The following is a 258174-nucleotide window of genomic DNA, read 5'->3' as shown; positions in this document are numbered from 1 at the left end:
AAGGAATCTCATATCTATCTTTAACCTCTCCTACAACCAAGCTTAACTCTATGAGCAACTGGAGTTCTCATACAAACTTTAAAAAATGTGGTGAGGCTCCTGTTACGCAGTTCCCTATGGCATTGTATGCACACAGCTGTTGATTTCTGTTTGAGGAGGAGGCCCAGCCTATGAAGAAAGAGTCTAATTAAACAGCTGAGGATCATCTTGATGATCAAAAAAGGGGCTCTGAACTATCTATTCAGTTCCCACTATTTTGAGCACCTTCCTCAAAAGGTGAATTTCAAGATCTCATCCCTGGTCAGCGTATATCTGAGCTTTTCCATAGGTGGAAAAGTACTTCACTTAAAATATGAGCAATTACAGTAGTCTGGTATTTGATATGCCTATGTAAACAGGGTAAAATGGTCAGTCATTACTGAAATGTTTCCACTATTTTTCAGCTCACTTTTGTTTTGCTTCCAATCACAGGTTACATACATTTGAACAGACTCTGAATATTTCACATTTAATACAAACATCTTCAGCCATCATAGGTTATGAGAACCTATCTTGACCAAGTCCCATTTCTCCATTTCCAAAATGTCTGACATTATTGTGCAGGACCCTCAGGGAAAAGGGTTTTGTGGGATTTTAGTAACACGTGTTATGTGTCTGAGATTTTGTAAAATGTCTGTTGTTATATTGTGGCATATTCCATTAGTCAATTTTAAATTGCTCCACTTCCTGAATAGTAGCATATTCTCTGTAGTAGATGGAATCATGGTTGGTTAACAAGCTTGCTAGTCCATGCTGAAGTCTGTTCTGGAAACCAGAGTACTGAGAGACCCTGGATACATGCCTAGTAAATTTGCAGATGACACAAAGTTGAGTGTCTGCCACTCCACCCTGGAAGGCAGCACTAGGATCCAGAATGGCCTAGACAGACTGGAGAAATGGTCTGCAATCAATCAGATGAAATTCAACAAGGACAAGTGCAAAGTCCTGTATAGGGCCCCAGTAAATCTTAATCTACCTCTCCTTGGGTTGGAAGAACTGTATGCATAAATATAGACTGGAGAATGATTGGCTAGGTTGTAGTATTGCAGAGAAGGACCTGGAGATTATGATAGACCATAAACTGAACGTGAGCCAGTGGTGTGCTCTTGTTGCAAAAAAGCCAGCATCATACTGGATTGTGTTACCCCTTTCTTTCTATGCTACATCCAGGCCTTCAGGCTCCTAGGTTGGTGAGAGCAAGCACAGAAGGGCTGAGAAACTTTTTACATCAGAGATTGCATTCACCAAAAAACACTGTTCTGGGTGACCTGGAAGTATTCATGAGTTCAGGTCAAGTTCAGAAAATAGTGTCAGGCAAGGAAAGAATGGATTATTGAAACATTTCATTTTATCATTTACAGAATGAAGCATTTTGACGCTTGGGGATAGATTTACAAGAGACTTAGTCACCATTCACAATAGAAGAGGAAGAGAAAGTACTATTTCCTCCTTACACCCAAGAGTTCAGTATTTAGGAGACTATCCTGTGGTGTGGTAATCCCTGATCTTAATAAGTTTTTGTCTAATTTGGAGCAGGGATTTAAACCAAGGATCTGTTGCGCATGTCTAGGTTGATATAAGGTTATACCTATATGACCCCATTAGTCAGGAAATCTCTAATTCAGTTTATTTTTGCTCATTTCTCCCATAATGAGGATAACAACATTTCATTAACTCTATATTTGAAATGGAAATGAGTTTTAACCAAAACCAATAAAACATTTGCACCTGTGTAATATGTATAATCCATATAAATGTCTGCTAATCCTGTTTCTGTCTCAGTTCATTAATAGATGATGGAATAAAGTTTCTATAACTACAGGGCTATAAATAAATGTTGGGTCTTTTTGATTTGTTGGAATATTTAGGCATCTTTTTCTGATGTCACAAGGGCTGGAAACTTCTTTCTATTTAAAAAAGTAAGGTTAGAAACTCAAACAAAAACCTGATTCCAGCAGCTCAAAGTAAAACACTAAATACAGTAAATATCACAAGACCTGTAAGAAAATGTTGAGTTGGCAACAATGCACTGTGGGTATGGATCAGCATCAGGAGAGACAAGATCAGCATGAGCAATGAGCATCATAAGCTAAATAAAAAGTTATTTAAAGTTGCATGAATTTTTGCTGCAATATTTTATACAGATTTTCTCTTTTTAAGTCAATGTTCAACACAGGATTGGAGTCAAGTTGTTAAATACTTTCTTTCCAGTGTTTTTCCAAAAGACAGGACATTGCTCATTACCAAGCAATATTAATGAGTTTGTAGCCAGGAGAAAAGTGGGTTTTGGCAACTCATAGTATTTACCAGCTCATTAAATGAAGGGTTTTGGGCATTAGAAAGTAGACATTTTGGAACCAATTTTTTAGGACAGATGTCATAAATCTAGTAACACATACTTTATCTGCATTTAAATTCTGCATTAAAATGCTTGATAGATTCTTAGGCCATATATAATTTCTTCACTGTAGGCACCTGTCCATCTTTGAAGGTTTCCCCTAGACTTTTACTTCAGTGGTAGAATGCAAACATCTTGTCATCTATATTTTTCTCTTTGAAACACATGAAAGATTTCATGAGGTTTTCCCCATATGAGATTTCTCTCACAAATTTTCAGGGACCACATTAGGCCATGAGACCTGACCTACTTGAGAAAGCACTTCATTGGAGATGTCCACATTTTGAGAATTATGGAGAACGTGGAAGAAGAGGAAGAAGAGACAAAGGGCACAGCAATTCTTTTCATTTATGCGTCTTGACACGTACAATCCTCCTTTGCTGGAACTCTTTTTAACAATTGGATTGTCCTTTGGAAAATGTAGCTTTATTTTAGGTGGTTGTACCAGTTTAGTCTACTATTTTTAGAACTAGTTCTTTCACTCTAACCTCTTGCCAGTTTGCAAGAGAGACTTGCAGTTTTTTTCCACTATCAAGAATGCCTGGTTGTAGTTTATTTTAAATGGATTCACATTGCCTTACCCACACTGGAAAATCTGTTATGATGGAACTTGTAGCTTCTTAATTATACTGTTGATTCCATAAAACACCTTTGAAAACACAGAAATGCTATGCACATTTTGCTTTATAATTGTGAAGGTTTTCCTTGATAGATAGATATTTAAGAAATAGTTAACCGTCTGCACCTGTTCATTGACTTTACTGCATCGAAGCCAGGAAAATAAGCAATTTTTATGTAGTTTTGGCTGGCTAATGCTGAGGAAAACTACAAGGATGGTTGAAAGGGTTGAGGAAATTACTGGATATTTTGATACTATCTGATGAGGAAAAAATTCCTCATCAACATGTAGTTTTATATACTCTTACCTCAAGTGGGGATTTTTATTTTTTGTTTCTAATAGTTACTCTTAGGGAATGTATGCGTGCAACAAAGCAAGTCAGTGAAGATGTAAATTGAGGAGTCAGTGGTGATAGGTTGTGGGGAGGGAGGGGAAGCAGGGAAGGGAAATTAATGTAGCTGGTAAATAGTGGAGGGGTACCTGGGGAGTCAGATGTTAGCCAGGTTATAACGTGTCATAAATCCAATGTCTATTTTAGTAGACATTATATAGACTTTGGATTTATGACACATTATAACCTGCCTAACATCTGACTCCCCAGGTATCTCTCCACTATTTACCAGTTACATTCATTCCCCTCCCTCCCCCCCACCTGTTGGTCACGCACTGACTCCTCAATTTACATCTCACTGACTGGTTTTCTTGCATGCATACCAGCCTCTGGCTTCTTTACTATTCACTCCATCCAGGAAGAGCACACACCAACTGCAGATGCTTCCTCAGCCTGACAAAGGCACTTATACCTGAAGGATTGCAAAGAAGAATTTTCCCAACTATCTGAGTTGGTCTAATAAAAGATATCAGGTTTATCCAAAGAACCTTAGCATTGAAATTACACTGTTACCATGATGATCCTGGAAATATGAGGCACAAAAATTCTTGTGAGTGATACATTTTATTGAACCAGCTGCATGGTTGAGATAGCCATAGACAAGCTTTCAGATATAACTGGAAGCTTATCTATGGCTATTCCAATTATGCTGTTGGTCTAAAAAAGATATCACCCACAAAAATTATTGCCTCTTGCAGAAGACTTTATGAATGATGCTAGTGCTAAAGTGCCAGTCTTAAAAATTTGAGTACATATCCTCTTTCTGACAATGTAGGCTGTCCCCTATGAAAACTTATGCCTCCCTGAATAAGTTAGATTTTATGGTGCCACTCTACCTTGTCTTCTGCCTGACTCTGGACTAACACAACTACATACTTTTCTCTACAGTTGGGGGTTAACTAAGTCCTTATAAGAAATAAATTAGTGATTGGATCTGGGACAGAAGGGGGAAAGATTTCTGGAAGACTGGATTAACACATTTACAGAGGAATTTGATACGCAAAGGAAATCACTGAGTCTATACCGAAGACACTCTGAAACTACAGACATGATAAAGAATCCAAAATACAACAACAAAAAGCACCTGAAGCAGAAAAGTCCATGAAAGTTAAAGCTGGTGTCCACAAAAAACATTTCATAAGAGTACACATGCTGTGGCAAAAATTGCAAGAATTAGATGGATTATATCACTTTGCAAGTCTCCGCAAAATGTACGCAGCATGGACAGTAACAACACCATTAACTCAGTTAAATTCTTCAGAGAAGCATAGCTATTATTATAAAAAATACCCAAATGAGCAACTGAAGAAGAAGAAAGCATTGCATCTGAAAGCTTGTCTAAGTCTATTTCAATCATGTAGTTGATCCAATAAAAAATATCATCCACAAAAAGATCTTGTTTCTTGCATTTCTTGGACCATCATGGCTGTAACGTCACTCAAAACTACCACTTTAGACAAGAGGCTGAGGAAGTGTCTGCATATGGTCTGTGCTCTTCCTGGATGGAGTAGTAAAGCAGCCAGAGGCCAGTACATGTGCAAGAAAGCCAGTCAGTTTAAATGTAAATTCAGGTGGTCAGTAAGTGAGAGACAGGTGGGGGCAGGAGCAGGGTGGGGAATTAAAGGATGAGAGATAGGATGGTAGATGAGAGAAAGAATGATACAGTACAGACCAGCATATACACGAAACCCCCAGAACAACATCCATATCTGCACAGAACCAGAAATCACCCTAAACACAACCAAGAAAGCTGTCATATATAGCCAAGCCCTCCAATAGCACCGAATTTGCACTGAGGGGAACACCCATGATCATCACCTCACAAATGTCAAAAGGGCTTTCACTCGACAAGGACACTCCTCCAGAGAGATAGATCACACTTTTGAAAGAGCCACCTGGATACCATGTGAAGAATTGCAGTACAGAAGAAAATGCCCCATAAATCGTACGCTACTGGTTATGACATTTAATTCCTCACTGGAACCTATACAGAAAATCCTCAAACAATTGCAACCCATACTAGAAAGGGACCCTATTCTTAAAGAGATATTCCCAGAGCCACCCATCCCAGCCTTCAAACAAGCACCAAACCTCACTAACCTCATCACCAGAAGCAAACTTCCTCAGGTCCAGAACATGCCAAATGGATCCAAGTCCATGCTATGACAAGAAATGACCACCCCAACAAATACTACACCCCACAACAGAACCATCAACATTCCTGGATCTTACACCTATGTCATCCGGTGCACCAAATTCCCTGATGGAAAATATGTAGGAGAAACCAAACAACAACTGTGTACCAGAACAAGATCCTGTCTATCTATGATAGAGTGGCACCATAGAAACTAACCCAATTATCTGTGGGGGCACATTTCTCACAAGAAAACCACTCTCTCTCCAATCTCTCAGTTCTGATCCTCAAAGGGAATTTACAAAATACCTTCTATAGATAAGCCAATGAATTTCACTTCATCAATCTACTGGATACAAAAAATCATGGACTAAATATAGACATTGGATTTATGACACATCATAACCTGCCTGACATCTGACTCCCCAGGTAAATCCTCCACTTTTTACCAGCTATTCCCATTTCCTTCTCCCCTTCCCCCCACTCCTGTCCTCATTCTTTGACTATAGCCACTTTCATTCCTCCTCCTCCTCCCCACCTCTCACCTACTGACCACCTCAATTTACATTTTAACTGCCTGGCTCTCTCTCATATGTACTGGCTACTGGCTGCTTTACCATTCCTTCCACGAAGACCACAAACCATCTGCAGACACTTCCTCAACCTGATGAAGGGTGTTTGTGCCCAAAAGCTTGCTACGAAGAATTTTTCCAACTATGTGAGTTGGTCTAATAAAAGATATTGGATTAACCCAAAGAACCTTGTTTGCCTATGTCCTTTGACCAACACAGTTACAACCTACATCCCTGAAACTTTAGACAAGATATATTTTCAATAATGCAAAAAGGAAAGAAGGTATCAATTACTGACTTAAAATTTATAGATTCATAAATTGTTATGGGCTGGAAGGGATCTTACAGATCACTGGTCCATCTTCCCTGCTCTAGGCAGGAAGACAACTTGGGTTAGGTGACCCCAGCAAGGTGACTGTCTTGTCTCCTCTTGAAAACCTCCAGGGTAGGTGACTGCACCACCTCTGGAAGGCGTTTATTCCAGTCTGGACACCCTAACTGTAAAGGAGTTTTTTCTGGTATTAAGCCTGAAGCATCCTTCCAGAAGTATGTATTCATTGAACCTGGTCTTCCCCGGAGTTGCCCTAGTGAACAGTTGTTCACCAAGCTTCTGATGCACTTCTCTGATATAGCGGTAAGCCGCTATGAAGTCCCCTCTCAGCCTTCTCGTCTTTAGGCTAAAGAGGTCCAGGTCCCTCAGCCACTCCTCATATGGCTAGACTTGCAAGTCCCTGATCATATGGGTGGCTCTTCTCTGGACCTTCTCAAGCTTTTCCACATCCTTATTGAAGTGGGGTCCCCAGAACTGGATGCAGTAGTCCAACTGCAGTCTCACCACTGCTGAGTACAGCAGGAGTATAACTTCCTTAGTCTGACATGAGATACATTGGTTGAAGCATGCCAGAGTGTTGTTTGCCCTGCTGACTGCTGCCTTGCACTGACAGCTCATATTTATGAGATGGTCAATCATTACCTCTAGGTCCCTTTTGGCCGCAGTACAAGTCAAGCTGTCACCACCAAGCCTGTATGTATGTTGAGGGTTGTTTGCCCCCAGATGGAGCACTTGACACTTGGAAGTGTTAAACTTCATCTGGTTCCGGTCTGCCCAACTCTAGAGCCTGTCCAGGTCCACCTGTATCTGTAACCTACCTTCTGGGATGACCACACTGCTCCATAACTTGGTGTTGTCCAGCAAGCTTCTCACTCCCCCATCCAAATCATTGCTAAAGATGTTGAAAAGAACCGGTCCAAGCATGGACCCCTGAGGGACATCACTGGCCACTTCATGCCAGGATGACACATATCCATTCATGAAAACTCTCTAGGTCCTACCCTGTAGCCAATTTCCTACTCACTGAACTGTCGAGCAACTGAGCCCACAATCTTCCAGTTTTCCCATAAGGATATCATACTAGATCAAAAGCCTTTTGGAAGTCTAGGCATATAAGGTCTACCACGTCTCCTGTCCAGGTAGCAAGGGATCTGGTTATAGGAGATGAGACTGGTAAGACAAGACATACTCATGACAAATCCATGCTGGCTATCATTCAGAATTTTACCTTCTGTGAGCGTATCACACATAGATTCTTTAATGAGCTTTTGCAAGATTTTCCCTGGGATGGAGGTTAGGCCGATTGGCCTATAGTTGCCCAGGTCCTCCCTCTTCCCCTTCTTGAAGATGAACACAATGTTGGCCCTCTTCCAATTGACAGGGATTTCCTCTGTGTACCATGAATTCTGAAAACTTTGCCAGGGGTTCCACGATGACCTCAGCCAGCTCCATCAGCACTCTTGGACGGAGTCCATCCAGTCCTGCTGACATAGAAATATCTAGCTTTTCTAATTGGTGTTACACCTGCTCAGCATCCACAGTGGGGAGGCTGTCAGTCCTGGCATGTCCCCTATGAGCCTTATCTTGCTTGACTTTCCCCCTGGTCCTTTGAAATACCAAAGCAAAGTAGGCATTCAGGAATTCAGTTTTTTTCCTGAATGTCAGTTACCAGCTGTCTCGAGGTGTTAAGCAGGGGTCCCACACTTCCATTTGTTTTCCTTCTACTAGTTACATACCTAAAGAAGGACTTCTTATTGTCCTTGACTCCCATAGCTAACCTAAACGCCATGGCTGCCTTGGCTTTCCTTATCATTTCCCTCCAAGCGCTGGTCACTATTGTATAATCCTCGTTGAGGACCATCCCTAGCGTCCACTGTATGTACACTTCTTTTTTCTTTTTTAAGAGGACCGCAATGTCCTTATTAAGCCAGGAGGGTTTGCTAGCCCCTCTGCTGCCTTTCCTCTTTGCAGGAATGGTTTTCTTTTGTGCTTTGAGGATCATATCTTTGAGCTACGACCACTCTCCATGTACCCCATTTGCCTTGCCTTCCTGGTCCTGCATCGCCTCCCCTACTAATGCTCTGAGCCTGTTGAAGTCAGCATTTTTGAAGGCCAGGACTTCAACCTTGTTGGTTGATTTATCGACCTGGCGGCAGATGGTGAACCTGATAATTTCATGGTCACTGTTGCCCAGGTTACCCTCAATGTTCAAGCCACACACCAGATCATTTCTCTTGGATAAGAGCAAGTCTAGGAGAGTGTTACCTCTGGTTTGCCCTTGCACTTCCTGGGTCAGGAAGAGCTCCTCTATCACAGTCAAGAAACTGTGTGAATGATCTGACTTAATCAAGTGTTCATCCTAATCTGTGTCTGGGTAATTGAAGTCACTCATGACAACCAAGTCCCCTGCACACACGGCCTCTGTCAGTTCTCAAGAGAACTCCAGATCTACGTCCTCCCCTTGGTTTGGTGGCCTGTACTAAATGCCTACAGTTAGGTTTCTCTCACCTTGCCCTCCCCACTGTAGCTTGACCCAGAGGTTTTCAAGCTGCCTATCTTTGGAGCTGATGCCAGCCTCCAAAGAGAGGTACTGCTCTCTCACGTAGAGAGCTACCCTTCCACCTTTTCTCTCTACTCTGTCTCTTCTGTGCAGGGTGCGGCCCTCTATGGCTGCACTCCAATCATGTGAGGAGTCCCACCAGGTCTCTGTGATCCCTACTGGGTCATATTGCCCACTATAGAGCAGGAGGGCTAGCTCCTCCTGCTTGTTCCCCACACTCTTGACATTGGTGTAAGGGCAGCTGTGGTCTCCAACTGACACCCTCGATTTCCCGAGATGCTGTGGGAGAACTGTTTGGTTAGCATTTCACAAAAAGTTGTGCTAGTGTTCTCCACAAGGGAACTTTCCTGTGTGCCAGTCCCTGGGCATACTCCACTTGGAATTTTCCTGTCCCCCAGCAAAGTCAATTTAAAGCCATGTCTAGTAGATCAGCCATCCTGATTGAGAACAGGGCTTTACCGCTCCGTGTGAGGTGAATTCCATTTTCTCCTAGGAGTCATCTCATTCCGAAATGTGTGCTATGGTTGAACAAACCAAAACCCCTCATGGTCACACCACTGTCTGAGGCATCTGTTAATTTCTTCCACGCAGCCTTCCCTCCTAGGTCCATGCAACAGGGAGCATATAAGAGATTGAATTTTATTAGTAGATGTTTAGGATTGTGAATCCAAAAAGATGACAAAGCCAGTAGGGAAATACAAATTGCCTGAGCAAGGGACTAACATTAGAGGAAAGGGGGTGAGGAGAGGAACACTAGGTTACAGAAAATAAAATATTAGCCAAGCCTGTGGGGTGAGGGAAGGGAAGGGAGGGGGTTTGTGACGCTGACAGAAAGAAGATAGATACACACAAACCTGTACAATGGTCCACAATGGTGGAGGAAGTAGTTTGAAGAAACTGTCTCAGTCCATATAGAGTCTCATTGCGGGGGGTCCTCTTTGGGTGAAGCAGGGTTGTCCATTGCTGAAAAATCCTCTCAAAGTGAAGGCCATCTTGTGCAGAGCCTCTAGTCTCTTGAGCTCAGGCCCCAGAGCCCTGTAGTCACCCATGAACTAGTCAGGGTTACCCCTGGACATGTCGTTCATGCCCACATGGATGAGGAGCATGGGGTAATAGTTGGAGGGATGGATGAGCCTGGGGATCCTCTCCACAATGCCTTGGATGCGGGTGCCAAGGAGACAGCAGACCCCTCAGGCTAAGAGGTCCAGATGGCAGATTGTCTCCTGAGGGGTATGGAGGGACCTGTCTCCCACCACCACCACCACCCAGTGGCTCTTCCTAGGGGTGGGAATATTTACCTCCTCCTCTGATGTCCCTGTCAGAGTCTCCTCATGGGTAGTGAGGGGAGCATACCTGTTTTACAGTGCCAGGGGAGGAGTGGCCTGGCTGTGCATGCTCTGGACCTGGAGCTGCCTGTTTCCCACGTAGCTCCAGATGCTTTGATGTCAGCTCCAGAAAGACACAAAGGCCTATGATAGAACACTTTAACCTCCTGGGACACTCCATTGCTGACCTCAGGCAGCAAACCTTTGAAAACCAATTTGAATGGCAAACTGCAGAACAAGAAATCATCCAGACTGGTTTGTATTAAGTATGATTTAAACAGAGCCTAAGGATTCTTATCTCATTACCTCAATTATCTTTTGTGAGCCCTTTGTTCCTATGGATTTTTTGTTTACCTCTCACAGTACCACCTTCTTTCCTCCTCCCTCTTCCCTTCCCTTCCTATATTTTGTATTCAAATGACAGAACAAGGATCAATGGTCTCAGGTTCCAGCAAGGGAAGTTTAGGTCAGATATTAGAAAGAATTTTCTTACTAGGAGGGTAGTAAAACATTGGAACAGGTTACCCAGAGAGATGATGGATTCTCCATCCTTGGAGGTTTTCAAAACCCAGCTAGACAAAACTTTGGCTGAGATGATCTAGTTGGGGAGGGTCCTGTTTTGAGCAGGCAGTTGGACTAGATGACTTCCTTAGGTCACTTCCAACCCTAACTTTCTATGACTCTTTCCATTTACACTGCTCTGTACATGACTTCCACAGCATCAGATGAAGTGAGCTCCAGCTCATAAAGCTCCAGATAGATTTATTTAGTCTATAAAGTGCAAATCTACCCTGCCTTCTGCTTATGTTTGGTACCTAAGATATTTCATAGGAAAGCATAGCAATGTGTTAATAAATGATGGCTTGGTCAGGGGATAAATAGTAGATCATGGCCAAAGGCTCAGCGCAGTTTTGTAAAGAGCAGAATTGATGGACTAAAGTTTTACAAACAAAAATATAAATTAACACAGGAGACATTAACCCAGTAGGATTGGTGAAGCCATTCCAATATGGCTGTCCTGAAGGGAAAGGAGGAAGTACATAGCTTCCTTAGAGTAGTGGGTTAGGTAGACAAATCTACTACCAAACCCAGAAACCTGGGAGTGCTACTGTGCAAAGATGGGCATGAGATATAAAAGATTTATTGCTATTAACAAAAGGGCCCTCCCACAATTATGCTTGATGCAACCATATTACTCCCAATTGCCTGGAGGGCAATAAACAGAAGCAAGCTTTAACTTCTAGGTAACTAATAAACAGTATTCAAGTACTTAAGAAGTATTTTTACAGATGTGGTAACAGCACTCCAGAGCTGAGCAAGGAAGAGTAATGTATATATGAAGATAATAAGGTTATTGATAAGCTTAAAATTTTATAAGTGCATAAATGCTTTGAAGGTTGGGATCTAGATTGCTCTATGGATTGTCTGAAACCCTTGTGGTTGATAAAGCTTTGGCGGAATAAATAGCACTGGAGACATAGCAATGAGCAAGGGATATTAGAATATGCAATTTGATTTTGTATAAATATAAAAAAATGAAAGTAATATCAAAATATCCACTTTAGAAAAAGACATTGCTGAACTAGCAAATATAAGAACTAGTAAAGATCCAAGGGTTGTAAACATTATTTCATGGGAATCTAGATTCTATCCCCTCCCCCCCCACCATTAATATAGAGGTAGAAGTAGTTATCCAGTCTGATGTCAGACAAAAGACAGGGCAGGATAGCACCTTGGGCTAGGTACAGGCATTCAATTTGTCAGCCAGTCAGTGTGCAAATAAAGCATTATGGACAGACAGACAGACAGACTTAGGCTTCTATAATATTAGAATTCTTAACAGCCACTGAGAGCTTGTATCCATGACATAGAATTAAGACTGTATGGCAGATTTTGAAAAGTAGGCTTTGCACAGATACCTGTAGTCATTTTTTTTTCTCTGATCATTGCTATGAACAGTGTACTGTTTGCTTCCCCTCCACACAATGGGGGCTGTTTATCTATAAAAGTGGGTGCATCTACCCAAGATGCTTCTAGCGCAAAAGACTAATTTTACTGTGCAGTTGCACAGCAGGTAAAACCTGTACTAATGTGCAAATGCTCAGTAGAATTAGTCTACTGTGCATTAGTGTCACCAAAAAAGCATGCACCAGTGCTAATGGGCAGTAGTGCCGATTATGATGCATTAAGGTAATACCTGTAATTACAGGTATTAAATGGAATGTGGCATAATTATAGTGCATGCCACATGTAGATGCATGCAGTGATGCTCAACTGGGGTGTCACAGCAACCAGGGATGCTCTGAGATCCTTGTAAAGGTACTGTGAGGTGATGTATGATACTAGCTCTATTACCATGAAAGCTCTGTAAACTGCGAAGCTATTTACATATGATTCATAAGATGGTCCCAGGGATTTCAAACAGATTGCAGTGTTGAAAACATTTCTGACCTATTGTGTTGCAATTGCTCTATTGTTTTTCCATAATCACAAAACGAATGAAACCCATCAGAAAATGCCAGTCCTTAGTTATCTTGAGTCTAAAAAGATTGAGAATTAATGGTCTATAATTTATTACATGCTTTGGGATACTTTGAGATAGTAAGTGTTATGTTTGTCAAAATAAATGTAAACACCTCTGTAAATGTAACATTTTTTTCTTGCAGGAAAGGACAAAAGAATGCCCAGGGAAGCAAGAAAATAATAAAAGGTTAAAATATTAATGATAGCATATTACTGTACTGCAGAAAGGCCCCATACAGATTGAGACCCCGTTATGCAACCACAGATGAAAACACAGGTCCCTTTGGAGACCTTGCTTATTTTGCCCTTGCTAACTCATGCAAGAGAACAGAGTGGTGTAGAAAATGTTGTTTGTATTATATGAAAAAAATACATGCCAACAGACTGCAAATTCCAAAGCTGGTATTTCAGCCATTTGTAATCCACCAGTACTAGAAAGAATCTTAATAATTTGTTACAAAGCCATCATCTAATTAGTACCATTATCACCATTGTCAGCCATCTTTACTGTGAAGCGAAGACTTCAATAGTTATGAAGACTGTATTCATCACTGTATGAATTTCTTTAGTTCCACATTGTAGTGCACTGACAGGGCTATGCAGTGATTCTTTAACTGCCCCTGCATATACTGTATTTTCTTCTGGCAAGAGACACGTTTTGTTTCTTCCACCAATGCTACATTTCTTTGATAAATAGTAAAAATATATGACAATTTAGCAGTAAATCCCTCATTAAATAACAAATGCAAATAGCAAATTAATAATGGTAGTATTATTTTTGGTAATACCAGTAATAAAGATATTTGGTGATTAAATAAATAGCTAAACAATTATATTAATGATTACATTTTAGAGGACACAGAAAATGAATAGTATTTGTCACTCTTAGCAAACTCTTGACTTTAGACTGAGCTCTGTGTGTGGGTGGTGCATAAACCTGAGTAAACTTTAGAGGCAAGGCAGGACATGATTTGCAATCTGATGTTGAACCATATCACTGACAAATTACAACTCTCCATACGCAAGCTAGCAAGAAGAAGAATGTAGTGTCAAGAGTTCAGCCCACTCCCCATCCTCTCTGCTCACCTGCTCTGGGGAGGGGAGGGAGGAGAGGGTAGCATGCAATGCCTATTGATCCAGCATACAGAATCAAGGCATGAGTCACTACCAGTTATTATGCCTCTGCTATTTGATTCAGATTCAGCAGATTCAAATGCCAGAGATTTGATTTGGAGATCCAAATGGTTTTTCCGATTCAATTCGGCCAAATCGCTTCAGAAGATTCGGACCCAATTCAGAGATTTGGCCATAGAGTATAATAGGGAAACAATGAAATATCTATAACTTTGTTGTCTTTTGGCTGATTCAGACGAAACTTGCGTGGATGGTAGCCTCTGCTGAGAGCATGACATGTGCCAAGGTTCAGGAAGATAGATGTAGGGGTTTCTGGGAAACTGCACCTCAAAATCCTGAAAGCAAAACTCATGCCATGTGTGTGTGTTAAACCACAGTGGGGTGAAAACTGCAGGCATGCTAGCCCCTGCTGAGACCACAAAGCCTGCTAACTGTCAAGGAGATAGGTGCAGGGGTTCTGGGGCTCTGCACCTCTAGCTGCTGACAGGCAAAACTCGTGTCATGGGTGCTTGTACAACTGTCTCTGTCTTGGGACATGGTTGGGGGGGAGCCCAAAACTACTGCAGGCCTGGATGCTAGGCCCTGCTGTGGCCATGAAGCCTGCCAGCTGTAAAGGAGATAAGTGCATCTGGGGGTCCCTGCACCCCTAGCTGTTGACAGACAAAACTCATGACATGGGTGCTTGTGCAACTGACTGTTTCTGTCTTCGGGCAGAAGCAGTTCCCGGCTCTGTATTGATATTTTCCTCTCCTTAGTCTGTAGTTTTGTAGGTGTTAATACTTGCTCATTATCTAGTAGCTAGCTACTGTGTATTGAGCTGGCCCCCAAGTGAATCATGATTGATTGGTAACATGGTAGCTTAGCATTCAGGCCTGCAGTAGTCCCTGCCCCCCTCCCTCCCCCATGCCCCAAGAGAGACAGTTTCACAAGCACCCATGACATGAGTTTTGCCTGTCAGCAGCTAGAGGTGTAGGACCCCAGAACCAGAAGTCCATGCACCTATTTACTTGACAGCTAGCAGACTTTGTGACCTCAGCAGGGGCTAGCAGGCCTGCAGATTTCACCCTGCTGTGCCTTAACACACACACTGTCACCCATGTCATGAGTTTTGCTTGTCTGCAGCTTCAGGTGCAGTTCCCCCCAAATCCATGCACCTATCTCCTTGAAACTTGGCAGGCTTTGTGGCCTCACCAGGGGCTACCATCCCCGCAGTTTTGACCCCACTGTGGCTTAATACACACGCATGACCTGAGTTTTGCTTTTAAGAATTTGGGGTGGTTTCCCCCAAACCCCTGCACCTATCTCCTTGAAACTTGGTATGCACCATGCTTTCAGCATAGGCTACTATCCCTGGAAGTTTGATCTGAATCAGCCAAAAGACAACAAAAGTATAGATATTTAATTGATTCCCTATTATATCCTGTGGTTGAATCTCTGAATAGATTTTGAAAGCCTAAAACTTCCAGTGATTCTATTTGGATTCATAGATTTGGCCTCTGAATCATCCAGATAACCTCTGAATCTGAATCATGATCCAAAGCTTTGCACAGCCCTACCAGTTATTTAGAGGCGCAAGAAGTTTTCTTACTCCTTTTCTTCATCAACATATGCATGGAGCTTAAGTCACAATTAATATGTTTCAAAGTAGTTGAAAAGAATAAGCTTCATCTCCCTAGCTTCCAAAAAGGAGTTGTCTGTAATGTGATCTGTACAGGTTATATCTTATTTCCTTTCAGTGCTTCAGTTACTGGTAATCAGTACAGTTCTCAGATGATGTGTAGAATAGCAGTTTAAGAGATTACAGTAAGATATAATGTTAAACTCTTACTTTAATTGTTTTTTTCTCCAATTGAAAGAGAAAGTGCATTCTCACTTACACAAGAGAAATAGCAGAATGTGCAGTGATGTACAGTGGCATGTAGGGACACACACACACACACACACACACACACACACACGTCAAATATATAAAAAACTGGCCAGTGTCACAAACTTTGATAAGAGTTGTGGGTGGATAAAACCCTGCAATTTCAGCTGGGAGAGATTGGCTCAAATATCTTTTCCTGCCACAGTTAACTTTGTACCTACCTCCCACTGAGTTCTAGTAATCAAACAAACTCAAAAAATGCAGAGTGAGATGCAGCCAAAATGCAATCCCAACTTTAAACCACAAATCAGCTTGAGCTTTTTTCAAAGTTCAGGGTAGGTTCACTGGGTTTTCAATCTCAATCTAGCCCAAGTTTCAGATCCAAAGATTCTGTTTCATGAAAGTAACCACAGGATACAATGGAAAAGAAAGTTGAAATAAAAAGATGCAAGAAAAAAGTACATGTCAGCATCTGATAAGATCCAAGAAATAATCCCTTTCCCCAATCTAAACTCTATTGCACATAGGAGCACATAGTTTAGCCCAGGGGTTTTCAACCTTTCCAATCAGCATACAGCCAGCAGCTGGATGTAGAGCAGTGGACTCCTGGTAGTCAGATGCACAGGAGTGGGCAGGGTGGGAGGAAGGGTTGGCATGTGGCCAAACGCAGAGCTGGGTGGATGGCAGCACGCTGCCGGATGTGAGCTTCCCATGCCTCCACATCCGGCTGGGTGGGTGGCACTTGCATGGTAGCACAGGATGATGCATGGTGCTCTCTGTCCCCACCTGCCCATGAGTACCCCCTTAGGGCCTTCTCAGGTAACCCCAAGGGCATGCATAACCCCTGGTCTAGTCAATGGAGATGCAGTAGTCAAACTCTCTGTAGTGATGTTCATGTCCATGCTGAGCCTCTATGGAGAGTAAGTTTTTTCCACCTTCTTTAGTGACTCTTCTGACTCGTTTGAAAAGCACTGTGGATGGCTTAGAATAAGAGATAAATCATCAGCTGCCATCAGTCAAGCTGTGTTACTGGCTCTTTGAAGCTGTTGGAGGGTATAAGAATACGTGTATCCAAGATGAAAGATAAAGGGAAAAAGGGGTCTAAACAATATAAATTATAGCACGGAATAGACAGGAAACCAGTCTCCAGCAAAAGTCTAGATAATAAAAGTGCTTGAACCAAAATTTATATGAGATCAGTTCCTAAGCAAATCTTGGCAGTTAATATTCAGATTTGGCAAGAGCCATGATGATACAAAAAAAAAAAAGAAAATAAAAAAAAATTTGCTCCCCTATATTAAATATGCACAAAGAGTATGTATTGCATGTGCCTTTGTACACCACATGCACATGTGCTATCCAGCTGGTAAATTGCAATTATCCTGCCCTTCGGGGTTTTTTTTTTTTTGCCTAAACTGAGCCTACTAATTGATCTCAGACTATTTCTAACACCCTAGCCTCCGAGCACTGCCATTTCCTTCTCTCTCCCATCCATGCCACATCAAAGCAGTAGGAGTTATATACACTTCTGTAACTAGAGGCATAGGTAGTATGCAATAGCTTGTAATCTATTCTTGAAATCCAGTTTATCTAACAATGGGTACTAGACAGCACCAGACAGAATTTTCATCACATAGTCCAGTTGGTCTTTGAGTTTTGCTATGTCCCGTGTAAAAATGTAAATTAATGGCACCTTAAAGCTACTGCTCCTGACTAGATGTGGTGTTGTACTGTTCTTAGTGCAACACTGCATAGATCATATTTAGAAGATCACCTTTCCACCATCAATACCGGAAACTTTTCTTTCCTTTTTTTTATTAAAATAATATAGCAAAAACTGGCATGATAACAGGAGGCTGTCTTATATGGCCTATTAATACTACTTATTAGCACAACCAGCCTATTGATCAGTACAATGCACCTAAGATGGAAAAACAGAAGTTTGTCCACAGTATGGAAATGTGTGCACACACTCCCAGCCCAATAGCAGAATAGTCCCAGTAGCCTTTGCTGGGACCTCAGAAATGGCCACTGGCCTCAGAAATGGTTTCCCTGTGACATACCAAGGCCTAAAATCTTCAACAATGATGACGCTTCAAATCCATTGAATTGAATGGTTTAACAGTCCAATCTTTGGGTTCACCTTCTTTTGCACATCATGAAGTTGAATCTGGGGCCTCAGTAGCAATCTCAGAATTTAATAGAATTGCATGTGCAGTCAGAGGCAGAATTTAACCCATAACTCTATCCATATGTATAAGCATGCATCACCTGTTTGGGTGAATAAGCAAAATATTGACCAGCTTTTCATATTATCTTTTTAACAAAGTGTCTATAAAATGCTATGCTTTGCTCTAATTTTTACCGATTATAAAATACCGGCCCATTACTATTGCACATACTAGTGGAAGGGCTGCGATTTCTTTTACACTACTTTATTTGTCTGGTAAGTATGACTGGGCTATAGAAATGAATAACGTGGCTGCAAACATGCAATAGCCTGCTCGTAGGCTCAACCCCTGCCAGCCGGGGCTGCTTTGACCTGGCTCCAACTGGAAGAGAAAGCAGTGTATGCTGGGATGCCAGAGGAAGATTCAGCAGCTCCATTCAATTGGAGAGCTATAGAAGCATTCATTCAGAGGCAACTTTATTCTCAAGTAACATGATTGAAATTTCTTCCATACCCACTGTGTTTTCTCTGGTTGAAGTGCTATGAACACCTGCACATGTAGTGTTTCCACTAGATGGAAAATGTAACAGTTGATACATAAAACTTGTAGTACCCATATACTCTTCCCAACAAATGATCAACATACTAAGATATTCAATAATTCAATCTCTCTCTTTTAAAAAGAGATTTAAAGTACAATAGTAGAGTTAGCTATGTCTTCTATCCTTAAACAACATTTGTATGCAACTCTCTGTCTGGTTATGTCTGGGAAGCCGATTACTCCCTGGGTAGCTCTACAGAGTTCAACAGTGTCACATCAAAAATAAATTTGTTTCTCTCTCAGCGCAACATGTTGTTGTTTTGAAATTTCAAACTTCTGGTTTCAATTATTTCTAGAGAGAGAAAAATTTTTCACACTGAAAAATATAATTCTGTGGATATTTAACATAATTACTGCACATCTTCATTTTATTAAAAGCTCACTTGGAAGAAAAATAAATGAATTGGCCAATAACATATCTAACAGAAAGCATACCATAAGTAAGCAAAAAGGAAGGAAAGCCCACAATTTGCTGTGAAAAAAATGAAAAAGAAAGAAAAAAGGCCAGGGACATATTTGGTTGGAGAGACTGAATAGGAAACTAACAGGTATATTTCTTAGAAAAAATACAGAACAATGTGGGTAAGATGCAAGTAGTTGGATTATTTTGCAACTTTTGCCCTTATTTCAGAACCTGGGTTTAGTTTCCTTTCCCCATCTATCTTCCTTCAAAACATTTCTGTGTGGAGCATGCTTTCCAAAATAATATCTTGTTATTGTACATTATCCAGAGCTTGGCTGGAAAACAGGATGGCTATGAAGATCTTTTCATCAATAAAGGCTTTTTAATGCCACTCAGTATTTTCTTCCTTTACTGAGTTTAAGAACTCCTAGCAGTAAAATTAACTGTGTTTCCCTTTAGGTCTTTTTTCCCCTTTCCCTTTAATGGAACTGAATCTTGTTATAGAAATGAGTAAGAATGACAACAATAATACTTCCACAGAAGCAGAATTAACTTTACATGATAAGATAGGATGACTGTTTTCCTTGACAGCAAAGCTTGGCAAGATCATTTGCTCCATAATAAGATATCTCTGAGCAATTTCAGATACACGTAAGAAATGAAGTTCTGGTTTTCCAGAAAATATGGTGGAGTTTAAATCACTTGGGAATCATTATAACATGTTATTTATTACACAGCATTTGCTAGCAGAAAATATTCATGAAACAAAAAAACCCAGAGGCCTCTAAAGATATATGGGAAATTAGAGCCTGAATAGTACAAGAGGTCGAAGCACATTAGCTCTGGCCCCAATGGGCTCTTTGTCACTGATACAGGTATATTTAATTATGTATCAAGTAATCTGTCTCTTGTAAAAGCTTTACAATCCGCTCCTTCAAACACTTATGCACACGAATACTCCCACTGAACTCAACAAAAGCATTCATATAGGTAGAGTTACTCACATGAGTAAGTGTTTGCAGAATGGAGGCCAAATTTTGTAGAGCCTCTACTATCAGATAGCTGGCAAGATGAAGTGATTATGAATAGCTTCATACCCGTGTTACAGATACAACTTTCTTAACATATACATGAAAATAAAAGAATGCATCCAAGATTTATTTGGCCACTTTCTACGTCTGGGGAGCCTGAAATAAATCAGGTGCATTTAGGCCTACACGTTACAGAAAACAGAAAATTGTTACAAAACTAGGTTAAATTATTTAATATATGAGATTATTTCTATAACGCCTTATACAAGTACATATTCTTGTATTTTGATCTGCAAACTGACTTGCAAATACTGTGGGGCAGACTCTATTCCACCTATGATACAAACAAATGAACTTAAAGGTCCTGGCAGAGGCAGATCCCTGGTTATTGGGATCTGATCATTTTTTTTCCCAGATCCCAGAAATTGTGTGACCTGCCATGCCCACCTGGAATCCAAGAAAAAAAAAGATCAGGTTCAGACTGCAGGACTGCTGGCATGTGGGGAGCCCAGAATGGAGGACTATGTCCCTGGATCCCAGCCTCCCTGAACACTTGGACCTTCAAAGAACAGTGATAAATGTAACACCAGGGGACTGGTTGCTGACACCAGGACACCTTTTCAACTGGCTGGTGCATAGGGAACCTGGCATCAGGAAACTAATTGCCGATTGGTGAGGTCATATTTGGAGTACTGTGTCCAGTTTTGGAAGCCCTAGTACAGAAAGGATGTGGACAACTTGGAAAGAGTTCAGTGGAGGGCAATGAAAATGGTTAGGGGACTGGGACATGTGACCGGTGAAGAGAAACCAAGGGAACTGGACTTTAGTTTAGAGAAAAGAAGACTGAATGTGTTTCCAAAGAGGATGGAGGTAGACTGTTATCAGTGGTGGCAGATGACAAAAAAGAAGAAATGGTCTCAGGATGCAGCAAGGGAAGTTTAAGTTAAATATTAAAAAAACCTCTCACTAGGAGGGTAGTAAAGCACTGGAACAGGCTACCCAGGGAGGTTGTGAACTCTCCATACTTGGAGGTTTTGAAGGCACAGCTACACAAAGCCTTAATTAGGATGATCTAGTTGAGGATGTTCCTGCCTTGAGCAGGGGTTTGACTAGTTGGCCTCCTGAGGTCCCTTCCAACCCTCATTTTTTATGATTCTACCAGGGGGCTCCCATGTGCCTGGACCTTTAAAGGTGCATCTAGCAGCTGAATCTGCATCCAGCCTTAAAACTTGTAGGAACATTTTCCATCAGTTGTTGAGTTCATTGCCTCTTTTTAGGATTAAGGCTCCCCCTGTGATTTCTGCCAAAACATGAATAAAACATTTTTTTTTGGCATTTGATTCAATCTGAAAATAGTTAAATCCTCAGCAAATATAAGATCCCATATTGTGCGCATGCGGCAGGCAAGAAGAACGCAGGCCATAAATGGTGGGTTAAGCAAAGATGTATTTGAATTACAGGTTGCTGGAACCAGCAAGCTTTGTCTTCATTAAACATGTAGCAACAATGCCTAAAGATATTCTTGTGAGTACATGAAAAAAACTATTCTCAAATTATTAACTAAGTTTAGGCATTTACTCCAATAAATTCACATGCTAAAAATCTTTGAAACGACGTATTGCCAAAGAGCACAATTTTTTAGAAAGATTGATTATAACATACTCAAAGTATATACAGTACTTCTTACTGTCATGCAATATGCCAACATTTAAGAATCAGTAAATATTTCTCAACAGAACTTTTGGTATAGTAAGCAAATAAAACTCCATTTTACCATGTGATAATCATGGCAAGGAAAAATTAAGGAACTAGTCCAAAGTTACCCACACCAGTATCAGAACTAGCTTGAAATGAGTCTTGATATCCAGGCCTGTATGTCATCCAGTAAAGCATAATAGTTCACTGTCTTTAGTAAGACCTGTATTTAGTTCTCATGAGAGTTATGACTTCTGCTAGAGAAACAAAGCTTTTATGAAGCTTTTATGTTTCTCAGGGAAGGAGGTAACAAACTTGTTACTGGTAGCAGCAAAAAGGACCACAGGATGGGTAATGGAAATAAAATCTTCTCTGTAACTAGGGCCCCTTGCAGACATTATTTCCATCACACTATAGGACACTAGAAACCACCAAGTGAACTTTTAGATGTCTTTCAAATGTTAAACTCTTCCACTTCGAAAAATACTATATCCAGAAAATGTTACAGGACAGTGCTCTCTCATAGAATTTAAGATCTCAAAACTTAAATGCTATGCATAGACTGCAGTGAAGCACAGAGATACCCACACTGATTTTAAAAGGGCACTTGGGTACTGGAAACTGTTTATCTGCAGCAGCATGGAGATCCACACAGGCTAATTTACTCTGCCAAGAAATTAAGTAAATTAGTTTGCATGGAGCTGCAGGGACCGCCCTCCATCTGCCAAGAAATTAAGTAAATTAGTTTGCATGAAGCTGCAGGGACCACCCTCCACCCAGGCAATGCCAGCTGGGGTCTGGGCCCAAGGGGGGTGGTTAAATCACCCATCCCCTGGCTAGTCCTCTTCCCCTCCCTGAGTACAGAGCTATCCTGCCCTGCTAAACTTACTAAAAGTTACTGCTGGCTGCAACTGTGAACTACAAATCCCAGAGGCACCTGGAAGCAAGAGGAGGAAGTGATGAGTAACCCTGCAGAGTCCTGCTGCTGTGATTCTGGACCGCAAATCCCAGAGACCTCAGGGGCAGTAGGAAGAGGAAGCAAATGCACAGCTCATTCTGGCTACATGCCAGATAGCTGTGCCGTAGAGCCCCCCAGCTTCTGGCCTGAGCCACTGCAGGCATGTGGCTGCATTTCCTGAATCAAAAATGAATGCATGTCCAATTGTTTCTCAATTTAACCTCTGCAGTTTAGACTAACCTGCTAAGATTGAATCAATTCAGTCTCAGGCTCTTTGACTGGAGTACTGGAATCAATCTGTGCTATACTTACACCCTACATTGCTGTTTGGAGTATATATACATAACAAATAATTCATAAATGTCTCTACATTTCACTTTTTCAGATTATGGAAAATTTGAGGTCTTCCTCATTTTCAGTCCGTCATATATCACACCCCAGATCTGGGGCGGGGGCTAGCTAAGCTCTTACTTCCACTAGGGTTAAAATCTAGAGCTCTTTCTGCAAAATAGAAAAGGCATATAGCTGCCACAGGACTCCTGATGCTTTAAGGAGAGAAGAACCTCACTGTGCCTACTCTTACCCTGGTCCAGCAGGTAAAGCTAGGCAGAGACTTCCACATCTTCCCAGTTTAACCCAAAGCTGGCCTTCACTCATCCTTGCTAGCACATTGATTAGAAAGGCATAGAACTAAGACAGGGAAAAATGCTGTAGGCAAAAAAGCTCAAGTCCAGAAAAGCATCATTCTAGGTTTATGTAGCAGTTTGAGAAGAACTGTATATTATGCAGCCATTTGTCCAAGCTGCATAATACGTTATCTTTTTCCCAGATTTTAATATGTTAAGTTTGATTTATATTTTGTGCAGCAAATCTAGACAAGGATCAGAATGTCTATCAGCTCTGCCCCTACTCCAAGTTCTACTGCTTTCCAGCACTCTCAACAATTCATCCACTTGCTATTAGTTTTAAACTTTACTGATCTTCTACTCCTCTCCTCTCTCACTTTCCTATACTAAAGATAGTATATTGTTAGTTTCTTCTCTCCTGTAACACGCCCTTACTTTTAACTCTATTGTCCATCTCTTGGTTCTCTCCCAAATTAGCTGCAACTTTGCCCACCAATCTTACATTTCCTTTAAGTCTATCCAAAATATTTTCTTCTTTTGACATTCCAGTCAGGTTTCTCCCCAATTGTAAACCTTTCAGCATCATTCCATTACCTTTGCCTTCAGTGCAAGCTTTCCCTCCTTATCCAGGTTCAGCACAAGCACTCCATAAATCTGCCCCTACAAAAAACCCGTCATGTGTTGCCCTATTTCCTGTTATTTAAACATGCCTTCTACTTACTTCTTACTATTTTTGTGCCTTCTTCCATGCTGTATCTGTGCTTGGAAGTCACTTGCTTCCATTAACCACACAGCTGCCATTCTAATGTACCACACCCTGCCTGTCTACTCCCCACTGGGTTACAAAGCCTCCAATCTCTCCTTTGACCCTTTTTATAGTTTTCTTCATCACTCTGAAATAAACCAAGCTCTTAGTTCCTCACCAAAAAGTATATGGGGGTTCAGAACCGTCTTTATACAAGGCAACCCTTCCCCAATGCTCCTGTAACATTTCAGTGGCATTAAAGTGAGAAAAAGCCTTTTATTGTTGGCAATGAAACTATCAGGATGTTAAGGGATTCTTTCATGTTTGCTTGAATCTCTGTGGCACTTCCATCTTTTCCTTAGCTACAATTAAAAGCTTGTGGTTTGAAAAGTGGTAATTAAAAGGGATACACACATCTATGCCACCCACAGAGCTAGAACACAAACTCAAGGATAACAAATGAAGAACATGCAGTTGCTATTTTGAGCATGTCAATCAGAGAAGACTTTTTTTTTTGTGAACCAGGCCTTCTCATGCTTTAATCATCAGAACCTACTATGATTCTAAAAGTGAAGGGCAAAAACACCTTTTTAAAAAAAAAAAAAGAAAGGAAGAAGTGGTCAGAAAAAGATTTACAACTTAAAACCTCACTTTTCATGTCACTACACAATGAGAACTACATAATAATGGAAAGGAAATTCCCTTTTCAGTTTGTGTGTTCACATCCTGCTCTTTGGAAAATGCAATGTATAATCATGGAACTAAGTTCATATTTACTGCTTATGTGGGAAAATGAGGAATATTAGGGATGAAATGAAACACTACGCAATTAAATCCTCAGTTCTGACACTGTTAAATGGTTCATTTCTATTTATGAGTTTCAACCTTATAAACAACCTTTGTTCAATAGTATCTAACCAATGATATATCACCTCCAATTTTACCAATACTTGAAACAGGAAATTATTGCCATGACTCTTGGTTGGCTGGTATTTTTAATTAAAACCATTGAATTTTAAAGTATATTGCCATTTACTATACATTGTTTGCCATATATGAATATCAGTCTTGCACAACAGAATAACCTTCTCAGCAGGTAATTTTTATAAGTAGAAATTAAAATGGGGACAGTTGCTTACCCTGAATCTTGTGATATAAAAAACAGATAAGCCTGACCCTATGAAATTCCACTTAATATTGGACATTCTTGAAGAATTTAATCAGCTAGAAAAATTACAGCAGTTCTAACAGGCTTTCTGGAGAACAGATATATTCTTTCAAAATAGTGTAACTTTTCAAAGATTCCCACTGTGCCACAGGGACGTCTTCACGCTTTCTATAGAACACTTGACACATTTTGCCAGCAGGACACGGAAGTTCAAAGGGGTAGAAATATAAAAAAGAGAAAAAACTCAGTTGTACAAAAAGTAACTATAAATACAACATTTAATTAAAAGTATTAATAGCAAAATCAAACATGGGATGTACAAATCACAACCTGGGGGCAGGGTGGTTGGCTTTGTTTTAAAACACCATAATGTGTTTTAACTTTACAGACTAAGCAGAGTAAGGCTTGGCTGGCTTGTGAAACAGAAGTCTTCAATAAGGAAAAAACACAGATCGTTGCAGGCAATAATGAATGACTCAGCAGATGGTACTCCATTTTAACTTACTATTAAATTAATTTTCAGAAAAAAAGTTAGAGAAAACTGTGGGTGGAGATAATTAGGGTAATTATATTTTGCCTATCTAAATTCTCCTTGCATTTCCAGCCATCTTCCCTTCTCAAACTATTGCAAAACATTGGTTTGAATTTTGAAAGAGATGCTTCACACATCTAATCCTGGAAATGGAAATATTTCAGTAGATCTGCAGTGCTTTTGCTTTATGAATGATTTGCAAAATGCTTCTACAGTGATTTGGATGAGCAGCTTTCAGTACAGAAGTGTATTAAGTCACATAGCAAAATAGTTGTGCAAATTCAAATACCCATTTTAAAGCTTCCTTTTTCTCTTGGCTGAACATAACTGCACCAAATGCTTGCTTCAGTTATACAGTATAACCTCATAAATCAGGCATGCTCAGGACCAAGTGTTGCCAGATATTTGAAAATGTTGGATTTTTGAAACCGGAGCAGCAGCCGGTCGCGGAGCGGGGGAGAAGGGAAGTAGCAGCTGGTCCCGAAGCAGTGGCTGCACATGCAACAGTGGCGTGGGGTGGTGCATGGTGACAGCAGTTGCTGTGTGCAAACTTCCCCTTCCACGTCCGGGGGGTGGGGGAGACTGGCAGCTGGTCCCGGAGCAGTGCCGAATTTTTGAGATCCAGATTTATGAAGTTATACTGTATTCCCATAATGCATACTACTTCCTGATATCAATTGGAGCAGTTTACCAAATTTGGATGTCTTTAGGGCAGGGTCCATGCAGCATATAAGGATCACAGTACACAACAGGATGCAGTACAAGGACAAACGCAGAATGCTGCACCTAGGGCGCAAAAATATCCAGCACACTTACTGGCTGGGAAGTGACCCTATTAGTAGCACAGAAGCAGAAAGGGATTTCAGAGTCATAGTCGACTCCAACATGAACACGAGTCGTCAGTGTGACGAAATCATCAGCAAAGCTAACCACACGTTATCATGCATCAGCAGATGCATGACAAATTGATCCAAGGAGGTGATACCTCCCCTCTATGTGGCATTGGTCAGACCGCAGTTGGAGTACTGCGTCCAGTTTTGGATTCCGTACTTTCAGCAGGATGTTGATAGACTCGAGAGGGTCCAGAGGAGGGCCACTCCTATGGTTAAGGGCTTAGAGGACAAGCCCTATGAGGAGAGACTGAGAGACCTGGACTTCTTCAGCCTCTGCAAGAGAAGGTTGAGGTGATCTTGCAGCCACCTACAAATTCATTAGAGGGATGCAGCAAGGGACCGAAGATGCTCTGATCACCAGGGCGCCTCCTGGGGTAACAAGGAACAATGGTCAGAAACTGACAGAGAGCAGATTTAAGCTAGATATCAGGAAAAACTTCTTCATTGTAAGGGTGGCCAAAATTTGGAATGGGCTTCCAAAGGAGCTGGTGATCTCCCCTACCTTGGGGGTCTTTAAGAGAAGGCTGGATAGGCATCTGGCTGGGGTCATATGATCCCAGCACTCTTTCCAGCCTAGGCAGGGGGTCAGACTCGATGATCTGTTGAGGTCCCTTTCAACCCTAGCATCTATGGACTTCTCCTTTGAGGGGGTGGAGGACACTAGACTTGCTGCTTATTCTAATGTAGTTGTGTATTCTTCAGATGGAAAGTGTAACATAGAACTGTATTTTTATAGTGAATTTAAGATTGCAGCAGTTTTCCTTGGATAATCTCACATAGATTCTTTTCTGAAAACCCAACTTTTCAAGTGATAATAAAACCAATTCATGTTGGTATTTGACCTGCATGAAATACTGCAATGAAGCATGACCTACCTCACTACTAAGAAATTACTGTCAGTAATATTTCAGAACTGTTTAGTTTAAACTTGCAAAAATGTAATTGATCCAGAAACATTATCTCAGTTGGGATTCTACCCTACAGCAAGAGACTTGTTTTATCTATTAAATTATGCTCAGTAGTGTTTAAGGTTATATTACAAATATTCACATTATTTTTTCAAACATGCTTCTAAATACATCCTGCAACTTTAAACAGGACATGCTTTGTGCTCCAGATAAGTTATTTTTAATACCATTAAGACTGCTTCTATCAATTTTATAAATTTCAGCTATATTTTTATCACTAGAAAAATCAGTAGACTCGAAAGGGTGTACACATTTCATTTGGTATCTTGTAAAGGAAGACTTATAGCTAGTTAAAGTGGTATTCAAAAATATATTATAACAATTAGACTCGCTAAATGGTTTCACTCAAAAAGACATTTATTTGTTTTTCAACAGGGTGAATAGATTTTAACAACCCCAGAGCTCGATAATTCCAAATGATAAAAGCGCGTAAAAGGCTTTAACATTCAGCTTTGAAAAATTGTAATCAATGTTAGAGTTGCCAAAGTCTCTGCAAGAAAGCACGCAGGGCAGGATAGGAGCTGGACATACCCAGCATCGGTGGCACTAACAGAAATGACCAATTTTGCCTCAGTAAACTCTGAAGGTGGCAAAGTACAGGCTTGGTTCAGCCTAATAAAAACATGAGGCAAGTGTGAAGCTTGAAACTGGATGCAAATACCCACAAAGTTCAAGAGCTAGAACCCTGGCTTGAGGTTCAAGACCACAGTCCCTTCTTTGAACTGTTCTTAGTGTACACAAAATTTAGACTGCCCATGCCAAAGGAGGAAAACCTGCAACCAAAAACCATGTGGTCCATTTTCAGGGTGGGGAGAAGAGCACCCAAGGAGCTAGAACAAACTTAAAAGGAAATTCCCATGTCTTTCCTCCCCCCCATCAGGCTACCCACACCTTCACCTTGTGTGCAGCTACCAACTACTAACAAATGATAATTAAATTCTATTTTATTAAAGACAAAACAAACCTGCCTTCCAATATTTTAGCTATATCATAAGCTCATATCACATTCTTGGTATCTACATTTCAGCCTGAAAGCCTTCATTTTATTTGCAGTTCCAGAATCATTGTAATTTTTACATCTTTGTTAAAAGCAAAAAATTCAGACTCAGAGTTCTAGTATAGCACTTCTCTTTGTTCTTCCAAACTGCTAAAGAAAGTTGCAATATTTTTCTCCAAATAGTCTAAATACTGTAGCATTAGCTCTAACTTGTTAGCAGTGCTCAGATAAGAGTCTCTGGTATCTTAGCATATCAGTCAACTGCCCTCACATGTTTCTAGTTCCACTGTGTGGAAAATGAAAACTGTTTGTGGTTGCCAATTACAGCTACAGTGGGAATCTGATACCAAGACACTGATTTCATTGTCATGGGCAATGGGATCAAGAGCTTTCATAAAACTGTGATCCCCCAATTGGCGGAAGGTAGAGTAATAGACTGTTAGTTCTTTAGGCAAAAGACTTGAATCTGTTGGACAAAGGCTTCATTCTCTGCCTGTAGTCAGCAACTTGAGGGCCTTCTGTAGATTCTGCACAGCAGTGCTCACATCTTCATACTGTAAAGCACTGCCAGCATATTTGCAATATTTCTGAGCTCTGGCAAAGTCCTCTGGTGTCAAACGGATTTCCCCTGAAAAAACCAGCATTTTTACAAAGTTAAAATACAAGAAAATTCATTGTTTCACTACAGATTAAGCTTAAATATCTTATTAAATATATTTTATATTTCTGCACATTAAAAAAAAGACCACAAAAACTAATACCTGTCCCTTCAATTATGTTTAAGTTCTATTTTATGTATAATGCTCTGTTCCTTTGATGCTTTTCTAAACTATAAGGGTACCTTCAAAATGCAGCGATTTATGTGATTCAAAGCCTTATGTAATCCAATACCTTTGAGAAAGATCTGCCCTTTCTTAGGCAGCTAAAAAGAGCTTTAAAACTGTAGTAAGTTAACTGTAGTCATGTTACAACCTGCATGAAACAAGGACAGTAGGTTGTGTTTCTTTTATAATTGCTCTGCCCTCAGTGTGGAACAATACACTCACTGCTGAAATCATTTATCCAGACATTATATAATATTTCCAGATGAAGAAATATATCTTTTTGAAATATTTCCATAAATATTGCGTTACTCCTTTTATCTGAGGTCAAATGTATCAAAGCATCTGTCCCAGTATCAACACAATTGCAACACTTTTGGTTTTATGAACTGAACAAAGCAAGTCCAGTCTATTGACTTTACCATTAACTGACAAGCACTAACCGAAGCTTTCTTAATGGGGGACGAGAAAGATTAAAACAGCCGAATAAATGCCAGTAATCCAAATAAAATGTTTATTTTCTTGAGTAACAAGCCCAAGCTTTGATTACTCAACCTCTCAAACACAAACTTAATTTTTCCAAAGCAGTTTTGGAGATTTATGCCCTAATTTGGAAGAGCACTTAAGCATGCGAATAGTCTCACTGATGTGTTTGAAGTTAAATATGCACTGAAATGTATTGCATGTGCGGCCATAACCACTTCAGTGAAAGCTGTGAGGATAAATTCTATGCAGTCCTAATAATTCTGGGACACATGCTGAAACCCTTACCCACAGTGAATAATATCTTATGCTATGAATAACTCTTTCAATCAATACTACATAGTATAAATCAAGGCGTATAGTCAGAAGTCTTGCTCAAAACCTGCATTTGAACTGAAAATGGAAACATATATTTAGGTAAAAAATTCCATACATTACCTGTTTTTATAGAAACTGTTCTTAGTTCCCCATTTGAAAACAAACACTTATTTAGCATTAATTTCTTATGTACTGAAAGTTTAATATTATATTAAACTAAGCTTTGAATATTTACACATTGGTATTAAACTTTTCTATGCATTTTATCCTGTTAAGTTGCACTTCCTTTCCTGAAAATCTGAAGTAAAACTGTTACTTTACAGTTTGCGAATCTCATTTCTTTGCTTCAAATGTTTTCAGTATCCATTACATTTGCTCATCCATTAGCTACTTTATTATTTAAGCAACCAATTTGGATTAAAGAACAAATGGAATGATGAATAATAATGAAGAATTTTATTTTTGTGTTTTCTATGTAAAAATAATCCAACGCCTAGACAAAATTACTTTACCTGTTACATGAATTCTATAGAGCGTGTTTTATTAATCAAATTACATTCTTGATAGAAATAACCCAGTGGCTAAAGTCTACAGACAATTCTTACTGTGTACAGCTTGCTTCACTATCTTTAACAGAATTTAATCTTATTTGGATCTGATTTATAACATCCTAAAGGAAATAGTTACCAATTAAGTTAGATAATTAATTTGAAATGGTTCAAGTACCTATGCTACTGCAGGTTGTATAATTTATATCATCATATCGAAACCGATTATAAATGAGATTTTTGTTTCCATTTTTTTTGTATGGAAGGAAATTAGCACCCACAAAGCAAAAGATATATGCAAAGGATTCATACTGCCACTTCAACATTTAGTTCAATTCAAAAGACAACAGTAAGCTAGCAAAGTAACCAGATTCCCTAAATAACTAAAACTTGACAAGGTCAGATATTCATCAGTTTAATTTCATACAAAATGAAAACATGCTTTACACCTCTCCTGACTTTTATCTTCAAAATGAAAAGACTACAATATTGAATGTCTGGCACTGAGTACCTGCCAAACTTGTAAGGTTACTTTCCAACTGCAATGTAGTTTAGCTTCATCATTAAATCATTTGAACCAGTTTAAGCCTGTTTCTTTAATATAGGTACTGATGCATACATGGGATGTATACAATAGGTCTGTATTTCATAAGCTAAATATAATTTAACTAATTCAAACCAGTTAGGCTCAATTCAGTATCACACTGGTTGACATTTTTTAAAATAATAATGAAAAAATCAAGAGTCCTCATTTACTCTCTTCCTCAAAGCTGACCCTAGGACATTTTGTGCTTTATATTGTGATGCCAAACGAAACTAGAATATCATTCTTTAAGAAAACAGTCAAGGCAGCAGTCCAGTATTCAAGTAATTTATTGGACGGAAGCCTAAATTCATCTGTCTAATCTTATTTTTACAGTACCACCCCTATTAATGTTTTGTTGGCATAGAGCCTTATTTATTATGAAGCCTACTTCAGATACCATTATGTCATGTTAGGAAAAGGCTCTAATTATTTTCATTTAGAAACCAAAGTTAACCCAGTAAGAGGCTCAGCTCCTGTTAAGATCAGCACCCCAAAATGGGAAGGACATACAAGAACAAATCAGTTGCACCTCTTATAGGCTGCTTTAAAAAAGTATTTATTTGAAAATAATGGGGGGAGGGAGGGAGAACTTCAGTATTAGTAATTTGTAAGCTGTCACTTAGAAGCCCTGTCCTTTTTATAATGGAGTTCAACATTCATAGTTTTAAGGATAAATGCTGAAACACCAAAAATACTGACACATGGAAAAGCTATGCTGTACCTATCCTGAAACAAACCAACTTCTGTTTCAAACCAGAAATAATATTAGTATAGTAGCTATATTTATTACTGAACTGTGACAGACATTTGTCATCCAAAGCTAAATTCCACCAGACATAATTGTGTCGGTGATTAAGAATATCATGCAGAAACTAAAAGACAGTTTTATCTGTGATAAAAAAAAAAAAATCTTGTAGTGGGAATGGAAGAGTTTTAAATATTCTCCAGTTCCTTCTCCTCTTTATTTCTCCTCACAGACATCTACTCACAAACTTGTACAAGTTCAAACAATAGTTTAAAAACACATCTTTAAAGAAACTAGTACTGTACAAGTTTGTGTAGACAAATGTAGAGAATATAAAAGCAGGGACAATAATTAGAAATATTAGAATACATTAGTAGCATTTTTTTAATCCTGCATAATATAACAGCATACTAACTGGAACTATAATTATAAAAAAGGTGCAAATGTGATTTCTTCTTCCTATTAAAACAGAGACATTTAAATTATCTGAACTGCACAGACCTCAAAGACTTCTTTTTAGTATCAGAAAGAACATTTGAAATGTTACATTATTATTGCTATTTTGCCCATAGAAAATGAAATATAACTACTTGCAAAACTCGAATGTACAGATAGCTTTTCTAAACTGTGTCACCAGTGGAAAGAAGCTTACAGTAGCATGAAAGCTGAAAAAATACACTTCGTGTAACATAATTGTGAATGAATTTAGTTGTTCATGAAATTTGGTCCCAAAAGAAACACTAACTATCTTGCCCTGGAATAGCGCATGTAGGATTTTGTACAAAATTGCTACACAGCACTGACTCACTGAGAACATGAGACTGCCAACCAATATGGGAAGGTTTGACTGTTATTGCCAAAATTTTTAGAGACTGAATCTAGACACAAAAGCAAAGTCCTAGGAGGTATGATAATGCACACAAACAGCACTGTGATCAAAGCTACATCCAATACTTTTTAAATTTTAATTGTTTTTGCTTCAGTAAGATAATCACTCTTCCCATATCACAATTCTTCATTCTCCCCCTCCTCATCCCAATATAACGAAACTATACTCCCTCTTACACGGCAGGAACGAGAATGATTTATATGTTACTTTGAAGCACACGCAGTCACAGGAATATAAGTAACACTATGGAAACTTATATATGACCCAAAGCCTGCCAATGTGGGAAGGGACATACTACTATGGAGAAGCAATACACCAGCTATGGAGAAGCCACTGTACCTGCAGTGGTATAAAGAATATATTTCTTCCTGGGGCTGCTGAGGTAGCAACATTATGGGCTAACCAGATTTTAGACAGTATCCCCAGATGCACCTACTGGGATTCTTCAAGTCGCCGTCTTGTCTGTATAAGAACTATTCATGCTTGCTATTTGTAGGTCTAGGGGAATTAGTAATGGTGGTGGACTGGCCCATGTCTATCATATATACTTCACTATCTCACTGTTTCACATCCACAAAGGGTCTGGTGCCATACTACAACTCCGCCAACTGATATTCCTTCTCTGTCCCCGGTATCATCCAGCATGTGAATGATCTCTGCTATATATTAGCTTCTTGCTGGGTGCAACTAAAGACCTGTATGGCCATGGTTTCCTAGTACAACTGCTTATGCCACTACTGGCAGGATCAAAGCCTTGACAGAAAAGGAGGCAGCCAAGTACATAGATAAGGACAGACCAATTCAGTCAAGACCTGCGGTGAATCCTTCTTTACTAGAAGTTGCCAATAAATCAATCTGAATTGTCACACAAGTGAGGCAAGTGGGGCTCACTTGAGACTCAAAGTGTGTGTGTGTGTGTGTGTGTGTGTGTGTGTGTGTGTGTGTGTGTGTGAACCATGTGAACTACTATAAACAAAAGGGTCAAAGGGAGTAACTGGCTGTGCTACTGAGATCTCAAATGAATAGAAATTCCAAAACATGATGCAAATGAAAATTCAAGTTCTTACTTTAATTTTGATGGCAAGTGTCAAACATTTAGGTTAATAGAACTACAGAATTAATTTCTGCAGACTGAAAAATCAAAAAGCTGTTTAGATGACTAGCTAACAGAGTCCGATAATCAAATAAAGCTATGTATATATTTCTCACTCTTCACTGTAAACCTTGGCTTCTAGCTGGCAGTTAATGTGTGTAAAATTAAGCAATGCCCCAAGAGATTTAGGTTAAGGAATTTATGAAACTATTGCAGAAGCTCAAAAACCCAAAATTTAAACACAGGTTTGCATGTTTTAATCATATTGCCAGGATTTGTATTCAACAGAAGGAGTAACTATGAGCAGAAATAGTACATTTTGTCTAGTCAGAATTACTAGGAAGTATGCCCAATAGTCAGTCTCTAAAAAAGTATAAAGGTATCAATAGCTTTGTTACTCCTCTGCAATCTCTTAGGGCATTTATACACACACCTTTTCACCTTTTCATGCTGTGACATGCCAGAAATGACACACTGGCACAGACTCAATTAACCAAGTATGCTCTGCGTGGGAGCTGACGCACTGCGGTGCATCGTGTGCAGTTGTATAAGTGGCAAAATGCATGTCAACACACAGAAAATGGCAGCTTCAATGTGGTTTAGTTCAAAAGCACACTGCTGCCATTTTCTTAGCACTAACATGCATTTCGCCACTTACTCAAACGTATGCGCTGCAGCACTGGCACTGCGGCACAGGTACAAATACCCTTAGAGACCTTTCCTATAAATGAATTTTTTTTTTTTTTTTACGCATCAAGATGGCATTATGTGGCATCTTGAGTTGATCTCATGACAAATCAACCTGAAATACTATATTCCAGTAAAATTCCTGAAATATTAAATAAATATTAATATTAAATCCAGCATTTTCATGTTGCTTAAGTAATTATTTACTATCTCAAAGAAAATATGCATTTTAGTTGCAACATACCATACAATTTTCTGATAGGTATTTTCATTTATTATGTTACACTGTCACACCTGACTTTATCCAAGTGTAATAAAAGTATACCAACCAGACAAACACCAATTTTTACCAGATCTTGTTAATTGGATCATCTTCATAGATGCTTGATTTTGTACACTGAAAAACTCTAGCATAAAGGTTAATAGAGTTGTTTAGCTCCATTTCAATGGAAGATCAAAATTTATGATTGAACATGGAAAAAAAGTCCATATATTGATGATGTGAAGCCCTTATTGGGCAGATGGAACATTCAGAAATTAACAAAGGTGGAATTTAGTTTTGTTGCCAGAATTATTTTTACTGAAATGGATGATTCTACATCTGATTTGGAAAAGAGCAGCTTAAAATGACTCTCTCAATATTAGCTAATAAGTTGAAGAGCAATTTCAATTACAAGTATTACCATGTAATCACCACCCCATTTTCTGCAATATGTGCCCCTTTTTTTAAGGATCGTGACCTGCAAGTTGAGACCATACCTTGATTAGGTAAGAGACTTGTAAGATAATAGCCCACATCCATAGACAAGCTTGTAAATATTAGTTTTAAGGCATGCAATTGTTTTCATAATCTGCTATTTGCATTTTTGTAGAACAGGAGTATCAAACCCATTTGGCCCTGCAGGTGTCACAGGAATTAATGCTGCCACTGCTTGTCCAGTCATCAAATTTCCAGATCTGTGGGGAGCTCAGCAGATCAGATGACATGGCTCTCAACTGGATAGAGCTGGGATCTTTGACACCCTTTCCGCAGAACTTAAAACAACACGATAGATATCGTCTACAAACAGAACGAGCAGTACTTAGGATTTCACTACTGCTTGCAATTCATATTACGGTTTCTCTCCTCAAACTACTTTCTGAAAAGATGGAAAAAACATCAAACCCAAAAAAACCTGAACCACATCATCTCACCTGCGGATTGAGCATTGTAAAGAGAAGGATCTACAGCAGGAATATTCTGTGGAGTGGGTTGAATGGTATTATTTGCTACACCTACAAATCAGTGAAACAAAAGTAGAATTACAGTGTTACTTTTAATTATAGACTTAATGTCAGTTAACACAGTGATTTTCCATATTACTTATAGTGTAAGCAAACCCTAATAACCTTTTCCTTACATAAAAAGAAGAAGTTTGGAAGAGTTTCAGAAATATAATGCTTTTTATAAATACTTTGTAGGCTTTGCACATTTAAATGTTTATATCTCATTTAAAATAAAATAAAAAATAAAGTTAGCTCCAGACCATGGTATCACTGCTGCAAGATCTCAGCCCTGGAGCAGCTCTCTACCCAGCTGCGTACCCTGCCAGTGCTGCTGGGGCTGGTCTTAATGGAAACCTTGGCCCCATGCTGTCACTGCCCCTCTGCTCCTGGGGTCCCCATGGAAACCGGCCACAGTGATGTGGGCATGGGCTGTGGGAATATGGTGTCTGGCTGCTGGCCAGATCTGCTATTTTGTCCACCCCTGCATTTGCATCATCTTTGTTTGAAGTCATCCATGCTTTTGTACTGGCAAAGAACAAAAGGTACATAACTCTGAATTAGGGTGATCGGTAGGTAGCTCTTAACTTTTTTGGACTTGAGACCCCACTCCTTAACTCAAAGAACACTTCATTGGACTCAAGGCACCACTCCATATCTGTTGTGATTTGAGAGGCAAAGATTTCAGAAACTAGCTTATATATCATACTGTTTAACTCCTTGTAGGAAGGGCCAGACAGTGGGGGTGGAGGATCAGCCAGGCAGAGTCAAACTCAGCCTGACCCTATCTGTTTAGTTTATCTACTTATTTCCTCACATCTCATGACACCCTTCAAAGGATCTGGCTACACCCTGGTTGAGAATCACTGGAGTAGATGAATGGGCATCAACATGATATCAAACAAAAGAGCAGAAGGCTTGAGATATTACAGCAGATATGATGGGACAAGAAATGGATCTGAATGGGGGGCTCTGAAGTATATAAACTGGTCTATCCTGAAAAAATTCAAACAGTTGCTGAGCTACAAAACAGCATTACAAGCTCTTGTGTACTTCTAGAAATTGGAATGGATTAATCTGACAGTGGGAGAAGTTTGTTCGCTTGTCAAGAAAATAACTGCACTATGCCCATATCAGAAGGATTGGTATCTTTTAGATTAGACAGTACTGTTTACCATATCTACTTGAAATGTGACTATACCTATTAGCCATATAATTTTAGTAAAATATCTCTTTCAGAAATGTATTCCCAAAGACTTATTATTCATTGTATTAAAAAAAATCATTTTGTTACCAGTGTTAATTTAATTCAGTTCAATTCTAGTGGATGTCTCCTTGATCTTGTACCATGAAAAAGCAAGGAATAGCAAATTCACCTTCCACATACCATTTGTTATGTTGTATACCTTTATTATATCTCATTATTCATCTCCTCCATGAACTAAACAGGCCAAGTCGTTTTTCCAATTTCTCATCGTATCTTAGTATTTCCATGCCTCTCATTATTTATTTCTGTTTTCTACCTCTGAACCATATCTATTTCTGCTACTTTTGTTGAGAGCGTGACCAAAGCTAAATGAAAATATAAAACTTGCTACACACCAACAACTTTAACAACAGATTTATAATGTTTCAGTGCTGTATTTTCTAGCCTTTTTATATTTAACAATTTGGTTAGATTTTTTTTAACCAGCCATTACCCACAGAGTAAATACTTGTATCAACCTGTACACAATAATTTGCTTAGAAATAGGAAAATAAATGAATTCTTGCCACCCTCCTTGTACCCAAAGACAGAACTGAGTTGACTCAGACTTAATAAAAACAACCACTTTCTGCAGAGACCCTAGCACAGAAGGCTTTATCTCTATAAGTTACAGTTCCAGCAAGGCTCAAGACAGATTAATGTGGAATAATAAAAACAACCCATATATAAAAAGTATTTAACATACCTGTGCTATGAGGTATTTCAGCTGGAGTGTTGGCTGGAGCATGTGCACCAGGTGGGATATGTATACCAGTGTAGTTACTAGTTGGCATGTCACTTGGTTCAGCTGTTGATGTTGACAGCTGAGACACTTGACCGGGTAGAACAGATAAGCCAACTTCTCTATCATCATCATCTGTTAAAATATGCAACAAAAATGTTTCCCTTCTCTTACAAGCATATAGAAATTACAGTTTATGGAAGAAAAAGTACTGCCCTTTAATTTTATAAAATCTTGTCCAGAAAGAAAGTTATAAAATGAAACAAAAATAAAAACAAAAATAAAATAATGATTAAGCAATGTAAAAATGCATCATGGAATACTGCCAGAGAACTTGCATCATAGAACATATTCTGGGAACCTGCACACATTCAGGCATCCATTTAAACTGTATTAAAATTTAAAGTAGCATGTGATCTCTTAATACAAAAAACTCATTTTTCCATTTTTTTGAAACTCTTAAGCTTTAACACACACGTTACAGAACTGTTTGACACAATAATACTCTGATCTTCAGCTATAAGATCAATTGTATACCATTTCTCTCTCTCTCTCTCCTCTTGCGTACTATTAGGCATTGGGGCTGTGCTAAATGGGCCTTATTCAACTCAGATTCAGCCTGAACTGGGGACAGTGATTCGATTAGTTGATTTGGACCACCGTCTCCAATTCAATTCAGCCGAATCTGAAGATTCAGTGGTGATTCAGAGAATCAGCAATTCAGCCATAGACACAGCTTTTAAGTCTTTTTTCTACATACCACGAAGTACGAGGCACAGCTTACGAATGCTGCAATGGCGGGGCAGATGGAGCATCTTACAGAAGTGTGGGGGGGCCCCCCACGTGCTTGGCAGTGAACCCAGAAGTGCTTATGGTCCACTTCCGGGTCTTCTGCCGAGCACACTGGGAAGCCCTCCCACTCCTGTGGGATGCTCCCCATCTGCCCCAGCACTGCAGCATTCATGAGCCATCTAGTACCTTGAGGTATACAGAAAAAACATTTAAAGCTGTGTCTATGGCTGAATCTCCAAATCTTTCCAAATCTCTCTGAATCTATTTGGAGGGTTCCGGTTCCGATTCGATTTGGTCCTCTGATTCGATTTGGATTCGACCGCCAAATCAGGCCAAATCTCTTCTGAATGAAATCAGGGACCAAAGCTTTGCATAGCCCTATTAGGCATTAACAGCATTGATAATTAGTCAGTCAGTCAATGGAACTGTATTGAAATGTTTGTCCTGTTTAATGCTTGAAATAAACAAGAAAAGGTACAATCTGAGTTGATCAAATTAACTCTATGAGGAAACAAGTCCACTCATTTTGTCATCTTTTACAATAAATAGCCTTGCTACTAACATATCCTAACATTCATGAAAGTAGAAATCAACCAAAATTGAACTGCTTTGTTAGTTTTAGACTAAGCTATTCTTACTTTATTATACTTTAAAACAGGAGTGGGCATTCTATCTGGCCCACAGGGCCCCTAAAAAAGTTTAGAAAATTAATATTTCTCTGCCCCTGGCTGCCTGTCATGCGGCCCTTGATGGCTTGCCAAAACTCAGTAAGCGGCCCTCTGCCTGAAATAATTGCCTGCCCCTGCTTTAAAAGTATAAAACATTAAAACCCCCCTTTTTTATTTTGTTTTTTTTAAAACATGCAGGTAGGTAATAGAAAGCAAATTCCTGGGTATTTTTAAGCTCCACCTCTCTTTCTGAGGCAGAAGTCCAGTAACAAGCTTTTAGGAAGGTGGGGGGAGGCTAGGAGTGTCAGGCAGGGCCAGCCTCCTGCCCAACACCTCATGCTGCCCATTCCCGGGAGAGGGACCCAATCCTGCTTTCAGCAGAGCATGCTAGCTCCCCACCCTGCGGCCAGGGGGCGAGCTGTGGGAGGGGGGCTCGTCCCTTCCTCTGCGGTGGCAACGCCCCCGGGGCTGCCAGCAGGCTGGGTGCTTCCTGAGCTCCCAGGAGCCAGCTAGAAGGCAAGGGCCTGATCTTTTTCGCTCCAACAAAGATCAAAGTGAAGATCAACTTAAACACCCGATATATAAAAAACCTAACTTTTCAAATTAAAAATTTACACTTCATCAACTTATATATTGTGAAATATGGTAAATTAATAGGAATTAAGTATATGCATCAAGAGAATAATATATTATATCCTTCTGTTCTCTGATTTTATCATAATACATAAGTTGATCATCTTACTGCTGTCTTCAAATTCTGTTTCAAAACCATTTGAAGGAATACAACCTTGTATGGCTGGTGGATATTTCTGGCAATACAGATCCTCCTGTATACCTACAATTTATAGCTCATAGTTAGTTTTTTTACATAAAACCTTTACAGTTGTATTTGTTACACTTCCAGTTCAGATGCACACACAAAAAAACTTGTAACAAGTATCAAATATTTTTATGAAACTCTAGCAGGAAAGTCCATAACACAATACAATTCCCTTGCTTTATCTTGTAAAGTTTACTTTTTTCTTTGTCTGCATCTTACAATTCAAGATGTGGTTTTATAAAGCTATTTCTGACACACAAACAAATATGTGGCAGATTTCTGGAAACCAAAGACGATCTATAGTTGCAAGGTTTTCACTTTGATTTTTTTTTTTTTTTTTTTGCTAGTAACCTAACAAGGCCATCTGGTTAACACTCATGGGAGTAAAGTTTAACTGTATCAAAACTGCAAAAAACAAACAAACCCCGGCAGTTAGAAATTGGCCTCAGGCATACTACTACTTACAAACTTGATAATTTAAAGAATTTTTAAGAATCTTTTCCACTTACATTTTTAAAATATTATTAAATTTTTTTTACAAGCAAGTGGAAATGAAAATTATGTTTAACATAAGCCACAGGTTTTCATTATGTACACTTAATGAGCATTTTGAAAGCAGAGCTAGTTATATTGCCTAAAGTTAGGGCAGTCCAACACTTCCTACTGTAAGACCCCCCCACCGCCAGTTGCTTGTAATTCTGTCTAGCAATAACTATTCAGGCTCAGATTTTCCCTGCTGGGTGTCCGCATCAGAATGACAGTCAAATAACTGTTTGATTGTGAAATACTCTGGAAGTACTAATATGGCTTCCATTACAGTAGCATCTCATTGTCTCATAGCCTTTTAATGCATTTCTTTCCTAATATCTGTTTGGTTAGAAACAGATGTTGTCTTTGGAGCATGATCAGCTGTGTTGTGATATGTCGTGGCAAAATAGATCTAATTCTCTGACATCTCATTGCCAGGGCTGCTGTCCCTGACAGGTCCCTGACCCTCTTTGAGCTTCAGGGGCCTCATTCAGTGGGAAAATGGCCCAAGGTGCCATGTCCCAAAGCAAGGGCAGGCAATTATTTTGGGTGGAGGGCCGCTTACCCAGTTTTGGCAAGCTGTCAAGGGATGCATGAGTAGCCCTACCCCTTGACAGGTGCCCCGCCCCCTGGTCATCATTTTGGGACCAATGTCCCAAAGTCTTGGGACCAATGTCTCAGGGCCAGCACCAGTGGGACCCAAAGTGGGGCACAGGCTGGCAGGGGTCTGTGAAGCTGGGCTGGGCTGCACCAACAGGGAGAGGGCGGAGCTGGCCCGGCTCCACAGAGCCCCTGCCGGCCAGGACCCTGTACTCTTGCAGCCCTGCTCTGAGCCCCGCTGGGACCCGCTCATTCCCAGTGCCACCCCAGCCCTTCGGTACAGGCAGGGAATGACCTGGTGCTGAGTGTGGGGAAAAGCAGCCCCTCCCCTGCCTTGTGCTCCCTGCTGCAGCCACTCGCAGCCTGCACGGGGCTGTCCCAAGCAGGCACAGGAAGGGGGCGGGGCAGAGAGACAGCAGATGTTTGCAGCTGGCCCAGGTTCTGGGTAGCTGCTGACAGCTACAGAGTCCAGGCTGGGGTGCAGGGGCCAGGAGTAGGGGCTTTGGGTGGGGGGCACAGGGCAGCAGGGCTGGGGTCACAAGCAGGGCATCCTGCCATGTATGCCCTGCCCTCATTTTGTTTTGAGCAGGCACAGGCAGCCCTAGGCAGGCTGCGAATGGCTGCAGCACGTGGCACTGGCTACAGGGTGGGCGAGGGGCTGCTTTTCCCCCCTGCGATCAGCATCAGGTCGTAACCCACCCCCGCTGCCAGCCTGGACCCCGTGATGGCTCCAGGCTCGTGCATGGGGCTGCACAAGGCGGCAGCAGCTGCAGCCTCCCCGCTTGCTGCACCAGGCAGTGTTTGCCACCGCCGCCTCTGGGCTGCCGAGCCTGCGAGCTCCGGGCAGACAGCAGCAGCCAACACTGCCCAGTGCGGCAAGCGAGGTGTGGGGGGTATGGCCAGCTGCTGCTGCTGTGCACAACCCTACAGGCAAGCCCGGAGCCAGTGCGGGGTCCAGGCTGGCAGCGGGTTAGATGGTGGTGCTGACCGCGGGGGGTGGGGTGGGGAAGTGGCCCATCACCCACCCCGTGGCCAGTGCCCCATGCTGCAGCCACTCACAGCCCGCCTGTGGCTGCCTGTGCCTGCTCACAACAGCCCTGTGCAGGCTGCAAGCAGCTGCAGCAGGGAGCGCTGACCACAGGGTGTGCAAGGGGCTGCTTTTTCCTGTGCTCAGCACCTGGTCATCCCCTGTCCTTCTCCTCCCCCCACCCTTACCTGAGGTTCTGGCACAGGGCAGTCATGTGGTCTTAGGCCAGAAGCCCCTGCTGGGGCTTTTGGCTGGGGTGGGGGGGGCGGCAGACAAGCTCTGCTGTTGCGGGAGCCTGCCAGGCTTCCCCTGGGTCCTACTACCCCATCTCCTGTCATTTTTGACAGGAGCCAAAGACAGAAAAATACTATTTTTCAAAAAATTTTAGGGTCCTGCAGGATAGAATGGCCATATTTTGCCCACTCCCGTCCCAGAGGAATCCTTGTACAAGGAGGTACATGGAAGCCAAGAAAAGCCCCACATGCAAAATGGAGTTGGAAGACAAACCAGTTCAGAGAGCTCAAGGTCCTAAGCAGATTCATAAATTAAACATAGACATATTCCTGAGATCATCATATTCAGTTTTACAGTCTTCTTTTAAAGTACAAATAATTTAAAGGTAAACACTGGGACTTCTGTGGTTTTACAAACAAAAAAAGTAAAAAACTAGCTTAATGAACTAAACAGAATCACAAAAGGGTAGGGTTGGAAGGTATTGAAGGAGGTCATTTGATCCACCTCCCTCCCCTGCACTGAGGCTGGAAAAATATACTTAAACCATCCTTAACAGATGTTAGTTCAGCTTGTTCTTAAAATCTACAGCAACAGCCTATATATGCTATTTCAGCACTTAACTTTCTTGTAATAAAGTCTTTCACAAGGTCTGAGACTGAAATCATCTTTGTTTCAAATTTACCAGATTTCTTGTTCTGCTATATAAAAAATCTGTCCTAGTTTAAATTATTTATAAATATACATTACGAGCCAAAACATACTTAAAAATCTAAACCTAATGTGAATAAATTGCTACCGCTTTCTGTATACCTTCTTCAATAATGCCACTTTTGCTACCTACTTTTTAAGACTGCATCTATCTAAACTCTCTGTTCTGAAGGTAGCAGTCTGCATTTGAAAACACTGTATATGTAACTATTCTAGAGTATTGTAATAATCTCACAATGCAATGTTTTAATTTAAAATGCTGGAATACAGACCTACATATACACACATTACATTGCACTGATTTATATATTTGTTTACTTAATAAGTCAATGTTTTACATATTATCTCGTTGAGATATCCAAGAAATGTATAAAGATAAAATAGCTTAGAATTAAGTTAGGGCTTAACCTAACCAGCCTGGGATACAAGGTTCAGTCAGCAAGGGCAGGCAATTATTTCGGGTGGAGGGCCGCTTACCCAGTTTTGGCAAGCTGTCAAGGGATGCATGAGTAGCCCTACCCCTTGACAGGTGCCCCGCTTCCTGGTCATTATTTTGGGACCAATGTCCCAAAGTCTTTTTCCCCTTTTTTTCTGTGAAAAAGAACAAGCAACCTCACATACAAACCTCTAGAACACCTGCAATAATTTAAATTTCAAATCACTTCACTTTCTTATTGTGTTCTACTATTTATTAAAACACAAGGCTTCTACACTTCTCTAAGAATGCTGCTATTTAACATACTTTCCATAAGTCAGGTAAAAACTCAAATACCTCTACCCTTTGAGAGTCAGGGTTCATTGCTTCTACAATTTGTTCCTAGTAAAGACAGCAAAGATTTCTTGGAGTTCTGTCACATAAATGGCTACAGTTAGTAAAATATAACACATATTCTTTGTTTTTTTAGGAGCTATTAAATATTTAAACTTTATAGTTTATAAATGGATTCTTCCTTACTGGCACAAAAAACTTATTAGATGACCCAGGAACTCTCCTGAATGACTCCTATTCTAACCATATTAATATATTAAGTCTGTCATTTTAGTTTCCATGGTTTTGTGGCATGCAGACAAAAGCCTCCATAAATCCAACAGCAAAACTGCACAGAGAATGGCTATATTACTGTAAAAACATCTCTAAGAGTTACAGTATGGTTTTCAAGAATGATAGGGAGAGTCACACTTTGGAAAAAGTATGGTAATTTGTCAAGCTACAGAGGGCTAGTTTCATTCTATTTAAACATGGACTTTTTCCATTTGCAAGAGAAGGAAGAAAGTGAGCAAGCAGAAAGGAATGGGGAAAGTCCAGCAGTGTGTTTGAACAATGATGCTTTTCTTTTTATGAGACACAAAGCAAGAATTGACAAGGTTCTTTCTCCAGAATCTTCTACTAAATATCTATTTGAATATGATCTTTGGCTCAATAATGCCCGAAATGTTATTGTAGGTGCACTTATCTGATACAAAGTACAAAAAGCAATTTGTCATTTTATTACCTGGACAGAAAAATCTTTCCAAATGAATCAAAACATGTCACACAAAAATATAGCCTACTGATTAGTAACATGTACTGCAAGCGCCATTTGAATAACAATTTATTAAAGGTTAGATCATCATCACTAAGGATACCGTTGCCATTAATTTACACTTGCTTACAACTGGGCAATGGGAATACAAATTCTTAAGAATAACAGAAGCGACAAGCAGCGAAAACTGGTGTTTTGAGTACAGCAGGAAGTGTGAAAAACTAAATTCTACTTTCCCTTTAGACTACACCTTTTTCTCAGGCCTTGAAAAAAGTCACTTCCTCTCTTTACCTTTTTCCAAACTGCAAACAAAGGCAACATATTAAAACTTAAGACTATTGTAAGAACCAGTTCTTATTTGTATAATACTGAAGATGGAAAGTTATAACAGGAATATCTCACTTTGCTCAGAAGTCACACTTTATAGAAGCAGATGTGTTCTGTTGTGAACACTATCACTGTGATCTTGATGAATGCCAACTTAATTAACTTAAAGTTAAATCACTGTAAAATCAATGATAGTCAAACTAGCTGCATCATGATTTATACAATTGCATAGGCATCAGCATTTTAAAATCCTCAGGTTCAGTCAGGCTTAATTCTGCGTAACTAAGCATCTCGTTTCAGTTAAATATAGATGTATTCTTTACCTCCTAAATGCATGCAGCAAAAGGGCTGGATGCTTTACTCCAGCTTGGAGGGAACTATTTAGTGGCAAGTATAGTAAGTTCCACTGATTCTAAAATGCTTAGGCTCCTTTGGGAGAAAAAGAAACTACCAAAATATTTTTACAATTAAACTATCAGTTTGGCAATCGCACTGAAAGATGTTTACAAGGAGCAGTGGTTAGCTTACAGGGGAGTTTATTAGAGAAGGCCTACTTGGAGGAGCAGGAAGAGAGAGGCAGCAGATTTAAGAGATGGCTGGAGGATGTTGCAAAACCAGAGCCACTCCCACTGCCAGCTCTTCCTCTGCTTGCACCCGGTGAGGTGTCTGTCCAGGCAGGAACGCCCACTGTCAAGGCTTCCACCCAGGTCCTGGTTTGGCGCTGTGGGGACTGTGGCTGGCAGGTTTCTTCCGATGACAGCCAGGTGAGGGAGTGCCCATGATGTGAGCAGTGCTTCCTGGGGGTGTCCCTCAGGGAGCATGCAAGAGAGGTACACGAAGAAGTCATGAGGCTCTGAAACACCCTCCAGCATGAGGAGTTCATCTACTGGATGCTGGAGATGACCTCTAAGACCGGAGAGGAAGGACTGAAAGGCAGCACTAAAGAAGGAAGAGGACATGAACTCCCAGGAAGGTGGAAGCTGGAAGGTTGTGATGTTCGGCAGGGGGCAGGTCTTCATCCCCACCTGCAGTGGTTTGCCTGGAGAACAGATATGGTGCCCTAGCAACAGAGAAGGAGCATGTTCTGTCAGGGAAAGAGGCCAAGCCAGGCCTTTCTAAGGTTGGGAGAAATGAGACCACTGCCACCAAGAGGAAGTGATGGGTGGTGGTGCTTGGAGACTCCATTCTGCAGGCAATGGAGGCACCTGTCTGCAGCTTGTCTAAAGCCCAGATCCAAGATGTCACAGAAAGTTTACCAAGATTCATCTGGCTCTCTGACTAATACCCCATACTGCTCATCCATGTGGGCATCAATGATACTGCCAGGTACAATCTTGAGTAGATCAAAAGTGACCATAGGGCTCTTGGCAAAGGAAACAAAGGTGAAGGAAACAAGCTTAGGTGATGCTCTCCCTTGATCCTTCGGAAGGACCTAGGCAGGAGCAGACATATCCTGCAGATTAATGTCTGGGTGCACAGACAACGTCGCCAGCAGGGCTTTGGCTTCTTCAACCACAGGTTGTTCTTCCAAGAAGGATTGCTAAGACGAGACTGGACCCACCTGATGAGGAGAGGGAAGAGCATCTTTGCAGATAGGTCCGCTAACCTAGTAGGAAGGGCTTTAAACTAGGTTTGTCCTGAAGTAATAGGGAAGCAGGTGACCTGGAGTAAGCACAAGCAGGAGGGGGCAACAGGGGAGGCCGCTTCATTCTTTCTGAGAAAGTATGGCAGTCAACTAGTTACACTTCAGGTGTCTTTACACAAATGCATGGATCCTGGGAAACAAGCAGGAAGAATCTGAGTCCTTGCATAATCACTGAACTATGATGTGACTGCATAAGCATTAGACAGCTTATATGACTGAAGTACTGTCTTGGATGGGTATAAACTGTTCAAGAAGGACTAGCTGGAAAGAAGAGGATGAGAAGTTGCTTTTTAAGTATGCAGTTTTTGGCTGGGATGACACAGCTGGGGATGGTTCTGGTTTTAAGAGGGGGCTGGACTAGATGGCCTCGTAAGATTCCTTCCAACCTTAATTTTCTATAAGTCTATGAATACGGGTTCCCATAAATATTTATTAAAATCACTTATATTTTAACACTGTGTTTTGGAACCATTGGGACCGTACATAACTTACTCGTGTGTCAATCCTTCAGGTTGTTTATGCTTATTTTAAAAAATGTAATGCTAATAATGTACTGCCAGTTAAGAGTAAACTTAGGTTACAGAATCAGTTTAGAAATTAATTAACACTACAGCAAAAAGGAATTGTTTTGCATACATAAATTAGAAGGAAAATGGGGACTGTAACTTATATATAAACAGAGGAGGGATAGATTTAAGCAATCTTTGAAATCTAAAAGCCTGAAAATATCAAACTGTGCTAGGTAAGATTAAAACTACAATAAAAGATTTTAAAAATGGCCAGCCATAGTTTACCTAAAAATGCAACAGATAATATGCATATTTTGACAACTGCCAGGAAGAAGCATTTTCCCCTCAGAGTTTTTCATTGATTGTGTTTGCCATGTATGACTCCAAACAGTTATTCAGGTATACAATCATTGTGGAAGGGATATAAAACTCTATGATTCATGGCATAAATTAATGTCTAATTCAAACGGTCTTAAAAAAAATTGATTCTTAGGTTATCCACAAACTATCTTAAGTATATACATTTTCCCAAAAATCAGGAACAGCAGTTTTTCTACTACTATTATTTACATTCCTTTGAAGGATCATCTAGTGACTACCACCTGGAGTAGCATCCTTTATTTGAATTCAGACCAAGCCCGATCTTTTCTGAACTGTAGGTTATTCCTGTCTTCCCTTTCCACTTCAGTATACAGGAAAGAGGAGTAAAAAAAGAGACCATAATGAAGATTAATAATAATAAAAAAAATTAGTCCCGTACTTTTTAACACATTTTTAACTAAATAGAAACATGGAGATACTATTTTTAATGTCAATTTTCTAATCATACTTCTGAATCCACAGCAGAACAAGGTAAAGTCTAAATAATGAGTGTGCATCTTGGTACCAAACACTACAGAATTTAAACAGCCACTTGATAAACTTCAAATCGTAGAAAAGTAGGCCTGAAAGGAGGTCATCTAGTCCAACCCCCTGCTTGAAGCAGGATCATCCCTATTCAAACCATCACGGACAAATCCCTGTCCAAATATTCCTAAAACTACACACACAACTGTTACACAACCACAAGGCGTAACACCTGCCACAGGTAAAGAAGAGGGACAACAATGTACAATGTCCTACTGCCTGCTGCCAGGGTGGTTAGACTATGCTCGAGGGATCCAAGGAAGTGTATCACAGAATTTACCACTTCAATAGCGCTTATAGTCATTTTGAATTTTAGTGGTTTCACTAGCACAAACATGGGGAAATCATGCATTGTACCATGCTGAATTGTATGCAGCAACAGTATTTGCTTGTTACTGGAACTAATTGAAAAACCTATTCCAGGACAATTCATTTCCATAAAATTAACACTTTTAACCTTTATCATAATCAGAGTTTCAAACTTTAGTTCTGGAAATGCAAGATTTTACTGCAAATAGTGAAAAATTACCATAACTGCCAGCATTCTTACTCCTACACAAATACATTCATTTGCTAAATCATTCTAAAAGTTTTAAACATTTTTCCTTAGTGAACTCCAAAGGCTAATTTTTTTTTAATGACAATCAAATCACTATAGTTGTTTGGAGCAAAGACTAGAGGCCAGATACCATCTCTTCTGTGATGGTGTAATGGAGTTCTAAGGCTGAAGAGAAATTTGGTTTTTTTAGCTCTTTGTTATTCCTGGTTTAGCTGTGATGGGAGGGTAGCTGAAATCAAGTGTAGCCATGGTGCAAAGCTCTATGGCTATTCTGAGCTGCAGTCAATTGGGAGAACTGACTAACTGGTCCAAAAGCTGCTGCTTCCAATGCTGTTTTATTTGGCATTCAATAGTATTTGGATAAAAATATGCTTTGGGAGTGAGGTCATCTACTGACCAGGTCAGAAATTCCTACTGTTTTTGGTTGCTCTTCTTCTAGACCCATGACTCTTTCCAGCTTGGATGCCTAATGGCCCAGCTTCAACAGGAGGATGCTCTCAGCCCTGCCAGAACCACAGCCAATGGATGCTTTGCTGGGAAGTGAGAGAGACAGATTCAAATCCCTTCGGACTAAGCAGAGCCTAGAAACTTTGTCTCCGCTTTCTGGAAATTAAGCTAAAGGGTGAGTGTGTTGATCCTCTTCCTCCTCCTCTTCAAACTAGTTATTGTGGCTGCTTGCAGACATTAACCCCCTCCCCCTAAAAAATAAAAGTGCTTTACTGGAAGCAGCAGTACATTACTTTGACCCAACTCAGCAGCGTCTACATAGATCAGGTGCTTCAGTGGGGCTTTTTGATGCTTTTATCTGAAGCTGATTCAATCAGCTATTGGATAAAAAACGCCATACAAGCCCTACTAAAGCTCCTGACCTATACAGACGATAGGTAAGCCAGGTCCATATAACACATTGCCTGTTCTGGGCATATGCTGGGCTCAGCGTGGAAGTGTATGAAATTTCAAGTGCTGTTTTCTGTTTTGTTTTTAATATCTGTGAGCAGCCTGTTTGTCTATGACTAAGGCTCAGGCAGCTTTGGGGAATGTTTGCATTTTTATATGGAACTGAATCTCAGAACTTATGTGGAGTTAGACACCCAAGTAGATCACTTTTGAGCATGCAATGTAGACCAAAATAAAGCTATGTAAGGAATCTAAAAGTCTTAACAGTTTGATGGCAGTTGTGCAACATGGAACAGGAATATGTGTTTCTGATAAATGCCACTGAGACGTGAGAGGTGGAAAAGGAGCTGGAACATTCAGAGTGTGTGCTGCTTCTGTAAGATGAGGTTGTCATTAATTAAGTCATCAGACCATCCAACCTGTTGGTGTTATTTTATGCGAAATAGAAAGTGTGTACCATAATCTTCCCCTTCCATTCCAATAGGTCCAGGCTGAGGAGTCTCTCCGTTCCTTAAGCAGTTATGAATATATGCAGCCTTCCATCTAGAATACTTTCTGTGTTGGACATTCTATAGGATGTAAAAAAGAAAAACATAAAAGTGTAGTTTGTATAGTCTATTTTCTGTGACTTCAACATCTTTTTATGATTTGTGATCTTCAAACTTGTATTTAGTATGATTTAGACTTTCCACTGCATTCCAAAATTAGACAATAAACACCACAACCATAACAATATTAATTTTCTCTACAATCACTTGATACCACTCTAAACATAATGGCTAAGATAAAGTAAATCAATTAACTGATCCCACCTGCACGGGATCTCAGCAAGAGGTGAAAATTTGAGACGTCTTTCTGAGTGCACCACTCTTGAGTGTAAATATGGAAAACATAGTCCAACTACGTCAATCTCATGCAAGGCAGTACCATACCTACATTCTAAGCAAGCTCTGAACACAACACCTTCAGAATCAGAAGTACACACGAGTTACTTCAGTACAGTTCCCAGATTAATGAACTTAGCTCTATTGAGATGAAGTGCTTAGTAACTTAGATACAATGCCACACTAACAGTTATATTATTTTGGTTCTGAGGTTGGTTCATGCACAGCTAACACTGGGAATCTCTGCATGGTACTGCCTTAGGCCACTGGTGCTCAACCTCTAGCTGCATACCAAAAGTGGCCTGTGAAGCCATAGTATCCAGCCCATGGGCTCCCCACAGATGGGGAAATTTGGCAGCAAGGGCGTGGTGGCAATGAATACAGCCACTTCCTTCTTGCTTCCAAATTCCTAAACTCCATACCCTAAGCCCCGCTGCTGTTAGATCAGGGCCAGGCCAGGACTGGACTCCATACCCTTACCATCACCACCACAGTTAGGCCAGGGCAGGGCCACACTACCCCCTGCCCCACTCAACCCTACAAGGATGAGATGGGGTTGTACCACACCCCCTCCACACTCTGCAACTGGATCCATGACTCCTGTCCCTCTCCCACCTCCCCAAATGAGCCACATCAAGCTCCCTACCTCCACGGGGCTGAGTTGGGGCTAGACTGGCCCCCAAACCCTTCTGTACAGTCAGATGGGGCCCCACCATCCCAGGCACCAGATCCAGACCACCGTAGGATCTGGGCTGCAGATGAATTGGGCACTACTTATCCAGCCTGCTAAACAAGAAAGGTTGAGCACCACTGCCTTAGGCCACTGCAGGCATACCCCAGCATGCTGGACAGCTCTATGGATATGCAGAACAGACAGTCTTTTTATAACAGTTACTATGGTAAAGAAATAAAACAAAACAATACATCTCTATAACTTTTGAAGAACTTGTAAATAAGATTTCTCATTTCTACTAAATTTCAAATACTTACCTGTTTAAAAAAAAAATTCTGGACTTTTATAATACAGTATTCCCTCAAATATAAGCATTTTACAATAAAATGTTTCTCCTAAAAATGGCTTGCATCTTAAATATGAATAAAAAAGTAAAATGTACTTGTATAGAACATCCAGAAAAATATCCTTGTCAGTGTGTTTTTTATTTGATATGTTACTTTTTTATGCAAGTATTTTTATTATAGAGACATAAAATTTCAAATTCTAAATAGACATTTAAAAGCAAGCACAAAACTTATAAAAGGAATTTGTGGTTACAGTCTGACTTGGAACTTCTGGTGGGTTAAAAAACTGTAAGTTTTGCTTTAGTATTTTATAATCAGGGATCCTGGTTTTCTGTGATAAAAAATGGCAGATTCTCTGATAAAACCCACCCTGTGGGGGGCCTTTAATGGCAATGTGTCACCTTGCTCCCCTCTGCCTGACCTGGTGCAGCTGGGAACAACACGCCAGGTTGTGCCTGTGGGGCTACAACAGCCCCACGGAAAGGAAGCAGTGCAGGAACTCAAGCCCGTATCCTGTCCCCCACACATCTGCAGGTGTGGGATCCCCTGCCCCGAGAGTGAACAACACGAAGTGCCTGGCTGGCTCAACATCTCCCTGCTCCCAGCTGGCACCTCCATGTGCTACTAAAGCCACTTCAGTTTCACGCGCCCCTGGCTGGGCACTCCGGCTCTGAGTGGGGAGATCTGGAGCCAGTTGGGCACTCCGTGCATGTCCCCAAAACCTGCCTGCTCTCAGCCCCCAGCCAGCTTCCACCCCAGCCCTGCCCCACAACCCCCCAGTCCCCTGCAAGCCCCACTTACTACTTCACAGGTTCCAGGAGGAAAGTGAGCCTGACCTAAGCCTTGCAACTAACTAAAAGCCACAGGCCCGCCCTTCTGCCTCTCCCTCCGCCTCTGGGCAGGCTTGGGGCTTTCCTGCCCTTTTTGCAAACAGCTTTTGCAGGCTGAAACTCTACCAGCCTGCAAAAGTATTTGCAAAAGCGAGAAACCTGTGGGTTTCTCTGCTAAAAGAGAAAATCCATGTTCTCTCTGATAAAACCAGGAAATCCTAGATCCCTGTTTATAATGTTGCTAGAATCAACAAACGAAGAAGTTTTGTTGCATAGTTGCTTATCTTTTAATTCTGTGTATATGCATAACACCAAACAACAAATTCAACTCTGAGTAACTTGTCACAAGGTCAATGGTGAAATATTTCACTTCTAAGAACGTTAAGATGTGCCATACTGGGTCAAACTGATGGTCCATCTAGCTCGCTATCCTGTCTCAGTGGCAGGGATGGATGCTTTAGAGGGAAAGAACTGAATCAGATATATCTAGACTACGAATGACCTATACCCTATTCATTACTCTCCCTGGAATCTACCACTATTGGTTCAGGCATACCACTGGAAACATCTCCAAACATTCTATTCAACACCTATTAACAGAGCTATTATGCATAAAATATGTCTAATTCTTTTTTGAATCTGCCTCCACCACCTCCTATGGCTTGCCTCCACCACAGCTTGTGGAATTGATTGCTACAGGTGAACTATGTGCTGAAAAAAAAAAGTACTCTGTTTCAAACCTGCCACCTAATTTCAGTTCTAGTTCTAGTATTCTGGGACTTAGTGAACAATAGTTCCCCGTTCACTTGGTCCATACCCTTCATGATTTTATACATATCTCCTCTCTCAGCCTCTCCTTTCTAAACTGAAGAGGCCTAGCCTAGTCCTAGTTTCTCTGGGTATAGGAATTGCTCCACACCTCTGATCATTTTGGTTGCTATCCTCTGTATCTCTTCTAATTCTACTATATCTGTTTTGAGATGTAGACACTAGAACAGCACAAAAGATTCAAAATGTGGATGCACCATGGATTTCTATAATGGCATGATATTGTTCTCAGTTTTGTTTTCAATTCCCTTAATAATGCCCAACATTTTATTGGCTTTTTTGCTCACCACTTCAAATTGAGTTGATGTTTTTAGAGAATTACAAGTAAGTTATTTCTTTAAAATTGGTAATCACCTACATGTACAGGCATAGTGATATTACTGAAAAAGTGATATTTTTTTCTGGACTGAAATGTAAAATGTATGTATTTTCTCATATCTGTTTGTGATTTACAAGGACAAATTGGGTGAATAATAATAATTTCCTTTTTAATTGGAAGAATTTGTCTATATTCAAGACTATTCTATTCAACATGCCTTTTAATTCTCAACAGCTTTAAGCATCTTATATACTCTATTTATATCTGAGTGAAACTTTTTTTGGCTTTCTTAGCTAGAAGTGACTTTTTTGTTCAATCTAGTTTATGCCAACATAATTCATGGCTTTGCTTCTTCCAGAATGGCTTTCTCCAATGACCTTTACCCACATAGTTCTCCTTCAAGAAACTTCCCACTTGGAAGCCTCAACTAGTGATGTATTAGGCTGTCCAACTGCTTAGCAGTATTAGCTACAGAGAACATGCATCATTTCATCAGTTGGTTTCCTAATAAATTGGAACAAAAAATTAAAGTCAATGCAGGTCTATATGTATTGGCTCCTGTTTATGGGAAAGATTGCCACCCCTTTCTGTACCACCATGATAGCTGATATTGCCTCATCTGAGTAATCTTTAGGAGCATAACAACCTATTACTCTTAGTCATTAGAAAGCACTTAACACTAGAGTTCACTTCTACTTCTGGCATCCTAGTAGCTTTTAAAACAGCAAAAGGCTCATCTTTTTAGAGTTTCTCGTGGCTAGCTGATGGGTGCGTAGCTGTACAGGAAGCTCTATTTAAACTTTCTGAGTTAAAAGAACTTTTGGGCTGGGGATGAAAATTACATACAAGTGACATAAATGATCGGAAACCAAATTAAATCTGTAAGACAACAGGGCTAGGGACAGATATTACACATAAACCAGTTTAAGTGATCAGAAATTGGTTTAAACCTGTAATGGAACATAAGTTCAGTGCACATAAACCAGCTTCAAAAGGGCTAAAACTGGTTTAAGATAAACCTGGTTGAATGTAGTATCAGACTTAACTGATTTGGATCAAACTAGTTTATGCAATGTCTGTCCCAGACCTCTTCCTGGTTTAAATTAAATCAGAGTCCCCCAGTATCCCAGATGCTTTGCAGCCCTGGGCTGTGCTACCTGCTCCAGGAAACAGGGTTGGCCCTGCCCCTCTGCCCCACTAGCCAGAGCTCCAGTGGAGACTGCAGGCACAGCAAGATCTGCCTTGCTTCCCCCTGGTCTACCCCGCTCTTCGCTGCATGCTGCTCAAGCAGGGATTCCCCCCTCCCTTCCATCTCCCACAGCACAGGTCCCAGCCCCATGGACCCTAGGGACGTGGTATGCTAGCTAATTCTGAGAGAGCGCGCATGCAAGTGTGAGAGTGTCCAATTTCACTGGGACAGAAAGACAGAACAGTGTCCGCTTAAGGCTTTTTTTAAGCTAATTAACAGGTCAGCTGGTAATGTTCTTCCATTCCTTCCTTGGAAAAAGCTGCTTAAGAGCTTGGACTAATAAGAGAGGCTTTTTTGCTGATGGGTAGATAAATGCTGTTGTTATCAGCCCCCTGCTGGCTCCCTTGCCTGTCAGGTTTGCCGACACTATGAAGAAGCAGGAAGAGGGGGATTGAAAAGCTCAGTATCATTAACAGATGCATGCACTGCACACCCCACCCCCTTTGCCTCAGAGTATTAGCTGGGGGCTAGCAACACTCCTGCCCATTGAGCAGTGAGTGGAAAAATGCCTGGGACAGTGCAAGCAGGGTGAGGATTTAAACCCCTCCCTAAGCAGAGTGTCCTGCTGGGGATCAGCGACGCCTCCCTCAGCTCAGCACTGTCGAAAGGAAAGGAGAGCCCCCCCAGCTTCTAGCCCAAGCCAGTCCAGATGGAATGTTCCTCAGTCCAGAGGGAATGTTTGTGCAATTGCAAACCGGTTCAACCTAGGCAGGTTAGACTAACCTGCAAAGATTGAATCAATTCAGGCTCAGGCTTTTTGAATGTCTGTCCCTAGCCCAGAAGTTCAGTGCACATAAACCACTTTAAAAATGGCCAAAACTGGTTCAAGATAAACCTGGATGGATGTACTATCAGACTTAACTGATTTAGGTTAAATTGGTTTATTGAACTTCTGTCCTAGATCCCCTCCAGGTTCAAGTTAAATTACAGTCCTCCAGCATCCCAGAATGCTTTGCAATCTCCTCCACAAACCACACCCCCCAGAGGGTGGGCGGGTTAGCCTTTGCCTAATCTTTCTGCTCCAGCTGAGCAAGAAGGTGTGCTCTAGTGCCCCCCCCAGGTTCTGGCCGAGGCCTCTGCAGGCATTCAACTGCTATGGGGGACGACCTAATCGGCGACCTAGTGATCGATAGGAAGCTGGGTGACAGCGACCATGAGCTGATCACCTTCACCATCTGCCGTAAAGCTGGCAAGTCAGTCAGCAACACAGAAGTCCTTGACTTCAGAAAAGCCGACTTTGACAAGCTCAAGAGGCTAGTCGGTCAGGCCCTCAGGGACCGTGACCCCAGGGAGATGGGAGTTCAAGAAGAGTGGTTGCTCCTCAAGGAAGCGATCCTCAGTGCACAAGCTAAATCTATTCCAACACGGAGGAAAGGCAGCAAGAAGGCACAGCAGCTCCCCTGGCTCTCCAGGGGACCTAGCGGACCTCTTGTGGCTTAAAAGGAAAGCCTACAAAGGATGGAGGATGGGATTCACCTCCAAGGAGGATTACTCCGCGCTGGTCCGGTCCTGCAGGGAGCAAACCAGGAAAGCCAAGGCTGCAACTGAACTCCAACTAGCTTCAGGCATCAAGGACAACAAAAAGTCCTTTTTCAGATATGTGGGGAGCCGCAGGAAAAGCAAGGGCAACGTTGGACCCCTGCTAAACCAGATGGGGCAACTGGCAACTGACGCCCAGAAAAAAGCCTACCTATTAAATAGGTACTTTGCATCAGTCTTTCATCAGTCCCATGGGACGCCCATGCCTGCTATGGGACAGGGAGATCCGGGTGATGGGGATTCCCTACCCTCCATAAATGCTGACCTCGTGAAGGAACACCTTGAGAAGCTGGATACCTTCAAGTCAGCCGGCCCTGACAATCTGCACCCCAGGGTACTCAAGCAGCTGGCGAGCGTCATAGCCCAGCCCCTGGCACGGATTTTTGAAAACTCCTGGCGCTCTGGTGTAGTGCCCGAAGACTGGAAGAAGGCCAATGTGGTGCCGAGCTTCAAGAAAGGGAGGAGAGTGGGTCCGGCTAACTACAGGCCCATTAGCCTGACTTCTACCTTGGGGAAGATCTTAGAAAAGTTTATTAAGGAGGCCATCCTTGAGGGACTGGCCCAGGCTAACATTCTAAGGGATAGCCAGCACGGGTTTGTTGCGGGTAGGTCTTGTTTGACCAATCTCATTTCCTTCTATGACCAGGTGACCTATCATCTGGACAAGGGAAAAGAGATTGATGTCATATATCTTGACTTCAAAAAAGCTTTTGATCTGGTATCCCATGATCACCTCTTGGCCAAACTGCCCAGTTGTGGCCTTGGCTCCACCACGATCTGCTGGATGGGAAATTGGCTTCGTGGTCGGACCCAGAGGGTTGTGATTGATGGCAGTCACTCATTGTGGTGCCCTGTGACCAGTGGGGTCCCTCAAGGCTCTGTCCTGGGACCCATACTGTTCAACATCTTCATTAACGATGTGGACATTGAAGTCAGGAGTGGACTGGCCAAGTTCGCCGATGACACCAAACTTTGGGGCAAAGCATCCACGCCAGAAGATAGGCGGGTGATCCAGGCTGACCTGGACAAGCTCAGCAAATGGGCGGATGAGAACCTGATGGTGTTTAACACCGAAAAATGCAAGGTTCTCCACCTTGGGAGGAAAAACCTGCAGCACCCTTATAGGCTCGGCAGTGCTACGTTGGTTAGCACTACAGAAGAAAGAGACTTGGGGGTCATCATTGACCACAAGATGAACATGAGCCTGCAATGCGATGCTGTGGCTAATAAAGCAACCAAAATGCTGGCTTGCATCCATAGATGCTTCTCGAGCAAATCCCAGGACGTCATTCTCCCCTTGTACTCGCCCTTGGTGAGGCTGCAGCTGGAGTACTGCGTCGTTTTGGGCTCCACAATTCAAAAAGGATGTGGAGAAGCTTGAGAGAGTCCAGAGGAGAGCCACGTGCATGATCAGAGGTCAGGAAAACAGATCTTACAATGATAGGCTGAGAGACATAGGACTCTTTAGCCTGGAAAAGCATAGGCTCAGGGGTGATCTGATGGCCACCTATAAGTTTATCAAGGGTGACCACCAGGATCTGGGGGAACGTTTGTTCACCAGAGCGCCCCAAGGGATGACGAGGTCGAACGGTCACAAACTCCTGCAAGACCGTTTTAGGCTGGACATAAGGAAGAATTTCTTTCCTGTCCGAGCCCCCAAGGTCTGGAACAGCCTGCCAGCGGAGGTGGTTCAAGCACCTACACTGAACACCTTCAAGAGTAAATTGGATGCTTATCTTGCTGGGATCCTATGACCCCAGCTGACTCCCTGCCCTTTGGGCAGGGGGCTGGACTCGATGATCTCCCGAGGTCCCTTCCAGCCCTAATGTCTATGAAATCTATGAAATTTACAAAATCAAATGTGAATACCTGTTCATTGCTTATTGTTTCAGCTTAGACTAAGCTACAAAGCTTGAATTGATTTAGCCTCAGGCTTTTTGACTGTCTGTACTTAGCCTTGGTGACTTTATTAACATAGCCCCTTCTTCCTCCAGAAAATAAAGCAGCACCCACCTAACTCTGAAGTGTGTGTCCAGACAACATTAAGAAGAGAACATTTAACGCTGAACATTTAAGCCTCTGCCTCTCTTTTTCTCTCCCTCCTTGCAACACCACAACTACATTTTATGGGAAATTTTCCACAACTTAGTTAAGTAGAAGAGGGGATTAAAAGAAAATGCATGATGCCTACGGAAATGGCACATAATAGCTTGCACATGGTAAAACAATTTAAATGATGTTCTATCCATAAAATGTTATTAACAGGATGGAGTAAAACTTTTAAAACAACTAAAACCCTCACAAAACTAGAAATAAGAAACATATGCACTACAATGCAAAACATATAAACATAATTACAATCTTAGGTACTACTTGTGATTTCTTTTCAAAGTTTACTTTATTCAGTCTGGCTCCAGATAATTCACCCAGGTTCTAAATTTCTCAACAGATCTCACTAATTTTGACTAACAAATTTTAATTGTAAATAGGATTTATGTGAACACCAAAGTAAACAACAACAGTACAACAGACAGAATGGTTAATAACCACTAAAAAGGTAAAAAGCATCTAGTTACGCAAAAGGTAAACTCAATGCAGACTGTTTTAATTTAAAAAGTTAGGCTGTATTGCAATTTGTTTCTACTTTCCCAGGCTCGTTTCTCAGCAACATTTTGTAAAACAGAGGTCTGCAACATTTCTCAAAATGAATTCCACTACTTGTTTCTAGCCAGAGATAAAAACTATCATTAATACATTTTATAAAACTGCGTACAGCTGAGTCGCATCCTATGCGGGGGTTACACATATAGCTGAAATCACCCTTCCCGCCACACTCCTCGCCCCTCCCGTCCTCTGCCGCGTTGTCCTGCCAGGGCAGCCAGTTGAGCGTGAGTGAGCTGCCGCCCCCCCAGCCGTGCAGGCACATGCAGGCAGTACCACGCGGCACTGCACTACACGTCGTGCCCTGGCCGGCACCCGGCAACCAGTCCCAGCAGCCCAGTGCATATAGCTGAATTGCGTAAGTTAAATATGCGCAAGACTGTACAAACTGTTGCATAGCTATATTTAATGTGCAATAGTGAGAGTTCCCACAGATAAGTTTCTTTGTAAACACTTCATTGCATGAAGGGCCAAATGCAGTAATGATACTTTCTACTGCTTTTGACATAGCTCCTACAAGTGCTCATGAAATTACCGAAAAGGCTTGGATGGTGGAAATAAAAGCTACAGAGAGAGAGAGACATACTTAGCTACTTCAGTTTGAAGCCAGGGAAAAGGCAAGTTAGTGATGGATATTAAAGACTGACTAAATCAGAGATGCATAACTAAATCAGAGATTTCATGAACCCAAGCTCACATCACTGCATGCTGTAAAAAGACATGCACAGAGCAGTCTATCACACAGAGTGAAAGCTACAAGCATTTTTGCTCAAATCATAAATACAAACACTGATTAGAGAAGAACACTTATCATTTCTTAGAGAATATTCAGTCAAGATATAAGTGGTTCTAGAAAAACTCAACCTAAAGATTACTTTTAATAGGAGTTTCTTTTCCAACGCTAATTGGTAAGACAACTTTAACATAATCTAAAAAGGATTTATCAAGATCTGTAGGCAAAGAATTTGATCATTTTGATCATTTTATCAAGTTGTACATTATATGTATCCACAGTAGCAAAGTCTATAATTCTACTACTGAGGACTGGAACCCTGACTTTGCTGTCCAGAAGAACCTTCAGTGTTGTTCCTCCTCCTATACGGATTATGAATGTCCCTGAAATGAATGGGCTTTTTCTATATTCGCAGTAGTTAAAAGCAAAAGGGAAGAGCAGATAATTTACTTTGACATATTGCTGAGGCATTAGGCAGTCAGCAGCTTTGATCTGCTACTCTCTGGCAGAATATACAATTATTGAGGCACTGACCATCTGGACCCAGTCTGGCCTTTGGATTCTGTGACAATGGTCTAAAGGGTGGTGATAGTAGATCTTGAGGATGTTAGGTCTTGGGCAGCCTTCACTACTCCATACTCTTGCCAAGGCATACATGTTGAAGGTCTTGGTTTGATGGTCACAGGACTCCATTCAAGCAAATTCATCAGGTACCTGACTAGACCTCTTCTGTATACATCATGATCCAGAAAATCAACAGTTGCCTACCATATAACATAAACCACTACTATGTTTATTCTTAAACAGATCTGCATGTCTATGTAAAGCATTTTCTATGAGAGGACCCAGTCTTCATTTAAAGCTAGCAAGAAACAGAGAATCCAAACAAATCCTTTGGTATTCCAATGGTTAATCACCCTGCTTCCCCACATGAAAAAAAAAATTAAGATCTCCAATATATATTTGTCAGGCTTCAATTTCCAATTACTGATTCATATTATGCCTTTTTATGTCAGATTAAAGATCCTCTCAGCACCTGATATTTTTACCTATGATGATATCAATGCATCAAGTCACATTTCAATCTTCTTTTAAGATGCATCTGTTCCGCTTACTAAATTTACTACAAGGTATTTTCTTCACCCTCACACTATGTTCTCTGTGCTCTTCTATATCCCCTTTACAATTTAGTTTTTGAATCATGGATACCTGAGACTGTATCCTAAGACCGTCTTTACTTTTGCAGTATGGAGATAAAAAGCACTTCCTTACTCCTAGTTTCTTGTATACATGTCTAAGCACTGCAGTAAGACCTTTTTTGCCACTGTGTTAAATTTCCAGCTTTTTTGTCCATTGCAGTCCCTAGATCCTTCCCAGAGTCACTCCCCCCACCCACCCCTTATAAGAATAGTTTGCATTCCTTGTTCCTACACATATTTCTCCGCTTTGGCTGCATTTTGTCTGAATAAAACCAAGATTATCAAACAATCTAGATCACTCTGTATGCTGCCTTGCCCTCTCCACCTATGTTTGTGCCTTACACACATTTTTATTAGCACGGGTGCTGTCAATACTTCCAGATCATGGATAAAAGTATTGAATAACAGTAGCCCTAATGCTGACTCTTGTGAAACCCCTCTAGAAACAACCCATTTCCTGACAGTCCCCCAATGGCTATTTTTTGGATATCTGTCATGCCAGTCTGGATCCCTTTATTATGCAGTCTGTTGTTCTATTATACATATTGTTATTTCATAGAGCTAGCTGTTAAACAGAATGTCAGTATTAAGTCAAATGCTTTGAAAAGCCTAAGAAGTGATCTTTATAAACTCAACTTGTAATCTCAAAGAATGAAATCAGGTCTGCTTGCCAAGACCTATTTTCCCTAAAATGATGCTGATTAGTATAAAACATTAAAGTAGGAATATAATTAATCAGCTGAATTCTGTATCCGTTGTTTTTTTCCTGGGACGTGTGTCAGGCTAGCAGATAATGAGGCAATTGTCACCTTCATTTCCCTTTTCAAAGGCACACTATCTCTATTCCAGTCTTCCAAAACTTACCTAGTTTTCCAAGATAAAAAATTAGCAGCAGCAGGCTGGAGACCTCCTCAGTTAATTTTTTAACTCTTGCGTGCAAGTTATTTGGGTCTGTTAACTTCAGTATTTCTATCTTGGAAAGGGAGCATATTAGTGGAGCAATGAACAAATCTCATTAAAAATCTGGAGGTTTAAGTATGAGTCTTACTTTGAACTCTTACCCAAGGCTGCCTTTAGATCAACTTAGCTGTACCTGGTTCTTTTAACTGGGGAGCTCAAACATGGTCAGACCTATTGTCTCATCATTCCCTTGCCTGGCACCAGCAATAGAAACTGCCATGAGTAAACCATGCTATACCTAATTCACCACCCAGGCTTGGGATGGTCCTTTGCCCTTTTTTTTTTTTTTTTGTTCCTGTAAGAGTTTGATAGCATGCCACCTAGAGCAGCATTATCTTCCTGTTGAAATGTTAAGGTCCCGTCCTTTGGAAAATCACCTGCCACACCTTTGATGTTATGAGAGATGTCCAAGACACTCTTGGGAGACAAATGAGTTTGTTAAGGCTCAAGATGCTGGCTGACCTTTGCAGGGCTCCACCATCCCCGCACCCTGCCCTAACCATACCAGATGTTCTGGGCGTGTTGTTACTCACCTCTGATGCCGATGCTCTGGCCTCAGTCTTAAGAACCCCTGACTGGAGTCTCTCTCTTAGTTTGGCTGCTTGCCCCATTCTTCCTGCATGGGTCCCAAGAAAGCTATTCCTTCCTTCTGATCCCACCCTTACCTTCAGGGTTGGGACAGGCCCGCTCCCTCCTCAGGTGTAATCTTCTTCCAGATTCCCAGCGTGGTTATCTTCACCCCCTGCGACTGGACTTACCAGTTGAGCGGCAGCCTTCATTCCAGTGCCAGTTCTCTCCATCTGGGTGAACTCTTTGCCAGCTTTCATCAGCTTTGCCAGGGAACCGGAGGTCCCCCTTGAGCTCTGGGGTTGGTTCTCCACGTGTGGCCTCTTACCGGTCTCCTGTTCTTCTCTTCGTCTCTCCTTCTCTTCACCCGATGACTGAATGCTCCCTTGGCGTCCCTTAAACCTCCCTCTTCCCCAGCTGGGTCAGCCATGGCAGTCTCTCATTCACTGTCTGCCTGACTCAGCTGTTCCTTCTTTCTCTCTTTGACATGTTTTTCCTTCTTTTTCCTTGGTCATGCCAGTTTTCTTTTTCTGGTTTTGAACCCCGGCAGCTGGGTTTGCTGCAGTAGCCTTTGATCTGCCATGGCCCCAGCTGGTTCCTTTGATTGTTTGAGGCACAGTGCTTTTCTTATCCGGGCTCGCTGCAGTTTCTCCTGCTTCTTGAAGTAAGTTCATTTTCTTTGTTTCCTTCCTGGCACTCCCATGGCAGGGTGTTTTGGGCACCCTGTCACAGTTCCTTTTACATCTTAACATCCTTGTTACCCACTACTGGACTGGAAAATACATCGTCTGGCTCCTTTCCAAATACAATTTTTTTTGCTTTTTCTGCAGCTTCATTCACAATTTTACCATCTCTACCTAGAAATGAGAGTATTCCATTGTTAAGTTTTTTTTCCCCAACTCCTTATTGGTCTCAGCCTGGCCAGTCAGAGAATCTTCCTCTGATGTCTTTATCTCCCCTATCAATTTTCTTCACTTCCAAACTACCAATTTGCATTGATTGCTATGTCATTCTCCCCCACCCCCCGCTTTTCCATTTTTCTAATGTCTTTTTCAGGTTCCGTGGCTGACTTCATTTTGCCACTGCTACAAGAATGGATTTCTCTTGGGGTTTCCTCTACATATCCTTTGTACCTTTCCATCTTCAGGTGCAGAAAAATCCTGCTAGAAACTGACATATTTCTCCTTTCTATAGGAGAAATTTGAGTGACCCATGTCACCCATCAGACTTGCTTGTAGAAAAATATACAACGGACACAAGTTGGGGGTCTTGAGGGGGGGGGTCGAGATTTTTTAACCCTTAGAAGGTCACCCTTTTAAGCAGTCACCATATCCTGGTAGTCTTACTATCAGGGTCCCCTCTTCTTCCCAACTTCCCTTGAGTGCTTTGATTCTTTAGATTCTCACTCTCATTTACTCTACTTCTACTTGCCTGGGCCCAGGCAACCCAAGAAAATTCTGGCTGAAAGGTTCCAAGACATTAAACTGCATAAAAGACAGCTCCTGTGAGCAACTAACATCTAAAAGCCTTTGTGGGACCAGCAATGCTGTTGCCAGCTATGAGTATCTGGTTTACATGATCTCAAGTGACTCAAGATGTCAGTACTTCAGATGATTATTCTCTACTGCTTAGACAGTTCTTCGGCTACAGAGGCTCTAATTACTCTTCCGTTTGCAGTTAGCTTCTAAGATCAACTGATTTCTCTGGAAAATGGCTGGTATCTAAAAGATCATTTAGAACTTATATGCATGGGTATGACAGAAAAAGACTTAGCTGTTTATTTGAGTTTGCTTGGAGGGAGGAGCAATATTCCAAGCATCTGGACTACAGAAGGTTGGAAAACACAACAAAACAGCATTGTTTACTTCTCATTAGATGCAAGTCAGATAGGCTGGTTATGTCTCCTGACTGGATAAAATCTAACACTTACAATCAAATTTCCCATGTGAAAACATCAGAGATTTTCATTAAAGTCATTGGGCTTCTTTCCGCTAAGATACACCTTAAGACAATGTTTTTCAACAGAGGTGTCACAGAACCTTGGGATGCTGTGAGATCCTTTAAAAATGCCACAGGATAGCAGCACCATTAAATGTACAAACACATACAATGATTCACAAGATAAAACCAGAAACTTCAAAAATGTTCTGACCTGCGTGGTGTTCCCAGTTTGTCTGTAACAGACTTGTTCTATTATTTTTCCACAGTCAAAACATGAGTGAAATAGGGTGCTGCTTCAGAAAACTTCAGAAAAGTTATGGATGGGTATCTTGAGTCTAAAAATGTTGAGAGCCACTGACCGTCCTAAGTGACGTCAAGTTCTTTTTTCTAATTACTGGAGGGGGGCACACGTTGGGAAAAATCAGGGAAAAAAAGCCAGCAACAGCAAGCAGAATTCTATCCGATTGTCTAGTCAGACACCTATAGTAGAGAGACCTTCTACCCAAATACTTTTGACAATTTCCATTCAGACAGAATCCCCTTTGTTTACATTGAGAACTTCTGCTTTTGTTCCCCTCCCTCCAGTAAACCCCCCCATCTTTCCACTGTTAAGACACCAAAAGATTTAACATTGCAACATTCCAGTTGTTCTTTAACATATCCTAAGCTACCTTTAATTAACTGAAATCTGTTTGTGCTAGTCTGCCAAAGCTTTCTATTGATTTTCTCCTACTGTCCAGAGATTTTAACCTTTAAAGTATGTTTCCCATCAGTGCTCTAATTTAGTTTATTTGGCAGAAATCCTTTAATGTTATTTTCCCAGAAAGGAAACATCAGAGTGTGGAACATCTTGTTTAGACTTTTATCTGCTTCAGTCTGCCCCAGACTAAATCTCCCATGGAGCAAGAATAAGTGAGAGCAGATGATGTTAGGAGACATGCCTAACTTTAAAAATAAAAATAATCATCCGTATTTTACTTTTACTAGATACACTTAATTATTTTGTTTAGCCAATTCTGGGGTCTTTATTTGACTCTAGAGGAAAAATGGCCTACTATAAAAGCTGCTAACATTAAGCCTCATACACAGATTCAGTTTCTCCTGGGAGAGTCGCTGCTTACCTAGGAGAAATCACGAGTGTACAGGTGTTAAGGATTTTTCTCCAAGGCCACATTTGGAGAAAAAAGGCTACTCCAGGAGAAAAATAACTGGGAACAACTAGGGTTAAATAACTTCCAGGAGAGTTTCTCTTGGGAAAGTGATGTCTGTACATACTGTGGCTTCTCTCAGAAGAACATAGTCATCCAGCATCCCTTTTTGCCTCACCAGGGAGACAGTGTCATTCACTAGCCTCTGCTGCTCCAGCAAGGAGCAGAACCTAGTCTTTTCATAAACCCCCACAATGTGCTGCAGGGAAATAGCCTGACCAAAGGCAGTATGCACTGCTACCATCTATCACCAGGCAGACTAAGAAAGCAGGCAGAACATGCTGAGATGTGTGCGTAGCTGCTTCCCTCCCCACCCACCCCTTCCCTCCCTAACTGCAGTATCAGCAGTGCAAGCTCTGTACTTTTCTTCAAGGCCTCAGCATTCAAGTATCTGTACATATAGATCTGGAAAAAGTTTCTCTACCAGGAGAACTAACCTAGAAGAATTCTCCCAGATTATCGGAATGTGTATATGCAGATTAAGTCTCTCTCAATTTTTTTTTAAATTATTACTTCAGAATTGGCTTCCCAGACGCTTGTCAAGGTAGGCATCCTGCTTATAGTACCATATAATTTGTGAGATTAGCTGTATGGTTGTGAACTCCACTTCTAACTTACTTACAGATCACAGTACTTTTTTAACAGGCATCCATTAGTTTCAGCATAAAAAATAACTGGTAGGTAAAACTGTATAAAATGATGCTTCAGTTAGTTATGTGAAATGTACAGGTTTTTTTTAATAGGTAAGGGCAGAAAGGACTTTAGAGATCTTTCATTTTCCTTCTAGAAGAACTGCAGTGACTCTCCCTCTTACTGTTATAATGACATGTTCAGATATGTGCAGGGTAGGATCATTACTAATTCATCAATACCTGTGCAGGTATGAAATGTACTTACTAAAGGAAAACAGCACATAGAACATACGTATTACAATTAACTGGATGTGAACCCATTGGATGCTGTTAGCATAATGGCAAAATGATTACTGTTAAAACACTCCTAAAACCTTAGGTTCACAATTAACAATAAATGGGATAATTAAACTTAAAACGGATGAAAAATGAGTTTGTGTCCTCGTTGAAACGAATCAAATGCTAATATGTTGTGCATTTTCACTTACCTCTTCAGTGAGCTCCCCAAATACTGTCAGAACATCTATCAGGAGACTTGCAGTATAAAAGGACTTTATCATGTTTCTGTAAAAAGCAAAAATTTAGTTTCTTACATAGAATACCATTAGTATTTGTTTTTAATGGTATCTTTAAAGACTTTTTTGCCTAAAAAAAAATCTAGAACAAATTAATCAATTGAAAGCTTCTGCAGTTTTTCAGAACATATGGTTTGTATGCATCATTTTAACCGGTTTAACCTGGAAAGTGCCACAAAATTATTGTTTTACAGTATAACACAGAGCTTTAAATCACATGTACACAGATTAAGGAGTGATTTAATATGCTAATAGTATAGCAATACTAAAAATTTACCACTAGTGACCTTAAAAAAACCCCCACACACAGGTAAGGGGATAAAATTATTTTCAAACAATTTTTTGAAAAATAAACCCAAGACATACCTTGTCTTTACTATTAAAGCCTAACAACACAGACAAAGGAAAAATAAAATTAAAAGCTCATTTATATCTCTCTATAAAACCTGTGTTTGGTGTGGTCTGAAATGACAGAAGCATCAATGGAAGGAAATTATATCACTTATCTCTGTTTATAACTCCTTTTTGCTAATTTGCACTTTATCAATTCTCGAAAGCAAGAAGTAGAAATATTTATTTAAAAAACACTGTCACTTGTATTTCAAACAAGAAACTGCCTTAAGTTTAAAACATCTGTGAATTTAAATGTTGCTAAAATAAGTTGCTATGTCTCTTAACTACTAGCAAAAACACAGATTTTTATTAAAACCAAGAGGGAGTTTTGTATTGCAGTTGCAAATTTACAAGCCATTGTAAATTCGTTTAAGAAAACTATCAGCTAATTTTTATCATGCTGTAGTAATTCATATAAATCAAAGAACATTACTGAGACCTCAGTGATGCATCAATTTTAGTACCCTAAAAGAACAAACAATTTTTCATGCTTGATAATGGATTACATCTTTCAAGGTCTAAATAAGATCTTTCAAAATAAGGTGCATAATTTGCCAGTTAGAAAATACAACGCATTATACACTGGAAATCATTTCAGATGCTAGCCATCATATAACAGTAGCCTTAACTATTTTTAAAGAAAGTTAAGAAAATTTCAGCAGGGCAGCAAATAAAAGAATACCCATATTTTTTCCACAAAGGAGGCAAAGACAGTTTGGATATCTGAGTTTCCAGATGCCACATATTTTATTTAGGCAATTTTATTTAGATCTTTACCCACTTGTGAAATCGCCCAGCTCTATCTTCATTGTCTGCATATAGAAACATTTTCAAAGCATAATTCTCCACGTGGGCACAACCAACTATTTCTTGAGTAATAGCTTCATTATCACCCAATTGCTTCTTCATCTGAAGAAAGTTAAAAAAAAAACAAAACAACAAAAAACAAACAAGCCACATTTATTTCTGGACTTTCACTGATGAAATTGCAAAACGACATTCCAAACGCTGGCTGCTTATTGAAAACAAACAAGTTACAACATATAAACTCACATAACTTTAAAAAATGTTTTCTAAAATTTTCACTTCCATTCTTGCAATATGATAAATACTGACAACAGGATTCTAAAAGTCTTCTGGGAAGGAAATATAATTAACGGAGAGCTCTGAACTGTGTGCATTAATATAGATCAATTTTTTTTTTACAATGATCATTAGAAATCATAAAACAAATGTACCAGAATGCTGCTGTAAGTAAATATCTACATTTTTTTCATCATCTGAAAGACCATACATTCAAAATTTTAGTCAAGAATGAACACTATACGTGTGTTCATCCTGTCCTTGAACCATAACCTTGGTTCCTGTCTTTGAATCTTTACCTTGCTGTGGTAGAGAGGCCTGTGTGTTCCAATGGCCCTCAGAGCTAAGTCATCTGGGGTCTTGTACACCTGGTAGGGTCTACTCTGGCGAATGGGTTTAAGGAGAAGTCCCAGACTAAGCGTGGTCCAAACTCCTCAAGACCCTAATGGCAGAACAGGCGTACTTGAGGATCTGCTGATTCTCTGTAGCTGTGAAGACAGATGAGGGCTGCAGCCGGACTGGAGCCTCTGGCTTTCTTGGACATCCTTATCACTGGGTCCGTGTTCCCTCCCATCAAGTTTGTGTGGTTGTTGCTTCTGTCACCAGCTTCCCCATGTTAAAAGATGTCACATGCGAGCCTCTACCAGGGATGTTAACATCTCTCACAAACTAAGTCTTGTGGCGACAGACAAGTGGTGGTGGGAATAGAAACAATGATCTCTGGGAGTTCCTAGTCACAAATCTGCATGTAGGCAGTGGTCATGTGATAGTCATTTTGCATTTACCAAGACAGAAGTACAATTTGGCAGCTGAGACTGAGCAGTCCTCTTTAGAATCTCTTCTGCTCACCCTGAATGGGGAAGGGGCAAGAAAAAGTGCCATAAATATAGGCTGTCTCAACCCTTCCCCCCCCAGCTGGACTGCCGCATCCAGTGGGATCACTCTACCTAAGGTCAAAACCAACAAAATAAAAGTACTGAAATTCACCACATGGAATGTCCACACTCATGGATTCCCCAAATAAAGAGCGTCCTGAAAGGATAACTACCATAGAAGCTAGAGAACTTCCAAGACATCAGTATTGCTGCCCAGTGGAGATGCACTGGGCAGATGAAGGCTAACTAAAAGAAGGAGGTGGCTATACTTTTTTTTTTCTTTTTTTAAAGAAAGGAGAGTCACCTGGAAAGAGATGCATTCACAGGTTTGGCTTTACCATCAAGAACAAGATTGTCAGTCAGCTTTAAGAACTCCCTGTGGTCATTAACAAATGCTTTATGACTCTGCCTCAAACTCAGTAACAACCAGTATGCCATGGTCACCTGTGCATATGCCTTCACACTTCTTCATCGTGAAGTCAACAAGGAATAGTTCTACTGTGCTCTTGACACAGTCCTGACTGCCACTGCCAAGGAAGACAAGCTCATCCTCATGGGTGACTTCAACGCAAGAGTTGGGTGACACTCTGAACTCTGGAGTGGCACCATTGGAAAGAGGGGGTGGGAAAAGTTAACTCTCATGGTATCCTCCTCCTCAGCAGATGTGCACAGCATGACTTACCCATCATGAATACTATCTTCAAAATGACAAATATGAGACTGCTTGGAAACACCTATGCTCCAATCATTGGCACCTTCTTGACTATTATTGTCAGAGCCTGTGATCATACTGATGTCCATATCATCCGAGTCCTGAGAGGTACAGATGACTGTTGGATGGACCACCATTTAGTCATATCAATCATGGATGTGCAGCTTGCACCACAACACCATAAACAACTGGAAGTAATGTGGAAGAGATTTAACAACAAGGCACTCCAAGGCTAAGCTAGATACGAGGCTCTTCAGCAATGCCTTACTGAGAGGCTCTCTGACCTACCTGATGACGTCAAGGTTAGCTAGCCACACTGGGAGGAGCTTAAGAATGTTATTTACAAAGTTCGTGCTGAATCAACTGGATACTCCACTCACCAAGATTGGTTTGATGAGTATAATGAGGAAATCCTAGCTCTTACCAATCAGAAAAGAACTGCATTCTTCAACTGGCAAAATGAGCCCTCTAATCAGCAAAAATGAGAGTTTTCCACCAGCTTAAAGCTCTAGTTCAGAGGAGGCTACAGGACATTAAGAACCAGTGATGGTCAGCGAAGGCCATGGAGATCCACAGTTTTGCTGATCAACATGACATGAGAAGCTTCTTTTAGGCAATAAGAGCCATCCACTGGCCACATTCTAATGGCCCAACCCCATGCTAGAAGGAGCACTTCAAGATTCTACTCAACCATAAATCTGAGGTCTCAGCTGCAACCACTGAGTCCATTCCTCAACACCCATTAACAGAATCCCTTGCTGATCCCACATTCTTTAAGGAAATATGGCATGCCATCACTCAGACCAAGAACAATAAGGCGCCAGGGACCAGAGAGCAATCCTGCAGAGGTCTTCAAAGCTGGTGGAATAGCATTAGTGCAAAAACTTCACCAACTTTTCATCAAAATATGGGCTAATGAGGAAGCTCCACCTGATTTAAAGAATGTCAACATTGTGACCATCTTCAAGAAAGGGGACAAGTCAGCATGTGGGAACTAACGAGACAGTGTTCAGCTCTCCACTTCCGAGAAGATTTTTACTCGCATCCTTTTGAATCTCCTTCTCCCTCTTTCCATAGACATCCTTCCAGAATCCTAGTGTGGCTTTGGACCATCACGGGGTACCACTGACATGATTTTTGTTGCACAATAAAATCAGGAGAAGTATAAAGATCAACACCAGGAGTGATTTATGGCATTCATTGACCTAACCCAGACCTTAGACTGCATCAGTCGCGAAGCCTTATAGAAGGTGCTGGCTAGGTTTGGTTGTCCACTGAAGTTCATCTGCACCTTCAGGCTACTATTCTATGATGGGATGACTACCACAGTCTTTTGCAACGGATCAGACACAGACCCATTTACCATCTATACTGATGTCAAGCAGGGCTGCGTCATCGCCCCAACCCTTTTATCCATCTACTTTCCTGTGATTTTGATTCGCCTTCAAGCATGTCTTCCTCCTGGAACTGGGGTTGAGTATCAAATGGATGGTCAGCTTTTCAACCTGCTGCATCTGCACAGCAAAACAAAAGTTACCAAGACTGGCATCGCTGACCTTCAGTATGCTGATCACTGTGTTATCGTTGCGCACACCGAGAGCAATCTCCAGTCCACCCCTGACCTTTTTTCAGGTGCCTGTCATAGCTTGGGACACTCCCTTAATACTGGGAAGACCAAGGAGTTCCATCAGCCTGCCCTAGCACAAGCTGTTCCTCTCCCCACAAAAATTGCCACTGGTGGAGAAGCCCTGGAAAACGTTGAACATCTCCCATATGCTGGCAGCCACCTCTCCCAGGCTGATGTAGAAATGGAACATAGGATTCACTGTGCTAGCATATCCTTCGGAAAGCTGCTTTGCTGTATCTTTGCTGATCGAGATCTGCAGATGGAAACTAAGATCCTGGTCTGCAATACAATGCAGTGGTTATCTGCATGTTCCTTTACAGGCGAGACATGGGTGACATATCAAAGCCATCTTAAGTGCCTGGAATGGTTCCATTAGCATTGCCTTAGGAATATCCTTCACATTAGATGGGAAGACCACTGCACCAATGCCAGCATCTTCTCTGCAACTAACATAACCAGCACTGAGCCAAAGATCATGAAACATTAACTTCGCTGGGCTGGCCACTGTGTGTGGATGGCTGGCACTCATTCTTGCAAGGACACCCCGAAAGCATACCTTAAGAAGGGTGGCATCAACCCTACAAACTGGCAAGTGCTGCCTGGTAACAGGTCTCAATGGCACTGCACCATACATCAAGCTACAGTCCATTTCAAAAAGAACTGTCTTGCTGAGGAATCTGAGTAATGGCAGAGGAGGCAGGAAAGCACACAACATCCTGGCCAACAGCAGTACCCCTCCCTCTGGGGCACCACTTGTGAGATCTGTGGAACAACTTGCAGAGCATGGACTGGACTCTTCAGCCATCTTAAAACTAACCAATACCCCACCCCCTATAGACAACATTCTGGTATTGAGAGAGCCAAAGAAGGACAATCCATATTTTTCCATCATCTGAAAGACTATACATTCAAAATTCTAAGTCAGGAATGAACACTACACAATTTATAAAATGTGTTTTTAGAGTCACTATAGATCAGGATGTGCGTGTGAGTAGATAGATCTATCTATCCACTCTCACTCCAATCTATAACGACTAAAACCACATTTTATATCTACATATATAGTTATGTATTTCTCCCTCCTGTAACACATTCTTGAGCAGCATATTACAGCACTTTAATAAAAAAAAAAAAGGCCAACCTAATGAAAAGGGAGTTCTGCTCTAACCTGACTGATCTAGTGACCTAAAGATTTACTGGAATGCTTAGTCTAAGGCAGTGCACTTAAATTCAAAAGCCTCTTTTCAAAGCTGTTGGAGTACAAGAAGCCTCAGGTTTCCTAATAAAATCAGTAAAGTAAACAACACCATTACAGTTACAACAGGTGGATTTAGCACTCCTGAATAGACTTACTGTTTGCATTCAAGTAAATCTCAACTTATCCCTCAAGAACAAAAACAGGGATATTATGCAATATTATTGCTACAGCTCCTATACTGCCAAAAGATTTTAAAGAAAACTTTGTTATTTTTTTCAGAAGTTGTACAACTATTTTGCAGGTAATTTTACATGTTAGACAATTATAACATAAGGAATACTGGCAGCAATGCAAAAAAGCACTTAGAATGTAGCCAAGAAACAGGTACTTGAAATACTTTAGCAATGAACTATAAAATGTTACAAACAGTTCTTTGAATGTATGGACACTTATTACGTGACTACTTTCTTAATTTCTCCCCTTGGGAGTGCATCACTAATGGAAGGCTGTGCCTTGGAAATTTGCCCTCAGAGAGCACCATAATGCTGATTACAAGTATGATGTATGATGGCTTTAATTTACCAAAACATTTAAATTAAACAAGTATCTGATGCAAAAGTATATTTACACAAAAGTTTTTACACTTCAAATGAAGACTTAAACCTCAGGCTGATTTATTAAATAAACAAAAAATAATAGTTCTTTGTAACAAGTTTTGTTCCTGTCAATCCACACCCAGGCAGTTCACTTATTTGATTTTATTCTTTACTTCCATGTTACTTAAAAAGGGGGGGGGGAAAGGGAGGGAGGGAAGATGGACTCCTCATCTGGTTAAGCACACAGATTCACAGAACTCTAGTGTCTAAACTCACTGGCTAACACAAAGCTGAGAAAGCCACAAAAATATTTAAGACAAAACCTGAAAGACTCTTTTGTGCCCTCTGCAGGCTAGCGAAACACAAACAACTAGGCTGCCAGCAGCAAATTATCAATGCCTCTTTCACAGAAACTAAAATGCCACCTTTTTGAATGATGTAAGTTTGTGCAAACTTCAAAAAGGCAATACTTAGTGCATGAGAACCAACTATGGCTCCTCCCTCAGCCTCTCATCTATAGGTGCAATAGATAACAAACAAACGCCAACTCCAACAACAAACGTTATCTACCAATCTTCTTGAATACTCTCAAATTGATCTTCAGAAGACACGGACATAGATAGGTTAATGGCAAGAGCTATGAAGGGATGCCACATCACAAAGCTCAAGCACTTTGACTTTTTCCAGATCTGAACCAGAGGGTACTACTAGATAAAACAGTTGGGGTAACACCAGACAATGTAAAATTGCTCTTGCCCAAGAACTCTCACAAGGACCCCCTCTGCCCTCCTTTCCAACATGTATATAAGACTACTTAAACGTGGCAAGATGTCAAAGGCTTTGCTGCCAACGTGTCAAAAACTCTTATCATATGTTGCCTTTTTCATAGGTAAAGGCAATATTAAGCAAATGACAAGAGATCAGTGTTAATGAGGAAAAACAGCTGGCTCAAAGTTGGCCTAAAACTGAGGTGGTGCTGATAAAAACAGGGCAAAATCATGAAAAACTAACTTGTATTTGTCTTTGATATGACACTGAAAATAGAGTAGCTTTGGGCTTCAAGTCAATACATTACTGAAGATTATCAGACAGTATTAGCAGGATTAAGCAAAAGAACACAAAACACACAACACTCTTTCACTGCAATTTACAACCAAACTTAATTTTTTATTTCCAGATGAGAATGCGACCATACTAATCCCACGCATTAGTCACTTCCAATTTGGATTACTATAATTCACACGACTATAGACAGCAAAGGGATGAATGCAAAGCAGACAATGCACCTTAGGCTGCTTGTCTGTTGAGGCTTTCATGAACACTTCGCTTCTGTGCTCCAATCCCATGGCTGCCTACTAGGCTGTTTTCATTGTCCTTTCAAAGCTTTAGTCCTGAACTTCAAAGCCATGGATGGAGCAGGATTCAGCTATATCTGGGATCCTATCTCTATTCATGACCCACCTAGTCAGATGCACTGGTCTGCAATATTACAGTTTACAAAACAGTGAACAACACATGGAAGAGCTAGGATAAGTGTTCCAGGATATACTGTAATACCCTCCATAACTGCCATCATAATGATACACAATTATTTTCCAAGTACTGCCCTCCTTCACCAGCAAACAAAAAAAACAGAGAAAACTGAATCTAATTATTCTTTCATGGCACCCGATTAAGGCCGTACTTTATGCCTCTGAACAAGTTAAACTAAAAGGTGCTACTTTACCCTGCCTTTTCATTATATAGGTGACATGAAGTATTTACAGTGTTAATGTATTCAATCAGGCATTTTATTACTTAGCTTATTCCTGTTCAACTTTTCAAAATTTTTGATCAGCCTCTCAAATAGCTTCAGCAAATATTTACAAAAGTTAAAGTAACCCAGCTATGAGTTCTTGACTGGCAGAGTTCAGTCTGCAATAGAAATAGTACAAATTATGAGAGAGCTCAACATTTTAAAATAGCAGGTTAGTTTTTATATCAATAGCTAGAAAAATATTCTTCAGTCATCATATTTAAAGCAAGATTTTCAAAATCATCTGCACTGGTAATCACTCCTAGGGAAGTCAAATAGAAGGTAGGGCAGAATGGCACCCTAGAGAGCTACAACATCTTGAAGTGCCATAAAAAGGGTTTAAGGGTGCTGCATAATATTAGCACTATTAGGTGCTACTATCTACACATGATTTATGAGATAAACCAGAAATTTCAAATAGGAATTCACAGTGTTAAAAGCATTCTGGCCTGCTGTGATCTTTCTGAGTTCTGTGCAACAGAAAAAATGTTCTACTATTTTTCTGTAGTCAAGGAATGAGGGAAAACTAAGAGCTGACATTTTTCAAGGGGTGCCTTGAGTATAAAAATGTTAAAAAAACACTGCTTTAGAGACTTACTGATTCAGAGAAGCATAAGCTCTCAAAGGCAACAGCCTACTTCATCAGATGCTATGAACGGACTCAAAATCACAGGGAAATTGAAGGTAATCTCATAAACATCAAAGGGATCAGAAACAGGCTAACAGTGGGCACTTTTGGAAGTCCTATCCTCATTTTATTATATGTAGTATGATTTATTGGGCGTACATGAATAAAGTATCATAACAAACAGAATCTGATAGCAAACGTTTTGCTTGTATTAAGTTGTTGTTAATTTGTATGCATCTACACAATCCATTCCCCCTTTCCTTCTTTCAGCCAGTTTAAAAAAATAAAAACACACTTCCAACACAATGTGTTTGTGTGGAGAGTTAATGCTAAAAGAACAAAAATGCCACATGTTCAATCAAAACTCGTAACTGAAGCAATAACAGATAATGTAACAGTAGAGCAATGAATTCGACTTACAGTTTCCAACTGATCCATAAGTTTGGATAAAAATTTACGGCATTCTGGAGTTTTACTGTCAAGCTTCATCCCCGTCTGCATAGCATACAAACGACCTTTAAATTGAGAGAGAACACAAGGAGGTCAATAAATGAACAAGAACCTAATGGCACCAAAATCCAGATATTCTGAAGACCCAATAGTGGTCAGAATTGTGGACAGATTGCGTCTGCATCCAAACACAATCACTGTTTTAGACTTTGCACAACACTATCTTGCAAGGATCTGTGCGCAATTCTATTGATTTTAGTTTGTAAGTTTTGACTGTACATAAGCCTAATGACTTAAGTATTTGGTAAATAGCCACCACCTTCATTTCCTCTTAAGCTGAATTCAAAGTTTTTCTGAATTACACTGAACATTATTATTCACTGTTACTACTGACAGTGCAATGTCAGATCAATCATTCTGAACTAGTGAGTACACTGTATTTGGCTCAAATGAAATAATGTACAAAAAGCCCTATGGGTTAACAGAATATTTTATTGTTATCCCTTTAAATAAATACTGTACACTGGGGTGCTCAACCTGTGGCCTGCAGAGCCATAGGATCAAGCTTGCAGGGATCCCCATAGGTTGGAAAATTTGGCTGTGGAGGAGCAATGGAAGCTCCATGTATCTGCATACAGCCTTGCTCGGGCCATTGCTGCACAATAGCATCAGGGCTGGGCCTGCCCTCCACCCCCACGTTTTGATTGGGGCTGCTCCATCCCCTTGGCCCCCTAGCCTAGCACATCCTGATAAGGGTTGGGACACTCCTTGCATCCCTGCCGCAGATAGATGAGGGTCCCTCCTGTGGCTAGTTCAAGCCCCCGCTGTGCCAACTCCTTGTACCAGATCAAGCCTACCAGCCAATCAGACCTGAGGACAGACCTGGCACTGCCTATTCAGCCTACTGGGGAAAGAGAGGAGTTAACATTGGGCACAATTGCTATAAACGATCACGGTCATATATCAAGGTGTCAGCAGTGTTAACTCTATATTAGGGCTTGTGGAAACTTATTTCACAACTAATTACATGAGAAACAAAAGAACCTTTGCCTTACTGTAAACAGAAACAAACACATTTTAGATTCCTGTTATCTGGAAAGGACCCAGTCAAATCAGTTTATAAAAGGCACCCTGAAGAACTGCTACCAATTACCACCACACACTCTGTAAAATAATCTCTATATTGCTTTCAAATTTGAAAGCTAAATCCATGGGCATGGCACTGAAATCTTTTCATTTTTTTTTAAACACTTGCGTATTTGTCCTCAGTGTCCTTTTACATAGAAAGCAAAACTAATACAGTTTCAAAAAAGGACATTTTAAAACTATAGTTATATATTTTTAAAGTATGAGACTATTCTATAATTGAGACTAATCAACTAACATGCAACTTCCCTGCAGAAATGAAATGTGCTCAGTCTATTGTTATAAAATCAGCATTATTATAAAGTAAATATTGAGGTTTCAGTATAACTGCACATTGTAAGCCATTTCCAAAAACTCTCCCCTGAAGATCAAAAACTGTCTTCCAAATACACATGATCAATTCAACCCTGCATGACGGTACTGATTTCACAAGCCAGAACCGGACTTGAAACACTGGATGCATAAAAATAATGCTGACATGCGAGGAGTATTTTGAATGCAGAGAAAACAAAGTGCTAGTATATTTAAATATGTTCTTAAGTAAAAAAAAAAAAAAAATCAGCTTTAAACAATGTTCCCAGGATTCTAAAGTTGACCAGACTTGCTTATGGTTGAGACTGAAGAAGCCTTACTGGTGAGCATCACAGTCAAATGGGTCGCCAAATGACTGGAGGGCTGCACCCAAAGGGTGGTAGTTGGTCCTTCTCAACCTGGAAGAATGTGGGCATTGGGGTTCCGCAGGGCTCGGTCCTCGGGCCAGCACTGTTCAACATCTTCATCAGTGATTTGCACGAGGGGGTAAAAAGCACCCTGTTCAAATTTGCTGATGACACTAAGATGTGGGGGGACGTGGGCACACTGGAAGGATGCAACAGGCTACAATCAGACCTATACAGGTTACAAGGGTGGGCGGATGAGAATAAGATGGGATTCAACACGGACAAGTGCAAGGTGATGCACCTCGGGAGGAACAACCGGCACCATACTTACAGGTTGGGGAACTCCCCTCTTGTCAGCACAGAGGTGGAAAAGGATCTTGGGGTCATCACTGACTCCAAGATGAACATGGGCCGGCAGTGTGGGAAGGCAGTCAGGAAGGCCAACCTCACCTTGGCATGCATCCACAGATGCATCTTGAGCAGGTCCAAGGAGGTGATCCTCCCCCTCTATGCGGCACTGTTCAGGCCGCAGCTGGAGTAGTGCGTCTAGTTCTGGGCACCGCACTTCAAGAGGGATGTCGACAGCATGGAGAGGGTCGAGAGGAGGGCCACTCGTATGATCAGGGGACAGCAGGGCAGGCCCTATGAGGAGAGGCTACGGGACCTGAACCTGTTCAGCCTCCAAAACAGAAGGCTGAGGGGGGATCTTGTGGCCTGTTATAAACTAGTCAGGGGGGATCAGCAGGCATTGGGGAAGTCCCTGTTCCCCTGAGTACTGCCAGGAGTGACCAGGAATAACGGTCACAAGCTGGCAGAGGGTAGGTTTAGGTTAGATATCAGGAGGCGCTACTTCACGGTCAGGGCGGCTAGGGTCTGGAACCAACTTCCAAGAGAAGTGGTGCAGGCTCCTACCCTGGGGGTGTTTAAGAGGAGGTTAGATGAATATCTTGCTGGGATCGTTTGACCCCAGTACTCTTTCCTGCCATGGCAGGGGGTTGGACTAGATGATCTGCTCAGGTCCCTTCCGACCCTAGAAACTATGAAACTATGAATTGGTTAATTGTTCTTAAGTTTAGAAAACATCTCAACACAGATCAAATGCCATACATTATTTCAAAGCCAAATTCTTCAATCCAGACAAAGTAAGAATTCCCTAATGCATAATTATGTACTTTCTATTTTTAAATGTTACAATAAAGTTGATTTTGAATTATCCAACCACAAAAAAAGCTAAAACATTTCTCACCAGCTAAAAAATAAAATACTTTTGCCTTCTGACTCTTCTCTACACATATTTGAGTAATTTAAAAAACAGTCAAACACATTTATAATCAACTCTAGAACAACAAAACAACTTGATTCTGAGACTAAACCCTGGGATTTCAATCCAAAAGTGATTTCCTGAGAAAGCTGTTAGCAACTGAAAAAACCTAGGTCAGGAGCAGTTGGAGCTTATCGTATAAACACAGTTTTGAGTATGTACCAGTAACTTATCTTTCTAATCTTTAGAATGCTGTTGTCATCCCAAAACCAGGTGCTACAAAAAAAACTACAGTTAAGATTGTATGTAAAAGAAACCCAAAAGAATAAGATACAGGGATGCACATAACCCTGGAATAAATTCATAATATAATTAAAACAGTTAAAGTTTGGGATCAAATTAACTAATTAGAAAAAAAAGATTTTCCAGCCTTTTGGTGCCACTACAGGAACATGGGAATAACTATTGAATCATTTGCCATGGACCATATCATATCATCCAATATCCTGCCTTTAACAGTGGCCAGTATCAGATGATTTAGAGCCAAGTGACTGAAGCTTCAGAATAGTCTGATGCATAATAATTAGGCTCATAATAAGTAATCTCCAACAGTTAAAGACTGTTATAAACAGGGCTGTCCTGGGGGGGGGGGGAACACAACTGCCCCAGGCCCCGTGCTTTGTGGGGACCCAAGGAGCTGGATGAAGTGACTACAGTCCCTCCTGCAGGGCCCACCTAGTGCTGGCAACTCTGTGCCACCACCAGCTTTGTGTCCAGCTGCTCACCACCCTCCCTCCCACCGCCACTGCTGACTTCTTCGCATCTGGGTCCTGCATAAGCCAATTTGCCCTGGGCCACGCATACTGCTAGGGTCATGTCTGGTTATAAAACCTAAATCATGTAACATAACATCTCTTCTGATATCTGACTGCATATTTCATACACCAACTCTGGATATATAAAATACACGTTGAAGGACACTGAAGAAGAAATAAACTTACTGTATTTGCTCAAATTAAGACAAGGTTTTTTATTTTCCCTATTCACCATGTAGAAAAAATCCCTCGTCTTAGTTCTGAGGACAGGCTGAGTATGAAGTTGCTGTGGCTCAGTTGAGGCCAGGGTGGCTCCTGCAGCAGACAGGAGGTCCATGAAGCAGGGAGAGAAGGAGTGCAGAGTACAGGGGGGGTGGGCAGGGGAAGGGAGGGCACAGGGGAAGACACTGATGGCAGCACAGGGAAGGAGCAATGGAAAAGGGGAGCAGTGCTGGGTGGAAAGGAAGGTGCAAGGAGTGCAGAGAAAGGGAGCTCAGTGAGGGAAGCACAGGGAAGGGGATCACAGAACAGAGGAAGTACAGGGAAGAGGTGTGCAGAGTGGCTGGGGGAGCTGCTGTAGCCCTGACCCCAACTGAGGCTGCATCTGGAGCCGCTGATACTGCCTGGCCCAGCCAGGTGCTCCATGACCCAAGTCAGGACAGTTGCAAGGGTAGGCAACTGGGAGAGGAGAGGAGAAGAGCCAGGCACAGTGAGGGGGCAAGTGACAAGCAGGGGAGGGGGATAAGAAGCGGCATAGGACAGGCTGCCTACTCCCAGCACCTGGTTTCCCTGCCATAAACTTATTCTGCAGCAGTGGAGTAGGTGGGAGGAGGGATGTGAATGTGAGAGGACCTTCTAATAACTAGATTTTAGACATGGAAAATTAAAACAAATTTGTAATTTTCCATTTCTAGAACCTACAATGTGGGAGGTCGTCTTAAATTTGAAGTCATCTTGGATTTGAATAAATACAGCATTTGTTTCTATCCTCCAGACCAAATAAACTAAAAAAAATAAAATTGTAAAAGATCAAAGAACCACGGATTTTGGCTTTCGAACTGGCAAGCAATACAGTGCCAGTTTTACGGAATATGTGGTAATCACAGGGGGCAGTAGGGCTTTCCATGTATACAAAATATGCAAGATTCATATACATAGACTGTATATATATGTCTAAAAAAAATACACAGGATTCAAATGAATCCTATGCATGTTTACCTTAGAAGCATGCTGAGACAATGGGTTCCATTGTAATAAAACTACTATTTCAATTAAGTTTAATGTATTTTTTTTAAATTTAGTTTTGAATGATAGATTTTCAATTTATTAAATGCTCCTTTGTCCTTGTGTCAGGAACAGGAAGAAAAACATTCATCTACCTTCTGTATTTCATTCCTTATCATTTTATCTTGATTTCTATCAAAGGTAAACAATCCCAGTCTCTTCAACCTCTATTCAAATGTTAGCCTTTCCATATTCCTTGATACTCTTGTCAACCTTCCCTAAAATTTTTCTTGTTTTGGAATATCCTTTTAGTGCTGAAGTGACCAAAAGTTCAACATAAGGATAAAGCATGCTTGTGTTAAATGTCTCCCTATTCTACTACTTACACAAACTAAGGCTGCAGTAAAACAAGGATCTAGCAGCAGTTTTACTATTGTAGTAAATAAGCAGTTCAACTTTTAAGCATTACTTCAGTACTTCATGCATCAGGGCTACTAATTTAACTGAAGCCATACAGTGAATAGATGCCTTCATTAATTTGTGAACAATAATGACCACCTCCCTCCTGAGTCCACACGTATACAAAATGTTTAACAATTAATAGTCAGACTGTTTCTATTAGCAGAGGAGAGGACTGTTTCTATTAGCATTAAAAATGGAAGTCTGGTGGTCTCAAAGTCTATAGGAAACTCCTAAACAAGAAGTCAAATCTCTACACTGTTGCACCTAATTACTGAGAAAAGCCAAGCATAATAAACTGCAAGTGATTTCTCCTTTTCTTTCATAAAAAGATGGAGTAAACATTTACAGTCCCTTAGAAACCACCCATAATGCTTCTATGATACTGCAAATAGCATATATAACTCTGGTTTGCCAAAAACATTAAGTCCTAAAAGTATCCTAAAACTTAATCATAAAAATATCTTACAGGCTACTAAATAGAATCTGCATTCTGTTAAACCGGGGTGGATTTATTTGGGATGGAGGGCCAGCCACTTAAGGACTTTTGGTGACCAGTTGTGGGCCGGGGGTGGGAGAGGGAATGTGCTGACCTTGCCCGGCAAGGGGGTTGGTGGGGGTGCATTCTGACTCAGCACAGTGTGGCAGGACAGGGCAGGGCAGGGCAGGGCAGGGCAGGGCAGGGCAGGGCAGGGGGGTGGTGGAAGCCCGGAGCACTTAGTCCTATTGGGGCCTGCCCTATCTGCCCTGCAACCACCACCAAGAATGCCAGACAGAGCAGGCGAACAGGGTCTCTATGGAGCCAAACCCGGGCCCTCTGCAGGCAGGATGCACCTGGACTGGTGGATGGAATGGGGCCACCGGTGCATGAGAAGCAGCATTCAGGTAGGGCTGGGATCATGGGACAGCAAGTGTGGGGCTAGAGACTGAAGCAGAGCTGCCATCTGTTCCTTACACATCCCTGCGACAGGTGCTGATTCCATGGGCAGGGATTAGATCCAGATGCGGGGATCAGATCACCGCTCTTCCTGGGGCCCCAGCCCTGTACTGTTACCACCCCACAATCCTGGCCCAAGCCAATCTCCATGGAGACCCTGCTTGCCTGCCCACTCCATCCAGCATCCCTGATCAGTGCATGGAAGACTGGCAGCAGCAGCTGGACAGAGTGAGCCACCACCATGGGGGCTGCCAGGAAGCTGAGCAGGGCCACTGAGGTACCCCCACCCCACCACACGCCCAGGGGTAGCAGGACTACCCATATGCACCACTGCTTGGGCTGCTCTCTGCGCCTGGGCTGGGAAGGGCTGAGGAACCTGCTGCAGGCTAGACAGAATCTTTTGGTTGGCGGATCTGGCCCACGGGCCATATTTTGCCCATCCCCATGTATATGATTTCAAATATAAATCCTTTTAAAAAACAAAAACTGACCTGTTAATGGCACAAGACATCATTTTGCATCAAATTATAAACTTTTAAAAGCAATTTCTCATCATTATACATGGTTTCAAATCCAACTAAAGTATTTTTCCCTCAAAACAACAATGTACTGTAAAATGAAAAAGTTAAGTGAGCCACCTGTTTAGTTAACCTTTTGATCATAAATATACCTTTAAAAGCCAAGCTATCAGAACTTCTGATATAAAAAACACAGCTGAAGCCATAGGGCATTTTTATACATGCTCTGAGGGTGGGGAAGTGGGGGGAGAAGAGGAGGGCACTTTAATTAGAGCAGCTCTGAGAGCCATGCTAATTAAAGGACCTGCAGCATCCTGTGCATCTGTGTGCCTGTGCTTCAAAATGGCAGCGGGGGCACACCTGAAAGCTCGCTGAACAAACTTTAGTTAAAGCATTACTACCGCCATTCTGAAGCACGAAGACACTGATACGCAAGATATGGAGGCCGCTGGAGACGCGCTATTTGCATGCTGCAGCAGACTTGATTAATTGAGTCTGCTCTGAAGAGTTGTAATTACAGTGCATTGGAGCAGCCTCCCCACACGGCTACAGGCACCCATACATTCTAGCGTCAAAACATTTCCACAGCCTAAAGAGATTGTGCTAGAGGAACTCTGACATGAACAAGTGATGTACAAGTCATGTTCTTTATCACTATTCATGATAAAGGCACAAGACATCTGAAAATAAAAAATGCCTATTAAGAATTTTTCATTTAATTTCTGCTTGTTTTATGCAGCCGATTTCATATATACACATACAAAATGACATTACTACTTAGCAGCACAAATTATCTAGTCAATGGAACTGAATTACTAAATGAACAAGAGGGGATGACAGAAGCTAAGGACAGTTTGTTGAAACTACTTTAAACGAATGTAAAGTGCTATTTCATAACACAAGAAAGATAAACAAAATTGTAAATCTTTTGGTTTTTTTAGCGCGCACAAAAATACAGGCAGTCCTCGACTTATAACGTTGCACTTACAACATCTATAAATTGACATTCTGTTTCAACTTTCTGATGTCAGTTTCAACTTCATAATGTTTGATCTGATGCGATATCATGCCAGTGACCAAGTTCGCTGCATCGCTCATCTCCCTGAAGAACATCTGTCCAAACTTCCTTGGACACTTTCTTGAAGAAAGCAGACAAGACTCCAGAAAAACCTGCAGACAAGACTCCTGAGAAGACTCCAGCCAAGAGCCCTTCAAAAAGTCCACCCAAGAGCCCTTCAAAACATCCAGAAAAGCCACCTCAAAGACATCCTTCCAAATCAATGACTGCTTTTTACAGTATAAATACATTAATGTAGCTATATTACTCAACTATAATTGATTGAGTACAATATTCTTGGTTACTTTTGGTGAAAATAGGGCATTAGGACTTGGTTCAGGAACCAATCTCTCATTTATAACATTGTTTCCTATGGGAAAATCGGTTCCAAGCTACAACGTTTTGATTTAAGACGCCGTTTTCAGGAACCTATTGTGTCGTAAGTCCAAGGACTGCCTGTAGAACTATGTTTTACTAATCATTAATACATGTAAGGTCTGCTTTACTTTCTGAGACAAAGATTTTATCCCCAAAGTCATAAAGACCTGGCAACTAATCAATCAGAAAAATGTTTTGCCAAGATAATGCCAAAATGTATGTCTCAATTTCTTTCTTTTAATTTTTCTTCAGGAAATATTAAGTATGGTTGTGCTGGAAAAATTAGAGAGTAAGCTTTGACAAACGGTTCTGCTTTTATTTTATGTCATGTAATACCAGTTTATTTTTCCTTTGCTAAAGCACAGCACAATTTCCCAGCAAGTATTTTGTCTTTAATTTGCACATGGCACTCATTCTTAATATTCCAGATCTAGTCAGGATAACAACTCACTAGATCTGGAACCTTTTAAAAGGAATTTCATGCCAAATAAAAATGAAGCATTAGGGAAGTTCTAGCCACAGAATCAGTACAAAGGGTAGCTTTGAGCTTCTAATGCTGCCCTACTTTGTGCCTTTTTTGCTTGTCTAGAAGAGTCAGAGGGTATTTCCTTTTCTAGATCCATTCAATTTTTTTCCAACGTGGGAAATAAGTAAAATCTAGAACCTATTTCACGTGCGCCACAGAAACAGCAGAATAATTTAAAATAGCATATGCTTAGATCAGATTTTATTCTGTGATTAATAGGGTAACACATTTTGCAGTCCATTAATACATAGACTCCAGACACCTTCCCCACCCTGTTTCTCCATTCTTCCCAATGATCAAACACTTGCAAAAAAAATAAGCCAGTTTGTAAGCCAGTTACACTATTGCCTGAGCTCTGGAGTACAGCATACTTTGGGAATATTTCAAGAGATAACAGAAGGGAGCTTAAGATGTATGAATGCAGAAATAGCTGAGATCAATATGGTGCAACTGTATCTTTATAAACAAAATATGGTTGCCAGCAAAGAAATTCTCTTGTAAACAAAATTTACCACCATGGCAGTTATTGTATTGGGCATAGTGTCTAATACTTCAAACAGAGAGATACAAAGCACATGATCTGAGCCTTCAAGAGGCTGAGAAGCAATTACTATTAACTATTTTAGAATGGCTAAATCATGTTTAACTGAATTGAACTAGAATGTGTTGTCAGCTACTTTACCAAGCAGCATCTGATATGAAATAGGACTAAATGCTTCCCTCCATTACCTGATACAAAAAACAACAGGCAAGTCAAATAGTAAGTACAGGACAGCAAAAAAAAAGGGGTCTGATTATAAAAAGAGTCAAACAATAATTCCTGCTCAAACATAAAAACACTTGAAATGCCTGATACTTGTAAGGAAAATAAAAGCAAAACAAAGCTTCTTTTCTTCTGGAATAATAATAATAATAATAATAATGCAGTTATGCATCATTAAAAAGCCCAAAAAAAGATGTCCCAGAAACCCCTTGATTATGTCTTAATAGTATCCAAATTGTGGAATGTGAAAAAACCTAAACGGAACAGTAATCCACAATCCCATTCTTTAAAAGCTGTTATAATTCTACAGTTTTGTGTGGGTGGGCTCAGTTTTCAAAACTTTAAAGAACAGATAATTTTGTATAATAGACACTACAAACACTGAACACAACATACATGCATCTTTTTTAAAAATTGTAAGCAACAAGTTAGGAAATGCTATTCTCGGAAGAAGAACTTGTTTAATAAAATGAATTACTTGGAAAAATCAGTTATATTTGCAATTACAAACACATGTTGCAGCTATTAAGTTTAAATGGTAAGGCAAATAATCTAACAATTGTCCACTAAGAATCTTAGGAAAAGAATGACTAATTTCATTTTTCCAAGCTCTGCTCCCACTTTTCAGTGCTGTTTAAGGGCTAACTTGCAGTCCTCTAACAAACTTTGACTACAAAAAACATATATAAAAGCTACCTATGTTGTTGCAAAGTGTTTAAAGAATCAGGTTTTTTCAGACTGCTAACATTTTACTTCATGGCTCTCTCTGTACGAAATATTTTTAACTAAAACCAGGATTTGGAATTGCTGACTTTCACTACAAAATTATGTGTTGCCATGATGATGAATAATCTGTTTTCTAAACTCACAGAAGACAGAAATAGGAGAGATGTAGGCTTTCACTCCAGGCAAGGAATAGTGGCTTGACCCAAGAAGTGCAATGAAGATGCTGACTATGGTCAGAAAAAGTATAGGGAAAGCTTAAAAGTCTGCGCAGTACAAACAGCAGGAGAAGGAGATGCTTGATATATAGATCTCCAGGCATTACCCAGGAAGTATTAGGCATAAATCTTTTAAACAGCCAACATCAATACTTGTATTTTTAATGGACAGATCACTGCACTTCCACAAAACAATTAAATAATGAATTATCTCTATGTACTCTTAGAATCAATCCAGTATACCGCCTAAAAGCTTATTCAGCTTTAACAAGCAGACGCTTTGCAAATCCCTGCACATTTAGAACAGAGCTACCAATAGGAAATCAATTGGCCTCCATGTTAAAAGCTTTGCTGTACCTCAGATTCTGAAACTGACCCTTGTAATAAAATAAGTTAATCAAAAATAGTTACACCAGTCAGAAGCATTCCTAAGAAACCATATCTCTCTTCTGCTTTAAAACAAAACATAAGGTAAAAACCAAGAAGACTTTAGGAAAATTGTTGGAAAAAACCTGAAGATGATTTTCTTCATGTTCTGTTTGTCTTGATGACGTAATTGTGGGAAAAGAAGAATCAATGTTTCTTAAAGTGTAAACTGAAAGAATAAAAGCATTTTAGAGAAGGGTTGTCTGTATTGCTCTATGAAGTTAGCTGAATAATATATGGATCAGAAAAATCAAAATTAATTACAAGTCTTTTGGCTAGGACCTTTAAGAAATTGGCGTCTTCCTTAAACTCTTTTGAAAATTACAGTTGATATGTGCATAAAGTACTTAGGCCAATCTCTCTCACTGTGAAACTTGCATATATTATCAATGTCTGGCGGTTCAAAAAGTTCAGAGGACCTTTTCCCTCTAAACTGCTCCACCATCATGGCTTGGCATGGATGGGACACAAAATGTGAGAACCTACATATCTAGGACCTCAGTTTAATCTTCCTGAGGTTTATGACATTTCCATTTGAGTCTCTCAGAATGCTCCTTTTAACCCCCTCATCCTGAAGATGGTCTTCCTGTGGCCTGGCAGTGATATTCAATAAGTGAGATGGCAAATGCTGACATTTTTCCCCTGACTTTTATTTTGGAGAATCTCCTTCAAAGCCCCAAGCCACCTGAGCTCATTTCACTAGCTGCTGGCTGTTGGTTACTGTACTTTTTAATTCTAACATCCTTTTATAACATGCATCAAACCACACAAATATCTAGCACACCATTTAGATGATGGTAAGAGGCCAATGCTTAGTACCTTCATTCAGAAAACAGCTAAGATCCTGTTTACAGAGCCACAACCATCCTTTTCTCTCCATAAATACCTTCCCACCCCAGCTAGGATTCTGTTGCAGAGCTCAGGAATAAGGAGGTGGCAGGCCAGGTTGTTTGGGTAGATGTGATATTTTTTATTAGACCAACTAAATTATTTGGAAAAATTGCTCTGTGCAAGCTTTTCAGCTACAAACACCCTTCTTCAGGCACTGGGAGACTTGTTTCTCTAGGGTAACTCCAAGTCAACTTCCATCCCTATTCCAATGTCTAGCATAGGCCATCATTCCCATAGGCATTTGGGGCAAGTCCCTTGGGAGTAGGGATGTAAATATAGTTTAAAAATACCTGAAGAAGAGTGACTGTGCCCGAAAGCTTGCTAAGAACTTTTTTCCAACTACTCACTTGGTTTAGTAAAAGTTATCACACATCTACTCAAAGAACCTTGCCTGTTTAAAAATACATTTGTTTAACTTCCTTTAATTACGCTGGTTAAAGGATTAACCGATAACACAGCAGGTTGGACACAGCTACTGTTGGGAGCTGCTCTTGGGGCCCTTTGATTGGGGGGTGGAAAGGGGGAAGGGGAGGAGAAAAGGCCAGCCAAACAACACAGCCCATTTGAAGCTCTGCCTTGGGAGGAGGGGGCACCTGTGAATGAGTTGCTAATTGCTTAAATGATGAGTTATTAGGCAGTTCTGTTTTCCTCAGGCTATAGGTACTAGTCCCCCTGCCCTCCTCCTTCATCCTCCCTGCCCTACTATCTTCTGATTGCTTCTGGGGCACCATGCAGCTTCCCTTACCCCCCTTCCCTGCCAGACTGTGCCCACCTGGAGCTAAAGGATAACCAGTAAGCTAACTGGTTACCAGTGCACTTATTGGTTAAAGGATTCATAGTTTAATCTTTCACTTCCCTACTTGGGAGGAGCTCAAGAAGATGTCTGCATCTCCATCCTCTTCCTTTTCACTGTCCTACTAAGGAGGATAAAAGTAGAAGCAGCATTGCTATATATAAAATAAGAAGTAGCATTAGCTAAAGATGTAAGCTACAGATTGTCCTTGGCTGTGCAGCACCGGTCCCTATTTCATTTGAACAAAGGACAAGAAAAATGGCAAAAATCATACAGAAGCAGGCATTTTGGGGATGTAATTTAAATGGAAAGTGCCAATAATGACATTCAGGTTAACCTAATGGCTCTGAGCTCCAAGATACTAATGTGGAAGTCCATGTCTTCTGGTCTCTAGTATAAGATCCCCCAATTTAAGCCAAACCTGTCCATGGCTTTATTGAAATTGGAGCAAAGAGTATTTCTCCACCCATATTTTTGGGTTCCTTCCATGATTTCAGTTCTGTAAAAACGTTACATGAAAACCCCAAAAGTTACCTTTTAGTACACAAGGAATCTTTTGAGCACAGTATTTTAGATGTTTAAATTCTGGTGACCCATCATTAAGTGTAGAAAGGCAGTAAGTGAACTAAGGAATTTTTGCAATGGAGAGGAGCCAGCATTGCTTTATTACTTTCATGCATCTAATACCATTTAATTATATACTGCTTCAGACTAAATGTCTGAACTAACTAGATTAAACTAACTAACTAGATTTAACTAGATTAAATGTCCATTCTAAACTTTGATATTAAAAACAGAATAATTATTGTCCTGTATAAATGACAGAACAATAGAAAAAAAGTCTTACTGTTACTAGTCTGCACTTTAATAATAATTCAGCTAAATTTGGTTCTTATGCTATAATTTTTTTAAAATGACTAACTTGATATTTTAACTTCTAAGTAATTTTGATAAACACAAAATAGGTTTGTTATTAAATATCTTTTTATACCAATTTTGGGAGAAAGGATGAGGGTACAAACTAGAGCTGCTACACAGAGAATATAAGCAGAAGAGCCTCAGCAATCTCAAAATGACTGTGGACTGCTGCACAGTTCTCAGCCTCAAAAATGACAATGCTGAGTGGTAATTCCTTGCTCCATGTCTTCTATTACAAGAAAATATTACACTCGGTCTATGTATTTTTGTAATTTGAACAAGTTTTCTGCAAAGCCGTTCATTATTTGGGTACTATTCAACCACAGATTATATACAGCGGCTTTACCTCCCACAAGCTTAGAAGGTGGGTAGACCACCTAGTAAACCAGACAAAATGAGAATCTCAAATTCAGCTGCTATCTAAAAATGCCAAACAATGGTTGTTTCCCCATCCATGTAGGAGATCTGCATTTCACTGCTGACAACTACTGGTTAATTCTGTTGCATTCAGCTCTTCAATAAAGTGATGCCCTGGCCTGAGTTCTTGGAGAAAAGAGCTTAAAATCTTGCGTGTCCTTTTCTGTCCTCGGATTCCCAGAAAACTGTGAATGCACATGCAGAATAAGGGCCTTATAAACTGGTATCTGTGATGCTTCTTTCTGAATCCGAAAGTTGAATCTGAGGGTGGTAGAAGCAAGAGATTTAAAGAAAAACTAGGGGCCTAATTTTCCTTGCAACTACCATCAGGCATGTGTATGTCCACTGATTTCAAGAGACAGTACTTTAACTGATACAAATCAGTAGTTTCAAAAATCAAGCCTTAATTTCTGCCCCTTAGAAGTTACTGAAACAAACCAGCAATATCATGTCAGACTACATTTACAAGTTATACAAACACCAGTAATATTTTAAGATACTATGAAATGTAATGGAATATTTAAAGAATTTAGAGGCAATATTTTGTTTTTAGTGCAAATCTGAATACCTCTGAACAATATTAGAGTGCAATAAGCAACTACTTAGAAAATGAGGGATCAGCAACCTATGACCTGTTGGCTGGATACAGCAGCACTGGGCTTTGCCCTTGCTGCAGCCACTCATTAGGGAGAAGAGGCAGCAGTGGCAATGGCCAGGTCCTAGTGCCAGACTTTTTAGACCTGGGCTGGGTCATTCCAGCCCATCACTAGAAAGCACTGATGACCATTCAAAAATAAGATCTCTTAAAATTAAATTGTATTGTTAGTCATACATATATTGTTGTATACTGTAAAGGTATGAAACATCACTAGCAAAAAAAATCCCCTATTGAATCCCTACAACAGAAGAAAATGCTTACAAAAACAAGTGATTGTGCTAATGTTTGAAAAGCAGCTGTAAGATGCACTCTCTTTCTGATGCTACTTAAGGATACTTTTTCTTTAATTATTAAACAGGCCAAAGATTTCTTATCAGAGTCTGCCTCCTTGTGTTTGGAAAATGACAACTCTTAAACAAGTCAAGCAGGGTCTTTTAAGCAATCTAACTTTCACCGAGGTTACTTAATATAGGAAGAATTTAACATTATTCTTCATTAATCATCTGTTGTTTTTTCAACAAGGGACCTATATAACTTCTAGGTATTCCTAGCATGCTGCTGAAGCTATTAATTTAGCTGACCATCAGTGGTGTATGGAAAAAGCCAGGCATTGAACTAGCACTACTAAGAAAGTCTTGTCATATGACTAACACAAGATATTAAATGTAGCCAAAACTCCGCACAAAAGCCTAGGCACGCGCGCGCACACACACACACTTTAAAACAACAGTAATTTGGGTAAAAAGTAATTTTCACAAGGTGTAATCTTTAAAACTATTATAGTCTATGAATAAACACTTCCAAACATAACTTTTCCCTAAAAAACTTCATTTTTTTATAATGGTGTTGTACACAAGCCACGCATTTTTACTTGTGCTACCTAATAAATACATTTGTTCTTCTTGGCACAAGGTCAACAGAGAAAGCAAGAAACGATGTCTCTAAGACAGCATGCATTTGCAATATAGGATATCCCAGAAACTAAAGAAACATTCTTATTTCTGTTAATTATACCCACAAGTTAGATATTTTTTGCAGTCCTGTACAATTACCCCTCAGAGGCTACCTAGAATTACATACAACTGTTGATAAAATATGTTTTGATTTGAATATGATTAATCAAAAATAGAGCCATGTGGCAGCTATGTTCAAGAACCTTATTTAGCACTGCATAAAACCAAAAATTGCCAGAAATACCATCAGATTATAATGTTTGCAGTATTTCCAGCATACGCCACAAAAAGAAAAAAGGGTTTGTGACATGGTATGTTGCACAATTGCATGGACATGCCCTATGAACACAGTTTCACACAATAAAAATTATGTGGCTGGGAGATCAAGAAATAACTGAGAACATACTGTTACAAGATATTAATAACTGCAGAAGAGAAATCTGAGAAATAACAAAGGATAAGAAAATGTCAAATAAAATACTGATCATGGAAATATCATGGGCAGGTCATGTCAGACCAATCTGACTGCCTTTTATGATCAGGTCACAAAGGCAATGGATGCAGGTGTCGCCCTGGACATAGTCTTTCTAGACTTTAGCAAGGCCTTTGACACTATCTCCCACCCCATCCTCATTAAAAAACTAGGCAATTGTGGCATTGATGCCTACCCAGTCAGATAGATTGCATATTGGCTGAAGGGTCATATTCAGAGGGTGGTGGTGGACGGGTCATATTAAACCTGGGGGAAGTGGGCAGCGGAGTTCCCCAGGGCTCGGTCCTTGGGCCTGCGCTGTTCAATTTCTTCATCAGCTATATGGACGATAGGGTAAAAAGCACCCTATTTAAATTCGCTGATGATACCAAAATTTGGGGTGAGGTGAGCATGCTAGTAGGGAGGGAAAGACTGCAGCAAGATCTGGATAGGTTACAGGAGTGGGCTAACATAAACAGGATGCGTTTCAATACTGACAAGTGCAGGGTGCTGCACTTACGCAGTAGAAACCAGCAGCACACTTATAGAATAGGAAACTCCCTTCTTGAGAGCACGGAGGCAGAAAGGGATCTTGGAGTCATTATTGACTACAAGATGAACATGGGCCAACAATGCGAGGTTGCGGTTGGCAGGGCTAACCGGACCTTGTCGTGCCACAGGTGCATCTCAAGTAGAGCCAGGGAGATGATCCTCCCACTCTATGCGACGCTGGTCAGGCCACAGCTGGAGTACTGTGTCCAGTTCTGTGCGCCCCATTGCAGGAGGGATGTGAACAACATTGAAAGGGTCCAGGGGAGGGCCACCCGCATGATCCGGGGACTACAGGGCAGACCCTACAATGAAAGACTGCGGGACCTAAACCTGTTCAGCCTTCACAAGAGAAGGCTGAGGGGGGACCTGGTGACTGTCAATGAACTCACTAGGGGGGACCAGAAGGGTTTGGGATAGACCTTGTTTCCCCTAATGCCCCCTGGCATGACAAGGAACAATGGACACAAATTACAGGAGAGTAGGTTTAGATTAGACATCCACAAGAACTACTTCACAGTTAGGGCGGCTAGGAGCTGGAACCAACTTCCAAGGGAAGTGGTGTTGGCTCCTACCCTGGGGATCTTTAAGAAGAGGCTTGATGCCTACCTGGCTGGACTCATTTGAGTTCAGTTTTTCTCCCGCCCAGACACGGGGGTCGGACTTGAAGATCTACAAGGTCCCTTCCAACCCTACTTCTATGATTCTATGATCAGCTTTATGCATAAACTTGGGTTTGTAAAAGAGCTTCTCACACTGCAAAATTCAGTACATGTACAAGATCGGTGCCTATAAAAATACTTGCAGCTTTCTGAGGCATGAAGAGTGACTGACTACTAATTCAATACCAAGCTCCGTGCACATCACACACTAGCATTATGCCGGGGAGAAGGGAAGGAACATCACTGTAGAAATGTCAATATAAGGCTAACACCGCAGTGTGGTCATTACTGCCAGATCACATGTAGTAACGCCTCACGTTACAACCTGCAAACATCTAAGTATGCACTTAATGTTACTATTATGATGAACAGTCACGAGTCATCATGGGGGCTACTATAAATTGTAGGTCTACAGAACACTGTACAGAATACTAAAGCTACTTTTAAATGAGCTTGCCCAGCTACTGGAAGCAGTTTAGCCATGGAAGTAGAGAGCACAGTGCTGAAAAGCAAGGTCAATTAGCCTTTGTAGAGCTCTATGATGATGTTGCTGCTGCTAGACTGTTCCTGGTACCTGAGCCAGCCAGCAATCATCTTCATACTACCTTAAAGCCCACGGAGTCAATATACCCATGGTGTAAACTTATATACACAAACATTTACAAGATTAGTGCCTTAGTTAGGGTACAATAACACTGCACTGACCACAGCCCAGACACACTCCAAGTCTTTAACACAATTCCTCGCACACAGGAAGATTGTAGTGCCTGACATTAGTGACAGAGGACTAGTAAAGTCCTTCTAAAACATCTTGGTGCACAAAAATATAAAAATGGAATGAGCCTTTCTGGCCCTTAAGTCCAGTACTCAGGGTTTACAGGTTATGGCATTTGCAAACATAGTTGCGCTGCAGCGCCAGGAGCTTTTAAAAGCTCCCAGCACTGTGCCATGCGCAGTTGTGTAAATGATGAAATGTGCATCATTGCTGACAAAATGGCGGTGGTGCGTTTTTAAGCTAAAACACATTGGAGGTGTTCATAGATTTCATAGACATTAGGGCTGGAAGGGACCCTGGAAGATTGAGTCCAGTGCCAGGGGCAGGAAGTCTGGTGGGGTCATAAGATCCCAGCAAGAAAAACATCCAAATTTCTCTTGAAGGCATTCAAAGAAGGTGCTTGAACCACCTCCGTTGGCAGGTTATTCCAGACCTTGGGGACTCGGACAGGAAAGAAATTCTTCCTTATGTCCAGCCTGAAATGGTCTTGCAGGAGTTTATCACCATTCGACCTCATCATCCCTTGGGGTGCTCTGGTTAACAAATGTTCCCCCAGATCCTGGTGAACACCCCTTATAAACGTATAGATGGCCATCAGATCACCCCTGAGCCTGAGCTTTTCCAGGCTAAAGAGCCCCATGGCTCTCAGCCTGTCATCATAAGGTCTGCTTTCTTGACCTCTGATCATGCACGTGGCTCTTCTCTGCACTCTCTCAAGCTTCTCCACATCCTTTTTGAATTGTGGAGCTGGATGCAGTACTCCACCTGCAGCCTCACCAAGGCCGAGTACAAGGGGAAAATGACATCCTGGGATTTGCCTGAGAAGCATCTATGGATGCAAGCCAGCGTTTTGGTTGCTTTACTAGCCGCAGCATCTTACTGAAGGCTTACGTTCATCTTGTGGTCAATCATGACCCCCAAGTCCCTTTCATCTGTCGTGCTAGCCAGGGTAGCACTGCTGAGCCTATAGGGATGCTGCAGGTTTTTCCTCCCAAGGTGGAGAACCTTGCATTTTTCAGTGTTAAACACCATCAGGTTCTCATCTGCACATTTCCTGAGCCTGTCAAGGTCAGCTTGAATCGCCCTCCTGTCCTCAGGTATGGATGCTTTACCCCAGAGTTTGGTACCATCAGTGAACTTGGCCAGTCTGCTTCTGACTCCAATGTCCACATCATTAATGAAATGTTGAACAATATGGGTCCAAGGACAGAGCATTGAGACACCCCACTGGTCACAGGGCACCAAGACGATTAACTTCCGTCAACCACCACACTCTGGGTCCGAACATGGAGCCAATTCCACAGCCACCAGATCGTGGTGGACCCAAGGGCACAGTTGGCCAGTTTTGCCAAGAGGTGATCATGGGATACAAGATCAAAGACCTTTCTGAAGTCAAGATAGATGATATCAATCTCCTCTCCCTTGTCCAGGAGGTTACCTGGTTGTAAAAGGAAATGAGATTGGTCAGGCAAGACCTACCCGCAACAAACCCATGCTGGCTATCCCTCAGGATGTTGCCATCAGCCAGTCCATTAAGAATGGCCTCTTTGATAATCTTTTCTAAGACTTTCCCCAGGACAGAGGTCAGGCTGATGGGCCTGTAGTTTGCCAGATCCACTTTCCTTCCTTTCTTGAAGATCGGCACCACACTGGCCTTCTTCCAATCTTCAGGCACTACACCAGAGTGCCAGGAGTTCTCGAAGATCTGTGCCAGGGGCTGGGCTATGACGCTCGCCAGCTCCTTGAGTACCCTGGGGTGTAGATTGTTAGGGCCAGCTGACAGAACAGAGCGCGCAAGCAGGTGAGGGCTAGGGGGTTGTCCCCCAAGCCAGGGAGTGCCCTCTGGGACTAGCCTAGGGGAACAGGCTCCAGTCTCACCAGATCCCCCCAGTGGGGGTGCCCAGGGGGCGGGATCATCGACAGGCACTTCCGGTGACACCGGAGCGCCTGATTGGTGGGTAAGGCAGCGGCGGGTAATTCAAACCGCCTCCTTTATAAATGGCGGTTTGACGTAGCTTCCGGCACTTGGAGGTCAGGAGCAGTGGGGAAAAGAGGGACACAGGCGCACGTGTGTCCTTCCCACATGTGTGCCTCCTTTCTGGACCCGGAGCGGAGGAGAGTGCAGCAGTAGCAGCGGCGGCGGCGAGCGGAGCAGCTGAGGGGGCAGCAGCAGCTGATCCCCCTAAGGTAAGTGGGGCTGAGGGACTGAGGGGCTGGCGCAGCTGAGCCGGATCCGGAGGGGAAGCCCCCCGGGTCCCTCTTAGCCGAGCCGGTAGGGAGCCGCGCTCCCGAGCCGCGCGAACAGAGCGCGCAAACAGGCGCGGTCTATAAGAGCGCGCCGGCGTTTGCGGCGGCGTTCGCGCTGGCGGGCGAGCAGGCGGGGCCCAGAGGCTGACCCCTGCTCTGCTAGTAAGGGCAGCAACCCCTGCGATGGTGTCGACACGGAGTTCTGCCAGGGCCCCTGCCCGGGGGGCGCGGCCTTCCCGGGGCTTGTCCGAGGCCTCCAACCAGATGGAGCCCTCGGGGGGGCTGCCGTCCTCCAACCCCCTGGCCTGCGGGAACTGCCCGGCAAGGTCTGGGGGGGCAGGGACTGGGGACTCCTGCACCTGTCCTGTAGGTATCCGCCTTAGGACCCTGGAGGAGCGGGTGCAGGAGCTCCTGGAGGAGGTTAGCAGGCTGAGGGGAATCCGTGAGGCAGAGGAGGAAATTGATAGGTATTTTCTTTCTCTGCAGGGTGGTACGACAGAGGAGAGGGCAGCCCGGGATGAGCCCTCCACTGCTGAGTGGCAGACGGTCTCCCGCGCCAGGGCTATTAACCATGTTGCGGCACCAGTTCCTCCTGTCCATCTGGAGAACAGATATGAGGCCCTGGCAGCCCTGGAGGAGGAGGGAACAGTGGAAGATTCCAGGGAGGAGACTCTGCGCACACAATGTCCTGTGCGGGCGGCGGGAGTCAAGAGGCCTAAGAGGAGGAAGCATCGCGTCATCGTGATTGGTGACTCCATCCTGAGAGGTACGGAGGGCCCCATCTGTCGCCAGGATCCCTCAGCACGTGAGGTCTACTGCCTGCCCGGAGCGAAGATTCAGGATGTGAAGGGGATGCTCCAGTCCATCATCCAGCCCACCGATTATTACCCCATGGTCCTCGTCCATGTGGGTACTAATGATGCGGCCAGGAGAGCCCCTGATCGCCTGATGGAGGACTACCATGCTCTGGGAGGCGTGCTGAGGGAGATGGGCGCACAGGCGGTCTTCTCTTCCATCCTGCCAGTGAGCGGTCGAGGCAGACGCCACGAGATGTGCATAGCGGAGACCAACTGGAGGCTACAGGAATGGTGCTTCGAGGCGGGCTTTGGCTTCCTCAGCCATGACCGGCACATCGTGATGAGAGACATGCTGGGATGGGATGGGCTCCACCTTTCCCCTAAAGGTAAGCATGTGTTCTCTTCCAGGTTGGTGAACCTCCTTCGGCGGGCTTTAAACTAGGCTCGTCAGGGGAGGGGGAAGATGAGGGCGGAGGAGATGATGAACTACCAGGCCCAGCAACAGCCAGCGAGCCCAGACCAATGGTCAAAAGGGAGAAACAGGTAAGTGATGGGGGACGGGGCATTGCTGAGACTAGGGGGTCAGTGGGCACAACCGTTGGAGGCCTCAAATGCCTCTACACGAATGCTCGAAGTATGGGGAAGAAGCAGGAGGAACTCGCCCTCCTCCTAGCTGTCACCAGCCCTGACATAGTAGGGATCACAGAAACGTGGTGGGACTCATCGCATGACTGGGCGGTGAGTGTCAAGGGCTATAGGCTGTACAGGAGGGACAGGATAGGAAGGAAAGGTGGAGGAGTAGCACTCTACATCAAGGAGAAATATACTTCCTCGTTAATTAGCAAGGGGGTAGAGGGGGGGCACTCTGAGGTGCTCTGGGTTAGAGTAAAAGGCAGTCCAGGGGAGAGAGACTTAACGGTGGGAGTCTACTATAGACCTCCCAACCAGGGAGAAGAGCTCGACCAGGAATTCTTAGGTCAGCTCACAGAGGCAGTGAGGGCTAAGGATGTGGTCATCATGGGGGACCTGAACTTCCCAGACATCTGCTGGGAGGAGCAGTCAGCCAAGTCTGATCGCTCACGTCGGTTCTTAGCCAGAGTGCAGGACCTCCATCTAACCCAGGAGGTGCACAGTCCCACCAGGGGAGACGCCTTGTTGGACCTGGTGCTGGCCACGGGTGATGACCTGGTGAGGGGGCTGCGGGTGATGGGCCACCTGGGAGACAGTGATCATCGCTTGCTGGAATTCACCATCCAGCGTAAGGTGGCAAAGGGCTGCAGCAAGGCAACAGCCCTAGACTTTAGGAGGGCTGACTTCAACAAGCTAAGGAGGATCGTTGGGGAAGCGCTGAGGACCCAGAGGGGAAGGGAATCAGATGTCCAAGGTGAGTGGTTGCTCCTTAAGGAGACGATCCTCCATGCCCAAAGGGAGGTAATCCCAACAAGGGTCAAAGGGAGCAGGAGGGCACATAAACCCCCATGGCTCACTAAGAGCATCCGGGAATGTCTCCTTGCTAAAAGGGAGGCATACACCCAATGGAGAGATGGGGTCATCACCAAGAAGGACTATCTTACAGTCGCCCGAGGATGTAGGGGGGCAGTCAGGAGGGCCAAGGCAGAGATGGAGATAGGACTAGCTTCCCGGATTAAGGACAATAAGAAGTCCTTCTTCAAATACATAGGGGGTAAAAAGAGGGTCCCGGGTAATGTGGGGCCCCTGCAGGACACGAGGGGCAACTTAGTCATCACGCCAGATGACAAAGCTAACATATTTAACGATTTCTTTGCCTCTGTCTTCCTAAGTAGGGACCAGTTCAGCCACCTCCCTGCTGGGCCCCCCTCGGGCCCCGGGAGAGACACACCTGGGCCAGGGGTTAGCGAGGAGTTAGTTAGGGTACTTCTGGAGAGGCTGGACGTGTTCAAGTCCGCTGGTCCGGACGATCTTCACCCTAGGGTTCTACAGGAACTGGCCAAGGTCATTGCGGGACCCCTGGCGCGGCTCTATGAGCACTCGTGGTGCTCTGGCGAGGTGCCGGAAGACTGGAAGAGGGCCAATGTGGTCCCTATCTTCAAAAAGGGAAAAAAAGAGGACCCAGGAAATTACAGGCCAGTTAGTCTTACCTCAATCCCAGGTAAGCTCTTTGAAAAAATTATCCTGGCACACATCCAGGAGGGCCTTGCGGGGGAATGCATGCTCAGGGGCAACCAACATGGGTTCATCAGTGGCAGGTCTTGTCAGACCAACCTGGTGGCCTTTTACGATCAGGTCACCAAATCATTAGACGCAGGGGTTGCTGTGGATGTAGTCTTTCTGGACTTCCGGAAGGCTTTCGACACTGTCTCTCACCCTGTCCTCATCAAAAAGCTGGGAAACTGTGGTGTCGATGCCCACACGGTCAAATGGGTCGCCAACCGGTTGGAGGGCCGCGCCCAGAGGGTGGTAGTGGATGGGTTCTTCTCGACCTGGAAGGACGTGGGCAGTGGGGTTCCGCAGGGCTCGGTCCTCGGGCCCGCACTGTTCAACATCTTCATCAGTGACTTGGATGAGGGGGTAGAAAGCACCCTGTTCAAGTTTGCTGATGACACTAAGATGTGGGGGGATGTGGGTGCATTAGAAGGGTGCAATAGGCTACAAGCTGACCTTGACAGGTTGCAACGGTGGGCGGATGAGAATAGGATGGGGTTTAACACTGATAAGTGCAAGGTGTTGCACATGGGGAGGAAGAACCGGCACCACACTTACAGGTTGGGGAACTCCCCTCTTGCCAGCACGGAGACAGAAAAGGATCTTGGAGTCGTCATTGACTCCACGATGAACATGGGCCGGCAGTGTGGGGAGGCAGTCAAGAAGGCCAACCGTACCCTGTCATGCATCCACAGATGCATCTCGAGCAGGTCCAGGGAGGTGATCCTCCCCCTCTATGCGGCACTGGTCAGGCCGCAGCTGGAGTACTGCGTCCAGTTCTGGGCGCCACACTTCAAGAGGGACGTGGACGATATGGAAAGAGTTCAGAGGAGGGCCACTCGTATGATCAAGGGTCAGCAGGGCAGGCCTTATGAGGAGAGGCTACGGGACCTGAACCTGTTTAGCCTCCACAAGAGAAGGTTAAGGGGGGACCTTGTGGCCTGCTACAAACTGGTCAGGGGGGATCAGCAGGTATTGGGGGAGTCCCTGTTCCCCCGTGCGCTGCCAGGAGTGACCAGGAATAACGGTCACAAGCTGGCGGAGGGTAAGTTTAGATTAGATATTAGGAGGCGCTACTTCACAGTCAGGGCGGCTAGGGCCTGGAACCAGCTTCCAGGGGAAGTGGTGCAGGCTCCTAGCCTGGGGATTTTTAAAAGGAAGTTAGATGAGCACCTTGCCGGGGTCATCTGACCCCGGTGCTCTTTCCTGCCAAGGCAGGGGGTCGGACTAGATGATCTACCTAGGTCCCTTCCGACTCTAGCTACTATGAAACTATGACTTGAAAGTATCCAGCCTCTCAAGGTGTTCCTTCATGAGGTCAGCATTGATGGAGGGCAAGGAATCTCCCTCAACCTGGCCTCCCTGTCCCATAATGGGCAAGGGCATCCCATGGGGCTGGTGAACGACCGACACAAAGTATCCATTTAGTAGGCAGGCTTTTTCCTACTGTTTTAGTTCAAAAGCATACCTCTGCCATTTTCTGTGTGCTAATATGCATTTCGCCACTTATACAATTGCATGCAATGCAGCACAGTGCATGTCAGCTCATGTGTGGAGCAGACTCGGAGATTAATCGAGTCTACTCCAACCCACCGGATTTCCAGGGTGTTGCAAGAGAAAAAGATATGTGCATAAATGCCCTAATATGTCCATGAGATCAGATTCCTCTAACCCCTCTCACACACAAGCATAAAGAAAACATTGGGAAGTAAGCAACACAGTCTGAAACAGTGGTTCTCAACCTTTTTAGACTTGATAGAACCCTCCAAAAAAAGCAGCTCTGCATTTTCACTTTTTTTTTTTTAACTATAGAAAACTAGAATCACAGGGCTGGAAGGAACCCCAAAGGATCACTGGGTCCAGCCCCCTGCATGAGTAGGAAAGACATCTGGGGGCAGGTGACCCCAGCCAGGTAAGCATCCAGTCTTTTCTTGAAGACCTCTAAGGTAAATGAATGCACCACCTCTGGGGAGCTTGTTCCATAGTCTGGACACCCTAGTTGTAAAGAAGCTTTTTCTAATGTTCAGCCTGAAACTATCTTCCAGGAGTTTGTGGCCATTGTTTCTAGTTTTCCCCCAGGGCGCCCTGGTGAACAGTTGTTCACTGAGCCTCTCATGTACACCTCTGACACAGCGGAAAGCTACAATCAGGTCCCCTCTCAGCCTTCTTTTCTTTAGGCTGAAGAGTACGAGATCCCTCAGCCTCTCCTCGTATGACTAACAGTGCAATTCCTTTGGTTGCAAAGTCGCTCAAAGACACAAATCATGTTTTCAACACTATCTGAAATCTCTGGATTTGGTTTGTGAACCAGCTACGCACTTAGCAGTGCTAACACTGAGTAAGAGCTTGTGGCACCCTTGAAAGAACCTTGTGGCACTTTGGTTGAGAATCACTGATCTACAGCATGTCACAGGTAAAGAGCAAGGGAGAGACCAGGGTGGTGCCAAGGCTCTGTTCATTACAATGGCAGGGTATCTATTAAGTCTAATACTTGAATCAACAATTGAAACCCCCCCGAATATCAGCATATTATTTTGACAGGATTCTTTGCCAACATTTTGAAATGTATTCTCTAGCTGGTTTCTCAAGACCAAAATTTAATTCTGGAATATCAATTTATTATTTAATTATGTCCATAGTGCTAGTGCATAACATATATAGTTAGTATCACTTTGGGGAAACTAAGCTTTCCCAAACAATATTTAGAGGATTTGCATTTTACAGGAAATTTCATTAATTTTTTTTTTTTTTAGTATCAGAATAAGTGAAAGTTCTGAACTGCAGTCTGATTTACGCTCTGTTCTACCCACACACTATTAACTGCAAGATAGAGGCTCTACAGCAGCGGTTCCCAATCTGTGGTACGGGTACAACCAGTGGTACACAGACAACCTGTCAGTGGTACAAGTTAACAGATTTATTATAATTATTTTATATGACAAAAAAAGTTTTCTGGGGTACTTAAGGCTGAAATGAAAAAATTTGCCAGTGGTACGTAAGGTTGTATCATGTAACTTTCATGGTGCGCAATCAGAGTTTGGGAACTGCTGCCCTACAACATAACAAGGACTATGTTTCATCACTAGATGGGCAGTATGTGTATTTGTATGAAACTCTCTTTAAAGGTTCTTAAATTATTTTCATGGTGATTAATTCTTGTTTTGTGACATTTAAAAGCATTCAGGATTTAAAACTACTAGTTCTGAAAACAAGATGTCATCACTTTTTACTTTAAATCGTAACACAATGATAAATATTACATCATTTTGTCAACTGTGCCCAATAACATGATAACTAAGGATCTACCAAAACCACAATTTTGCAAATTTTGTGAAATCTGGCATTGTCTAACCAGGGGCAGGGCCACCAAGGCCCCATGGCCAATCAGAGGCATGGGGGATCCCGCCACACTCCACCCATGAAATGGCTGGTTGCAAAATTGACAGGCAACTGCCTCAGTTTGGTAGGTCTCAAATGACAAGCATGCTCAAGTAAGCAGATGGAAAAGTAAAAGGTGACCTATTATGATCTGAAGCTCAAACAGTAATTTGCCATACACATTAGGAAACTCATACAGGATGCCAACTAACATTAAATTTTTATTCCATAATCTGCTTGTTCCTTACTGCTTGGAAACTTGTATTAAACTTTAAAAATACAAAAATTAAGAAAACAAGAAAAATAGGAATTGGACATCAAAACAGTTTTTGTATTGGGCTTCATCATAATTAAAACTCCATTTCTTTTTCTACTGTATGCTAATACTTTCATAAAGCAGTTATTACATCTGATACAAAAGACAATCTTTTTGAACTAGCTAATGCTTACCATCATAAAAAGGACTTGTTGAAAAATGCAATATAAAGACTCTAGCAATTATTACAGGGGAATAGCTCTTTCTCTTGTATCAGAGGTATTTTGCTTATCAGATGATTTTCTAATGTAGTTTCCACCACTCACTTGAATCACATTGGCCAGAACACTTTTGATTCTAATAAACAGCATTTTTAATATGCAGTGGCAAAAGAAGAAAGTCTATAAAGGGTCCATCAGAAAAAAAAATTCCTGTTTAGTTTTGCTACTTCATTGTTTTATTCATTTATTACAGGAAGCAAACCTAGCTGGACAATAAGGGTAGTGGCCAAGTGTGAACCAAAGTTGATTTAAGTTCAACAGCCAACAGGAGAAAACCTGTACACATACATTATGGTTTAAGATTCTGAGTCTTAAGAGGAAGATTAGAAAGATGATAATATGCAGCAGAAAATATAGAATAGTATAATGCTTCTGGCATTTGGTTTAGGGTTTTTGCTCTAATATGAAACTGATTTTATTAAGCAAGTATCTAATAAACAAAGGACAATGTAGTAGCATATTAATCATATGCATGGTCTTAACTAGATTACATTCTGTACCTGCAAATTGCCACTTTTTCAAAACATTAAATACTATAATTCACCAGTTCCACTTCATACATACAGAAGTAACTTGCAAATGAAAGAATTGGTTAAACACCTATTTTACATTCACTTCATTTTAAAAGAAAATATTCACTGAAATTTTTGTGTGGTACAGTACAATTATGAGAAATACAGGACCACACACATAGTAGCCACATTGGTACACAGCTGAAGGACAGTAGAGAATCTGGTCTACATTTGTCTGGGTGCTACATTTCATCTTGGCCAAAACTGAAAGCCAAATTTCTTCCTTTAGGAGAGAAATTAATTATTGAAGGAAAAAACCCAGTAATTAAATGCATTCCCGTATCATTTACGTGTGAACTGAAAAGAGGAGAGAAATTAATTACTGAAGAAAAAAACCCAGTAATTAAATCCATTCCCTTACTAGTTAGAAAGCAGAAGACTGACTTGACAAAGATAACACAAAAAAGTAACAGTAAATTTCACATCAGAATGAAGGTCTCCTAAATCCAAAACAGATATCTCATCTTATGAGACAGAAATTTGCCACTGTATTTAAAGCAGAGTTTTTAAAAGCACCATCACTGTTTTTTAAAATCTATTCATTAAAACTACTCCAACTGAAAAAATAGCTCATTTATTTTATTTAGATTACTGTAGGAGAGTTGTGGTGAAGCTAAGAATCTACAGGGAAAATGTCTTTTTAACCACAACTATTGTTATGTCTGCAACTACACAAAGAAAATGGGAGACCTGTAATTAGGAAAGATTATATGAAGTAGGATTGACAAAGAAGATGGTCAGAGGACAAGCAAGGATTGAGGACGAAGAATATAGAAATTATGTGGGGTACACAAGAATGAGCAGCATGTACACAGCAATGAGTAACATAAAGACTTAATATACAAGCTGACACTCAGTACTCCTACCTACAGCAGAAGGCACACGAGCCACTGCCAACCCACCAGATGACTGCTGCTGTCCCTTCAGCAGCCTTCCCCAGGTGCACTTCACACTCTCAGCCCTGCTGCTGTGAAACCTTGCAAAGCCACCAAAAGTTCCCCTGGGTATAAGCACTCCAGTGACGCTGCCATTACAGCTGCTATCTGCCACCAGAATGTCTGGTCTGACAACTGGAAGAATTTCTAGTGGCACAACAAGATTAGTCTATACCATGGGCCAGGGCACTCTGGGGTCATATGAGATCTTCTGAAGAGCGCTGCACAGTGTTGCAATAAGCAGGTGCAAAGAGATACATGCAGGCTTAGACTCATCCCTGCCTAGCTGCTGCCCTGTCCATAGTGCCTGGTCCCTCTGCAACATAAGCCCCATAATAAATAAGTTTTGAACTGAGGTACTTCTCCATTCACAAAGGGTATGGTGGGGGGCCATGAGTCAACCAATGGCTGCCTCATGTCTAAAAAGGTTAACAACCACTGGATTGAACCACAAGGTAATTCTTATATAAAAGGGAATAAAACAAAGCAAGTGGCATCCAGAGAAGGCCAGGACTTCCATCTTACAGCAGACTACTGAAGATGGGGCAGGGAGAATAGAACATGACAGTGGTTTGCTGAATCCTGAATGGCATGCAGGAAGGAATTGGAGATTTACTATTCATACTTTCATAGTAGTTTGGGGTCAGAAGGGACCTGAACAGATCATCTTCACCCTCTTTTAGAACTCTAGGATTCAGGGGCAGGCCAAGAAACAAGCAACTGGAAACTCCTTTTCATTCAGCCCATTGGAAATTCCCTGCTCCAAGATGCTGCGCAGGGTTATCACCGGGGATCCGAGTTTTCCATTTCCCATTGAAAAAAAATGGAGAAAACGACAGATTCCCTGTTTTTAAATCAGAGAAAACTCAGATTTCCTTTTTTAGCAGAGAAATCTGCGGATTCTCCACTTCTACAGAGTGCTCTTGCAAGCTGGAACAAGCCTGCAAGAGCTGACTGCAGAAAGGGCAGGAAATCCTCAGCCCTACGTGGAGAGGGAGAGAGAGTGGGAAGGGCGGGGACTGAGCCTCTGAGTCAGCCAAGGCTGGGCTCAGGTTCAGACATGCCCTTTGCCCTTGCACACAGCCATCCCCACCACCATCTTGCACTATGGCCACGGCAGCCACCACAGTGCCGCTGCCACCATGCGGCTGGCCGTACAGCTCCGAGCACTGTGGTGGTAGCCATGGGATGGTGGTGGGGATGGCTGCATGCTGCTTGGCCACCACCACACTGCTGCTGCCCCGAGGCCGGCCACACAGCTCTGGGCACTGCCCTGCAGTGGTACGGGGAGGTTTTGTAGGCAGCAGCCATCATTGCTGACACAGCCCTGTAAGTAAGAGACAGCGGCTGCTGCATGTGAAGCCCCCCCACACCTTGCCACCGCTGCAGAGCCGGCCCTGGAGCTGTGCAGCCAGCCTCATGCTAGCCTCAGCCTCCCCCTCCCTTGGGAAGCTGGCCGGGTGGCAAGCATGCCCTGCATCACTTAGCCACAAAGCCCCCGCAGAGGGGCACCCCTGCCCTCACACCCCGGCCCTGCACCTGGCTGTGGTGTGCCACCTGGGGCCAGCAGCACCCCCTGCTCCCTTAGCCCCCAACCACCTTTCCCAGCCCTGCCCCATAGCCCCCAAGCCCCACTTACCTCTAGGGTCCAGGGGCAAAGGGCATGGCTCTGCAGTGGCAGTGCTTGCCCACAAAGCCCGCCCCCCCAGCCAGCACACAGCCACCACCACCCCGCACCGCCCTGGACCCATGCAGCCAGCTGCGGGGCATAAGCAGCGGTGAAGTGGCGGCTGCTGCATGCAAGCCCCTCTTTCCACCCCCCCGGGCTGGGCAGCACATATATGGCCCCCACATGGTGGTTGCCACCACACTGCCACTACCACATCCTGTGCTACTTGCTCACAAAACCGCACGGGTGGCCATGGGATGATAGCGCAAGGGTAGAGTTGCGGTGGCGGCCTCCATGTGCAGACTCCCTGTCAGGCTGACCTCCACGTGCGAACTCCTGTCACTCTCCAAGCCATTTCACGAGCATCTGTAATCTCAACTCTATACAAGATGAGTATCAACTCTGACACAACCCCAGCATAATACCCAAACCTGCCTTGGAGAAGGCAGGGGATCATAGCGGTCAATGTCCTGCTGCTCTACAAGCATTACCTTATGCTGGAGAGATCGCAGGCAGACACATCCTACCACTCCAAAAATGCTCCAGAGGGTCCAAGCAGAGGACCACATTCCCCCCGCTAGAGGAAGGCAAAACCACCCCCACAGTTTGTACCATTCTGACCATGGGATCAAATTCCTCTCTAACCCCAAACTGCCTTAGCACACCAGTTACTAACTTTTGACCTTCACTCCTATCCCCACTCTCATTATTTGTCTCAAGTAATCTGTAACCTGTCATTAATGGCCCTCAGTATTAAAGGGGGCTTATATTTTCCTTGGCAGGCCTGTGATTTTCCTGGACATATTAAAAGTCCTGATCCTTAACTCTGGCGATCGACTGTTCTGACCCTGAGTGGACAGGCAAGACCCCCTAGCCAGGAACCTCGAGCTCTGGTCTCAGCAGCAGCACTGGTACAGCCCAGTCAAAAATCCCTGGCTGCAGCCAACACCCAAAGCCTGTGGCAAAGGCTTAAAACAACCCCCAAAAACCCAAACAAAATGAAGTGTAGCACCCAGGCAAATGTAAACCAGGTTCTCTACTGCCTTCAGCTGTGTAACAATGTGGCTACTATACATGTGGTCCTGTATTTCTCATAATTATACTATACATGCAAAAAGTGTCAATTAATGTTTTCTTTTCATTGTGTGTCACTGTGTGTGGGGTCAGGTGTGTGTGTAGGCAATTCCCCCCATGCAGCCACCAGCAAAATGCATATATCATATCATAAAAGTAGGACTGGAGGAGACTTCAAGAGGCAGGAAAAGCCCAGCAGCCCCATACGGGGATTGAACCCTCCAACCCGGTGCTTTTAGTAGCGCTCTCCAGCTAGCCCCAGCCAAAGAACGCACCCCCCCACCAAGGTTCGGCCCTGCGCACGCGCTACCCCGTCCCCCGACGCCTATGCGCGTGCGCAGCAGTGGGAAAAGGGGCGTGGCGTACCCTGACTAGGGTTCTGTGCTGCGCGCTCCCGGGTGGGCGGGGAAGGGACACTTACAGTAATACGCCACGACGGGCTCCCTTTTGTCCAGCTCTTGCCCGGTGCGCAGGTGGTGCTGGATGCTCTTGAACTGCGGGGGCAGCGCGGGCAGGGCCGCGGCCGCCATGACGCCCCGGGCCGAATCCGCCGCAGCAGCAAGAGTAAAGACAACAACAACAGTCCCCTCCCCCACTCCGCGCTGACAGAGCCCTGTCCACCAGCTGCTAACCTCTGGGGCTCACTTCCGTTTCCGGGGGAAGAATGCCCTCTCCAGCTCTCCTCCTGCGCATGCGTGCTTAAGGTGCGGCGGGAAAGCGGCGCTCGCAGCAGCAACCCCTGGCGAGCGGGAGGGCCAAAGCGAAGCTGGTCTGCCAGCGACAGGAGGGGTGGGGGAAGGGGAGGACGCTCGGGGAAGGACAGGTTCGAGTCCCGCCTCTGGCGCCCGGGCTCCTGGCCCCGGTGGGATTGGTGTTGCCCACTTGCCAGCTCTGCTGGGCCTTCCCGGGCCGGGCCCGCAGCCGTCTCTCCCCGGTGGAAATCTGCAACTCCTGCAGACGGATCTGTGGCTCAGGGATTGCACTCTGAAGTCAACTCAAGACCCAGCCATGAGCCGTGGTAAAAATCATCCTCAAATTGAGGGTTTGCCGACAATCTGTTAGATGGGCTCTCCTGGCAAACCCAACCTGGCCATTGACCCAAGAAATGTGCATCCCATAAAGGAGCTACACATGTACTTTGAAGCATGCCTGCACTGCAAGTTTTCAAGCCCTGCCCATGTCCGCTCTCATGGGGACTGAGTGGTCAAAAGAAAATTGCGGGGGGGGGCTGCCTATGTAAGAAATAGCCTTCATAAGTCATTTCAAGAGCAATTGCTTTTGTCTGCAGTCCACTGTCTTCTCAAGTCCTCTACCCCTCCCCACTGCCCTTTAAATGGATTTTATTTTATTTTGTTTAAAGCTTGGTAAATGAATGTTTACACAGCCTGAGAGAGGGATGTTAGGGGTCTGGGTATGAAGGAATAAAGAGAAGATAGTTAGTTGTATTAACAGGATTGTCAGCTGCAAATCAAGAAAAGCAATTCTTCCATTCTAGTTAGCACAGGTGAGGTCTCACTTGAAGCACTATGTTCCGTTTTGGGCCCCACACTTTAAGAAAGATGTAGACAGATTGGAAATAGTCCAGCAGAGAGCAGCAACAACAACAGTTAGGGGCAAGGGAAGCATGAGTTATGAGAGGCTGAAAAAGCTAGGGTCACCTAGTCTGGGGAAAACTGAGAAGGGAATTCGTGAACAGTCTTTAAAGACCTGAAGAGTAATTATAGAGAGGATGGAAATGGGCTTTTCTCAGTGGCTGTAGAGTACAGGACTAGGAGCAATGGCTTTAAGCTGCAGCAGAGGAAATTTAGATTAGAGAGTAGGAGGAACTTCTTGACTGGTCAAGCGCTGGAACAGGCTACCTAGAGAAATTGTGGCATCTCCATCTTTGAAAACTCTCAAAAGCAGGTTGGACAGACATTTGGCTGGGACAATTCGGTTAGGGATAATACTAAATTGAGCAGAGGGCTAGACTAGGTGACCTTGTGAGGTCCCTTCCAAGTCTACTTTCTTATGTTGTTCCTATGACTCCTAAAGAAAGTGGAAAATAGGACTGGTTAGGGTGCTGGAGCATTGTGATGTTATGCTGTAAATTGGATGGCCCCAGGCAACTGTATCTTTGATTCATGGTTAATCATAAAGTGGTTGTGGGTAGTACCTTCTATCTCTTCAAGCTCAATGGAAACCATTACCTACAAATTAAACTGGTTGCAAATGTATGAATTGCATATTGATTTCATTGTTCTGTATGTATATTTCCCTGTGAGTCAGAAGTCGGAAGCTAGGAAAAAAGCAAAAGAAGTACATGTACTGGATTCCCAAAAGAAAGTCTACAAAGCAAGATTTTTTTTGCCAGGGTGCTAACTGAAAAGAGTTTTGGAATTGTTACCTGGATTAGTTACATTTTTAACCAGTTTTTAACCAGTTTTTTCATTAGCTGGTTTAGCTGCTTTGGGGCCTTTTGCCGTGTTTGTGTTTCTGTGACTCATAGATTTCCTAGACATTAGGGCTAGAAGGTACCTTCGAAGATCAAGTCCAGCCCCCTGTGCCAGGGGCAGGAAGTTAGCTGGGGTCACAGGATCCCAGCAAGATAAATGTCCAATTGACTCTTAAAGGAGTCCAGAGTCAGTGCTTGCACCACCTCTGGCAGCAGTCTGTTTCAGGCCTTGGGGGCTCAGACTGTAAAGAAGTTCTTCCTTATGTCCAGCCTGAAACGGTCTTGGAGTTTGTGACTGTTTGACCTTGTCATCCCATGGGGTGCTCTGGTGAACAGGTGTTCCCCCAGACTTGGTGTTGGCCCCTTAAAAATAGCTATGGCTAGCAACACTGCACTCCTCTACCTTTTTTTGTTTGATTCATATCCCAACCAGAGAAACCTAAAACCACATGACTAAAATCATAAATGTCTCCTCCTAATGGAAATAGCTCACTGTACCCCCAAATACTAGCCAAGGACTCCAGCTGAGGACAGATCTGGTGCATGTGACACACAATATGGGAACATGAAATAAAGGTGCAGAGGTTCTGGTGTATGAAGGAAACTACATACAAGGGTGCAAATGAAAAGTTGGTATAAAGGAACGAAGGGAAGGAAGGGCTGTTGGTCTGGAGAAGCAGGAAGAGAAGTTTGGGAATACTCAAATCTAGGAGTACAAAGAAGGGCTGTTTTGGACTTGCATATCTTAAATCCTTACTTGACTAAAACTAGTTTTATGGATGCTGTGAAACAGTATCACCATTTTAGGTATGGGGACCTAGAATGCATAACTCTTCTTTTGGAATTCTGCTTACAGGCAGAGATACCTAAGTTTAAGGCACTACAATACAAGCCTTGATGAGCAAGGGCCTATATGATGACATTTTGCTAAATGCCATCAACATGGATAAAAATCTTTCAATTGAGAGTTGTTTGAATTAAAAAAATGATAGAGTTGGTATTTCTAATGTATGTTCTTTGTAAATAAATTCAGTTTATACACATTTATATTGAAATAGCTATAATACCTATAAGAATAGCACACAGGATGCATACAATATTCTCTTAAATATAAGACACCCTCATTAGAAGAAATATTTTTAAAAGAATCATATTTAAAGGAGGACCATAAATGATCTTCACTAAAGAAGACCCACAAAGTGCATGACACCTGCATCCTGAAGAATTAGTAAGCTAAGCATGCCTTAGGGCAAGGGGGTCCAAGTGGGTTAGATATGGGATATATATAAGGTTAAATTGCAGCCAGTGCCACTGTAGAACACAGATGAACACTGCTGCTGCTTCCCCCACCCCGTTCCCCACTGCAAAGTTCAGAGTCTTCAGTCACCGATGAAACTCCCCACAACAAAATCTTTAAACCATATGTTGCTTCTGAAATATTCATTGTCAGAAAAGAAAAGACGTTATTTTCTTTTCTCATCCCAAGTGTCAAACTCTTTCATTACAAAGCAAAGATGAGATTTAGATCTAGTGGTACCACTTCCATCAACACTTCGGCTGCCACTACCCTTGGGGTCTCAGGGCTCTCTCTCTCTCTTCTGATTTCAGCTTCTTGACCCCACTGGGCATGGGGCAGTATGATGTGGTTGAGGAAGTTCAAGGAGGCTTGGGGCCCAATGTGCCAGAGCTGCACCATGAGGTACAGTGCAGTGGGAAGGCACCTGTACACAAGACCATCCCGGGGGGGTGGGGATTGTGGGAATCAGGGCAACTGCCCAGTGCCCCATGCTTTGACAGGCCCTGCAGATCAGGGTGGAGCAGTCTCAGCTCCTCCTCCAGGGCCCACTGCGTCATTGCCGCCGGCTTTGTGTCTGGCCGCTCGGCACCCCCCCCCCACCCACCAGATTCTTCATGTCTGGGTCCCATACAGGCTGATTTTCCCCAGGCCCCGCACCCTGCTAGGATCATCTCGTCTCGTCTCTGCCCATGCGGCATAGTAGGGTGCAGTGAAAGCATGTGTACCATGTGGCCTAGGGGGCTGCAGACAGCTCAGTGTTGGAGAGATGTTAGACACCCCTGATCTAGACAGTAAGGCATTTCAATCAGTACTAAATAGCACCTCCCTTCCATGATTTTTAAGAAAACATGACTATGTTCATGGTACTATGACATGCTATATTCACATGAGTGCTGAAATCTTGTGATATAATATAGAAATAATGTAGGTTTGTATTAGTAAACACAGTACTTTTTAAAATGCAACTTCTGTTTTGATATAAATGTTTAACATTGAGTTCAGAATGTTTATGTTCAGGAAATTTCAAGAATATTTGGTAGAATGAAAACAAAGTTCAAAATTTTGTACAAAACAATTTTCTCCAGCTCTATTTAAAATCAGCCAGTTTTGTCTCAGCCCAAAAACCATGAGACTTAAGCAGATCTTTGTCTTTGCCTGAGTTCTCCCACCTATAAAATGAAGATCATGAGGATGATTTAGCCTCCTTCGTAAACCGTTTCAAGACTAAAGTGCTATGTAAAGGGAAGGTAGTATTTTAATATAACAAAGGACTTAGTCTGTCTGTATGTCTGTAATGCTTTTGATCAAGTGTGCATGTGCCACATGTCCGTGTCCTCCTTTTTAAGCCCTCTGCTCTCAGTCAGGGCTTGTTTTTTTTAAATCTGCCCAAATGTCCAGGACTTTCCTTTGTTCCAGGGGCAGCACACACATACCTGCCTGCAGCTGTGAAGGTGCAGACCCATGCAGTGCTCCCTGCTGCCTCTGATTGCCTCTCACTGCTTCCACTCCCAGAGCACAGCAAAATCCCGGACATCTGGTCAGGGCAGGGGGAGTGGAGGCTAGGGCTGCAATAGGGCAAGGCGGGCGGGGAGGGTTGCTTGTTCTTCAGTGAGGGAAAAGGGGGGTGGGGAGGTCAGCAGGGAACTCCGTGGCTGGGAGGGCAGACCAGGGGCTGTGGCCTGTGCTCTGCTTGCAGGGGCTGAGCAGCCACGAGATGCTGAGGAGGCAGGGGGAGGGAGGGAGCCGTGGCCAGGCTGCCTGGTGCGGTGTGGCAGCCTCATCCCAGGGCAGGGGTGCCACAGCCTCCCCATCTTCTTCCCTCCAGCCCACACTGGGGCCAGACACACTCCGCTGCCGCCTGCTGACCATTTTGCTTTGTTCTGGCATTGATGTGCCAGGCCCTTGAAGGGGAGCACGTGCACAGTTATTTGGGGCCAAGTAGGTATTACAGGGTGTTTGGATTTACCTCTGGGTATGAATCAGCCCATTGCCACTTTTTAATAAAAAGTTCAGTATCAGAGCCACCACACTCTGGCCAGTCAGGATGGGGACAGCTGGGGCCTGTTTGGTAGGGCTGGTGGGGTAGGGGGCTGCAGTTCAGGAGTGTGGGGCAGCAGGGTGGGGGCAGGGGATTGTGGGTTGGGAGTGCGGGGGGCACTGGCGGTGCTGGGGGGCTATAGGTCAGGAGTGAGGGGCATCAGCAGGGATGGGGGGCAGGGGGCTGTAGGTCAGGAGTAAGGGGCACCATCAGTGCCCAGGGGAGCAGGGTACGGCAGTTTGGTGACTGAGGGGCACTGGCAGGGATGGTGTCAGTGCATTGGGAGCAGCAGGGCTGGGGGGGCTGTGGCTTGGTAGTAAGGTGCAACAAAATAGACAAGGGGCAGGGGCACCCTTTGGGGCTGGCCATGTAAGCACTCTTTTGAAATTTGTCATTCATGATGGGCAATTGGCTAGTTATTAATATGAGGCCAGCTCGGCTTTATGTTTATGGAAGTTCAGGACAAAATAATAACACAATTGTAAAAGAACTCTTTTTATATTCATTTATTTTACTCTACAAACATCCCAGTATCTCATTAAATGTGATTGGAGTATGGTTGAACAGCTCTGTAGTTAGTACGTATAAATTGTAACTTCAACATAATAAATTACATGTTGCATTTTGTACATAAAAGGTTTATTATACCTGAGATTACAGAATGAATTTGAAAAAACAGTCCCTGCATATATGTAAACAGCTGGATGGATATTTGATGTATACAGCAAAAACTAAGCACCTATGTACTGACCATAACACATGATATATAATCAACAAATTAAGGCAGGTATTTTTTCCCCTCTTGTGCTACTTGAAAATGAAAAATAAATAGTTATATCCATGGTCAGCTAAACATATATTTGTTTAGTTTTAGGGACAAGAGGAACATTACTTCCTTCCATGGAAAAAATCAGAGCATGAAATCTATTACACAGTAAACACATTAGAATTTAGGATGTCAGCATCAGCCAGCTCATCAAAAAGTAAGAACTACATAACCTCTGTACAGTTTGGATCCAGATAAGTCCAGCAAAGATCAAATTCTACACTCATCTGAGCAGTTCTGCTGAAGTGGATAGGATATTCTGTGTGGGTAAAGACTACAAGGTTTGCAGAACTGCAACTGTGGAGACTGCTTACATGAGTAAAATGAACAGGATTTGAACAAGATGGCTAGCTGTATACTGTATTGGGATTCTCCCCCAAGTTTTCAAAAGTAAATTAACTTTGAAAGGCCCTGGATCTTTAACAGGGACTTTTAATCATACTAAATGTTAGCTAAAACATTATTTTAAAAATACATTACACTTCTCAAAGAAGTTAAGCTTTCCTACCTCAAATTTTATTCTTAGCACAGTAGGTTTATCCAGTGCCCACAGAAGTCAACAAAAAAGCACTCACTTCAATAGGCAGTGGATCAAGTCATTTTCATTCAAAAGAATGAGTTAGAAAATCTTTTGTTTTCTTGAGTCTCCATCAAGAATATTTTAATTTTTTCTGACATTGAAATACAAGACTGAGTTTTATCTATTGGTCATGGACCATAATGAAGCAGGCAAAAGAGAGCTTGACTTTTATAAATTAAAGATACTTTTCTTCCACTCAACAAACAAAAAAGTCTACCAAATTATTAGTACTCTAATTGTAAACATTAAAAAAATGGAAACTACCTCTTCCTTCTGTCCAGTTTCCAAATGTATCTTTCTGTCAGCTCACATGTAACCAGGGAGCATGATTGATTTTCATTTGAAGATATCCCTTAGTTCTGAGATGGAAACTGGTGTGCAAGAGAATACAAGATATATAAATAGATCTAAAGAATACTTAGTTCAAGGTATAACTAAGGTATAACTCAAAATCCACTTAGTTCAAGGTATAACTTTATCACTTTGGTGTGCTGATTTTTATATTTAACAACTGTATGCAATGTGATAGAAATGCAGAACCGGCCTGACAAAAAATTAAATAAAAGGACCCAGTCCTTCAATCCATCAGAAAAAATTCTCATTGAAATCAAGGTATGCGTGTGCCCAGAGCAGTGGGGATCTTTAAAAAATTAAGATCACTGTAACTGAAAGTATAATAAATATTTATGAATCATTCTATGCTATATAACGGAGGTAAGTGTGGGACCCTTGACCTTTTATTTCATAAATCAATATGACCCATGCATATATATTTGGTATATTAAAAAGAAAAAATGGAGGAGGGGTGGTCAGAGCAGTACAAGTAATTGTGTGCCCATCATTTGCTTTAAAAAGAGTTTTTCATATAGCATGACACAAAATAGTATGTTTCTTGCTAACAATATCTTAGCAGACATCGCTTCATGTCATAAAAACCACAGCACAGTCAGGAGTCTCATGGGAGGCCAAGGATGTGGTTGTTCAGGATTCAGGCTGCAACAGCATAACTTCTTGGGAAAAGTTGGGGAACTTTGTTGTATCATGTCAGACACTACCTGAACACAGAAGCTCACTTCATAAGCATTAGAGTTCCATGAACTAAAAGTAAATCATGAGATCATTTACATAAGCACCACACCATCTGCAAACAGACTTGTTCCAAATCCATATGGGAACTTAAATAGCATCTTCCATTAAGTTGCAAGTAAAATAATCATTTTCTTTTGGATCTGGTTCTTATATTGCATTTTAAAACATTAATATAAAAGTTTACAGAAGGATATAGTTCCTGTACAAATTTACCCAGGTGTAGAGGAAAGGTCTGTTTCAAGCTGAGATCTCCGTGGTACATATTCAAAAAAAGTGTGAATGAATGATAAAGAGGAATGATTCAGTATGAAAATAAGGTCACTGATTGTTTAAGAAACCCAGCCTCCTACATAAGATCTCAAAAATCTCAGCAACACACAACACCACTGTAATCACAGTAAATGTGTACATAGCAATAAGGAAAATTGTCTTTTCAAAGTGTTCTGGCACCAGGCAACGGGTAATATTAAATTTTTTATTGAGGGCTCCTGCATCACACCTGTAGACTGGGTTCACCTGGAAACCAAAGAGGTGACTCTGAAGCCAAAAAGACACAACTTCAAGGACAACCCTTAACAAAACAGTGAGGATATAAAAAACAGTGTAGATAGGCTTTTGGAGGATATCTTCCTGATTGATGGTTTTACATGCTGCATAAAGATGAAACACTGCCCCAGGTACCAGTACAGTCACTAGCTGTAATGCCCAGAATACCTAAAGTATAGCAGAAAACTTGCTGTCAGATAATTTGCAACTGCATTGAGCCTGCTAGAAGTAGACTCACACCTGAATTTATTATAAGAATCTATTCAATATATAAAACACATATAAAATTAAAAGATTATGTAAGGTAAGAACAATCAATGTTACATTTTTTTTCCAAAAGCTGGATTTAGAGCTCATTTACTTTTTTGTTAACATTCTCTGAATTGAGGTAAACTATGGTATAAATACAGTAGATCGCGATGAAGAGGTCCTGGGCCTGCATACCTTTACTCACTTAAGTAATCCTTACTTGTGTGGGTAGTTCTTATGAACCACTGGTGGTGGTTATTGAGACATTGAAGGATTCTGTCTCTAAAACACCTTTACAAATAAGTATTATCTCCATATTTTTTAAAGGTTGGTAAGCTGAGACACAAAGTAAATTGACTGATTTGTTCAGTATCACACACAGTTAGTCACCGAGCCATGAATCAAAATCAGGTGTAGCCTCCTATTTCCCTACCCTACGCAGGAAAGACTACCTATTCAGCTATTCCACAGGGTCAGTGGAAATACCCTTTATGTGAATAAAGATGGGTGTGTGGATATAGAGTCACAGAATCCAGCCATTACAGTCTACAAGTCTTTTTAGGTTAGATATTGTTTATTATAGTTCATTTATGAGCTGATCCTACAAATCTTTCTCACCTGAGCTATCCTTACTCTGGCAAATAGTCTGACTGTTTCCAACAACTAAGGATTATTTTTCTATGCAGTGAGGATTACTCTTGTGGATAAGGTTAAAAGCACAGCACCTTTCTTTGCCATATATGCTCTCATATTCTAAGTTATATCACTACATTATCAAAGTACTTCTTAGATTACTCTACTATCTCTACTTAAAAAAATAGATTAAAAAATACCTGAGGAGTAATTGGCCTGAACTGATTGTAACAGAAGAGATTAAGCTCTCTCTTATCTGGATCACAGCTGAAGTGCAAGGCCTCATTTCCATAAACTGCAAAGCCCAGAACGCCAAGGAAAAACATCCGAACTGAGCCAAAGAAAAGCGTGTGGAACTGACCAATTACTGTTGGCGGCCTGAGCTGCAAATGATAGGATTATTTGAGAGAAAAGAAAAAGATAAATATTGTTATTCTTGCAGGTATATTCTTTCACTTTTCCAAAAACATGTACTTTAGATTTGGAAAAATCCTCCTCATTCCTTTCTCTTCCTTTAAAACAACCACAGCAAGAAGACTGTAGTGGACATGTAACCAAATAATGCCTTAAACTGTTTTACTGTCTCTAAAAGATTTTCATAAGCACTCATTCCTTTAGCCTCCATCAGATAATCTGTTTAAAAGCTCTTTAAAAAGAAATCAATAGTAACTGTAGATACCATATACATTCAGCCTTCTCCTATTACAAACATGCCAGACAGACTGAAGATGGAATCCTTCAATGAAGACTTCATATTTTGTTTTGCTGTTGTTTAAACTATCACAATGGCAAAAGAATGATTGTCTCCATCTATGAATCCTTGGAAGCTAAGTTTTGACTTCTCAGAAGTAAGGCTTGTAAGAACCAGGCCAGTTTATGCCTCAGTTCCCATTAGTCGTTGTGCCTCATTGATATTTCCTTTAAGAAAAGCATGGGTTATGTACAGTGTTACAAGTCTCATGCTAATCTATTCCTCCAGAATTTCTTAACAGATCAGCCAGTCTCTGAACACCACCAATTGTAATGCTAAAAAAAAATAAAAATAGAAATAAAAAGCAGATTATTCCTTTCCCTTTTATTTCATGATTCACTTCGTACTTACACATCCTTCATAGAAGTTCTTGATGTAATTTAAAGACATGTCTTGGAGGATGCTAGCCTCGTGCAATGGTGGAGGAAATCATTGCCAAGTGGCCATCATCAGACTGGGTCTGATGCTATTGCTCTCCCATGACTCTTGCTGTGGAAAACACTTGTCACTGCATATTTTGCCTTTTTATCTCAGGGGCCCCAGGCAACCTGACCCTTTCAGGCCCCCAAAAAATAAAAAAAGCTTGGAAACAAAAGGCGAGGGCATGTGGTCTGCCTGCTGATCCCCAGTGACTACAGTCAGCAGAAACAAGGCACACAACAAAGGGACACAAAGGCAGGGGAACGTGCCTGGGCAGCCGGGTCCCAGCAGGACTTAGGGGGCTTGAGAACTAAAGTAACCTGGGGTGGGGCAGAGTGATTCTTCCTGCTTTCAGTGACAACCCCATCCCTTTTCTTGCTTTATTCACCCAAGGGGAGTCAGTAGAAGTTCACTGCACTACAGTCCTCTCAGGGGGGGCTTGGCAAAGGGGCAGTGCGGGCAGGGGAGGGAGGCTGGAGGGGCTTGGCAAGGGGGCAGTGCGGGCAGGGGAGGGAGGCTGGAGGGGCTTGGCGAGGGAGCAGTGCGGGGCAGGGGAGGGAGGCTGGAGGGGCTTGGCGAGGGGGCAGTGCGGGCAGGGGAGGGAGGCTGGAGGGGCTTGGCGAGGGGGCAGTGCGGGGCAGGGGAGGGAGGCTGGAGGGGCTTGGCGAGGGGGCAGTGCGGGGCAGGGGAGGGAGGCTGGAGGGGCTTGGCGAGGGGGCAGTGCGGGCAGGGGAGGGAGGCTGGAGGGGCTTGGCGAGGGGGCAGTGCGGGCAGGGGAGGGAGGCTGGAGGGGCTTGGCAGGGGGGCAGTGCGGGCAGGGGAGGGAGGCTGGAGGGGCTTGGCGAGGGGGCAGTGCGGGCAGGGGAGGGAGGCTGGAGGGGCTTGGCGAGGGGGCAGTGCGGGCAGGGGAGGGAGGCTGGAGGGGCTTGGCGAGGGGGCAGTGCGGGCAGGGGAGGGAGGCTGGAGGGGCTTGGCGAGGGGGCAGTGCGGGCAGGGGAGGGAGGCTGGAGGGGCTTGGCGAGGGGGCAGTGCGGGCAGGGGAGGGAGGCTGGAGGGGCTTGGCGAGGGGGCAGTGCGGGCAGGGGAGGGAGGCTGGAGGGGCTTGGCGAGGGGGCAGTGCGGGCAGGGGAGGGCTGCGGGAGGGAGGCGCTCTGGCCCCCGTGCCCCGTGCTGGCTGGAGCTCGGTGCAGCCCCGGAGCGGGCCCGCGGGGCTCCGTCCCTGCCCCAGAGGAGGGCACTCCGGGCTTCCCCCGCGGGCCGAGCAGGGGTGTGGTACGCACCAGCCGCATCCCCGGCGCCGGGTTGTTGGGGCGCCCCATTCACTTGGGCTTCAGTCCCCGCGCGCTGCTGCTCCGCCGGGCCCCGGCCAGGGAGTGCGGCTGGAGCATCCTGCAAGAGAGGGGCTGATGCGCTCCCCCCGCCCAATGCACAAACGCACCCGGGGGAGGGAGAGAGCCCGTGGCTCCAATCCAAAAATAAAAAAAAAGCATAAAAAGCACCCATGCGGCCTGCCTCCCCCCTGCCCTGCCCTGAGTGTCCCTCTGAGTCAGCAGCAGCTACTTCACCCAGGGTTCACTCTTTTTGCGGGAGGGGGGGGTCTGCAAAAATAAAAAATTGGGCTGCCCAGCACCATTCCCTAATAAAATTGGAGCCCTCCCTGCACCAGGTTTTGATTTTCAAAAGTAAGGCCCTGGGTCTTTAATGCCAACTTTTTATCCACTCATGCTCAATGTTAGTTGCCAAGTTATTTTAAAAAGGTGTTACGCTTCTCAAAGAAGTGTAGCTTTCCTACTTCGAGTGTTATTCTTAGTGCAATAGGTTTATCCAGGGCCTCCAGCAGTCAAGAAAAAAACACTGATTTCAATAGGCGGTGGATCGAATCATGTTCATTCAAATGGATGAGTTAGAAAATCTTTTGTTTTCTTGAGTCTCCATCAAGAATATTTTAATTCTTTCTGACATTGAAATACAAGACTGAGTTTTATCTATTGGTCATGGACCATAATGAAGCAGGCAAAAGAGAGCTTGACTTTTATAAATTAAAGATACTTTTCTTCCACTCAACAAACAAAAAAATCTACCAAATTATTAGTACTCTAATTGTAAATAGTCCAAAAAAATGCAAACTGCCTCTTCCTTCTCTAGAAACTACCTCTACAGGGTGACTCTTGTCTCTTATGGGGGAGGAGGGGCAAATTAATGAGATAAATTGTGTGGAGAGGGGTTGCACCTATTCCAAAACATACTCAGACTGCAAAAAGAGTATGAGGGATGGAACAAAAAGAGACAGACATGACTGAAGGATGATGGCTGTTTAGCTTTCCAATTTTTTGTGCCCTTTGGACTGTGGATAGCCATTCAAAGACCTTTCAAGGCACTGGATTGGTATTACTTTTATAAAGCATCTCAGTGATCAGTTGGGAAAAAAAATCTGTAATTTGAAATAACTTGAACCTTGACTTCACCCCACACCCTCCACCATGATTGCTGAAGTCCCCAGATTCCACAGCTGTTGGTATCCAGGAATCCCAGCCCCACCACGGAATGGGGCAGGCATGTGGAGCCTGCAAGACCCCCTGCTACACCTTGCCCACGTTGCACAGTTGGCTGGCAAATCACGCAATACATATGGACGGGCAAAGTTATGATCACATGGTAGGACTAGCCCAGCGCTAAGAAAGAGCTGACCAGCTACAAATTTAGGGCCTCAAAAGGAGGAACAACTCTACTGCTGGTTTCTATCCAGCTTCCATTGGAACATGTAGCAGGGTCCTAGGTTTGTACCTCTTACTTCCACTGTAGACTGAGCAACATGTTCAGCATGTCTTGGTACAAGTGTTGCACCCTTTCCCCAGTTCACCCATGTTGGACTAGTACACCCAGGGTGTATCTACACATGCAATTAAGGCAACACAATCAACTCTGGAACCATTTGAGCTGAAGTAAACAGCTCCTGGGTAGAGCGTCTACACATATGCCAGAGACATCAGCAATTTGAGCTGGGCAGAGCAGGCCTGGTCTAGCAGAGGGTAATGGTGGAGGTCAGTCCTGGGCTCTGGGTGGTGGCATCAGGTGGCAAAGGGTCTGGCTGGGGCACCAGGGTGGTGAGAGTGCAGAGCCATGTGGCTCTGCAACAGCTAGGAGTCTGGCCAGGCTGACAGGGCAACATATGCCTATGGTCACACATGGGTTTGATTGCGGTTAATTACTCTGCCATAAGATAGTATTGTGTTAGCTCCACAGTAAAGTGTCTCTGACAATACTATCTTACCGCAAAGTTCAGTAATTTACTGCACCCGAATATAAGCGCACATGTAGATGACACTTTACTGTGGAGCTAATTAGTCTATTCAGCAGTAAAGGACAAGTGTAGATTCATTCCATGGCTTTTCCTCCCTCTCCTGAGCTCAGATCCCCGTGTCTAAAACACAGCCGTTCCTCTGTCCAGCCTATGGATCCTTAATTTCCCTACCAAATCCAAGTCCAAGTCCAAGTCCAAATCCAAATCCAAATCAGGATAAACCTGTACAATTCCAAATCCAAATCCAGGACACATCCTGTACAATTCCTTGGCCCATTTGTGAGTTCTGGAGTATAATCTACTTTAATATAGACAATAAAGCTTTCAACAATTCTGTGTGCTTCAGTGAACAACCATTTCATAGCAATGACTTGTTCCTAGGACTTAATTATTTAGATCAAATGCAACTAACATTATTATTATTTCTCAGGTCTATTGACAGTGTTTATGAATGTGTGGAAAGAATGTGCAGCTCCCTTCTTTTCTGATTCAAGATTGAATCTTAATATTTTTAGTTTACAGAGCAGATGATCCATCAAGTCTCTTGTTCAATATAAATTTTATTTGGGTGGTATTTATTACCATTATGGATGGCTACAAAAAAGACTTCTAAAGCAGAGTGAAAATTTGCAAAGCCCTGACACTTGTTTCCATGAAGACGACTAATAGATTGCTGTAATTTTAAATAAAGCATTTATTGTTTTTAATGGTCTGTTGTTAGTAGATAATTTAAATGTAGGAGGCACTTCTGAAAAACAAAGCAGAAATCATACACCTTACAAAGCTTTAGTTATAAGATTATATATTCAGTGAAACAATAACTATTTATTATTTGAATAATACCTAAATGCATGAAGGACATGTTTTGACCAGCTCACAATGGTAAATATAGTGATAACACAAGATTTCATATTCAAATATATCAGAGTGAGTTTTGAAGAGCAAATGACAAGGAGAGTTTTAGGGCAAGATGCTATGTGACCCAAAATAGCAGTGCTCTTATCCCCTTTCTGAGTTATCCCATCCCATTTTACTCTTGAATCCATATTCTCCTTACAACCTTGAAAAAAATTCTAACTCCATACCTTTGCCAACTTTATAGTCCACCTGTCACTAAAAAAACACTACAATTCATTGCTGTGTCATTTCCTGATCTTTCCACATGCTTTCTCCAGCAGAAACTTAATTTTCCCAGAGAAGCTTGTCTTCTTTGTTTATAATTGTTTCTCCTATTACACTCCATCCCTTTCCTACTTTGTAGTATCCTACTTACATCCTCATACATTCCTGCTGTCTTGTTTCTCTCTTCTGTTTGCATGGCTTGCATGATGCTATGTTTCACTCTGCTCTACATATGTTATCCCCATAGGTTACTTTTATCACTTTCTTGCACATGCTGTTCAACTTTCAGGTTTCCTTCTCCTTCCTTTTCCTGTAACTCTAATTCCATTAGTAGCTCCTAGCTGGTAGCACTCAACAATTTTCATGTCCTGGATTTGTGTTTTCCAGCCTTTTTTATGTTGGTTTCAGAATTTGTTCATAGGAAAGTAAAATGTACCCATGAAATCCCATGTGATCATCTTCCACACTGTCTGAGGCCTTCTTGACTGATAGCTTCCTGCCTCTTCTAGGGTCTTTCGCTGAGTGAACTACTTTTATCCAGTTTGTTTTTCTTTCCAGAAATTGTAGTGAGGTAGGGCTTGAACTTCTAAAATGTTGGAGAACTCTGATAACAGTTTTTCTTTATCAAAGAGCATAGCAAATTCCCTGCTACAAATCTTCTGCTCAACTATCTTAAGAATAGCAGAACTACTACTCCCTTTTCTCTGAGCTGCAGAAATAATGAGATAAATCATGTGTGGAGAGGGATTGCACCTATTCCAAAACCTATTTTCACTTCAAAAAGAGTATGAGGGATGGAACAAAAAGAGGCATACATGATAGAAGGATCACGGCTATTTAGATCTCCAATTTTCTGTATGCTTTGTGCTGTGAATAGTCATTCAAAGACCTTTCAAGGTACTGAATTGGTATCACCTTTATAAAGAATCTCAGTGGTCTGTTGGGAAAAAAATCTGCCCCCCAACTGGCATCTGATGAGTATTAGCCTTATTTAAGCCCTATGTATACTAAAGTTTAACTTTTTGCGTTGATTTGCATGTGAAGTTGTAGTAATAGTGTCAATATTTGGGGATATATATATATATTTTAAGTTGTATGGTCATGTTGGGCATAACAATAACTCACATGTAATTCAGATGCATGAGCTGAAAAATAAGCATACCTCACTGCTTTATGTATTTTTGGATAAAATGCTGAACTTTTCTGATCAAATATTAAACTTTAAGTGAGCTATGTATCTTTTTAAAATATATAAAAAACCATCAGTTTTCTGCACAAAAATGCAGGTAGAGTTTGATGCTCATGCATATAACAAAATTTTAATGCTCATACATCCACCTTATAGAATTATCTGAACATGCTAGATTACCCTTTAATATCATTAATACTTTTATATTCATATATACTCCCTTTAGAATATATGTTGTCAGTAAAAACCCATTTTTAGTGTCCTCAAGAAATATGTTTCTGTAGTATTAATGATATATTTAGATAGAGATGCTTAAAAAGCCACAGTAGGGAAACTGAAGTATGCCTTTTTGTAACATAAAATCTATCCTTTAATATAATGAAAACCATCCTTTTACAGAAATCTATCCTTTAATGGGTTTTAATAGCTTTTTTTGCAGATGATGACTATTTGTCCCTACGTTAACATTAGACTTAATACCCAATAGTCATTACACCAGGCCATAATATATTTAATTTTAATGGAAATAGAGATCCCACAATGAAAATATATTTTACATAAAGAGATCCAGAATGCAAAATAATACTGCACGGCACATGTCTTAGAATCGACTATCTATTATTGTAATGATAGCTATCTATTATAGCTTAAACAATCAAACTTCACAAGTTGTGCATCATCTCTAATATCAAAATATTTTCTCAAGAAAACTACTATGTGTTTGTTTTATGAGAAAAAGAGAGAGCAAGAGAAATGAAAACCTAGCTTGCCAGGGTTGCTCAGCTTTTACTGTGAGAACATTTGTGAATACAATTGGAATGAACTTAAGAAGTGATTTTGTGTAGGTTGCTAAAAAGCCCTGACCTAGCTGATCTTAATGGAAGGACCTGTGTTTATTGAAATGGCATTGCATTAGGTCTATAATAAGAATTTATGTTTTCCAGCAAACATCAGTTTTCTGTTGGTTTTCTGCTATGCCTAGGAGGGATTTAGGGTACTGCTACTGTGTTCATCTTCATTTGAGGCCAAATCCAGAAAAAGAGTCAGGCCTCTGCTATATGTTACATATGTTATGAAATTCATTGGTTAATCACAAAATAAACTTAGACTGGTCTTTAGTGGATTGTACCTCCTTTATACCATCCCAGGACCCAGCCTTCCTACCTCAAACTAAACAGGATAACAAGATAGCAACAAAATCACCCCCTGCCTCTCCTATCCAGGACAAGGACTTCACCATAGTGTTGCAATGTTGCCTTTCTTCTCAGCTTCCCTTGTCCCCAACATCATCTCTTTGGGAGATTTTAACTTCCTCCAGGGCCAGTCTATCAGCCCTGGCAGCTGGCCTAGTGCTCCTAGGAAGGCAGAATATTAACCTTTAGTCCTCTGCGTCTGGGCCCCTGCCACTGAACCCTGCACCTTGTTACATGGCCACACGTACAAAGTAGGACCGGCCACAGGTGCAAAATAATTACACAATAAAACTGACTCTCCAGATATAAAAAGTACAAATGAGCTATACAGTTAGTGCTTGAAAATGTGTAATAACTCTATAGCTGGTTTTTACCCAGCTTTAATTTGAATGACTAGCAGGGCCTCAGTTTACATAAAGGAGAATATATTTGAGCTTTAGGCACAGAATGATCCCCTTGCTCAGCATTTGCCTAACTATGGAGGGACCTAAACTCACTAAGTACAGACAACTTAACCCAGCAAGCCCAGAACTGCCCTTAGTAGCTAAGCATCTAGCTCCCACCTAAGTATCACGGGGGTCTTGGAAGCAGTCAGTCATGCCAAATCCCATGAAGGGCCTAATACAGAAAGTATTCTCAGAGCATGCCTTAACACTCAGCATAGGGATTCTCACAAAATGCAGTCATGGCTGCTTTATTTTTAAAAACACAGCCAGAAGAAGGTGCCACTATCCCTGCCTTACTTATAAATATCTTCAAATTAGGACACTTATGCAGAACATGATAGGTTCTCCACAGGCTGTGCTGGTACAAAACACAGCTTCACCTCCCAGGAAGATGTCCTAAACACCTAGAGCTATGGGCCATGGTGAAGAAAGGAATGCAATGCTCATCAGGCCAGAAATAGAAACTGTGAGAGACCGCCTGGCTCTATAGCTTAGCCCACAGGTGCTCAACCCCCAGGCCATGGGCCAAATCTGGCTCATGGAGCCAGGGCATCCAACTATCTCATCCCTTGCTGCCACATTCCCAACCCCCATGTAGCCAGATTGGGGCTGAACCACTCCCCTTCCCCTGCCCACATGTCCCCTTCCCAACCCCCACATGGCTGAGTTGGGGCCAGGCCATGCTTCCTCCCCACATATGTCTGAAGCAGGGTTGGGCTGCCCCCACCCTATGCATGTGGCCAGATTGGGCTCCACTATACCTGCCCCACATGCTGGATTGGGCCCACTGGGTAGGTCTGATTCACAGAGGGACCAGGAGGCAAAAAGGTTGGATATCTCTGGCTTAGGCAGTGCTTAGATACTCAGGTTCGAGGTCAGAGTCTTGGATTCCACTCTCTCCTTCAAGGCTTCTATATTTTTTGGCCAATGACTGTTTAACTTAAACTACAAAAATGCATAAACAATCCTTGGAGGAGAGACCAGAACCCACTTTCACTCCTAAACCTGGTTTGTTTGCAGGTGTTTTTTCCCATTTTGTAGGTGCCCAACAGGATTCTGAAAAATGGAGCCACAAAAATGATTTTTCATTTGAAGAAAAAGGAAAAGCAACCAAAAGAAATGTGCATATTTGAGATACATTTACATTAAAAAACCCTTGTGCCTTGTAGTTGTGCAATAGGGTTGATTGTTTAGTTTTAGGAATAGGTTAGATAAGGTCTTGCACGGGACAGTTTAGACAGTGATGTTTCTGCCTTGAGCAAGCGGTTGGACTAGATGACTTCCTGAGATCCCTTCCCACCCTACTTTTCCATGATTCTAAAACCTAAATCAGGAGTTTGGTCAACTTCATAGTTGCAATTACAAGCTGTCTGGCTTATGGAGATCCAGAACTTTCAGTCCCTTCACAAACTGCCCATTTGTACCTTGATTTATAGGTTTGATTCCAGGGCTAGCTCTTCTCTGCCAATTTTCTTCAGCTCAGAGTGAAATGTTTAATCATATTGCAGCTGCATGGTCCAGTTCTGTGATACCTGCTTCTATTCACTGGAGAGGTAGGTACTGTGAATTCAGCTCTGGGACCCCTGCCCAGTGTGGCCCTATGAAATCCGACTTTATTTTTTCTGGTGCTGCTGCTCTGATTGGGTATCCCTGCAAAAGTCAGCTCTTATTTACCATCCTCACTAGTAGAGTCAGGCCTCCTGCAAAGTCATCATTGCAGCACCATCACTTGTGCTGATTTAGGCCTGCAGATTCATTCTGAACAGGATAAAGAAACTTATTTTGTGATCTGCTACTCCAAACAGGCCAGGCTTGTTGAACCTGTTCTCATATAACAGGATCCCCAGTCCTCTAGGAGCCCTTTCTCTGTTTTAATATGAACTATTTTTTTCTTGAACCTCAGTAACAAAACTGTATAAGATGTTTCAGATGGTGCCTTGCACAGTGATAGTGCTACTTCCTTATCACAACTGGTAAGATATGCCTTATTACCTGATATATCTTGAATGACATTTGCCTTCATCATGGCTGCATCACGTTGGTCACTAGTACACCCAGGTTTTTCGTTCCTCTCCTGAACTGTGATCCTGGTGTCCAAAATACAGCGATTTATCTGTCTACTCTATGGAGCTCTAATTTCCTTACCAAATCCAAGTCCACTATCTATGAAGTCAGGATAATCCACTCACTCCAGGACACATCCTGAACAATCCCTTGGCACATTTGTGAGTTGGGAATATAATCTATTTTAATGTAGACAAAAATACCTCCAACAATCCTGTATGCTTCCAAGAACTCTGCAATAATTACTCTGACAATAGAGTGTTTAGACCAAATGATTATTAATTTTTAACAATTATCTCTTTTATCTGTAAATCAGTTATTAATCTTTAAATATTACCATTTCTTATCTAAACAGTCCTTACCCCTTTGAATATAACAGAAACAGCTTGACTAGTTTGGTCTTCTCATTTGGCTGGCACCTTGCAGCTTCATTTCTGCTCCAAATATATTTAGAATACAGAAGCCAGGTGTCTTTTTGTCTATCAGAAAATCCCTTTTATAGTCAATGTTTTTTTTCTGCTGCATATTATTTGGAACTGAGTTCTATATTGAAGTGATTACAGGGATATAAAACAAGCAATATTATTTGCATCACCATCTTTTAAACACTTCAGTTCATTCCTGAGAAAATGCACAGCATAGTTAAACTGAAATTGCTTTGATCATTTTTGTGTCAAGTGATTTTATAGATCATATATCTTTCAGAACATACAGAATTGTTTAATTCCATTTAGCTTTTCTATTAATCCTTTGTGTCTTTTTCTGACAGGTTTCTATTATTTTTCTTACCTCAAGAGATCCATCTTTCTAAATCCATTTTTCTAGATGCTTTTACATGCATCTATGTGCACCATTAGTGTTCATATTTACAACTGAGAAAAGGATATCTTTCACAGTTATTCATCAAATGATGTGGAAGAACATTTAAGTATACCAGGAAAATATGATTAAATAATATTTTCATCATTTATCTTTAGTGATAGAATAGCCATCATGCATTTAAGCACCCAAATCTCCTGTAGGCTCTAAGCCTGGGATAATCTATTGATACGCACAAGGGCCTGTTGCTTAAGCACTGAACAAAACAAATACGAAGGAAGTAAAGCTTCTCTTTGTTGACCAGCTCTCGCTAGATGGCGCTTGTGAGATGCGTGGAGCCAGTATGGGACCCTCATTCCCACACTGATTTATTATTTAGTTGTGTAATAGGGATTGTTGGCTTAATGAATGGTAGGTTTTGCCTTTTCCTCTGTGGGGAGCGGTAAAGCATATTAAGTGTCTTCAAATTCACTGCCCTGTGATTTTTCACCCCCATATATACGTATTCCTGTACTAATGGAAAATGGGCTGGCTCTTTTTCAACCCCTCCGTGTTTTTTTTTTTCTCTCTTGCTGGTGTTACAAACCTGTTGCAAGCTTTTTGCTCTCAACACCGCTTTAGCCATTTCTCTTGAATGCCTCTAGGCTGTGATCCAACATAAACAACAACATCAAGAAGACATGGATTAACTCTCTTATTCGCCAAATGCTTGTTAAGCAGTTTAAGCATCGGAACCTGAATTCTATGTCTGCTTTCCTCCCCTTCCCCCAAGGAATTTATTTGCTCTTTGTGGTCTATGTATTTATCCTTTGAATGACATTGGAAAAAAGATCTATCTTCCTGTTCGCAGCGCAGGCTGCAGGGTAGAGATAACGACACCAAAAGTACATTCATTCCTGTGCTGAGTGTTGAAAATATAACTTAAGTATAAAGAAGTGAATTAAAGCCTGGCTCTTAGTAAATGATTCTCAAAAGCGCCTGTGTGATTTTGGAGCCCAAACCCATGTTTCTAAATCATTGAAATGTGTTGGAAAATGCCCTCGTCAGTCGGAAGAATAAATATCATCTCCTTTAATTTGCATGGGGCATGGAAACTCAAGCTTTCGAATGTGCCCATGCTCTTGTGCAATAAATTAACTTCCACTTAAGCTCCGCTCTCATCGTGACACGTGATTATCCATGCAACCAATTGCGAAGCATTGTGAAATAAAATTATTCTTGTAAACCGTCACCCCAACTCGAGTCTTATTTATTATCTGGAAACGTGAGTCCTTTTCAAAGAAGTAGCTATGGAAACCATGTCTGATGTTACGACTAAGTTGATTTGGCGAGGGTTAAATGCACATATCGATAAGTAGACACCCTGTAGCCTGGAATATGGGGCAGAAAACTCTAAAGGGAACCTATTGTCAGCAATTGTGAACAATGAATTATACCAGAATAAATGCAGTGAAGTGTAATCTTCTAGAAATTTTGAGGACTACTCAAGGCAAGGCCATGCTTTCCAAAGCACCTACCGTTTAATTTGCCTAAGTGTGCAAACACGTAAGTGTACGTTTTCCAAAAGAGCTGTGAGATTTTCTAGCAGCCGCCTAGTGGTAAACACTCAATTTGCATGTCGGATGTTTCTGAGTATTAGCACAGGATGCTTTCGGTAGGATGTTATTGTACAATATTACTGGCAGCCATCTACATTGCATGAATCACTAATCTACATTTCTGCAATAAAACGTGTATTCGAAGAGAGGTTAGAAGAATTATATATATATTTCCTAAACAGTGTTATGCAGTGGAACTCCTGAAAAACATAATTGATATTCATTTGTAAAATTATGAATATAAAGATTTCTTTTAAAAAAACCCAACTTTTCTCTTACGAGGTCATTTGCTTTCTGGGGTATATGGTACCAGTAGGGTAAACCTGATCTCATAGATGAGTGACTTTTTCTGAGGATATTAAATTTCTAAGTTTCTGACTCCACTTAAACAGTTTCTCTGTGTTTATCTCTTTGCCATGTTCAAGCTCTTCATGCAGAAAACCACAGTTGCTTCCAGGTGTGGTTCCTTCATAATATATGCTCATGAAATATACTGTAAAGGAATGGTGCCTTCAGGAAAACAAATGCATGGGTTTTTTTTATGCTAAAGGTACCCATAATACACTCCAGCTGGGGTTTAAGAACTTGCATGCAGCCTATAGTATTGGACAAAAAGTCCTCAAGAATTTTCCTTAGTTGTAGAAGAAACCATTCTGTTGTTGCATTGCACAGTGACAAACACCACTTACAACGTACTTGAATTTGCTATCTCCATATGAAAGCAAGGCTACCTCTCAGAAACCTTTCCTATTTTCCTGCTCCCCTTAGTCAAAGGAATTTGAGAAGAGACCTAAAGCTTGGAGTCTCCGACCAGCAGAGAGTCCCAAAGTCTGAAGAAGGGAGATCGCTCCCAAAAGCTTGCAAAGAAACTTTCCCCCACAACTACTCAGTTGGTCTAATAAAAGATATATCACATCTGCTCAAGGAACCTTGCCTGCATATGCCCTTAGACCAACCAGCTACAACCAAAAACCCAGCATAGGACACTACACACAGACGCATACACGCACACACGCATACGCGCACGCACACACACACACACACACACACACCCCTAAAGGCAAAACACATCCAGATACCTGGGTCAACACTCATGAAAGCAACCATCAATAGATAAGATGATTGCATATAGGTCCCTCCTCTCACTCCCTCCACACTTCTATACCCCGCTTTAAAACTATGTGGTTGCAATAGAATTTATCCACCCGGGACTGAAACGAGTCGGGTCCCTATGGAGAGCCTGTATGATTTCAGCACTAGAGGCTGGACAGCTCCTGGACCGGGCTGGGGTAGCTCCTTGTCTTGACACAGAACCGCCCGGCTTATGAAAATGCCTGCGCCGGCGGGGGCCAGGTAGGGGCTTCATTTGAAGCTCCAACAAGTTGCTACAGCAAGTCAGGACTCAGCAACTTTCCGCAGAGCCTGTTACCTCCGCGTCCCGAGCTCCAGCTTTCCTTCCCAGCCTTGGACTGAGGCTGGTGCATTCCCGCCTTCTCAGACCTGGAGCTGGAGCAGCAGTTTGGCTAGGATCCCTCGGGGATCCAGTCAATACAGCTTCTCCAGCCGGCGTGAGACGCAACGCAGTGTCCTCCCTCGCCCATCCCCCGGAACTGAAGAGCCCCTCCCAGCCACAGCAGCCCAAACTTCAGACATTTGTACCAGGGGGCTGGGGAACTCCTCCCAGCAGAGGCGGATCTGGGAGACTGAATAAATGAAAAGGACTAAGGGAGAAAAGGGCTTGCGTTCCCCTTCCCTGCTGGAGTCTGCCAGAAACAACCTGAAACACGTCGGAGAAAGACGCTGGAAACCACCCAAGCCTGTGGGCAGGCTATTGGGAGAGGCAAGGCAGCATCACCGCTGCTGGAGGGAACCAGCGGAGTTTGGAAAGCTTTGCATCCCCTGCCAGAGGGCGGGAGGCGAGACCCGGCTATAAAGTTATTGCACTCAGCCCATTGACCAGCAGCGAGGAAAGACATCGCCGAGCATCCCGAAGAACGGCGAGGGAGGCAAGCAGGGGGCTGCGTTGTGGAGATCATTCATTTCCCACCTTCTCCTCGCTGCTCAGGGGGTAGGCACTGCTCTGGAAAACAGCAGAGAGGTGAAGGGAGCTCGATGTGACTGCAGGCAAGTCCTCCCCGTAGCTGCTTTTGTGGGGGAAAACTTGGAAGGACAGATAGGCTGAGAGTGCTTCTCCCGCCCCCCCCCCCCCATGAGATCCCCCGGGGCTGGGAGGATGCCTGCGGAGCCCCTCGCCAACCTGAGCACGCAGCCCTCTGCAGGCAATGCCAGCCACGCCGGGGTGCCGGGGGAGCTGGAAGCGGACCTCCTGCCTCCTAACCCCCAAGCTGCCGTGTTCATCATCCGCTGTGTGATCCCTTCGCTTTACCTGCTCATCATCACCGTGGGCTTGCTGGGCAACATCACGCTGATGAAGGTCTTCATCACCAACAGTGCAATGAGGACCGTGCCCAACATCTTCATCTCCAGCCTGGCTGCCGGAGACCTCTTGCTGCTGGTGACCTGCGTGCCCGTGGACGCCTCCCGCTACTTCTTGGAGGAGTGGATGTTCGGGGAGGTAGGCTGCAAGCTCATCCCGGCCATCCAGCTCACCTCGGTGGGAGTGTCTGTCTTCACGCTCACCGCCCTGAGCGCAGACAGGTAAGAGGTGCGTGTGTGTGAGAGAGAGAGAGATAGAGAGAGAGAGAAACAAGTGTTATGAGCAGGGATCCTGGTTTTCTGTGATTTAAAGAACTCCCCAATTTTCAATTAAAAAAATTAACCCCCAAACCACATTTTTCTGAGATTTTAATGAAACACCACTAATATATGTATGTATGTATGCATATTAATAGTGTTCCATTGAAATCCCATAAAAATGTGGATTTGGGGTTACTTTTTTAATTGAAAATTGGGGACTTTTCAAAAATCAGACAAAACCAGGATCCTTGGTTATGAGTAACTGAAGCCCCCAGAAATAAGCCGCATAAACCACTCATTTGTTTAACAGCTCACAGCCCAGGTGGTCCTATTGCAATTCCCAGTGCTTCACTCCCCCAATGTTTCTCTTTCATTTATAGCCGCACACTTTCCTATTGCTGTTCCCCTGATAGGAAACCATGCAACGGAAGTGCTAATCCTGGTAGGGCTTATTAATTTCCATAGAACTTGTAGTGTCCATATCCCACTTCTTTTTTTTACTACTATGGACAGCCACATAAGAGTGAAGCATCACTTCCAAGACTTGAAGTCCCCAAAGTGACCCAGGTACATTTTGTTGCAAGAGTTTAAGGAACAAGCCATCCGCTTTCAGAAATGAATCTGCCAGATGTCATGGATCTGTCACATTTCATTTTTTTAGGAATGAATCTATCATGGACATATTTAGAGAGAGTTTCATTTTAGTTTAAAGAATTTCTAGCAAGGTAGAGACTGCTTGGTGTGCCTGTGTGCGTATAAATGCGTTTTAAACGTAGTATTTTTGCTCTGCAGCAGCAAGCTGCCAGAAACTACTACCAGAACTAGTCTCTTCCTATAGGAATGCCCATTCTTTGTTTTGTCATATTGGTGGACAGTTTCCCCTAAACTGTTTCTAGAAAGCAGCCATGCCCTTTTCAGCTTCACTTCCATCCCACCACCATCCCAGTCACCATATAAACAAAACCTTCAAGACTTGCTTGTATTTAAAGTTTTCAGCCCTGCAGCCTTTTCTCTTAACGGATTTAAAGGTCTTAGTCCAGGTGTAAAAAGTGACAGCATCAGACTCTGAACCTTACAAGACAAAGTATTGCAAAAATGATTCTCAGTTTCTTTTAAATTTGCATGAACTCTCCCCCTCACCCCCCCAACCTTTCTTCGTTCCTCTTTCTGACCTTTTTCTTCAGCTACACATAAACATCCCTGAATTCCACAAGGTAACGCTCTTGTTGACTTCTACAGGAGTTTTATCTGAGTATTTTGGCTTTGAATGTATAATGTTTAAAAAGATTTGTGTTTGAAAATATACCTTGAATGTTAGTAGGAGGTTTTAAAAAACCCTGTAAAAATTGTATCTTTGGGGTACTTATTTCAGGTCTTCAGGTTTGCCACCTTCCTAGCAAACTTGATTCCTTCTAAGAACTTGTTTCAAAATCCTCTAAAGTTAATTTGCTTTTGCTAGCTTTTGGATTAGTTCTATATATATATTTATATAGATCTATCTATCTATCTATCTATCTATCTATAGAGAGAGAAGGAGAAAGAGATGTCTATATATATATATGTATTTACACACACATATATACATATATATCTATATCTATAGATACATCTATATCTCTCTCTATATATGTGTGTTTATTTTTGTATGAAGTCTTCACAGCATATCAATATACTATACTTTTTTGCTACAATATAAAACAAAACTTGCAAGTTTCTAATCATATCAGTTCAATAATTTATCTCAAATTGCCCTCAACTGTATAAAGCATGGACATGCAAGAAAATTGCATTTTGCTACATGTGATATTTCTTTTAAAAGTATAATCACAACATGCTATTTGATATGGGAGGAATTTTTCTGAGAGGGATGTCAAAACTTCAGAGATACATGAGTGAAGGGAGGCAGTGGTAGTGTAGTGGGTCAGGATCTACTCAGTTATTTTACTTTCAACAGCTTTTTTGGTGTTTGATTATTTTTGTATTGTATGTACAATTGTGTATTTCTTCTCTAAAACTAATGAAGATATAAGCAGTAAAAATACTGAATTGATGAAGACTATTTTTAAGTCAGTGTTTCATGACCTGGAAAACAGCTTATGCCCTTGTAACTCCACCATACAAATATAATTTCTTCACAGGTGTATTCCTTCAACATTTTAGAGGTTTGTGCTATTTTATGAATTTCAGAAAAGTGAAAGCCAAACATATTATTTCATGGTTCATTTTCTTCCTTTTTTCCATAGATTTTGTTTTCTTTTATGGAGAATGTATTGGTTTAGTAGATAATTACCAGCCTTGATGCCACTGACTTAATTAGGTCTCTAATTCGGTCTCTGTTGCTTTGGAGTCTGATTTAACTTTCATAGAAGCCAACTAGAGTCTTAACTTAATGGGCTTCTAAAGCCTCCTTGTGTGTGTGTTTCTAGGCTAGAAACAATAAGCTAAGTAGGAGGCACTGATGCCAATGTGATGCAGGATTACAGTATGTGCTAAAGGGGCTTATAGTTTAATATGCATTTAATGTTATGCACAATAAATGCATTCTTTTTGTTTGACTACTCTTTTTACTGCTATCCTTTGAAGTATTTCTCAGTAAATTGTAACAAAAATGTTTTCTGTTTTTTATTCATAATTTGATAATCTTTAGGTTTCCACTAGAAAATGCAAATACTTTAAAGAAGAGATTCATTTTTTTTTTTTTAGCTTTTGGATGGAAAAGGGATAAAAGGTTTTCCTTTAAACTTCAGTGGGTTAAAACATTAAAAAACATACCATCAGAGAAAAACTGGGATGGGAGAAATCTTAGGATGTCATCTATTCCTATGCCTTGGTCAAGGCAGGATCATCCCCATTTAAATTATCCCAACCAAGTGTTTGTATAACCTGTTCTTATGGAGTCCCAAAGATTGATATTCTCTAATCTCTTTACCTAATCCTGTTCTAGTGTGTAACCACTGTCAGAGTTAGAAAGTTATTTCTAACATCTAACCTAAACTTTCTTTGTTGCCACCTAAAACCATTACTTTTTGTTCTATCCCCTATGGGCACCAATAATAATCTTTCTCCCACTCTATGGTATTTTACAACGTTTAAAATATCTAAAATTGATGTATAGTGTATCTACATAAATCATTGTGTCTACTTGTATAAAGGGCATTGTCAAAAGAAAGGAGGTAAATAATAACGTAATTAACAGTCATCATAGAATCCTAGCATCTGAACATTTTCCACATCCTATTCCATGTGCTACACCATGGGTGTCAAACTCACCACATACCCTGGTCCACACCTGAACTGTGGGGCTCCTCACAAACCAGACTGGACCTGGGGTGGTGGTAGCAGGACCAGTGCAGATGGAGGCAGGTCTGATGCAGATAGTGGTAGGGACAGTGCAACTGACAGTGGTGTGGTGGTGTGCCCAGCAGTGACTTGGATGGGGGCAGTTGGGTGGGGAGGGCATATCAGGGGCTGTGGTGGCTGTGTGGGACCAGCAGCATTAGGGCAAGTGACCACAGGGCCAGGAGAGCTGTGTATGGATGGTCCTTGATCACCATCTTGCTGCTGATGGCCACATCCACTGGGGCCCAGGGGTCCTGCATTCTTTAGCAGGCCATTTTCCACTGGTCATGCCCCCCCTTCTTCTGGTTGCCCATTGATAGTATAGCAGGCTGGATGAAGCAGCTCCACAGGCCAGATCTGGCCCATGGGCCACATGCTTGAGCCCCTGTGCTACAGTAGTGATGGTCTCTGAGAATGAAATATTACAAGTACAGTTTTCATAATTGACCATTGACTGTACACTGTGACCTTTGAGTAGTGACCTTTGACTTGTTTTTGGTGAAGGTCAAGTTTATATTCATTTCCCTATCAGAATACTTATACATAAACCAGAGCTTTAAAACATAAGAAAGCAGTAATCATTCCATATACATGGATTACTATAAGAGTAGTACAGATGTCAAGTAGAAACAATAGTATCTACAAAATGCCTGGAAAAGAAGTATTAAATATGCCTGGAAGCCAAATAGAATAAGTGCAAATTGACTGAGTTAAGATAATAAAACAGAAACCCAGCTTCTGTAAATGAAGTTTTTCTGATTTGTAGTAGCTCTGAATTTGGCCTAACATGTTTTTAAAAACCCCATTGGCTCTTTTTATGGCTCATACTTCATTTGTTTAGTCACATCTTTTTTATTATTGGACTGAGATATAATTTTGTTGCTGTCCCTAAATTTAATTTTCTTTTTAAGGGTGAGTTTAAATGCAGTGTGTCAAATGCAGTCCTCCTTGTGCATTGTGCCCGTGGAATCAATGAAGTTAGACCAGGTTACAACATACACACAGAATATGCTTTTCTTTTTCTTCAGAAGCAAGTCAGGGATTGCTCTGATGAGACAGTTATTAGCCTAGCTGTGGAAGAGTCATAGGTGAAATCTTGGAACTGCAAATGGAACTTGGCTAGTGCTTCAGTAGAGCCAGAGCTTTGCCTCATATTTTTATGAAATTTTAATTATAGTGATGTTGGCGCAGTGATGTTGCTGCAGCATCATGGTTTATGCCCGCCAGTGTTATGTCACCATAACGCATTGCTTTGGTGATGTAGCATCTTGTGTAGACGCATCCTGTTGGAACTGTTCTGTGTCTTCCTTGTCTAATGGCCTTGTTCAATCACTTGCTTGATAAACAGAATTTACTGAGCCTGTATCACATTTAGTTGATGCCACAAGATAACAATCTTTAAGGAGGACATGAACTGTATTGACAACTGTTGGGGATCGTTGTCCCCAGTGGACCTAGCAGACGCCGCTCGCCACTTGCCTAGGGTGTCATCCACTATAATTGGGGTCTCACACATGTACGTTTTTCCTGCCATGACTTGATATTAATGGAGTTGGTTCAGATGTCTCAGCGTGTAGTCCAATTATGAGTCTCCCCAGCGTCTCACGAGGTCCCGAGTTTCTGAGGGCTCCACCACCCCTACACCCTTGCCCGTTCTGCCAGGTGGTGGCCAACTGGTTGGTCCAGGCATGTATCCTTAGCTCCTCCCAGATAATCCACAAAAGAAAGGTCATTCAAAACAAACACAGCAACCGAGAAGGTTCCCCTGATCTGTGTAGCTGCTCCATCTGTCTGCAGCCGCCTTCCAACTCAAGCTTGACCTTCAAAGGGTCAAGCACCCCTTAGTTGGCTCTTGGAGAGCTCCCTTGTAGGGCTTGATGAGATTCCTTTTTAACAGCTTAAGTTCACTATTGAACTGTGCCCCTATTACAGTTCGGTACTACGGTACCCAAAGTCAATAGTGCCCCTCTATTAGGGTTATAACGGTACCCTTCTCCTGCCGGGCTCAGCCAGCTCAGGCCGGTAAACAACAGTTCTACTCCCCGCAGGGGCCAGTAAACTGGGTTCCAAAACCCCGCTGGGGCTTTGCTGTCTGCCAGAGGCTCCTACCAGCACTCAACATTGCCTTCAGCATTCCCTGCAGTGTGCACCGGCGTGCTCCACCTCCTTCTCCTCTTTCCAGTTCTGTTTTGCTCCTGCTTTCCGGTCCCGGCCTCTTCTTTATACCAGCGGGGTACCGGCAGGGTAAATATCAGCCCCTCCCTTCCCAACACACCTGGGTAAGGGGAATTTCTGCGCGGCTCCTTGGGGCTGCGGACCTGGAGCCGCTGACCCTCTGCTTAGCCCAGGAGCCTTGGAGCCTGCTGGCTCCTTCTCTTTCCCACAACAACATTCAATAGAGGCATTAACCACAAAGCACAAGGTTTCATCCTGATACCTGTATCCATATATGCTCTTTCCTGTTGGCTTAGTTCTAAAAGACATGCGAGGTTTAGCATTATATACAACCCCATATTTCTAGGTGAGAAACTACTTTTTGATGAACAAATGGGACAGAAATGTTCTTATCCCTATATATTCACAGGATACCATGTTCTAGGATGTCACACTGAGGTGCAAAGCTTTTCTGCTTTGACTTGGTAATGTCAAGGACTTCTCATAGAGATGCAGAAGTACCGTATTTAAATATAAGATGAGGCATTGTGGGGGGAAAGGTCCTTATCTTACATTCACATACAAGTCAACCTCATTAAATATATTGTCTATCATTAAATTGTTGACAAAAGCAATATGTGCTCAATACAAGCATGACTATAAAACACATATGTGTGTGTGTACACACACACACACACGAACATATATACATTTACATTTTCTGTGGTCCAAGCCAAATCGGCCGAATCAATTCCAAATCTGCAAGTCAGTCCAGAATTATAAGTGGCCTTACTACTGGCAAACATCCTCCATTACCATCTAGGGCATCAGATGTTCCCAAATCCTTTGACGGGTATCCTACATGCACGCCCTGACCTGGAGACTTGGTGTTTGTATGCCCCTGAGTTTCGCTTGCCTTCAGCCATATGGCTGCAGGAGCAAGCTAGGGAGGAGTCTCCCATTTCCAAAAAGTGGGCATAAAGCCAAGATCTCTCCACTCCAGCAGCTAAGTGGGAGGTTAACTAATACATTACTTTTGTTGGTACTATTCCCATGCCAGGAGAGTCGCCATCCTCAGGTGCGATTAGGAAAACCGCCTCTGTAGTCATGGTGTTTCCCCTGCTAAGTAAGCATAGGAATTACGCTTGATCTGAGCTGACAATTTTATTAAAAATAAATAAATTCTGTATTCCAGACCAAATTAGCCAAAACAAATTCCAAATCCATGAGTCCAGAACCATAAATGGCCCTACTACTGGCAAACATCCTCCAACCACATCTGGGGCTTCAGATGTTTCCAAAACCTTTGGCGAGCTGGATTCTTGAGGTTCAGATGCCCCTGAGTTTTCTTGCCCTCAGCCATAAGGCCCCAGGGGCAAGCCAGGGAAGAGTCTTCCATTTCCATAAAGTGGGCTTAAAGCCAAGTCCCTTCCACTCCCACAGCTAAGTGGGAGATTTACTATACATTACTTTGGCAGGTACTATCCCCCTGGAGCCGACTTTTTTTTTTGTTTTTTTTGTTTTTTGCACCGGTCCTGGAAGCACTGTTATACCAGGTCAATGCATGGAGGGGATGGAGCATGCTCCGGTTCCACCAACCAACACCAAAAAGAATCTGCTCAACATAGACCTCCTGTGGAGGACATATCTGCGTGCCAAATGCAGGGAGAGACTGCAGGACCTAGATTAGGGCACCCACTAAAGAAGATACATGATAGTGCCCATTAAGCACAGTCTCCCTCCACACTGACTCTTTTACAAGTCATGGTGAATCACGACATTGCATACATTTTGACTTCCTCTTCACTCCCACAGCTGACCTGTGTTTTTCTTTCCCATTTCCAATGATTTCTGTTTCTTCACCATCCTTAAATATCTGGCAAACGTTACCAAACAGTTCACCCAGAATCCCTCTCTCACCCTCTCTCTTAGCCTATTGCATACGATTAGTGTAGCTCTGGCCTCCCTGATGTGAAGTTGGACCAGGATGCCCTGTGCATCACCTGCATATAAATTTTAGGAGTATCCTAGGACTCAAGAATATCCAGTTCCAGTCATGAATGGGGAGCTAACAGCACAAGGATCCTTCATCAGGAGTATCTGGAGTACACACACATACTGTGCAGTGATGAGCTGTGTAGTTACTGTGGCTTGAAGTACTACTGACTCTGTTGAGGCTCAACCTAATAAAACATATGGTAAATCATGAGCCCTTTGGCTTTAGACTAATATTATGCATAGTTTGTGCTATATATAAGTAAGTATACAATTAATGAATATGCACCTGGGTACGCAGCATATTGAACTGGGTCAGAGCAGCCTCAGCTGGCAGGAGGCCCTGATGGTCAGCCTCCCAGCCCAGGTATACTCATGCCCAGCTTAAAGTGCTGTGTAAGAAACTCCGCAGCAGGGTAGTACTTGTAAATACTTGTAAGTACTTGTAAATACAGAATTAATATGTTTTCCTGCAGCCTAACAGGGCTGCATGTGTAGACACTGAGACATTGACTGCAGAGATAATTAGGTAGCTCTGCAGTAAATATCTCATGTAGACATACCCAGTATGTGCCAAAGTGCTACTTAAAAGTATGTGTATGGAGTATGTGTGCTAAAACTTGTAGCAGTTTCAAAAAAGGTCAAACACATCAATTCTGCATGAACTAAATCTATAGGTACTATATACAAATTCTACAGCTACATTTAATTTCAAGGTCAGTGCTTTCAAATTTGCCCCTCAATTCCATGGGCTCAGGGAGAGCAGGGTCCGACAGAAGGGAAAAGGGGAAGGGGCTGCAGGGGGAAGAAGTTAGAGGGAAGCCGAGAGCAAAGGGACCACCTGATCCCCCAGATTTATTTTCCTTGCTGTAGCAGTGGGAGGGGGGAGAAATTCAAGCCAAACTTCCAATAATTAGATTCTCTACCTGGAAAATGATATCAAATTTATTAATTTTCCATATATAAGATCTGATTATTGGGGGATCATTTCATAATCAGGGTCATCTTATATTTGAGTAAATATGGTATTCCTAAATCAACCTAATTGATTAAAATTATTAATTCTAATCTGGAAATGAAAGGGATCAGAGTATTATTTTGAGACAGACAACTAGATTGGGACTAGGGGATATTCTTCAGAAGGAAAGTCCAAATTTGGTGAGATAGCCCAAATCATATAAAAATTAAATAACAATAGAGGCAAACATCAGGAGACAGGCCGTTTGGTTTATGGTATCACTTTCCTTCAGAGAAGGCTGGAAATGTTTCTTTGTTGCATTGTTAAAAGCACAAAAACCTCTAATGTGGTTTGAGTATTAATCATTTCACACAACTTTACTGAATATAGTGAACTATTTTAAAGAAAAAAAAATAATCATGATGAAAATTTACCAGTGGAATGGCTATTAAGAACACCCAACCTGAAACTTTGGTGTTCTATTGTTACTTTCTCAATAATTTTTGTTCAATGTTTTTGTTGAGACCATGTGTAAAATGAACTTATTTAGCTGGACAAGTCTTTCCCAGGAAACATCACTATCCCTTAGGTTAAGAACATGGGATTTACAGGCTTCCCTCGATTTATGTGGTACATGCTTTCCCAGACAATGGAGCATAAATTGCATTTGCATAAAGCAAACCCACTTTATAATATAACAAATAGGGATAGGTTCCCATGGTGACGAGGGAGGGAGGGAGTGAGGCTGGGACTAGGGAAGGGGTGGGGGGAGGGGTGATGCTTCTGGGTCTCCACAAGGCAGCAAACCAGAGGGAACAGAGTGGGACTCACCCCAGCCTCGGGAGCAGCCAACTCCAGCTGCCTGTAGCAGCTGGGCTGCACTGTTCCCTGGTGCAGGCAACTGGTGTCAGCTGCTCCTGGGGCCACTCCAGCAGGGAATGGGGTGAGTGCGGACAAGCGGAGCCCTGGGTGGCACAGAGCGTGGCACTCACATGGTCCTGGGAGCAACCGACTCCAGCTGCCTATAGCCACTGTTCTGCACTGTGCCTTAACCCCCCCAGGACTCTGCTGGTCCCACTCACTCCTTCCCATGATGGAGTGGCCCCAGGAGCAGCTACTGGGCTGCACTGTGCCTTGGTGCAGGCAGCTGGTGTCAGCTGCTCCTGGGGTCGCACCATCATGGGCTGGGGTGAGTGCAGACAAATGGAGCCCTGTGCAGTGTGGGGCATGGCACTCACCCCAGCCCCAGAAGCAGCTGACTCCAGCTGCCTGTAGCAGCTGGGCTGCACTGTGCTCCAACCCCCTTGGAGCTCTGCCAGTCCCCACTCACCCCTTTCCATGTATTGTATTGGAGTTTTGTTTTGTTTTTTTCAATACTTTTACATATACTTCTATTAATTTCTGTATTTCTACATTAGCTGTGTGACCTTTGGGGATATTAAATGCACTTTTATGCCTTTAATATTTTTTCTCTTAGAATTGCTTATATTGGTTTATTGTAGATTTCTCTGTGCTGCTATAATACAAAACTTTAGGGGAATATGCAAATGAAAAGAAACCTAATAACAATTTGGAAGGGGGGCAGAGGATGGGTCGATGGAAATAGAAATACCTGAAGAATTAGATAAGACAAACCTTTTTTTATTCAGGAGTTAAGGATGTGGAAGCAGATTCCAGCTGTTATACTGTGCACAGCTCCTACAACTTCAGTCAAGGTTTGCTCAATTACACTTTGTGGCATGTAAAATCTCTGAAAATCAGGAGGATGTTATTTTCCTTTTAAGAGCTTCTTATTAATTATTCTGCCTATTACAGGCATAGGCTATTGCTGCGTTATGAAAGGAAACAGAAGACATGGCTTTGAAATAATAATACCTTTAGAAAGGTAAACTGTTATTAAACAGTTTTTGCACTGTAAGTTTCTGCCTCTAGTCACTTGTGCTTTTGTGCAACTGATATCGCTGTTGACCTTTTGTTTCTGTAGTCATGCCTTTAGGAGATGGAAATCGATCTTTCTTATTCCAGCACGTGCAGATCAGCAAGGTAACTCTTGAGTGCTTCCCTAAGGAGGTGAAGAACCATTGCACATACAGTAGATTACATAAAGGTAATCAATATGTCACTAAGGGGTGTGTCTTCAAATGTCTTTGTATTAGGCACATACTTGGGAAAATGCGAGAGGAACAAACTTCCATCTGCTACTCTGCCTCAAAAATGCCTTGGTAATTCAAAACTGCAGGAAATAATACCCATAGAAATAAGTTCTTTTTTTCTCCCTAGGCCATTATTATAATATAGTTGTAGTGGTTTAAAAGTAGTGGATTGAATGGAGAGTCAGCAAAAAACAATTCAGATAAATCTCACTCCAGTGGCTACCCTTTTCTTGCTCTTCAGGAAACCCTTGCAGTTGAGGTTGATTAATTTCCATGATTGTCTTATCTGTGTCTCTGAAGATGGCTGATAAGACCTATCTGGGACTGACAGACTACTGCAGCTCAGACGTATTTCCATGTGAGGTGGGTGGTGCTGGATTCTTGATTTGGTCTGCAACATGCAGTTTCTGCCACTTCGACTTTTCCATCTGTGATTGTTGTCATTAGGTTTCAAATACTGAGGTCCCTGCAAGAAACTTCCTCAATTTGGGAAGGTCCTAGGCAATAGTTTTCCACAAGGTGGCATTGACGTTGAATTTTTTTAAGTTGGCCTTGAGGACGTTCTCTTCCCTGCTCTTGATCATATGCTTGACTGATCTGGGAGAATGAAACTTGCTTCGGGAGTCTGGAGTCAGACATCCAGATGACATGGCCTGCCCCATGAAGTTGATGTTGGAAGATCATCATCTCAATGCTCATAGTGTTTGCTTGCAGGAGGACACTGACGTTGGTGCATTTGTCTTCCCAGTGAATTCAGACGATCTTCCACAGACAGTGTTGATGGTACTTCTCCAACAATTTTAAGGTATCTCCTGTATGTTGTACATATCTCAACTTCATACAGCAAGGTGGGGAACACTGCTATCCAGCGCTGCAAGGCCCCTGGCAGATATTAAAACAATGGCAGGATTGGGAGAATTTTCTGTACCTTCTCAAACATCATGCCTCCTCCCATGCCATGTGTGTATGGTAGGACATGCAACGTTTGGGGTGGAACATAAAATTCCTCCAATTCCAACTGCTGCAGAGGGTCCCCCCCAGCTTAATCCAGTAGGTCCCACAGCTAGAGCTGTCCAGAGCTGGTCCAACAATAAGCTGATTGTCAGACCCAATCCTGGATAGTCCTGGATCTGGTTTGAGACACTGAAGGGATGCAGGGCAAGGCAGGAAAGGCTGTCACGTTTGGGGGTTGCTAGGTTCCCACTAGGGAGCCTTGAGATCTGCTCCCCAAGCAGCTCATTTTGAGCATTCAGACTGGGGCTGTCCCAGTCGTGATGCTGACTACCAGCTTCATGCTGCTGCTGACAAACAGCTGATTGCTAGCATCAGCATATAGGTGGCTGGTGAAGTGGAGGAGAGAGTAGCGTACCTTGGGATACTGGAGAATGTGTGAGGCATATCACACGTGTGAGGCACATCACTCAATGTTTGACATCCCACATGTTCAAATCCAAGCTTGATAAAAACAAGCTGGTGACTGGTTGGCTATTTTTATTATGCAATAATAACCAGTTAATTGCATAATAAATGGGACATATGTCAGGGGCCTAAGACTGCTTACATGTTTAAATTCATTAGGTGCCTTTGCTTGATCCTGACAAGATGTCTGAGCACTTAGATGTAGGCTTCTAAACATGCTCAGAAGCAATCCAGTTCAAGCAGCCAGATGCCTAATTCCTACCTAAGATCCGTTGCAATATAGAATGAGGCTGAGAAACACCTGAAGTTTACCTATGTCTCCCATCTACTCACAGAACATGCTCACACTGACAACACTGAATTCAGTGCAAACAGGATCAGTCAGGATCAATATCACTCAGGGACACAGATTGTAGTGGTACTGCCACACACTTTTTGTCTTGAAGCTTATCTTTCTACCTGGTGGGTAGGAAGAGGAAGAGAGGACCTAGTGTTTCATTCTTTGTGCCAAGACTGTTCATGCCTTTTGTACACAGAGCATGAGTACCTAATCCTGTCAATTTGGATTGCTGACCTGCAACAAGGTACCTATTTTTTAGGAGTTGTAACATTTAAGTACAGGCATACCTCGGAGATATTGCGGGTTCAGTTCCAGACCACCGCAATAAAGCGAATATCGCAATAAAGAAAGTCACACGAATTTTTTGGTTTCCCAGTGCATATAAAAGTTATGTTTACACTATACTGTAGTCTATTAAGTGTGCAATAGCATTATGTCTAAAAAAAAATGTACATACCTTAATTAAAAAATACTTTATTGCTAAAAAATGCGAAGTGAGCAAATGCTGTTGGAAAAATGGTGCCAATAGACTTGCTTGACGTAGGGTTGCCACAAACCTTCAATTTGTAAAAAATGCAATATCTGCAAAGCGCAATAAAGTGAAGCGCAATAAAACGAGGTATGCCTGTAGTTGTACTTACAAGGCTGATCTGGATCTGGCCCTTTTTTTTTCTGTTTTCCCCAGATAACACTATCTATTCTGAGCAAGGCTTGTATTAGCTAAAGCTGTCCTGGTACATTTGTATAAGATGTGCCCAATAGTGAATCTTTGGGCATACGACAAGGTTTAATATTGATTAATGGGAACTCTGCTGAAATCATTCCTTTAATTCATCCACCATTGCTCTCCTATTGTCTTATTGTAATAGCTTTTGTCTAGAAATCAAGTGAGGCACAGGAAGCTGGAGGAAAGGACCTGGCTTCTAATCCTTGATGCCAGAACTGTTCATGAATTTTGCATTAGACAATCATGGAAAAATATCCTAGAAATTATTCTGTCAGTAGGGACTATTAGAATGCTGTGCCAGGCAAAAGGACTTGGTGATTTCAGATGAAAGGCTAATATTTTGCAAGGTTTTTATTACCCTTAAAGAACTGTAGTAGATTAATTGGAGATGATATGTTGAGCAGAGACAAGAGAAATAGCAGAGCAATGTCCTTTTTCTCCTCTGAAAATCTGGGAGAAGGGATGGATATGATAGAACTTTTTCTTTCTTCTATTAGAGGATTCAAAATGAAAGATAAAATTCAAAAATTGTTATGGGGATATTTTAGGAAGAGAAAAAGAACATGCTGGAGTATTGTTGCTGTCAGCTCCTTGCTCAATGTTACATTTTTCTGGAAGCAGATTTTTTTTTCCTTGGGGTACCTACCTATCATGAACATGTGTCACTGACATTCACTTTGAGAAACAGCTTTAATTGTGTTTAAATACAATCAACTTATCTTCATTCCAAACACAGTTTATCATGTTGAATGATCAAATCATTGGACTATTTGCTTCTGGCTGAGCCAATTGTACTTAGTAAAGGAATAGATCTTGAACAGGCAGCTTGTAGTTATTTCAGAATAAATTGATTATCTGATAAAATGCTAAATGGGGACATTCCAGGTGTCCTAAAAGAAGTTCCTCAAACCCTGAAACATCGAATGAAAAATTTGAACACAAAGTCAACTTACGCTGTGCTGAAAACAGATTTACTTAAGTTAATGGAGTTACTCATCTAAGAAAAAAGAGGATTTGGACGTGTCTCAAATTTCACTTTGCATGACTACTTTGCATGACACTGTCTTTTTGTAATAAAAGCCGAGTACAAAAATTTCATTCTGTGTTTAGACTCACAATGATCCTTTACAGTGTTAATCTCAGCAATGTCTTCGTTTGCTTCCAGTCTGTAGCTAGCCACATAGTAAGTTGTCAATAAATAGTTGTGTAAGGTAGATGCCATTCTGTGGTGAGTGACTGCAGTCCATGCACTGGTCCCAGTGCACAGAAATGGGGCTTCCAACAGAATCTGCGTCCTAAATCAAAAAACACTTCCACTAGCATTCAAACAACATTCAGCATAAATCAGGGTAATACAACAGCAGTTTGTAGTAAATGGCTTTAAATTGTATCTTAGCAATCAACACCTTTGCACCTCCTGGGCAATTGCTGGAACCATTAGCATCTTTTTTGCTGTCTCAGACAAACACAATCAGTCATCAAAATAGTAGGAACAAAATTAAATAGAAGAACCCTTTTTTCTCAATGGGCACATCTACACGTGAAATTAATTGGAAGCAATACACTCCTGCACACATTGTGCCAGAACATATTTCTCCCAGGCACCACATTTGAACATGTGCTTGGGCCTGCAGCACCTTGAGCTGGGTCAGAGCAGCCCTGGCAATCAGAGGACCCTGGGAGGGTCAGCCTGCCAGCCTGCCACTTCTCTGACCTGACTCAACAGGCTGCAAATGGGCTGGCTAGGGCATGAGGGTCCTTCAGTGTGTGGTTAGCTGGCAGGAGGCCCCCACACTGAAGCCTCCTCATGCCTTAGCCAGCTGGGTCAGCATCTACATGTACTTTGCGGTGAACTAAAAGCTCTTCTGAAGGATATTACTTGTATTTACAAGTACTAACCTGTGGCAGAGTGTTTAGTTTACAGTGCCCTAATAGGGCCACATGTGTAGATGCTGAGATGTTTACTGTGGAGCTAATTAGGCAGCTCTCAGAAAATGCAAGCTCTCACTCATTTTTTTGACCATGGAACAATAGCAGAGTAGTTCTGTTGCAAAGACCACAACAGGTCAGACTGTTTGACACTATGGATTCCTCTTTGAAATTTCTGGGTTTATCTTACAGGGATCCTGGTTTTCTCTGTTTAAAAATCCCAAATTCTCTAATTTAAAAAAAAATCTAAAATTGTCTGATTAACCCACCACCCCATCCCCATTTTTCCATGTTTAAAATGCAACATCACTATATATACAGGTATCAGTTGAATGCAAAGTTTTATTGACATATTTACAATTTGAAAGCAATTTAGAAACCTACTAATGCCACAATCATTATAAGAAAATAAATTCTAAATGCCTATATATTTTGGTGTTTGATTTTGTTTTTTTTATCAGAGATATCAGAAAATCAGAGATCCCCCTGCTCCCTTCGCACACCAGGATGTGGGTCCAGCTGAACCTGTCCCTTCTGCTGCTTTGTGGTGCTGAGCATCCCTGACATGCTGGTGCCCCACACTCCCAACCCACAGCCTGCCTTCCCCCCCAACTTTGCTGATGCCCCTCAATCCTGACCTGCAGGGCCCTAGCCCTGTTTGTGCCCCTCATTCCTAACCCAAAGACCTCTGCCCACCCCCCAGCCTTGCTGGAGGGAATCCCTAGCTGCCAGTGCCACAGGACCATCCTGCCTGCTCTCTGTTTGGTGGGCACCAACCACAGCCAGCCAGCAGTGCCCAAGCCCTGGCTGCACTGCACACACAGGTGGGCTCTTTCCTTCCCAAGTAGGTGGTATGGCCGGAGTGGAGCTAAGAAGAGCCTATGGCAGGTGGGAGGGGGATGTGGGCTGCCTGCAGTGGAGCTCAGGGCTCCCCACCCTGCTTCTCTCCCCTCAGGAGCCTCCACTGCCCAATGGGTTGGACCTGGCATGGAAGGGCAGAGCAGGGCAGGAAGGTTCAGTGCTACAGCTGCTGCCACTGTTGCCAGGAGCCCTGTACCAGCTGCACCACCAAAGTGAGGCACCCCCTGCCTGCATGGCAGCAGTGCAGGTGGCCATGGTGAGAGAGAGGGAGTGGGGAAGGGTTGGCAGACAGGACTGGGGACAGTGGTGTGTAGGGCCTGGGGTCAGGGTGGGAATGTGTACCCACTATATCCAGCGGGGCAGTGGACTGTTGGTGCACAAATCCCCTCAACTTACCTGCAGACATTGCTCACCACCACTGTCTGGGGCTGTATTCTTACCTGGGTCCTGCTCCCCTTAGCTCCTTGTAGGCTGGAATTCTGCCAGTCTGCAAGGGGAAACCTGTGGTTTCCTATGTTTTTCTCCTTTAAAGGAGAAAATCTGTGTTTTTCTCCTTTAATGGAAAAATCCCTGTTTTTCTGCCACAAATAGAAAAACTGGATCACTTCTTATGAATTATGTGTAGGTGTTGCACACCTAACAGTGCTAGCATTGCATGGTGCCACAGGGTGAAATGACCCCCTGGTCTAGAGTACATTTTCTATTTACGTAAGACAGGGGTGTCAAACTGACCCCAGACTCTGAGCCATGGCCAGAGGATGAGGCTCCTTCCAGGCTGGATCTGGAAGGCCAGTGACTGTGATGGGTCCTGGACAGAAATGTGAATCCTCCTGCTGCTGCCGGCTATGTCCAGGGGCCCAAAATTCTGTAGCACGTCCTACCCATCTCTGGCTACTGTTTTAGCTTTCAGTAACTTGCCTTTAGCCTGGCAGGCTGGATGGCATCATTTTGCAGGCTGGATCCAGCCTGTGGGGCATGTTTGACATCGCTGACATAAGAAATTGCAGTTAGTAGTCTGGCTTTAATAGAGCTGTTTTCTAACCTGAATAACTGTATTGGTAATAAAAGGAAAATAAATCTGTTTGTATTCTCCTGCACACGAACCATGTTAATCATCATTCTTTGTAAACAGTTTGAAAGGACTGGCTTCTGGAAAGCAGCAGAGAAATGGTTTTCATTATATATGTATAAGACTGATGTCAAATGTTGAGTAAATGGATCTTCTCTCCAGAAGATTTAACTCAAAATGAAGTTCCTTAAGCATTATTGTGAAGATATACCCTTTTGGCTTTTGCAAATGATTTAATGAAGATTTAATTTAATGATGATTTAATGAAGATTTTTTATTGTGTGGTTTTAAGGCCCTGACTGTGTCCAGGCTTGTTTTTAACAGTGCAGATTCAATGCTTGTGCAACCGAGTTACCTCTTGGAGCCACTCTAATTAAAGTGCCCCCCTCCATCACTCCTGGAGCATATGTATAAACACCCATAGTTATACATCTTGAAAATAAAAGGATTGTCATTTTATTCATGAAACAAACCAATATATGGTAGACATTATTATCCTGACTCATACTATTTCATTGCTATTGGGCATGTCTCCACATACAATTAACACACCTGGATTTTCTGCTTTCTGTTTACGCAGAGTAAGAAGCAATTTGTTGTCAAAGGACTGCATGTTTTTCCTTCATTAGGTGTGTAAGTGCTGCATAAATGCCACTTAGATGGTAACATGCATAATTGTGTTTCAAATTCCCTTTTTTCAGAATTAAATTACATTTACAAATATAGATGAACTACATGGCTTTTCTGTAGCTGTATGTATTGATTGTGGATCCACTGAGCATGCTCCATCTTTGGAGGTGTATATTTTCTTTGTACATTCTGAACAAAAAAAGTAAGAAATGCCATTTACTGGGTTACACCATTGGTCCATCTTGCTCAGTATCCCGTGTTGTACCATGGCAGAGAGTGGATCCTGAAAGGGAGAGTGAACAGTATATGACCAGGGTTTTTTCCACTGTTCCTCTTTCACTTGTAGCCTCCAGCATTTAATGTCTAGGAAGTTCTGATTCAGAGGCTATATCCCTAACTTCCATGCTCAGTAGCTACTGAGGCACATTTCCTTCAAGAATCTATCCAAACTCTTTTTTAATCTGGCTGAACTGTCAGCTTCTACAACATCTTGTGGCAATGAATACCACACTTTAGTTACGCACTGTGTAAAAAAGAGCTACCTTTTGTTAGCTTTAAATATGCCATCTACTAGTTTCATTTTGTGATCACTAACAGTGGGCAGACTGTAGGCAGGTCCCTTTAAGTGGAGCCTGGATTTGCCTCGTCAGTCAGAGCCTGCTGGGAAGTCTCTCTGCCTGGTTGTGCAGCCACAATGTGACTAGATAGAAGGATGGTTTTCCCATCCATGGGCTGCATCCCTGAAGTACAGTAAAATCAGCTGAGCCTCGGGTATATAAATAGCCTTATTTTAAATGCTCTGCCATAATCACATATACGTCAAGCAATGTTTCTGCTGCGAGCAGCCAGGCACTGTCAGGCAGCTTTCTGTTACTGAGCAGCTCACCTCTGCATAACCTGGGGCTGTGGGGATAGGGGGGCTGTGGAGGCTTGTGCTCTCTCATGAGAGAGGCACATCTCTGGCAGTGTGCCCCACTCCCTGCCCTGCCCTAACCTTTCCTGTCCTGGTGTGTTTCCTTTGGAGTGCAGTGTCCCTCTCCCTCCTGGGACTCACCTGTGGAGGATCTGGGCCACAGTAGCTCTGGCTGGATTATGTGCCCTCTAAGCTGCATATCCCTCAGAGTCAGCATGGCAGGGTGACCAAGAATGGTCCCCTTGAGCATGAGAGGATGCCCTGGAGGATGGTGGGTAGGACAAATGAAGGGGCAAAGGGAGATGTGTGTTGGAGAATAATAGGGAGTGTCTCCCATGAGGTTCACAGGCTGTTGAAGGACAGGGATGCAGACAGTATTTGATGGCAGGTAGGTGTTCTTGTGAGGCATGCCATATGTGGGTGCATGTTGAAAATGCTGCACGTGAAAGAGAACTTTGATCTTGCTTAAAGCAAGTTCAGGCTCTGTGCAGCCTTAGTGGTGGGCAGCTAGCCACACAGGAGTCCATAGCTGCCCTCTCATTACCTCTATACACTACCTGCCTGTTGCCCTGTACTAATAATGGAGACACTTACGCTACCTGGAGGATTTTAGAATCATGCCTACACAGTTTGGTCATTTATCTGTGGTTAACGCAAAAGCTACCCTTTGTGGGCCCAAAGCAACTGGACTCTACCTAATGTCTTCACAGTGGGGCTTCAAGGGACCATTTAAATGTGTTTATAGACCGAGGCACCAGCTTCCAAAGGAAGACTGTTCACTATAAAAATATTGCTAGAAATGAATTGCTTTTGCCAGCAGTGGCAAAGATAAAGGATGGAAGAAGCTCAAATGTGCATGAAGACTTTTAATTAAAACAGGGACTCATTTATAATAACTTCCTGGTCTAAATGGCAACATACAATTGACTAGGTTCACCTAAGAGGTTAATGAGGGGGTGGGGCTAGATTTTAACTGATAATTTAAGTAAATAAAAAAATTCCATATTTTGCTTCATTTCCAAATATTATTCCAGAATAAATCCTTGTCAATTCTATTTATAGAAAACTTGCATCTAATAGATTTCAAGCTATGCTATTAGGTGTCAGAGGTGACAAACACCCTCCTCTCTAGCTGGACCTGAACCACAGACCTCCCCATGGGTTGGATTTAGATCTGGTGGTTGGCCAAGCAGCAGTGGTGGGGTGAGCAGAGGCAGTGGGGGTTAACACAGCTCTTTCTCACCTCTTGCAGTCAATAATCCTTGCCCAATGGGGCTCTGTGCCCTGGATTTCAGTGGCAGGCCCTTCCCCTGAATCCCCAGTCCCTTTATCAGCCCTTCAGCCCATATGACATGGTTCCACAGGCTGGATCTGGCCCAGGGACCATAAGTTTGACACCCCTAATCTAACTCAATGAAAGCTCTGTACAAAGAAAGAAGCCTGGTAATGATTTCTAGCACCCTTCCTTAACTGTACTACTGAATCCATCATTTATATTTCTTTCATCTCTAATCTGGATTTTGTTTTCTCTTTTACCTCCTTTTATAGGAACAACCGATTGTCCAAATTCTTCTAGGTGCTGAATGCCTTGCAATACATGTTATCTTCAGTCCCTCAATCCCACATCATGGGAGTGGACCCTAGGCAAAGAGAGACTGACTACTGTAATCATTTAAATACTGAAGCCATTTGAAACTACATGGGTAATTTAGGTAGACAGAACATAAAGGTGATATTTGCCAGGCTGCCCATCCTTGATCCTGTGAAAAGGGCCCTGGGATCTTTCTTTCAAGTGATCATACACTTCTTTTTTAACCTAATGTTAAAGTGATCACCTCCAGTGGCACAATGTAGAACTGCTACAAGCTGAGATGGGTCACTGCTAATCACCAGCATCAATTTCTGGCAGCTTCTTGCCTAGGTATTGAACAGGCAAAATGCTGCATAGCTGCTGAGACCACAGTCCCAAATGATATTGTTGAGGCCAAAATAATGGGAGAAAGAAAAATATAACTATAACGGGAGGCCAAAATAGTGGGAGAAAGAAAAATATAACTTGTAAATGCACAGTTTTAAAAGAAAGAAAATGGCACTATAAAAGTTTTAAAAAAGGCAGATGTCAGCTTAAGGCAGCTCAGTCAAAGTGAAACAGATGGTCTGTCATTCTGTAATGATATCAAAGAAGACAGCTGTAGGAAACAAATTATTGCCTAATAAGATCATGATTTATGCTTGGAAGCCTTCATATTCTACAGAATTTTGCTATCTCTTGCCTGATACCATAAAGTATGATGTCACATAGAAAAAAAATTACACTTTTTCATCAAAAGCATGTAGTTCATTATGCATAAAATGTTATATAATAAGAGTCATTTATTTTATGACAGTTTATTTATTTTTTACCTTCTCCAGGTACAAGGCAATTGTAAATCCCATGGATATCCAAGCATCCAGTGCTGTCCTGTGGACTTGTATTAAAGCTACTGCCATTTGGATCATCTCCATGCTGTTAGCCGTCCCTGAAGCAGTGTTCTCTGAATTGGCCATCATCAACGACACAGATAATGTCAGTTTCCTGGACTGCATACCATACCCCCAGACTGATGAGATGCACCCAAAGATCCACTCCGTTCTGATTTTCTTAGTGTATTTCCTTATCCCTCTTGCCATCATTAGTATCTACTACTATCACATTGCAAGGACCTTAATTAAGAGTGCACACAATATCCCTGGAGAACATAGTGAGCATTCCAAAAGACAGGTAAGTGAATTGCACTTCATTTTCCTCAGCGAGGGAGTGTCTGTTGTGTAAGTTTATAAATAAAACTGCAAAAGCTCTAACATCCACGCTAAAGGTTTATGAAGACTACAGCATTCCAACAGTCAGGCATTCAAATTAGTATTATTCAAAAATATCTGTCTTAAATCTTGATTTGCATCTGCTACTAAGCTACATAACCTGCAAGTGAGTATTTTTACTTCATGTTATGTATGAAATGCAATGAAAAACAAGCAGCTGAAGACCATTTCTTTCTTTACTACTACAGTTGTAGTTATCCATCAATGTTATCAATTGATGACATTAATTAGTATTTTAATGAAGTATGATATTGGTGGGTGTATACATACATATTATGAGTTTAAACTCTACTTTTATGTTCATTAAGAAATAGCTGGGGCTCCTAGTAATAGCTTTACTAAAAAATCCAGTACATCCCAAAATACTTCATAGAAAAAAACATAAAGAGCCAGTTTTATACATGGTGTAATAATATTAGAAATCTCTAGCTTCAGAACTGATCCTCTAGTGGTGGCAGTAGGTTAAATTTAAAATCAAAGGCTGCCTTTAGCTGTTTTGATTTGCACATGGCTGAAATCTCATAACAGTTTTTTTGTGAACAGAATAGTGGAAGCCTTGTTATTACACCTGATCTACTTACCCTGCAACTATTAAAATTAAAGAAAAACATCAGAAAAGATTACTGAATTTTGTGAAAATTCAATCTTTTTAGGAGTTTGGGAACAGTTTGAGCATTTTCCCTTGTTTTGTCTGTGACCAAAAATTGAAGGACTGACATACTACAGGAAAGATTATCCTTGTGGACTTTCTGGTCCATCTTGAAACCAAAGGGCTCTGGAAGTGGGGCACATGTGCTCTGGAAGTGGGGAACTTTGATTAGAGTGGGTTTGAGAGCTGCTTTAATTAAAGCACCTGGAGTATCTCATGTATCAGCATCCCCATGCTTCAAAATAGTGGCGGGGTGCTTTATCTAAAGCTCATTCAACAAGCCTTAGACAAAGAGCCCCCACTGCCATTTTGAAGTACAAGGACACTGTTACTTGAAACGTGGAGGAGCATGGTAACTACCTCAATCGCATCTACTCTGGCATGCTGTAATTACAGCGCATCAGAGCAGCCTCCACACTTGTGTATAGGCACCCAAAGAGTGCTTGAAATCCCTTGAAAAACTTGTAGAATTTTCCACCCATTTCTACAGTAAGTTGGCTTGTGGAAGGTGGTGTTTTCCAGAATAAAACTGCCAAAACTTTCCATGCTTTTCATAATGCTGAGATGGTAATCACATCCATCTTAACATCTTCTACATTCTTTGATAAAGATTTTTGAGAAAGGGCATTTTAACCACTCGCTCAAATCAATGTGACACAAAAGCAGATGGTAAGATAGTAAAAGACTACTCATCAGAACAAATGACACAATAGTTTTACTGTTCTACAAAGATGAGGTAAAGTGATTCAGAAATGTACAACTACTTTACAGAAATACTTAAATTGTTTAATAATAGACAGTGCTCACAAAAAGAAAAGGCAAGTTATTGCTGTCCACATTTTTGTGTGCATTTAGTTCTACTGACAAGAATGGGCACAATCTTAATAATAAAAAAAAACCAGTGTCCTTTTTCACTTAATACTTTTAATCTATTGTAGGATTTTCTTAAAGCAGAAATACATACTTATCAGCATGGATTATTTTCTTACCTCATCATTTGTGAAATGCAAAGAGACATTTAGCTGATCTTGCAGAATGGAAAAGTGTAGCATATTCACATCATGTTGCTGAAACTACTAGAAAGTTTTTTTTTGAAATAGAGACATTATTTGTCAGTTTCTTTTTCTAGTTTATCTATATGATGAAAATATAAGGTATACCATTTTTCAGAAAGATAGGATTTAGCTTTGTTCTATTAACCAGGTTTCTAAAGAAAGATAAATGTATGTACAGGCTAGGTACAGATGTTCAGGGAGGCTAGGAGGAAGTTAAATCATGTTAAAAAAGACCACCCAATTGAATTTAGTTTGCCCAAGTGCAGACCTAACACTTAGATCCTTCACTAGGCGGATCTAAGTGTGAACTGTACAGCAGTTCAGGAAGGTCAAATTAATTTAAAAATGGCCAATCCAATCTGTTTTAACTGTACCTCAGAGGTAGACTAACATATATTGGGTCCCGTAAGACCGAACTTCTGTGCAGCACAGCCCTGGGGATGGGAAAGCTCAGCTGCTGGTCTGAACCTGGGGACTGCACTGTTCCCACCCCTCCCAGGCACCAGGCTCTATTTAGACCCCCAGGCCTTTGCCCCACTCCCAGATGAACAACTTCTCCTATGGACCAGCCAGCCCTCCCGAGCCCACCAATTCTCACCAACCTGCAAGCCACTCCCAGTTGTTGGCTTTACTGGCATTCACAAGTGCTGGGAGTCAAGGAAGCAATCTGGGGTGGGGAGGGGGCAGGGAAGATGGGGGAGTTGTTTTGTTGGGGTGGGGGGTATTATTTGTCTGGGGGTGGAGGTGGTCACATGGGGAGAGAGAATTCCCCATCCTGCCAAACCTCCCCTGCAGAGCCACCAGCCCACACCAATCCTTCTGCTCTTCCCCTGACCCTGACTTGCTTCAATCAGGCTCTTCAGACTGCTGAAAGCCAGTAAAACCAACCAGGAGAGGTTGGCAGAATCAGGACCAGTTTGGCAGGGGCTGGGAATGTCCCGGGGAGGGGGAGGTAGTAGTATAGGAGAGACTTTCCAATACTGCAGCCCTCCCTGACTCCTCCCAAGCCTCCCCACAGACCATGCTAGTCCCACCTTTTCCTGTAAAACCCCAGTGGAACCCACCAACACCGCTGTGGACCCTGCTGGTCCCCCCAGTCCCTGCTACCCCCCTCTCCCATCCTAACTAACTTTAGATTGAGTGGCTGTTTTATACTCAATTTAACCTCCTGACTTTCCCAAATGTATGTACATACCTTCATATTGCATATTTAAGTTTTTATTGCAATTTATACTAATGTGTATGAAGAGGGTGAAAAATCCCATGGAATCAAAATGGCAGTTTTAAACAGTTTCTATTCATTACACAAATATAAAGGGTTACATAAAGTAGAAAGCAATGCTGAGTCAGGAGCAACTGACTCAGAATTATGACAATTCCATAATCCTACGGAGACCATCTTTCCTGATAAAATCTGTATGGAAAAAGAAAACAGCAATATTATGGTTTTATATTATATTATGGCTTTACTCATCAGATTATTGATGCCTGTAATTTACTAGTCATTTTCCAAACCAACCAAGCACTGAGATTTGGTTAAAAGGAATACATTTCACTAGCTTACTTGGTGGGTGTGTTTGGGCCAGTATATACTTAAAATACGATTTCATCCTGAGTCATTTATGTGTGTAATAAACCAATATAGTGTAAATACAAGCACCTGAGGATTGGTTAATGCAAGTAAACTGTCCATGAAAAATGAAAGTAAATGAGATGGAAAAGGTAATTGAGCCTTGAAGGAAGGGCTGATCTTATTTGAGTTAATTGTTAGAGTTAATGTAAAGTGGTATCTGCTATGTGTTTTAATTAAGTCAGTTATGTGGATTAACTCTATTCAGTGTTGTTCTGTTCATTTATCTTTTTAGATGGAAACTCGAAAGCGCCTGGCAAAAATAGTCCTGGTCTTTGTTGGCTTTTTTGCTATTTGTTGGTTCCCTAACCATGTGCTATACATGTACCGGTCCTTCAATTACAATAAGATTGACTCATCACTAGGACATATGATCATTACTTTAGTGGCCAGAGTACTCAGCTTCTGCAACTCCTGTGTCAACCCCTTTGCACTGTATTTGCTCAGTGAGAGTTTTAGGAGACATTTCAACAGCCAGCTTTGCTGTGAGAGGAAATCTCATCAAGAGAGATCTACCAGTTACCTGCTTAGCTCCTCTGCCATTCGGATGACTTCTCTAAAAAGCAATGCCAGGAACACAGTGACCACCATGACTCTGCTGAATGGGCACAACCTGAAACAAGACATGTCATTATGATTTAATCAGTGTACTACTTGATCTGGAAATTCATATGAGCTTTTATTTTACAGCCATGCAAATAGTTTCAGGTTCTCTCATCTGTCTAACAATGATTGATTTAAAGTATCGAATAAAGTCTTTTTATTTGAGACTACCTCTCATGTGAAAATCTAATTACTTTCACTTAAGAAAGACATTTCTGAATGAGAAGAGGAAAATGACTTTAAAGCATGTTCCTGTACATTTGGCATGTCAGAGATCTGTTTTGAATGGTAGTATAGCTGAACTGGTGTTACTTAAAGAAAAATATTGATCCCTGAACTAAATAATTTATGCCTTTTTAATGTTGCTGATTACTCATGGTGGTCTGAACAAATTAAGAACCAACTCCAATGTCACAGGTTCTAGATTCAGAAGGGAAATCAAAATTTGCAGGCCCAGCTTATGTAAATCTGCATAGTTCTGTCAACTTTATTATGTCTAAAACAATGGGTATGTTGAAGTTCAAGTCCTTTCCAGATACGGTTAACCATCAGGAATGCTGCATTACATTTGTTTATATATATATTTGTATGACTATAATATCAGATCTATCTATCTATCTATCTGATATTATAGTCATACAAATCAATCAAAAATCTCTACTGAGTTTGTGATTTTTGATTACATTTAATTAGAATTTTTAAAATGATATTTTCATTGAAAATTAATTTTGTGAAACTCAAATGTTGAACAGAACTCAACATTTAAAAATAAAATTTTATCATTTTGTGAGGCTTGTAACACCACTGTCTTCTCTATAGTGTCTATTGCATATTAAACTTCAGTTACAATTTGCTTCTGCTAAGTGCCTTCATTTACCTCACTCCCAAGGCTGGAAGCAATCACCATGTTTCATGGAAATTTGAAAGTAAAATTAGGCAAAATTATTCATAATATTTTCAAATCTGGCCCACAGTCAAGACTAGTAGGTGCTGCTGTAATATACATAGTAAATAGTAACACAAATATTGCATGAAGACTTAGGAGCCATTGATGTGGGGGTTAAAAAGTAACTACAGTAAAAGCTCTGTTATCCACAACGAGTGGGGTAAGAAGGGTGCGGGTTATCTAAAAATTCTGGTTATCTGAGAGTTATACTGTCAAGGAATACAGTGCCATACTTGTAGTGTAATTTTTCAAAGAATTAGTGTACAATACACTACAGTACAACATACTGTATAAAGAAGAAAATAGTATACAGGTATTCACCAATCAAGTAGTAGTAAAGCAGCACTGGAATGAAAAGAAATCCTGAAGCAGTGATGTAGAGTACACTAAAGTTACATGTGGTACATTATTGGCAGTGCATGGCGTACACCTAGATCACTTAAAAGTACAGTACACTTAACACTACACTTATAACTAAACTTATAACACCTATAACTAAAACTATTTACATGTACCGTACTGTACATAATTTACTGTCTCTTTGGAGATTCAGTCCCAGCACTGGAAATTCCAGTTAGTAGAGTATTTTGGTTAGTAATGTGCTGGATAACAGAGCTTTTACTGTATCCCATTAAGAGTCAGTAGGTGCACTACACGTGCAATTAGTGAGATTCAAGAAACTTCAGAGCAGTGTGCACTGGAGTCAGCTGCTTCTGCACAAAGCATCTTCGTGTGTACCCAGGACTGCAGCAGTTAGAGCCAGGGCAGAGAAACCCTGGGCTAGCAGGGGACTTAGGGTATCAACCCCAGGCTCCAGGTGGCAGTGTCAGGTGGCGGAGGGGTGGCTGGGGCTTAAGGATGTTAAAGTGTGGGGCTGGGTGGCAGGCAGTCCCCACACTTCAGCACCTTTGTGCCCAAGCCAGCCCTAGTCACTGTCTATGTTAGCGTTTTGGTGAAATTATCTACTTTGCTCTAATATTTTTTAATTAACTTTAATCTCTTACAATGAAGTAAAATGTACTTTTAGATTTAGCTATTTGTTTTAAATGACCAGAAGCCAGCTCTTAGTGTACAGTAGAGAAAATAATTTGCTGCTAATTAAAACCAAGCTTCATAGAGCAATGAACAAAGGTCTAATATGTCCCTGTTTTAATTCTGCCTCTTTTAAGATGGCTATTTGACATTTAGCATCATTGTAGAACAAAAAGAAGAAAATTGCTGTGAGGACCTGAGGAACAGTCTTTTGTTCAGATACCCAGAGAAATGTAACACTACCTTTCTTTAAATTAGCAAATTATTGCATTGCATTGCATGATGATTTGGGTACTGATTTTAAGCACGCTGGTAACTTTAACCATTGGAGGGAAAATACATTTACTCCATGAGAGAATGAAGAGGCAAGTTGTATCCTACTGTCACTTTGGGGTTTAACACGTTAGAGCACTGCTTCTCAAACTTTTCCTCAGCATGACTCCATTTGTGGCCCCACTTCTACAGCATGACCCCATTTCTTTAGCATGGTCCCTCACTCCCAATGCCCACCACTCCGCCCTCACTGAGCCCTGCGACTCCATCCATTGATGCTGCAGCCCAATTTAGGGGTAGGGTGGCTATCATACAGGACAGTCTGGTTGTCCTCTGTCCTCTATTGATACAAAACTGGATGCCTTTATGTCCTCTATTTTTCTCTTCATGAGAAAAATAGAGGACATAAAGGCATCAGGTTTCATATCAATACAGGACAGAGTAGCAGAAAGCTGGAATGTCCTCTATGATTGTCACCCTATTTAGGGTCACAACCCACAGTCTGTGGTCCATGGTTTGGGAACTGCTGCTTTAGAGAGAGTAAGCATCAGTATAATCATTAGATTAGCATTATATATAGAAAAGATTGCATTGAAAGCTGCACTTAATTAGCTAGAGAGGGATTGGAGTTTCAGGTAGAATGAGAGAAGGGTGGTGGGGAAAGAAAGAATCTGAACCTAGTGCCTTCAATCCAAATATCATCCAGTTCCATAAATGTTAACATTTATAGCTCAGTTATGAGGCAGATATAGTTATAACAATCAGAGGTATAGCAGGGCAGCTCTGCAACTGGAGCAGCCATAACACATAGGACAATGAGTGCTGCCACCATGCCAATTTTGGTGGTACTATCAGTTGCCATTGAGGCGGTGACAATTTTTGTGCCCCCCATGAAAGTAGAGACTGGGGCTGTTTCCCTAGACACCTCTCCCCCCCACCTCAGCTTAGTTACACTACTGATATCCATTATTCAAATTGATAAACTCGTCAGGCTTGGTGAAACTGTGATTTAATGGCAACATCAGAAATGCCTCTCAGATTCTAGAGTGCTTTTTTGGGAAGTATGTGATTTTGTCAATACCGGATTACACGAATTACTGAACTAGAGAAATTCTGGCATAGAATGAATGGTCTCCACTCTTATCTAACACAGAACAAGCAGCATATCACATAATAGTTCATATCCATTCTCCTATAACCTCTGCAACTCTTTCATTTTCTTCCTTTCCAGTTAGTTCCCTCTGTTGCCTTCTGTTGACATTCCTCTATTTGTCCTTTTCTTGTCATATTCCACTCATTATCCCAGGGTGACTTCATGTGCTCTCACATTTTCTCTTACAGCTTTTGTTCTCAATACACCTGGAATGCCAACTCCACCCCTGACTTCTCCCCATCAGTTTAGTCTCACCCCCCTGCTTGACCCTTTTTCCCCCCCCATATTATGAAAGATGAGTCATCTCTGACCTTGGCCATCTTTCTCTTTGATTATCTCACCTTTGCCTCCCTGTTTTTCATATAGGTCTGGCAGACTCCTTGCACAGCAAAGTGTCTCAGAATGTTGTATTAATTCATACCAACACTTTGCTAGTGATTACCTGGTGATACCAATGTCCCACTCTGAAAAAACTATCCTGCTTTATAATAGATTACTTGCTGTTTACATTTCACTTGTGTTCAATTTCAAGTTACTGTTTTAAATTGCTTTGTGCGACACAGACAGCATGAGCCTTGCTTCCTGGCAGAACTCCCCAAGCTACTTACCCTGGCAGTTTCAATTGTGTAGAGAACAACACTGGGATAGCACATAGGTCCTTATTGACAGGGAACCAATATATCTTCAGTTCATGTTTCTCAGACTTTACCAACAAAGCTTGACTTGAGAAAACCAGCTGGTTTGCCTGGGCTATGCTCTTTATGTAGTTTGGTAGCATAGTGTTGATGAATTTCTTAACCTCCTTGGAGCTTTTCTAGGTATTTTCTATCACAAGATGCATTCCTCAAAACATTTTGAATGTCTCTCTTGCTATGGCTCAATTAGCTTTTTGTATATGTACAAATTATTTGTATAGTGCTATCTGCAGATGGATCTGTGTTGTAAGAATTAAAATGGTCCTTATGGAACAATGTCTATTGAGTATTCTGTTCTAAGAGTGAAGTCAAAAAAGGTGACATGAGGCTGTATTTATTGTCAGTAAAATATCTGAGGTATTACCCTGATGCCAATGTGAAAACATCTAACAAAGAACATATATACAATTACATTTTTCCATAGTGGAAACATTTTTTTTTTCTTTTTCAGAAAGACTACTTCTTTCTGTCCTCAGCAGAGATTAGCGGTGGTTTCTTTCAATCATATTGCTTGGAACTCTTGTGAAAACCACCTCCATTTCATTGACTCTGAGAAGTGACTGTACAGAGTTAATTACTGTTCTCTCTATGGAAGATACTTTCTCTGCTACAGTGGAGCATGTAGGTGTTACAACACCAGGTGACCCCTTGTGTCACTAATTGACACAATGTAATTCTGAATCTTTTGAATTTTGCAATGTCAATATTACAGATTTTTCCAGAATAACATCAGACATCAGGCCCTCCATTTAATCTTGTGCTTGCTTCATAGGGTTATTTGCTCTATGTCAAATATCAGTGCTGAGACAATGTAAAGAGATTATAACACTTTTCAGGTCCGATTGAGGCCAAATTATCATTTTCCAAACTCCTTGGGAATCTATTGCAAACAAAATGGAGGGTTTTGTATATCAGGATAATGGCTTATATGTTAAATTGGAGATTTGCAAAAGGAACTAATGAATGTGGATCACTTTATTTTTGGACATTTTGAAGGTAGACCTTTAGGGGTCACAAATTTCAGAAAAGAGGTCTTAATGATGTCCAAAATGATATCCAAATGATTAGAAACCTTTGGCATCATAGACTAATAATTGAAAGGGACTTTAAGGGTTATCTGGGATGATGTTCTATTTCTTTCCTTTCATCTAAGGGCACAGTTTTGGTAATTTATATTGAAGATCTAGTTGTATAAGCCCATTCTACACTTTGAAGTTATTATGCAATTAGCTGGTTAATTGCACAGTTAACTAAGACATGCAAAGTACCTACCATGCCATAAAAAGGCCCAACCAACTATAAACTTAGACCTCAAAATGTCTACTAACTCTATAGCTCGTTGTTATTCCATTTTAATTTGCTAATGTAGCAAGGTCTGCTCTTGTGGCTGGCAGCCCTGTCAGCTGACTGGTTTCCAGCTGCAGGGGTGCACCATACATAGCCAGGGATGGGAGTCCATGGTGCCAGGACCCAAAGTCTTGCAGTTGTGGATGCTGGCTCTTGGAAGCCATGGGGCCCTACCAGGACCCAGAATCTGTAGCTGTGGGACTCAGGATCCCAGCAGCCATGGGGTGCTGCTGTGATTTCCCAGCCACAGGGACACCTGCTGTGATCATGGATCCCTGGGGCTGTGAGATCACAGCATGTGTGCTCTCCCAGCCCTGGGAATATGTGGGGTGCCCCCAGGGCTAGGAGACTCGAGCAGATGCAGTGTGTGGAGCACCACTGTAGTCTGATCCTAGGTTCCCCATACATACACCAGCAATAAGGTGAAATGGCATCTAATGTGGGATCCCACAATCACACCGTCTGCCATACATGTGTGGCATGGAGGAAGGTGCAATTGTGTGGATCCTATTGGCTTGGGCCAGGAGATCCTATTGCACTTTTACCTGCATGTGTAGAGGATCCCTTTCAGCACTTACATCCAGGTAGAAATGTTGTTGCTGGGAGCCTAAGCCAGCATATTATAGAATCATATACAAACTTATGACCCAATCCTAATACCTTGCTCCAGGTGGACCCAAACCCTCAGACTGACCATGGCTTCCTCCATTTGATAATAGGCAAATTTTACTGATACACAGTGGGGACAGTTCCAGCAAACTGCTCCCACTTCCTGGGGCCCTGCAATGGCCCCCTGCTGCCACCAGGGGGAGATCTAGGCTCCCCCTGGATGCTAGCCCAGTGACTGGCAGGGAGCACTGGGCCAGAAGACAGCTGTCTCTTGTGGGGTGGGGAAGCTGAGACTGGGCCTGGGACATTAGACCTTGCCCATGGGGGTGGCCTGCTGCTGGGGTGGGGACAATGTCCCCCTGCCACAGCAGCATAGAGCTCCTGGTCATAACTCCCCAAGCAGGGGCAGGGGCCTTAGAAAGATATTCAGGGGAGGGACAAGTCTCAGTCACGTGTCCCAACCTGTTGGATGGGGCATCACATTGGGGCAGAGGGATGGGACCTACCCCACCCCTGCAGCTCTTTCCAAGCCCCATTCCTCAATCACCCAACTGGGGCATGGGGTTGAGACTTGTCCCTGATTAGGACAGTTCCCAGCCCCCATTTCATGATTGTGGGGTGGAGGCAGGGGAGTCTGTTTCCTGCTCAGCTCCTTAAGTGCAGAGATGGGTGGGGAACAGGCTAGGGAGCCTGTTCCCTGCCCAGCTTCATGCTCATGGAGCTGAGTGGGGAACAAGCTCCCTATATTGTTCCCCACATAGTTCCATACTCACAGAGCTGGGTGGGGAATAGGCTTATCAGCCCCCGCCAGTGTGGAGCTCTCAGTGCCAGCTTCATGATCATGGGACTTGCATTTGCTATTTGCATTTGCAGGTAGCAAATTTACTGGCAGTTAGCAAGGTTTACTGTGCAGTAAGCATGTGCAGGTGTAGAAGCATATGTTTACTGTACAGTGAACTATGGTACTACACAGTAAAATATCTCATATAGATGTGCCCAGATATAGCAGATAAGAGTAACACAGGCAAGCAAACCAGTATCATTGCAAAGGGAGGGGGGAGCAGCAAGTGAGTTGACTGACCCAGGCACCAAAGTGAAGGGGTGCTAACAGGTGAGTCAATATATTTTTATTTATAAAAGCCTTAGTCTATCTGTCTGTAACACTTTATTCACACTCTGATTGGTTGTCTCAGCAGCCAATCAGAGTGCTCCAAGAGTGTTTAGGACAGGAGGTGGCAGAGGTGGTGTGGCAGAGCGCTACCATGAGAGCGGGGACAAAGGAGATGGAACAATGGGGAGGGGGCACTGCTGGCATTGCAAACCCCCACTGGCCCTGCTCCCTTGTTGCAATGGCAGCATGGGGTGCTGGCCGAGGAGGATAGAGGGGATGGTGGGACAAGCATCCCTCCTGCCCCCTTGCTCCTTGGAGGTGGTGATGGCAGCAGAGCGAGGAGGGGCAATAGGGTTGGACCCACCATGGCAGGGAGGGGGTGGGGGAGAACGGGGTCAAGCCCACTGTGCCAGGGGGAGGAGCAGGGTTCGGTCTGCTGTGCTGGGGGGAAACAGGGTAAGGCCGCTGCAGCGGGGTGGGGAATGGGTTTGGGCTTTCTGCAGCTGGGGAGGAATGGAGTTGGGTCCACCGTGGCAGGGGGCAGAGAACGGGTTTGGTCCTGCCGCACTTGGGTGAGGGAATGATATCAAGCCACTGCAGCGGTGGGAGGGAGATAGGTAGGGTGTGGCACACCACGGGGAGAAAGGGGTCAGGCCATGGTGGCAGGGTGGGGTGAGGTGAGGATGGGGTCAGGCCTGCCGTGGCAGGGGGATGGAATGGGGTTGGGCCTGCTGCAGTGGGGGGGAATGGGGTTGTGCCCACAGAGGCAGGAGAACAGGGGAGAAGCAGCCCTGGACCCAAACTGTCAGGGGGGAATGGGGTCAGGCCTGAAGTGACAGGGAAGGGGGATACACAGGGTTGGGGCTGAAGTGTGGTGGGGGGCAGATGAGGGCAGAGGGAGTGGAGGTGCTGGGCCAGAGTCTGGGTTCTGTCCGCACTGGCCCCTGGTCATTCTTGTTTTGTTATAGTCATTTTCTTATAAATATTTCAAAAAACTTTGGCTGATGTGGCCAATAAATGCCACATGCATGTGTGTAGCCGTAGCATGAATGGAGCCAGCCCAGCAGCTTAGAGAGCACTGTCCAGTGGTGAGTCTGTTGTGTGGGAGAAGGGACGGGGTGAGGGAAGGGGTATGGGGGAGCATATTGAGACTCCTCAGTGAGGGAGAAGTGGGGTTGGGACTGGGGCACAGGATGGAGCTGTGAGCAGCTCACTGGGGGGATGTGGGGAAGGGGGGTGGCTCCCGCTACTGCATGCACCCCTGGACAAGCATTGGAGGGCATGTACCCCCTGGATCTGTGCGTGCAGTGAAGGTGAACTGCTCCTGTGGGCTTGCCCTGGGCGTCAAATTTCCTTACTATGGCACTGAAGCAAACAAAATAACCTCTACCAATCCTACTTGTCTATCAGTTTCAGTGTCTCACACAGGGATAGTATTACTGGCCAGTGCACAAGTGCTACCCTGTGGTTATTTGATTGAATCCAGACATCAGCAGTCTTGGAGGTTTGAGACTGCTTCCTGTTTCACCAACGGGATGCGTGAGATGGGCCGGCGGTGCCCCCTTTACCCTAGTGGTCCAGGATTCCACCCTGCTGCTCTGAAAATCCCTCCTTTTGTATTCTTTTTTCTCTGATGACTTTCCATTGATTGGTCTCCATGTTGTCATCATGCTGTCCACATTCTGTCCTGTCAGTGTAATTCTTTGTTTCCACAAACCCATCACATGCATAATTTTAATTTGGTACTTTACCGGTGTCCTAGTTTGGTTAGATCACCAAAACTGGAAATCCCAGGAGCTTTGAAGCTGGTCATTGTTAGCTGGTGCCAATGCTGTAGAGTCCCTTATCTTTGATATGGAACGTTGTCTGTATGTTTTCAATTTCCCAGGATGCATATGGCTGTTTGTTGGTTAGCTCTGGACACAGTGTTTGCCTCAAAGGCTGAGACAGTGAAACTTTGCTACAAACAGACTTTTAGAAACAAATTAGCTCTTGCTGTCCCCCTGGACCATTGTTCTAATGCAATAATCACTTTAACTATAAGCCAATTCCTAGAAACAAATCTCAAAATATCATCAACATGCAGGGCCTGGGCATGTGCCTATGTACCAGAAACAAAAGGGTAGAGGGTAAGTAGGACTTGGTCATATTTTTTCCCTAATGACAACACAACCAAGGCTCTGGGAAGCCAGAGACCCAGGTTCTAGGTTTTCTTTACTGGGGTGAGGAGACACGGGTGCTGAATCTGAGTCTCTCTAACTTCCTATTACAGCACTCAAGCAGCTATACCACAGGTCAGCCAAAATCCTGCAGTCTTTCTGGTGCTACTTTTAAACCCAAGCTACTGTGCCTTACATTTGCATCAGAAAGACTAGATAGCAGGCAGTGCAGGGGGAACCTTCTGCATCACTGAGAACAAGCCAGGAGTCACACTTTCCCAGGGGGGCAAAGCACCTCATTAAGACAAAGGCTTTCTGGCTTAATCTCTTCTTCCTACTTCTATATATTTGCTACATACTTCCTCTTGGGGCTTACCAATGGGTTGGCTTCATAAGGAGCACCAAAGCTCCTTATGAAGCTTGCATAATGTGGCCAGTGGTTAGGCTACTGTGCATTTCCTGTTTGAGTGCATATATAGTCTAAGCATGCAGAATTTTGCCTGCTTGTAAGTGCCAAAGTGCAACTGACATGAGTAGAACCAGCCAATTGGAACAAGTTGCCACTGCTAGTCTAGATGCAGAATGTGCTGTTCTTAAACTACCCCAATGACACACCTAAACCCTTGACCTGAATGCTCTATTACTTATGACAACCATGCTATTCTTTGGGGAAGAAGTAAAGGTTTTGTATAGATTTTCTCCATCTCCTTTTCCTATATAAAGGCATTGCAACAGATCTCACTCTGCTTTTGGGTGAGAAAGGCTTAAGGTGGCCCATTAACTATGCAAGATGGACAAGATAAGGAGGGAGTCTGGGTAAAATATGCTTGTTGAAAAAATGTCATTTTATTCACATTTATTTCCTGTTGAATCTCTGTTAATTTTTTGCTGCATTTTGGCAAGATGGCTTGCCATTTATGACCTTCTTTGGCAAAATTTGATGTCAAATATTGCTCATCATCTGGATTTGTGAAACAGAAAGAGGGAAATATCAGCAAATGTAAATGTTTTTGCTGAAGTGTTGTGAATTTTTAAGTGTTTCAGTCTCTCAGAGATAATGAACATTTTACATTTCAAAGATAGGAAATCAAAGAAATGTAGTGTTAAAAATGACCTCAGTGGTCATCTCATTTAAATCCCTGCTCAAATTCAATATTTGCTACTCCTATATCATCTCAGATAGGTGTCTGTCCATCCTATTCTACAACAACAGTATGAAACGATAGAAATCAAGCAATCTTGAAAAATCTCTCGCTAAATTTTGAGTGAATGAAGCAAGATGCTTTCCTCTTCCAGAAGTAAAATATATTGCATTAACCAGGCATTTTGGCCTCTTTTGGCAAACACCTTCCTCAAACGAGTAAATTTTACTTTTTCTAATGATGTTAATGGGCTTTGGATCCAGTGGAGTACCAAGGGTCCCTGGTGCCTGGAGGCCAGTGCTTCCATTTGCATCCCCCCGGGACGATCTGAGCAGAGTGTGGGGCCAAGGCAAAACAGCCTGTGTGGGACCCAACCTCCCACCCCATGGCAAGTCTAGGAGGAAATTACCAGTGTGCCACACCAGCCACAGGGGGAGGGGTGATGGCCAGAATATCCAGCCAGAATAGCAGAACAAGCCCACAACCTGCCAGGTGGATGTGGGGCTACACAGCAAATGTAGGAGGGTTTTCAGCGCGCACCACCCCCCAAGCCAGGACCCGGGGTCCATGACCCCCTACTGCCCCTGTTAGTACACCGCTGCTTGGATCAACTCCTTTGAGTGTCAGGCTCCACACTTTTAGGACCTGAAAATTTGCTCTGTGCTACGGAACAAAGTTCATGTAACTGCTCAGCTAAAAGATGGGTCACAAAAGCTACTTTTGCAGCTAGTTATTTAGACCTGATTTTGGTCTAACCTCAGATATAACCAGATGTCAGTTTGTCAATTTCTACCAAATTCTGTGTTTCTGAACATTACTGTCAATACTGCAATTACCTTTGTAAATGTCAGTGGTCTAGAGGACTGTGTCTGTGTTTAATAACCAAAATTCCTAGAGTGACCCATTTATCTCCTCTGCTATTTTCCCTTCCCTTAACAGAAAGGAATATATTTGTCTATAAAACATGAAGTATTAGAAAAATTATTAGAATAGAGAGGCAACAGTTGAAAAGGTTAATTAAACTTGGATTTTTCTCTTTCTTTCACCTGGTATTGTTAGGCATCACTGTTATATATAGTAAGTTTAATAGATGTGGCATTTCTGGATTCAGTATTAGAATGTGTCACAATACAGCTATGTAAGAACTATAGCATTGCTTTTGGGCAGAAAAAGTATAAGCCACAGTACTAACTTGTTCATACGCATCATCATGACTCTAAAATGGAGCTATTTTACTCTAGCAGAAAGAATTGTTTAGAGGATTATTGTTTAAAATGCAGGCACATTTTTCAAATAGACAGTTAAGTGTTCACATTAGGACTTCACATTCTTTTATTTCTTGATTCATTTGTACTTTTCTCCCATATGGAAACAGAGCGTGGTTTAAAAATTGAATTTTCAAGTGTTTTTAAAGCAGCTATGGACATAGGTGGCAGAAGGCTGGGGCTAATGGGGCTTAGTCCCCCCAAACGTGGCTCCACTGCTCCAGCAACGCTGCCTTGCCCTGCCACTGCACTACTGCACCCAGTGCCCCCTTGATACACTGGCCTTACAATGGCCCTAAGGAAGGGAGAAGTGGCCCCGCACCACTCCCTGCACCTTGCCCTGTACTGCCCTCCACACTCCCAGCCTCTTTAAATAATATTTTCTCCTGGCACTGCTGGCTATGGAGCTGATTGACTTAATTGGCATAGGAAATGTAAACTGATATCAGCTATTACACCCACTGATTAAGAAATCTTGTCCAGTTGTGCTACTTAGTTATGTTCCTTAAAAGCTCTTGGTACCATCATTGTTAGTTGTCTCCAGAGACAGACAAACCAGAAATGTTCACACCTGGCTAAACTCCTGTTCAGCTTTAAACCAGACTTGAAGCAACAAATTTCTTGAGGTTTAAAAATTGGATGTTTCTATTTCTCACATATATTCAGGGATGACTGGGCCTCCTGAGTCTGGAGGGCACAATTTGTGGACAGGCCGGGTGGTGGGCTAAAAGACCCATATCCATTCCGAAATTTCTGTGCCATGTCTTAGTGCCCTCCCCCAGCACACCACCTGCCTGCATGGTAAAAAAACTGCCCAGTCCCGAGTGGTACCAAGTCAGGGGCCAATCTTGGGGAACATGTGCAGAGCTGCACCTGTACCACTTGTACTTAAGAAAACACATGCAAAAGGATTAAAAAACTTGGGTAGACTTCACTATTTGGTGCACAGAATGTGGGAGGTGAACATGGTGAATGAATCTTTGAACACGGTGAGTCATTTTGGTGCTTCGTATTTCCTCTTCTCAGTATTGTACAAAAGTACTCTTGGTGTCTAACTCAATGTTTTCAAGGTCAAACACTCCAATAAAGTTGTTTCCAATGTCATTGTGACAAAAATAAGTAGGGTTTACTTTATTTTTGAAATATTACTTTATTTATGAAAAGTTTTCTTACATGCCATTTGAAATCTAAATGCTATATATAAACTGGAATGTCAATAAGGAATTAATAAGAAGTGCTATAACATACAACATGCTATTAAACAAATTAATGCAGCTATTGACATAATTTTTCTTTTAATGTTTCGGGGTGATCCAACACATTCTTTAGACTACTTTTTCCTTATACAGTTTTCATCACATTTACAGTATTCAGTAGGGGTGTGCGAAGCAGCCATTTTGGATTCAGATTTGGATTTGGCTTGATTCAGGGGCCAGGGATTTGATTTGATGATTTGGATCACTGTCCTGATTTGATTCGGCTGAATCCAAATCTGAAGATTTGATTCTGATTTGGAGAATCAGCGATTCAGCCATAGACACAGCTTTATATGTTTTTTCTACATATCTCAAGGTACCAGGTGTGGCTTGTGAATGCTGAGATGGTGGGCGGATAAAGCGTCCCACAGGAATGCATGGGAGAGGCCCTTGCATGCTCTTTTGCGGACCTGGAAGTAGACTGGAGCACACAGGGGAATCCCTGTCCAGCACCTCCCCAGCTTCACAATCAACCACAGGGGGACCCCAGGTGCCCCTCCCAGACCCAGGAGGCACCAGCTGCTGAGCCGGCGGGGGGGGGGCGGTGTTGGGGGGGGTCCATCACATGCTTTGGGGCAGACCCAGAAATGGACTAGAAGTTCTTCTGGTTCACTTCCAGGTCCATTGCCAAGTGTGCTCAGACCCCTCTGCACTCCTGTGGGATGCTTCATCCACCCCACCATCTCAGCTTTCACAAACCCCAGCTACCCTGAGTTATGTAGAGAAAACATATAAAGCTGTGTCTATGGCCGAATCGTTGAATCTCTCCAAATCAATATGGAGGCTTCCGACTGGTGTCTTGGTGCTACTCAAAATCTTTCAGATTTAAAATACTTCTGTAGCTCTATAATTCAGGCTAAAGCATTCATGTGTCACAAAGAAGAATCTCCTGAGATGTCTGTTTCAAATAGAGAAAGAAGTGGTGGGAAGCTGTGAGATCAGTTTACTTTTGTACAGTGCAAAACAAAGCTCGTCAATGCTTTGCAATGAAATGATAGCTGTAGGACTGTAACAAGGTATTGTTAAACTCTGTTAACTATGTCCTCAGAAAGTGTGCTATCTTCAGCAATACCAGAAGGAATTTCTCTGGTGATGCATTCAGTGCTGACAGTTTTGTTCCCACTTTGCTGGTGAAAATGTGACACTTAATAAGAACACTGTGCAAAGTTGGTCCTAGTTTCTGTCCAAGCATGTGACGAGGAACCAATCCTACTTCATCACCTAAGTCTACTTTAATCCTAAATTCCAAAAGTCCTTCTTCAAACAGTTGAAACAGATATCGAAGAAGAAAGACAGAAACATCTGTATCATTAGGCAGCACTGACATGCATGAAACCAGATGAAACTAAATTAAATAAATCAATGACCAGCCAAGTATCTGCTTTTCCTAGAGCAGCAGACAGATGATTACAAACCTGAATTTCATCATTTGCGATCATTACGGCCTCCGTTCTGTCACTTTCTCCTGCCATAGTTCCACTTAACACTGTATTATGTATGCTTCTCTTCCTTTTTCACACAAGTATTGTTTGGCTGACACTTGTAATAAATCTTTGTTTGCTGAAGAAGGCCAAGACTTCTTCATCTGAACAGGTAAAGCAGGGGCAGGATCCAGTTTCACAGACTCTATCAGTGTAATAGTCTTTTTCCTCTATCACTTACTTTCTTCTAATAACTTCTCCACGTAACTGTCAAACATGATATTTACCCTCTGAACTAGTTGGAATTAGATAGCTATCAGGTGCAGCTGGTGAACTCAGACTGGTGGGGCAGTGTGGCAGTGAAGCATCCCATGGGAGTGGCGAGGGGTGGTTTGCAGCCAGCCAGCAGCGGGGGTTGGGGAGGGGCAAGTTTGCAGCCAGCTGGAGGGGGTTGCAGTCTCCCCACTACTGGCCAGAATGGCCGGCTGGCTGCAAACGTCTCTCTTCCCCCTGCCCGCTCCTGTGGGATGCTCCACCGCCCCACCAGTCTGAGTTCACCAGCTGCGCCTGGAAGCTATCCTCCATATGGTATCAAAAATTCTTGAAAGGTTTTCATTTTTTGTTGCTATTCTGATGGAAATTGTAACCAGATGGCTGCAGTTTCTTCTCAAGCTCTCCTAAATGAACTGGCTTGGTTGGTTTAGTAAGAAGGCCACAATCATTAAATAAAATTTTAGATGGCAGTAGATCATACTTCAGTCTGTTCTTAACAGACTCTCCTTGATCCTTTGTTACGTGTTGGATTTTCTCAGCTGCAGAGTAGGATTTCTTTTCTGATGCTGCAGTTGGTTATGTTTTTCTACCAGTTTATCTCCATCAGAAACAAATCCTGGACATTGTACCTTCTTAATCATATCTGAAAGCTTCTTTGTTTCCTTAAACTGCATATAAGCCTCCTTTGTGTGTTTTTCTGAATGAAAGCAGTCTTTCAGCTACCTGTCTTGGGGCACATATCTCATGATAACTAGTCCTGTCAGACCCTGTTAATTCTTGGAAGGTATTGCTGATTGCAAGAATTTCATGATAAACAAGTTCCCGTCCATTAACATATTTTTGTTGCCCAGTCTGTCCAATTATACCTCTACCAGGACTTTTTTTGAGATCTCTGAATAGTTTGTTTCAGTTTTGTATCAGGAAAATGACCTATTCTGTTGTCAGAAAACAAAGTAGCCATCTAAATATTTTTGGTACACATCTGCATGTTGTTCTTGGAGATATTTCATATTTTCAAGGTACCAAGATGCATAGTGCATATAATTATTGCTGCCAAATTATTTAAACATAGGCAGGCGATCCTGTGCAGTTTGAAGATGTGATTCCCAATCACCTGCCAAATCAAATCCCTGGCCCCTGAATCGGGCCAAATCCGAATCTGAATCGAAAATGGCTGCTTTGCGTACCCCTACTGAATACTGCAAATGTGGGCAATCAGATTTTTGAGTTCTGAACTAGCTCAGTGAAATCATCCCAAAACTTGACACATTTCAGATTTTGCCTGACAGAAAGCACTGAAAGCCTTGTAATTTTCATACAGATCGTTAATCAGCTGTGAGAGGGTTTCATAGGTGCCCTGAGATGTCATTGCATCCTTATCTGTGAGAGATGTCTTCAGTTTTTGTTCATTTTTGAGTACTGCAGAATACTTGTTTGATGGAGTGACTTTCCAGAAGGCACCTTATTTCAGTTTTTGTATCTCTTCAGACAGATGAGAAATCCCTTGAATAACCTCACATAGCGACTACCTTTCATAACTGATTCTACGACTTTAACACCAAATATACCTCATTCCACCAAAGCATTCTGAGCACCACTCCCGTGAAGTTACTTCCCGATCATGTGCATAACAACTTTAACACAATGAAAATTTCCCATCATTGGGACAATGTCTGTAGACTCTGATGGGTTACACATTATTATATTTGTGATTATGTGGAATACTCCCTCATCACAAAAGGCAGGTAGAGATGTCTGATTCAGTTGAGAACAAACACTTTGAAAGTTTTTAAGGGCTGTATAAACTGTTGTATAACCTGTAACAGGTTTTGCAATTACTGGCAGGAAACCCATATGCATCAGTGGTGTTTTTGTTCTTAATAATTGTAACAGACTGCCAATGTGGGCTCACCAGATTGGCTTGAGATACTTACCCTGGGCTAGAAACAGTGCTGGTGAACTCTGAGAGATCCCAGTGGTGGAGCAGGGGAGTCCTGCCTTGTGGAAAAGAAGCCAATGGAAAGAAGGGGTTTTCAATCCCCTCATTCGCATGGAAGAGGGATGGCCAAGGTTGGGGGCCCACCACCCTGAGCCTTGGTTGGGCAGTTTGCAAGCCAGGGAGGGACTGCCGGAGGGGATAAAAGCAGCAGCTGAACTGGCATGTGGGAGCTGCTGATAGTGACTCCAAGGAACGATGCAGGAGGCCTAAGAAGAGCTGGGGAGAGCTGACCCAGCAGAGGGAGCAGAGAGACCCCTCTGAAGAGCCTCGAAGACCCTGGGAAAAGAAGGCAGCAGCAGTCAGACGTGCCTCCAGCCCTGCAGCAGAGAGGGAGCAGCGGCCAGGGCTTGGGGCAGAGAGCTGGTGCCCCAAGGCCCCATCGTAGTGAGCTGGATGTGCCGGACGTCCTGGAGGCTAGGGGTGGCAGTCAGCCCCCCACTCCACTGTGGAGAATAAGCAGTGGCCAGGAGTGCAGGCGACATCCTTATTTGGAGCAGGGAGCTGGGCTGGTGAGTTGAGGAAACCCCTTACCTTCCCTGGGGAAGCGGGACAGCAGCAGGCAAGGCACTGGGATCCTGAGGAGCAGCAGAGCACCAGGACGAGGGTCCCTGGGAGCTCAGGGCACAGGCCAGTGCTAGGAGTGGGACTGGCGAGGTGTGTGGGGTGCCTGGCCAGTCATCTGGAGCAGGGGTTTAGAGCAACAACCCTGGGAGCTGCCTGTGCTGCTGACCATCTGCCACTGACTGCCCCAGAGGAGACAGTCAGTGTCCCTTATTCTGCAGCTGATTGTCATTGGATGGAGCCCCTGAGCTTTGTGCTTGGGTCATGCTGATTGCTGCAGAAGCCTACTCGGTTGCTTGCCTTTTTCGTTGCCACAGAGGGTCACCCTTCAGCCTCTTTTGGGGGCTGGGGTTTGATACAATTTGATTGCTGCAGACCAGAAGAGCTTAACCTGTTGCAGTCTGTCACTTACTGGGAAGCCTGTTGGAGCTGCAGGGAGTGACCACCTTGCTTCCTGGTGGTAGCATCTCAGCACTGGCTGAAAGCTGCCAGTTACCCTACCTGTGGTCCTTGAGTCAAGGGTTGACTAATGCATTCTGGTTTGTTTTGTGATTCTGGTTATGCCATTTAAGTTCACTTGTAAATAACCTTTCCTATTATTCTTGTTTTGTAAAGTGTAAATAGTTAAATCAGTTAAGTGTTAGACCTTCTTGGGACCACAGGCTGCTCTGTGGGGAGCAGGGGCCGGCTGGAAAGTAAATTGGTGCTGGCCAGAAGCTCTGCCCCACTCTCACCACACTGTCCCTGATATTGGGCAGGGGTGGCAACTATTGGGCAGCCACCCGTGTTTCATAATAAAGTATGACATCCAGCCCATGTAGGAGCAGGTGTGGCTGATGAGTTTTCACTTTGAATCTCATTCTTCAACAAGGATAGAACAAACTCTGATTTTGCTTGTAGTTCAACTTTGTGTTCAAAGCTTATAAGGGGGTCATCAGCCTGGAAATCTGTAGGTAGACAAGGTTTAGTTGGTGCTCATCTGTAATCTTGAATTTTCTGGCACTACAGCTCAGTTCATTAAATGGGTTAAACTTCTGGCCACATCAGTTTCAATTTTTTTTGGCTTTACGGGAACTTCACTGGGGCCGGGCTTCACCTGAAACAGAAAGCTCACTGTGTCGTGGGAACTGTGCATGTCACTGACTGTTGAATGGTCTTTATGGTCAAAGTTACCTGTAGCACTGAGTGTAAAGTTTTCTTTTCTGAAATGAGCAGGTAAAGGAGTTTCCCCCATAAACACTGCTGTGAACAGTGTATGTTGCCAGTTTTCTTCTGAGATGCTGCATTCTGTTGTAGCTTATAGACACTAATGACTTGTTCATGGCATTAATTCTTTGCTTTGCATTTATCATATATTGCATGACCAGTCATGATCCGAAGCGGAGGGTTCTTCCCCCCAGTCATTATGAACTGAGTAGTATAGGATCTGTAACAATACTCTAGCACAGCAGTTCCCAAACTCTGACACATTGTGCACCACCAATTTCAAATGATACAACCCTAAGTACCACCAGCAATTTTTTCAGTACAACCTGAAGTACCACCCGCAAATTTTTCTCATATAAAGTAAGTATAATAAATCTGTTAATGTGTACCACTGGCAGGTTGTCTGTGTACCACTGTGGTACCCGAACCACAGATTGGGAACTGCTGATCTAACATTTATGGTTGATTTCCTTTGATATGAAAGATTTTTAGATGTCCCCATCTTACACTCTTCACCATCACTTTCATCACGTCTTTTCTCTGAGATGTCTTCTGACTGATCATGCTGGTGTGTTCCTCAGGCATCATATTGGATATTAACACTCCCTTGCTTACATTGAGTAGCAGTGTGAAAATTGTGACAAGTTCATTTGGCAACTGAGTTCTTGACCAGCTGACCTCAGTTCTTCAGAGTCCTTTTTGAATATTTTAGTCCAAAATGTACTTTCTTAAGGGATTCCCATATGTCTTCACTGCTGTTTTAACGTTATCTACTTTTCTGATGTCCTTAATGATTTCATCTGGTGTTAGATCAGCAGAAAGCACTGTTCTAGGTTCTTTTTTGCATTCCAAATAACTGAAACATATCCTATCTCCATGATACTTTTGCAAATGCACCTTAACTTCATTATTCCTTATTATGTCACCACCCACCAAATCATTTACAAGATCTCTTACTTCAGAAAGTGTGAAACCATAACCATCTTTCAACATAGGCCCCACAATTTCATTTGCTTTCTCAAAAGCTGTATCCTTAAGATAGGGTATTTTCTGGATAACAAACCTCTTAAAAGTGTTGTATTTTTTCAGGTACATTTCCAGGCATACTTTGCGATAAAGTACATGTGCTCCAAACACTTGGGATTCTGATTCCAGGTCTGCAAGTTGAGAGAAGACATCATCCTGGAGAAGGAGAGCAACTGCCAAAAATTTGAAATTCATCCATTAAAGGGTGTTAATGTGTGCTACGTGCTGTCTAAATGTTTTAAAGTTATGCCAATTCAAGTGAGGGTTCTCTTTGATTAGTTGTACCCAGGCCATTCCAGGGTATTGTTAGTGTGCCCTGGGAAGATAAAGGGCGCAGCCAGAAGTGACAATTTTTGCCCAATCTGTCCATAGAAAGCAGTTTATAATCGTGACCAAACATGAGTGTATGGCTGCAGACAGCTTCAAAAATGGCTAATTGTGTGAAAATCTGAGCCCTCATTACATGAAGGGTAAGATGAAGACATTTCAAAATAAAGCATTTTCTGTAACTTGTATCTGGGCAGCCTGCCAGCCTTGAGCTGTTTTCAAAATGGGAGAAGGGAAAGGGAGCGGAGGGAGTTCAGTTTTCAACTCCCTCTGGAGAGTGGGTAGGTACATTGGGGTCCCTCTGAGGTGGGGGGCAGGCTCCAATTCACCCACCCCAACCTCCAGCACTGGTTGGGGATCCCCTAGAAACAGCTCCCTTTGTTCCCTTTCCATCTTTCCATTCTGAAAACTTCAGAGCCTAGCAGGGAGCAGGGGCTGTTGCTAGGGGGAAATGGCTGCACAGTCTTGGATCCAGAAGCTATTGCTAGGGTTATTAAGGCAAGAGAACCCCCTATAGAGATCAAAGGTATATTACTAGAACAGGACAGAAGTGGAGAAATCGTTACAAGACTGGTGGAAATTAGTTTACTTTGAATACTCCCCAGTTGAGAGCCAAATCTTTGCAGGAGTACTGACTATAATTTCTACTATGGAAATAATACACATATTTCCCACTGTTGCTTTAGGCCTTTGAGTCAATTCATCACTGCTTATGCCTACATTTAATCATAAATGGGCAACAGCCAATAAGGAGAACTGGAAATCGGTGGAGGTCACTGGATGTGAAAAAGAAGCTAATTTGGGTTTCAGCTGTCCTACAAGGAATCCTGATTGGACCTCTAGCTGTATCATATTGAGCCATGATGCATGTCAGTACCAGGTTAATAGAGAAATGCACTTCAACCATTTGATAGTACATCAAGTTTCAGAATGCTGTGCTTGTGTAAATACATTATGTCCATATGTGATAATAAATAATTGGTTCACATATCCCATGAAAGAGCATCACAGCAAGTTTTGTGCTTGTGAAATGTTCAAAATTCAGGGATGTGATTTTGTAACTGAACTGCTAGAGTTAATAGTTTTAAAATTTAAGAGAAATTTTACTATTTACCAGAAATTGGAGACAGTTCCTTTGGGAATGAATCTCCAGGTAATACAAAGATTGGTACAGCATCTTGAGCTACACAGAATGTTAGAAGGAAATGAGCATAAGGCACATCATCTTATCATTGAAATAGAACATAATGATGAGAGAATTGTTAAGATTTTGAACAAGGCGGAAAAATGCAGATGCCACAGCTGGTTGGGGCCAGTGTTCACATGGTCTTCATGAGCAACCAGAATCCTGAATGCATTGTTACATCTGGTGGTAGCAATTTTTGTATGTCAGGTGATTACCTTGTTGTGTATGATAAGAACATGGTGTGTTTGGGGTAAATTGCATAGATGAATGAGGATGCTACTGAAATGGGTGAATAGTGGAAATATGTGAGTTGGTAATTGTGGACAGTTTTGTTAATGTGTTCTCTACCATTGTTTGTTATTGTTTGTTACCTGTTAAGGCAGCTACAACACCTGTGATCTACTGGAATGGGGCTCGACATAGCACTGCCCAGATGAATCTGCCAGCGCTGCAGCACTTGGGAGCTGAGTAATTCCTGGGAGTTCACGGCTTGAGAATTCCATCATATGGTCACAAGGTGATTGTTAGGTCGTTGAGTCTCAACCATCATCAAGGAGGGAACTGTAGACCCCAGAGGTAACTCTATCATAACACCATTTGTGCATGTGGGCATGACTGGAGGGGCTGAAGATTCCAGAAAACATGAAATTCTACCCTCAATGATGCCATGACCAAACACATACATTAAGATTTTTTGAGCATGCACAGTCCATCATAGTGATGTAGCCACTGTGGCTGGAAAAATATGATAATGAGGCATAAGGTAAGAATGGTTCTGAGTGGTCCAACTGAAGCGGACAATTGATTGATAGAGTGATGTGATCGATGATTGGATAAGAGCATGATTAACAGGCAGTGTGATGTGACCAGTATAAAGCCTGTGTGAGCCACTACCGTGGTATGTGTTGTTGTGTGCATGCGTACATGTGCAAGTGACAAAGGTATGCATGTTATGGTGCGTGTGTGTGTAACTAGATGGGATTGTGTATGTAACTAGATTGGCATATGTGTCTGGCATGGTGTGCTACTGGGTGTAAGAGTGGGCCATGTTTGATCTGAGGTAGAGAATGCCTGTATGAGTGAACGGCTACTGCCAGGAACTTACTTACCTGTGGACCATTACCCACCATACGTGAGTGCATCGGCCTGGTATGCCTGCCCTACCACCCATTGTGAGGGTAAAGTATCACCCCTTCCGGAGTCAGAGTATACCTTAGTACCTAGTGCTAAGTACCTAGCTGGGGAAAAGCAAAGAAATCCTCAGTCAGTGTGGCTGAAATAGCAGGCTCTTTTTCCCCACTAGGCCCTTAATGCTCTGGACTGCCATCTTTCAGCGCAATATGTTGGTGCTGTTTGATTCCCTATTGTAAATATCATATATACTGGTTGCCTCATAGTTTCATAGTTGGTAGGGTTGGAAGGGACCTGAACAGATCATCAAGTCCAACCCCCTGCCATGGCAGGAAATAGTACTTGGGTCAAACGACCCTGGCTAGGTGATTGCCTAGCCTCCTCATGGTTTTGATTTGTTGTTATTCTTGTTAGTTGTGGAACTTGTTATAATATACATTTTTGACTGACCTTTATCTTGTGTCCCATGGCGACTAGTGTACTGGCTGTCCAGGCAGGTCTAGGCTGTAGGCCAATATCTGGAGCAAAGACCCTTTTTGGCCTACCAAAATAAAATTAGCTGTGACCTAACAACCCTCTGTGTTTGTTGATGTAGAGACCCTGCCAGCTTTTTTCAAGTGAGACAAACCGAGGTTTAGGTCCTCCTCAGACAGACATGACACAAACCTTCCAGAGAGTGTCCTAACTACTGGGCTGCAGGCTGGCTGGGCTGTGTGGAAGTTGTGCCAATGTGTATACAGAAGTGCAAGATTTGTAGACTCAGCAAGAGGGAAAGCAAAAAGGAACATGTTTCTGTAGCTTAGTGGTGAGGGCACTAAGAGGGGCAGGGTCCCAGGACTTTTGGTTCCTTCCCCTCGAGGCTGTTTCTGTTTTTTATTCAATAACTCTTCCAATTAAAGCACAAAAACAGGTCTGAGAGCAGGAACTTGTTAACTGGTGTGTTATTTTTCTGGTTTGGAATTTTGGAAGGGATTAGGCTAGCGAGGGGGTGACTGGGTATGCAGAGTATTATTGGCAAGTATTCTGCAATCTTTTATGGGCAGTTTAGGTCATCAGCTTTCTACTATACCGAGGAACATGAGAAGTCATACTCCAGTGTGTAGGCATTCTGTACTGCCCGCAACAGGCAATGAGCTGCTATGTTGTATCCCTAGGAACAGATGCATTTATAGTAGGCAGGTGGTGGGTGAATCTGTGTTTCTACTTCCATGCTGCTGCTCCTCAACCTGCTGCCCAGAGACTAGGTCTGGTGTCTAGACAAAAATCCTAGGTAGTCATCATCTACCCCTGAACTGTGCCTGGGTTATCACAAGGATGTACTGCTCCTTTCTTAGTAAGCATGGTGGAGTTATCATCATACAGCCTTAAGTAGCATAAGTGTTTGCCTTGGTGGTTTATAATTCAATTATTTTAAAAGCACTCAGAGCCAGGGATAGGCACTTTGGAGACACTGAAATAAGTAAATGTGGTACAAAAAACCCTTAGTTCAAAAATATCAAGTCTACTTGTCAAATAAATTTTGTAATCCAAAGGCATCACACTTTGTTCATCTGAGAGTGGTTATCTGCTTTCTACAACTTAGCAGCATCTCCAGCAATGAATACAATGAGTCTTTGGTTGAGCACATCTGACAGTGTGCAATATCTTCTCTGACTTGATTCCAGAGCTGTGGGCCCCCATGTTGCCGATGACAGCTGACACATTAACAGGAAAAATGCCAGCATTTGAAGAGGATATTACTAACTCATTTACTGTGCACCAAGCTCTTCTGGCTATTTCTTCATGTCTAGACTCACTTTGCTTTCATTAACTCACTGAACAGAGAGAGATACAACCCACATTCATTACCATTATCATTTCCTTACATCCTTACCAAAGAAAACACCTCACCAATGCTCTGGTCTGAGACAGAGAAGTTTCAGCTGCTATTACAATTTAACATAATCTCAGAGATGCTCTAAATGCCACATGCCCAACATCCATACCCATGCACTCAGCAGTTAGCAACTGCTAGGTGTATAACATTTGCATGTGCAATTTTAGTTCTGTTCCTTTTTGCATAGGTATTATTGGTTCAGTCTTTACTTGTGTGATGACAAACTCTTTCCTCTCTACCCCCTAAGTAAAGAATTATTCACTGCACAGTATTGATGCAGAAGGGTGCTGATTTAAGACTGAATAAGCATATGTGAAGAGAGCATTTCCCGACGTATGAGTTCTTCGTCTTGAAACCTATTTTGTATTAAAAAGGATATCAAAATTATATATGATATTTACTGTTACATGGCTCAAGTCACTCAGGCAGCTTGTGTCACAAGAAATCAGGATACATTTTCCATTGAGAAAAACAGACTTATGTTTCATCATGCAAGTGTTAATATGAAATTTTAATTCCAGCCAGGATATATCTAGTAATTGCTCAGGAAACCCTGCTAAAGAAGCATAATTTTATAATTCAGGTACCGACTAAAGATGGCAAATAGCAAAGTTATTAAAGCCATGATGAGAGGCACATTTCTTGGATGGGGAAAATAATTCATGAAGAGGAGAGAGAGACTTTATTTAGACCACTATGGGTACATCCCCACAAGCAGGAATGTGCGTTGCTTGGAGACAACTAGTAGGAGCACATATTTGTGCTGCTGCTAGTTGTCTCTGGGGAATGCCCCTGGGTCCGCAACCTGGCATGCTAAAAGTTGCCCCAGGTGGAGTAGGGGAGACTGAGGCCAGCACCTGGGCTGGTCCCAGCAGCCTTACCTGAGGTCCTGGGGGCCTCCCAGGGCTCCAGCGGTGGTGATCCAGGCATGCAGAATGTGGCCAGCAGCCACAGAATGGATCTAGATGGCCAGGCTCTGACTTTAGGTGGCATATGCTGCCACTATGTGTGCCACTCTGATTTTTTTTTGGTGTGGGGTTTTTTGACACTAGGATCCCTTGGTGTTAACACACTACACTGCTAATTACCAGCATGGTGAATGCCTGCATGTGTGGTGCATGTTGTTTGTGGCACTGAAGACAACACGTGTTCGCTCCTCTGGACGCGTCCCATAGGGGCAGTCATAATGTCATTGTTTGAACTTTCTAGGCTTGTCAACATGGGCAAATGTGACCCATGATTTACCACTTTTTGAATAATTCTTCACTCACTAGATACACAGACCTCTTTTCAGCTGACTATGTAGCTTTTAAAAACTTTTCATATCTCAATAGTGTCCTGAACTAACTTTCAAGTGGAATAAAAAAAAAGATTTAAAAAATGTTATTGTTGTCACAAGCTTTAGTCAAGAATCTAAGACTATAGACCAATAACAGTTTCTGGTAAAGCTTTATCTCTCTTGTTACATCCATTAGCCTTCCACAATGTTCCACCGAGTATGTGATATAATAATTTAGGGTAAGAGAGATGCCAGTGATTAGCTCTGCAATCAGATTGTGTAATTGAAGAAAATACATATACTATGGCAGTATTTTTTAATAGTCTTATTCTTGTGCCCCAGAAAGGCAGAGAAACAGATGACAATCACTTTGTGTTACAACTGCAAAACAGTATTTCTTAATCCTTACTTTGGCAAAACAGATTTAATATCATAGAGTGTATCCTCCTATCAGGCATTCCTACATGATCAAACCACCATGACAGAAATTTAACTGTATATTTGTTTACATTCACACACACGCGCGCACACACACACATACATGCACACACTGCCCTTTCACTCAAGAATTCAGTGACAGAACAGTTAAGGTCTCTATAAAAGGGTATCTGACCATTTTTACTAGAGGGAGCTGGACATGATATTCACATCAGTCCTTTGCATGCTGTTAACTACAAGAACTGGTATGCCTTACCCATGTTAATTAGATATATCCTTCCACTCTCCATTTCCCACCACCAGGCTTGAGTCAACCTGTGGTGCACCATTTAATTCCTCATGTTTCAGGAGCTAGAGACAGACATTAAAAAAGCTGGAGCCTCAGTTGATTCTATCTTTGCAGGTTAGTCTAACTTGCCTAGGTTGAACTGATTTGTAACTGTACAGACATTCCCTCTGGACTGAGGAAATGCAGGAACATGCCTGCAGTTGCTCAGGCCAGGAGCCGGGGGAGGGGGGGGCGTTAGAGCACACCCTTGGCTGCAGGGAAGTTGTGCTGGGGGGGCATGGCCAGCCCAGGCAGTAGTCTTGGCTGAAGTGGTCAGAAAGGGGTTTAATTCCCCCCTCCCTGTATCACCAGCAGAGACCCAAGCTGGATCTGCCAGGCACTCCCCCCTCACTGCTGCAGTGGCAGAACTGGGTGCAGCCACACACCCACCAGCATAGCTCTCCAGGCAGAGGGGGCTGGGACTGGGGCGGTGGGGCGTTATTCCCACCTCTATCTCCATTGTCTTCAGGGGATTGCAGCCGGGTATTCCCACCCGCCCCAGTCCCCAGCCCCCTCTGCTACCGCTGCTGCTCACTCCCAGCCCTCTCCTGCCCCCTCTACTGGATGCTGGGGCCTCCAGTGATACAGGAAGGGGGCCACATCCCCGCCTGGCTGCTGGAGCAGTGAGGGAGCAGGGCCCTTGATAGGGGCAGCAGCCCCTGTCATGGTGTCAGGGGTCAAGGTGAGGCAGGGGGCACGCTGTGGGTCAGGCAGCTCTGTGATGGACCTTGTGGTGGCAGCACTAGGGCTTCGAGGAGGCCAGAGCCCATTGCCACTGCTGCTGCCTTGGTCTGCAGTAGCTTTCCCCACTCCACAGCATGGCTCCCCACCAGGAAGGGGCTCATGCTCTCTGACACCGTGACAGGGGTTGCCGCCCCCATCACGGTCGCTTCTGCCTCACCATTGCAGCGGCCAGGCAGCAGTTGGGCCAGATGCTGGCCAGCAGGGCCCCTTAGGCACAGGCCACTGAGCAGGGTTATTCCCCCCTCTGCCCTTGAGGCACTGCAGTGGGGTCTGCCTGCCCTGGCTGCCACTGCTGCCGCTCACTCTGTGCCTGGGGCAAGCAGCAGGATAGCCCCAGTAGCTCTCCCTGGGGCTAAAATTCCCATAAAATGCCAAGAAGCATGGATTTGCCAGACAGACCTGGGTACAGCTGCAGAAGCCAGCTGGATTGCTGGAGTTGGAGGATCAAGTGATCACGATCCATTACCAATGCACTGCTCCCATGATGCCCCTTGAAGGAGCACACAGGTCAGCTGGGGCTGGGAGCGGGTGGCACAGTGGGCACTGCCAAAGCCTCCTGAGGAAAGAACATACCATTGGACCCTATCAGCATGGGACCCTACCCTGTTGAGTGTCCACAGAACCAGAGTGCCCCAGCAGGAGACTCACAGGCCCATGTGTGGTGTGCAGGTGCAGGAGCAGAATTTGGTCCAGAAAGTTTTCCCAGCAAAAGGGCATCTTTGACTTGAGAATCCATGGGAAAAGGGTGAACTGCATAGCAACATACCCTATATGCTCAGTGAAGGAAAGTGCTTAGTGTGAGGGCATTGTTGCCCTGCCTACCGCACCATCCTAGCTATTTTAGTTGAATTATCATTATGTTGTAATTTCCATAAGCCTACAGAACCTCAGCCAGACTTCCTGCAACCCATCCTTATCATCAGGCCTCAACACAGGAGGAGAGAGCCCCATTACCATATCTGAGCATCATCAAGATTCATCTGAAACACCCAAGCTGAAAGAGGTGTGGTGTAGGGGAGGAGGAGTCTTACAGAAGATGTGCCAGGAGAGTCACCCAGGGTCCCAGGGGGACCACTAAACATCAGCTTCAGTGGTAAAATCCAACTTAACAACAAGCCATGGCAGGAAAATAGACGCTGGTGCAACATAGCTAAGAAGGCAGAACATGCTAATTGGCTGATGCGGTGGTCATAGTATCATAGAAGTAGGGTTGGAAGGGACCTTGTAGATCTTCAAGTCTGACCCCTTTCCTGGGCAGGAGAAAAACTGGACTCAAATGAGTCCAGCCAGGTAGGCATCAGGCCTCTTCATAAAGACCCCCAGGGTAGGAGCCAGCACCACTTCCCTTGGAAATTGGTTCCAGCTCCTAGCCACCCTAACTGTGAAGTAGTTCTTGCAGATGTCTAACCTAAACCTACTCTCCAATAATTTGAGTCCACTATTCCTTGTCATGCCAGGGGGCACTAGGGGAAACAGTGTCTCCCCCAAACCCGCCTGGTCCCCCCTAGTGAGTTTATAGACAGTCACCAGGTCCCCCCTCAGCCTTCTCTTGTGAAGGCTGAACAGGTTTAGGTCCCGCAGTCTTTCGAAGTAGGGTCTGCCCTGTTGTCCCTGGATCATGCGGGTGGCCCTCCTCTGGACCCTCTCAATGTTGTCCACATCCCTCCTGAAATGGGGCGCACAGAACTTGATGCAGTACTCCAGCTGTGGCCTGACCAGCGTTGCATAGAGGCGGAGGATCACCTCCCTGGCTCTACTTGAGATGCACCTGTGGATGCATGACAAGGTCCGTTTAGCACTGCCAACCATGACCTCGCATGGTCGGCCCATGTTCATCTTGGAGTCAATAATGGTCATGAGCCAGTCACATCCATTTTTACCAAAATGTGTAAAATCTACCAGATTTTCTATTTTCAGTTACAATGGTATAATTCTCTAGTACTAGGTAAGTTTAAAATCTGATTCATACCAATACTCATGAGGAGAGATTCAGGCGCATAATGCATAGCACAGGTTTATGTGTATATCCTTGATGCAAAGATTGACTGTCTATTGAACATTCAATATTCCCATTTCCTTCACTGAAAGTAGGATCAGGCTCTAAGATTGCGCCTGGACCTTCCAGGAACTGTACAGACCCAGATACACAAAGGGATTTAAGTACCCAGTTCTCAGTGCACATCACTGAATGAGAGTTAGGCACTTATATACCTTTGTGGATCTGGGTCCTATTTACTTTAATGTAAAACTGGAGTAATTCCACAGAATTCATAGAAGCATGAGTTTTGAAGGGATTTCCTGTGTCATCTTATCCAATTTCCAAAAATTAGATGAACCCAGGCCCTCATACATGCATACAAGTTCACTGTGTCACAATTCTGGAAGTTACATAAGGTTCATGCTTGTGTACAGGAGCACAGAACTTGGCCTATGCATTCTGTTTTCCTAGAAGAGTTTTCTTCAATGAGGAGCTGAAGTAAAACGGTGACCCTTTTAAGGCACTGCAATTTAACATAAAATATACATTATAAATGCTTATCTTTGGCTATGAAGAACTATAATGAATGACAAGTACAACAAAATATCTTATATAACTGACTTTGTTCAGAGTGCTTCACGAGTAAATGTATAATACAAAGGGTTCTATTCTGCTTTCTGAAAACACACATAATTCTCATGGATATTTATAGGAACTACACATGCATACAAAGAGGACAATAAAATAGATCCTCAAAGTGTCTGTGGATTATAAATCAGACCAGATGGGACTGAGTATTCATTGCAGTACCTCAGCAGTGATGTCAACTTCTGTATAATTAAGTTCTAATTAAATTTAACTTTTAGAGGATGTGTGTTCACAAATTAAGTCCTGCGCCTTTATTTTTCAAGTTAAGATAATATGCTGGTTAAATTTTTTTTGCTATAAGTCAGCTAAAATCTACTTTTTCATCTTACTTGGCCTCTACAAGTCCAATCTCCAGAATAGTTACGACCAGGATGACTCAGTCAGGTGTATTGTTTATACTAAGACCCTCTAAAAATGTGAATTTTTTGTCAGGAAATATTTTGAACAAAATTGAAAAAAAATCATTTAGATAAAACATTTTACAGATAACTTGAAATGAAAACAGAAAAACCCTCATTTTGCTTCAAATTAAAACAATAACACTTCTACTTCCAATGCCTTTTTCATTTATGTTCCAAGTTTTATTTATCCTTCCTTTTTTCTTCTAGAAAGCCCTAGTGCACACTGTCAGGTTTTATTTCTACATTTGAGTCAGGATTTGACAGGTCTATCATGCTAATAATGCATAGCAGAATGTAGCCAAATCCTCACTGTGCCAGCTAGAGGACCAGCTTGTTAAAGGATCCACCTGTTCAGCACTAGAACAGAAAGTAGTCTTTGTATTTAACTAAACTGGGTCTTGCCTCTTCTATATGGTGAAAGATGTTAATAAACATCAGTATGGTGTAGTAATCTGACTGGATAGGCCATAGGTCAATGCAGTTATATCACAAATTAGTGTATGGCAGAAATAAGCATATTTGGTCATAATTCTTAACAGTACAGCACATTTTAAAAGTGAATTCAGAGCACACATGCATGTCAAAACCTTTCAGTCTATTCCCAGCAGTTGGATGGCAGCAGTATTGTGAAGCTGCTTTGAATGGGATGAGCCATTTTTCTTAATGGGATAAAAGTGGTCCCTGGGACACAGCTTGGAATCAGATTCACATCTGTAATATGCTCCCCAAATATGAAAGTCACCTGCCATTTATTTTTGTGGAGATAAGAATGTAGAATACCTATATAAAACCAGGAGCTGACCTTAAATCACAGTATCCTTAGTGTGTTCACATACCTGTCAAGGGAGCATAACATCACAACTAGGGTAAATGACAGAAGGCTTCTGTTTTTGTAGCAATTTACACATGCTCTGCATCAGTAAATAGTCAGACAAAGTTCAAGATAGAGAACAATAAGGTTTTACACTGAAAAATAGATAGAAAAACAGATATATATTTATTACATAAATGAATTATTTACCACACCGGTAAAGACATGACAATTGTAAAATTTACCACTAGAAACAAAAACTATAGACAAAAACTTTGGAAAGGAAAAGATTTGTGTAAAAATTAATGAAAAAAATGCTCATATTTAAGAGTCTGAGTTTCATTCCTGTGGTTTCACTGGAGGTATATTTTTTAATAGATATTTTAGAAATCTGTGCCATGGTTATCACAGGAATATAATTTTCTTTACTGCAATCTGTGCTGCTATGAAGATAAATCTCTCTCTTAATTATCTACTTTATCTAGTGAATGTATCATCTCTAATTAAAAAAATACAGAGCTCATTTCTTATATCATGTCATAATAAAAATTCTTCCAGAAAATTAGAAAAATAAAGAAAAGGAGAAATGTGAATTAACCAGTCAATACATTCAGGCAACCCTGTGGGTGAATGTGATTTGTTCTCCCTCTGCTTTTCCCTTCATGGGGCCATGCTAATACTGTGTTTTTGGAGATGCCGGATTATATCATTGTTGAAGTTAAAAGGATTCTCTTCTTACTGGATCACGCTGCAAAATCTGTCCTTTAAAATCAATATTGTTCATTTGCTGATAGGCAACATGGAGTGAGGAATGAAGACTACTAAGAAGGGCTTAAGGCTTGTGAGCAATATACAAGTTTTAACAGACTGTACAACACTGACCTCACCTCCAAAGAGTGTATGGACCCTCAAACCAAACTATTAGAGGGAATGGAAAGTGAATAGATTCCTTCCTGGGGCAGAAAGTACAGACCCTGTAAGGCTCATTTCTTCAGTTCAGGAACTGCCAAAAGAAATTGTTTTAGAATCTATGTGGATATCTGCTCAAGAAGCAGAGTTAACTGCTTTGACCTGGGAGGCTTTATGGATATACTCTATTTTAGGTGTGTGTCATGGCATGTTATCATCAGGGCTCGTCTAAGTTGGCTACATGGCAAATAGGTAGGGCATGCTTCCAAGAGGCCAGATTCACCATGGAGGAGGCCAAAGAAGCTATATACAAAAGCCATAAAAATCCTTCCATTCTTTGGGTTGGCCTTGGCAACCTAAATTGGGAGGTGGGCTCTTACATTAGTTTCAAAGTCACAAAATGGTTATTTCATAACAGGGCTATTATCTTGTTTCTAATCAGACAGACAAGTTCAAGGAAGAAACATACATCTTTGGGGATTGTAGGACTCAGCTACAGAATAACTGCTTACAGTGTAAGGCTAGTTCATTATCTTCTCTCCAAGTTCTCCTTAAAATATACTTTGCTCTGATGTCTGCAAGCATATGAAAAAGGTTAGGCTGATAAGAGCAATGATATGACTGGTTATCAAGGTGATGAGAATTGTTGTGTTAACTTATGTGTCTTGAACCTCTATTGTCTCTTGTCTTGTAGCTGGGTTATAAGTTTTTTGGGACTGAGATCATCTTTTTGTCCTGTGTTTGTACAATATTTAGCACATTAAGGTCCTGATCTATAATTATGTCATGGAGCAGGGTCCTAGGAGTGGCCGTGATCTCTCCGAATGCCCCCTACCATGCCAAGTCCGAGATAAAGCACCCTTGTTCTTGCCCGCCACGTCTTTGATGTTAGGTATTTTATAAGGGAAGCTGCCTTTTTGTCCCCTTGGACATGGTGCTCTGGTTTATTCTGGCCCCTGTTCTGTATTGACTAACTTGGTGCACCCCAGGCTTATGGGCTGCGCGTGGCTCCTACCACCCCTGTACCACGCCCCAAGCCTCGCAGATGTACCAGACGTTGTATGGTCAATCCCTTTCCACGCCCTCATGGGCACCCCCTGGCTTGTCTTGCAATTGCCCATGCCCTCACGGGTGCCCCCTGGCTTCTTCACAATTGCCTGCGCCCTCATGGGATCCCGGGCTTGTCTCACCATTGCCCAGGCCCTCACGGGTGCTCCTCGGCTTGTCTCACAATTGCCCACACCCTCACGGATGCTCTCTACCTCGCCTTGCTGCCTGCGCCCCATGGGCGCTCTCCGGGCTTCTCTCATGGTTGCCCGTGCCCTTACAGACTCTCCCTGGCCTCTCTTTTCTCACAGTTGCCCATGCTCCCCGTGGACGCTTCCTGGCAGCTCCATGGCCTCTCTTTTCTCACAGTTGCCCGTGCTCCCCACGGATGCTTCCTGGCCTCTCCTGTGGTTGACCGTGCCCTCACAGGTGTGCACTGGGGCCTTCTCCCATGACCATGCCCGAACTGGGGCCTTCCCCACGACCATGCCAGCACTGGGGCTTCTTGCCTGTGCCCACTATGAGTCTTCTCGCCTGTGCCCACTCTGGGGCTTCTTGCAATTGGGGCTCAGGCGGCCGTAGCTGTGCCTGGCCCCGAATCCTCTCCTTGGGTCTTAAAGCGAGTGTCCGCTCTGGGGATTCTCGCCTGCACCCGCTCTGGGTCTTCTCACAATTGGGTCTCAGGCAGCCTCAGCCTTACCTGGCCCCCTATCCTCTGCGCCCCTTCTCAGGGCTGGGGTCAGTGCACCCCTGAATGTTGTGCCCTCTCTGGCACCAGGGTCCCTACACTACTGTGGAGCCCCTATGAGGCCTCCTCAACCCCTAATAGCCTCACCTGGTCTTCCGGTTTTATAAAACTACAAACACAAAACTCAAGCTCCTGGGTTATAACGTAAACTCTAAGCCACCTGGCTAACCATCATTCAAAACCCTACCAGGTCTTCCTCCACCCGGTATCCTCAAACAGAAGCTGCTCAGGCCATCAGCCTGATACGTTTGTTCACCACAGCGCCCCAAGGGATGACGAGGTCGAACGGTCACAAACTCCTGCAAGACCGTTTTAGGCTGGACATAAGGAAGAATTTCTTTACTGTCCGAGCCCCCAAGGTCTGGAACAGTCTGCCAGCGGAGGTGGTTCAAGCACCTACATTGAACACCTTCAAGAGTAAATTGGATGCTTATCTTGCTGGGATCCTATGACCCCAGCTGACTTCCTGCCCTTTGGGCAGGGGGCTGGACTCGATGATCTCCCGAGGTCCCTTCCAGCCCTAATGTCTATGAAATCAGGCTTCTCTACTCTGCTTACTCCAGCAGAGCTCCTTCTTCCTTGGCTGCTAGTGGGAAACTGCCTCCCTGGCCTTAGCCTGGATTATATTTATATAGGTCAGGCCCTGCCCCCTTCCGGTCAGCTGACCAACTGTGGTTGCCCCAGCAACCGGCATCTGTACCTCTTTATAGGAGCAGGGCACTGAAGTGTCCTGTGACAAATTAGAACTTCTACTATGGGCAGATTTAGGATTTGGAAAGGCGGTATAAATAGTACATTGTTACATATAACACAACACATCTTTTTCTATAGGTAAAAATAAACTAGAACATTTACTAATATGGTAGGGGCCTAGGCTACATTATTAAGATTAAGATTGAAACAAAAAACAAAGATAATATTACTAGAATGTGCATTCATTTGCTATATCATCTGTTATGTATTAAATACACAATAAACTAGGCAAAAATAATTAAAAGATATTTAGACCTTTGGTCACTAGAATTAATTATACACCTCCTTCAGATTCATAAAAGAAAATTAAGTCTGCTTGAGCATCCAATGCTCCACTGAAGTTATTTCCACATCTTAATGTCTCCACAACTGAGTTAATGTTTTTAGGTAGAGTTAAAAAACAGAAGTCTTCAGGGCTCTGATATAGGAACTACATTACTAGGTGGAGCTAACAGACAACAGACCTGCAGAAGAAAGAATAACTTGATTAGGGGAACATCAAGACCATTAAAAGGGAGTGAAGATCATTAACACCTGTGGAATGAGGAGTTTAGGAGTAATCAGTAGGGCTGTGTGAAGCTTTGGTCCCTGATTTGATTCGGCAGAGATATGGCCCAATTCAGTGGCCAAATCTCCGAATTCGAATAGAATCAGAGGACCCTTTAATCTCTCCAAATCGAATTCATAGATTTCATAGATTTCATAGACATTAGGGCTGGAAGGGACCTCAGAAGATCATTGAGTCCAGCCCCATGCTCCCAAAGCAGGAAGTCAACAGGGGTCATAGGAGTCCAGGAAGATAAACATACACATTTATCTTGAAGGTGTTCAAAGTAGGTGCTCGAACCACCTGCAGTGGCAGTTTATTCCAGACCTTGGGGGTTTGGACTGTAAAGAAGTTCTTCCTTATGTCCAGCCTGAAATGATCCTGAAGAAGTTTGTGACTGTTTTACCTTGTCATCCACTGGGGTACTCTGGTGAACAGACAATCCCCCAGTTCCTGGTGAGCACCCCTAATAAACTTATAGGTGGCCACCAGATCACCCCGAGCCTGCACTTTTCCAGGATGATGAGTCCTATAGCTCTCAACCTCTCATCATAAGTTCTGTTTTTCTGACCTCTGATCATGTGTGTGGCTCTCTTCTGTACTCTCTCAAGCTTCTCCACATTGTTTTTCAATTGTGGAGCCCAAAACTGGATGCAGTACTTCAGTTGCGGCCTCACCAAGGCTGAATACAAAGGGAGAATGACGTCTTAGGATCTGCTTGAGAAGCATCTATGGAGGCAAGCCAGCGTTTTGCTCACTTTACTAGCCATAGCATCACATTAAAGGCTCATGTTCATCATGTGGTCAATCATGACCCCTTAGCCAGTATACCACTGCTGAGCCTATAAGCATGTTGTGGGCTTTTCTTACCAAGGTGGAGAACCTTGCATTTTTTGGTGTTAGACACCATCAGGTTCTCATCTGTACATTTCCTGAGCCTGTTAAAGTCAGCCTGGATCACCCTTCTGACCTCAGGTGTGGATGCTTTATCCCAAAGTTTGGTGTCATCGGCGAACTTGGCCAGTCTGCTTCTGATACCAGCATCCACATCATTAATGAAGATGTTTAATAGTGTTGGCCCAAGGAAAGAGCCTTGAGGGATCCCACTGGTCACAGGGCACCAAGATGATTGACTTCCATCAACCACCACCCTCTGGGTCCAACCACAGAGCCAATTCCCCAGCCAGTGGATCATAGTGAAGCTGAGGCTGCAGTTGGCCAGTTTTGCTAAGAGGTGATCCTGGGATACTAGATCAAAGGATCAAGATATACAACATCAATATCTTCTCCCTTGTCCAGGTGATAGGTCACCTGGTCATAAAAGGAAATCAGACTGGCAAGCAAGACCTTCCTGCAACAAACCCGTGCTGGCTATCCCTCAGGATGCTGCCATCAGCCAGTCTGTTAAGAATGGCCTCTTTATAATAATATTTCCTAAGACTTTCTCTGGGATAGCAGTCAGGCTGATGGGCCTGTAGTTTGCCAGATCCACTTTCCTCCCTGTCTTCAGTGCACCACATTGGCATTCTTCCAGTCTTTGGGCACTTCACCAGAGCGCCAGGAGTTCTCGAAAATCTGCCAGGGGTTGAGCTATGATGCTAGCCAGCTCCTTGAGTACCCTGGTCTGTAAACTGTCAGGGCCTGCTGACTTGAAGGTGTCCAGCCTCTCAAGGTTTTCCTTCACAAGGTCAGCATTGATGGAGGGCAAGGAATCACCCACACCCAGGCATTCCTGTCCTGTAATGGGCAGGGGTGCCCCTTGGGACTGGTGAAAAATGGATGAAAAGTACTCATTTAGCAAGTTGGCTTTTTCCTGGGCTTCAGTTGTCAGTTGTCCTGTCTGGTTTAGCAGGGGTCCAGTGTTGCCTTTGATTTTCCTCTAGCTTGCCACATATCTAAAAAAGGACTTATTATTGTCCTTGATACTTGTAGCTAGTTGGCATTCAGTTACAGCCTTGGCTTTCCTGGTTAGCTCCCTGCAGGTCTGGACCAGTGCAGAATATTCCTCCTTGGAGGTGGATCCAGTCCTCCATCCTTTGTAGGTCTTTCTTTTTGGATGCAGGAGGTCCACTAATTTCCTGCAGAGCCAAGGGGACTGCTGTGCCCTTTGGCTGCCTTTCCTCTGAGATGGGATAGACTTTGCTTGTGCATCCAAGATTGCTCCCTTGAGGAGCAACTGCTCCTTCTGAACTCCCCTCCCCTTTGGGTTGTCGTTCCTTAGGGCCTTACTGACAAACCATGTGAGCTTGTCAAAGTCAGCTTTCCTGAAGTCGAGGACTTCTGTATTACTGACTGACTTGCCAGCTTTACGGTGGATGGTGAAGGTGATCAGCTTGTGGTCACTGTCACTCAGCTTCCCCTCGATCTGTAGCCAGTAGCAGGTCAAGCAGCGCTTTACCTCTCATAAGCCCATCGACTTCTTGTGTCAGGTAGAGTTCATCCACGCACGAGAGAAAGCTTTGCGACCATTCAGATTTGGCCGAGTGCTCTTCCTACAAAATATCAAGATAGTTGAAGTCTCCCATAACCCATGAATTCCTAGTAATCAGGTAAGTTATAGTGAGCCATGAAGTCAATTGACTCCCTCACTATTGCCTTAATAGAAATGCTGCCAGGCAGGTAAAATGTGTGGGTGTGTATGTGGGTTTGGGTGGATGAAAAGTGGAGAGTGGCTTCAACAGCAGCATTGTACCCTCCTGGATTCTCTCTGATTACACTCATATACTCACTTACCTTCAAGAGTAAATTGGATGCTTATCTTGCTGGGATCCTATGACCCCAGCTGACTTCCTGCCCTTTGGGCAGGGGGCTGGACTCGATGATCTCCCGAGGTCCCTTCCAGCCCTAATGTCTATGAACTCTATGAAATATAATACAAGTAAATAATAATGAATCCCTGCATAATTAGTCAGATGAAAAGCATAAATAGAAATAACAGCATTTATTACAGAAGATTTAAATTAAAATGAACCGTTTCCTTGCATTAGGGTACTTAAGCTCTAGTAGTCTTTGTTTCTTGCCTATGGTATAATTTGGTTTGTTATGTCAATGACTATAAATAATGTTATGTTCCATTGGTCTAGTAGATTGGACTCTGGCCAATGGACTGAGTTCCTACTTCACCCATGTGTTTTGGGTAAGTAAATCCACATCTTTGTGCCTCTGTTTTGTTTCCCTTTGTCTGTCTTTCTTGTCTATTTAATCTGTGAATTCTTTCAGAACTGTCTCTTATGATATGTTCAGAAGGTAGCTACTATAATGGGATTCCAGTCTTTGTGGTGTCTTCAGATGCCATTATTAAAGAAATAATATCAGTAAAAAGAATGCTGTGTTATCTCCTTCTGAATTCTGGGAGTAATATTGTTACCAAATGTCCTACTTGGAGAGTCTGTTTATAGTTGCAAAGGGAATATAAAAAAGTGGATATATCTTGCTTACTTTGTGGCAGTCAGTAGTTTAATATTCATGACTATCATAGTGAGGTTTTGCTATAGAGATGTTGTTCTTCATTTCCAAGAAAAAATTTTGTAAAACTCAGACTTTCAGTCTCCTGTATTGTTAGCAAAAGCACTATTAAATTCTATAGATATTGCTTGTCTTTTTTCTTTTCTGGTAGAATCTAGATCTAGAAGTATCTTTTGAGGTTATAGGCCCATTCAGGCCTATTCAGTTTTTGTCACCTTTGCTAAGACTGGCAACAAATGTAGTGAATAGTTCCCTATGCCCTCTGTTTATGATCTAATTTGGTGTAAACTATCACCACAAGGAAAGAGAAAGAGAGAAAACTGACACAAATAGGAATGTTTCAAGATTAATTAAAAGCTGTAGAATTCAAAATTTTAATATTATTTGTATATTTACCTAAGCTTGGTATTAAACCTCTTCCTTAATAACATTTAATACCTAATACATATTGTAAAAAAAATCAGCTTAAATAACTGTGCATACAATGCGATATTCAGCTTCAGAAAACAGCTAGCAACTGTACAGCTGTCGATCTTCATGCTTCTTTACATGTGTTGGTTTATCAGCAACAAATGCCAACAATGGCACTGATTAGCACCTATAGAGATAGCAGTTCTATGATGTTTTTTCTTAGGCAGCCTGGCAGCCTGTTTCATATTTTCCTGTACCAAAACACCAGGCTATAACAGCCTAGCTCCATTGAAGTAGTACTGATTGATACCATCTGAGGTTTTGCATTCTATCTTTCACCTGTTCCCTTTTCCAGCCTTGTACCTCAGATGGGTATACTTACTCATAGTGTTCATAGGTTTACAATATAACAATTTATTTACCAGTCATCATCTTTTACTATTTTGTGGCAAACAGTGCCCCAAAGATCTAGTCAGGAAGAAGGGTTCTGCGTGCTTCTGTAGGGCTGTACAGATACACAGGAACACATTATTCAGGCTCTCAAGAGTCACAATTTAATTTAGTACAATCTTAATTCAGGAACCTTTCAGTCAGGTTGATTAGCAAAATGTTTGCCAGTTAGATAATGGTGTCCTTCCTATTCACTTATTACTCAGTAATTATTTTGTTATGCTCAGCATGTGAAGTCACATTAACATGGCGATGATTCAAGTTTCTTTAAAGGAAGAACTGGAAGCCTGGCTGACAAAAGTAACTAATCATCCTTTTGTGAAGGGGGATAAATTGTTTGCCTGAGCTTTGTTTGTGACGCTGCCAGGATTCATACAGACTAATGTGAAGAGTTTTACGTAGCAATGAGCAGAGAGTTCCATAACCTATCATTCCAAAGTGGAATGACTCTCAATTTTCAAGCTACAAATATGGTGTTATCTTGCTGGATGAGCAATCTAATAGAGAATGGACTTGTACTATGACTGCTTTTGGTTAAAAGGCCAGAAAGCCTATCAGAATGAGATCCAGTTAGAAGTATGCTGAAATACTAGTTTCAATGAGGCTGAAATGGTAGCAAGTGAAAAACTGGACAAAGGCTATGCTTTTATCCAATGGGAGTTTTATGAGGAAAATGTCAGGTTTTGTTACAAATGTTAGTTGTCCAAGTAATATGGGGAAGAAAGTTTACAGAAGAACTTCCTAAACCTCTCTTTCTTCACCCCTTATTGATAGAGGATATGTGTATTCACCCTGAATACAAATGAAACAAGTTCTTTGTTTCATTTCATAGATGAGTAAGGTGGGAAGGAACCTCAGGAAGTCATTTAGTCCAATCTCGTGCACAAAGAAGGATTGTCCCTCCCACGAAAGACATTTTATTCATTAAGTAACATACAAATGAAATCTACGAAGTGTAGTATTAAAAATTATAATTTAAATGGGCTCCATAGCAGGAAACTGAGGAAGCTGGAAATTGAGATTTCATAGATTTCATAGATTTCATAGACATTAGGGCTGGAAGGGACCTCGGGAGATCATCAAGTCCAGCCCCCTGCCCAAAGGGCAGGAAGTCAGCTGGGGTCATAGGATCCCAGCAAGATAAGCATCCAATCTACTCTTGAAGGTGTTCAATGTAGGTGCTTGAACCACCTCCGCTGGCAGACTGTTCCAGACCTTGGGGGCTCGGACAGGAAAGAAATTCTTCCTTATGTCCAGCCTGAAACGGTCTTGCAGGAGTTTGTGACCGTTCGACCTCGTCATCCCTTGGGGCGCTCTGGTGAACAGACGTTCCCTCAGATCCTGGTGGTCACCCCTGATAAACTTATAGGTGGCCATCAGATCACCCCTGAGCCTGCGCTTTTCCAGGCTAAAGAGTCCCATGGCTCTCAGCCTGTCATCGTAAGATCTGTTTTCCTGACCTCTGATCATGCGCGTGGCTCTCCTCTGGACTCTCTCAAGCTTCTCCACATCCCTTTTGAATTGTGGAGCCCAAAACGACGCAGTACTCCAGCTGCGGCCTCACCGAGGCCGAGTACAAGGGGAGAATGACGTCCCGGGATTTGCTCGAGAAGCATCTATGGATGCACGCCAGCATTTTGGTCGCTTTACTAGCCGCAGCATCGCATTGCAGGCTCATGTTCATCTTGTGGTCAATGATGACCTCCAAGTCTCTTTCTTCTGTAGTGCTATCCAATGTAGCACTGCCGAGCCTATAAGGGTGCTGCAGGTTTTTCCTCCCAAGGTGGAGAACCTTGCATTTTTCGGTGTTAAACACCATGAGGTTCTCGTCTGCCCATTTGCTGAGCTTGTCCAGGTCAGCGTGGATCACCCGCCTATCTTCTGGTGTGGATGCTTTGCCCCAAAGTTTGGTGTCATCGGTGAACTTGGCCAGTCCACTCCTAACTCCAATGTCCACATCGTTAATGAAGATGTTGAACAGTTTGGGTCCCAGGACAGAGCCTTGAGGGACCCCACTGGTCACAGGGCACCATGATGAGTGACTGGCATCAATCACAACCCTCTGGGTCCGACCACGGAGCCAATTTCCCATCCAGCGGATCGTGGTGGAGCCAAGGCCACAACTGGGCAGTTTGGCCAAGAGGTGATCATGGGATACCAGATCAAAAGCTTTTTTGAAGTCAAGATATATGACATCAATCTCTTCTCCCTTCTCCAGGTGATAGGTCACCTGGTCATAGAAGGAAATGATATTGGTCAAACAAGACCTACCCACAACAAACCCGTGCTGGCTGTCCCTTAGGATGATAGCCTGGGCCAGTCCCTCAAGGATGGCCTCCTTAATAAACTTTTCTAAGATCTTCCCCAGGATAGAAGTCAGGCTAATGGGCCTGTAGTTAGCCAGATCCACTCTCCTCCCTTCTCAAGGTGTTCCTTCACGAGGTCAGCATTGATGGAGGGTAGGGGATTCCCCTCACCCAGATTTCCCTGTCCCATAGCAGGCATGGGCATCCCATGTGACTGATGAAAGACTGACGCAAAGTACCTATTTAATAGGTTGGCTTTTTCCTGGGCGTCAGTTGTCAGTTGCCCCATCTGGTTTAGCAGGGGTCCAACATTGCCCTTGCTTTTCCTCCGGCTCCCCACATATCTGAAAAAGGACTTTTTGTTGTCCTTGATGCCTGAAGCTAGTTGGAGTTCAGTTGCAGCCTTGGCTTTCCTGGTTTGTTCCCTGCAGGACCGGACCAGCACAGAGTAATCCTCCTTGGAGGTGAATCCCGTCCTCCATCCTTTGTAGGCTTTCCTTTTTAGCCACAGTAGGTCCACTAGGTCTCTGGAGAGCCAGGGGGGCTGCTGTGGCTTCTTGCTGCCTTTCCTCCGTGTTGGAATAGATTTAGCTTGTGCACTGAGGATCACTTCCTTGAGAAGCAACCACTCTTCTTGAACTCCCATCTCCCTGGGGTCACGGTCCCTGAGGGCCTGACCGACTAGCCTCTTGAGCTTGTCAAAGTCAGCTTTTCTGAAGTCAAGGACTTCTGTGTTGCTGACTGACTTGCCAGCTTTATGGCAGATGGTGAAGGTGATCAGCTCGTGGTCGCTGTCACCCAACTTCCCATCAATCACTAGGTCGCCGATTAGGTCATCCCCCGTAGCCAGTACCAGGTCGAGCAGCGCTTTGCCTCTCATTGGCCCATAGACTTCTTGAGTCAGGTAGAGGTCATTCGCGCACGAGAGAAAGCTTTGCGACCGCTCAAATTTAGCTGAGTGATCTTCCCACGAGATGTCCGGGTAATTGAAGTCACCCATGACAACCAAGGTCCTGGAGCAAGCAGCCTCAGTCAGTTCCCGGGCGAACTTCTGGTCAAGCTCGGGACTTTGAGTGGGAGGTCTGTAGTAGACTCCCACCATTGTGTCCCCTGTGCCGAATTCCCCACGAATTTTTACCCAGAGGGTCTCTAGCTGTCCATGCCGGTTGCCAACATCAGCTTGCAGGGACATGTAGCTTTCCTTCACATAGAGACCTACACCCCCGCCCCTTCTGTCAACACGATCCCTCCTGTATAGGGTATAGCCCTCTATACCCGTGGTCCAGTCATGGGTGGAGTCCCACCAGGTCTCCCTTATCCCAATGACATCATATTTCTTTGCACTGAGCAGGAGGACGAGCTCATCCTGCTTGTTGCCCAGGCTCCTGGCATTAGTGTACAGACAGGCAAGTGTGCCCTTGGGGGCTCTTGCCTTGCCCACAGATTGTGCCAGGTCTGGGGCAGGGGTGGGCTCCCTTAAGTACCCCCTTAAGTGCCTTGGTCCGCTGGCTTTGCAAGGGCCATTCAGCGGGCCAGCAGGGGCAGTAGTCCCCCCATCCCCCAGCGGGCTTAGTTTAAAGCCCGGTGGAGCAGGTCAGCCAGCCTGGCTGAGAAGAGCCTCCTCCCCAGGGCAGAGAGGTGGAGGCCATCTCTTCCCAGCAGCTCGCCGCCTCTCTCTCCAAAGAGCGGGCTGTGGTCACGGAAGCCAAAGCCTTCCCAATAACACCAGCGCTGCAGTCTTTGGTTCACCACGTGGATCCTCCTCTCCCCCCTCAGCCCATAGCCCGAGACTGGGAGGATTGACGAAAACACCACCTGAGCTCCCAGACCCCTAAGCCCCACTCCCAACTCCCTGTAGTGCCTCATGACCTGGCTGGGGGTGCTCCGAGCCGTGTCATTGGTGCCCACATGAATAAGGAGCATGGGGTAGTGGTCTGTGGGCCGGAGGAGCTGCGGAATCCTCTCCGCAATGTGTCGGATGCGGGCCCCTGGGAAGCAGCAGACTTCCCGGGCTAAGGGGTCGGGGCGGCAGATTGCCCCCTCAGTGCCCTGCAGGATGGAGTCTCCCACAACAAACACCTTACGCTTTGTCTTGGGGAGAGCGGGGCCAGTAGCTGCAGTTGAGCCTGGGTTGCCTGCAGGAGCTGGCAAATGCGTGGGCTCTGCTGGGGCTGCAAGAGGTGCGAACCTGTTGCTAAGCTCTGGCGGGGCAGGGGCCTTGGTGCGGTGGGCCTTGGGGCCCTTGACCACCTTGGTCCATGCCCCTGACTGGGCAGAGCGGGAGGTCCCAGAGTCCTCCTTAGTCATGGAGGGAGATGGAGCTCTCCCCTGTGGCTCTTGGGGGAGAAGGGCCTGGCAGTAGGAGTCTATCTCCTGCTCACAGTCCCTGATGGCACGCAGTCTCTGGACTGTGGCCTGGAGCTCCTCCAGCTGGCCCGCCAGAGACCCCAGTAGGGAGCAGACCCCTCAAGGGGAGGTGGCCATGCTCCCGGGCCCCAGAGCCTGAAAAAGGGACAGGCAGCCCCCGCAGCCAAGAGCCAGGGGCTCCGTCTGGGTGGCCGTCTCTGAGGTGCCCAGTGGAGGGGCCGCAGAGCCCGAGGGGACCCTCAGGGTGCGGCGCGTGCCCATCTGTGTCATGCCTCTGGTAGGCTGGCTACAGCTGGGGCTAGCTATGGCTGGGGGGGGTCGCAGGCAGGGTCTCGTGCCCTCCCGCGCCCTCCCCTGCACGAACTCTGCGCTAACTCAAGCGCCTGTTTACGCAGCCTGTTCGCGCAGCCTCCGGTCGTGTGGCTCCCTGGGGGGCTGGACCAAGTAGGGGCCCGGGCGGGGGCTTGACCCGGCCCGGCACTAGGCAGCAGCCTCCTCCCAGCAAGTGAGGAGTTAACCCCTTCCTACCACAAGCCCGCTTATCTCCGGCTGTGCTGGGGGTCGGCAGGGGGCTCGGCGGCTGCTGAGGGGGTGTCTGGGGGGCTTTGGGGGAGTGGGGGCGCAGCGGGCTTCACCCGCACGTCTCTCACCGCTCCAGAACCTACCTGAAAGATGGTCCCTAAGTTCAGAAGCAGTTTGTTAGACAGACTAGATAGCAGCAGAAACTTGTGTATTGTTCTACAGTAAAACTTTTTGTTTTAAGTTCTTCTTATTTCTGGATGCCTGTATTTGTTGATGCCAAATCCAAAAATGTCAAGTGCATAAAGTGGACGAGGAGAGTGTGTGTGTGTGTTTGGATATGGTAGAATCAAACAGAATCAACAAAATGGACTGGATTTTGCCCATGTAAGTGCAAGGAACAATGGTTCCAATTAAATTAGACATGGGAGCTCAGCTTAATATTTTACCAGAACAGAAATGTAGAAAATGTAATACTGAGTCCAACAAAAATAAAAATAACTGGCTAATCAGAAAGGGAGATGCACTGCTTGAATCCAATATATGAAAACAGAGTATACAAACTCCCAGTCATTGTGACACTTAGGGAGGTAACACCTGTTTTAGGTCTGTGAGAAATGGAATCTAGTTGGTGGTGTGCCTGCAGTACAAAACACAATATTCACAAAACATGCACAGGATTAGGCCCCTCAAGCCCCAGGAGTGTCTGCCCAAATTTCCCTGCTGAGAATCTCCAGGGTATATCATCATAAATGGTAAAAGTTGGGTTTGCTCTTCTTATAGAGTTGTGCCACTGAGATCCTGTAGGTACATCTTTGTAAAAGTGGAAAGCCAGGCAGGTACTCTCAAGGCTTAAATAGTTAAATTGTGTGAAAATTTCAAGAACACACAGGACCAGGCCCTTCAAGTCCTGAGAGAACATGTTGCCCATTGTCCTGCACCATGAATGGGAAGGATGATAGGAATAGTGTGTTCTGCCCAATCAAGAGGATCACCTGTGCCAGGACACATTCCAGCACAGCTGATCAGCTTCATTTGGTGATTGTAACAGGAAGCCTGGAGGCTCCTGTCACTTTAAGAAAAGAAAACGGGAAGCCAGGAGACCAGCTAGTTATTAAGGAGGTGGCTGCCAGCAAACAGACAGGTGACAGCTGTGGTAGGGTTGGCAACTCTGCTTGAATCAGTTCCTGGAGGTTTCATCACATGATGTAATGACATTAATGGCTTTACATCAGGGAGGCAAACACACATTACTATTACATTTAAAATACCCACTGGACAACTATATAAATCAGATTCAACATTAAATCTTTCTTTTAATGAATGCCCTATCATTTATCTCCTCGGTGACTCTCAGCAGTCTCCTGGAGATTTATCTCTAATTCCTTGAGGCTTTAGGACAATTCTGGAGGGTTGGCAGTCCTGTGCTGCATGTAGGGACTAATCCTGGGAGTGTGACTCACCCAGGAAGTAGAAGTAGAGCAGTGGAGGTCACTGAGGCAGGCCACTTAGCTAAGCCCATGTAGGAAAGTGAGCAGGTCAGCAGGCACAGGAAGGATACTCTGGGAGAGGCTGCAGGCTCACATGACTGGATGGGCAGGGCTTAGAAGGCACATAAAGCCAGTTCTTGTGAACAGGCAGTCAGTCTGGCCCTGTAAACTACAGTGGAAAGAGCTCCAACCAGGAAGGCTTCAAGGCATCTGGTTGACTGCTGAGCTGCTTGGGGAATGCCTGTAAGACTCTTGAGGGCTTGAGGGGGATATAACTCAGAAAGGGGAAACTTTGTTACATACAGCCAGGGAGCTGAGGTTTCTGTTAGGACGCAATGTAGGGATAGTTTTCTGTTACAGTCAGAGGACTTTCTTATTTGTTGTGGATAATACCAGAGGTTTAGGTATGTGATTACAGGGGAGGTTCTAGCTATGCCTGTGGGGCATGCAAGTGCTTTGAGCCTGGCCTTGAATAGCAAGAGGAGCAGAGAAAGGGTCAGGGGCCTAGGGGTGAGAACCAGGATCAGGAGGGGCAAGATCAGAGACCAGGGGCCAGGGGCCCAGCAGCCCAGACTGGTGAATTCTGGGCCCTGGGGCCCAGAGACAGAGACAAGGGCCAGTGGCCCAAAAAAACCAAGATTGAAAAGGCTGAAGCTGAGAAAGCCAGACCTGAATTGGTGGGCTAGGACCACAGGTGACTGGTAGGAGGGGCACTGGGGGGGGGACATGCCCCCACCCGAGATTGGGCCCTGACTCAGCACCACTCAGAATGGGGCAGTTTTTTTGCTGCACGAGCCAGCGGCATGTGGTGGTGGGGGGGCGGGGGGTGGAGCACTGAGCCATGGCACAGAAGTATGGGGAGTGGATATGGGGCTTTTGGCCCGCCCCCTGGCCCATCCACAAATTGGAGACTGGCCTGGGATCCCTATGGGCAGGGCATGCTTAACTGGGCAGATGGAATGGGGCTGCAGGTGGTCAGGGAGTGGTGTCTGGGAGTGGGATGGGTGGGCAAGGCCGGGATTGTGGGGCAGTGACAGCATGGGGCCAGGGCCTGGGGCACAGCTGAGATCTCTGTCTCACACGTCCTTGCCAGGGGCAGTGATTCTTCATGCACAAAGTGAATCACAGGTATGTCTTGGGCCATGCCCACAATCCTAGCCCTAGCCACAGCCCTGGCCATGGCCATGGCTGCAGCCACCTGACCTGCTCTCGGATGGTGCTCCTGCCTGTCCACAGCCCCATTCCATCTGCCCAGATGAGCACACCCTGCCTGTGGGGGTCCTGGGCCAGTCTACATGAAGACCCTGCCCACTCTATCCAGCACTCATGATGGTAGGTGTGGGATGAATGGACCAGGATGCCCAGACAATGGAGTTTGGTCTAGCAGCAGTGATGACCCCAGCAGTGGCAGCTGGAAGGAACTGCCACCACTGCGGGAACTGCTGGGGAGAAGAGTCCGGCTACTGTGCTGTAGCACGCCCACCCTTCTGCACACATGGGGGTGGTGGGACTGGCCACAAATGCCACAGCCTGCGGATGTGGGGCCTAGCCTGGGCAGGGCTGAGGGACCTACCACAGGCTGGATAGAATACCTTGGTGCACCAGATCTGGTCTGCAGGCTGTATTTTGCCCATTCCTTGTCTAGTCAATAAACATCTCACATAGAAGTAGTGAGAACTGATTAATTAACTTATGAACAGTGCTTTTAAAATTAGGGTCAGATTCTCTTCTCTAGTTCAGCACATTTTGTTTATATAACAGAAAAACAACAGAATCTGGCTATAGTTAGTTAGCTGAGACTTGCCTTTCCCACTCCAGTAGAACTTTAAACTAATTCATAGCTGATCTAGCTAACCCTTGTCCCAATTGCACCTTTGTACCCTGGTTTAAGGAGGCACAAAAAGGATCATAGGTGTATTTGCTAATCTTAGTCAGGGTAGACTCTTCATGCTTGTACAGATCTCTTAGAAGCTGGAAGCAAGTACCTGATGGCTCAAGACCATATTTTCCATATACTAGCAGATATCTGAGTAGGAGAAAATCTGTTCTTTAAAGTGTTATAACCAGGTTAAATTTTCACAAATAATATGGCACAAAATACTGTCACCAACAATATTTGCCTTATATGTAAACTAAGAATATTATTAAAAACTACTACAATGTGGTTTTACTACAGTATAACCTCATAAATCCGGTTTTCAGAATTCTGGAATTCTCAAAAATCTGGCACTTTTAACAAATCCAAGACATCAGGGAGTAGCAGCGACCAGTCCTAGAGCAGCAGCTGCATGTGGAGAGGCGGCGCGGCGGGGTGGCTGGCAGCAGCAGCCGCTGTGTGCAAGCTCCCCCTTCATGTTTGGTGGTGAGGGTAGAGGCGGGTGGTGGGTGTGGGGAAGTAGTGGTGGCCAGTCCTGGAGCTATTTCCAGCAGATCCTAGGTCTCAAGGATGCCGGATATATGAGGTTATACTGTATTTCTAATATTTTACCAGTTCACTGAAACTTGTGTGAGACATGATGTCAATTGGTCTCTGTGTACCTCTGTGGCCTCTGCTGGTAATGGAAAATTACCAGGACTGGTCCCCTGCAATGGAAAGCACCAGAAGAAACTGCCGTATGTAGAGAGAGAAAGTCCTGGGTGCAGTAGCAATGTGTCGTGTGAAGAAGACATATAAAAGGTTTTCCTGAGAAGAGTTCTAGAGAGTTGGGCTTGGACAGGGTGTGTGACATGTGGACATCTGGAGCATGTCTGTGAGAGTCTGAGAGAAAGTGTCATGTGAGTGGAGGGCGGTTGCCAGAGTTAGTTAGAGTATGAGTAACCTTCACATTCTGTGGCCGTTTCCATTTATTAAACACCGTGACAGGATAGTCAGAGCAAGACTCGAATCCAAGTCATCATAGGAGATTGCTTGAGTTTGGTCCCAGACTCACCTTGCTATCCCCTGGCAGTACCAGCTCACAGTCCCTAAGGTGATTACCGTCCCTCTTCCCTTTATTGTTCTATGTATGTAAGTCTAGTCTTTACCCTTGAAAACAATAGTGTATATAGTGCTATTTAGTATAATAAGTTGCTTAGACAGTGTAGTAATTTTTATAGCGTGCCAGCTGGCCTTTGCTTGTGATTTTCTGATAAACCATTAGAATCCATTCCATTGTTAATTTGAGTCTGTGGGCTTCTTGCCTAATTATCTCGGGCATCCACACAGTGGTAGGCATCTAGTTGACAGATGCTAGAAGTCTAGCCAGGCTTATTAGTGTTGCCAGATCAAACCACTTGATTGGCTGGAAGGGCAAGCTTGCATAAATTTCCCCTAAAATCCTCTGTTGTTTTCCAGGCCAACATGGAAAATCACAAAATCAGCCCAACACTTGCTAAGATGGGGTGCATTTCACAAGATGATAAAGTGCAAGTAAATGGCAATGAAAGTCAGTGTCCAGTTACAAAGTATCAGTCCCTATAGTATAGCTTGTAAACAGTACATGAGACATTTATATTGAGGTACCTACAGTACTGGAGACAAAATCATCCATCAACTCCTCCTATTTGCCAAATAACTGACTTTGATGTGCTTATAATTTGTTATTTCAGACTTGAAATCACTAAAAATTCAACCTCTGATCCCAAAGAGAAACATCACACCACTAAATCTCAGAGTCATTAAGTTGATGGAAGGTGCAATACTGAAAGGCTGGGGAAATTAAGCCATTTATTTATCTACAGAATTGGCCAGGAAAAGGGATACCAGCTGGCTCTTTAGTAGGGATGTACGAGGCTTTGACTTTGCTTCAGATCCAGAGAAGCTTTGGATCTTTCCACACTGGCAGCAGCACGTCTGGATCTAAGCGCTGGCTTCGTTAGGCTTTCTGAAGTGGTTTGAAGCTTCTGAACCGCTTTGGAAAAGCTTTGGAGCCGCCTCAGAGATCTGGCCATAGGGTATAATGGGGAATCAATGAAATATTTATAACTTTATTGTTTGCTGTCTGATTTAGATGAAACTTGTGGGGGTGGTAGCCTGTGATGCGAGCATGAAGTCTGCCAAGTTTCAGGAAAATCAGTATAGGGGTTCAGAGGAAACTGCACCCCAAATTCTTGAAAGCAAAACTCATGTCACATGTATGTGTTATACCTCAGGGGGGTGAAAACTGCAGGGATGATGGGCCCTGCTCTGGCCAAGACGCCTGTCAAGTTTCAGGAAGATAGATGTAGGGATTTGGGGGGAACTGCACCTCAAGCTGCTAACAGGCAAAACTCATGACATGGGTGACACTGTGTGTGTTAAGGTGGAGTGGGCTGAAACCTGTAGGGGTGGTAGTCCCTGATGAGGCCACAAAACCTGCCAAGTTTGAAGAAGATAGGTGCAGGGGTTTGCAGGGGAACTGCACCTCAAGCTGAGGACAAGCGAAACCCATGACATGTGTGACACTGTGTATGTTAAGGCACACCAGGGTGAAAGCTGCAGGCCTGCTAGCCCCTGCTGCAGCCACAAAGCCTGCCATCTGTTGAGGAGATAGGTGCAGGGGTCCTGGGTTCTGGGACCCATCACTTCTAGCTGCTGACAGGTAAAACTCATGACATGGGTGCTTGTGCAACTGACTGTCTCTGTCTTTGGGCAGCTGATTGTCTGTATTAATTATTTCCTCTCCTTAGTCTGTGTTTTTGTAGGTGTTAATCATTGCTAATTAACTGGCTACATGAGCTAGCTACTGTGTATTGAGCTGGTCCCTGAGTGAATCGTGATTGATTGGTAACTGGTAACACAGTAGCTTAGCAGTCAGGCCTGCAGTAATATCTCCACCCCCCTCCCCAACAGACACAGTTGCACAAGCACCCATGTCACGAGTTTTGCCTGTCAGCAGCTAGAGGTGCAGGGCCCCAGAAGCTCTGCACCTATCTTCTCAATAGCTGGCAGGTTTTGTGGGCTCAGCAGGGGCTACCATCCCTGTAGCTTTCACCCTTCTGTGCCCTAATACACACAATGTCACCCATGTCACAGTTTTGCTTGTCCGCAGCTTGAGGTGCAGTTTCCCCCAAGCCCCTGAACCCATCTCCTTGAAACTTGGAAGGCTTTTTGGCCTGAGCAGGGGCCATCACTCCTGCAGTTTTCACCCCCCTGTGGTGTAACACAAACATGTGACATGAGTTTTGCTTTCAAGAATTTGGAGTGCAGTTTCCTCTGAACCCCTACACTGATTTTCTTGAAATTTGGCAGACTTCATGCTCTCATCAGAGGCTACCACCCCTACAAGATTCATCCAAATCAGACAGCAAACAATAAAGTTATAGATTTTTCATTGATTCCCCATTATACTCTATGGACGGATCTCTGAGGTGGCTCAAAACCTTCCGAGCCACTTCGACTGGATTGAAGCGGGAACCCAGACTGGAGCTCCATATTACATCACTGGCATCTGAATCGGCTGGATCTGAAGCCAGATCGAATAGCTGCCTACTTGCACAGGCCTACTCTTTAGGCTGTAGGGGTGCAAAAAGCCCTTCCCTGTACCTTGCAGACTCCAGCTGGGGAGGGGTCAGTGCTGGCATGGAGGTGGGGGAGGGGGTGGTGTTTCCTTCCCCAACTAGCCTCTGCGATGCAAGAGCGGCTGGCAAGGGGCTGGGCCAAGGGATCCCAGCCTGGCTTCAGGATCTGTGGAGGGTGATAAGCCCCACAAAGGATTCTTTCCTTCCCTTGTATTGTGCAGAGCCAGGCTAGGGAGGTCTGCTCCCCTGCCCCCATCCTGCTGGGGTGCCAGGCAGGGGTTAGGGAGTAGAGGCTTTACTGTCTCAGCTTTGTGAAAGCAGGTTGGTGGGGCCAACCCCCCAACAGCAGACAGGACAGCCCAGGGCTGCAAATCATCCTGGGATGATGGAAGACTGTGAGTTAACTTTAATTGGGAAGGGATCTGGGGCAGAAGTTCCATAAGCTGGTTTGAGATAAATCATTTGAGTCTGATACTACATTCATCCAGCTTTCTTAAACTGGCTTTGGCCATTTTGGCTAGGGACAGACATTACACATAAACTGGTTTAGGTGATCATAAACTCATTTACACCTATAACAGAACAGATGTTCAGTGCACATAAACTGGTTTGAAAATGGCTGAAACTGGTTTGAGATAAACCTGGTGGAATGTAGTATCAGACTTAACTGATTTTGGTTAAACTGGTTTATGCAATGTCTCTCCCAGACCCTTGGTTGGTTTCAGTTAAATCAGACACCTCCCAGCATCCCAGCATGCTCTCTGGGCTGGTGCGGCTCTCTGGTTTTTGTTTAAGAAGAGCTTGAAATAATGAGAGAGGCTGTTTGTTTTCTGATGGTGTGAAAAATGCTGATAAAAGAGCTGATATATTCTCTGTTATCAAGGAGAGGGGGAAGCTCTCCCTAAACATGCTGGGGCCTGGCCACAGCCCTTCAGCTTAGCCCTGTGGAAGGGTAGGGAGGGCTGTTCTAGTGCCCCCTGGCTTCTAGCCCAAGCCACTGCAGGCTTGTGCCTGAATATCTGGGATGACTGTGCAGTTACAAAGTGATTTAGACTAACCTACAACAGTTGAATCAATTCAGCATCAGGCTTTTTGAATGTCTGTCCCTAGCTTTTGAAATCAGTTTATGTACGCTTAACTTCTGTTCTGTTACAGGTTTAAACTGGTTTCTGATCACTTAAACCAATTTATGTACCACTTCTGTTCCTAGTCCCATTGTGAAGAGTATGATTACATATAGTACTTAACAGCATGTTTTATGGTGAGAACATCTATCAATTTCTTTAAGGCAACTGAAGAGCCATGAGATGGGCCTAATGCCTGTATAGATGTGTCTTTACTTGGATAAATGGTGTGTTCTTATTATATTTTAATTAATGGAGTGTAGATTCCATATGATCATAAAGTAGTCTGTAGCTTTCATACGAGTTATTAGGTTATGGTCTCAGTAACTACTACTACTTCTTAAGAGTCTTTACCTTGACCTGTCAACTTATGTGAAAGCTACAAACTGCTTTGTCTTCACTAGGATTTTACATCATTTTAATTACTACATATTATTATATTTTACTTCAGAAAAAAACACTCAGTTCCCTAGTAAATACAAGGCCCAAGACTCAACTAACTGGAGTGTGATAGCTGAAATTATGTCTGTGTGATAAAGGTGCTTGCTGAAGGCTCTATGAAGATTAGACCAAGTGCTTTTTTGTATTTGTTTAAGTATTAAACTACATGTTGTTGCTAAGAGCCTGATTAAAGTTTAAGAAGTAGTAAGGCCTTGTATAAAGTAAGGCCTAGTAAGTTTAGCAAAGCCTTGAAGTAGTAAGGCCCTGTGGCACAGTTAAAATTAACCTTATCAAAGGAATGCATGGCTTGTACTGCTATTGGTCAGTCTAAGGACAGTTAAAGTAAAAATAATCTGAGTGGTTGTATGTTATCAGTACCATTCAGAAGCTATAAATTGGCTAGAATACCCAGAAATCATCCAGAAGGAAGATACAGCTCTGTGAAAAGGATTGGTTAGGTGTTGGCCTAAAAGGATTGATTAGCTGTTGGCCTGGATCAGTGGGCCCGTGGATCTCAAGGAACCCAAGGACTGAATTCGAGAGTCCTTCCCAGTACCTCTCGAACAGTGCTGATTGGGAACGCCTGCTTCGCTGAACTTTGTGGAAAGAGAAACTTGTTGTACATCAGGCATCAGAGGGGACTGACGATAAGTTGCAGATGCAAATTGTTCTTGTTTGTCATTGTTTGTCTTGTTACTACATGTAGTTGTGTTTTTGTTAAGTCAATAAACCTTTCTTACCTCTCTAGCCTCGACCATACTCTCAATCCCGAACCCTCTGCAGGCAGCTGGGACACTGGAGTATGAGCACCAACAAATCTCCTCATCAAATTACTTATGAACAATAATAGAAGGGATGGAAAATTAATATTCAGTAATGTGATGCAAACTCAACAAATACCTTTGATTAAAGAATATGCAATTACAGCCAAGTAATGCTTCAGGATTATAAATGAAATATCTTCCATTTAAAGCTGAAGATGTAGGCTCACGCTGATGAATTCACAAAATGTATTAGCTTTTCAACAGCATATAAGTTTGTAATTAAATTAAAGACATGTATTTTATTTCTTTATTTCATAGCATTGACCTGGGTGTTGGAACAAAGCACAGTCGACTGAGTGGATAAACTTTTTTATTCCATTACTAACTTAAGTGATAGTTCATGAAACCTCATTGTTAATCATAATATTAACCAAGTTAATGGGGCACCCTATTTGAAATCCTTCTTATGAATGCAATTGTTATATTAAAACAGAAAGTAAACAAAAGCACATACACATAAAGAAGCAGAGAGACTGTAGGAAACGAAGCAGAGAAAAACATCAATCTGTACTGTGCATATGTGTGTGTGTACAAGCTATTTTGTTTTGGAAAGTGTGCTTTTGTATATGGTTTTAGTTAAATACGATGGTGTACATATATATTTTCTGCTGTGCTGTATGTACCCATGTTTTCTATAACTGAGGATTTTATTTTCTCTCCCATGCTTGGGCAAGCTGGAAAGAGACAGGAGATACAGTGTATAGGCAAATATCTGCGGCTTTACTGGAGATGGGAGCTGCAGCTATGTGAAGGGAAAACCTGAGGTACAGGGAGAGAAAGTCTGTTTCAGGGTTTGAGACCTCTAGTCTCTCCCTCTTCTTTTTGTTTTTGTTTCTGTGGGATTGGGGTGGGGTTAATACCCTTATGGTATTATCCTAGATGGGACTTGGAGCCTGGCACATTTTAGTTGCTGTTGCAACTTATTTTGGTTTCAACTTAGCCATTTGAATGAACCCCAGCTGTATTTTGCTGGTAGAGCTGGGCCAGAATGAAAAGCTTGGCATGCTTTGGGCCAGGGGTGGAAGCCTGGGGCATTTTAGTTGCTGTTGCAATTTCTTTTGGTTTCAGCCTAGCTGTGTGGCTGAACCCCAGTGGTATGTTTTGCTGGCAGAGCTGGGCCAGAATTTAAAGCCTAGAAGACTTTGGGCCAGGACTGAGATCCTGGCACATTTTGGGCCTGGCTTGGGGCCTGGCATGTGTTGCTGCTTTTGTAGTTCTTTGTATCTCAACCAAGCAGTGTTGTTTGGGGCTAGTTGCAGTTCAGGCTTTTTTGCTTTTTGGCTGGGCCTTCATTGAGTTCTTTTGCAGTTTTTTGCTCCAGCAGAGCTGGGATTGGGACTAGGGATTCTGAGGTGCAGTATGCTCAAAGCACCATGTGGAAGTGGAGATCAGCACTCTACAGCTGCGCAAGGAGCAAACAGAGGCCCCTTGCAATGCAGCAGGACCTATGCTCTCTGGCAGCATCCTGGGATGCAGCCAACTCCAAGGAACAGCTTGTAGGACTCTCCACTGCGTGCCATCCTCTCCAGCCCATTGCTGAAGGACAGGTATGGGGTGCTGTCACGGGGCAGGGTCCTAGGAGCAGCCGTGATCTCTCCTAGTGCCCCCTACTGTGCCCAGTTGGTGCACCTCATTCTTGCCCGCCACATCTTTGATTTTATTAGCATTATGGGAGGCTGCCTTTCTGTCCCCCTTGGTATGGTACCCCTGCCATATCCAAATCTGTGCCCCGTCTTAGCTGACTCCGTGCACTAAAGCTTTAAGGGCTATGCATGGCTCCTACCACCCCTAATACCACACCCCAAGCCTCTCAGATGTACCAGATGTTGTCTTGTCAAAATCCCTTGCCGTGCCCTCATGGTGCCCCCTTGCTTGCCTTGCTATAGCCCGCGCCCTCGTGGACACCCTCTGGGCTCGTCTCAGTTTCCCGCGCTGGGGCCCTTCTCCGCAATCCCCGGCCTCTCTCATGGCTGTGCCCACACTGGGGCTCTCTCTCTCAGTCCTGCCCGCACTGGGGCCCTGCCTCACAAAAGGGGCTCAGGTGGCCGTAGCTATGCCTGGCCCCCAAAATTCTCTCCCTGAGGCTTCTTGCCTGCGTGCCCTCTCCCTAGCGCTTCTTGCCTGTGCGCCCTCTCCCTGGGGCTCCACCTACACTAGGGCCTTTCTCCGTGCTTAGGGCTCAGGTGGCCATAGCCGTGCCTGGCCCCCAAAATCCCCTCCCTGGGGCTCCTCACCTGAGCGCTCTCCCTGGGGCTCCTCGCCACGCTTGGGGCTCAGGTGGCCGTAGATGTGCCTGGCCCCCAATGCACTGTGCCCCTTCTCAGGGCTGGGGTCAGTGCACCCCCTCCTTGGGTCTACAACTGTGGGACTCAGGTGGCCTCGACTTTACCTGGCCCCAATGCACTGTACCCCTTCTCAGGTCTGGGGTCAGTGCACCTCTAAATGTGGTGCCCTCTCTGGCACTGGGGTCCCCACACCACTGTGGAGCCCCTATGAGGCCTCCTCCAACCCCTATTAACCTCACCCAGTCCTCCGGTGTAACAACAAACAACAACATATGATAACATGAGCCAATCAGCTACAACTCAAACTAAGCCTCATGGCTAAACATAAACCTCTATGCCACCTGGCTAATCTTCATTCAAATCCCTACCAGGGCTTTCTCCTCCCAGTATCCTTGAGCTGAAGCTATTCAAGCCACCAAGCTGCTCTAGCCTGCATACTCCAACACAGCTCCTTCTCCCTTGGATGTTAGCAGGGAACTGCCTGCTTGGCCTCAGCCTAGGCTGTTTATATAGGCCAGGCCCTGCCCCCCTCTGGTCAGCTGACCGAACTGCGGTTGCCCTGGCAACTGGCACCTGTACCTTTTCCTAGGAGCAGATCCCTGGAACTATCCATTGGGGAGCCCCAAAGTCCCAGACTGCCTGGGCATGGGTGAAGCCTCTCCAAGCAGGTGCAACCCATAGACTATGCCTTGTAATTGGTAGTGTTTTAAATTGCATTTTGTGTTTTCCTTTGTTTTCCTTGCCTTTGTTTTCTGTAATCAAACTGTCCTCTGTGTTTACGCTGCTTACAAGGGGGGTTTGTGATCCCAGATTTCTCGGTGGGGACTTTTCATAGAGTCATAGATTCATAGACATTAGGGCTGGAAGGGACCTTGGAAGATCATTGAGTCCAGCCCACTGTCCCAGGGGCAGGAAGTCAGCAAGGATCATAGGGTCCAAGCAAGATAAGCATCCAAATGTCTTCTGAAGGCATTCAAAGTAGGTGCTTGAACCACCTCTGGTGGCCGTCTATTCCCGACCTTGGGGGCTCAGACAGTAAAGAAGAAGTTCTTCCTTATGTCCAACCTGAAACGATTATGGAGGAGTTTGTGACCGTTCGACCTTGTCATCGCTTAGGGTGTTCTGGTGAACAAATGTTCCCCCAGATCCTGGTGAGCACCCCTGATAAACTTATAGGTGGCCATCAGATCACCCCTGAGCTTGTGCTTTTCCAGGCTAAAGAGTCCTATGGATCTCAGCTTCTCATCATAAGGTCTGTTTTCTTGACCTCTGATCATTCGCATGGCTTGAGCCACAGTAAAAACTTATTGGATATCCTGAAATTTGAACCTGACCCTTCTTGATGCTGACCAGTGCTTAGCAGAACGGTTATCTAGCTATCTATGTAGGAGGGTATATACAGTATATACCCTGCCCTCAAAGGTCCATGGCTATGTGTAATTATGCTATGCTACATGTGTATATTATATGTATGGAGTCAGTCCCCTGATATATGATTGCCATATGTGTGTGTGGCCTATGAAAATTAGCACAGCTTCTTCAAAACTGGGGGGAATCAAGAAAATGTACAGTAACCAGGGATTTGAGCCTAGGTTTGCAATATGAGTGGAAAATATTCATTTAAACCTCCAAAACAATGAGACAGTATCAAATTCCATAAAATTATCTGATGTAAGATCTAGCCTTGAAGAACTCCAGTAATACTGATTCATAATGCATAGCCATTTTGCACCATTGTCTAGCGCTTATTTCACTGGACAACATGATTTTTTTATTAACATTGAAGTTGCATTTTCCACACTGCATTGTTAGATGACTGTTATATATGTTCTCCTCTGACCTAATGAGTAACAGTTCTTATGTTCTCTCTGACATCCATTTATGTATTTTTGTGAGTTTTGCCTTCCTTCCATTGCTCTCTATATTGAATGTCATGTGAAGATGGAGAACTGTCAGTGTAAATCCACTTGACTACCTAAAAACATTCCCATCTTGTACTGAAATGAAAATATTCCTTTTTAGATTATTTTTGGTTAGTCTCCAGAATCACAAACTTTAAAACACTGGATTAGACTCATATTATTTTCTTCCATTTAACTGAAACAAGATTACTTAGCTACTATTATTCATGCAGATGGATTCCAAAGTGCAGTACAAAATTATTTTCTAAGTCCTTATTTTACCCATCACTGAAGTGCACACAGGAGTGGAGTAAGCAATTTACATTTTTTATGCATACCAGAACTCAATTAACCCATCCAACAGCTCTCCCAAGGCTGAACCACCATTATGCAGAACAGATCTCATGCTAGAAACTTCTGGGAATGTGGTAATAAATGTACCATATATTTCTGAAGTTCCTAATTTCAAGGAGTTTTACTCATTTCATCTTTGAATTATCTATGTCCTACATGAGTTTGCCATTCCCCTGCGATAACTGTTGAAAATGACTTACCTCAGAAATACAGACTGCTACACTGGTAGTTATAGAAAGATTTATTTATGAAGACATTTATGAAGGCATTTCAGAGGGTATTTTAAATTTATTTTTGGGGATTTGTCATGGATTGCATCTTGCTTGTGGGCCTTGGAAGATTTGACAAGTGCTGTCAGGTTCCAGAAAGAATAAACAAAAATTGCCTCCATGAAGCATTGCCTATCACATTGTGATGGAGGTTATAGGCATGTGTCATGTACATTATATGAATAGTCCTTCTTTGGTTACTGTGGGCACATCTACACAAGATGTTTACTGCACAGTAGACTAGTTAGCTAGACAATCCCATTGTGCATAAAAGGGAAAGGGTTCCAAGAAGCCCTCTTCACAGAACAGGGAAGTCCAGGGAAGCCTAAGGGCAAAAAAAGAGGTATTCAGCCTGTGGAAACAGGGGGTAGCTACTAAGAAGGAGCATACCTCCCTGGCTCGCACTTGCAGGGAATCAGTCAATAAGGCCAAAACATGATTAGAACTTAGGCTGGCAACAAAAATTAAGGACATCAAAAAGTCCTTCTTCAGGTATATAGGGAGCAAAAGGAAGGCTCAGGGTAGCATAGGACCTCTACAAGACAAACTAGGCAATCAGTGACAGACATGGGAGACAAAGCTGAGCTCTTCAATGAGTTCTTTGTATCTGTATTCCTAGATACAGACCAAGACAAATCTCCTAATTGGATTATAGATAGACACAGGGGGGACACCAGTCCACCAACGGTTAGCATAGACTAGTGAAGGGGCACTTGGAGGGGTTGGATGTGTTCAAATCAGCAGGCCTGGATGAACTTCATTCAAGGGTGCTGAAGGAATTGGTTAGTATCATAGCAGAACTGCTGGCACTCCTGGTGCTCTGGTCAGATCTCAGAGGATGGGAAAAGGGCCAATGTGGTCCCTATTTTCAAGAAGGGAGGGAGGAACTGGGGAACTATAGACCAGTTAGTCTCACCTGTGTCTTTGGGAAAACTCTGGAAAAAATCATTAAGGATCACATTTTTGGGAGCCAGCAGGGGAAATAATGCTGAAAACAAATCAGCATGGATTCGTTGCAGGTAGATCCTGCTTGACTAACCTTGCTTCTTTTTATGTCTAGGTCACCAAATGCTTAGACACAGGAGTCAAGGTACATGTCATCTACCTAACTTTAAGAAGGACTTCGATACGATATCTCATTTTGTTCTCATAAATAAACTGACAGACTGTGATGTAGATGATTACATGGTAAAGTGGGTGGACAGTTGGGTTAGGGGTCACACACAGAGAGTGGTGGTGGACAGGTCAATATTGACCGGGAAAGATGTGGGTAGTGGAGTCCCACAAGGCTTGGTCCTTGGACTGGTGCAATTCAATGTCTTCATCAGTGACTTGGATGAGGATATGGATAGCACCCTGTCCAAGTTTGCATATGATACCAAATTATGGGGCAGAGTTTACACATCAGATGGTAAAGAATAGATCCAGGTGGATCTGGACAGGTTGGAAAAATGGGCAGCATGAAATAGGATGCAGTTCAATAAAGACAAGTACAAAGTGCTGCACCTGGGCAAAAAGAACCATTAACACACTTACAGGCTGGGAGATGACTTCAGCAGCACAGCAGTGGAAAGAGATCTTGGAGTCATAGTTGACTCCAGGGTGAACATGAGTCATCAATGTGACAAAGTGATCAACAAGGCTAACTGTACTTTATCATGCATTACCAGATGCATGACAAACAGGTCCAGGGAGGTGATGCTTTCCCTCTATGCGGCACTGGTCAGGCCGCAGTTGGAGTACTGCATCTGGTTTTGGGTACTGCACTTCAGGAGGGATGCGGAAAATCTTGAGAGGGTCCAGAGGAGGGCCACTCATACAGTCAGAGGCCTGCAGGTAAGCCCTATGAGGAGAGACTGAGGGACCTAGATCTCTTCAGCCTTCAGAACAGAAGGCTGAAAGGTGATCTTGTGGCTGCCTATAAATTCATCAGGGGAGGGCAGCAGGGAATAGGAGATGCTCTATTTACTAGGGCACCCCCTGGAGTGAGTAGGAACAAAGGCCACAAATTGACAGGGAGTGGATTTAGGTTTGACGTTAGAAAGAACTTCTTCACAGTCAGAATCTGGAATGGGCTTCCAACGGAGGTGGTGCTCTCTCCTACCCTGGGGGTCTTCATCTGACCCCAGCACTCCTTGCTGCCCAGGGTAGGGGTCAGACTTGATGATCTACTAAGGTCCCTTCTGATTCTAACATCTATGAATCTATAAACATGTTGTATCTACATGTTTACCCCTATTAGGTGGAAATAAATAAATTACTTCAACAGCAAGATAGTACTCATAAATACAAGTACCATCCTTCTGTGGAGTTTTTTACTTCACAGAAGCACATGTAGATGCTGCCCCAGTTGCCTGCTGGCTAGCTCCATACTGAAGCACCTTTGTGCCCCAGCCAGCCTCTTTGCAGCATATTGAGCCAGGGGAGCAGCCCTGGGATGACAGCATGGCTCCCTGTGCCCCCTGCCATCTGGTGCTGTTTTGACCTGACTCAATGTGTTGTGGTCCAAAGCACATGTTCAAACAGTGTGCCCGGGAACAATATACACTAGAGTTTATTCACACACATTAATTGCATGTGCAGACACACCCAGTACGTATAACTTAAGGCAGAACTTACCTGTAACATCTTGCCAAGGGATGAGGTGGATTCTCACTTCAACTTTTGGATGTCTTCCCCAAAATCTGTGTGTAGCAGGGCACTGAGGTGCCTGCTACTAAAAAGCAGCAGTATGGGCTCAGGTGCTGGCTGCTAGGGGCAACCAGGAGGAGCTAAGGGCCGGCACCTGGTGGGTCAGCTGACTGGAAGGGTCAGGGCTGACCACTATAAGACCCCGACAGGAGGCTGCGTGTGGTCTCTCTCTCTCCCAACTGGCAGCCAGACAGGAAGAGCACTGTTCGACCAAGGAAAACAGCTCGGCCCTGAAAGGGGAAAGGGAAAGGCCTGGAGGTACAAATCACCAGTTTTACGGGTGAGAGATGTTGTGTGGGTTGAAAAACGTTTTAGCCAGGAGGCTTAGATTTGAGTTATAGCTGATTGGCTTGCGTTACTGCTTTTGTTGTTTGTTGTTACACTGGAGGACCAGGTGAGACTATTAGGGGTTGGAGGAGGCCTCACAGGGGCTCCATGGTAGCGTGGGAACCCCGGTGCCAGAGAGGGTACGATGTTCAGGGGTGTATTGACCCCAGCGCCAGTGTGGGGAACTGTGCGAGGAGCACCCCCAGTGCGGGCAACTGTGCGAGCCAGGGAATGTCCGCGAGAGAAGCCAGGGACCGTCCGCGAGGGCGCAGAAAGGGATTGACCAAATAGCGTCCAGTACATCCGCAAAGCTTGGGGCGTGGTACAGGGATGGTTGGAGCCACGCGTAGCCCATACGGCTGGAGTGCACCGAGTCACCTAAGACAGAGCACAGACTGGGATACATCAGGGTACCATGTCAAAGAGGACAAAAGAGGCAGCCTCCCTTAAACATTATTAACATCAAAGACGTGGTGGGCGAGATGGTGAGAGTGCATTGACACCAACTTGACATGGTAGGGGGCACTAGGGGAGTTCACAGCCACCCCTAGGTTCCTCCCTGTCACACTGTGTTTTAGGTATAGGCTGTGGAACAAGGTGGGCCACCTGGGCCATGGCCTGACCAGCTTTTAGGTTCCTAGCCAATATGCAGGACCTCCATCTAACCCAGGAGGTGCACAGCCCCACCAGGGGAGATGCCTTGTTGGACCTGGTGCTGGCCACGGGCGATGACCTGGTGAGGGGGCTGAGGGTGCTCAACCACTTGGGCGAGAGCGATCATCGCCTGCTGGAATTCACCATCCAGCGCAAGGTGGTAAAGGCCTGCAGCAAGGCAGCAGCCCTTGATTTCAGGAGGGCGGACTTCAATGAGCTAAGGAGAATAGTTGGGGAGGCACTGAGGTCCTGGAGGGGAGGGGAGCCAGGACACTGGCTGCCTTATCCCCGTAGGCACCCCGCTCCTTGTCTACTCTAAGACACCTCCCAGTGCAGTGACGAAGTTCCCTCCAGTGATACTTCTGCCTGGAATCCTCGTTCTCTCTCTTTCCCTTGGATCGAGTCTTCCCCAGCGTGCCTTCTACCATCCCTCTGTGGTGATTCAGGCGTCCTCCTGCCACCTTATTCACAGCATCGTCGGGCTGCTCCTCTTCTTTCACCTGGCTTCTGTCCCATCCATTCCTGGTCTTCGGGTCCAGTACTCTTGCTCGTCTCTGCTGCAGGGACCCCAGCAGCAGCACCCTCTCTCCTCCTCCCTGCTCTGTGGCGTGCGCCGCCATTTTTAGCTGATCCGGCCAGTGTTAGGTGCTGACGTCACTGGCCAGCTGCAGCTGTCTAAACAAGCGGCTGATGACCTGTGCAGGTTCTGTGTTCCACCCTGTTTCCCTAGTTGCCGGTGAGTATGCCTGCGTCCCGGGACAGAGGTAATCCCAACACAGATCAAAGGGAGCAGGAGGGTGCAAAAGCCCCCATGGCTTACCAAAAGCATCTGAGAATGTCTACTTGCCAAAAGGGAGGCATGCACCCAATGGAAGGGAGGGGCCATCACCAGGGAGGACTATACTGTGGTTGCTCGGGGATGCAGGGGGGTGGTCAGGAAGGCCAAGGCGGAGATGGAACTGGAACTAGCTACCCAGATCAAGGACAATAAGAAGTCCCTTTTTAAATACAAAGGGGCAAAAAGAAGGTTCCGGGTAACACGGGGCCCCTGCAAGACAAGTTAGGAAATCTGGTTGTCGCACCAGATGACAAAGATAACTTATTTAATGACTTATTTGCCTCAATTTTCCTAAGCAGGGACTGGATCAGCCCTCCCACTGGGCCCCCCTCAGGCCCCAGGGGATATGCACCTAGGACAAGGGTCAGTGAGGATCCAGTTAGGGAACTTCTGGAGTGACTGGATGTATTTAAATAAGCTGGTCCTGATGATCACCATCCCAGAGTGCTGAGGAAATTAGCTGAGGTCATTGCGGGACACCTGGCATGGCTTTACAAGCACTTGTGGTGCTCTGGTGTGGTGCCAGAGGACTGGAGGAGGGCCAACATGGTTCCCATCTTCAAACAAGGGAGGAAGAAGGACCTGGGAAACTATAGGCCAGTTAGTCTTACCTTGATCCTGGATAAGCTTTTTGAGAGAATTATCCTGGCACATGTCCATGAGGGTTCTGTGGGGAGGTTATGCTTAGGGGCAACCAACATGGGTTCATCAGAGGCAGGTCCTGTCAGACCAACCTGGTGGTCTTCTATGACCTGGTCACCAAATCCTTAGATGCAGGGGTAGCTGTGGACGTAGTCCTTCTGGACTTTAGGAAGGCCTTCGACGCTGTCTCTCACCCCATTCTCATTAAAAAACTAGGGGACTGTGGTGTTGACACCTACACAGTGAAATGGGTCGCCAACTGGCTGGAGGGCCACACACAGAGAGTGGTAGTGGATGGGTCATTTTTGACCTGGAGGGATGTGCGCAGTGGGGTTCCGCAGGGCTCGGTCCTTGGGCCCGCACTGTTCAACATCTTCATCAGTGATTTGGAGGAGGGGGTAAAAAGCACCTTGTTCAAATTTGCTGATGACACTAAGATGTGGGCAGAAGTGGGCACACTAGAAGGGAGGAATAGGCTGCAATTGGACCTAGACAGGTTACAGGGGTGGCTGTACAAGAATAGGATGGGATTCAACACTGACAAGTGCAAGGTGATGCACCTGGGGAGGAAAAACCAGCACCAAACCTACAGTCTGGGGAACTCCCTTCTCGTCAGTGCAGAGGCAGAAAAGGATCTTGGAGTCATCATTGATGCCAAGATCAATATGGGCAGGCAGTGTGGGGATGCAGTCAGGAAGGCCAACTGTACCTTGTCATGCATCCACAGATGCATCTCAAGCAGTTCCAAGGAGGTGATCCTCCCCCTCTATGCGGCACTGGTCAGGCCGCACCTGGAGTACTGCTTCCAGTTCTGGGCACCGCACTTCAAGAGGGATGTGGACAACATGGAGAGGGTCCAGAGGAGGGCCACTTGCATGATCGGGGGCAGCAGGGCAGGCCCTATGAGGAGATGCTACGGCATCCTGAACCTGTTCAGCCTCCACATGAGAAGGCTGAGGGGGAGTTCTAGAGGCCTGTTACAAACCAGTCAGAGGGGACCAGCAGGCATTGGGGGTCCCTGTTCCCCCAAGCACCACCAGGAGTGACTAGAAATAACGGCCACAAGCTGGCAGAGGGTAGATTCAGATTAGACACCAGGAGGCGCTACTTTGCTGTCAGGGCAGCTAGGATCTGGAACCAACTTCCGTGCAAAGTGGTGCTGGCTCTTACCTTGGGGTTCCTTAAGACAAGTCTAGACGAACACCTTGCTGGGGTCGTTTGACCCTAGTACTCTTTCCTGCCATGGCAGGGGGTCGGACTTGATGATCTGCTCACGTCCCTTCTGACCCTACAAACTATGAAACTATGAAATGTTAATTTATATAACTCACAAATGCACAATTGTCATTCCGGTTGAAACTGTATAGCTATTTTTTTAAATGCATAGCTAGATAAATTAATGTGCTAAAAGTTAGTTGGGCCATGGCCTGGGTGGCCCACCCCATTCCATGGCCTGTGGTTTTAGACTAGGGCTCCCCAACTGGTGGCCCATGGGCTACTTGTGGCCCCTGAGTATTTAAACTGCAGCTTCTTGGTTCCTGGTGTGGGCACCACTCCTTGTTTGCTTTCTTGCTGCTGCCACTAGGGTCCTTGGGCTCCCCCTCCCAACTGCCTGTCCCTATTCTTGGGGGTTTGCTGGAACAGTGCAGCTCATGAGGCTGAGGGAGACCATGACCACAGTGCCATAGCAAGGAAATTTGGTGTCTGGGGCAAACCTACAATGGCATCCTGCCTTCACCCTGTACACAGATCCGAGGGGCACATGCCTGGGAGTGCACACAGTGGTGAGAGCCACTCTTCCCTCATCCCAATTCTCCCCTCAAATGAGTGTCTTGCAGCTCTGTCCCATACCCTGCCCCAGCTGGGCAGTGCCTGTTGGTGACCCTTTGCTTCGGCGGCTGGGGCAGTAGCTCTGTTTGCCTGCACCTTGCTACTACACTGCTTGACCAGAGGGTTCAGGGGATCCAGGGCCACCATGCAGAATTTGTGCTGGCGTGGTACAGCATCAGTTGCTTTTCATGAGGGGAGGAGGGAGACATGGCAAAAGGGCACTGTGCATTGTGTCCTTGCAGACAAGGAGCCTGCATGGTGCAGCATGTCTGTGCACTGGGGCCATGGGGTGCACAAGGGGCTTGCACGGTATGTGTGGTGTAGAAGCGGGGCTTGTGTGGCACACTGGATGTCATGTGGGTGCAGTGGCAGGAGGCTCCCATGGTACATCAGGGGACTATGCAGTACTGTTGTGGGATGGGCTCAGGCATGTTATGGGCTGTGCAGTTCAGTGTGGGGAGCATCTCATGTGGTGCATTGGGGTGTGTGTAATGTAGCAGTAGGATAGTGTAGTGTGGCATGTGTCCCATGTGACATGCAGCTCATGGCCCTGGTCACAAGTATAGGCCTGTGTAGCCTGCACAGTGTGGAGCTGGGGAAGCCTGTGGCCCCAGCCCCTTAAAAGCTGTATATCCCTCTTTTAGACAACCATAATATATGAACTAAGATGCTGAATTTGTTGGACAACTTTCTGTGCCAGAAAGTCAGAAGGATGATCATAAAGATCATAAAGGGAAGACCTTTGAGAAAATTATCAAGGAGCACATCTCCAAGGGCCCAGCAGGGGAGGTAATGCTTGGAGCAACCAACATGGGTTCAGTGAGGGCAGGTCCTGCCTGACTAACCTGGTTTCTTTTTATGATTAGGTCACAAAGTCCCTGGACGAGGGTGTTGGGGTAGATGTCTTCCTGGACTTTAAGAAGGCCTTTGAAACAGTTTCCCACCACATTCTCTTAAAAAAACTTGGTGACTATGGCATTGATACCTATACAGTTAGAGTGGGGGCAAATTGGCTAGATGGTTACACCCAGAGAGTGGTGGTGGATGGGTCATTTTTGACCTGGAGGGATGTGGGCAGTGGAGTCCCCTAGGGATTGGTTCTGGGCCCCTTCTGTTCAACATGTTTATCAGCGATCTGGATGTGGGTGTGCAATGCATGCTGTCCAAATTCACCGATGACACCAAGTTGTGGGGTGAGATGGGCACGCTGGAGGGGAGGGACAGAATCCAGCTAGTCTATGCAGGTTACAGAGGTGGACGGATGAGAATAGAACGGAATTCAATGCAGACAAGTGCAAGGTGACGCATCTAGGGAGAAATAACTTCAAGAGGGATGTGGCTAGCATTGAGAGGGTCCAGAGGAGGGCCACTCGCATGGTCAAGGGTCAATTGGTCAAGGGGCAATGCGGCAGGCCCTATGAAGAGAGGCTGAAGGGCCTGGACCTATTCAGCCTCCACAAGAGGAGGCTGAGAGGGGATCTGGTGGCCATTTACAAATTCACCAGGGCAGACCAGTGGGAATTAAGTAAGGCTCTGTTCCCTCAGTCACCACCCAGGGTTACTAGGCATAATGGTGACAAATTGCTAGAGAGAAGGTTCAGGCTGGACATCAGGAGACATTACTTTACAGTTAGGGCTGCCAGGTGCTGGAATGGGCTCCCAAGTGAGGTGGTACTCTCTTCTACCTTGGGGGTCTTCAAGAGGAATCTGGACAGATATTTGGCTGGGGTGATATGACTCTAGCACCCGTTCCTGCCTGGGGCACGGTGTGGGATCTGATGATCTGTTTAGGTTCCTTCCAACCCCAAGTACTATGATACTATGAAGGTCTTTTTTGGCCTAAAAACTTCTGAATGATATATACTGGAATGTGACTTAGGTACCAGAGGATATTAGGCCTGTTGTATTTTTCCCTGCTGCATTTAGCATGACACTTCTTTCTCTGGTGATTGATAATTAGGGACCTACCAAAATTGTGATTGCACATTTTTTATGGAAACTATGAATTTGGGCAGGCTTCACAAAAAATTGCAGGCTTAATAACACATAGATTAGTGGCATCCCTGTACTTAATCAGGGAAACTAAGCTGTGGTTTCAGCTGTGTGACAATGTTCAGGGAGGGGCAGGACTGCCAGGACCCCTTGGCCAATCAGAGTGGTGGGGGGCTTCTCATACTCAGCTCATGAAAATGGCAGCCAGCCCTGGGATCTGCCCTTGAAATTGGCTGATCACCTCCTTGAGTTCTGTAGAACCTAATCATAATGATCCCCTTTGGCCTAAAAATAGGCAAATGATCCTGCTTTAAGCATAGCTAATTATGTGACAAGAATGTTTTACTTACCACAGTCCCTTTAGTCCAGGTACCAACTTCTATTCTCTTTCCTTAATCTTTTGTAGGTTTCTGAAGAATTCTGATTATTTTTAGATACAAAACTTCTTTGATTAATGAGGTGGAGTTGTTACAATAGAAAATTATAAACGACACCTACCACCAATTCAGACCACAGGTCTGATTGCTTGATCACATTTTTAATTACATTAATCACTGAAGTTCTACTGCATTTGCAATGAACAATATTATCCTAACTTGCCTTCATAGATAATTGCTGGATTGTCGTTCTGCCTTTCTAAAGTAGGCCCCCTCTTCCATCAGGCTCAGGTGAGTGACACTTATGATGAATTCAGCTAATGAATACACATATTTTCATCTGCTGTCTGATTTGAGAATTGTTCTCAGGTAGAAATATACTTAACAATATTTTCTAGTGTTACCATAATTACAGATTACTAGTGCTACCATGATTACAGATAGTTTTAAATCAGTTGATGGTGATTTGGTGTTTGGTGTAGTTGATTTTCTTGTAAATCACTCTGGTTTGAAATATGAAAAAATGTAGTGTTTCAATGGATTACAGAGGGATTGAATTAATAAGGGGGTCTCACAAAGTATGGCAAATAATGGACATAACATTTAAAAACACCCAGGTCTCAAATTGGCCATTGTATCTCTGTTCTTAAGCCTTTCTACCTTTCTTCTGCCTTTTTATTTTTCTGTAACTTCTTTCCTTTAGGTTTTCAGTTTTTCCTACCTTGTTTTCTTGTCGTTCCATAACTTTTTCTTACACAGATCTGACAGATCTCAGACACAGATCACACACATCTCACATGAAGTCTATAAAGATCCCACACAAATCTCACACAAAGATCTTCACAAATTCCACGAAAAGATCTCTCTCAGGCCTGGTCAGCAATGATCTTTCATATACTTAGATCACTCCACCTCAGCTGACCAATCACATAATTTACTTAACTGTCAGTCATGTGTCAATCATACTAGTTGATACTTCTTTTACCAACTGGCCAATCTTGGCTCCATCCTGAGGTGATTGAAGGTAACACACCTGCCAATCATGCATTTTCCTGCCACTCCTGACAGCACAACCACTCATGCTCATAACTGGCAAACTGGGCCAGCAGGTCAGAAGTTCATACCTTTTGGAGTCTTCCAGCAGATCCAATAAATGCCATGTCTTGCAGTTAACATTACAATATAAGTTAACCTCATAAATGCTGGAAAAATGTTTCTTTTTCAACACAGGAAGTGGAGTTTTCTTCTCTGTTTGAACAGTGCCTAGTACAGTGTCAGTTCCTCAGTGCTACAGAAATACAAATAATGTCATAGTTTCATGGTTGTTAGGGGCTGGAAGGGACCTTACAGATCATCAGGTCTAGCCCTCCTGCACCTGGGCAGGAAAGACTGCTGGGATCATATGACCCCAGCAAGATGGGTGTCAAGATGCTTTTTGGAGATCACCAAGGTGGGTGACTGTACTACATCTAAGGGGAGCCTGTTTCAAACCCTTGGCACTCTATTTGTAAAAAAGTTTTTCCTTATGGCTAGCCTGAAGCAATCCTCAATCAGTTTGTGCCCATTATTTTTTGTCTTCTCTTGGGGGGCCTTGGTGAACAGATGGTCCTCTAGGCCCTGATGTATGCCCTTCATATACTTATAGGCTACCACCAAGTCCAGTCTGAGTCTTCTCTTCTCCAGACTGAACAGTCCCAAGTCTTTCAGCCTCTTCTTGTATGACCTGGTCTCTAGGACTTTAATTGTGTGTGTGGCCCTCCTTTGGACTCTCTCAAGCTTCTCTACATCCTTCCTGAAGTGTGGCGCCCAAAACTGGACACAGAACTCCAGCTGTGGTCTTACTAAGGCTGAATAGAGATGGAGGATGGCATCCTTAGCCTTGCTTGAAATGCTTCAGTAGATGCATGCCAGTGTTAGATTAGCTCTGCCAGATACAGCATCACAATGGGGGCTTATGTTCATTTTGTTGTCTATCACAACACCCAGGTTTCATTCAGATATTGTGCTAGCAAGTGTAGCGTTGCTGAGCCCGTAGGTGTGTTGTGGATTATTTCTTCCCAGATGGAGCACTTTACATTTCTCCATATTAAACAACATCAGGTTGAGGTCCACCTACCTCGCAAACCGGCCTGTATTGACAGCCTGTCTTTGAGTGTGACCACACTCCCCTATAGTTTAGTGTTGTCAGTGAACTTTGCTAATTCACTTTTAATACCCAAATCCAAATAATTGATGAGCAAGTTGAAAAGCACTGGTCTGAGTACTGAACCCTGAGGGATGCCACTGGTCACCCTCCACCATGATGACTCAGTTCCATCAATCAATACTCTTTGGGTCCTACCATGGAGCCAGTTACCTAGCTACTGGACCATAAAGTAGTCGACACCACATTTTACCAATTTTTTCACGAGCACTTCATGGTAGACCAGGTAAAAGGCCTTTTTGAAGTCCAGGTATATGACACCCTCATTTCCCCCATCCAGGTGGTGAGTAACCTGATCACAGAATGAAATTAGATTGATCTGGCATGATCTGCCCATAACAAAGTTATGTTGGATGTCCTTCAGAATACTGCCTTCTGCTAGTCTGTAATGGATTTTTTCATAATTTTCTCCAGGATTTTACCAGGTATTGACATCAAACTGATTGGCCTGTGTGGTGGGCCAGTAGGGGTTGCTCCTGCGTTGAGCCACCCACCTCACTGGGCCCGACCATTTTCCAGGCTCCAAGTGCCTTCCTGGGGGCGCCTCATGTCTGGCCGACCCCCTTCCTAGAGCACACCCACTAGCCTGGGGTAAAAACTGCCACCACTTAGGGCTGGGCTTTATTCTGTCTCTGTGCACCCTGGGAAACACAGGCCTAGTAGCCCTCGGGGGTACTTGACTCACTTCAAGCACTTGGGGATGCTTCTCTCAGTCGGAAGCACAAGTAACGGTCTCCCTTAGTCAGCCGAACCAAGGGAACCCCAAGGCATAATCTAGACCCACACCCAATAAGTCTCCCATGCTAGGTACAAGGGAGAACTTTATTGGTTACAAGGGGTAGGGTTGCAATAGGGTACAGAGTAGAGCAATATCAGAGAAATCCCATAGAGCAAACTGGCATGGCTGGGTAGCCTTTGATCACACATCTGAGTTACTGCAAGCTATATAACTAGTTAGATCTCAGGTAGCTTACTCACAAGTATCATCCAGAGACATGTGGAGATTCCTTCTGGAGGCAGGTAGTTCCTTGATCATGAGTTTTGAGAAAGAGAGAAAGTGAGCAAGTTTCAGATGGTTCTGCTCTTCTCACTTTATGAGTCTTCCTTATGGCTGCAGCCCCCTCCTCCTGGACAGTCCTTAACTTTTATAGCCCTTATGACCTCATTTACCTGGTCCAATGGAGGCCAGCACCTGTTGGCTGTCAACCAACCAATTTGAAATGAATCACTAGTTCCTGGGCAGACTGGCAGTTCCTAGCTCCCCAGGGAGTCCAAGCCCCTCACCCAGGTATGTGATGCCAGTCACATAGGCAGAGGGAGCAGGTTCCCCCCCCCTCAGGAATGTGTCCAGCTCAGGTTACCTAAAGAGATAGGGTAAGGTGTGTACTCTCTGCAGGGCCCATACTAATCTAATTGTCATAGAGCTGAGTTTTTGGGGAGAAACAGAGGTGGCCTTCTGCCATAGCCTGTAATTTCCTGGGTCCTCCTTTCTCCCTTTCTTAAATATAGACACCATACTGGCCTTCTTCCAATCTTCTAGGACCTCTCCTGAGTGCCATGAGTCTTCAATAACTTTGCCACTGGTCACGTGATAACACTGGCTAGTTCTTTTAACATCTTTGGGTGTAGTTCATCTGGTCCTGCTGATTGTAGATATTTAGCCTTTGTAGGTGCTCCCCCACAAGATCTATGCCAACTATGGGGGGGCAGTCATCCCCACCATAATCATTCTGTATCCTGTCAAGCAGGCTAACACCCTTGGACTGGTGGAATATTGACGTGAAGTATTTATTCAGGAGTTCAGTTTTGTTCCGAGTGTCTGTTATCAGGTATCTCATTTCATTGATCGGGGCTCTATGCTTCCCTTATTTTTTGTCCAACTTCCTACATGTCTAAAGAAGGACTTTTTGATGTCTGTGATTCTGGTTGCCAATCTGTATTCACTTTGTGCTTTTGCTGTCCTGATCTACTCCCTACAGTTACAGGCTGTTGCTGAGTACTCCTCTTTGGTAGTTATTCCTGACTTCCATCCTTTGTAGGCTTCTTGTTTTAATTTCTGGAGGTCCATGACTTCCCTGTTGACCCAAGGGGGTCTTCCAGCCCTTCTGCTGCCTTTCTTAAGAAAAGGAATGGATTTCCTTTCAGCTTTTAGGATAGTTTCCTTGAGGAATGACCACTCTTCTTGTACCCGCTTCCTCATCAGACCTTGGTCCCACAGGCCCTTACCAACCAATCCCCTGCTGTTTTGTGGAAGTCAGCTTTCCTAAAATCAAGGATTTTTACTTTACTGTCCAATTTCCCTGACTTACGATGGATGGAGAAAGTGATTATCTCATGGTCACTGTTGCCCAGTTTCCCTTCAATCTTCAGGTTGCCCACCAGATCATTCCCTTTGGTCAGAACCAAGTCTAGGAGTGCCTTGCCTCTGCTTGGCCCATAGAGTTCTTGTGTTAGATAGAGCTCCTCAGTGCAAGTGAGAGAGTTTTGTGAGTGATCAGATCTAGCTGAGTGCTTATCCCATGAGATGTCTGGGTAGTTAAAGTCACCCATGACAACCATGCTCTGAGAGGGTGCAGCCTCTGCCAGTTCTCCAGAGAATTCCTGGTCAAGATGTTCCTCTTTGTTTGGAGGTCTATAATAAATTCCTGAGGTCAAACCCCCTTCTCCATGCTCGCCCTGTCTTGATCCAGAGGGTCTCAAGTCATTTTTCTTTGTTTCCAATCTTCGCTTATAGGGAGGTGTAATGTTCCTTCACATAGAGATCAACTCCACCATCCTTCTTATCAAAATGACCCCTCCTATACAGGGTGTATCCCCCTATGCCTGTGGTCCAATCATAGGTAGACTCCTACCAAGTCTTTGTGATCCCTATGAGATTGTATTGGTTATTGGTTAGTAGGAGGGTCAATTTCTCATGCTTGTTTCCCATGCTTCTGGCATTAGCATATAGGCAACTAAACCGGCCATATGTGAGGCTAACTTTACTATCATTATAAGCATACCGGCCAATTGCTCATCAAGAATGATGGTGGGGGGAGAAGGCGGGGATGGAGCTCCATGCCTCCCCATCTGGGCCCACTTCCCCCATCCCTCCTCCTGCTGCTTGAGGTCCAGGTCCTCTCCCCCTTCCATGCCGCAGCAGCAGGGGGAGGGGAGAAGCAGGCTTGGGTCTGATGTGGGAGGAGGACCAGGCCCAAAGGTAGGGAGAAGCCAGCTCATTGTGGCAGGGAAGGAGGGGAGCAGTGGGCCTGGACCAATGCGGCAGTGGCGGGAGGGATGGGAGGAGTGGGCTAAGGGCTGACACAGGAGAGGTGGGTGGGGAGGAGCCCTGATTCTCCCCCGCCCTGCTGCTGCTGCATTGAGCTACATCAGGCTGGGCTGGGCTCACTGCACCCCCCCACCGCCATGGCAGACTGGCTTATCCCCACCCCCTTGAGCTTGTTTCTCATCCCCTCCATTGGGCCTGGTCCACTCCTCCCCATCCTCCACTGCCACCACCACTGCTGCCACTGCATTGGCACAGGTCCACTCTTTCCCCTCTCTCCACCATGGCATGCCATTTCATTCAGCCAGTCAGAGCATGAATAAAGCATTATGGACAGACAGACAGATTAAGGCTTTTATAATATTAGAATAACAATACATTTATTATGTCTAAAGAGATGATGGGTCAACCATTAAGTACCCCAAACATTAGAAGTTAATCTTTAGCTATATAGTGCACACACTTTACTCACATGAGAAGATGGAAGTTTTAGCCACCTTTTCAACTCAATTCCTAGGGTTGCCATACACAGAACTGCCACTGGTGATACCTTAGAACATCTTCAGGGCTGTTATATATTATGAGAACTGTAGCTGTCCTGCAGGAGCTATTGTGCTTCTCTGCACCATTCTCTGGAAGCACAAGTCAAGTCCACTTGCTGGCCACCTTTCTCTGTCAACTCTTCTGTACGACTGATCTATGCAGATGGGGAACACCTGGTGGTACAGAGTCCTTTATTACATTTTGCATCCCCCTAGGGCTCTGCACTGAACACAGTTCAGATAGGTTAGAAGGCCAGGGCCATTAAGCCTAAAACGCAGAAGTGGTTATACAGCAATATTAAAACTCTTATTATCAGTAGGGCCTCAAAGAGCTTCTCCTGTTTGCACCTAGAAGATCATATCTTCAGTACTGAAGCAATTCATGATATATAGAAATCTCAGCAAATGTGTTCACTGAACGTAATTAGACTTTTGAATCAAAAGCTGTAGCAGGATTTAAAAAAAATCTAGTCCACATTGCCTACTGGTATTTCCTGCCAGAAAGTAACTCAGAGAAACTAAATAAATGATTGGTTCTTTAAAGAACATAACAAAAATAGAGAAAAAAAATCCAGATTCAGTCCCAGACATTTTAATTTCCATGATATAGGAGTATTGTGCTTAAATATAAAAAAAATATTTAGCTAACAACTTATTTCTGTCATGATGTTTATTTCTTTGGCAAAATTTTACTAGATTACCATTTTTTCAATAAATTGTGGAAACTGAAACAAAGAATTTTGAATTATATTGCAGCTATGCCTAAACATCCTTCATAAATAGTCCTTCTGTTCCAGTTTCTAAAAGAAATACAGTAAAATTTAGAATTGATGTGTCTTCCTTAACTCACAGTTATAAACATTGTTAGTAACAAAGTGTCATGCGTTCCCTTAACTTTCCTGGCTTTTGGTAGTCACAATCTTTTTAACATTTCAACACTGCATTTTTCATGCTGGGTTTTATTTGTTTTGAGAATAGCTTCATGGTTTTTTTCATTGTTGTCCTTTCATGAAAAACCATAATCTGGCATGAAATTAAACAAATTACTCAGGAAGAGGCTAAAATACTACAGAGAATGATCTCTGGTGAGGACAATCAAGAATCACATTTCTTTTAATGAATTGTTGTGGCATTTTTCACAACATTAAAACAGAGGGAATGACAGTAACATAACTAAGCAAATAGACCTTTGTGATATAAAAAGTTGTAATTAACTGATTGAGCAGAACAAAATAAGAATATATATACAAACCAAAACCACAAGAATTAGTGGTTTGCAAGCGGAGATGTGTTCCAGTGCTAGCTTTTGGAACAAGATTAATATCTGAACACTTCAAAAGCTCAGGGGTATTTGGATTTTGTGCTTTGGCTTGAATTCATTCCAATTTATATGAAGAAATTATTAATTGAGAGGATAAATGATGGAGTTCTGGTCTCTCTGAGCCTTGTGCTGGTGACTTTCATCAATGTTAATGGAGGTTAATTGGTATTGGAAGGCTAGTCTCACATACCGAGGGGAGAAAGGGATATTAAATCATTTATTACTATTTTATATAAGAACTACAAGTAATCTTGGTTCTTCTCTAGGGGCTTAGTTGTGGTTTTGCCCTGAGCATAAAACAACCTGTTATTGTGCTGCTGCTAGAGCAGACTAGAAAGCAATATTTGATTCTGAGTGTCACCATCTGCCTGGGTGAAAAAACAAAACAGTTGATACAGATTTCAGTCCATAAAGAATCACAGTAAGATCATATTTTAAATGAATTTAACATGGTTTTCTAGAAAAAGACTTTGGTAAAGATAGTAAGTTTAGGGGTAGTTTTTGGATGGGATTTCAAATGTGGGTGGTAAAGGTACGAACATAAGGACATGAGGAGTGTTATACTGGCTCAGCCCAATGGTCCCTGTAGTGCAGTAAACCATCTCTGATAGTGGCAGGAATAGATGCGATACACTTCAGAGAGAACACTGAACCAGATTACCTCTAGAGTGATCGGAGGTAATCCCATCATCACTGGCAACCACCATTTATTGCTTTACGTTTCCTCTGGAATTTCTCTCTGACCCTTCTGTTCTATAGCCATGAATAGGTATATAACGCATGAATTTAGCAAGTTCTTTTTTGAACCTGGATATGCTGTCTGCTTCCATCCCCTCCTATAGCAATGAATTCCACTATTTAACTATGTGCTGAATAAAAAGTACCTTCTCTTGTTAGGTTTAAACCTGTCACCAACTAATTTCAGCAGATGCCTCATACTTCTAGTATTCTGGGATTTGGTTCCTTGTTCACATGGTCTACACCCTAAATGATTTTATAGGCCTCTATCATATTGCCCCTCGACCTTCTCCTTTTCAAACTAAGGAAAGGAGCACCTTGCAAGACTCTTTTGTCCTTACTAGTCTCTCCTGATATGGTAACTGCTTCAGGCCCTTGATAGTTTTGGGTGTTTTTACATGTGCTCTGGGGTGGGAGTGGAACACTTTAATTAGAGTGCCTCTTGGGAGCTGCTGTAATTAAGGTGCAAGAAGCATCACATGTATTCAGTATCCTGCACTTCGAAAAGGTAATGAGGGTGTTTTAACTAAAGCTTATTCAATGTTATTTAAAGTGCCCCCACTGCCATTTTGAAGCATGTGGATGCTGAATACATGTGATGTGGAGGCTGCTGGAGCATGCTAATTGGCACACTTCAGAAGACTCAAGTAATCAAGTCTACTCTGACAATAATTAGTGTATGTCAGTGCATACATGTATAGGTGTCTGTAACCAGCCTGGCGCACTGGAGCCTTTCTGTGGGTGGCTCCGTCTTCCTATCTTGGGCTAACCGCCTGCTTACTCACCTGCCATGCCTTGATCTTAATTGATTGAGTGATATAATTAGCAGGAGGCTGCCCACTTTATATGCCCAGTGTCAGGGGGCTCCTTTTCCTCCCCTACACCGCAGCCCAAGCCTCAGAGATGGTACTTGAAATGGTCTGCCCTATGCCTTGGCCCTCTTCTTTACTTCTGGGGCCCCTCTCTTCCCCCTCTCGCTCCGGGGCTTCTCACTACCCCCCACTCGCTCTGGGGCTCCCTACTGCCCCCTCTCGCTCCAGGGCTCCTCTCTGCTCCCTCTCGCTCCGGGACTCCTCTCTGCCCCCCCTCGCTCCAGGGCTTGTCACTGTCCCCTAGCTCCAGGGCTCCTGGGCTGGGGCCAATGCGCCCCCAAACAATGCTGCGCCCTCTCCGGCACCAGGAAACCCCACGCTACTGTGGCGGCCCTATGAGGCCTCCTGCACCCCTAATAGCCTCACCTGGTCCTCCAGTTAAATAGTAAACACCAAACACAAAACACAAAGCCCCTGGGCTAGAATGTAAACTAAACCTCCTAGTCAAAAATCCGTGGTGTGTCCCTACCGGAAAAATACTTCAACTCCGTCGCAACCAGGGGATGCTCCTGCAGTCTATCTTTCCCCTTTCCCTGTGTGCTGGCCGAGCTCCCCTCTGCTTGGCCACCAGAGGGGAACTGCCCTCCTGGCCTTATGCTTGGGCATAAGAAGGGGCCAAGCCCTGCCCCTTCCTATCAGCTGACCCCCTTGGTTTCCCTGGCAACCAGCACCTGTGCTGCCCTGGTGACTGGTAGTTGAGCCTCCCCCTTCTCACCACTAGGGGTCTCTCCTGCCATTTCTGCTGTTAGGCGCAGGGCACCCGCGTGCACTGTGACAGTGTCCTTAGGTTGTCCTTCTCTGTACCTTTTCTAATTCTATTACATCATTTTTGAGACATGAGGACCAGAACTGCACACAGTATTCAAGATGTGAGGACACCGTGGATTTGTATAATGGCATGACAATTTTCTCCATTTTGTTTTTGATTCCCTTCTTAATTATGCCCAACATTTTATGGTTTTTTTTGGTCACCACTGCACACTGAGCAGTTTAAAGAACTAATTTCAGTGACTCCAAGGTCTTTATCCTGAGTCATAACAGCCAGTTCAGAACCCAACATTGTGTATGTATAGTTAAGGTTATTTTTCCCTAGGTACATTACCTTGCAGTTGTCAACACTGAAGTTCATCTGCCATTATTTTGCCCGCTCACTTGGCTTGATGAGATTTTTCTGCAACTCCTCCCAAACAGCTTGGGACCTGACTACCCAGAATAATTTGGCATCACCTGCAAACTAGGAGATTTCACTCTGCCCCCTCATTTTCAGGGCATGTGAAAATGTTGAACAAAAATACACTGGAGAGTAGGGCTAGGATTCAGAGGACCTAGAGAAATTGGAGGATTGGACAAAAAGAAATTGCATGAGGTTCAACAAGGACAAGTGCAAAGTCCTGCACTTAGGACGGAACAATCCCGTGCAGCCAGGCTGGGGGCTGACTGGCTAAGCAGCAGCTCTGCAGAAAAGGACCTGGGGGCTACAGTGGACAATAAGTTGAATATAAGCCAGTAGTGTGCCCTTGTTGCTGAGAAGGCTAATGACATACATAGTGAGCTGCGTTGGTAGGTGTGCTGCCAGTAGGTTAAGGGAAGTGATTATTCCCCTCTGTTCAGCACTGGTGAGGCCACACTTGGAGTACTGTGTTCAGTTTTGGGTCCCTCTACAGAAAAAAATGTGAACAAATTGGAGAGAGTCCAGCCAAAGGCAACAAAAATGGTGAAGGGGTTGGGGCACATGACTTCTGAGGACAGACTGAGGGAACTGGGCTTATTTAGTTTAGAGAAGAGAAGACTGAGGGGGGATTTAATAGAAGCCTTCAACTACCTGGAGGGGGGTTCAAAAGAGGATGGAGCTACACTGTTCTTAGTGGTGGCAGATGACTGAACAAGCAGCAACAGTTTCAAGTTGCAGCAAGGGAAGTTCAGGTTAGATATTGGTAAGAATTTTCTCACTAGCAGGGTAGTAAAACACTGAAACAGGTTACCCAAAGAGGTGGTGAAATCTCTATCCTTTCAGGTTTTCAAGACCTGGCTAGACAAAGCTTTGGCTGTGATAATCTAACTGGGGATGGTCCTGGTTTGAGCTAGGGGTTGGACTAGATCCTGAGGTTCCTTCCAATCCTAACTTTTTATGATTCTATGAAAATATAGCCCAGAACAGATCCTTGACCCTAGCTCTTGACCTCCTTCCCTCCTGAAAAAAGTGACCTGAAAAGGACCCTATATTTTGCTTCCCATCTTTTAACTAGCTCTAAGTCTACAAAACAACCTACCCTCCAATCCTGTGATAACACAGTTTTTAAAAAAAGCCTTTGGTGAAGGATCTTGTTGAATGCTTTTTGAAAGTCCAAATATATTCTGTCAACTGTATCCTCTTTGTCCACATGCTTGTTAACACCTTTTACTAAAACCATGTTGACTGCCCCCCAGCAAATTGTATTTGTCCACGTAACTGCTGATATTCTTCTTTATTAGAATTTCTACCACCTTGCCCAGGATGGAAGAGAAACTCACTGGTCTGTAGTTCCCAGGATTGTCTCTGAAGCCATTTTTGAAGACGAGTGCTATATTGGCAACCTACCAGTTCTTTGGCAAGGAGGCTGTTTGTAATGATAGATTATATATTATTGCCAGCAATTCTGCAATAAAGATTTTCTTGGCTGATATCGATAGCCAATGATTAACCAACCATAATGGCTGATGCCAATCCAATAACTGATATTTAGTAATAGAATCACAGAATCATAGAAAATTAGAAGTGGCCTCAGGGGGTCATCTAGTCCAAATCCCTGATGAAAGCAGGGCCATCCCCAAATAAATTGTTCCAGCCAGAGCTTTTTCAAGCTGGGCCTTAAAAACCTCCAAGGATGGAGATTCTACCACCTCTCTAAATTACCTGTTCCAGTGCTTCATGACATTCCTAGTGACAGCTTTTCCTAATATCCAACTTAAACCTCCATTACTGCAACTTAAGACCATTGGTCCTTGCTCTGTCATCTGTCACCAGTGAACACAGTCTAACTCCATCTTTTTTGGAACCACCTTTAAGGAGTTAAAGGTTGACATCAAATCCCGCTTCAGTCTTATCATCTTCAGACTAAATAAGCCCAATTCCCTCAGCCTCTCCTTATAAATCATGTGCTTGAGCCCTCTCACCATTTTTGTTGCTCTTCATTGAAGTCTCTCCACCTTGTCCACATCCTTTCGATAGTAGGGGGCCCAAAACTAGAGACAGTACTCCAGATGTGGCCTCACCAGTGCAGAATAGAGCAAAATAATTACTTCCCTTGATCTGCTGGTAATGCTTGTACTAATGCAGCCCAGTATGCTGTTAGCCTTCTTGGCAACAAGGGCAGACTGCTGACTCATATCCATCTTATTGTCCACTGTAACCCCCAGGTCCTTTTCTGCAGAGCTGCTGCTTAGCCAGTCAGTCCCAAGTCTGTACCGGTGCATGGGATTGTTTCATCCTAAGTGCAGGACTTTGCCTTTGTACTTGTTGAACCTCACAAGACTCTTTTTGTCCCAATCCTCCAATCTGTCTTTGTTAGTCTGAATTGTAGTCCTAACCTCCAGTGTGTCTACTATACCCCCCAGCTTGGTGCCATCTACAGACTTGCTGAGGGTGCAAGCCATCCCATTTGTCAGATCATTAATGAAGATATTGAACAAAAGTGGCCCCAGGACCAACCCCTGGGGCACTCCACTTGACACTAGCTGCCAGCTAGACATTAAGCCATTGATTACTAACTGTTGAGCATGACGATCCAGCCAGCTTTCTATCCACCTTCCAGTCCATTCATCTAACCAACCCATACTTCCTAAGCTTGCTTGCAAGAATACTGTGGGAGATGGCATCAAAGGCCTTGCTAAAGTGAAGGTATATTATGTCCACTGGTTTCCCCAAATTCACATTGCCAGTTCTCATCATAGAAGGCAGTCAGGCTGGTAAGGATGACTTACAGCCATGCTGACTGTTCCTAATCACCTTCTTCTCTTCCAAGTGCTTAACAGGTCCTTGAGGACCTGCTCCATGATTTTTCTGGCATTTGAGGTGAGGCTGACTGGACTGTAGTTCCATGGATTCTCCTTCTTCCCTTTTTTAAAGATGGACACTATATTTGCACAGTCCAATCATTCAGGACATCCCTCAAAAACCATAATTTTTCAGAGGATGGCCAGCGCCTCTTCAATCTCATCAGGCAATTCCCTCAGCACCCTCAGATGTATTATATCCAGCCCATGAACTTGTACATGTCCAGTTTTTCTAAATAGTCCCTATAACATGTTCTTTCACCACTGAAGGCTGCTAACCTCTTCCCCAAACTGTACTGCCAGGTGCAGTAATGTGGTAGCTGACTTTGCCTGTGAAGACTGAAGTGAAAAAGGCATTGAGTACTTCAGCCTTTTCTGCATCCTCAGTCACTAGGTTGCCTCCCCATTCAGAAGGGATCCACACTTTCCCAGACCTTCTTCTTATTGCTGATATACTTGTAGAAACACTTCTTGTTACCCCTCACATCTTTTGTTAGCTGCAATTCCAATTGTGCTTTGACCTTCCTGACTTCATTCCTATATGCCTGAGCAACATTCTTATACTCCTCTCAAGTTTTTTGTCCAAGCTTCCACTTCTTGTATGCTTCCTTTTTGTGCTTAAGCTCACTGAAGAGTTCTCTACTAAGCCAAGCTGGTCACTTGCCATGTTTGCTCTTCTTCCTGTATATTGAGATGGGTTGTTCTTGTTCCCTCAGTAAGGTTTCTTTAAAATACAGCTAGCTCTCTTGGACTCCTTTCCCCCCTCAGACTGGATTCCTAGGGTATCCTGCCCATCAGTGCACTGAGGGAGTCAAAGTCTGCTTTTTTGAAGTCCAGGGTCCATATTCTACTGCTCTCCTTTCTTCCTTTTGTCAGGATCCTGAACTCAATCATTTTGTGGTCACTGCTGCCAAACTTGCCATTTACTTCTACATCCCCTCATCCACCTATCTATGACAGTGCATGGCATTTTAAATTACTGACATAAATAAAACTTTTTTTGGTGTTTCTTTTACAGTTATAACACATGCACATGCCTCCTGCCTACTCCATCCCTTGATGAGGAAGGTGGTGACCACTTGATCCACATGCATGCAGCCCCTCGCCCATGGCTTCTATCTGTAACCCACTCCCTGTGCTGCCATCATGGGCAGGCAGGGTGGACCCTAACATAGACAACAGTGCTGGGTACCTTTGGAGCCTCAGAGCATGCCTTTACCTCAGTGCTGGCAGGCCCCATGCAGCCAAGCTCCTGCAGCCACTGGGGAAAAGCTGGTTTTGCAAAGCACCTGGTGTCCGGTGGAGTGGAATGTCTCTTGCACAGCACCTTATTCCACCCATGCACAGCCCAATACAAAAATGATTCAAGGGTGAGAGATGGCATCTTGCAATGGGAGATTTTAAGATGTCTCTCTGTTCATCTCATAAAAAGGAACACTGAGAGATGAATTGATTATGATGCATAATTACCTTCAAGAAAAGAAAATGCCAGCTACCAAAGAATTCTTTGACTTAGCAGGAAAAAAAAAGGTACAAAAAAGAATCGGTGGCTAAGACTGCATACATTCAAATTAGAAATAGCTCAATTAAAAAATATATAATCCAGAAACCTTCTAATCAAAACTAGACCTATTTGAAAATATTTGTTAGCTAATTACAAGTTATTGGGCTCAATACAGGGGCAACGTAGGCATGTTCAATGACCTGTGAAATACATGCTATCAGAATAAATAATTGGATGGCTTCTTTTGGCTTTAAGTTCTGTTTACCTATGTACAACTATGTTAGACCTCTACAGAAGGGGCTGAATCTTCCCTGTGATGGTGTAGCTTTAGTAGCTAGTATGTTCAGAGGTAGGACCCAGAATAGGATAAATACCCTCTATTTATGTTTTAGGAGCAAAAGATGTGCAAACTCACTTGTGGAGACCACATAGTCTTCATAGGATTTGTTTCATAGTGTTTTCCCAGACCTAAAAATAGTGTTAGGTTTTTGTTTTTTGTTTTTGTTTTTGTTTTTTTTTGGGGGGGGGATTGGTAGTACAACACTGGCTGGGAGTCACCTTTGAAAAGAGGTATCTTTTTATCTCCTTCAATATGCATTCCCCAATTATTGATTCCCTTCTTTCTGAACTTACTGAAGCATGGGTGCAAATCTAGCCTTGAGTGATTCCAGCAGTCATTATGATTCCATAATCTCCCTTGCAGTTTTCCTCACTGCTCAGTTCCTTTTAGAGTTGTGTGTGGATGAGAAGTGAGGTCAGTTTCTACTGCTAAATGAATCCACTAGAGTTTTCTTCATTCATATGGATTCCTTCTCTCACTTAAACATAATTGTGTTTCTTAGGAACCATATGTATTATCCATGCTACATTTTGGGAGTGGGGTACAACAGGACCTGTGCCCCAGGGGTACTGTGATGCCCCCTGGTGGACATGTCGCTCCTGTTTACTCTGCTTTTGCTCACACAGTTCCTGCTTACTCCTGCCCTTCTTTGTTATTTCCTGCCACACCTTGATGTTGCTCAAAGGGTTTGGGAAACTGCTCCAAGAACTCAGAGTCTAGTCCACTCCAAACTTGCTATTCTGACAATCAGTTGTGGTTCTTCTGGCCCTATTGGTGTCTTAGGACACCAGGCACCTTATGGGCTGTGTTCATGATTGCTGCCCTCCCCTACAGATATGTCCATGCCTTACAGATGTTGCTCCAGAGTCTCACGCCACTGTTGGCCCTCTTGGCTTTGGCTACTCTAGCTGCAGACTCCTAAGTCTAGACCCACTTTCACTAGCCTGGATCCTTAGCCCCAGTCTTATCATCTGCTGCTGCTTGGCTCTTGTTGTCCCCTCTGGGCTCAGGCCCTAGCCTTCTTTAGCTTAAGCCCATCTGTACCTGCTCTCTGGAACAGGCCTTATGTCCTGCTTTTAGCTTCTGCTTGTCTTTGCCTCCCTATCTTAAGCTCCTGCCTCTGGTGTGCCCCTCTGGCATCCCTGTGTAGCCTCCCTAATAGCCACATCTAGTTCTTGGGTTGTAAACATAACTACAACAAAAATACAAGCAGCTGCTTCTGAACAAAAACATTCCCCTATCCAGGTAAAAGGCATCTTGCCAGCCCTCCTGTCCTTGGAGCTCCTACCTCTCATGGTGGTTTGGTGGGAATCTCCTGCAGCTCCTTCCTCCCAGGAGCTCTGTTCCCTGCAAGGCACCTGGCTAGGCTGCTTGCTGTCCTCCAGGCACTGGGTTTATAGGCCCTGGAGCTCTTCCCCTTTTGGTCAGGTGACTCCCTAATCAAGCACAGGGATTTGTCCTTTTACCTAATGGGCAGACTGCCAATCTCTGCTGCATCTTATTTCAGCTGCTTGTAGCCTTTATCCTCTGGCTGCCTGGAAATCTGCACCACTCATCCAGCTCATCACAGTGCAGCTAGCCTTGGCTTAGCTGCATGCCTACGCAGCAAGGCTAGCCTGCTTTCCCTTTCTGTTTAAATAACATGGGCCTTTGGCTCCCTGTTACAGGGGTTTGAATTTAGGTCTAGGAGAATGAAGAAACACTAAAGAATGAAAATGAAAATGATAACCCTGAATGAATATTAGCAGTAGTGCTTGCCGATTCAATTGGTAAATTCATAAAGCATATCCTTGTAGCTGGGTGATACCACTTTGCATATTTACTGGGCCAAGAGGAATGTCCAAAATTACTGAAATAATAGTGATAAATTCTATTGTTCTTAACTAGTATTTCCACATGTGCTAAAATACCATTTAAAACTAATAAAAAGGCAGATCAGCTCTTGTCAGTACTGACCCAGTCTGACTGGGCTGCGTCTCAGGATTGACTTACAGCAGGACTGACAAACTCATCTAGCCCCACAGGTCAGATGGGTTATGTGGGACCAGTCCATGGGGGTGGATTGGGTCCACGCAGTTCCCATCCCTACCCCTGGCATGCCAGATCCAACACCTGCAGTGCCTGCTCTGGGACCTGCACTGCATGTGGTGCTTGTTCCAGCCAATCTGGGATGTGTGCTACTCATGGTGCCTTCTTCCTCTGGTCCAGGACTGCAACACACATGGTGTCTACTAGGCAGTTTCATGCAGCACAGGTTCCAGACCAGCCAGAGTAGGTGCCATGTGCAGCACAGTCCTGGACTGGTAGGGGAGGCATTGCATGTAGCATGGATCCTGAACTAAATAGAATGTGCACTGCTCAACCCTATGCCTGGGATCAGTCCAGTGTGCACCATGTGGAAACACTGGGGGGCAGGGGGAAGGGAGGTTGGAAAAGGGGGCTCCATAGGCCATATTGACACCCATGAGCTCTGAGTATCTATGACCATGGCTTAGAAATCAGCCCGTTCACAATGCAGATACAATTTTAAATGTTTCACAGAGTATTTTCAGGCATAGCTCTTTTGCAGTATTGGTTAGTGTAAACCGAAAAGAATTAACATGCTTTTTTCAAATTAAGCCTAGGATTTGATGTCCAAGAAATGCTTCATAATGACAGATTCCTTTTTTTTTGTGGTAGAATTTGGATACGCAGGAGAATGATCAGTTTGCAAAGGGCCCTTGTCATTTTTTTGGCAAAGTTATGCTTTAATTGGAAAGTTTTGGTTGTGATGACACAACCAACCCTATTCTCTTAAAACACACAGTAAAAATTTCAAAAGCCACCAACTCTTATTGAAAGTAAATGACACTCACTGGTCAAAGTTGTTTTGGAATTTTTGAAAATGTTCTTCATAGAATGAGTTGTAGTTCATGATTAGCCTTAGATCTCCCAGTCACAGTAGTGGCATTGTGTACCCACATATACCCATTTATATAAATGTATACCCATTTATTATTCATAGTTCAGCTTTATTATGGGATTCTCATTGTTCAGTTTCATGTGTGTGCAATTTCTGTTTATATCAGTATTTCCACTGACAGCTCATTTGAGAAGATAATGTTCAGGCTTCTTGTTCTCTCTTTCTACTATTGTCTCTACTTATCCACCCTACACCCTGCTCTGAAGCTTATTGAAGCCATTGCAAAAACTCCTTTTGACTTTAATGGGCTTTTGAAATGGTCAACATAATGCTGCAATTCACCTTCCTTGCTAATAGGTCATTTAGGGCCAGACCCAAAAACAGGACTTGGTGTCTAAAATAGGACTTACGGCACTTCCTAAAGCCAAATTTGCAATCCAGAAATATCATGATTAATGGTTTCTTGATCATAAAGGTATATGAACTCTCCAGACATTTTCCCTTTTGACATTAGCATTCCTTTAACAAGCAAGCAATGAATTTTACATTAAGCAGACATTAGAGAAAAATAGAAATAATCTTGGGAGTACAAACTAGCACCAAGGATTCATCTCTTCCCAGGTGATGATCTTAACCTGTAGAGCACAGGTGGCTTTCCTTCTTTCTAGACTCATGTCTTTCTCTCTTTTCTACAGAGTGGCACAGAAGAGGCAGAGGTTATCCCTATCCAGTCTAAACTTGAATTATACCAACTACTTGTCCGGATAATTGGACACATTTACCAGGATGAAGAGGGCCTGTTACCCTGATCTTCCACTTCATGGGGACTGCTCTGACCATGAACTATTATATAAGATGTTTGGTACTAGCAACAATCATCAATAATTGAACAACTGAATACTTAAACAATTATTCAACATCTGCTGCAGTGGGCAGGACATTGTGTGTACATGGCTGATGTATGTTTACCAAAACAACTTCTACACTCCCAACTCAGCTAAGGACAAAAGACATGCGGGGGCCAGAGGAAACACTTCAAGGACACCCTCAAGGCGAACATTAAGAAGTGTGGCATTGACACCACAAAGTGGGAAAATCTAGCCTGGGACAGAGCTACATAGTGATGCCTTGTGAGAGAAGGTACATCTTACCTTGAGGAAAACAGTCTCACCTTGGAGGCAGAAAAATGACAGAAACTGAAGGAAAGGAAAAAAGACTGAGAAATCTGTGGTCCAGCCATCCCTACTTGTGGCATTTGCCAGAGAGTCTGTGGCTTTAGGATTGGCTTTCTTAGGTATCAGTGGACTCATTTACAACCCTTAACCAGTGGGAGTGATCATCCTCAATCATAAGGGATCGTCACTTCCACTGACTAGCAACCTGCCACTACCTTCTGAATCTTAAACTGAACCCAGCTCAGTTCTTTCAAAGAATACTTGTAGGTACTTACTGTCAGGAAAATCTTCCAGGCTCTGGATCCTGAGTTAAGAGACACTTTCACTGTAGCCCTGAGTGAGACACTTAATATTAGGGAGAAGCAAGATTTCAGATATACACTGTACTTCATATTTCCTATTGCTTAGTCTTATACTTCTCCTTGCTTGGCCTATGGGTGTTTTGGTTCATCCTTCTAAAGCACACACACTGGACAGGGCTCCTAGATGCCTAACTGGATTTTGGATTTTGCCTAGGGCCAGGTACCTGAAAGTTAGATGCTGTCTCACTTGAGATGTCTAAAGTCCTTTTTGACTCTGATTTTTAGTCAATACATTCATTGTAAACTAATAAAGCACAGGGGTTCCTCATCCCCACTGGATAACTCTTAGTTCTGCTTCAAGTAGAATATCCTGATTAATCAAAATTATGCCTGTCCAAACATGGTGATTATTGATATACATAACAAGCTTGGTGATAGATAAACTGAGAACATGAAACTCATTTTCTGTTCAGAACAAAACCAGAGCCAAAATTAAAAAAAATAAATGTCTACAGCTAAAACTTGCCAAATACCTATTTTCTGGCTGCATCTACTGAGATGCTGACTGAGTAGTCATTACTGTGCAGTCATTTGGTGCTTGTATAAACAAGTTCTAAATGACGGTGCAGTAACCCATGTCTTTTTCATGACACTACTGTGCTACTATGCAGTAGTGTCACATCACAGTTGTTGCCACGCGATGCTACTGCGCAGTAGTATCAGGTTACTGTGCAGTCAAGCATCTCATGTAGATGGGGCTTCTGTCATATTAGACAACAATATATCCTGACCTAGTGGATCTTTTAAGTTAGTTTTGAGTATCTGTCTACTGCAGAGCCTACTTGGTTTTCTACACTTGGCTTGGTTTGTATCTCAGGCAGTTTCATATCTCAGTTCTAGTTTTCCTTTGCTTCTATTTAATATGTTATCTTTACTTAGGCTCTTTGAGCTGCCTCAGCTATGGTCTATCAAGCAATGCCAGATCATTGTTATTTTCAAGCAGAGATTCTTACAGTTGTCATATTTCATTGTCATACAGGCTAAACATTGGTCTTGTTTTTTAGTTGCACTTAGCAAAAAGGATCAGGTGTGTGTTTGCTTTTGTGATTTGCCAAAGCTATCAGACATCTTTTCTAGTTCTTAACACCTGGTTTATTTCAAATTCAATGAGGAAATGCTACAATTGGTTCCATGGAAGTGTTTTCCTTAATCAACTGTGTGGATTTGCTTGATTGCCAGAAAAGACAACTACAAGTAAATTCAGCATTTAATTTGGTGTTTCAATGCTAGTATAATTTATTTCACATATTGTACATGCTGCATTGTAACTGCAGGAGTACCTGTCATTTAAAATGTCTTCTTCAGATAAACTATGTCCTGTCTATAGATCTGCAAATGGTTTATTGAGCAGGATCCTGCTAAACTTGTGTGTCTACTGATTTCCCCATTGTCTGTCATCATAGCTCACATAAAACAGCACTGACGTTGTTGAAGGGAGTGCTACCGGAATTCTAGACACCTAAGAATGAATGAATAACTTCTATTATCTACACACAAGAAGAAACTTCCTTTTATTAAGCATGTACAAAAGTACAGAATCCTAGAAAATGAGGGTTGGAAGGGACCTCAGGAGGTCACCTAGTTCAACACTCTGCTCAAGGCAGAACCCAGCCAAGGCTTTGTCCAGCCGGGTCTTAAAAAATGCCAAGGATGGAGATTCCACCATCTCTCTGGGTAACTTGTTCTAGTGCTTTACTACCCTCCTAGTGAGAAACTTTTTCCTAATATCTGACCTAAACTTCTCTCACTGCAATTTGAGACCATTGCTCCTTGTATCCATTGAAATATTGGCTTAAACAATGTTAATGGAAATGTATTTTGTAAGTACCGACAACATTAAAACATTATAATGATATATATACCTAGGCACTAAAATTGAATGGGCAATTAACTTGATGAAAATGCACTTCCATTCTTAGGAATATGCCTCTTTTCATGCTGTGCTTGGGATAATATTAGTTATATAACTAAAATGAGCTGGGAAGATGGCCAGAAGTTTGATAAATACATAATTAACACCCCTTGAGATAAACAGAAAATTATGCCAGGAAGAAAGATTAGCTAAACTATAGTGACGTTTTGGCAGGGACTAGTATGGAACTGCTATATTCATTTTAATTTTTATATAGAGGATGTGCATTTAGTCTCTAGAAATGAGCAGCTCTCTATAGCACACTCTGCCACTTAATGCCACCTGTTTTGTAGCATTGTCTATGTGCTTTAAGATGTGTCACTGCTTCTTGTTTTATACTACCATGTTATGTATTATTCCTTCTGCTGTAACAATGGTGATATTGACCAAAACTTAATATGTAGCTGAGGAAAGTATGAGAATATTTTAATGGAGTAAGTTTTAATATATACAGGAAGATTTTAAAAGATATTCCCTTTCTTTTCTTTTTGTGTATACAGACATTCAGGGAGGTTAGGGAGAGATTAGTTTAAAAAAGCCACATGTTCTAAGGTAAGTTGGGATAGGGCTTGGGTGAATTGGGGGTCAAGTAGGGTCCATGGGAGAGGGGTTGGGAACATTGTGGGGGCTAGCAGGATCTGTTGTGGGAATGGCTGTTAGAGTCTGGGAGGGTTTGGCAGGATCAGGAGAGCAAGTAGTGTCTGCAGGGAGGGATTGGTGAGATCAGGGGAGCAAGCAGGGTCTTTGGGGGTTTGGATTAGGGCAAGTGGGGTCTGCAGGATGGTTGGTGGAGTCTAGGAGGGTTTGGTAGGACCAGAAGGGCTTGGTGGGATTGGGAGAGTTAGTGGAGTCCACTGGAGGATTGGGGGTATTAGGGGAAAAGCAACATCTGTAGGAGGATTGCTGGGGTCTAGGAGGGTTTGGTGAAATCATGGAGGCTAGCAGTGTCTGTGGCGGGGAGGACTGAGTAGATTAAGGGTTGGGTTGGTAGGATTGGAGAGGCTGTTTTACCCTGCTGAATCCCTCTGGACCCCCTTCCAAATGCTGCTGAATTTCCCAGATCCTGCAATCCTCTCGGGGCCAGTTTGCAATTCAGGCATGGCTGGGTTACCAGCATTCACTGGTCCTGGGAGCCTTATGGAGGTAAGTCAGGATGGGGGAAGGGGTGGGCAGGCTGGGGGTGTTGGCAACTCCATGGGGGTGGGGGAGTTGGCAGGATGGGTGGGGCTCTCTCCCCCCTGGGACCAGGGACTATTTTTAACCCCCTGCCCCTCCCACCCCCAGATTAATAATGCCCCCCACCAGTGGACCAATGCCTCCCATCCTGCCTGCCACTCTCCCACCTCCATTTACCTCCTTGGTTCCCAGCACTGTTGAATGTCAGTAAAACCAGCACTAGGAGTGGCTTGTGAGATTGGGGGTTGATGGGCTTAAGGGGGCTGGCTGCTCTGTGTGCACGGGTTGTCCATCTGGGGGTGGAGCAAGGGACCAGGGGAGCAGTGGCAGGGACTCAAAATGCTCAGTTATGGGTAGGAAAAGTGCAGTCCCAGGGCTGGGGCCAGCAATTGGGCTTCCAGCCCCAGTCCTGTGCTGGGATCTGTACAGAAGTTCAGTTAGTTGTCTCATGAGGCCCGATCTAAGACTATCTCAGAAGTTCAATTAACTTAGATTGGGTTGGCCATTTTTAGGCTGATCTAACCTTCCTGAACTTCTGTACAGTTTGCACTTAGATCCACCTAAGTGGGGATATAAGTGTATAGTCCCCACCTGGGAGAACTGTTAGATAAGATGGCTATTTCTAATGCTATCTAGTCTCTCCCTAACCTCCCCCAACACATGTACCTAGCCTAAGGCTCAGCAGGAAATGCACTAGTCTGCATTCAGCTATTATTCATTTTAACCACCTGGAAACAGTTAGAAGTGCTTTCCTTTGAACACTTCTTTATACTGATGTTCTATCCAGTGTCTTTCCCTTTTAGTCTTGCTGACAATAGCAAAGTTTGAAAATTAGTTTAGTACGCTGGCCATTTCCTGTGATTTTAAATATTCTATGAAACTATATAACAAACATTAAGAGACACATCCTTTAATGATTCAAGCTGAGGTGGTACTGTGCCTACATGTTGTGAAAATCTAATAATTTCTTCCAGGATTATACAATTCCTAAAGTCTGTTGTTACTACACAGACATCACGGGGCTTTTGCTGCTTGTTTCTTTTTTCCTTCCTTTCCCCTGGAGAAAAGTTTTGGATAAAAGTTTCAGTCATTCAAACCAAAGCTAAGACCCTGATCTTCAGCTGATCCAAATGTGTGCAACTCCATTCACTAAACACTAGCTGAAGATGTAGTCCAATTCTTTTTTAAAGAATCGAAAAAGTCTTTTTACTTTGTCCCTACTTTTCTTGATTCCCTACATTTCCTGGTTTTGGCCAGGATCAGCAGAAGAACTATGCCACCAACAGGTTAAGAATCTTTTTTGTTGTTGCTGTTGACGCTAATAATTTCTCTCAGTCTTGAATTTTGCAAAATGAATTGATCCTGAGGTTTTCTTATGCAGTTGGGGAAAGTGTAAGCATTGTTTTTATCTCATCTTCATCATATTGATCTATTCCTCTTCTCTACTAAAGATGTCATCATTGATCTCTTCCATAAAAATCTTTTTGCTTTTGTTATGTCACCTCTATTGTCAGTTTTATGGTCTAAAATTAAACTTCTTTCAAAATGGTCTTTCTTCTAAAATTTCCAGGGCATCCTAGGTTAAGCTGACAATTTTTTTATTGTAGAATCATGCTACTTCTTCCAGCTGTGGCTGAAACCAAGGAAAGAAATACTACTTTTTAAATGATTTTAACACTAACTTCACTTTTATAGAAATGCAAATGTTCTGGGTTTGATGTATGTGGCTACTGACCTATCTTTAATGCAGTGTATATGAATGGGATAGTATCCCTTTAAATAGTTTGTGAATTGTTGAATAGCACTTACTAGGTTCTACTTTATAGGTATTAGCCAGAGCAGTGTGTGTATATTTATATATAAACCCATTTGTTTGCGCTCCATTAAGCTCACATGGTTTTTTCATACTTTTATTAAGCAAAAGGACAAAAGACAGTATCTGCTTTTCAATCTCTTAATATTAGATTGTTAATCTTTTTCCATCACTCCAAAACAAGCTTTCAATAAAATAGTATTAAAACTAAGTTACATTTACCAAAATGTCAAATTTTAAAGTAAATTAGTCATCCGTGAGGCAAATATTGTTCACTCCCAGCACCTCTAAGCATTTTAGGACAAGATATATTTTAGATGTTTTGCACATCCTCTTTACAAGTAAATGCTACTAACAGGATTGGCTTCCGTTCACCTGTTTTAAGGATGGAATGGAAGATTGCAATTCAGGCATGACTGGGTTAGATAACTGGGTTGTATCCTTCCTGTTTGGCACCACAAAATAAAATACTCTTCAGAAGTCTCTCAGCTAAGGCTGATTAAAAAGACTTAAATCAGTTTTATCAAAAATAACATCTTGTTGTGGCATTCAAGTGAAAAAAATGTAGTATCAAAATGATGCTAAGGTTCAGATTCACTGCTGCTTTGTGCTGCTCTAGCAATGCAAAATCACCAAAAAAGCAGCAAAAAGGGAGCAAACCAACAAAAAACAAGTACATCTGTGCCTTGCTATTATTTATTACTATTACTTTAGCAACTAAGGAGACATAGTACAGGGGCAGGTCTGTATCAAGTGCTGGACAAACATGGGACAAAGACAGTTCTTGTTTCAGAGTTTGCAGACTAAATAAAACCTTCCCTTCACCCTCACAGTCTTCTCCTCTGCCTCGGTCCCATAATTCTGGATTAGGAGACCCAGGCTGGAGAAATTCCCCAGCAGGGGAGCCCCTTGGCTCTGCCTCCTGAGAACCCTTTGAACCCCCATATCCAACAGCCCAGGCTGGGTGACCTGGAGTGATAATTTAAACCCCTTGGCTCCATCTGCTAGGAACCTTTCATTTTCTGTGCCAGTGATGGACTACTGGCAGTCACGTGATTGGGACCTGTTCCTGATCCCTATAATTGTGCATCCTGCCATGAACATATGGCATGACAGGTCACATGATTGGTGGGATCAGGGATCAGATCTTATTACATGATTATGTTAACATCTGCCAGAGGCCTTGGTTTCTTCTTTTTTTTTTTTTTTTGTCTCTAAGGGTCTTTGTTGTTTTAACCCTGTGTAATCAGGCAGGATAACATTAACAATCACATTTATGGGAGTCCAGCAGGAAAAAATAACGCTGAATGGCAACCAGTATGGATTCACAGTATGGATTCATAACAGGTAGATCCTGCCTGACTAACCTTGTTTCTTTTTATGACTGAGTTACAAAATGCTTAGACACAGGAGTCAAGGTAGATATCATTTACTTGGATTTTAAGAAGGCCTTCAATAACGTTTCTCTTCTTATTCCTATAAATACACTGAATGGCTGTGATGTAGTGGCAACGACATAGATGACATGGTCAGGTGGGTGGCAAACTGGCTTAGGGATCACACCCAGAGAGTGGTGGTGGATGAGTCAATATTGACCTGGAAGAACGTGGGCAGTGGAGTCCCACAAGGATTGGTCCTTGGACCTGTGCTGTTCAACATCTTCATCAGTGACTTGGACGAGGGTGTGGAGAGAGCACCCTGTCCAAATTTGCAGATGATACCAAACTATGGGGTAAAGTTAATTTACTAGAGGGTAAGGAATGGATCCAAGCAGATCTGGATAGGTTGGAAAAGAGGGAAGAATAGAATAGGATGGAGTTCAACACAGACAAGTGCAAAGTGCAAAGTGCTGCATCTAGGGAGAAGGAATCACCAACACACTTACAGGCTGGGGGAGGACCTGCTTGGCAGCACAGTAGCAGAAAGGGATCTTGGAGTCATAGTTGATTCCAAGATGAGCATGAGTTGTCAATGTGACAAAATGATCATGCATTAGCAGGTGCATGATGAACCAGTCCAGAGAGGTGATACTTCCCCTCTATGCGGCATCGGTCAGGCTGCAGCTGGAGTACTGCATCCAGTTTTGGGCACCGTACTTCAAGAGTGGTGTGGATAACCTCGAGAGGGTTCAGAGGAGGGCCACTCATATGGTTGGGGGCCTGCAGACAAGGCCCTATGAGGAGAGACTGAGGGACCTGGATCTCTTCAGCCTCTGGAAGAGAAAGCTGAGAGGTGATCTTGTGGCCACCTACAAATTCAATGGAGTGGGAGTAGAAGAGTGGGGGGCAGGCAGCAAGAAATAGGAGTTGCTCTGTCTACCAGGGCACCCCTTGGAGTAACTAGGAACAATGGCCACAAATTGACAGAGAGCACATTTACATTAGACATCAGGAAGAACTTCTTTATGGTAAGGGTTGCCAGAATATGGAATGGGCTTCCAAGGGAGGTGGTGCTCTCCCTTACCTTGGGGGGTCTTTAAGAGGAAATTAGACTAGCACCTGGCTGGTGTTGTCTGACCCCAGTGCTCTTTCCTGCCCAGGGCAGGGGGTAGGACTTGATGATCTGCTGAGGTCCCTTTTAACCCTAACATATATCAATGTACCGAGATATATTTGATATATATAAAAATATCTGGTACACTCAGCTTCTTAGCTAACTAATACAAAATGTTTCTAAGAAAGTGATACTATTAATGTACAATCCGTTACTTAGAATATGAGTACTACTGAGCAAACTATAGTTTAGATAAATGACATAATTTCAGGCAATTTACCTTCTCTGAACCATTTAGGCTCAATTTGCCTTTTAAAGTATTTAAAACAAATTATAGTCTTCATAAAAATTTAAAAACAAATTTCAATTCAAATTTTAGAAATACTCTTCCAGTTGACTGTCAGTGTTACAGCTGAGACATGGGCAGGTGGGGATTGACACTAAACAGTCACCAAACAGGAACAGGCAAGGTCAGGAGCCAGAAGATAGACACAGATTCAGGCAGGAGATACACAAAGAGCGATCTGAAGCACATGTTGAGTATCCTTATTACACTGAGAAACCTGCTGCTTACATTCCAGCAGCCACGTAGCTGCAAACAACTGGGACCAGCTAAGGGTAAATGGGCCACTGGCAGCTAGGCCCACTCCTGTAATCAGGGCCAGCTAGGGGCTAATTCGCCTATCTGCAGCCCTGATGCCTCACAACTAAATAAGTAACACTACAGCCATAACACTTCCTCTACTACACTTGTTTGGGCACTAGTTGATAGCTTTGTTTTTCAGAAAAAATATTTCTTTTCACTTCTTAGTGACAATAACAATTTTAATCTCTTCACATTATGCCACAAATGTCTTGATGTAATCTTGCAAAATTCTTCTTGTTTCCTGGACTTGAGCAAGTAGATATTTGATAGGTGAATAAAGGTATCAGATTTTCATTTTTATTCTCCTCATAATAAAAGTGGACAAGTGGATTTCATGCGTGGGCTGAATATAGTTTCATAAAAATTTGCAATACTCTCTTTTTGCATATATTCTTCAACTTCAGGCTTACTACACAAACTTAAGGTACAGTAGATTGATCCAGGATGTCTTATAATGAAGAACATTCAAAGAAATTCTGCCAATATTATTTTTCACCAGTACTTACTTAATACAAAGTATAACAACTTCTAATGAACATTTAAGCTGACTTTCATTAGAAGTATTTTTGTGTGGCATTCAAGTGAAAAAGATAGCATCAAAATGATGCAAAGGTTTAGATTCACCTTAGCATTCCAGCTGCTTTGTGTTGCTCTAGCAATGCAAAGCAGCCATAAACCTTGGTAAAAAGTATAGTCAAACTGAATTTAAATAATTTTCTGAGGATGATGAAGCTAGAACATATTAATAGCTGGCTTTAAAAGCTTTAATAATGATTAGAAAGGAGCATATCATAGGGTAAAACCTAGTTTTGCCTCTTAGGTATCTTTAATCTGGGAATCAAAATGCCTACTATTAAGTGCCCGGTTCTTAGAGGATGATTTAAAACAACAGGGTTAGAGCTTACATAGATCAAAGGAAGACAGGTAGGTGTCTTCACAGGGAAATTAGAGGACAAAACACTGAGTAGGAGTTCTCCTAGAATGCTGTAGGGTGCAGATACATATCCAAACTCCCATGTCTTACTGGAGCATAGGCACCTGGGGTTGCAATACATGAGCATGCTTGATTAATCAGGAGTAGGGGTGCTTTATCGAAAGCTCATTCAATGAGCTTTAAAGTGCCCCCACTGCCATTTTGAAACATGGGGAGAGTGCTACACAAGATGCTTCAGGTGCTTTAATTAGAGTGGTTCTTAGAGCTGCTCTAATTAAAGCACCCCCACTACCACTCCCAGAGCATATGTATAAGTGCCCCTGCTGCCAAGCTACACATTAGGCACCTCCATCCAATAGTGTAACAAGTGGTGAGTAACCAGGACAACAGTCTGAGGTGCCTGCTTAAAAGGGGCACAAGAAAGGTTGCCATTGCTCCTTCTGGCCCAGCCACCACTGCTGTAGCCTCCTCTGCCCCTACTGCCAGCACCACCACCACCCAGGTTGGATACCCTGGCATTTACACCTCTGCCTCCAGCCACTCAGGAGCCCGAGTACAATCCTGTGGACAGCCTGAAAGCGAGCTGCTTCTTCCACTCCTTTTTACCTACCCTGCCCCTTTTGCCAATTCACTTAAGTCCTAGTTTATTTGCACATGCACATTACACAGTTGTGTAGAAAAATGACGTGTGCATGGGTGGAAGAATTTACATCCTAGTAGAGATTCACACTATGCAAAGGGAAGCATACATTTTAAAGGCCCATTTAAGCACAGGCTTTACTCAGAGGCATAACTTGCCAATATTTCACTCTTGGTGTATGTACACTTGCAATTAATGCAAAACAATACCCTCCAGTGCATATTGTGCCAGAAATGATTGCTTCCAGGATCCATGTTTACATGTGTGCCTTGGACTGCAGCATGTTGAGTCAGGTTGGAGCAGCTCTGGCTGGTAGGTGGGCCCAGGCAGTCAGCCTGCCAGCTCACCTGGCTCAACCTACTGTGGAGGGGCTGGCTGGGGCACAAAAGGGCTCCAATGCAGGGATAGCCACTAGGCAGCCCACACACTGAGGCACCCTCATGCCCCAGACAGCTCCATCAGTGTCTACCTGTGTATTGCTGCACAGTAAATACTAACCTATCATAGCATATTAGTTTACTAATATGCCTAGTAGGGGCACACGTTAGATGCAGGGACTTTACTGTGGAGCTAATTGGGCAGCTCTGCAGTAAATATCTCATGTCCTGTGTCCCCTGGGTAGTGATGGGTCCAGTAGCAGTGGACAGAGGTTTGTGACTGCAGGGGAGGATATCACCACCTTTTTTCTGCTGACATTTATGTCAAGCAGTCAAAAAACCCACTGGTTTTTGACATTCAAAAAAAAAAAAGGAGGTGATGTTTCCCTGCCACCTTACATCAGCAAACCCTGACCTTTTCTCTTGCACTGTATAATACTGCTGCTGCAGCGGATGCTCTGCTGTCCCTTATACTGTAGCTGCTGCAGGGAAAGTGTGGGATGTGGGAGAGGATGGGGCTAGGTAGGGGAGGCTCTCTCCCCGGGTCTAATCCTGCACAAGCTGGCAGGCTTCCCCTTCTGGGTGCCTGTCATCTCTCAGAGCCTGCAACAAAACAGACAAATGAAAAAAAAGGAACAAGCAAGCAAGCAAACAAACAAACAACAGGCAGGAGCCCTACTCTTGGACCACTTCAGGCAGCTGCCTTATACCTGGTAACCCCAGGCTTCAGGCAGCCTGCTCCAGGTCAGGTGCAGCCTCTTGAGGCTGCTTTCAGCATCTTTTATCCTTCCCCCTGCAGGGGTTAGCTCACGTGGCTAACTCTCATTCCCCACACCTGTGTCAGCTCCCTTGCTGGGAGAATCACTACGTCTCAGGTTCCCCAGCCTTTGGTGAGTCCTCCTAGGTCTGGGGTGGGCATGCGGAGCTGTTTCTGGGGAGTGGGGCTGTTCATGCTCCCCTAGTAACAGGGTGGGGCCCTTGTTATAGTACCTAAGAAAGTGCTGCCATTTTTTTCATTCCATTGCTTTTTACTATTCTTATTCTACTATTACTATTATTCTAATAGTAAATTATGTTACTATTTTTATTGTATTTTAACAACCCAAAGCATTAAGGTAATTAAATAATGTTAAACCTTGGACATTTTTTTCAATGATATCAGGATAATTCTTTGGTGGTTATTAAAAATTGTTATAAACATGGCTAACACTGTTCATCCTGTCACTGGTGCCAAGTAGCAGTTACTTTAGACAAAGAGTATTAGAAACATTATGGCATGTGTCAATCCATCTAATGTTATACCTTCACAGTCACCAACAAAGATTGTATCAGTAATCACTGTTTGGATTAATAACCTTTGATGGAACTATCTTCCATCAGATTAAGATCTATTACTCCACCTGATGGGAGGAACTAAACTTCAAGTGGGTTGTGTTACCAGATTTGCCGCTACTTTGGGGTGTGCTCATTTATTAGGGCTAGGGTCTTGGTAATTCTATCAATGTACTGCTTGTGTTACTGGTGTTTCTATATGGAGCTGTATCTCTCCCTTCTGCAAGCCCTCACCCCCAGTGGAGCTATCTTGCAGGACTCAGTTCAGTGAGGCTGGGTTCCTCCAGTCCCCAAATCAGTCACACACACACACACACAGATTAACGTGACATGCCTGACCTGGCCGGGTTGATCAGCATGGACAGGCTGACACCCTCATATGCCAAGAATCAGTTCATCAGAGCAACAATAACCACAGTCAGACACAAGCACACAATTAAACAGAATACCTCTGAATCTGACTGGGTGTCCAGATGACACCCTCATGGGCCAGCATTCAGTTCATTAGGGCACGTCTGAGCCAAACTGGGTCAATCAGCCTGTACAAGCTGATCCCCTTATGTGTTTCGAACTCAGCACATCCCAATCTTTTAGTCTCTTGATGAGCAGACCCCACAGTATTTCTAGGCTTCACAGGAATCTTTAGCTTAGGTAAGAGGGGCGTTGCTACAGAGCAAGTGGGGAAAGAGAAGTAAAGAAGGCAAAATATACCCAGTTAACACCAGTTTGACTATAAAAGTTATTTATTATTGACACTAGTAGTGATAGACATGCAAAGGAAAAACAAACACAAACAGTCACAGTATACCCTGGTTTCACTAAGTATTTGGGGAAACTTAGCTCAAGCTTAACTAATACAGTTCAAGTTCAGAAATCTATGCCTAGAGAGAGAGAAGAGAAAAGAGAGAGAGAGCTGGGATCTCACCAGTCCAAGGCACTCGGGCTGCAAAGCTGAGTGGTCAAACTCTGACAGGTCAAAGTTCTCAGCATGATCCTTGAAGGGAGATGATCTTCCTCCTGCAGCCTCTCCAGAAGAAAGTGAGTGGTGTCAACACACACTGCTGCTTCTTTTACAGATTTTTATACCCTCAGTTCAGTTTCTTTTAAGCATTCTCAATATTGTAAATCAAATTGTCTTTTCTATTGACAAGGGGTTATCTGGGTGGAACATCTCAGGAACTTGATTGATACACAGGAAACATCTACTTGGAGCCAGCTTGATAGCAGATATACTTGATGGGATCTTTCTTGGTGTCTTCAGAAACAATAGATTGCAGCATCAGGGTTTTTGGATTTTTACTTGCTGTGAACAAGTCTCAGCTTAGCATGACTTTTCCAGATCTTACTTTTCCAGTCTTTTAACAGACTTAAGGCACTTATTGGAGTGTTCATAACCTGTTGTGGAGAGGACTTCCACCAGTTG

The 258174-nt window shown here is 43.4% G+C and overlaps 4 protein-coding genes across 4 annotated transcripts; 2 read left to right on the top strand and 2 right to left on the bottom strand.

The window, feature by feature from the left end:
• Positions 1–28022: 28022 nt before the first annotated feature.
• On the bottom strand, positions 28023–108601 carry VTA1 (vesicle trafficking 1). The gene is made up of 8 exons (XM_090040569.1): positions 108359–108601; positions 76317–76411; positions 68164–68291; positions 66903–66978; positions 50302–50413; positions 38066–38236; positions 36045–36125; positions 28023–29308 (listed from the first exon to the last, which is right to left on the bottom strand). The coding sequence occupies exons 1-8, from the start codon at positions 108465–108467 to the stop codon at positions 29163–29165; spliced, it is 918 nt and encodes a 305-aa protein (XP_089896695.1). The 5' UTR covers positions 108468–108601; the 3' UTR covers positions 28023–29162.
• Positions 95831–98398, top strand: LOC149873203 (uncharacterized). Its single transcript, XM_090031327.1, has 3 exons — positions 95831–95873; positions 96655–96731; positions 97278–98398. Exons 1-3 carry the CDS (start codon positions 95831–95833, stop codon positions 98028–98030), a joined length of 873 nt encoding a protein of 290 aa, XP_089887453.1. The 3' UTR covers positions 98031–98398.
• A 5609-nt stretch (positions 108602–114210) lies between the features above and the next one.
• GJE1 (gap junction protein epsilon 1) lies at positions 114211–120168 on the bottom strand. The gene is made up of 4 exons (XM_090031464.1): positions 120081–120168; positions 118732–118869; positions 117830–118012; positions 114211–116915 (listed from the first exon to the last, which is right to left on the bottom strand). Exons 2-4 carry the CDS (start codon positions 118768–118770, stop codon positions 116520–116522), a joined length of 618 nt encoding a protein of 205 aa, XP_089887590.1. The 5' UTR covers positions 118771–118869; positions 120081–120168; the 3' UTR covers positions 114211–116519.
• Positions 120169–132294: 12126 nt separating this feature from the next.
• On the top strand, positions 132295–162874 carry NMBR (neuromedin B receptor). Its single transcript, XM_090040555.1, has 3 exons — positions 132295–133190; positions 154129–154477; positions 158145–162874. Exons 1-3 carry the CDS (start codon positions 132742–132744, stop codon positions 158544–158546), a joined length of 1200 nt encoding a protein of 399 aa, XP_089896681.1. The 5' UTR covers positions 132295–132741; the 3' UTR covers positions 158547–162874.
• The last annotated feature ends 95300 nt before the right edge of the window (positions 162875–258174 follow it).

The sequence above is a fragment of the Crocodylus siamensis genome, chromosome 1 (genome assembly GCF_052110815.1).
Source record: "Crocodylus siamensis isolate JL-2025a chromosome 1, ASM5211081v1, whole genome shotgun sequence".
NCBI lineage: Eukaryota > Metazoa > Chordata > Crocodylia > Crocodylidae > Crocodylus > Crocodylus siamensis.
This window is presented reverse-complemented; position numbering and strand designations above follow the sequence as displayed.

Excerpts from the sequence above, each read along its gene's own strand:
- LOC149873203 (XM_090031327.1), top strand. The coding sequence starts at position 95,831 with ATGGAGCCAATTCCACAGCCACCAGATCGTGGTGGACCCAAGG. Across the intron at positions 95,874-96,654 it reads AGATCGTGGTGGACCCAAGG|CGGAGGAGAGTGCAGCAGTA; the intron begins GCACAGTTGGCC and ends CTGGACCCGGAG. Across the intron at positions 96,732-97,277 it reads CAGCAGCTGATCCCCCTAAG|GGTGGTACGACAGAGGAGAG; the intron begins GTAAGTGGGGCT and ends CTTTCTCTGCAG.
- VTA1 (XM_090040569.1), bottom strand. The coding sequence starts at position 108,467 with ATGGCGGCCGCGGCCCTGCCCGCGCTGCCCCCGCAGTTCAAGAGCATC. Across the intron at positions 68,292-76,316 it reads TTATGGATCAGTTGGAAACT|ATGAAGAAGCAATTGGGTGA; the intron begins GTAAGTCGAATT and ends AACTTTCTTCAG. Across the intron at positions 66,979-68,163 it reads AGAGCTGGGCGATTTCACAA|AAACATGATAAAGTCCTTTT; the intron begins GTGGGTAAAGAT and ends TGCTTTTTACAG.
- GJE1 (XM_090031464.1), bottom strand. The coding sequence starts at position 118,770 with ATGTCTTTAAATTACATCAAGAACTTCTATGAAGGATGT. Across the intron at positions 118,013-118,731 it reads AGAACTTCTATGAAGGATGT|CTCAGGCCGCCAACAGTAAT; the intron begins GTAAGTACGAAG and ends TATCATTTGCAG. Across the intron at positions 116,916-117,829 it reads TCAGGCCAATTACTCCTCAG|GTATTCTGGGCATTACAGCT; the intron begins GTATTTTTTAAT and ends GCTATACTTTAG.
- NMBR (XM_090040555.1), top strand. The coding sequence starts at position 132,742 with ATGAGATCCCCCGGGGCTGGGAGGATGCCTGCGGAGCCCCTCGCCAAC. Across the intron at positions 133,191-154,128 it reads ACCGCCCTGAGCGCAGACAG|GTACAAGGCAATTGTAAATC; the intron begins GTAAGAGGTGCG and ends TACCTTCTCCAG. Across the intron at positions 154,478-158,144 it reads GTGAGCATTCCAAAAGACAG|ATGGAAACTCGAAAGCGCCT; the intron begins GTAAGTGAATTG and ends TTATCTTTTTAG.